General features: G+C 47.5%; 7 protein-coding genes across 14 annotated transcripts; 5 read left to right on the top strand and 2 right to left on the bottom strand.

Moving 5' to 3' along the window:
- Positions 1-45,563: 45,563 nt before the first annotated feature.
- On the top strand, positions 45,564-56,967 carry GATA5 (GATA binding protein 5). Of its 2 annotated transcripts, none has more exons than XM_015881679.2 (8): positions 45,564-45,715; positions 45,897-45,955; positions 46,651-47,250; positions 49,226-49,392; positions 54,031-54,156; positions 54,772-54,859; positions 55,497-55,621; positions 56,193-56,967. In XM_015881679.2, the coding sequence occupies exons 3-8, from the start codon at positions 46,731-46,733 to the stop codon at positions 56,340-56,342; spliced, it is 1,176 nt and encodes a 391-aa protein (XP_015737165.1). In that variant the 5' UTR covers positions 45,564-45,715; positions 45,897-45,955; positions 46,651-46,730; the 3' UTR covers positions 56,343-56,967. The 2 variants fall into 2 exon arrangements, with proteins under 2 accessions (XP_015737165.1, XP_015737164.1); XM_015881678.2 differs by having other exon boundaries at positions 45,565-45,715; positions 45,897-45,945.
- Positions 56,968-95,709: 38,742 nt separating this feature from the next.
- Positions 95,710-112,333, top strand: RBBP8NL (RBBP8 N-terminal like). 2 transcript variants are annotated; one of them, XM_015881698.2, is made up of 14 exons: positions 95,710-96,031; positions 101,111-101,249; positions 102,157-102,199; positions 102,498-102,593; positions 102,734-102,846; positions 103,146-103,218; positions 104,251-104,417; positions 104,803-104,885; positions 106,303-106,451; positions 107,430-108,228; positions 108,575-108,683; positions 109,989-110,056; positions 110,392-110,518; positions 111,206-112,333. In XM_015881698.2, exons 2-14 carry the CDS (start codon positions 101,183-101,185, stop codon positions 111,322-111,324), a joined length of 2,013 nt encoding a protein of 670 aa, XP_015737184.1. In that variant the 5' UTR covers positions 95,710-96,031; positions 101,111-101,182; the 3' UTR covers positions 111,325-112,333. The 2 variants fall into 2 exon arrangements, with proteins under 2 accessions (XP_015737184.1, XP_015737183.1); XM_015881697.2 differs by having other exon boundaries at positions 95,814-96,031; positions 108,575-108,731.
- Positions 112,334-117,267: 4,934 nt separating this feature from the next.
- On the top strand, positions 117,268-134,005 carry CABLES2 (Cdk5 and Abl enzyme substrate 2). 2 transcript variants are annotated; one of them, XM_015881665.2, is made up of 10 exons: positions 117,268-117,886; positions 125,095-125,166; positions 125,365-125,457; positions 125,803-125,880; positions 126,868-126,976; positions 127,600-127,765; positions 128,447-128,550; positions 128,937-129,043; positions 130,293-130,497; positions 130,941-134,005. In XM_015881665.2, exons 1-10 carry the CDS (start codon positions 117,393-117,395, stop codon positions 131,079-131,081), a joined length of 1,569 nt encoding a protein of 522 aa, XP_015737151.1. In that variant the 5' UTR covers positions 117,268-117,392; the 3' UTR covers positions 131,082-134,005. The 2 variants fall into 2 exon arrangements, with proteins under 2 accessions (XP_015737151.1, XP_015737153.1); XM_015881667.2 differs by lacking the exon at positions 125,095-125,166 and having other exon boundaries at positions 117,270-117,886.
- Positions 134,006-134,729: 724 nt separating this feature from the next.
- On the top strand, positions 134,730-138,693 carry RPS21 (ribosomal protein S21). Its single transcript, XM_015881687.2, has 6 exons — positions 134,730-134,838; positions 135,056-135,141; positions 136,408-136,471; positions 137,682-137,753; positions 138,402-138,457; positions 138,630-138,693. Exons 1-6 carry the CDS (start codon positions 134,758-134,760, stop codon positions 138,637-138,639), a joined length of 369 nt encoding a protein of 122 aa, XP_015737173.1. The 5' UTR covers positions 134,730-134,757; the 3' UTR covers positions 138,640-138,693.
- Positions 138,694-160,139: 21,446 nt separating this feature from the next.
- On the top strand, positions 160,140-235,107 carry LAMA5 (laminin subunit alpha 5). Of its 3 annotated transcripts, none has more exons than XM_015881489.2 (80): positions 160,140-160,541; positions 165,356-165,508; positions 190,717-190,834; positions 192,399-192,517; positions 193,000-193,170; positions 193,323-193,420; positions 197,703-197,818; positions 198,670-198,788; positions 199,305-199,395; positions 199,650-199,784; positions 200,125-200,187; positions 201,482-201,622; positions 201,980-202,117; positions 202,520-202,654; positions 203,073-203,207; positions 204,702-204,839; positions 205,015-205,067; positions 205,274-205,373; positions 205,882-205,934; positions 206,335-206,440; positions 207,104-207,203; positions 207,424-207,580; positions 209,673-209,802; positions 212,175-212,317; positions 212,419-212,525; positions 212,959-213,112; positions 213,783-213,943; positions 214,501-214,609; positions 214,879-214,976; positions 215,471-215,672; positions 215,991-216,117; positions 216,340-216,479; positions 216,804-216,919; positions 217,065-217,276; positions 217,379-217,583; positions 217,760-217,904; positions 218,294-218,434; positions 218,803-218,964; positions 219,088-219,189; positions 219,273-219,356; positions 219,682-219,912; positions 220,312-220,425; positions 220,703-220,830; positions 221,013-221,093; positions 221,531-221,745; positions 222,314-222,414; positions 222,590-222,770; positions 223,054-223,197; positions 223,269-223,420; positions 223,499-223,609; positions 223,923-224,034; positions 224,557-224,727; positions 225,086-225,282; positions 225,370-225,486; positions 225,561-225,715; positions 225,951-226,092; positions 226,390-226,492; positions 226,585-226,698; positions 226,803-226,982; positions 227,331-227,473; positions 227,671-227,847; positions 227,974-228,110; positions 228,366-228,519; positions 228,632-228,765; positions 228,883-229,045; positions 229,486-229,611; positions 229,819-229,970; positions 230,323-230,455; positions 230,692-230,832; positions 231,039-231,169; positions 231,255-231,425; positions 231,522-231,654; positions 231,754-231,905; positions 232,015-232,201; positions 232,315-232,467; positions 232,580-232,739; positions 232,846-232,976; positions 233,073-233,163; positions 233,464-233,583; positions 233,717-235,107. In XM_015881489.2, the coding sequence occupies exons 1-80, from the start codon at positions 160,254-160,256 to the stop codon at positions 233,869-233,871; spliced, it is 11,058 nt and encodes a 3,685-aa protein (XP_015736975.1). In that variant the 5' UTR covers positions 160,140-160,253; the 3' UTR covers positions 233,872-235,107. The 3 variants fall into 3 exon arrangements, with proteins under 3 accessions (XP_015736975.1, XP_015736974.1, XP_015736973.1); XM_015881488.2 differs by lacking the exon at positions 209,673-209,802 and adding an exon at positions 209,247-209,385 and having other exon boundaries at positions 215,474-215,672; XM_015881487.2 differs by lacking the exon at positions 209,673-209,802 and adding an exon at positions 209,247-209,385.
- Positions 235,108-235,258: 151 nt separating this feature from the next.
- On the bottom strand, positions 235,259-242,205 carry ADRM1 (adhesion regulating molecule 1). 2 transcript variants are annotated; one of them, XM_015881492.1, is made up of 10 exons: positions 242,100-242,205; positions 241,413-241,623; positions 240,968-241,084; positions 240,765-240,888; positions 240,269-240,355; positions 238,037-238,118; positions 237,576-237,805; positions 237,130-237,287; positions 236,180-236,282; positions 235,259-235,483 (listed from the first exon to the last, which is right to left on the bottom strand). In XM_015881492.1, the coding sequence occupies exons 2-10, from the start codon at positions 241,620-241,622 to the stop codon at positions 235,377-235,379; spliced, it is 1,218 nt and encodes a 405-aa protein (XP_015736978.1). In that variant the 5' UTR covers position 241,623; positions 242,100-242,205; the 3' UTR covers positions 235,259-235,376. The 2 variants fall into 2 exon arrangements, with proteins under 2 accessions (XP_015736978.1, XP_015736979.1); XM_015881493.1 differs by lacking the exon at positions 240,269-240,355.
- Positions 242,206-242,305: 100 nt separating this feature from the next.
- On the bottom strand, positions 242,306-271,192 carry OSBPL2 (oxysterol binding protein like 2). 2 transcript variants are annotated; one of them, XM_015881491.2, is made up of 16 exons: positions 271,063-271,192; positions 270,715-270,812; positions 267,570-267,668; positions 262,475-262,639; positions 256,683-256,830; positions 256,350-256,425; positions 255,245-255,379; positions 254,520-254,617; positions 253,638-253,820; positions 251,776-251,883; positions 250,787-250,876; positions 250,015-250,138; positions 248,045-248,173; positions 247,221-247,344; positions 246,547-246,637; positions 242,306-245,764 (listed from the first exon to the last, which is right to left on the bottom strand). In XM_015881491.2, exons 4-16 carry the CDS (start codon positions 262,509-262,511, stop codon positions 245,662-245,664), a joined length of 1,446 nt encoding a protein of 481 aa, XP_015736977.1. In that variant the 5' UTR covers positions 262,512-262,639; positions 267,570-267,668; positions 270,715-270,812; positions 271,063-271,192; the 3' UTR covers positions 242,306-245,661. The 2 variants fall into 2 exon arrangements, with proteins under 2 accessions (XP_015736977.1, XP_015736976.1); XM_015881490.2 differs by lacking the exon at positions 267,570-267,668.
- Positions 271,193-282,695: the final 11,503 nt, after the last annotated feature.

The following is a 282,695-nucleotide window of genomic DNA, read 5'->3' as shown; positions in this document are numbered from 1 at the left end:
TGTGGGCTGTGCAAATGGCTGATCTGGCTGTAGACATGGGCAGTCAATGTGGGGCAGAAGGGCTGGAGGCAATGTGTATCCAGCAGGTCCCTCATGAGCAGCGTCCATCACTCTGCATTTTCCTGGGGACCTCCTCCACTCCTCCAGCACTGCATTCAGTGGAGTCTGATAGTCTTTAAGGAAGATTTTAGCACAACCACTCCATACCTGCTCTGATGTGCTCTTATGTCTCTAATACCCAGTGTCCCTCGGAGCTTCAGTTCTCCTTCACACGTTCCCTGAGCTCACCAGCTTTATTAGCACTGTGGCCAGCACTTTTGCCACAAGCTCTCCAGAGACCACAGCTGCAGTTTGGTTTGGATAACAAATACTCACAGCTTAGGGGACCAAATAGCTCAGGAAAGTGATACATGGGGATGTTGAATAAATACTCAGGTGCTTTCCATTTCCCTTCTGCTCCCATATTCCAGCACCAAGCAGTGTCTGCACTCTCACTCAGGATCTGCAAAGGCAAAATCTTTCTGCCTGCATCATGAACCCCATAGGCAGAGCTTGGCCCCTCTCCATAACATCCCTCTACCTTAGGGCGCACTGCTTGCACCATCGAGCTGCAAAGCCAATAATCTGGTAATTTACTATTGCAAGTGATATTTTTAGGTGACTCCCCTAATAGAGAATTTATTCCAATGCTGCTTGGCAAAAGGCAAAAGTCACGCCTCCCAGTATATGCTTTATTTTACACATTTGTGGAAAGCAGGCAGAGAAAATGAATGGCTTCAGTAAGTGTAGAATAATCCATAAGGCAGACTGCATCTCCTCATCTTCTTTCACGAGGCTTTATTCATCTCAGGATTTCTATATGATACAGTGATGAATGAAATACCGGGGAACAGTACAAAGTGCCTTTATTTATGGAGAATAGTAAAAGAGCATCCCATTTCTTAGCACGCAATTTCAGTAACAGCAGAATTTTGAGATTAAAAAGAGATTTCCCTTAGATCATTCCAATTTATCCCTAACATTTTTTAAAAATCTAGTGCAGAAGTGGTGTTGGCTCAGCCTTCTCAGTGTCACGTCTTTCAAACATCCACCCCTTGGCAAAGGCAAGGAGCCGAAGACCATGACCCCAGATTGGGTACCTCAGCCTCAGTCTCCACTGAGCTTTCCTCATAAGTTTTCCTTATCCATAAAGTAATATCCCACTATCAGATGAGACTTTTCACAGAATCATAGAATCACTGAGGTTGGAAAAGACCACTGAGATTCCCAAGTCCAACCCCAGCCCACCTCACCATGCCCACTGCCCACGTCCTACAGTGCCACATCTCCTTGTCTTTATCACAGCTTTGATTTAGAATTGTCTTTATCACAGCTTTGATTTGGATAGGTTTGGTTCCTTAATCTCTGCAAATGGCTGCCACAGGTTCAAAGATAATTTGGCCCCTGGTTCCAATCTTGATGCACTCCTGGCACATTGCTAAACACATGTCTTGGTATGTTGCTAAATCAAGGCCCCTTTTGGCAGGGCTTTATTTAGAAAATGCCTCATGTTTGCTAAGCTCAGGATGAAAACTTTTTTGTTTGAAATGGTTTGTTTGCTAGTAAATTCACGGTATGGCTGAGATAGCACATTTGTGTTGTTAGGCACAAAGATAATGGAGTATTAAAATGCTGACAAGAGCACAGAGAGGAAAATGATTTGGTCACCTCTTAGCGATGCAGCAGCAGCTGGAGTGAGCCCTGCATCTGTGGTGCTTCCAGGCAATTACCGCGTCCTCCCGGCGCGTCTGACAAATGCTGCTGGGCTCCCGCTTGGAATTTTCAGATGCAGAAGTTGCCATGAGAGAGTGTTTTCTCTCCTCTGGCATCTCTTCCAGCTCTCCTCTGATCAGTCTGGAGTACTTCTGCAGGGAAACATCCCAGTTCTTTCATGACGTTAAATCCCAATGGGGCGCGTGGTGCCTGGGGATGGGAAGCGTGATGGGCATCACCCCCCACTGCATTCAGGTGCTTTCAAGTTTTACTCATTAAATCCATGCACAACTTTAGTAATGTCTTTAATTCAAGTGTTCAGTAGGTTTGGAGTGAGGCCTGGTTTGCCATGGTTTTGCTGGGGTTGCCCCTGGTTGTGGACGCGGATGAAATCCCATTTCCGGAGGTGAGTAGGGTCCTGCTGGGCCAGCATCACCTCTCCTCTGCCACCTCCACCCCTTGCAAAAACAAACACGGGCTCCCTAAGTGCAATTAGCATCTGAGGAATGCTGAGAGAGGGAGATTAATCATTCATAAACTAAACAAATACTGTTCTGATCCCATTAGCCAACAGACAGTGTCTCCTGTTAATTTACTTCTGTTTGAGGTGTATCTATTAACCCCTTTTAATCAGCTATTATTCCAGTTAAACTCTTAGCTAGGATGGGGACCAGATGAAGGTACCTTCTGACATGAGATCAAATTAAGATTATGGACAACTTGTCAGGAATAAAGAGCTCAACATTCGTAACTGACTAATAACCCAATTAAAAAATGTGTGTTCTGTGTGCGAGAAGGACCCTGTGAGCACTCCATCCCCTTCACCCAGGTCTCACTGCTGAATTTTGTCAGCCTAAACTCAACCAGACATGTGTCATCATCGGCTGCCTTAATGTGCTCACCCCATGACACGCCGAGCTCTCCTCTGCATCTCCTTTTGTACCTATGACTGAGTCAGAAATCTAATTCTTTTTTTTAATGTCAGGGAGGCACATAAAGTTAATAGACTTACCAGTTTGCAGCCCTCCACTTACAGTCAATTACCAGTGGTGGATGTGCAATGCCCTGCTGCTGTGGGACAGGTTCGCCTTGTCTCCCCTTTTCGGGAGCTTTCTGTCTAGGGAAAATCTAATATTTTAGCCTCCTGCTAGCGGTGTATTAGATCTCTGTGTTTCTGAGGTCACCTGCAGCAGGCAGCTCAGGGCTGCCCACCTCCCCATGTGCTGGAAGGAGATGCGTGCCCTGAAGATGCTGGTGGTGAGCAACAGTTGTTTAGCCTGGATGCAAGAGGCCAAAGGGAATGTGCAAGGGATTGTGAGCTCCACAACTGTGCAGCTCCCATCCAGGGCAGTGCAATTAGCACAAGGTGAACAACTCTTCTATCTCTTGCTTCTGGCTCTTGATGGCTGATGAGGCTTGTGAGACAAGAGCCCTCCTTTCTTGCTTCGGTGCATAAATACAACATCTTCAGGGATTTGCCTTGGTTAATTTAGGAGCTGCTTGAACTTTGCTTAAAGGCGCCTGCGTGTTGCTACCCCTTGGAGTCGCCCAGTGTATTTGTCAGAGCTGAACCCGCAGTTCATTAGAGGTACAGCGTCAGCTAATTACTCCCAGAAAATGTGGTTTAATTTTATGAATTATGCATAAAATATTAACTAATTGTGATGTTCCCAGATATATACAGAGATGGCAGGGCAAATGCTTCCCCACTGGAGGGCTATATATAAGTAAAATATGCTGCCTGTTTCCAGCAGAGAGGTAGAGGTGAAGCTCTCCCCACTGTTGCCAATGGATCCATGGGTGCATCCTTTTCTCAACCTGGGTGCAGAGAAAGCAGAGGGGCTAAGGAAGGGCAAAAGCCCACCATGTCCCCATGGGAGGGGCCTCTGTGAGGCCCTGGAGGCTCTGGGGAGTCCCCAGAAGAGATACTGCAACCCACACTCAATCCATGGCCATTTGCTCCAAAGATGCAGATCAGCAAGAGCAGTCTTCCTCCACTGACAGATATTCATTTCAGAATTCTCCAGTGCGCTTTGGAGACATAAAAATCAATAGAACAGGGGGGAACAATAAAGTTTCATTGTTCAGTAACGAGGTAGACGGCATCTATCACAAAGTTCCAAAGTGCTGCTCACTGCAGGATTCTTCTCTGCTGTCTCCTCCTGGCGGGAGATAAAGAGTCTCTGGCTCTGGATCTCAGATACATATGAGATTCTGGAAGATAAAGCTCCTTTCATGGCCAGGGTCCACTGTTTCTTCATCCTGCATACAAGAGGACTACGTACACTGAAAGCATCCCAAAGATTTCAACTAAAGATCTTGAGCTGTTTGCTGAGTCCCAAACCCTGACCTCCAAAAGCTCCCAGGTTTTGTGCATGAACCCACTCACACCACAGGGATGTCCCTATTGCAATCCCAGCCTCTGTACACACCTGGTGCCAAGAAACTGATGTGGTGGGAACTGGTGGCTCTATGCAGAGAAAGGCCCATGGAGGAGCCACCTCAAGCCCTTTGGCTCCAAGGATGCTCGTGAGATATTAAAGTGTTATTGCAGCCATAGAGGGATGAGCCAATGTGCTGCATTCAGGGACCTGCCAGGGGCACGGTGTTTTGTAGGGGGGCACAGTGCAGGCTCTGGGTTCCCATCTGCCCTTATATCCTCACCAGAGATCATCCAGAAAAAGCATTTCTTGTCTGTATCCACTGTAGCTTTTAAAAAACAAGATATGCTTAATTTACTGTTATTTTAACCTATCGGTAAAGCACCTGGTTTTGGTGTTTTTTTCTTTTTTTTCCTTATTTTTTCCCCCCTTTTTTTTCTGCTGAATGAGTGGAAACGAGCTGTTGGCTGAGGGGAATTATTTCTGCTTCATCCAGAAAAACCTCCAAAACTTGATACAAGGCACACGCTGCATTTCCAGGGGAACACAGGCTTGTACCTTCATGCTGCCCAGCTCCCCTGTACTGGCACTCTAGCAGGAAGAAATATGCAGTCACCTTTGCTGCATATGCTGGCAGGGTTATTGTCAACTTATTATTTTTTGACTCAAAGCCAAAACTGAAGGGCATTTGCATCTTGCAATTTTGCTGTTTGCTTGTCTTGCTTATGTCGCTTGAAACGACCTACAAGGAGTCAACAGCAGGCAGTCGGGAGAATTGGGAACAGGGAAGAGATGGAGATGGAAAGTTTGTGTCTCACCTTAAAACATCCCATATAATTTTGTCGCTGAAAAGGGAGCTATTAAAAAGCACAGGGATGTTTCATCCATAGGGTTTGTTTTTTTTTCCCAAGTTTGCAGGGGTTTGTGTCATAAAAGGACACAAATGGGATCTGGATTCCTCCTTGGAAAAAAAATACCATTAAAATAAATACAGCACCCAGCTGCTAAACCTATACATGGAGATGGCTCTCATTAACATCCACACAGTTGGTGCAGAGGAAGGAGCCACCTTGCTTGCCTTTCCTTTGTTTTACCTTATACTGTATCTTAACAACATCATTTTGCATCTTAAAGTGTGAGGATACTTTCCTGGAGGGCAGCAGAATTTACATAGACGTGCTAATGAAACTGCGCCAATATAATTTACTGTACCTGGCACAGAATGATATAACAAAAGGTGAGGATTTGGTTGAAATACTGCCTCACAAGAAAAAAGAAAAGTAAAAGTCCTAAGAATAATGTCTTCTTACAGACAGTTTTGTATAATTACTCTGTACATCTGACAGGGCTGGAGGATACTTTTTCTCATAGGTGTCAAGGACTCAGCATTGACAGAAGTGGTGCACTCTGCAGTCTGTGGTGCAATGCTTGGTGCATTACGCTCCTCCCGCTTTGGAAATGGTTAATTTCAAAGATAAGAGTTACTGTACAGCAATCAAATGGAAGCTAATGCACATCTACGATTGCTGGCAGCCGTATCCCGAGCTGCTCGTATCATGGTGAAAACAGAAATAAAAGAAAGCTGAATTTTCAATACAAGAAGAAAATTCCCTCTGTTCGCAAACCTCAGTTCTCTGATGGCACTAAAACTTTGCACATCTCTGTGCTGTCCCATAGTCTTCCTGGCTGATGACAGGCATCAGATCACCTAAGAAAGAGAGAAAGAGAAGGAAGGAAGGGAGGAAAGAAAAGGGAGGAAGAAGAAAGGAAGAAAAAGGAAGAAAGAAAGAAGGAAGAAAGAAAGAAGGAAGGAAAGAAAGAGAAAGGAAAAGAAGTGCTGGCTTTGCAAGAAACAAGTCACATTTGCATGACTCTTTCCTAGAAATATTGTATACAAAGCCCTGGAGGTGTTTGCCTGCATGCAGGCAGCAGGGCTTGATGGAGTAGGAGAGCAATAGGGAAAGGCAGCCTGCAAATAGCACATGTGCAGGACAGCTTGAGACCCATCTCTGACTTGCTGCAAAATTTGGATGTGAGGGTCTAGGAACACGGATGCAGAACTTCTGTAACTCCATTTACTTCATTGGCTGTAGATGCTCAGGTGAAAGTAAAAGCAGAATTCAGCAGGGCTGCGAGCACCCAGTCTCTCCTTGAAATGACTCAGCCCACCCTGCGCTCACTTCTGAGCCACCCCTTGCACCACAACTGCCACAAAATGCAGTGAGATCTGTGACCTGCGCTTCAAGGTCGCAGCCATAAACTTGGCAGGCACGTTTTTTCTTCATCTTCTTTTAAAGACACTTCTAGGTGCAGTTATTCTTACACCGCAGCTGGCTTTTGGGCTTCATCTGGAGGGTATTTTGTGGATGGCATCACCCTGGTTTGCACCACTTCAAAGCAGGCCCCATCTTCTGTCCCAGGTATGAAAAGAAATGAGAGCAGCACAGTGGGAGGCTGATGAACGAGGCTCTCACGCGTAACTACCTGCAGATAAAATAAAACAGCAACAAAAAAAATGTTCCCGTGCTTATAATTACCACACACTGCATTCAGAGAACTGCTTGGGTCACCCCAGCCCAACATGGGGACTCTGCAGGAGACACAAAGTGTTCTTAGTTCCCTTTTTCTGCGAAGGACTATCTTTATCCTCTGCTTCATGATTATTTATTCCTGAGGTGAGTAATTATCAACTGTAGGGAAAGCTGCTGCAGTGTGAGGTGCTGCAAACCTGCGGCTGGGAGGAGGGCTGCTCTGCCACACTGTGTGTGTGCACGTGCCCTGCCAATGTCAACCAATGCCACCGCAGCTGAAGTTCTTCTAAAAAGCAGGAGAGCCCCCAAAGGGGACAGGAATGAGGCAGCACAGGAGCATAGTGTGCTTTTCTGGTTTAGATACAACGGGAGGCTGGAATCACTCCTGTGCTCTATGGGGCAGGGAAAGTCCTTTGGGATGCTGAAGGTCCATCACACCACGGGCACAGACACAGCTGCTGACAGCGTGTTCACACGCAGCTCAGTTTCACACTCTGTGAATGCCCCTTCCAAAAATAGCAAAGCAGAGGCACATCACGGGGTGCCCCGTCCACCCACAGCCATGCAAGAAAAAGGTGGCCGCTGGGCACAGGGAGGGCACAGCACCAGGGCAGCCCCCAGCCACCCCACACTGAATCAGTGACTTCAGGACAACCCATTCCCAGAGGTGAAATTGACCTCTGAGGAGATCCTACCAACATGACAGCCCATGAGTGGCTCGACTTCATTTCTGTTATTTCAAGGCAATTCTGGGAGGGCAGAGAGGCAGTGGGAGCACAGCCGCCAGCTGGCTCTTAAAGAGCACAGCCACATTTTCTCAGTGTTTGGGATCTTTTTTTCTCTCTTTTTTCCTTCTCCTTCAAGGAAAACATCAACAACAACAACAACAACAACAACAATAATAGTAATAATAATAATAATAATAATAATAATAATAATAATAATAATAATAATAACAACAACAATAATAATAATAATAATTCTGTGGATGAGAAACCTCTCATTTTGCTTTGATTTTTTGGGGTTTTTGTTTATTATTTTTCCTTTTTCAAGAAGTGCACGGATGAAGAGCAGGGCAGCAGCTGCATTGCCAAGCCAGAGGTTCTGGGTCACTACAGCAGAGCTCCCCAGTGCCACCACCAATGCTGTTAACTATTGCACTGTCAGCTGCCAAGCAGCATTACCTGAATGGCTTCTTGTGCTGTGGGGGAAGCAGATGATGTGCTGTTTGCCAGATATTTTAGTAAGTAAGAGATAAGAGAGGCTGGAGGACAGCGAATCAATGTCTTTTTTTAGATCTATGGTACTTGAGGCATCTGTCAATGCTGGAGAGTAAATATTTACTTTCCAACATAAAGTCCATATAATCACTTTTCTATCAGTCACTTACTGCTTCTGAGTGTTTCTTACTACATTGTTGATATTTGCATTAGCTACTTACTTTGGCCATAAGATTCATACAGTTGTCAGCTGCACTCAGACTTCAGCTGAAAATCCCAGGGTCCTGCACCACAGCTGTTGCAATCGCTAATGAAAATGGAAAAGAGAAAGGGGAGATATTTCCCACAGCAAATAGCAGGCAGAGATAAGGATAGAGCTACGGCATGAAGGTTACAATAATAGGCTCTCTTGCGCTCATTAAATTAAGGGTCCCTTTGGATCCGCAGTGTGCAGGTATGGGCAAGACAGGAAGCAAGGCACAGTGAGGAAAAAGGTAAAATTTGGAGAAAAGAGGTATTATTAACTCCATTTTATTGATGAGGGAAGCATAGATAGAGAAGATGACCTTGCTCAAGGGCAAATTAAACATTTTCCCATGGGGTCAGGAGCTGAACATAGATCTGGAATTGTAGGCTCAGGAAAACGCCTTAGGAGCATTTTTGCTCTTTGCACACTTAAAACAATTGGGAAAGTGTGTGAGTGTGTGAGTGTGAGAGTGCTCACGGACACATGGAACTCAGGTGGGGCTGGGGAGAGGAGAGCATTGCATGGCTGAGGGCTGGGAAGGGACACTGATGCAGCCATGAGGCACTGCAAGAAGATACCAAGCTGAAAGGGACATGGCTCAGTGGGCATGGTGGGGATGGGTTGACCAATGGACCAGATGAGTTTAGGGGTCTTTTCCAGCCTTCATGATTCCATGAAAGCTTCAGAAATGACCCAAAAGGAGCCCTCAAACAGCAGGGCCAGGCACTCAGCAGAGGTGAGCCCATCCATGCCAATAGATATGATTAATTTTCAAACACATGGGACAAAGAAAAAGCAAAACAGGCAAACAAGCAAGCATGGTTTATGGCTTAAAAAGACCCCAGCAACAATCTCTGCTGGCCCATTAATCTCAGCCTGCATCTCTCCCAGCTACACTCCTGCACACGTCATGCCACGGGCCAAATTCTGGCAGTTATTCCTGCTCACTCTCACCTTGCTGTACAAGCCCTAATTCAAACTGATGGAGCTCTTCACACAAAAAGCTGCTTCTCAGCGTGCGGGTGGCAGGATGTGGCCATCAGCTCACCGTCCTTTGCCTGCCTGCTGCCTTGCCTTCTTCTCTTCCCTCATCCTTCCTGCAGTGAGTGGTCAGCATTCTCATCACCCTGGCGTGTTGACATGCCTGAAATTTCTCTGCTTCACTGCCCGTGCTCCTGGAAGCATTTTGCTGCTCTCTCACCTCTCTGTGAGAGAAACACATTCATCTGTCAGCTTATCGGAGGAATTTCCAACAATCCGTGGCAATGCTACAAGCCTCAATCTTGCTGTAAGTACCCAAAGCCAATTAGCAAACAGAGATGTTCCTCACTCACGTAGCACACTGGTGGCCTAAGGGCTGCTTCTGCCAAGTTACTCTTGCTATTATTACTATTATTGCTATTGTTACTGTTTATGGCAATTATTGCTATATGTATATATACATATCCATGTCATTTCATGTATTTATTCATTCGTTTTCGCAGGACTGACAGCGAATGCAGAGGCACACAGCAGCTCCCAGGCCAAGCAGGCCCCACCACAGGACCCACCCCCCCCTCCCGGAGCTTTCCCCACCCCCGAAGCGCTCCGGGTGCCCATCGCGATGCAGCGGGGCCGGAGCCCGCACCGGGGCTGCTGCTTTCCGCGAGTGCCCTCTCCTGGAAGCTCCTTTCGGGCTCCTCCGGGTACCGAGCTGCTGTATTTCAGCTCGTAGCCAGTGCCCGCAATCCTCCCGAAGAGGCTGTTTCCAGCCACATCCTGTAGTGTGTTCCGGAGCATCGTGCACCCTGTCGGCACGCTGCGCTTCTCCCAAGTGCTATTTGGGCAATGATACAGCCATTCATCTTTCCGACGTGCTGTGAGCTGGGTGACAGCTTAACCCTGCTGGCACACAGCCTGTGTTTGCGTGAGGAAGGTATCACTGAGGAGTGACATTGTCGGGGTGATGCTAAGGTGACACCGAGTTGATGTTTGGGGCATTTACCTTCCATATTCCTGGGTGTTTTTTTCTGAACCAGACCCTTCCATTTCCCAAAGTTTGGATTTAAAGGCTGAAAGTTGTCCTGGCTGAGCTGGATTCAGGTATTGCTGGGGAAAGACACAGCCCAGCCTGGAGACAGAGAGCAGCTCCCAGTGCTGAATCCATGCAGGTGGGCAATGCCTTGATGTACCCGCAGGCACCTCTCCCTTCCAGCCACCCCCTCCAGCCCATTGAATCCTTCTAAAAAATGGCTTTTATTTGAAACTGGGGCACAAGCAGCTTTCCCTTGAAGCAATAGTTTTTCTTACAACCAATAAAGCACCCAGCGAGCCGATGGCTGACTGAAAGGCAAAGGTCGTTCCCGCCACGAGATCCCAGCATGATGAACCAGTTAAGAGGAACTCAGGCCAATTTATTTCTTGATAGATAACGATAGGAGTTTTCACCAGGGATCTGTAATTTTCTATTGATGAAAATCTGCCTTTTCTGATTTGCGGAGTTATCTGTCTTTCTAAACTTCAGGGCTCTTGCCAAATCCACAGGCAGCCCTGGGAAAGCACCGTGTCCCACAAGAGCCATGTATTTTAATATGAAGTAGTTTTCTTTGCCCTGGATCCAGGAGCGGTTCTCCATGCTGACAACCCATAAAAGACCTAATGACCCACCTGAGGGACGTTAACGGCGTGCTGGCCATTGGAGATGGTGTATTTGTTTGTTTTCAGCCCCTTGCATGGGACTGTAATTTCTAGAGAGGACCTTTGGGGTCGAGTTGGGACCTCGGGGCCTTTTAGCATGGAGTAATTAAAAATCACACTGAAGGGTGGGTAAGCCTTTAATGTTTAAAGCCTGATGTGTCAGGTGCTGGACAGTAAAGCCTTGCTCAGCAGCTTGAGCTGGAAGCTGGTTTCGCCCTCCCAACCCTCTGCCCACAAGCCCTGGCCCTATTTTTAATGGACAAATTCCAGCACTTACACCCCACTGAACTGACATTCTCAGGGACAGGGTTTGGTGGGAATCTGTGGATAAATCAGTACCTCTGCAATGAGGAGGCCTGCTCCTGGCTACCCCTGCACAGCCCGGAGGGATTCGTCTCCCACAGTTCATCTCTGCCTGCCACTCACACACCTCTCCCCATCACCCTCAGCCCACCCAAGGATGTCCCCATCAAGATATGCTTCCACCAGAGGCCAAATGTCACAGAATCACGGAATAATTACAGTTGGAAACAATCTGTGAGATGGCCAAGTCCAATCACTGACCCATCTCCATCGTGCTGGTCAGGCTTTGGAAGTGCTGGGATCCCCACTGAAGAGTGCTCAGCATCCCACATCTCACATTAATCCCCCAACATCTTCCATCACTACTTCTGAAACGTATTTAAAATCAGGGGCTTGCGAGTTCTCCAGCCTTCAAGAGTCCTCTTATGCACTGAAGAGCTTCTCTTATTTATTTATTTTTTTACCCTTGGAGTGCCCTAATTATACAGAGCATTGATTTTACAATGCATTCATGGATTGATTGTACTGCCACGCTCCTCCCACAGGAAACAGCTTGCACACGAGCACTTTTTGATCTCTCCAAAGTATTCCCTGAGGTGAATCAATGGCTCTTGCATCTTGTCTCTTGCTTTAGTACAGGAGAAGCTGAAGATGTCTTGCTGCTGAAATGAGCATGAAGAAAAATATCTCAAAGGAAAAGGAGAATTATTTACTTCTTCCCCTTCTCCCCCCTCACCCCCCAAAAAAGAACTATCTCATGTACAGCAAAGTATGTTCTTGTTAACATAATGCTCCCATCTAGCACAGGGACTTCAATATAATTAACTTTAATAAACTGGCCGAGGTAAAAGTGGTGATGTCTTAAGAAACAGTGAATAGTAATATCTATATCTATATAGAAGCATGAAATGACATGCTAAAATGAGGAGAAAGAGGCAATTTATGTATTTTATGGCTTTGGCACCACTGTAACAGATATCTTGAACACAGCACTGTTTACCAGACCAAACTTTTTCGAACAGCCCATCTCTGTTAGCCTGAATTGATGGCACCAGCTCCGCTCTCTAGCGATGCGATGTGAAGGGGGTAATGGATTAGAGCCAGATTCAGGCTGAAGGCTGCAATCTGTGTGTCTTAATGACCGCATGCAGCAACAGCCCCAGCGCTGATCCTGCCTCCCCCCAGTGCCAAGGAGAGCCCTCGGAACCTCCATCCTTTCCTTCATCCAGTGCAGATTTAGGTCAGATTCAGCAAAAAGCCATGACCTTGACAAAATCTTCCCCAAATACAGATTAATTCCAAGTAAGCCCCTCGCTGGACATAAAAGGGGCAATTCCTGCTGCCAAATGCTGCACACAAAGGGTTTGATTTCCTCTTAGGTTAATTCTGGCGAGTGCACTTCTGCCCATTAGATTGCTCAGTATTCATTTCGATCTGTGCAGGGTTCATTTTGGCGTTCTCTGCTGAGAGCTTTGCTGATTGCCTCGTTAATTACCAGCCCGGCACTGCCTCGTTAGCACATGCCAGCACAGTGCCAACTTCCAATGATGGGACCCCACTGCCTCCTGCTCCCCCCGGCCCCAGCGCTGCTGCCAAAGCCCAGCAGAAGTTCAGTGCTTCCCTTTACTCAGCACTTTCCAGAGGAAAAGCCAAAGAAAGAGAAGCAGAGGGGAAGGCAGCTCCTTCAGTTCAGCAGCTCAACAGCACCCAGACAGAAATGGTGGTGGGGACAGGGGATGGGGATGGGGGACGTGGGGGGGGCAGATTGCAATTTTCAACCTGGGTCTCCTCAAGGTTATTGCTCTCTGTCCTCTTTGTCATGTGCTGCTGCTGCATTCTGCATTGCAGCACAACGTTGGGTTTCTCTCTCCGTTTTCAGGCATGCGAACACCCACCCGTAGAGAGCTGCTGTGCAGGTGTGTGGGCGCATGCAGAATGCAGTTGTTTGTGAGAGATATATGCACATGAAATACAAAAGTAGGTTATTTCTTACCTGGCAAGCCCAAGTCTCCGATTGCTGGCTCGTATGAAATATTTAGATCATGCACAAGAGATAACTCAGAAGATATAATGTCAGTGTATGAAGGGAAGCTAGCCTTTATTATCACAGGTGTAAATTTTCACACCTCTGTTATCAATTTTGTAATTATAACCGGATTTCCTGGTAAAGTAATTTACTACTCTCTACTATATAGAATGAAGAAAATGATCATTTATCCACCTGCAACTCAATTAAATATTCATCGTCCCCCCAAAAAGAGGAGGAGAGAAGGTTTAAATCACTTCCAGAGTGTTCTCTGGGTTTTATTTTATGGAAAGAGGAAGAAGTTTGCCTTCTGAACAGCAGAGATTTGAGGCCAGAAGTAAAAAGACAATGGGACCGTGGTAGCTCAGGCAGACGGGTCCTATGGAAGGAGCCAAATCTGCAACTGTAAAAAGTCTCAAAGTCCCAGTCAGAGCTAATTACTCAGCATCTGAGCTCTCAGCACCTTTCTCCTTCTCTCCCATTCGGCTGCCCCCTGCCTCTGCTCTGTCAAAACCTCTGTCATTAAACCTGTAATGTCCCACAGCTCCAAACACGCTTCGGCTGTTGGCTAATTCGCAGCGCGACTTTTATTCCAAAGGCTTCTCCATCAGCCTGATTATATAATAACAGCTTGATCATTGCCCCGAATATAAATAGTTGAAGTATCCCTCGAGAATGGACACAGCTGGTGGAACTACCCATATTAGCACCGCATTAATATTTATGGCAGCGCTGTGTAAGTATGCAAAATATTGGCAGCCCTCCATGCAAAAGTGTACACATCTGTCATGGACGGCTCCGTAGCGCATGCAGGTGAGGAGGTGGGATGTGATGTCTCAGAGCTCCGTCCCACGCTGTTTGCTCACCACTGAGACCCTGAGAATAGTGGGGAGGGATGGAGGATGCTGCCCTACCAGTACCCCGCTCTGATTTATCGGGGTTTGTTTTGGCTTATGCAGTGAGATATTAAAGAATGTGATGAGAAGCGGCTAATTGTACATATAACCTTTAAGATGTCTCGGATAGGATTCCAGTCTTCACCTCGGGTTATAAAGAGAAAGTAATGGGGCCATAAAAACACATTTAAGTATGCCTTTAAAGTTTAAGGGGAGTTTAATTGCGGGCGCAGCGGTGCCTGGGAGCAGAGCCCAGGGGGCTTCTCCCTAGGAGAGGAACAGCAAGGCCTCTGCCAGCCCCATGGGAGTTGGTTTGTGCTAATAAAAGTCCTGGCTGCAGGTCAGGTGGCAAATGAAAGTGGTATTTAATGGCACAGATCCTCACCTGGTGTAAAGTAGCATCCTCCAGCGCACTGTTCAATCCTGGATTCTGCTGACCTGTGTGCATCTCTGCAGGAGATAGCTCAGCTCATTGCACAAGTGAGGAGTAGAGCAGACATGAGCCAAACCACTTATCTTTTTTTATTTTTACTGTATTTTACTTTAGTTTACATTCTTTTCTACAAACTCAGCTTTTATTGAGGAAAATCATAGAATCATGGAACATCCTGAGTTCAAAGGAACCAGGATCACTGAGTATGGATCACTGAGTCCAACCCTTTGCTCCACATAGGGCCAACCAAAAATCAGACTATGTCTGAGAGCAGTGTCCATTTGCTTGGGGCTGCTCCCACTGCTCTGGACATCTGTTCTGTGCCCACAGACCTCTGGTGCAGAACCTTTTCCTGCTATCCAACCTGAAGAAGTAGAGCCCTAGAAAGCAAAATGAAACAGCATTTCTAGCAACCCTTTGTCCATGAACATCTTTAGGCTTCATTCCAACACTCACAGCTTGCACTTGCAGCTCAGGAACCACCAAGCTGACAACTGGCTGAGGACTGACAATACTAAATGACACAGAAATGGGTAGCTGGGGGTGTTCAGCTTGCAGAATGCTCTAGGGTGACCTCGTTTCATTACCTCATTGCACCCTTCCAGCACTTAAATGCAGCTTATAAACAGGGGGGGATAAGGGGAAATAGTTTCCAACTAAAAGAGGGGAGATTTGACTGGATGTGAGGAGGAAATTCATCACTCAGAGGGCAGTGAGGCCCTGGCACTGCTGCCAGAGCTGTGGGTGCCCTGTCCCTGGAGGTACCTGAGGACATGGATGGAACCCTGGGCAACTGAATTGGTGGAGGGCAACTGGCCCATGGCAAGGATGGGGTTGGGGGGGCTGGGAGGTCCCTTTTAACCCAACTATTCTATAGTTCTCTGGCTCTGATGCTATAACTCTGTGATTGTATGACTCTATGCAGATCTTAATGGCAAAGCTAGCAGAGCTGCAGGATGACACCACTGAAGAAATGACCTCAGAGAGGTAGCAGTGCACTATTTTAGTTGTGACCCCAAACTGTTGTCCCATTGGGCTGCTCCTAGCTCAGCACCACAATTCTGCTGTCACACAGGCGCTGCTGGCTTTCACCCCACAGCAGGAAGAACCCAAGTGCTGGACATTAGCAACTTAGAGAAGAATCAGTTTGCAACGCTCAGTAAATGGGGGCCGACCCACAGGCAGCTCAGCTCAGGGCCAGCAGCCAGCGTGGTCTGCGCAGCGTCAGGGGACGCAACGTGAGACAGCTTCTTTCCTTCCCAATCAATCCGTCAATCCCGCATTCCCTTTGGAGCCAACGTTGACAGAGCAATAAATAATCGGCTGGCAGCAGTGCGGGCAGGGAAGGGCTCCTCCGCCTCCTGCCAGGGGTCAGCGCCTGAGCTGCGGGGATTGGGGGAGCGTTTGGGGAGCATCTCGAGCAGGTTGGCTCTGCACACACATAAATACTGTTCAAGGATGGCTCAGGGCTGGAAGTCATGCAGGAGCCCAAGTGTTGGCGCTGAGAACCCAGGGATGGGGGGTGAACAAGGGGTGGCCCCACCCCCCTCTGCCCTCCCAAGCACTCCAGGTGAGATTAATTGATAAAACATTATCGCTGTATCAATGCCTTTTTAGCAAAGATGAAGTACATTTCGAAGCTAATTTAGGCCAGCAGACAAATGGCTTAAAGAAGAGCTACTGTACTGAAAAATGTTCGTGTCATTTTTTCCCCAAATCATAGTTTCAATGCACACAGCCTCAGCCTGACATTCTGAATTATGGCTTTTATTAAACATTAGTAATAGAGTGCACTTAAATCATGGTTTCCCTGTAAAAGAGAGATGTGTTCAACTCAGATCTGCACATTTTAATGCCATATTTCTTCCTTTTACTCTCCCCGCAAGATAAATTTACTTACTCCACAAAAATGTTTTGCTGAAAAGAATAATTCATCCTTCAGTGTCCATCTAATGTACCTTGTGAGTAATGTGAAACGATGCAAAAATTACAATGCACCGGCCATGTCTGGAATGCTTAGATGCCTCCGAGTTAGAGGTTATGCACACACGGTATTGAAATTAGATTTAACAACTATCATCTTTTACTCTGTTGCTTTGATGATTTTTTTTTTTCTTCTCTTTTATAGCTTTGATCAGATGCCTCCTGAATACATCGCTGCTTGCAAACCTCAGGATCTGCTGCTCAGCCAACAGCCAGGTTGCCAATATCTGCTTGTTGTGGTTTTTTTCTCTCTCTCTTTTTTTTTTTTTTAAGTGAGAATATTTGTAGCCACAATTTGCTCAAGCAGGCAAAAATTCACATCTTTTGATTTGTGTCCTGCAGGCTTAAAATCTGCTTTCTCCTCCCCGTGGTGTGACTCTCTGCATGGTTTCAAGGAGCTGTGAGCGGGGGGTGGGGGTGGCTGGGAAAGGAGGGTGAGCTGCTGCTTCTGCATCACATCAGAGGGGTCTGTGGAGGAGCTGAAAGGTGGGATGGTGACACCACATTGGTATCAGCTATGGGAATGGCATCCCCTTGGCACCCATTTTTGCTCTGCTGAGCCCCAGGCCGTGCTTGCAAAGTTGGCACCCTGATACCCTCAGCATGAGCTCTGTGGGCCAAGGGCTCCTGTCACAGCACAAAGCACAGCATCTCACTCTTACCCAAATTCCCAGACCAGACCCTCCAGGTGCACACACACACGAGCAGAGCCAGCCTTGCAACGTGACCTTTATTTAAAGGACGCAACCACAGCGTTGAATCAATGTGCTCTGCATCGGAGCTGCATTGCAGTGTCAGCACTGGGACGCATCCAGCTGCAGCTCTTCCCCCTGCCCCTCGCCACCCCCTGACCCATGGAGACCACTGCTTGCAGAGCGGGTGGGCTTGACATGACCAAGCACCCATAGGGTTAGTGGATTTGCTGAAGACACCAACATTGTGAACTCAGCATGGAGTTTAAAACCGAGAAAAGATGCATTTAGTAAGCACTGCCAATTTTTTTCACTTTGTGTATCAGTAGCGTGGTGCAGACATTAACTAATTGGTCCCCCAAGGCTCCTACAGCATCGATGGGGAAAGCAGCAGCTCTTCCTTGCCAGCCCCTGGTCCCGGGGGGGCCAAAAGCCCCATCTCTGCAGAGCTCCCAGGGACCCCCACCCTCCCTGCAGGGCTGGAACTCATACAGAGCACCACGGGAATATTTATCACTTATGGGATTTCCTTTGCATTGGTACCTTGGGAGTCCCAGCAGGGCAATGATCCCATTACAGAAAGCCTGTAGAAAAACCACTCTTGCAGATTGTTTGTAAGAGTGCTATAAAAGTGTGACTAAGGGAAGCAGCGACGCATACAGCACATGGCAGTTTAGCGACATGAAATTTCTCATGGCATCTCTATCGGCTCGGAAGCAATTCCAAGGCTCTCAGAAAACACCTTTCTGAGCTCACTGCTTTGCAGAAAGAGTCCCCAAAGAGCACATAACAGGCTCCCCAGCTTGACCTGCTGGCTTGTTATTAGGACCTGAAGTGATTGCTGTGATATCGCCTGGGGGCTGAGAGCAGGAAAAGCACTGGGTTGTGGGTGTTGGTATCCATCGCTCCGTGGCTTTGGCTGTCTTCACTGCAGTCCCTTCCAGTGAACTTCAGTTCCATTCAAACGTCCTCTCAAAGAGTATAAATGTTCCAAAATGAGGTAGAAAAACTTTCAGCACATTAGCTAATAGCACATCAGAGGAAGTGCCTGGCTGCGACGGTAACCTCAGCAGGCATCTTTATATGGGAGGACGTAAACTGTCTCTGAATTATTTATTGAACCAAAGACATCAAATTGGACAATTAACCTTGAAAACTTAATTTAAGAACCATAAAAGAAACATCTTTAAAAAAAAAAAAAGAATAAAAAAGGGGAACTAGTCTCTGAACATCTGGCATTTCTGTTATGTTCTGTTCCAGCCATGATACAGAGTTCCTGTGCTAGACATAAAATACAGCTCATCAGCATTACTGTGAGTTATTAGAAACTAGAGAAAATTCCATACTTATTAGTTTGAATTAAAAAAAAAAAGTGTCCTTAATAAAAGTCAGAAGAACTGGAGCAGGTTCTGCCATGGTCAGGAGTTGGGAAATCGTGCTTGTTTGTCCCTGCAGAGATATCAGTGCTGGAGGTGATTTGACAGCCAGGAGAGCAGAGCAGAGCATCCCCAGAGCCCTCTGCATGCTCACAAGGTGCTGCATCTTCACTCCCACTGCAGAGGGAGTACGGGTGATTTCTGAGTGCCTCAGTTTCCCTAGGGAGATCACAATGCAGCTTCTTCCTTGCTTCTCTCTGCTGTGGATGAGCTGCTGCTTAGTGCAGTGCCACGCTGTACTCTTCCAACACCACTAAGCGATGGAAGCTGCAGATGGCTTCAGCAATTTATTCTGTTTAATTTCCTCCACAAAGGTGTTTTATCCTCACTAATAAAACGAGTGGAACTTGATCATTTCTAAAATATTGTCCCTTCTAAATCTTTATGGCTCAAAGTGGACTGAGATCATTAGAAGTTACTTTATGTGCAGCTCAATCAGCTCCAAAGGGCTATCTCAGTCACTCTGTGCTTGCTGAGAGCAGATCCCATTTCCCAGAGGCAAAAGGACAATACTTAATCACTTCCTCGCTTGTTAGGTGTTTTAACAAGTTGTATTAAGCTTCATCAGTTGGAGCTTTCATGCCAGATTAAAAATGATAGTTCACTTCTCCGTTATTATAGGACATCATTTGTTTTCTTTTATTTTGCTGGGCACTTGCATGCCACTGTAATTTCACATGAAAATATATGACTGATGTCACCCAGAAGTAATTAGGTTTTAAAAGCCTTGATTGCAATAGACACGAGCGTTACGGCTTTATGGGGCGAGTGCATGGCCATACATTTTATAGCTGTTGATTCTGCAAGTATTTCATAGATCTGTCAATAGGAATAAGTTAGCTGATGTTGACTGGAACTATTAATCACAAGGAAAGAGAATATGTACTTTTATTTCTGTGCTCAGACCAAACAACTCTCAACTCTCCATTTGTGTTAAAAGTCATGGTGAGAACTATGGAAACTTCTGGTGTGGTGACCAGAGGGACATGGAGAAATACAGGGAGGGGAGCCCAGCCCTGCCCAAGGGGAAGTCTGATAGGCAGCCCATCACTGGGTTGGGTATTGGCTTTTAAAGAGCATTTCTTCCATCCCACCCTTTCTTTTAACATCAACTTACTGCTAAGGCACTCCCTAACACACCAGTGTGTGATCTCAGCCCATTACCATTGCTGCCTCCTGGTTTCTCCAAGCAAAAGGCCAAATCTTGCAGCAAAACCCAGTGTGTGAAAGCACAGAGATACTGCAGGCTGGTAGGAATCTCAGCTCCAAATGCTTGGGGAAAAGCAGTCTGGTTGAAGCTAAGAGTGCTCTGTGCATCTTGTTGCTCTGTGTTAGGGTCATAGTGGGACCCAAGGGCAGCTGGAGGCCAAGGTATCTGATGCTGAGCAATTGCTGCTGGTCACCACTTTGGGTCAGATGGAGCATTTCTTACCCAGCAAGTTGGCCCTGGAAAATGGATGTGCTGGGTCCCATCCCAGTACATCAGATCCTCATTTCTCCTGGTTAAAACAACCTTTTAATCAAATCCTGGGCGAGTGTCCCAGGTAGTGAGAGTGGGCTCTGCCCTGCCAAGAACACAGAGTCTGTTCCAGAGCTGGGGAACTTCTCCCATCCACTTAAATCCAAAACACACCGGGCTGCTACAGCTGGGACGGGGGGGAAGGAAAAAAGAACAACTTTGAGCATTCATTCCCAAGGTGAAATTTTACCCACCAGGCAGAATTCTGCAGTTCCAGGTACCAGCTTCTGTTCATTACATAAAGTAGCAGACAGCTGTCTGCTCGTCATTTAGTGGAAAGGGACTTTTCCTGCACCACTGCCTTCATGAAGGGAGTTCTGACGTCCCAGTAATTTGTAATAATTTGGTGGTCCCATGAGTTTCATCATGCAGAGAAGGTATCCCCTGGCTTTTCCAGCAGAAGTGCTGTGTCTGTCTTTTATCTGCTGATAGCCCCTGAAGAATCTTTTGCTTGATTCTTGATTAAAATCGGGGCTGCCTCATACTTTCCTTTTTCTTTCTTTCTTTCTTTCTTTTTTTCCCCCAGAAGAAAATTCTAGACAGCAAACACAGGAAGAAAAAAAAACTGGAATTGCCAGCAGATAAGTACAATTTCACTTGACCCCTGAGCTCTATCAGTCATTCTTAACAATGGGATGTATTCTTATCTCAGCACACCACTTAACACCCATTAATGCTGCAGGGAGTTAGCCCAGCTCTTTAAGATACCCACATAAGGATTTATTTAAAACACTGAGTTGAGGGGGATGACTGCAGCTGCAGCCTGAAGAGCAGAACTGTTCTGGTCTGCAGAGCTTTAACTCCTTGGGTTAAGAATCTGTAATAACAAAAAATCACTTTGAGCAGATTTGCAGCTGCCTTCAGATGGCAAACTCCTCCAGTGCCCACTGGTACCAGACCCATTGCTGGGAGGGATCAGCATTGCTGCATTAAGGCAAAGAAGTGGTGGTTTCAGCTCCTTGCTGAGCACTGGTTCACCCAGGGCTGATGGGCACGTTTGTTTGCATGAGGCTGAATTCGGTGTCACTGCCTGCATCTGTCCTCAATGACTGTCACACCCACAAATTTGGCATAACTGGTTTCCAGTCCCCCTCTGAACACTGACCCCCTTTATATTTCCAACCAGCCTTAAGTTCCTTGTGGATTTGGATTGAATGAAATGTCTGACTGCAGCAAAGTGTATTTTCTTTCTAAAGCACTTTTAGGTCTGATCCATAACTGGTAGGGATTAAATAACCTACAAAATGTAACATGTTGAGGATGTTGTGCAAACATTTAGGCAAAAAGCAGCTGGAAAATCTCTAATGAATAGCTGTGTGTAATGCTAACACATAACTCACTGCAGAGCAGCCAGAAAGGTCGAATCCACCTCTGCTCCTAACTGTGTGACACCTGGGGATCAGGTGGACAACAGAAGGGATGTGAGCCTTAAGGTGTCCATCAAGCTTTCTCTGCCTGCTCACCCTGAAACAAGAAGGTTGATGCTCATCATTGTTTTCTGTGATTCATCTTCTCCTGCTCTGATCACCCTCAGCTGATGTCATCACTGCAAGGTACACCCAGGCACTCCCATCCCCCTCCACAAAGGAGAGCTTAATAGAATCCCACACATACTTTAAAGAATCCCATTTTCCCCTTTACATTAAGATAATGGTGCACTGATACCATCCTGCAAACCATTTCCCTTGGCAGGATCCATGGCACAATCATTATTAATACCAAGGGTGTTTGCAATGACTTATGCTATCATGGTGATTTTGCATCTTGTTTATTACCTTCCAGAGATCACTTTGCCGTGGTTTTTAAGGTGGCACAGAAATTACCAGGCAAACGGTGTCTTCTTAATCAGCACAACTTTTTTCTGCTTGCTAATAAAGCTCTCCTCTGCTTTGCAGTGAGCAGGTATTACTTAATGCTTAATTACTGTGGAGGGCCACAGACTAAGCCAACAGTGTTAGTAAAACTCTTGGAGTTTAAATAAGTCAGGAGATGCAAGAAGGCAGGTGTGAAGGAATAGAACATGGTGTAGTGGGCAAGGGTGGTGGGCTGACAGTTGGGTTTGATGATCTTAGTGCTCTTTTTCAACCTTCATGATTCTATAGTTTTATGACTGTGTGAAGCATACACACCTCAAGGGGAATGGGGGCTCGTGGTGGGGTTTTAGGTGTGCTGGTGGTGAGTATCCCACGGCATGGGGGCAGAACAGGGGTACAACTTGGGTGCCATAGGCCCAACAGTTTCTTTTGACCAGCAGAGCTGTTGCCAGCCACAGCATCCTTTTACATATCGTGCTTTGCAGTGATGCTTAACCAAGGCTGAATTACAGCAGAAGCTTTGAGGGTGATTTACCAAAACATGCTGAACTCACAGAAATCCAGCAGTGGCAATAAATACTCAGTGTAATCTTAAAAGCAGGATGCTTAAACATGACCAGTACTCAACAAAGAGTGTGCTCTAACTCTTGTCTGATGCCTGTGTTACCTCCTCTTCTGAGCAGGTTTATTCCCCTTCCCGGGAGGATTTGCATATAAAATAGGTCATTTTGGTGTTACTTCATAATACATTCTTATAATTGATACACTGTGTAAATAAAATGAAACATTAATAGAGATGCCTGGCGTCTACCTCTGGCTTTAATTTTAATATTTACAGGGAGAAAAGTGGAGAAAAAAAAAAGAAGAAGAAACAAACCTCTTGGAATTGATGCTAACAAATTTCCCAAACAAGGCACTAAGGTAATGCTAGTGCTCCAGGAGAAGGTGGCCACATGGCCGATAAATCGTCCTCCTTGAGCCAACTCGTTATTGTCTATAATGCTCATAAAACACTGCTCACAGAAGACCCTTGCTGATGAAATAAACCATCAATCTCTGCTGCATTACTATTCATTTTCCATGTGTGCTGAGAGCAAATGTCATTCAAGGCATTACAGTTCTCTCAAACTATATTAAAATACATAGTCTGATGTTATATCTTTTTGAGCCTCTCTGTTCATAAATTGTTGCTGCTGATTGGAACATAAAACATATTTTATAACGCCATAAAGCCCCAGAAGATACAAGATCACTCATGTTTGTCTTTATGGCTCAATGTGTAGGACTTCGAGAAGCAAAAGCATTGTGTATTTCATAACACAAATGGCCAGGGCCCTGCAGAGGGGAAGTCTCAGACATTTCCATAAAGCATGATCACCGTATTCCTTGATAGCTGAAACATCACTGTGCACAGAACCCTGAACCCTTAACTTACAGACTGTAAACGGGTGAGTTTTCCTAATAAATCAGCATTGTTTAGGGGCAGCGTTACCCCACCCAGTGCTTGGCTGTAAAAGTTATCTCCAGGTGTCAGTGTAATGATGACTCTTTTCCCTCCTCAGTTTATCTTTTCTTTCTGATGTGGTTAAGAAAATGTCCTTATCCTATGGATAAGTGCCCTGAGAAATAGGTGAGATGTTTTGACACATTAAGAAATTAGATCAGTGGCTTTGTGGCTCCATCAGACCTAACATTTCTGGGTCCTCTTTGGGGTACCATGTCTGTCACCCACCGCCACACTGAGCTGCTTCCAAGGAAACTTCCATCACCAGGTCAACGATCTCTGTCCCTCTCTGCCCTTATCTACACCAATTCTTCACTGCAGAAATGGTTTTCTGCACATCTCACCGTGCTGAGATGCTCCAGTACTGCCCTGCGCTGTCAGAGCCACAAATCAATCAGTGCTGCACCTTCCATTAACCAAAGGCACTGGGGTTGGACCACTTGGCTGTTGACCACCTAAGGTTTCCCTTTAGCCCCTTCATATTTCAAACAGTTACATCTCACCTGCATTTTCTGATGCCCTCCCTGTGCCAGTGAGACTTCCCACACATGTTTGCATGGGATCAGTTCCTGCTGTTGTTCAGGTACGATGTCATTGTCATTCAGGGCCACCAGCATCTGAAGTGATGCAGTGCTCCTAATGACAGCACTTAGTATTCACAGGGGCATTGCATGTGCTTCCCACAGACTTTCTGCTCGTGTTCAGCTTTAATTATTGGACATTTAAACTAATATGTTACTGGAAGTAGCTCCTGCTATATTTAGCATGGTGATTTTATATTTTGTTCTTCCCTGGCTTTCAGATGAAGGCAAAAGCCAGTAAAATTGGAAATCTGTAAGGCTGCTAGCTTGGCTAAACACCATAGGAACCTGAAGTCTGCTCCAGTGCCCACTGAAGCCCAAGAGGACTCTGAAGGAAGAAGGGCACTGTGTCATGGGGGAGGTGTCCACCCTGGACCATACAAGGGATTGCATTCAGGATGGGAAAAACAGAAAGACAACAAAAGCAGGGATGGAGGTCCAGGTGGATGTCTTCGTCCTAACAATTGATAAACCAAAGCTCCTAACATCTCCACAGAGATATTGAGATGAGAGCAGGGACACAAACTGCTCCTGCTATTGGAAAAGCCTCTTCAGGTCCCCAAAATCTATCTTCACCTCAAATGCAGCATATCCACATGGTGCTTTACCTGGGCCACATTTCCCTGAGCATCCTCGGTGCCTGTGACCCAGCAAGCTCTGGCAAATGCCTTCATCCCGAGCGCTGCCTGGATAATGCCTCACTATTTGTGTGGTTTCCTCTCTGCAGAAAGCCTTGCAGTATTTCCATCCATTTAAAGGTCTATAAGAGGTCTCATCAAAGCCAGGTATAGTTTATATTGCAGATGGCTGCTGACATGATATAATCCACGCTAACAGGCAGGCTGTTAAAGGTCAGAGTCTCACTTCACTTCTATTAGCTTTGATGTTCGGAAGACGCTGAATTCTCTCTGCGTCTTTTTATTTTAGAGGGAGAAAAGACACTATTTACTGTCAGGCTCTTCATCAACATAATTGGTGGCTTCTCTGGAATCGCCCCTTTGCTCTGAGAAGCGCTGTAAATCAGCTGGAGGAAGCCTGGTCTTTGAAAAATCCCCGAGCGGAAGAGGAGCATGAGCCACAGTCTGCAGGATCACATCCATGTCTGTACCAGATGTGTGCAGGCAGCCACAGCTGAAGCCTTTCTCATTCTGCAACCCTGTGCTGGCAAAGCTAAAGGTGACAAGAACTGAAGCTTTCAGAAACAAGCATACCAGTGCCCTGGGTGCATTGGGGAGAGCCCTAGAAGATGCTGCAGCTCCAGATCCAGGTGGGATCTTTGACTCAGTTTGTTTCTTTCTTCCATAGCAGATGAGCTAGCTGTTCCCAGCATCTGTGTGCCAGGTTGCACACATGGCAGCCACCAGATAACTTGTGTTGCTCCACAGCCTCAGAGATGCCCGGGGAGTGGGAATCAGCCCAGCCTGGCTGGGTGATACACACTGGTGAATATTGATGGGAACAGCCCAAGGAAAGTGAAGCACAGGGTGTCAGGGCTTGCATTCTCAATTCCCACACTGGGATGCAATTGCCCATCTCTCCATCATCACTGCATCCCATGTAGCAGAATGGAAGAGGCAGCACAGAGCCCTTTCTTCTCCCCTCAGCTTGACATATCCCTTAGACCTTGGCCAAGCCACCTACCCACAGGGCTCCGGCACGCCATTGCTGGATCTGGACTCTTTGATCTCAGCAGTATTGAAGCTTTGCCTGAAGATGGCACTAAAGAATGGCTGGGACGAGCGGGTGGGAAGCCCCAGCACGGCTACACTTGCAGTGCGATTAATACAGCATCTTACAGCCAATAATCATGGCTCACATTGCCCATAAAATGCGTGGCTGCTCACTTGATGGCTGGGGATGTCTGGGGAGGGGACAGCAGAGGTCACTGTGTGCCTGGCACATGCTCCTGAGAGAGGGCTGCCCCTCCTGTCCTGCAAAACTGGGGCTCACCGGGGTGAAACTGACCCTGTGGGATAAATGAGACATAATATTCCTCCCCTTTTCTTCTTCTCCATCCCATTTTGCAACTCCATTAGAAAAAATAAAAAGAAATAAACACAACAGAAAGAAGCATTCAAATTGCCCAGGCTCTGCACACACACTGTGTCTCCCACCCGTAGCACAGACCCACAAACCACAGCTCATGACAGCAAGCTGCAAATCACACCTCCACATCACCCTGAAGCCCCAAAAGGCAAAATCCCAGGGCAAACATGTTCACATTCCTAAAGACACCTGGACAGAAGCATCTTAAAAGCCTTTCCTGTCGGTCTGCAGCAGGACCCATGGACAGTGCAGGCAGAATTCCCAATCCCTGCCTGCCGGGTGCAGACAGAGGCAGCATGCCTGGGCATGGGCAAGAGGAACTCAATGTTATTACATGCTATTGGGGCAGGAATTCACACCACAGTGCCATGCTGCAGCCTGAGCCTTTGTTTCCAGCCCAGGGGAGGTAAAGGATTGGTGAGGGTTTAAGGCTGGGGGAAGAGGATTCTGGTTTGAATCAGCACTGGGGGAGATGTCCTGAGCCCCAACATCCCTGTGCTGCAGTGAAGGGGTTGAGAAGAATAAGGAGGTACAATATCTGCCCACAGACACATAGGGAGCCTTTCCCCTTCCTCTCACTGCTGCATGGTACACATGCCATATCTTCCTCTCCAAACCACACTGGGCTTCTTCCTGTGCCAACACATTCCCTGAAGAAGAGGGTAAAATTGCTCCAGAGGTTTTTACACAAAACAGAACTGGAAACCATGCATGGAGCACAGCGTTAGTGAATTCAGCCCCCGACTGATAGAGAAGGGTTCTGTCCTCCTTGACTGTAGCTTTACAGCTTTCTGCCCTTCTTTATGGGGCCTTCTGTGGGAACCAGGTGTTTCTGATGCACTGTAAGAAAAAAGGCAGTTTTACAACAAGAGTAATTAACCATAATGGGGCTTAGCATTAGCTTCAAGCCCATGCAAAGGGTCTGTCCAGTAGAAAGAGAACGTGAGGTATAGCAGAGTGCTTCCCACAAAGGTTAAGATATGAAAGGAGAGGATCAGCTGCGATGCCAGAGATCCACGCAGCAGCACAGGGATCATGTTGGGAGCTGAGCAGAGTTCAGTGCTCCCAGCAGAGTTCAAGGTCCTCCCAGCAGGATCAGGATCGGATGATGTTGTCCCACACGGCCACAAACCACACATGGCCCAACCTGTGGTCAGTGTGGTGCCTCATCCTCCCTGTCTGACCCACGGCCGAGTTATAAAGTTCACAACGAGCCTTCCTGGAGTTCAGCCTCATGGCTTTCCAGAGCCGTTTCTACAAGAGTTGTGACCATCGCAGTGTGTGCTGGAGCTGAATTCCAGCCTTTCCCTAAATCATGTCAACTGCCTGAGCATCCTTCACCAGCTTCCTAACATTTCCCATCCGTCTTGGCCATTGGGAACCCTTTGGATCTCCCTTTTGTTTACAATGAGTAATGGGCAGGAGTTAACAGAGGTTCCAGAGGGAAAGGTCAGCGCAGTTCACGCGGCATTAGGAAGACGCTCTCAGACCTTCTTTGATCTGCGGCGGATTGCAGCGGTCAATAAGGCAGCTCCGGAGCAGCGGCATCAGCCCGGAGCCTCTCCGAGCTCCTTGGAGGTGGCCCCGTTCGTGCGAGCAGAGGGTTTATGGGCGGTGGGGCCGTGAGTCACCATCCCCGTAACTGGCGGTGCCATGCACGGCCCCGGGCGGCCGCAACCTCCTGGTGCCTGTAATTGCTGACTGTTTGCTTCTGCCACGTCCATGGCAATACAGTAAAAGTTTACAAAGGGCTAGAGCTTAATTGTGAGCTTGTGAAAACACCGGGCTCCCCCTTCTCTGCGGTTCAAAGTCTGAAGTGTGCCCTGCCGATTTACGCATTTATTTATTTTACTGCCAAGCCGTGGATGGGAGCCATTTCACAGAGGTCATCATTCCAAGAAAATGGGGTGAAAGCCCCTAAGTCAGAGGGCGTGGATGGGACTTTTGCTTTTGAACCTTCAGATGAGTTGGGTTGGTGCAGCCTGCTCAGGTAGGGACAGCTCACAGTACAGCTCCACTGCTGCAGCTGCATGGCAGAGCTATGAGGCTGCTTCTGGACCCTGATTTTAAAAGCTATTTCCACCTCCATGAGATAGAAAGCCTGCAGCCTGCAGTCACAATATGGATTCTTTTTGTACTCTGACATCCTTCCCACATAAACTTTGGGGTGAATTTAGCTATAAGAGGAGAGATTTAGACTGGATATAAGAAAGAAGTTCTTTATGATGTGGGTGGTGAAGCACTGGCACAGGTTGCCCAGAGAGGTGATGGGTGCCCCCATTCTTGGAAACACTCGTGGTCAGGCTGGATGGGGCTTTAAGCACTGGTGGAGCTGAGGTATCCCTGCTCATTGCAGGGAATTGGACCAGATGACCTTCAAGGGTCCCTTCCTACTCAAACAAGGCTATGATTCTTTGTTTCTATGAATAATGTGTGAGTTCTATGAACTTCAGAATAATGTTGTGCATGGATATTCCTTTCATACTCCCGATGGTCTTTTTCTCATTTATCCCACATGTAAATCTACAAAGATGCTATAACACAGGTGCTTCTTTGTGACTGTTGCAGGGAAGTGCTGTGGGTTCACCCAGCAGGAGCAGACCTGGCCCCTTTGATTGAAACTCCAGTGCTATAATTAAGACTTTGCCCCCAGCATATGCACCAGGATTGCAATGGAAAACCCCCTACCACTTCCTCTTCCTCCCTCTCTCTGTATGCCCCTACCTTTCTCTCCATGCTCACCTTTCCTCTGCTCCCCTGTCCACACACAACACCCAGCTGCTATCTTCAGCTTCACTGCTTTCACTGCCCCATGTTCATAGAGCCGTAGCATCAGTAAGGTTGGAAATAATCTTTAAGATCGTTAAGTCCAACAGTTGACTCATCACCATCACACCCACTAAACCACATCTCTGGGTTCCTTCTCTACACCTCACTCTCCTCCCACCCACCATGCTGGAGGACCATCTCTTTCTCTGTTTTCTCTAACTCCCAGCTCAGCTCTTGCTTCTAACAGCAGGATGCATTTAGGAGATGGGTTTTTTTACCAAATAAGCCATCCAAGTGAATTTGCTCAGTATTGTATATATCTCCTGCTGGCTCTCCAGAAGGTTTCCAGACTAGGGTATAAGAAGAGAAATCAAAAGGAACCAGATGCTCCAGGGATTGATTATTCCTGCCTGATCCTAAGGATAAATAAAGTGTTTGGAAAGTTTTTAAAACACATTGAGGTGCTGGAATCCCATTTATAAAAAACAATGGAGAAAAGTGGATGGGTTCAGGCACCTCAGCTGTGAGGAAATGGTATCGAGCTGGGTTTCCATGGAGAGGAATGTCTGTTGGGTGCCCACAACCCTTGGGCTGTAACACATTAATGGATACCTCCAACAAATTGTTTTAGGGACTGACCTAAGAGCGAACAGAAGCTCTTGCATTTCCTATAGCATGCCATCCAAAGGACAGCCTCCATCTGCCCAGTGCTCAACTGGGCAGAAACACCATCAACAGAGGCTTCCCTTGGAGCCAGCACACAGCCCCAACCTCTCCCCAGGGTGCACTGCCCGACCCAAGGACGTGGGGCTGCTGGAGGAGATAAGCACTGGAAAGGTTCATGAGCCAGGGAGGCTTGTGTGTATGTGGTCATAAGACTAATCTAGTAGCGAAAATACAGTAGGGTGACAAGGTAAATATTTCAAGTAGTGTTTCCATTAGCTTTAAATTCCCTTTTCAGATCTCCATTGTTGGCTTTTTTTTTTTTCTCTTGTACTCAAAATAATTGTTGCCTTTCAGAGAGTTTTCAGTTCTTATCTCCATTCAAAATGTTCAACTCCTTGAGTCAACTGATTCTAATATTTTCGAGTGTTGTTTCAGTGATTTATCGGAGCAATAAGGGCTGCAATGAGGTGTTATTTGTAAAAGTTGGTTTGAAGCGCTTAAAGGAAAAAGGCATTTCTGAAAACATGAATGAGATTATTCGTTGGGAAAAAAAAATGCATGCATGGTAAAGGAGCTGGAGTGAAAGAGTGTCGTTCTACTGAAGGAGTCTGATATTAAAAAGCTCTGAAATGAATAACCTTACTGCCCCTAAATAGTATTCCTGCAAATCTTCCCGTGCTATTAACAAGCATTACTGTTTCTACTATATATATTAAGTTGTACTAAATGTGTTCCTGCCCTCAGTGCCTTCATTTATATGAACCCTTTTATTGTACTGTCACTTCGTGATATATTTTCAATTAAAAATTGAAATATTTAATGCACTCACATTAAAAATACATATTTAAATAATCCATGTCTGATCTTAATGAGAAGATGCTCTGCATTCCCTCTTGTCTCTCCTCCTGCCTTCTTTGTGCAGGTTTATAATGCCTTTATGCTTTCTCACCGTCCTCTGCACAAGCTCCTTTTCCCTGTTGTATTTCTGCAGGTATGACTGCCAGGAAGGAGACACTGCTGTTATTTGTTTACAGGGTGCCTATCATGCTTACAACCCAGGACCAGAGGTTTTCCTGTGGCACAGCTCAGAGGTGCAGGGCTTATTTTTAGTGCAAAACTCCTATATAGTTTTATAAAAGAGTGATTTCTGATGTGCAGTATTAGCCTTTCATATGCGTGGCAGCTCTTATGACACTGCCCCAAGTCATGCAGCATTCACTGGTTTCACTTTTCCTTTCCTCTATTCCAGGAGCTGTAGTGCAGTTCTCACACAGGATGTTACCGAACTGGTTCTATGTTCCAAAATGCTGCAATGCACAACAAGAAGTGCCTGCCTTGCTCAGAAGCGGTGCTTGCCCTGCCACATTGAGGCACAGCTCCACACCTGACCTATGGCAAGGCAAGGCTCTGCTAATGCCTACATTGCTTCTGCTCCTTGGCTGCACGCAGGGCTGTGCATCCTGCAGGCATTTACCCCTGTGCACCTTGCAGCCTGAGCCTATTTATGTGCTCAAGGCTTAACAAAATGAAGTGTTGGATCACACGCTTAACACCAGCTTTTAGGGGGATTTTTGGCTTCTTGCCCTTCAGGGATAAGCTGCACTTTTAGAACCTGCTGCTATAATGTCCTGGAGCAGCTCAGAGCACCGCAGTGTCCAACCCTGGGCTGAGTGCCACTTCTCCCAGTGTCTGTATTTTTCTTTACCCCAGCTGATCCAATCTGGGAATAAAAACAGAGGGAAACAGATGGCCTATTGTGAAAGCTGCTCCTGCCCTGTGCTCCAGCACAGGCTCCAGAGAGCCCGGCGCTGGGGCCAGCTATTGCTGCTGATTTTCCATGTGTTAAATGCATGCAAGAGGAAGCCAGAGCAGGACAGCACCTCAGCAGCCTCAGCATCAGGGTGGTTTCCCTCATAGCCCTGATGAAATTTGGGGGAAAAAATGATCCCAGAGGCAGGTATTTTTTTGTTGGCTGTGTTAATTGCCAAATGATGCTCTGAGAGTATGAAAATTCTGGGCACGGTGCATTATTCAGCATGGTGTATCACCAGGAATATTATCTGGCATCCCCAGGTTATACCTAGCACTGAAAAAAGGAAATTTTCACCCTTGCAAAAATCAGGAGATTTCTATCCTCTGCCCATAGTTTTTATTGTTCTATCCAGCTCCAACTCTACCAAAACCAAGGCAGAGAAGTTTCTATTTCAGCACAGTGGGGTGTGGGATGGCTCCCAAGAGCACCAGGCGCATGCAGCTGGCAGGGCCTTGCCCCGCTCCCATTCCCCAGGCTTTCTGCCTGCCTTAGAAGTGAAAGCAGAAGGCTGACCCCAAACATGATGAATTCCTGCTGAGCTTTTTCCCATTAACTTCAGTAAGGGCTTAAGCCGGTGGTTTTCAGAAGCTGGGTGGCTGGTGGGGATTTTTGATGGAGGCAGGGGAGAGAAGACAGGGTGTTAACATGTTTTTCTGATTAATTATAGTGTTCTCAAGAGTAAGTGAATAATAGTACTGGTCAGAGCCAGGCATCACACGGGTCTCAGCCTTGCAGGGTAAATGGTGTCTGAATTGTGAGTAATGTTGACCTGGCAGAGGCCAGATAAGATACGGATTTTTCACATCCAACACTGGACAGAATCCCACCTATTGATAACTAAATGCACCAAAATATAGCTACGTTCAGCACAGCAATTCTCCTCACACTCTGGAACAGCACCCGGCCATGCCAGGCAGCAGAAGGGCACAATTTAGGCTCCTGCAACTGAGAAGCATTAGTGCTGACTGAAAATCACAAAGCAGAGGAACCAATGGCACTGCCACTGTCCCACTGTCATTGCTGGCCCTACCATGTGCCGTGTCAGCACCTTTCACCTACAGCTCCCACATTTACCTCTTTCAAAGCCAACCCACTTTCCTTTGTTGAAGCTGCTCTGAACTACTAAAAATCCTCTTTTTTCCCCAAAAAAGATAATGATCTGCCTAAAGTCATCTATGTTTTTTCTCTAGCATCTTGAAAATACAGTGATACCCTCCTGCTATGAAGGTCCTCAGCAGGAATGTAAAGAAGTGAGTAATTTGCCTTTCTCACTTTTATTCTGGCACATTCAAAGCTTTTAATTTTATTCCTAAATGGATGCATTTATTTTTTTCTTATTATTCTATTCTCAGATAGTTCTCAATGGAAAATATTCAAGATTTCCTATTAATGAGCACTGTTTTGGAGAACTGGTAATTTTGTTCTTATTCCAGGTTTTCTCACCTATTTAACAAAAATAAATTAAGCATATCATGGCATACTCTTGAACGTCCAGTATCTTTTGCGAGGTTTAAAGATAGAAGCATTGGCTTGTTCTTTCTGATGGCAACCGTAGGTAAGCTGGAAAATGAGTTATGTTTAACCCCCCTGTGCATTAATGTGTTAAGATGGATAAAACACTTTTTTGGTCTGATTTTATAACAGATTTGTCCTATGGAGCAACCTGATGGAGCTGGAGGGGCCCCTGTTCTTTGCAGGGGAGTTGGACCAGGTGATTTTAAGGTTCTCTTCCAACTCAAATGATTCAGATTCTATAATTCTATTCCAACCTTAAATATCTCAGTAAATCACTTTCTCTGACAAGATGCCACAGTGGGACGTTTCTTATATAAACATAAAACTGACCCAAAAGATCCCACAGTTACGGAGCTGAGCTCTGCAGATGCTGTGGTGCTGCTGAGTGTTGCATCCCCATCCATCCTGTATCCAGCTGCCCGAGAGCCGAGAGTTACAGCAGCTTCCCTGCTGCATTAACAGCTTTCACTGTTTGGTGTTGGATGAATGGGGCAGGTCACATCTCTCAGTTTTGTTTGAGACTTTGCAAAGTCAGGAGGGCTGTGTCTATTAGCATTAAATATTATCTCCAGCCAACGTGGCTAAGAAGATACTTTAAAAATTGCAGAGGCTTTCCAGCACAGGACAGCAGCGATACGTGGACCCACATCAAATGCTTCTTTTATGAATCACAAAATAGATGCTGCCTTGCTTATAAGCACGTGTAAATTGGGAGTCGTGACTTGAAGCAGCATTTGACCTCCTTGAATTCCCTGCTGCATGCATCCTGGCATGCCTCATTGAAGATGCCCGTGTTCTGTGCTTTTCCTTGTCACTGAGAGATATGGCGTACAGACGGAACGATCATATTGGCCTCTAAAGGAAAATATTTAACCCAGAGATGTCAATGGAATATAGAAATGATGGTTAAAATCCCAGAAGCCTGCCTTGTTTTTGTCTTTCTCCTTTCATCTAGCACTTTGGGTCATGCCATCACTTATATGCTTCAGCCCAAACAGGCAATTGCTGAGTTAAGAACCTGGAGTTCAAAGTGAACCATAAACCTTAGTCTATAAGATAAATCATACAAATTACTTTACAGAAATAAATAGAACATTTGGGAGAGAGGTTATCTTCTTGCCTTCAGTTTACATCTCTAATGACTGTAAGTTCACAAATGCATTCTGTCAAGAATATAAACATTGCTTTTATTATACCAAAGACAGATATTTATGATGAACTTTTACAGTATGACCAGCTAGCTTAAAGGAAAACCCTGGAATCTGGGCAAGAATGCAGAAACTCTGTGAAGATTATTATTAAATTTTTGGGCACCTTTTTAAGTGCAGTGAATGCTATTGGGAAACCTCACCACTGGGGTCTGACTGCACAAACTGGTGCTGAAAACTGGTGGATGGGAATGATCTTTGATGAACAAACACAGTCACGGGGTCTCTTTAAAACTCAGTTTTCCTGCAGCTTTCGATGGAGATACTAATCTAATCTTGTACAGGGCTGAAGTCTTCACTTCCCTGTCTCTTCTTTCCTTTTTCTGAAGCATGTTATAATCGGAAGAGGAGAAAGTGATTCAATTAATCAAAAGGCTTTTGTTGAAACTGGATGATAGAGAGTGTATCAGTGAGATACAGGACCAAGCCCAAAAAGTGCTTGATCATAGGATCCCAGCATGGAAATGAGTCCCAGTTCCTTCCTGTTGGGTTGGATATCAGGGAAAGGCTCTGACCCAGAGGGTGATGGGCATGGAGCATCTGGCCAGGGCATTGGGCACAGCCCTGAGCTGCTGGAGTTCAGGGAGATTGCTTTCTGATACTGGGTTTGGGTAATGCTGTGTGGAGACAGGGGTTGGACTCCATGACCACTGGGGGTCAGAAATTTCTCCTGCTGACTCAGGAATCAGTGACCCTGAGAGCTTCCACTGCCGTATGGACTCAGAATGCTGCTGGTAAATGGAATGATGAGATCTGGGTCTGAAAGGATAAGGAGAAAACACTGCTGGGCCCCAGAAGCAGCTCTAGAAGCAGACAAGAAGGGTTTGGGCTCTGCTCCATCTCCTCTCATTCCTCCTTCCTACACGAGTCACCCTGAGCCAAAGCTAAGGTTAATTAGCAAAGCAAATGTGGGCACGTTTCCATTCTCAGTGCTTAGGCTGTTTTACATACACCCATGGGTATTTCTCATCCAGATCTGCACCTCTCAGGAGCCTTATTCTCTCCCCATGATTTGGAGCAGGCTCTGACCAAAAGCATTATGCAATGCGTGTCGCTGGGCGACATGTGTTCCACGATTGCAACAGTCATGAATAAGGTATGAGAAATTGGACATGATATTGCATTTCCTGTTCATGCATCTGTTGGATAAGCTGTTTGGAGCCCGCCGTGTCTGCCAGGGATTGTTCCTTTCCTACATCATGGCAGTGTCTGCCGGTTGGGCTATGTTACGTCTGCTGATGGAATGAGGCAAAGAAAAAAAGGAGCACGCTGAAGCATTTGAGCCTGGACACTTCTGTGAGCATATGTGTGACACATTCATGGGTTGGTTTGTCAGAGGCAGGGATGCAAAACCCATGCCCCTGGCCATGTTGAGAAAATCAAAGGGTGGAACTGAGAAGGAACTCCACAATGCGTGCAGATCTTGCCCAAATGTTGCCATTGTGTTTCTTCCCTTCCTGGTATTGGGAAAATAAAGTCCTGATCACCACGGGGTCACATCCCCAGTGAGCCCAAGGCTCCCAACATGGGCTGTGCACTGTGCTTGATGAGGGCATTTTCCATTCAAACATGAGCAAACTCATCATGGGTCGGGAGGGCTGAGGGCTTCTCACCCTGATACATAATTTGTACAGGTGGGTTTTGGGGCAAGGAATGAACTGGGATGCAAAAGAGCACTCCTTCCTGGATGGAGGGATGATGTTGAATTGCCTTCCAGTGATGTAGCAGAGGTGTTGTGATAAACTGATGGTATCTGCAGCTCAAGTGGATATGGGTTTCTGGATAAAGTCCAGTGATTTTCTGCTCCATTTGACATCTCCCGCACAGACTACATCCCTTCTTCCAAAGAGAAGCGATATTTTCTTTCTCTTCCCTTTACCTTTTTTTACCAAGAGAGACTCAGGAGATGGGATAGGAAATAATAGAAGGAAACAAACAAAATAAATAAATAAAAATTATTTTTGTCTTGAACAGAGAGGAAATTCTGAGAAAAGGGAGAAAAAAGTGATTTAATGTGAAAACTGCATGGGAAAAAAAAATCAACAACAAAAAACCCATTTCATTTCAATCCCTGCTCTTCAGGCACATCCCAGGTATGTTTCCTTGCAGCCCCTCTTTCTATTGCACAAAAGCCAACCTCTCAAGGGCCCTTTCCAAAGTGGAGCAATTCATTATGGCTTGCACTTAAATTAGTGTATCTTAATATGAGCTTTGCCATAATCATCTAAGAATGAGGTACCCACATTAACACAATGAAAGCTCCTTGAAGCCATTTACCATGCACAGGTACACAAGGATTAGAGCAGTCATAATAAACAGTGATTAGGCATGAAATTGAACCAAGGGAACTGTTTTAAGACAATGGTTTATACATGAAGTAGTACCCAAAAATATCTCCCAAGCACGTTACCTGAATGATAAACGAAAACAGAGCCTCAAGTAATAATAACAATGTAAAACAATTTGTGAAGCCTTTTCTAAGCAGCACCCTGGTTAGATTCCAAAGAAAATACATGCAAAAAATATTCAAAATCCCATGCGGTACATTGACTTTGGCCAGCTCCCAGCTCCTGGATATAAAGCTTTCTCCCAGTGTTTTGCAAGTAAAACAAGGTCTTTGAATGAGGGCCTGAACCTGCAGGCTGCTGAGCACTTCCTCACTGATACCAGCGTCTGGGGGACATGGTTTAGTGTGTACGGTGGGGAGGGGCTGACAGTTGTACCTTATGGCCTTAGCAGTCTTTTCCAACCTTAATGATCCTATGATTCTTTATCTATAGTGAGCAGGACAGACTAATGCCGAGCTCTTACACCGGCCAACAAATATTTATCTGATAATAAACCCCATCGTAGCACACAAAAATGTAACAGCATCCAGCCCTGGGTTGTGCAATGCCTTTATGTTGCTTTATTTCTTTTTTTAACAGAAAGTAGCAGACATTCAGACACTTCAGCCCCTGCTGGAGGCTGCTCCTGAAGCGGACCCTCTCTCTGCAAGGCTGGTGGGAGCTGCTGGAAACACTCCTTTGCCCCTGAGCACAGAGCAGGATTGGGCTCTGAGCCCTTAATCCCCGTGGTAAGGAGTGGGGCACTGCACACAAGATGTAGCAACAAAACAGATTTAGTTCAAGGTTAGTCTCAAGAACCCTTATCTGATCACTGACAGTAATTTATCACACAGAACCCATCATTAGTGTCAAGCTGTTTTATTACCCACTAACTTAACACTGTTTTACCAAGAGTCAAGTGTGATGTCACTCATGTTAAAGTAATTTACAGCTAATAGATATGAGGTAGGAGTCAATGCTGAGTTCCTTTCATACTCGCAGTGAGCTACTTTCATTTTGTCCAGTAAGCAAATGAAACCAGAATGGAGATAACAACAGGGAACCATCCACATGCCTTTGTGCCTATGCACAAACAGAGGATCCTGAGAGTTCACCCAGCATCTTCATACACAAGAACTCACCTGCAGACATGAGTTCTGATAACACAGAGTTTAAAAGGCTGGTAAGACTTAGACACAACAGCAAATTTGGTTCTGCAGGATTGGAAATATGTGATGCTTTGGAGGTTCAGCACTCAAGCAGAAGGGAATCTCTGATGGGAGACCCACTAAATGCCACAAAACCTGACATAGAATCATAGAAACATGGAATCACAGAATCATTAAGGTTGGAAAAGACTTCTAAGATCTCCAAATCCAACCCCACCCCACCATGCTCACTGACCACATCCCTCAGTGCCACATCTACCCTTTTCTTGATAAATTCTGGTATTCTGAATTCTGATGAGAAAGGGGACATTTGGGATGACTTGTTGCTCCCTTTTCAGCAGGCTCAGCCTTCAGGGTGTGGGTTGCCTCCATCTGAACATGGAGAGGAGTTACATCCACCTCAATAACAACATTGGTTACAAGAAGTGGTGATGGTATGAACACTGTTTTCTTTCTCTGTTTTCCAGCCAGTGCTGTTCAGTCCCGAGGTCAGCCTCAGTGCAGGCTGTGTTTATAAGAGAGTGCATTTCCCATTTCCAAGCACTTGCCATCTCCTCTAATGAATCCTCCTCTGACGTCTCCAGGATCCATATTCTTAGCCTGTGGGACTTTCGGAGATAATCCTGACTAATGTGTATATATTCAGAGAGGTTTATTGTGGAGAACTGTATGATTGGGATAAGGGAAAGGGCATCCTATATCAGTTCACCTCTCCAATTTTATACCCATTAAAGAGCATTTTAAATCATTGCATTTGCTATTATTTCCCCTGGAAGTTCCCAAACTCTTGGTTATTTGCACGAAGACTTCAAATGGTCCAGGAGCTGTGACCCTGAAGACACTGTAAAAAAAAACAGCCAGAGGAGGACTCTTAGGATTAAATTTTAACTGTCGATAGGGTCTCAGGTAAATATCTTGCTCTGAAAACACACCTGGACTGTAAATCATCGCAGCATCACTTTTGTCAGCACTGTCAATAACTGTCCTGGTCTGCAAATTCTGTTAGATCAAACAGCCCTTGGAAACACACACGTTCAGTGGTGACCTCAGCTTCAACCCGCAGTGCCCATTGTATGCAGATCAGCTACAGCACTGGAGGGAGGACCCAAATTTGGCTGTGGAAAGGACCCGATTGACCAGCTGTGGGTCTGGAGGTTTGGAAACACTGGGCAATGGCTAAACTCTGTTTAGAGATTGGCCTGCGTGCAGGCAGATGAGATATACATACTCATCATTTTCTTCCCGTCTACAGGGAACCAAATAAAGTCTTGCCAGGACTTCTGCTTCTGCATATCTCAGCTTGCTTCAAGTCATTCCAGTGGCTCCTCGTAACACATGGCTTTGCTCAGTGTGTTTCTGTGCAATCTCAGGAGTGAGCAGGAGATTGCAAGTGGCCCAGTGCCGAGTACTCCCCCGTGCACCAGTATGAGCATGGGACCAACAAGGTTTCCACTGTGTGGGGAAAAAGCAATTGGGCAGCACCAGCTATGGCCCAGATTCTGCTTTGACTTTATATTTGCAAGTCTAGAGAGGTAGGAAAAACCTCTTTCTTCCTTCTCACCAACTCCAGAGCACTAAAACACGGAAGCAGTTGTCCAGATACTGCAAGAGGTGCTTTCCTTCTGCTCTGCCCGTAATGGCCACCTCTCCCTCTCCACACCACCTTCCCAACTAATTGGAGCCATGTTTCCATGCCAAAGTGAATGAAAAATGCAGGCAGTGAGGGCTGAGAGGTTGCTCAGAGGGTGAAAAATGAGGGTAGGGGAGGTCAGGGATGCAGCCAGAGAGGCGGAGAGAAGTGGTGAGGGGATCTGAGGGAGGTGGAGGAGAAGGGTTGCTGGCCAAAACCACATCAGGTCAGATGTGGTAGAGAAGTTGTGAAAAGAAAGAACAGCCTGCAAACATGGTGAGTGAAGGCAGGGAAAACGCTGGACATGAGGGTATTAAAATTAAGCATGGCAAAGCAAAGCAGCAAACACTAAGTTCAGTTCTACTAGACAGGAAAGGCTGAACCATTCATTCATCACATCCTTTCAGTGCTTTGCTTATGAGAGTCATTGTGCCATTTCTTCCTCAAGGAAGATTATTTTGAAGCACATAAAATAAATGAAGAGAAAGGTGCAAAAAGAAAATTAGCCCCAAATGCAGACAGCGCTCCAAATTCATCCCTGGGGCATCTTCATTAACTTCAGCGGAAGATTCCTACAGACAAGAATTCAGATCTGCATTTATAAGTGCACATCTGTTCTATGCCAATGTTTTGAGTCAACAACTTCATACCAAAACTGCAGTGGGAAGAATGAATGCTTCTACTCACAGATACAACATTAAGTGGACAATGAGTGTGAATATTGCAGTCGACTTTGGACTGCAAAGCAACTTAAAACTCCCAAGCAAAATAAGAGGGAAATATGCTTTAGGACCAGGGTGCCTTCTGGTCCTTCAGAATCCAATCTGTACCAAATTCTGATTAAAATAGACTTTTGCATCTCCTAAGACCCTGGAAGAGGGCAGCATCTTCCATACAGCCAGGCTCTCAAGTGGCAACACCAGCACAGCCCTGCTGCTCTGAGGCTGTGTCTGTTCTTTGGCAGTTGTGGAGGAGGTGTCCCCAAAAAAGAGCCATGCTCAGTCTATCCAAAAGCTCTAAACCAAATACTGGGGTCAGTGGGTGATCCCTTCCTTTCCAAATATGACTTTTAATTTAATACTGAAAAGCTATCCAACCAATAAGGCTGTTGGGGCAGTATCTAACTGGTGAGCAAAGCACTATGTCACACAAGTCCTTGGTCTCCACTTTTCTCCTGTGTAGATGAGAATACATTCTACTTCTACAGAGTCTGAAGTTCCCCAAATTAAGTAGCACCTCCTAAAAGACACAGCACTTCCAAACAATAACGAATCTGGATTTGATATTTCAGTTTTCTTTTCTAACCCTTGAGATCTCCCCCTTGTCCTATCTCCTTGGCACCCTACAAAGCCAGGCACTTTGCTTATGAGAACACTGCTACTCACATTAGAGTCTGAGTTTTAGGAAAGAACAGCTGGCATCACGGGACTTGGGGTGAAAAAGTGAGCTCATATCCCAAAGGTGTCCCACTGGAAGAGACCACTCATCTATGGGAACTCTCTAAAAAGATCTTCTATAGACTTGAGCACCAGCATCCTATTTCCCAACATTTAGCAGTCACACAGCAGTCCCAATTTCCCTGCACAGCACAGGAAGACCCATTGCACTCTCCCAACCACGCCACTCCAACCAAGTTACATCACGACTTTGGTCGCCAAAGCTCCTCTCACCCTTCCCTCCCCCACCCCAGGAACAATGGCTAACTGTTCTTTTTCCATCTATAAATTTGTCTGAGTTAACAGTTCCCAAGATCTGGCAGCAAGCTGGAGCTGGGAGTGAGCTGAGAGATAGGAGAGTGACAGTCTGAAATGAAACACAGAGCTGCTGGGCCTGCAGCCGTCAGACAGGAGCCTGGCTCCCTCCCTTAAAGATTAGCGAGACTCCTTTGCCGGAGCCCTCCGCATTCCCCAAAATCCTAGCAACAAAGTGCTGTCTCTCAGCCGCCAATGAATCATGTGAATTTAACCTTTCACCTGGCCACAGGGAGGTTAATATACCAAAATAGCCTTCTTTTTCTTTTTTTTTTTCCTTCCCTTTTTTTTTCTTCCTTGCCTTCTTTTCTTTTTTCTTTCCCCATTTAGTGCCCATGAAGTGGGGAGTGCAGTGCAAACCCCACATGGCTGGGAGGGTTCTGGAGGTGGCTTTGCACGTTGCTTCTCTATAAGCTTCCATCACCCATTTGTTCAGAGGAACTCTTTTCATTTTCACTGTATGAAAAATGTGCAGTGTGGATCCAGGTTGGTTGGATCCTCACCCTCACCATGGTGCTGAGCCCCTGTTGGGAACTGAGCTGAATGTCCTTGTTCTATGGGGCTGGGGTAAAGTGGAAACCCACAGAGATCCCTGCCTCTGATAACTTGGGGATGCTCCATTTGCCCATCTACAAACAAGGAGGTGGTGTGAAGCCTCCTGGGCTGCTCGCAGCAGTGGGCTTTGCAGCCCCAGCCCACACTTCTGCCCTCATCTGCTGTGGGATTCCAACACTTTGTGTTAAATTTTCCATAAGGGAAAATGTATTTTAAACAATTGAAGACAAAATCACACAAGCAAAGGCTACAAGTAGGAAGCTCATGCCTACGTACCCATCTTTAGGGGGCACATATTGTTGCCTGCATTTGGTTTGCTCTAAATTTCAAACGAAATGGGGTGATTTTTGTGGCTGCTGTTGACTTGAGTGTGGCTGGAGGAACAGCTGAGGCTGCAGCATCCCTGTGTTTGGGGCTGTTAGAGGACAGAAGCCAACATCAGCTCTACGGGACTGCTTTTATTTTTCATGCCAGTTAAATTCTTGTAGGCTAAGGAACAAAACAGGATTGAAGCTGAGAGTAAGAGGGGGAAAGATTTGAAATACCTCCCCCCTCACACTAATACCCCCCTTCACGAGAGCCACTGCCACATGCATATAGCAGGAGATAAATATTTTTTGGCAGAGCCCACTGTTTGTTTAACCCCTTTGAGCCCCAGCCCTCTGGCACCCCTCACTCCTGCAGGCACAAACCCCCTGTCCCTGCTTGCCTGGGCTGGAGCAGTTCACCCTTTGCCCACAACCCCTTGCTAGCCTTGGATGTGAGATAGGAAGGGGCTCAGGATACAATGGGCAGGAGGGATGTGGAGCAGGGGATGGGAACCACAGATGCTGATCCAGGAGGCCATAGACCCTACCGGTCCCTTCAGATAGGTCCCACCTTTTCTTAGCTCACCTGAGCCGGGGAAAGCAGCCTCTGAGGAGTTCGTCCTCCCCCCGGAGCCATTCGTTTGGCTGATGGGTGTGGAACCATAAAACTCGGTGCTGCTTGTGGGGGCTGCGGGTGCTAAACACTCGATGGGTTCCCCTTCGCAGCTGGGCGGGGGGTCGAGAACCGTCTCTGAGTCCCAGGGGAGGATGCTGCGGCCCTGGAGAGGCGAGGGGAGGAGGGGAGAGTATGTAATTAATTGGCACCCTCCCGATGGAACGAGAGGGACTCGGGATTCCCCGCTCAGGGTGCGCCTTGCCTCCCGCCTGCCAGGAGCAGCAGGACTGAGTAGGTTCCTACCCTCCCCTCTCCACTTTCCATTTCTTTTTTTCCCTTTTTCTTCTTTTGTTGTTGGAGGGGGTTTAGGGCCCCCCTCGGGACTTTGCAGCGCGTTCCCTTGCGTCCGCCCCCGCGTAGGGCTCACAAATCAGCCGGAGCGGGATTAGGGCCGAGGGGCCGGGGCGCCGGGCAGTCTGTCCCGGGCCGGGGGAGCCTCACCTGGAGGGGTCAGGCCTCCCCTGGGAGCCGTGCAGAGCCGCACCGACCCTCCTCGGACCCAGCCTGGACAGGGGGCACCGTTTCTGCCTCTTGCAGAATACTGGCCTGGAAAAGCAGGAACGGGTCCGACCCAGCCCGTCTAATGAGCCACGGTGGCAGAGATCCGTCGGGTGGCACCGAGCTGTCCTAGGGAATAGCTCCGGGTGGGGATGGAGGAGGATTTGATCTTTCAGAGGAGTCCGAGGAACACCTGCCCCGGTGTTTGTGTCTGGGTTTTTTGTGCACGTCTAAACTTCTCTGGGATCCGGGGGATACGCAGAGAGCTCCGGCACTCTGTGCTCAGCTCTGCATCCACGTCGGGTCCCTCTTGAGTCCCACAAAGCGCCGGCGCCATGTCCTGCCCCGCACCTGGGGGGGGTACCCCGGTGCGATAGGGAATGTCGGGGTGGCTCTGCCCGTTCCTCATCCCACGTCCCGACAGTGTGATGGCTGCGGGCGGCACCGCACCGGCACGGCCGCACTGCCCCCTCCATCCCGGATGACCTAAAGTATCGCCCACGGCCGGTCCAAAGGAGGATCTAGCGCACCCGAGCTGATCCGGGCACTGAGAGCAACTCGAATTTCTCCAGATCACAAAGAAAGGCAGACGCGTTCTGAGCGCCGAGTGCGGACCCCCACCCCGCGGTCACCCCCAAACTCATCGTCCTCCCATCGGCTGGGGGATAACACCCACTGGGGCCAGGCTGTAGCCACGCGTGGACGGGGCCGTGCGGGTGGCAGCGCCCCACGCTTTGCCCAGCTCGGCCCACAACACGCAGCTTTTCCAAACGCGGAAAGTTGTGTTTAACTGCCGGGGTTCGTGCTGGAAAGCCCCGCTGCGGGAGCACCTGCCCGCAGCCCTGCGCCGTTGCCCGTTGTTCTGCTCGGGGCGGCTGCGGGAGGAGTCACCTCGGAACCCGCTTGGCAGCTCCGCAGCGCAGAGCTGATGCCACGACGGGGGAAAAAAAAAATGGGTTGAAAAAGTGCTAAATCGGACGGGGCTGAACACACGCACAGACAACGCGTCTGCGGGCAGGTTTTGGTGAGGCTAGAGAAAATACCCCGGGATTTCAGCAGAGCCTCGTTTCTTGCAATGTTCCTACGTTTAATTGAACACCACAGGCGATGGTTCAGGGCGGTTCGCACGCTTTTGTTGTTGTTGTTGTTATTATTATTTTATTTTTGATCTTTTCAAGACTAAATCACCACGAAATGACTCTTTGTAATTGAAACTCCCGGGAACTCACGCGTCCGCGGGCACGGCCGAGCCCGACGGCTTCACACGCTCCCAACCACCGAATCGAAACGAGCGAAGCTCCGGCGGTGCTTCAGCCGCGGCCGCAGCGGGTTTGGAGCTGGTTTTCCTCGGAGACGTTTCTTCCCGGTGTTATTTTCTTTTTCTAGCTCACTTTTTAAATATAACAATTATTTTGTTTCGAGGGACGGGAGTCAACGGCCGCTTTCTCCCGAATGTAACAAGGAAATAAGTAGAGATCCCCAGCCAGTTGCCTCGCATTATTCGGAGGGAAATAGCTGGCATTCCTGCCCCGGTTTATTTTGGAGCCGAAATTTCCCACCCTTCCCGCAGCGGTGGTCCCCGCGGAGCCGGGCCGGACTCCCCCGACCATTCGGAGCTCGGCTGCCGAGAGAGGGGGGCTCGGGGGGGGAGATAGGGGGGAGTCGGGGCCGGATCCCGACAGCCGTTCCCGAAAGCAAATCCTAAGAACGACGAAATTATTTCTTCGCTCCGAAGGAAGGGACCGTGCTGGCGGCCGGTGGGGACCGGTCCCTCTGCCCTGTCTCAGAGGAGAGTTAAATCGACAAAATTACCAGGTCAGGAGAACGCGGGGATGTAAATGCTCCTTCCCCTCCTGCCGCCCTTTCCTGGGGACGAACCGACGGGGAAAACTGGAGAAAAGGTTTCTGTTGTTTCCCGGACCGCTGCTGGTCCCTGCTGCGCTGTCAGCTGCAGAGAGGAGGCCGCGATTCCCCAGGGAACAGCAGAGCCCCGGGAATGGGGCAGCGCTGAGGGAATGGGGACAGTAAGGGACCCGACGGGGCGGTGAGGGGCTGGAGCCGCGCTGAGACCCGGGCACGGCTGCAAGCATCGCCCCGGACACAGCGGGACCACGCGCATCTGGGGATGTGCACGGAGAGGTGGGGGCCCTGCTGGTGAGGTTCCTGTCCCCGATATTGTGGGTTTTATTGCAAAGGAGAGCGGGAGCTCTCGCTCGGAGAGGAAAAGCGCTTCGCCACGTCGGAAAGCTCTCGGTGCGTTCCCCGCTGGTTCCTGCGAGAAACCAGGAACCGGGCGGGGGCATCGCCTCCCGCTGGGACAGCGGAGAAACCCAGGAAAAAATAAAGCCGGGAGCCACCCCCAGCCCGGGGGCGGGCGGACACCTCCATCCCTGCGGCTGGAGGCGGGAGGGGAGTCACCAGGAAAGGGGGGGACACGGGTCGTCCTCGGGGGCCGCATTCTGTCCCCGTCCTACCGGCGCCCACGGCCCCGCTCCAGGGGAGAACCGAAAGGAGCGTCCCCCCCCGCCGGGAGCGGAGCTGGAGGGACGTTATCCCAACCCCCCCTGCCGGGAGGAGCCCAAACCTCGCCGGGACCGGGGCTACCCCGGCGGCCGTCACGTGGGCCGGGCCGCACCGGGGCCCCCGCCGTAAAGAGCCGGAGCCGCCGCCGCCGCCGCCACTTCCCCGCCGGGCGCAGTCGGGGACGCACCCACGGGAGACAGCGGTGAAGGGAAGGAGGGAGGAACGGGGGAGAGAGCACCGGCCCCGCACGGCCCGGGGACAGTGGTGGTAGTTTTCAGTTTTATTTGGTGTTTTTGTTTTGGTTTGTTTTTTTTTGTTTTTTTCCTATAAACTTTATTTTATTTTATTTTATTTTATTTTATTTTATTTTATTTTATTTTATTTTATTATTATTATTATTATTGTTATTCTGATTTTCCTGGGATTTCCCTGCATGGTCTGTGCTCAGCTTCATGCCCACCCGGCCATGCCCGGCTCCGCTCCCGGCCCGCTGCCATGTGAGTATCGGTAAGGAATGAGGCACCCGGGGGTGGGATGCTCTTTTGGGGGGTGAGGTTCCCCTGAAACTGCAAGGGCTCCATCAACACGGGGAGGCCGATGGAGCGTTTTTTCTCTTTTCAACAAGAAAACGGCAGCGTTGGCGGCTGGGGGACATCGGGGCCTCCCCTGGGCCGAGGCCGCTGCCCGACATCGCCGGGACCCCAATGCCCCCGGCTGCAGCGCCCCGGGGTGCCTGGCACAGCCCGCATCTCCCTTCCACCGGCCCTTCCACCAGGCCCCGGTGCCTGCTGCAGGCCTGAAGCTCGAAGAAAAAAAGATGTGAAAGGAAATACTTTTGGTTTATATATATATATATATATATATATATAAATCTGTTTTTTTCGGATCTTTGGAAATGCCCGAGCAGCTGGGACGGGGCCGGGTAGGACGGAGCCGCGGGAGCTGCTGTTCGTTCAGTGGATTTCTTTGCTCGACCCTGTGGGATGGAGCGGACCAGAGGAAAGCTTAAAGGAGAGATAAATATCTCTGCGTATATATATAAGTTAAAGCTCCCGCTTTAAGAAAAGCTGCGCTTTCACGAGGGGAAGCAAGAAGGGCCCCGGGCCGGGGTCTGCGGGCTCTCACGGGGACGGGCCGGGGGCCGGGAGAGTTGTGGGGTGCTTCGGTCTCGCTCAGACGCGACTCTCGGCTCTGCCCTTCAGGTGCCTCTGAGTGAGAGCTTCGGCAACGTCGGGGCGCAGCCGGCCGGGCCCTGAGCGGCCGCCGCCGCCGAAGACGGAACATGTATCAGGGCCTGGCTCTCGCCCCCAACCATGGCCAGTCGGCTTATTCCCACGACTCCGGCAATTTCCTGCACTCGTCTGCCGGCTCTCCCGTCTACGTGCCCACCACCCGAGTGCCCTCCGTGCTGCAGACGCTGCCCTACCTGCAAAGCTGCGAGCCGCACCAGAGCCACCTCGCCAACCCCCCGGGCTGGGCTCAGAGCAGCGGCGAAACCACCGCCTTCAACGCCGGCAGCCCGCACCCGCCATCGGGTTTCTCGTACCCCCACAGCCCCCCGGGCAGCAGCCCCCCGGGGCGTGACGGTGCCTACCAGGGTCCCCTGCTGCTGGGCGGCGGGGGCCGGGAGCAGTACGGCAACGCTTTGGTGCGCTCTGTTAACGGGTCCTACTCCAGCCCCTACCCCACCTACGTGACCCCCGAACTACCGCCTTCGTGGACGGCCGGACACTTTGAGAGCAGCGTGCTGCACAGCCTGCAGACGAGGCAGGCGGCCCTGCCCGGCCGCAGGTCAACCTTCGGTAGGTCTCCTTTTCCGCCGCTTCTGGGCTTTGAGATTCTCTCGGTTCGAGTCGGAGCATCCCCCCCGTACGCGGTGTTTTGGTGGGGGTGAGCAGCGCCGTGGGTTTTGTTTCCCGTCGAGAAGATTTTAAGCAGGGATGGAAGGATGGTCCGGGGTAGAGGGAGCGTGGGGCTGACTCTAAACGGAGCGTTCTGTGTGCTCGTGTGTGTGTTTGTGTTACACGGAGGGCAAAGAACGCGTTTCAAAGGAGAGGACAGAGGAGCAGAGGCCGTCCAGCACCCCCCCCCTCCCCCTCGCGATATCTCCTCTCCACAATATCGACTTTGTGCCTGTACTTCAATACTTACCCTTGTGTTTAAATTAGCGGGGCAGATTTATAGCTCCCACCCTTTTAAGTAATTTATTGTGGTAAATGAGTTTATATTCGGACAGACTCTCGGTCTCCTCATTCGCCTTCACCCAAACAGGTCCGCAGCTGCAGCGTCCCGCGGCCTTTGGAGGGGTTCATGCGTTGACCCTCGAGCCCCTCACTGTTCCCTGCACCCAAACCGCAGAGTCCCTTTAAAGCAGGACCCAAATAGAAACAATTTGCAGGTCTCTCTGTAGCAATGCTCCCCGGGGGTGTTCCCGCATCCTTGTCCGGCGGCGGCTCGCAAAGCCCTTTCAAAACCACTTCAAGACCTCAGCCGCGTTATCATCTTGACTGCGGTGATCCAAATTATCTTATCTTTACCCCAAGAACAAAGCGAAGCGGGGACACAGCCCCCTCCCCGCTGGCGTTACCTCCCACCCGGGGATGCTCGGGAGCGCTTCGCTTTCAGGATTTTCTCTTTGTCTCGGAAAATCCGTTGAGTTGTGCGGGGTCGGGTCTCCCCGCTCCTACCGAGGGAGGAAAGGTCTCCTGCACTTCGAGTTCGCTGCTTTGGGACCCGGAGGAGAGACTGCCGTCCTCTGTGCCGTTTATTTTTGCTCTTGAATAGTGTAAACCGCTGTTAAGTAGCGTAAACTATACATTTTTTTCCCCCAGTTAATGAATTATGGGTTGCTTTTTAAATTATTTGTTTTAACTTTTACTTTTCTTCTTTTCTTTTTTTAATTAACTCTTTGTAATTTTTTATCCCCTCCCAACACACATTTTATTTTTATTTCTTTTTATTTTTTTTCTTTGCCTTTTTTAATCCCTTCTTTCAGACGGATCGTTTTTAACGCGATCGAAAATAAAAGGGAGGGGAGGAAGAGAGAGAGTATTTTTCTTTGGAAGAAAACAGCGTTTAGATCGAAGGAAATTATTTCTAAAGGGGGGCTGGGGGGGGAGGACAAAGTGGGAAAATACTGATCTCGAATCGGAGGTTCGCTCCGTTCTGCTCCGGGCTGCAAAGCAACGCGCAGTGCTGGAGCCGGGCGGCTCCGGGGGTCATCGGGAGAGGAGAAATATCCGAATGAGCCCCACTGAGGGGATATTTGGGGCCGGGAGGGCCGTACGTGGCTGCTGGGCATTGAGTGGGGCCGGCGGTGCTGAATCTCCATGCAGACCCCGCACAGCGCGGAGCCCCCGGTGAGCACCGCACAGCGATGGAAGTCGGGAAAAGCGCTCCTTTTTACCCCGGGTTCATCATTACCGTGGTGATAATTAGGAATATATTTTACAGCCCAGTCAGGGATAACATCACAGCTGGACTCTGCTCTGTTCCTAGGGGCATCCATAGCCCTTCTGGGATTTTTGGGTTGAGGGTAGATGAAAATCCCCAATACTTTACCTCTGAGCAAAATACTGAAAGATGAAGTTGTGGGGGGAGAATAAAGGATTTTTTATTCCATGCTCTGCAGGATGGAGGCAAGCTCCTGGTTGTCCCGTGCAGGGCGACAGCAGGGTATGGGGGAGGGTATGGGGCAGGGTATGGGCCCTGCAGTGCCCCATACAGTGGTGGCACGTTGGCATGGGGCTGGCTCCTGACCTCGGCTCTCTCTTCCAGAGTATTTGGAGGAGTTCCCCGGGGATGGTCGGGAGTGTGTGAACTGCGGGGCCATGTCCACCCCGCTCTGGAGGAAGGATGGCACCGGGCACTACCTGTGCAACGCCTGCGGGCTCTACCACAAAATGAACGGCATCAACCGGCCGCTCAAACCCCAGAAGAGGCTGGTAAGATGGGGACACTGCTGCGCTGCACGGGGGTGGCTGGAGGGCAAGCTCTGGGGGCTGCTGTTGGTGCGTGTGCTCTTGGGATCTCTGTGTTAAGGATCTGCTGGATTCTCAGTCTTATGGTGAATAAATGCTGTTGATGTCAGCCAGAGAAATTCAGAAGGAGTGAAACTGTAGAATCGTTGCTCCTGAAAGGTTGGAGCTCAGCACCAAGAAGGGGGAGCAGTGACTGGAAGGGTCCCTGCAGTTTGGGAATGTATAGGGCTCTACAGGCTGCTCTTGACTCTGTTCCCAGTGTAGGCTTGTTGCTTTTTTCCTGTTACAGTAGTGATTGTGTGCTGGTTCTGAATGTGCAAGCAGAGCAGTTGGAAAAGACAGGGCTGATCCCAAGCAGGTTGTGGTGGCAGCGAGGTGGGGAACAGTTACCACACCTGGAACCTCCTAAGGGAAGATTTGGGGTTTGGTAGTTCCTTGTTTCACAGCAGCATAAAGCATTAATTCCCAGTATCATGGCATTGGGCTTCTTCCAATTGGAATCTCATCGTGAGAGAGGAAAGGAGCCCCCTTTTCTTGTGTGCAGTCACTTTGGGATGTTTAAATTTGGTGGTAACAGTTTTGGTTTCAGAGCCTGTCATCAGAAGCAGTCATTACAAACAGGATGTTTGCCTGAGCCATGCTGGGGAACAGCTGGGAGTTCCTTTTGCTGTTGCTCGGGTGTATTCCCGCAGTTATTTTGTGTGTTGCAAAACAAATTGTTAGCAGTAACCCAACAGTGACGAGTTTCTGTGCAAGGAAACGATAAGAAACAAATCTGGGATTGCATAAAATGCTTCATTCCACTTTTCATCATGGCAATTTGATTCTATTTGCAAAATGAAATGAGCAGAGGCTCCGTGGCAGATCATTCTGTAATGACAACTCACCCAAATCAGTGCATTTCTGTGATACATTTTATGTTATCCAACGGGATTTGCCCATCTCACCAAAAGGTTCCTGGTCTCTTTTAGTGTAATTACGTTACATATTCACCCCAGCAGCAGGCTCCAGTCTTCACTGAGCTGCAAATCTCAGAGTAACTCTACTCATTTCTTTGGAGCAAACACAATCTGTGTATTGAAAGTCAAACTCAAACCCTGCGTTTCAGAGCCTGCCATCAAAACACAACAGCGGCTGAATTTCCAGGGCTCTTTGAGCAGCTTTTTCCATGCAGGCACTGGGACAGGTCTAGTCATTACCCAGTATTTTGTCCATTGCTGTTGGCACGGGGCGATCAGTAGCACCCGTGCTGAAATAAACATTTCAGCAAAGTTTTCTGGTTTAAGATTGTTTTGTGGGGACAAGACGGGAATTATCACAGCATTTCCAACCGTTTTGTTATGTTGGCTATCAATGCAGTGATAAAGCCCAAGTGAAAGAGCTGCTATTCTTACACAGGGGAAACACTTCAGTGAGGCTGAAATACCTGATAGGGTTTTATTGCATGGAAAAGGAAAGAGGCTGTAATTTTGACTTCCCATTCTGACTTGGGAATGAAAGATTTCAAAACCGTGTCTGCTCTGCCAGTTTGCAGTGCCATATGGCAACAAGGTAGTGGACAGGAGGACCCACTGCTGTTGGACAAGAAGGCTCTGGGTGTGCTCTGCAAAGCCACCACCTTGACTGCTCCCTGCTTCCCAGGCTTGGGGTATTTCTCCCCAAATAATTTCACTACTGAGGCTGTCACTGCAGCACCCATGGGAGATGGCTGCCCGCAGTGAAACACGCTCCTGGAGGAGCAATGAGGAACAATGAAATACAGGCACAGAGAGGAAAAAGGGTTTATTTTGAGTTTTCTTTTCGTTATGACCTTTGTTCTGCAAGCAGGCGCTGTGCTGTGGTTATTCCAACTTGTGTTTTCACAAAGCAAGTCCTCAGCAGGAACAACGTGGCACATGGAGCACCGTGCAGATGGTGCCTGCAGCTCATGTAGTTGTCCTGTCATAACCAGTCCATTTTTTCCTCTTCTTTTTTTCTGTGATGATGGCAGCATGGACAGCTGCTTTTCTTCGGTCTGTATTAGGACACACAGCGCGGTGGCTTTCAGAAGGAAGGATATTTCTTAGGGGAGGAGGGGAGCAGCACTTTATTTTAGGCAGGATCTTCCTAGCCAGAATTTCTTGATATGTTTCACAGGATGATACCTCAGACCCAGCCCTAAAAGCCAGACCACCTTCCTCACCCCAGAGCAGCTGCTGGTGCTGGGTGCCTCTGCTCATGAGCAGCCCCCCAGCACAGGAGCATGGTACGAGCAGAGCTGCATAGGGCAGCACTGGCAGCAGACCCAGTCCTGTGCCCAGCAGCTCCCACACCATCCTGACTTAGAATCGTAGAATCATTAAGGATAGAAATGAGCATTAAGATCATCAGGTTCAGCCATCAGCCCATCACCACCGTGTCCACTGACCCTGTCCCTCAGTGGCTTGGAGTCTTAGCTAGTTCAGTGTATCAGAACAATGTGCTGCAGACACTTTCCCATTGCCATCAGCTGCCCTCTGTCATGCTGTATAAAAGCAGCAAAGCAAAGTCTTTTACAGCTTTTGGCCTCCCTTTGGAGGGACCTGTCCTGCTGGATCCAAATTTTTTGGGATGTCCAAACAGCACTTGCACATGGTTAATGTGATAGGCACCAGCTCATCATTCCTCGAGCTTATCAGCAGCACTTGGCTGTCAAGCCGGGTCCGTGAAGAGTTTTTGTTTGAGTGTACGGTGCATTTGTATAAATAAACACTGGAGCACAATGTTGAAGTCAACAACTTCCTAGACAAGGTCAGAGTGGTACAAAAGCAGTGGGGTGGAGGCAGACAGCAATGTGCTTTCTTTTAGGGGAACTGCTGGGAAACCAGTTATAATGTATTGTACTGTCGTCCTTCAGTGAGCAAAAGTAGCCTTGACTGTCTTTTTTCTTGCTAAATGGGCAAGCTGTGGGGTAGGGACAAACTCTCACAGGATTTCTGGGTTTTCTATTGTAATGTATGGCCATGGAGGATGGTGTCTGCTGTGCAGGAGGTACAAACATAGGCAGGTACTGATGGCTCAGCAGATAGCCCAGCAAAGTGTGACACCAGGACAGTGTCTCCCTCCCTCCCAGGGGCCTGCTCAGAAATTTCGGGGCTTTCCAAAGCACTTTGCGTTGGCCTTTATCCATCCACAGGTGATGACAGATCTCAGCAGCCCATGCCAGGCTCCAAATTCCCCCTCACTCCTGTGGCAGGAGATGTACCTCAGGGCCTTGCCCTTATGGGAGCAGAGTGGGGTGCTGAGCACCTTAGGATGGCCACCTATGCAGAGGGACCTCTGGGTGAGGGTGAGTCTTGGTGGCCCTAAGGCTTTAAGAAAGCTCTATAGCAGGTCCAGGATCATTCTGTGACACCATGCCCCATATTATAGACAAGTTTTTGAGACCTCTGTGCCCAGCTTGTTAGCTCATACATCAGCATATTATTATTTTTGCCCTGTTATTTCTTGAAAGGCAAACTATTTTCTGAGAAACACTTTGCAACCACTGAATCAAAGCGTGGGCTCATCACTGGTGTCTCTTGAAACTCAACGCTGATCTCTCTTTGACTGCTAACCTTGTAAAAACATTTCATTTTTATTCCTGCTCACCCCACCTCATTTGTCATATTGATTACTTATGATATCAGGGAGTAATGGAAAGATAAACAAACAGGGAGTTCTTTATTGCCTGCATCACCTATCGTCTGCCTTTGAGAGGAATCAGGGTAATTCTTCTCAGGGCTAAATAATGTATTCACACACCTGAATGCAGAGAGCCCGTGATGCTACTGAGATCACTGGGATACTTACTCTTATTAAAATAGTTCACGTGTGAGGCACTAAGCGACGTTGAAATGAAACACCTATTAAGTTGACATGTCTGTATATAGACCATGGATTTTCCAGTGGCTCAGAGTACGGTTGTTAGAAATGATTTTGCTGCTTCTGCCAGAATATTTCCCTTCTTCGTTTGGAAATATTAACGTTGCAGAGCCAGCAATCACAGCACTCACAAAATATGTAATTAGTTAATGTTTGCGTGGTGTTTCTGCAGCCTGTGAGGGAACAGATTATCTGCGAGACGTGCAGAACATAACTCTCCCGGTCCACTCACGGGCCAGTTCAGCTCGGCTCTGCTCAGCTCAGCCAATTGATTCCAGTTGTCTTAAACAAGAGATTAATTGGGGTGTTGCTAACTTTAGTGGTAGTTGTGAGTGCAGAGAAACAGAAGTGGAGTTCATTTAAAGCAACAGCAGGTTTCGGCTGTTTGTGCACTGAAAGCCTGGCAGGTATCTTCCTTCTGTCTCCATCTGAGATACACGCTCTGGATCCTGATCACTCCCAGCACTCGTTGGAGGTTTGTGAAATGGACTGGGAGGAGATCTGCCAGGATTATTGAGCTTAAGAAAAAAGTGCTTGCAAATTAGAGTGATCTCATTTGAATGCAATTTCTTTCATCTGAATTTTGCTATCTTCACATTGCGTGCTCCGTGTTTTCCAGGAAATCATTGTAAATGGAGATTTTGTTTTTGTATGAAAGGAAACTTCTCCTCTTTGCCTTTTCTATGTGTGCATTCATGTGTTTCTTTGCTTGCTTTCAAGTCTTCATCGAGACGTGCTGGCCTATGTTGCACTAACTGCCACACAACCAACACCACCCTCTGGAGAAGGAACGCCGAAGGGGAGCCAGTCTGCAATGCCTGCGGCTTGTACATGAAGCTCCATGGGGTGAGGGCAGGGGTGTGCTGGGTTATGGGATCACTCCTGGTAGGCATGGGACACCAGTATGCAGGAAACAGCTAGAGCAGAGCGTGAAGAGCCATTGCTCGGTGCAATTAAAGCCCATTCTACTGGTTACCCAGAATTAGATGAAGGGGTAAATGGGACACTCTTGGCAGGCATGTTGATAATACTCATCCACAGAGGGTGGAAACTTTTGGTACCATGTCCGTCAGCCAAGAGAAGTCTCCATCCCCCTGTACAGACTTCTTCAAGCTTCTGCCATGGAGGTTCAAGTCTCTTTATCCCATGACCGCTCCCTCTGGGTCGTGTAGGCCCCGGCCATCAGTTTAATTTAGTAGTGCCCTCTCATAAGGGTCACCAATAAATCAGGAAAAGGAAAATAGGAAATAAAGGAAAAAATAAATTGTGGGAAAGCTTTAGCTGTTAGCCTTATACATCTTCCAGCCAAGGCCTGTTGCAGAGAAAAATAGCACTTAGCGAAGGACAAGGTCTTTAGGAGCATTGCATGAGCTGCAGTGTGTAAATAGGAAAGCAATGCATGTGCGGGAAGGAGCTAAGTAAAACACAGAATTAATCATTCCAAACCTTATGAATGTCAAGGTACCAAGACCTCTGGCCATGAAAAAGGAAAGCATCCAGACAAGGAAAAGGAAGCCGAAAAACATTACCAAAGGCAAAACCTCAACAGGTACAGTTCTGCTCCCATCCATCTCAAGAGTTTGGGGTATATAGTTCATCTCAGCAGGCTTTGCTCTGCAGGAAATTATGCAAAGTAGAAAATCATACTGTGCTTTTTCTCCCTGATGATTGCTTTTGCTTTAGGGTCTTCATTTAGTCATAGTCCTCAGGTGAGAGGAGGATGTGGGTTGAAAAATCTTGTTGGTATCTTGATCCCAGAGGGATCCCAGTTCTGTGGGCAACAGGTTCCAGCCGTACAGTATTGAGCTACAGTGGGCAACAGAAAAAAAATGGGGCCGGGGATGGTGTGTTTGGGAGTCCAGTTGAAGGGACTGGGACACATTCAGCATCTGCCCCTCTGAGCCATATAAGGAGAGGCACTGCTGGGCTGTGAATGGATTCTCCATCATTCTTCACAAGCATAGAATCATAGACTGGCTTAGGGTGGAGGGGACCTCAAGGGTCATCTAGTACTAACCCCAAAGCATCATGCTGGCCAAATACAAAGCATTGCCTTGATGGTGGAGAAAGAGAGCAGTAGAGTTGTGCCATACGGTGCAATGCTAGCTATTGAAATACAGATCTCTTTAGGGGTAAATCTGTGCCTAACATTGTGCCTTCATTGCTCTATGCTCCTTTTCCTGCAGGGTCCACCACTTCGGCCACAAACTCCCCTTCTTCCATTACGAACTCAGACAGCACGGTCACTTTAAAGTCGGAGCCCAGCACAACCTCACAGTACCCCAGCCAGGGCATTGTGTCAGTGTCGCAGGTAAGGCACAGGGGCTGTGCCCCATGCACTCCCTAATGGCTGACCTGGGGGGCCCTGATGAAGCCAAGCAATTTGCTCATTGCATTGAGAGGACACCCAGTGAGCCAGTGGGATCAGCCCTGGTTGGGAGGCTCCATAGCTCCTAGGAAAAGGCCCTTTGGCCATTTCATCTTCCTGGAGGAAAAAATGGCTCTAAGTCAACCCGCAGATGGGCATTTGGTGGCCTGTCCTTTGTTAGTGCAGTGCCTGAGCCCCTTCAACTTGGTCATGCATGTGGGTGAGATTTTTTTTTTGTCCAAAACAGATAAATCAGATCTGTGCTACACTCTTGAAAAAATAGACATGTACCCAGTGATGTCTGAAGCATACACGTTGTCAATAAATAAGTACAGACAGGTGCTGGGATGCTTTCTCCATGCTCACTGGCCCGGGGATGTACACTGGGCACCTCTAATTAGCACTGTGGATAGCATACTGTGCCCATGATCTGTCAGAGCCCTGCCACAGCATTAGGATAAGCATAATAACTACCTCCTGGCTAACTACAACTTTCCCTTCCCTCCTGGGACAGGTGCAGAGCCAGTCAGATGAGGCGCTGGCCGGCAGCGAGTTCAAGTTTGAGCAGGAGGACTACCCCTTCTCTCCCAGCAGCATGGCCCCACAGCCAGGGCTGAGCGTGCCACTGCGGCAGGACTCGTGGTGTGCCCTGGCACTCGCCTAGAACCCTTCGTGCCCATAGCCTGGCTCACCATGGGACGGGCTTCTCTTGGAGGATGTGGGAGGAAGACGCCAGCTGGATGGGGTGACCAGAGAGCTCCTCCGCATCCAAGGAGACCCAGGGTGGCCTCCCTGAGACTGCCTGTCTTCCCCCAGAAAGCCGTCCTCCTATGAGATGCAACCAGCAAATAAATGCATCCCAGAATCTATGTTTATTCGCAGTGATTTCTCCCTCCTATGACTCCTCTGTGTGCAATTTATTCCACTTTCCAATAAAGACTGTAATAACGTGGCACCGAATAACTTAATTTTATTAAAATGTAAACTGCGTGGCCTCCCTTCTGTTTTATTGGCCACAACAGGGAGAAGAAAAAAGAAAAAGAAAGGGAAAAAAAAAGCAATAATTGTTTTAAACATTTACTGTTTTATATTAAAAACGAACATCTCTATGGAGTGTTAGCTTCTGAAGCATTCAGTGTACCAGCACTGAGCTGATGAGTCAGACATGAAATAAACACACCGCTCTTCCTTTCCCAGATCCAAACAAGGATTCTTTTTTATTATTATTTTAGGCAAACCACATGACAAGAATGGTCAAAACCACCCAAATAATAAAAGAGTTCCAAAATGCTGTGTTTCTTTTGTATTTCCTCATGGTTTTCAACATTGCCAGCTCCAAGAATTAGAAAATCGGAAATGAGTCTTCCAGAAGTTCAGAGAAAAGCTTGAGGGGTGGAAAACTGGAGGCAGTGCTGGAGGTACTTTTTGCTTGCATCAGCTTTGGGCACATTTCAGGTGAAGAATTTTCATCTTTAAGCCCTGTGGGTCAGAGGTTTCATTTCACCCCTTCTTTTTCTATCGAAAGCCAAGAGAGAATTAATTTCTTGGGGCTGTGTTGTAGCAGATGATGGCCAGCAATACAAAACCCACTCTTCATTTCCATAAGTTGACACCAGCATGTGCTTGCAGTGCTGCTGAGGACAACCGGATCACTTCACTCCTCTGGGTTCCCTTATGAGTGGTTATTTGGCATTGCATCAGCACAGCCATGGGCTCAGTGTGGGTTTTGGGGCTGGAATCCAAGTGGGGCAATGAGAAGATATGGGGCTTGGAACTGCACCAGAAAGATGGGCAATGGGCAGAGGTGCTTTGCTGGGGGTGGAACTGTATTGAGCATGGAGATGGGTGGAAAATGAAGGGGGAGTGAGGTTGTGAAGTTACGTCTAAGGTCTTCTTTATTTGTTACTGCTAAATAAAAACCCCCAGCCTGCCTGGACAGCTATTTATGGCCAGGAAACTGTCAAGTAATAGCTCCTTAATATAGAAGTTGACCTGTCCAGGGCTTCCTGGAGCAACTCTTCCTCTTGTCAGGAGAGATGGATCGCTTGACTTTTATTATAAACAACAGCTAAAGATGATCAGGGAGAGTGAAATCTGGAATCAAGTCATGACTCATCTGAGATGGAAGAGAGCAGACGCTTTGGGCACTGAAGAGATCGATCCATCCAACACCTCCATCGCTCAGCAGTGAGCCCACAGCCAGTCCCTTAATGTGAGGGCATGGGGAGTATGGGGGCAGGGAAGAGCATTCAGCGGCTCCACCACTTCAATGCCACCTTTCCTACCTCTGCAGTGAGAGCTTTGGGCATGTTTCACTCTGAATGTAGCCCTCAGGGATTTCAATGTAGTTGAGTCCCTACAAGGTGAGCAGGGTGACACGGACCCCAAATCCAGCTCAAACAGTACCCATGGGAGTTGAGAAGATGGGTGACATCATTGTTCATTGCAGGAGAATTGGAACAGATGACCTTTAATGGTCCCTTCCAACACAATCAATGCTACAGTTTTGTCCCAGGCTCAAGGAAATGTAGGGTCCCAGCCTGACATGCTGGGACACGGGAAGGAGGAGCCCCGGGTGCAGCATGAGCAATGCTCCTGGGCACCTTCCCAAATCTCACATTTGCCAGCAGCACAATGTGAGCCTCAACGGAATGATTTCTGCGGGCGAAGGCAAGGGGTCCTCACTTTCTCATCTGTGTGACCCTGAGGGGCAGAGTTATTTTAAAGGCAAACAAGAAGACCCAAACAATGCCAAGATGTTGACACCAGTGGCTCCAGCGGTTTTATTTATTGCCTGTTGGTAACCGTCGGCGGGCCGTTGGGATACTCTGGGGCCTGGTGGCTGACAAAACGGGGCAGGGTGACAAGAAATGAAACAATTGGGATGTGTGTAATTTTTCCTTCCTGCACTCAACTGGACAGCATCGTCCACGAGGCCAGTTTCATGTTTCTCCAAGGTTTCTTCCAGCCTTATGCTCCCACTCCTCAGGCAGGAGCAGATTTCTGCCCCTAACAGAAAGCCAGAGCTGCCTCCATAGCCCTGTGGGACAGAAAGAACAAAAAACACATGGGAAATTCGGGGTTGTCCAGGCCCACGCTGTGTGCCCTGCCATGCTCCAACTACCCTGCTCAGCCTTTGTAGGAGTTTGAACATTCAGGACGGCAATGGAGCAGACTGGCCCCCAAACCTGGGGAGAACAGGATGCTGCGGCTGACCTGGTGGTGTTGGGATACCCATGGGATGCCCCAGCAAGGAAGCTACCCTCGTGCCCCGATCGGGCTGCCACCACCACACGCTGTGACCCACCTCACCCCTGCCCACAAAGCTCCAAACAAGGCTGATTAGCAGATTAGTTCAGAGTCTGACTTTTATTTCTCCTCCACGAACCTTTCTCCCTCCCCTTGGTGCTCACTCATTTGCAGGCACGTGTGTATTTGCTCTTCTACAGGTTTGGTGGCTTGTGGACAATAATTATCTTTACTGTTGTTGTACAGCTGCCTCGGAGCTATCAATTGCCTTTGTTCAAAGGTCACCTGCCCAGATGATTTTACAACATGACTACGATGATCTGTTCCATTTTGCACTTTATACCAATGCCACAGTGATTTTTACCAAGTCAGCAAGTGAGTAATGAAGCACTTGAGCCTATGAACGCCCAATTCTTGTTTATGATCATATTAATAGCACAATAAAATCAGCTCTCACCCCAGCAGTTGCTTTCAAGAAAATAATAACAATTTCTTTTTTGTTTCTGCTTGGAACATTGAACGTTGTGGTTTAATTACTACGGAGAACCCCAAAGCTGTGGACTCTGATGAAGCATCTCTTCTGTGTTAGAGAGAAACATTATTCTTTTCAACAGTGGGCGAAGAAGTTTTCAGCACAACTTGTGTGGCTGTGTCTGAATAGCAAACACTGCTCAGCTGCAGGGAGGTGAGCTATGGCTGCTCCTTTGTACAACCTGAGGGACACACCTGTGCCCAGGTGCAGTTGTGTACCCATCCTTGGTTAGGCTGACTGGCACTAGCTGGGGTCTGAGCCTGTGGAGGTTATAAGGATGAAGGCACGCATCTTCTCTTTGTGCTGTTGTTATTTGGCTGCTGTCTGGTGAGTTCTTGTGGCTCTAAGAGTGTTTTCCCAGGAAGAAGGTGGAAATAGGGCTGTGAGCCAGGTACAGCAACACCTATTGGTATTGAAGGGGGTTTGGTGTCCTGTGGGTGTTCTTTGAGTGCTCTGGGAGCTTTTTGTAGCACAGAGATTTGAATTACTGATACTTCCCAGTCTTTCTCCCTGTTATTCTCCAGTTCTTTTTATTGCAAAGTTGGTTGTGTATCAGCTAGGAAAACAGCCTGTGTTGCTCTCCAAGTCCATGTGCTGCAGTAATTAAGTATCTCAGCTTCTTGCTTCTACTGCAGTTCACTCCCAGCTGAATATTCAGTTTCACTATTGTATGCATACAAGAAGCAGCCAAACAGCCCAGCTCCTTTCATCCCATCAGGTGGTCCTTCTCAGAGAGGGCTTTGTGGCTAGGGGTGCCAGGAGGCAGTGTCCCCCAAAACCTCTCTTCTACAACATGAATTTACATTGAATAACTCAAAAGCCACTTAATGAGGGACAGTGACATCTTCAAAGTGTTTCCAGAAAGCTCTTCCACAAGGGGAAGCTTGGTGAGAATCAGCACATACCAGAAAGGAACATATCCCCATAGCTTAGTGTCCCCATAGACTGCTGTTTTCTCTAAAACCTCAGCTTTCCATATAGTAGTACAACTTCTACCTGGTAAAAAAGACAAACAAAACCAAGCAGCTTAACCCCCAGTGCTCTAATGGTGCTGGGACCATAGGCATTAACCAGCTGCTCTCCTGCTCTTGCAGGCTGTCTTTACTATTATTGGGAAATGTATTGGTATTGGAATTTAAATAAACTTTTAGAGTGAACGGTTCCACTGCAGCATTAAATGTGGCCAAGAGAAGGTTGTGATTACTGTGTTTGATAACGTCAGGGCTTGAGCTTCATTCAGGGCCAACTCCTTTGCTGACATGAGGTACTGGCATTGAAGCTTTGTTCCACCTCCATCTCTTACCTTGTTGTCAAGATGCTCTTTGCATTTCCTGGTAACCCTGGTCCCCATCCCACCTCTTCTTGCATTTCCCTTGGTGTGGGACTGCCCAGAGGCTGAATGAGAGAGAAAGAGAGGTGGGCACAGATGGATGCAGTATGGGGCCCTAATGTTGCTATTACTTCAGGTGTTGGTATTATCCTTCCCATCTGTTCATTCTTTGCTTGTAATAAAAGAGAACAGCTCTGGCTTGTGGAATGAATGGAAATGATGGGCATTTAGCTGCAGGAGCCTGCAGTTAACATCTGGCTGCAGCGCAGTGCTCAGGCTCCTCTTAGTGCTATGGCCCCTGTGAGCAGAGTGCAGAATAGTGCTGGGGAAACCATCCCTCCACGCTTGAGCAGGACTAAGGGGAGCGGCAAGGTGAAGCTGGCTGTGTTAATCATTTACCATGAGAGCAATGGAGGCTATAATAGAAGTTCTGTGTAAGTAAAGGTCTACAGGTATAAATGCGAAGTGGAGAAGCTGCTGCTCAAAGGGCACAGTGAAGTGGCCTTTTGGGGAGGCAGTTTACTCAGATTCACCTTTGTTTGTTCTGTGGGAGTGTTGGCTCTCTGTCACCACTACGGGATGGTGTGGATTGGGACTGCAGGGTGACTGCTACTTCTGAGCCTGACCTTGAGAGCTTTGAGCCAATTAATGATCAACATTAAGCAGGAGTGGAAAGCTAATGAGGGTGATGGCTAATGGTGGGTGTGCAGGGACAGTGATAGTGTTTCTGAGCCCCTCTCTGTAGAAATTCACCAGGAAGGTAACGAGCTTGCTTTTCTGTGTTTTACTTTATTTAAAACATACTATGTCTTCATTAACACATGTACATCATGGTATCTGTATTACTGTATAAAATACATCTAATAAGGCTGGAGCTTCATATGCAACTGGTATTTAGATGTAGCTGAACATGTTGGCATTGCCTTTCCTTGTTACAAGGGAGAAATACATGCTGTCACTCCTCCATAACCAAGTAAATGCCAGCCAACAGTAACTGACATTTCACCACTTTTGGTTGGGGTTACTGGTGATCCTTCCTGCTCACTAAGATGCAGAATCCCATGGCAAAATGAAAAGAGGAAACTGTTCTCTTGGTGCATCCTAGAGCTTGCTCCAAAATCCAGCCTTCTGTCCACATGTCAGGGTTGGTCTGCTAAGCCTCACCTGCCAGCTTTGCTCTGAGATCCACATTCAGAGGGAAGGTACCTGTGGTGTTCAGGACAGCCCTGTAGCATGGAAAAGCCACATGGCCTATTGGAGAAGGCTGAGGTCCCAGGAAAACCGCTCCCAGATTCTCCATCCCTGCAGAAACTTGGTCTCATCAGTATTCCTGTGGTGGGTTTTGTTCCACGCCCAGGAGTGACTGACATTGTCTTGAGCTTTGCTTTTAAATCATGTGGCTATGCTTTGTATTAAAACATGATTAGAAAGGATTTAGCAATTTGAAATATTAATAATGGATAAGTCATTTCCCAGCAGCAAGTTTTAATAGCAGCATGCTGCCTTGGACAGTCTCTGCTCTGAGGTTATTGACTTTGACATTGCTCTTGCCCTTATCTTTAGATACAGATGTGGCTATTGTCCCTAGCTTGTTTTCTTTCCCTGGGCACCTTTATATATACATATATTTTTTTTGAGCTGGTGTCACTCCAGCAGGATGAATGGCCACGAGCTCAGGGAGGGAAGAGCCACCTCTGGTCCAATAACCTTGAGGTCCTATGGCTGGGAGAGCACGAGCAGCAGCTTGGCGTGCCTTACCTCCTTCCATGAAGGTCTCTGCTACATCTGTAAAATAAAGGGGAAAGCATTGCATTGCTGGTTTTGAACATGGCACCTGGGGCAGCCTGGAGGCATCCCTGACTGCTTTGAGATGTTATCCTCAGCAGCTCCAGGTTTTGGAAGGTCCCAATGTTTGCCTGGAGTGTACTTTCTTGATTCTTCTTTTTGAAGTCAGTAGTTGCTCTAAAATGAAGATACCTCCTGGTTTTTCCCTTTCTGGCTTGCTTTTCCTTTCTGGCTCGGTTTGTGCATCACCAATCATTTGTGGTGTCAATGGGGCTTGTAACGTAACCACAAAATCAGTTACATCTGGAGTGCGTTCAGCGAGGTCACTGGGGACAGAGTTTCTTTTTTAAAGGCAGCCTGAATAAATGGCAAGCAAGCCCTACTGCATTTGCAGGAAGCAATAGCCAAAACCACAACAGCATCCATGTTTTCCAGTTAAAATAGCTGTCTTCTATTCTCCTATTGAAATTAGGTTTTCGTTTTTTCAGAGGAAAACAGGCTGGGGGTCTGCCCATAATTAGTAGAAAATTGGCTTGGAATCTGCTTATCTCTTCATCAGAAACCAAGTCTAAACAAACCAGAATCTGACTTGAGGTTTATAAGCTTTTTAATGGAGCATTTGAATGCTTCTGAATTTCCCACTGGATCCAGTAGTAGATTTATTTTTATTTTTTTTTAAGGAAAAAACCATTCCTGATGGTTCCATAGTGCTGTTCAACCAGGAAACCTGGGGACTTCCTTGGGAGGTTTCTTAGAATACTGGCATGCTTTTATTAACCACTGATGCCTTTTTTTTGAGGTGCACAATGGGCTGTAGAAAACACCGTGAACATTTAGGTTATTTTCCTACGCTGGGTCAGGCTGCCTAAATGTGTTAATTCATTAAGCTTGCTGTGTTCCTGCTAATTGCCAGCCTGGGTTTAGGCTTCGGGCTGTTCTGAGTGTGTCCTCGAAGCGGAGGCTTATCTCGAAGCTTCCTGAGTCTGTGGAATTGAATGAAAGTCTCACCAGGAAAAGTTGGTTTGTTTTGCTTTTGGTTTGTTTTGTAAGAAAGCAGAGAGTTTCCCTTCCCAGCCAGGTCTGAGTGACCACAGAAGCTCACACGTTTCAGCCCTTCAATCTTTCAGGCTCTCCAGACTCCTGAAGTGCTAAATTAAAAATAAATAGAAATAAAAAGAATCCAGCCAGACATTTTCAGTCCTCCATCAAGATCAGGTGTTAATTCAGATGCAATTTGGATAGAGGATGTGAATGTGCAGCCCTTCCCCATGCAGCTATTCCCTTCCCCAGAGAGGTTTTGTCCAAAATTGAGACACAAGGTCAGAATTAAAATTAATATTAATTAATATTAATTAATATTAACCATCCAGGCAGATCTAGAAGTGGGATGGTTTCATCACACACAACTGTAGGATAGCTTGGCTATTTGGTATACCTGGAACCAGGCTCAAAAGTCCCATTTGGGGATTTCTTGCAGGTCAAATGATAAACATTTTGGGATGAAGTCATCAGCATTGCAGCTGGGAGACTCTCCTGTGCTAGGACTTAGGGTTTCGTTGTCGTATGCATATCCCTGCTGAGTATAAATGCAGAATGACCCAGAAATCCAAAGGAAAGAAGCATGTTTGGCAAGTCTGTGCTATGAAACTGGTAAAATGTTTAATCTCTGGATTTTGGGCTTGGCTCCCTGACATTGTGGTGATTTGGATGCTTTTTGGCCCACTCCTGATGTGGATGGTCATCTGTCATGTGTGTGTTTTGTCAGTGATGGAGCTGAGATGTGGTGAGGCAGCACGACATGCCAAAGGTCAAATGAGAGGTCAGTGGCAGCAATGGCCCCAGTTCCTGGTTTCTGGATTTTGTCATGGAGGCAAAGCTTGGCTTGTGTTTCAGAATTGCAATTGCTGGTGAGGTTGGCCAGCAGGCATAGAATCATAGAACAGAATAGCTCAAGTTGGAAAAGACCTTAAAGATCATCAGGTTCAGCTGCAAGGAGCATCAGCATGGGGTGGTCCTGCTGAGGGAACCCAACCTGCAAACCTGCCCTGCATCTTCTGTGTTCCCAAAACAATGGGGACCTGACTTGCTACATAAGGGTCTGTAGGGTATTGATACCAGGATGGCGATGCTCAGACTAAGATTTCATCTATGTATACATCTGACTCCATGGGTTATTTTTTTTTCCTGTACATTAAACTGTTCCCTAACAAATGGGCTTCCAATCCTCAGTACAGAAGTCCTTCTCTCTAAAAGAAGTAATTTAATGAAAGTCCTCCATCTCAGTACAGGATTTTGTTGGGGAGGGAAATAAACTAAATTTGGAAAACAATTAGTAACAATGTTGCCTTAATTTAACAACAGCTTTTATTAGATTGCACTTGTCCAGTGAGATTAATGGCCATTTTCCTTTGAAACTCTGGGAGTCTTTCCTAGACACTGGGAATAAGTAGTCTCCTTCAAATGTTCTGCTTCCTACAGGATTTACTGGTGAAAGATTTAATACAATTCAGCACAAACATTTTAACCTTTCCATCTAAAACGCTGAATTCAACCGTTTCCTGAATGTGTATAATTTAAAGGCTTGTGTTTTCCTGTGTCATGCTCTCTGAAGCATTTTATGTCGCCTTGCTCCTATTGACTCTTTTAAGAAAACACTGCGTAAGTATACAGTCACTTTCAGATAACTCAGATGTTTACTTTATGAATGAAGGAGGAAATTGAATACTCAAATAAAGTTATGCATCTAAGTGCCAGAAGCTAACTGCCCTCTTAAATTTGCTTGTCTTCTTGAAAGAGCCTTTAAATACAATTTATGATGTAAAGAGCTTTTCCGCACTCAGTGCTGAGGAGGATCTCCACTGACACAGTTATAAATGGATGCTCTCAGCAGGGATCTCCCATACAGGGATGCTCGTAGGGCAGGGACTGATGCTCCTTTGGGAGCACGTGTGCATCCTATTGATCTAGTGTGGGGCTCATGCCAGGATGCCTGCAGGGTTTGGCTACAGCTCTCCTGCAGGCGCTTGGCTTGTTCATAAGCTTATCACCTGGCACAAGACTCCTCAGGTCCGTGTCCAAGCACAACCCTTTGACAGGTATTGTTTTGTTTATGGGAAGAGGAAAGATCATTGCGTCTCTTTGGGTCTGTCATGTTGCACGGTGAGGAAACAGGGCTTACTTTCATATTCAGCAATACTCAATGAAGGCTTCTGTCCTTCAGCTCCATGTTCAGATACCAAAACACACCCCTTCCTGGAGGAGAGAGGCTATGAAAAGCCTCCTGCTTTCTGATGTCTGTGTCCAGAAGCAGGGACTTGGGCCAGGTTCTACGTTAGGCAATGACCTTTGAGCCAAGGACTATGGTTATCTGCAGGCTGGGCGGGGGGGTGGAGGCATTACCCATGAAGGAGTTACTTGGAGCTTCTGCCAAATCCACTCTGATTTGTTCCACTCCAGTGGATTCTCATAAATTCTTATTAGATCTGGAATATTTGATTACTACTTTTTCTCTTGGAGACCCTGCTTCTAGTTTTATGCTATTACGTCTGAACCTGTGCTTCAAAATGGAACCATTTGTCTCCATGAATAAGGGCTTGGATCACGCATGTCCAGCAACATGAGATGGAGCCCCAGGTGACTGTGCTGCTGGCTGAGAGTGTTTTGGATGAAGGCTGTGGGTTTGGAGGGATGAATCCAGATGTACTAAAGCAGGGTGAGCTCAGAGCTGTGTCTGTGGGGGGCAGAGAGAGTTATTGGGTTTTCTGCTTCTTGTTCTGCACCCAAAGTGGGGAGCAGTGAGACTGCCCTCTTCTCCCAGAGACACTGCTCTGTGCTGTGTGGAAGCTGGGATTAGCAGAATAAACTGCAAATAATGGTTGTTAGAGGAGGTATGGAAGTACTGAACTAAAAATGTGAGGTCCCTGTAAACCTGAGCAAGAACTCAGATGTGCATGTGACCTCAGGGGCAGAAGAGAGGGATGGATCCAGAGAGAGAATGGATTAGAAGAGAGGTAGCCTTCCTGTTATAAGGAAGGTTGTAGGGTGTCAAGGAGGCCCATAGAGCCTCTCCCAAGCACTTTGCAGGAGGGAGAGGGCTGAGGAGGAGGAGTCCTGGACCCTTCCCAAAATCCAAAGTACTTGTGTTGGAGCAGAGGTGTGCCTGGGCAACACAGCAGGTGAAGGCAGCCTTGTTAGCCAGGCAGAGGTCACCCCCAAGGTCCCATCTGTCCCCCGGCACTGCCAGCGGGATCCCTATCACACGCTAATATTGGATTATGATCATGAGCCTCCACAATGTCACACTGATAACAACAAGGTTTTTCCCTGGTACAAGCCTGTTTCATTTTGACACGTGGGTATGTCAAGTGAAGGGAATATTTTCCCTTCTGCATCAGACTCCAGCTTCACTGAGGTCAGTCACAGGAACGTGTGCACAAATGTCAAAGCCAGCAAGGATTGTGGATGAGGGTGGAGGGTCTTTGTGAGGCTTTGGAGAAGGGAAGGTGCCCCACTGTGTTCCTCAATGGGAACAGGATGCTGTGGGTCAGATAGTGTTGAAGGCAAGGCTGGCACTGAGACACTTTCAGAAGTAACTGCAAGGGCAGCTAAAGCCTAAAGAGTTTCCAGTTTTCCCAATCTTAACTACACAATGCTCCTGGACCAGTCTGGAAGAATATGCTTCCTCTACTTTTTCAGGTTCTTTGATGTGATGAAGAGCTTGGCATTGGAGGATGTCATGTCCCCATTTACTGTGTCCATCAATGTTGGACAATGTTAGGGATTCCCAATGTGGAACTGAACCAAGAGGTCATGGTGAAAGCAGCTCACTTAGCTGGGTGGATGAGAAGGTTCTTCCTCAATTCTGTAAAAGAACTTCCATCAGAAATTGATGTTGCTTGCCCAGAAGTATCCTAGGGACTGGGACTCTGCTTCCACTTGAATGTGATCTGTGTGCGTCCAAATCAAGTCTCCTCTGAGGAAGGAGAAGTGACAGTCATCTGAAGGAGAAAATACAGAGACCAAAAGAAAAAAGCAGTTTTGTGTTGGGATCTCCACTGACCAGAGCTAGTTCCCATGCAGGCATTACAATTACCTTCTCTCTTCTTCTGAATCCAAGGGTACCTAGGGGAGAAGACAGCAGGACCCTGAGGAAGTGCAGCAGCATCCCTTGAGCTGAGCTCTAACTCATGTACTGAAATGGACAAATACATTGCAACTTGTGTTGCCTGGTCATTTCCTGCTGACATACCCCCTCCAAGCTTCTGCAAGATCCATATGTGTGCGTGTGTGTATATATACATATAGATAGATCCAAGTCAATACTGCCCAATGAAATGTCAGTGGACAATAGTAACTAAAAATAGGAAAAACCCAGGAATTTGTCTATAATATTTTTAAACTGGGAGGATGGCAAAGCTATACATAGAATCTCAGCATTTGTTGGGGTTGGGAGGGGAAAAAAAATGAATCTAGTTTTTTCAATGAGGAAAACAAAGTGCTGTCACTTAGCATTGTATAGGTTTGGTGCAGGCTTCATTCCAGTGCCCTCCTTGGGTGCTGCATGTTCTCCTGGGGCTCTGTGCTCCTGGGGCCATTGTGTAATAGGGTCAAATGCTGTACTATAATGGCACTGACAGCAAGTGGGGATTTTAGTACCTTCTCCAGTTTGCTGTTTCACTGAGAAGTGGATGGTGTGAAGCTGTGATCGGTGTCATGTAGGAAATATCTCGGGCACCAGCTGCTGCTTAGCTTTCTGGTCCACAGCATCATGCTGTTTCTGCCCTTGCCTTCAGCCTTCCAGTTTGTGCTGGGCTGGCCTGGAAGCCTCTCCTTGAAGGGCGAAGGAGACTTGAGGCTGCTGCTCCCTCTGCTGACTCCACCGAGAGCGCTTTGCTCAGCGACGGGAGGAGCCTCACTCCGGACGGGAGAGATGCCCGGAGGGATGAGGGCATCAGCCCCGATACCGGCACTGCTGCTTCGGTCCGTGTTCCGAAGAGCAGTTTGCATTGCAGCAGGAGGTGAATAAATAGCAAATAGGAGGTTAAGCGTTTCTTTTTTTTTTTCTTTCTGCATTTCTGTGACAAAGTATGGCTTTTATCGAATAGGATAAGTACTTTAAAAAAAATCAGGATCCATTCTTGAACCAAAGCAAACTTTTGCCTTCTAATTTAACAGGAACGTGCTGCAGTCTGCAATCTGCAACTAGAGCTCTTTGCTTTCTCTCCTGTAGATCTCCTTAATCCTTCAGCAACTATGAGCATTTTCCAAAGAGGTTTTCTGTATATCCCAGAGGAACAAAGTCACAATGGGAAAGTAGTTCTCCTTATAAACTGTGACCAACTGCAGCTTCCCTCCAGCCCCGCTGGTAACGCCCTGTGGATATTTGCTTCTCAGAGATTAGAGGAACAAAGCGAGAAGAGAGCAGCGTTCCATTATGGTCGAGCGTATAATATTGTGATTATTAATCATACCCCTCCAAATAATTAATCATTTTGTGTGTTATTTGAAGACAAACAGGGCCTTTGGTTCATTATCGCTTATACATACACAGAACTGGAGTCACATCGGTGCTGTCAGACGTGGTTAATCCCTGCCTGGGTTTTGTACATGTCTGGGTATCTGAATCATGTACATGGCAAATGATCTACTAATATGTTTGCTCCACCAGTTTGTTCATATGGAGCCAAATATATGAAAGCATTCAAGCTCCGGAAAGGGCAGATATGGTCCTAATGGAGTTGACAAAGGCATCCAATGTTCAGGGTTGTGTTTAAAAAGAGAGGACTTGCTGATGAAATTCTGCTTTATTATTTGGCATGGAGGGGCATGGTTAGTGGGCATGGTGGGGGTGGGTTGGTGGTTGAGCTTAGTGGTCTTTTCCGGACTAAATTATTTTTATTTATATTTTATCCTGCTTGATGATTTGAACTGGGAGGCTGGGAAGGCGATCAGGAAAACTCTGAGACCTGTAGAAATAGATTCTGGAGGTAAAAACAGTAATTTAAACTAGAGTAGAAGGAAGGAACGATAGCTGAGGTTCTTCTGGTGGCCAAGAATGGGAGGCAGGTGATGAGCTGCAGCTCAGACAGTTCCCTTGGTGCTGCAGGGGTGGGGGAGATAACAGCAACCACCTGGCTGTTCACACCATCCTGTGTTGTCATCCTGCCTGTGTGCCCCACCAGCACAACTGTCCTCATTCTGCCTCCCAGCACAGGGCCTAGTCTGGCTTGAAAATCTGGGCTGTGAATTTTAAGACATCTTTACAAGGACCGAGTCTGTTTTCAGGCTCAGCACTTGGAAGACTTCGCATGAAGACCGTAACATTTTGATTACAAGTGATATAAAATGCCGTTTGCTTTATTTCCTAATTAATGACAGTACATAAGGCAACAGTAAACTCAATTGCTTCCAACAGCTTTTTATATTCACTCAGAGGCATTTTCAGAAATATGACTCGTGTACCCAGCAAAATCTTTCCTTGACCAGATGTAGAAGGAAAGCACTTTTATTGGCTCCATGATAATAGTGCTAAAGAGGAAACAAGCTATAAAAATAAGAATTAAAAAGAAAAAAGAAAGAGAGAATTTGAGAGTTGCTAAACTGAAAGATAGAGAAACAAATACAGGGGAGATAAGAAGGCTTTTTACTGATAGTGGTGTCCTGTGTAAATAATGCAGACACTGAAAAAGTCCCCCTGCAACGAGACTCATTAGAAACATGTACACTGGCCCTGAGCAATTATTTTGATTGTTCCCCAGCTGCTTCTCACAATAAATGTCCACAGACCCACCAAGGTTGCAGCCATATTGCTGGCTGTGTGTCCTTGCAGATATATGGCCATACTGAAAAGAGATAAGTGCAGGTTTGTTGATTATGGACCAGCTCTGGGAGATGTGCTAGCCCAGGGCAGTGGGTTAAACAAGCACCTACAGACAGGTAGAAAACAAAGTGCCCACTTCCATTGGGAATGAGTATGACCCAAGTATATATTGACAAGTGTCTGCTTAGCATGTAGATCATGGAATCATAGAATTACCCAGGTTGGAAAAGACCTTGAAGATCATCAAGTCCAACTGCAGCCTAACCATAGTACCCTAAGCCTAACCATAGTACCCTAATGTAGATGTCATCTTGGATTTGAGTTGGCAAAGTGTGGTCATTCTTGAATTGTAATGAAATCTGTGTAGGCTGTGCCTCCATAGCCTTCAAAGCCCTTCACACACACAGAAAGTTGTAATTAAAAAAGAAAACCACACCAGAAGAAATGAACGTGGGAGACTACAGCCTTTGGCACCATGTTGGAAGTATATTGTAATAACAGTAAGCTAAAAGCCAATCAGAGCAAAAAATACATATGCTGAAGACATAATTGACTTTGTATTTGTAATGTGCATTGGTAATGTGAAGGTAAAGAGGTGAGTAAATGATACTAGACAAGCAGAAAGACTAAAGCTAACTTGGAGCAATAAAATTTCATGGTAGCTTAGAGAAAGATGAGCAGTGGGAGTTTAGATTGAGCAAGGCAGTCAAATCTGTATGTAAATGCTTCTGAGTTACAGCAACACCCCTTTCCTTTCTCCTGGCATCTCAAGATTCCTTTTTTTCTCTGTGTGTTTTCCAGAGAGGTTGGACAAAGCCACCCAAAGCCCTCCTCTGGAAAAAGTGGGGCAGTTGTTGCTTCTGAAGGCAACACTGTGACTGTACTGCTGTGGAAATTAAAGTGGGACATCTTTGGCCAGACTGGAAATAAAAGGATTCCCAGATAAAGGAAATCGTAATATATTTAGAAAATGGAAGGGAAAGCAAACAGTCTGCTAATATTTTCTCAAATCCCCTTTCTTTGCAACAACGTAATCCTCACAAATGAAAACAAAGCATGTATTTGCTCAAAAGAGTTAATCTTTATTAACAGCCTCAGAATGCCCTTCAGCTCATGTACAACCTGGTTCAAAGGTTTTCAAGAAAAACAACATACCATAAACCAAAGGGCAGCACTAATTGGAAGCAATGTAATGTCTTTGAAAACAGTAATAACCTCCTGTGGGTTAATAAGCGGAAATTAAATTTCATGTATGTTAGCATAACCCATCAGAAAGCACCAGGTGAAGCAAGGGGCACAGGCAGTAAGGATGGGGTTTGGAGTGCACGCAGTCACTGTCTTACTGTAAGTCCTATTGGACGAAGGTGGGATTTCCAAAGGATTCATCTTCAGCTTGGCTGAAGGAAACGTTTTGCTCAATGTGGTCCCCATTTCTGCTTTGGTGGTGAGAGTGGATTATCTTTGAAGAGGAGGAATGTGAATTTGGCAGCCCCTAAAAGCAATCTTGCTGTCACTCCGCCCTTGTCCTGGCACGTGGAGCCCAAGCAGTGGCACAGAATTGCTGTGACTTTGACTTGTGCCTGCAGTATGTTGTCCAATTCCAGTGCTCAGAGCTCACCAATGACCAGGGCTTGCCTTCTATGCTGGATATGCAAGTGAAAGGCTAGTCCTACAAATGGATAGTTTCAGTGTTAAGATGTCATAGAAGAGTAGATAGAAATGCGTGCTGGGAATGAGTTGGCCAATGGTGGCATTGCCTGAAATGGAGATGGCTAATATTTAGTCTGCAGGGTGTGTGTCTCTCACAAGGAAATGGCTTAATCTGGAAAAGGAGGCAGAAATATAAGGCCAGATCCTCGTTCCTCTGCCCTCATTTCCTTTTCTGGCTTTGCTGGCTGTGCAAAATCTGCTAAGGAATCAAGAAATGAGTGTCTTTGAGTCTGGTGTCTGAAGTGTCTCCCAATGGGAAATGTTACAGTGCAAGCCCAACCCTGGGCACTGACAGCTGCCAGGGTGGGTGGGGATGCTGGAGAGCCTCTCATTCAGTGATGCCTTGCAGGTAGTACGGTTTCTCCACCCAATTACCAGTCACTGGCCGATCAAATTCACCACGGGTTGATCCCAGTGTTTGGTTGGAGATACCACCACTGACCGTCTGAATTACGGGAGTTTGGTCTTGAATACGTGGCCTCAGATATTCATTGTGTCTTCAATAGCACTCCCTGTACGTGGAGGTTCCTTCATAATATGGCAGAAAAACATACTGTTATTTGTCTTATTTCCAGCTGTTGGTGATTAAGACAAAGGATGGGAAAGCCTGAAAGGCATCATGCTTGGGCAAGAGAAAAGCACCCCATGCACAGCATGGGTTGTGGAAGGATGGGGATGACCCTGGAGGAGGAATGACTCTGTGGCCACAAACCATGAGAAAGCCCTTCCCCAGCCCTCCTCACAGCAAGCTGCTGGTCCTTGGGTTCTATTTTATTTCTGCCTGTCCCTGTGTTTGTGAGACTTCTTGTCTGTAGGCCTCTCCCCCCATGAAGCCATCAATCACCATTGCTGACAGAGGTTCCTGCTGCCCGAAGCGGCCAGGAAGACTTGTTGGAGCCAGAACCCCAGGGGTCAAGTCCAGGTTGTCGTGTCTGAGTGAGGGCTGCTCAGGATATGAGCAGCCTAACATCGTGTTTGGAAGGCAGCAGAGGACCGAGAGGGAGGAGGAGGAAGGATAGGATGTAATCTTTCATCCTGCAAGTGAGCTTTCAGAATGAGAATATTTCTTTTTGCCTGGGTTTTGAAACAAATGCTGCTGGGGGTATGGCTCCAAGCAGCTGGAGGAAGGGAGTCCCCAGTTCAGGAAAAATGTGGCCACCAACTCTCCTGAGAAATCTGCTCATTATTGCTGGCTATGGGAGAAATGCTGGGCACATCACCCTGTACTCAATGGTACTTCTCATGTGCAAGAAGAAACAGGAGAAGATCTAAAGGCCCTGTGACCACTAGGGTCAGTGATGGCCACGTGTGTGGCCAAATGGTGCAGGTTGAAAGCTCTCCTTCATGTGCAAATCTCACCCCTTGGTCATGTCTGCCCAAGGAGGCCAGTTATGTGCACTGGAAGCATTGACTTGGTGCTGAGCCCCCAGCACACAGCTGTACCCATGAGCTATCCATGAAGAGTTTCAGTGATCCATAGAGGTCCCTTCCAGCTCAGGATATTCTGATTCCATCCAGCAAGGACAGCAGCATTCCACAGTCCACTTCAGCACTCCTGCTTCAAATCAAACCCTACAAAGTGACCCTTTCTCACTGAACACAGCAAGACAACAGTCCCATGGCTGGGCATCCACTGAGCATCCCTCAATTAGGTGTTGAGATGCCACCCTGAGCAGTGATGAGGGACACGCTGGTGTCACACCCCATCAGAGGGATGCTCTGCCCCAGCCACACATGGATCTCACCCAGCAGCCACGGCACATCCAGGGGAGCCAGCTCTCAGAGAGCAGCAAGCACTCGGTCACACTTGCATTGTTTCAACACATTTACATAATTAGTTTATCAAGAAATGTGTTTGGCCTCGTCTGATACTCAGGAAATGCTGTCTGTCATTTGCAGGCATCCTGCAGGGCCCCGAGGAGCTGACAGACCCTGGCTCCTTCCTATCTCTCCTTAACTCCATTTGCTGGGATCATTTCCCATTATTTTTTTTTTTTCCATGTAGCACTCCCTCACCATTTTGGGATTAAAGTAATAGATAACAACATTATGCCTCAAAGAGGGCTGTGATGGGCAGGGGAATAACATGAGTAAGGGCTGGGAAGAGTATCCAGAAAAATGTTAAATGAATAAAAGTGCAGGAACTTGAAATGTTTTCACACCCTTCTAGCCAGATTCTCTGCAGATTGGATCCACTTCATAGAAGTGCCGATAAATGAAAAATCACTGCCACCAGAAGTTTCTGTTTGTTGGAGTTCCTCTCTAACAAAGCCAGTTTGAATGAGGATGGGCCTGTTCCCAACCTCTGATGAAGGCAGACTTCTTACAGGGGTCTCAACTATGTGGGCTTGCTGCAGATTTGCTTATTTTGAAACAGAAAGATTCAAGATGGGGTTTAATTCATTCAAGCTGCAGAAATACGTAGTTTTATGATGTCTTCACTCCCTTTAGTCACCCACCTTTAAGTAAAAATAGCTCAAATGGGAAAAAAAACCTTAATTCTGTTTAATGCCTGGACTAGTAACACAGGAGACATCTTCAGAGTCCTGTCAGCCATTCCATAAGAAATAACACTTCATTCTCCCTACAGGCTGCAGAACCAAGGTGAGGCAGGAGAGCTCTGCACAGACCTACATCTTCAGCACACCAGAACTCCTGTGAGTACTTCTCATGATTCTGGATGAGTTTTCTTTTCTTCAGCACTACTGTTTGGAGCTCAGGTGTGTGGCTGAATCACTTCAGCTGAACAAACTGTATCTGCTGAACAGCAGCAAAGGTTTGTGTGAGCTGTCAGCCCAACACCAATGCTCAGTCTCTGAACTCTGTGAAAGCAGTGCAAAGCACTTAAGTAAGTAGAAACATTTAAGAAAGTATATGTGATCTATTAGAGCCATCAGCAAAGGGGGGAAAGCTGAGTTCAAGTAGGTCTGACTGGTGATTTAGGATCACAGAATCTTTTGAGCTGGATGTGACCATTAAAGGTCATTTGTTTCAGCTCCCCTACAGTCCCCAGGAACATCTACAGCTCAGTCAGTGTGCTCAGAGCACCATCTAGCCTGAATGATGTTGAAGGATGTTGCTGAAGTATGCTGCTGTCATCATACATCTGCCCATCATGAGGGGGCTTGAGTAAAAAACAAGTTCTGGAGTTGCTCTTAAAATCTTGTCTGTGCTAATGGAATGACAGTGTAGGAACTTAGTTTGCCATGGCTGCTCTGCCTTCAGTGTGTTGAACACTGCATGCTCATCAGGAACCTGGTGTGCTGTCATTGTGCTATCCTACTTCCATTGGTGACCTAGAACTGTGGACTGTCCCCTCTGACCTCAAACAGACACAGGACTCTGAGGCTCATCCAGCTGGAAAGTGCTGCCTTTCCCTTTGCTGAAGATTGATATGATTCCATTTTTCCCAGTTGGGACTAGGGCTCCTGTTTATCACAGGGGAGGTAACGTAGGATGGTGCTGGGGCAGGCAGTGCTGAGTGAGCTTTGCCAGGTACCCCACTGGCTCTGCCAAAGGCTTTCCTCCAAATGCTTCCTCTGCAGGAGAAATGTGTCTTCTGCTGCCAAGGGTCTGGGAATGCCACTTAACTTGGAGAAAGCACGCACTGCAGCATGACAGCCACTTCACCAGTCAGTCCAGGAATGCTCTGTGAAAACAAAACAGTATGTGCTCCATGCCAGAACTGTCCTCACTAGCAATGGAACACATCAGATGTCTGGTGGGTCCAGGGAGCTTTTCTCAGTAAGAACATGAGGAAATGGGAGCCATGAGTTACACAGTAGAGTCTTCTATAGCTTAAGGCATGTTGGCTAAATATAGCTAGAGGAATCTCTAGCTCTTCTTACAATAAATGTTGTACAAGCTATATCCAAATCTAGTTTCTTTCCTCATAAAGAGCTCCTCCTAGATCCAAAGATATCTGACCCACTCACATCCTGGATCTTTTCATTCATCTTTCAGCAAATGAATAAAGATGGGTGCTTCTTTTTCTCAGATGTCACTTAAAATGGCACCATTCTTTTGACCTAGTATCATAGAATCATAGAATGGCATGGGTTGGAAAAGGACCAAGATAATCATCTAGTTGTAACCCCCCTGCTATGTACAGGTTCACCAACCACCAGACCAGGCTGCCCAGAGCCACCTCCAGCCTGGACTCTCCAGTCCTGAAGGTCTCCATGATGTGCATGTGTTGGTGACTTACTGGCTGCTCCTGGCTCCCTGTCTTGCAACAACAGCCTCAGCTCTGCTCTGCAGTGGTTGGTAGTAACTCTTGTACCTTCTGTGTTCCCATGTGCTGGGAGAATATAGATGTACAGCCACACCTTGAGCTGTATTTGAAGGAGTCCTTTCTCTTACTGAAGGTCTGTGCCTATGTGTGTGGTGTCCCCAAGGCTCCCTGCCTGCCAGACGTCACACAAATAGGGTGTGAGTCTCTTGTCGACAGTAACTCTTCATATTGTGCAATACTGGGTGCTGAATGAATGAATGAATGAATGAATGAATGAATGAGTGAATGCTGAATGAATAATCCTTCTCCTCAGAAAGAGTTCTAAGCTTTGTTAGGTGCTTTGTTTGGTGGCACAGGAATTAAGAACAGAGGAACCTTGTCCTCAAGCTGACCCCAAGGCTGTGAGTAAGTGCTCAATTAAGTACGTAGCTAAGTGAAAGAAGTGGCAGTATGGACTCATACATGACTCAGAAATGCAAAGTTCTCACTTATCCCCTCCTATACTCTCTCCAAATGGCTTAGGGGCAGCACCTGGGTAGCAGTGCTCGCTACAGTACTCAGAAACATAGACAGATATACCAAGCTCATTGCCAGCTCTGCTAAGCGAGCACATGTAAGGCAGTAAATTAAAACTCTTTGGAGAACCTCATCATCCATTCTGGGACAAAGCTCATCTCTTCCACCAATGCTGTGACAGAGAAGCTGTTGTTGCTACCTGTATTTCAGCCTTCCTGAGGCTGTCTTACTGCCAAACGCTGCCATGATATGTGAGTCTTTGTTCATAGATAAAGATGTGCACTCCCAGCTCTTGTCATAGATAACAGCACAAAGAATTGCAATGACAGTGCAAAGACGTAAAACTCAGCTTCAAACACGCAGCCACTTATTACTGTCCTCATTGCAGCTGCTGAATGGCATTGAAGGTTGTTTGTAAGTGGGAAAGATGATCTGTGAGGATTTGTCTGTTTTTCCCTGGTTTCTGATGATGTTTTGCCCCTCTCCATTGCTGGATATTGCCTCTGTATCTGCCATCACCTGCAGTGTGGCTGCTGAGGGTTGGGCTTGGATTAACAGGAATATCATGCTCCAAAGCCTGCTGCAATTGGTGGGAAGATCACAGAGCTTTTTTGCTTGGGTTTTTGTTAGGAAGTGAGCCTTGGAGTTCTTTGTGCATTTCAAAAACACAGCAGTTCTCTGCCACGAACCCATAGGATTCTTATGGTCGCAGGTATCTGTGAGCAGTGCATACATGTCACCAGCCGTGTCAAAGAGCCAGCCCCTGAGCTGCTGCACTGAAGGTCAAGGGTTGAGACCTCATTTTCTTGTCAGAGAGGTCTGACCTGTCTCTCAGCGGAAACCTGTCATGCTGGTTCACATGCTGCACCAAAGCAAAACTCTCCAAAACCTTTTATGAAAGCAAAAAGCTTGTTTTGAAATAAGTTCTTTGGTGAAGACACATCCAGCCTTCCACTTACAATGGCAACGAGGATAACAGAACATTTTCTTTAGAGCTCTGCACAGCGTTAACTACCAGTTCTGAAGGTGGTATCCATGTCCTTAAGTGAAGCTGTGCCAATTCTGTCAGCTTTGGTATAAGGAACAATTTCTTCTTAGAGAGAGCAGTGATGCAGTGGCACAGCTGCCCAGAGCGATGGGGAGCAGTGGGGTCACCGTCCATAGGGGTGTTCAGGTATTATGGAGATGTGGCACTGGGGGATGTTGGCTGTGGTGGGGTTGGCTGTGGTTGAGCTTGGGAATTTCAGAGTTCTTCTCCAGCCTAAAGGACTTTGCAATTGTACGTTCTGATTTGGGAACCCTCTCGAGTTATGGATGGTGGCTCTTTATTGCTAGAAAAGTTCTTTGTACCTGCATGCCTAGTGGAAAGCATTCACAAACAGCTTCTCCTCCTGCCACATTGTGAGCAACCTTCCTGCTGGCATGGAAGCTGGCACACCGTGCTCTGCAGCAGCCTCGGGGCAGGAGGTTGGTGGGGCCGCACCGCGCTCCCATTGTTCCCCGCCCGCGAGACAAAGGGTTAAGTAAATGTTTGGAGAAGATAAGGTGCCCTGTTGACAAGCAGCAGGCTCCAGCGGTCTCGGCAGGATCTCTTGCGGCAGTGATAAATGGGGAAGTTTTCAAAGTGGAATCAGCAGACGCCACGGAGAGGGCGGTTTCTGATGCCGTGATTGGCAGCGAGGAAGGAATCCGAAGGTGTTTAATGATCCCACACTCTGCTGCAGTTTTTTTAAAGGCTCTGTGTCTAGCCAGGGGAAAATCCTCTATCAGTCACAGAGGTTTGCACGCCCGGGTCTTTTTTGTTGTTGCTGGGCTTTTTTTTCCACTAAAACATGGGAAACACTGGATGGGATCCTGATAAAGCTCCTCTGGGATTCTTCATCCTCTCACATTGGCTTTGTCCCCTTTAATTTTCTCTTTGAAGTGCCTAGCATATGTTAGGTGCACTGTTTTCTTTGGATAGCTTTAGGCAGGAGCTGTGTTTGGGGGGAAACTGTGTGCTAAACTAACAAGGTTTTTTCCCTATGTAGCTGTATTATTCCAGTTCCTACCATCTCCTTGCTATAGCAAATATACAACCAAATGACACCAAAGGGTAAAGCCCTTGGAAGGAGTTGAACACCCAGCACATTATTGTGCATGCAGGAGGCCAGAAAAGAGTATTCTCCTCCTTTAAATAGACCCCATAAGCTGTTCGTTGGACCAAATCCTAGTGTCTTTTTTTTTTCCCCAGACCACTGCTATATTTTCTGTCCTAATCTCTGGCCAAAAGCTGCCCTGGGTACGAGGAAGAGCTGCCGTGGGAAACAGGCAACAGCAGTTGAGTCTAGAATGGAGCTTTGCTGTGTTGTATCTTCTTGCTCTCTGCAGAGTGAGGACCAGGTACTGGATGATACCTAGTCTGATTCATACCACAAGGAGAGGGCAGGGTGGGCAAGCTGCTGGATAAGGGGCATCCAGGCACAAGGCATGGGCCAGTCCTTGGGGCCACATTCATCCTGGAACATCTGAGGTGGGTGGATGGATGGATGGATGGATGGATGGATGGATGGATGGACGGACAAGTCCAGTTTGGGGTAAGGAACCTGCCCAATGGTGCTGGTATCAGGCTGGAGGAAGTGGCTCTGATGAGCAAAGATGAAAGGGGCAGGCTATAGCCCAGACAAGGGACAAATGAATTGGGACATGAAAAGCGGTGAAAATATCTGAAGAATGTAAACACCAAGGTGGAAGAGGAATTATTTAGCATGTTATGAGCTCAGCGCTGGGTGCGAGGTGATGGGACAACAAGGAAAACTTGCACTTGCTAACAGGAAAGACATGCTGACTGACTGCTAGGGTTGAAACTCAAAAGGAAAGAAATGGTTTCAAAGGAGCAGTTCTAGAAACAGGCTTGTGGTCAATCAGCCCTCAGACTGAAAAGCTGCCCCTGCAATGCTGGGCACATTTGGGCTCCATGCCTCCAACCATGAGCAAAGTGAGTCCTGGCAAGAACAAACAGCATTTAGTGGTTGTAAGAGGGAATGTGCAAGGCCCGGAGGAATTTTGATTGAGATTTTATAACTTCAAGAAAATCTTTTGCAGATAAATCAGGAAGGGGTTTCATAAACAGTTTGAGAGATTAGTATAGAAACAAATCCCAGTTAAGTCTCAGCGGAGATGCTGGTAATGGAAGCCCACTGCAGCAAAAGGACGTCAGGGGTATTACAGGCACTAAACAGAAGGCTTTCCAAAAATATAAACAATCTGGGGAGGGGGCAGATTGGGAAACCTGTAAAAATAAGCAGAACCACATTAAAAGGCTAAACAGAGGAGCAAAATCGAATGTTGAAATATTGAGGGAGCTTCCAGCCATGGTGTTGGCCAGCTCTGTTCTGAGGTTACACCCAGGGGTGTGCAGGGACATGGGGACACTGCCACCACAGGATCCCAGTAAGGAGTGACAGCGTGCAGCCAAAGCAATCAGTGTCCTCCTCCAGAGATTAAGCATGAGATAAGGGGGAAAATATCCCTTTAATGAGTATCCTAAATGCATCAGACACTAAGCAGATGCCTTCCACAAAGAAGACATCTTCCTAATTTCTGAAGTAATAAAAGAAAGCTGCAGCTCGAAGACTAAAGCCCACAAGATCTGCAGTGGAGGGATCCAAGAACAGCCAAAAGATCTGTCAGAGAGGATGTGCAGGTAATTTATATGGGGCAAAACCTGGACAAGCAACAACTCACTGTAAATAAGCTACAAAAACAGGAGAGAACTGCAGTGATTTCACCCGTTGAGACAAAAAATCTATCCCATTTCCACTACAGAAATCACACACATCAGTCAGTCTTGTTCTTAAGAACAGAAGAGGATGATGCTGAGATCTTTCATTTGCAAAATGTTGCGTCCAAAATTAGTATGTCTTCAGCTGTAGGTCACATCTTCTCTGGGACACCTATGGATGAGTAGGAGATCTCAGCCAGGGTGGTGTGAGGAGTCAGGTATTGATGCTGATAGCACAAGCATTTTCCATGGGTGATGCTGATGTGTTGACGGTTGGAAAAGATGATCCTAGTGGTCTTTTCCAACCTAATATTTGCATGATTCTACATCCATCCAGACAGCATCCATCAAAAGCAATGAGTGATGTCCTGTCCTTGGGTGGTGTGATCCCTGCTGAGGAGAAACTGAGGCACAGCAGGAGATTACTGCAGAGCTGAAGCCTTGAGGAGGTTGTGCCTCTGCCCTGCTTTCCTCCTCCCGATGCTCCCCACCAATGGCACAGTGACAGCCCCCATAGGTGCTCATCGAGGGACTATTTTTAATCACCTTTCCACCAGCTTTTTGCAGTGCCCCATTCACACTTGCTCTGTGAAAAAGGATGTTAAAGCAGATTAACAGCTGGTTCCTGCCTGCTCCGACAGCTCTGACAATGCGTCCCTCCTTCTCAAGGTGACAGGAACATGCAGCTGCTTAATGGGTACAGAAGTGTCTATTCTTTCCCAGTGACATTTATTGTGAAATATCTGAGTGGGACTGAGAGACATGCAAGGCTTTCCCTCCCTTATCAGGCGACCCTGGTCAGTGTCCTGCTGTCAAGGACTGAAGTAATTTATGTCAGAGCTGCGAGTGTTTACTTATCTGCCCCAGCGCCCGCCTGGGCCCGGAGCAGCCAGACTGGCTCCGTGGGTCTCACCAGCCTCTTCCTGCCACTGGGAAAATCCCAGTGGGAGCAGCAGCAGAAAACGCTCCTGCAGTGCAGAGGGGAAAGATGTGATGCTGGCACAAGGGGTAGAGCTGGAATCCTGCAGCACAAGGGACACAACCCAACCTTAGCAGGAGCACGTGGCATCTGCACAGATGGCACTGGGAAAGGTGTGAATTTAGAGAGGGTTTTGCAGAGCAGAGCAAAGTAGCACCTTGTCTGTGTTTTCCCTGAGCATCGGAGCTGACAGTCTGCTCCAAAACCTTCCAGTTTTACCAAGCATCACTGCAATCCCAGCCATCTTCCATGCGCAACCACCACTCCCCATCCCAGCCATGGGGACTACTGTCATCCCATTTGGCATCACAGCCTCTGTGGGAACATTTCCATGCTATTGAGAATCAAAGCCTTCAGGCAGGACAGAGAGGAACCAGGACCTGATTGCTTTGCTCCTGGGGGCTCCTTCTTGTCCTCCCAACACACAGAGGGATGTTGGGTGGCCGCAGCTTCCTTGCTGGTGCTCACCAGCTCTTGCTATTGGGAAACCTTTAGCTGGTTGGGACATCACCAGCAATAGATTAAAGGAGACAGACCATCTCTTGTTAAATGAGCTGTTACTCTAAATTTGTTCCTTCTTATCTTTTTTTCCAATCCAGGGCACTCATCAGAAAAGGGGGGGGGGGGAAAAGTGTTCTGGTGATGTTCTATTGCTGCTGAATTGTGTGCTGGCTGCTTTCCCCACTCAGCAGGGCACAACCAAAGGGCAGAGCCAGCACTGAGGAAGCCCTGGCTGTGCGCTCAGCCATTGAAGTAGGGCCCTGTGGTGATGCAAAACCCTCCACTTTCCCTCCGTTCCCTCCAGTTGTGATGCTGGATGATGCTGGGTGGATGGAGGAGCCTGGGAGGCAGCAAACAGCTTCACAAAGTGCATTTGCAGCTAGTGGAGAGGGGAGCTGATGGTTCCTTGTCTTTTTTTTCCCCACATGTTGGGAGATTTCTGAAGCACAGACCAATCAACCAAAGCATGATGCCTCATATTTCTCCATCACAACCCCAAGCACTGCAGACAGCAACACGCAGCCCTAGAGCTCAGCCCTCTGCTCCCTGACAGAGGTTCCTATGCAAAAGTACAAAAGCTTTGCTAGAAAAAAAATAAGATATTTATTATGCCTTTGATGTTCCATAAGAATGGTTGTGGCTTCTGCTTAGGCTCCAACATCCGATTGACAATTGTTTATTAGTTTTAAAATAGCTGAAATTCATGTCAAACATTCCGCATGTTAGAAAAATGTTTATGAAGTGTTATCATCGTTTATTTAACTGCGAATGTTTAGGAAACCAGCATAAAATATAATGGACCACACAGGGCTCCGAGCAGTCTGATGGTGGCAGCCTTGTTTCAAGAGCACTGCCATCCCCAGCATCATGCAGGGTTCGGTTCAAAGAGTGTTCTCCAGGTATTCTGACAGGGGTTTGTGAGACAAGGGACCAGGATTTGGGATTGTTTCATCTTGTTTTAAGGATGTTTCTTCTAAAAAGTTCAATAGAGCAATGCTCACCACTGCTGCTTGTGGAGAAATGGGACCAAGGAGGGAAGGATTGCTTCTTGGCTGATGAGCAACCTGAGTGCCCTGGGAGATCATTCATATGTAAGGCATCAATATTAATTCATCATGAATATTTACACTACACACACATAATACTCTGCATTAATATTTATAGTGTCCAAGACACTGAGTATTTGTCTTAATATTTTGGAGGGGGAAAAAAAAAATGTCTTTGTGATGGCAACAGGTTTGGATGAAGCTTTAATCCTTGCTTCAGTAATTTCAAGCATAAGGGCACATTGGCAGCCAGCTGTTTGGTGAAACTCTTTGTGTGATCCTTTGCACTCAGCTGGGGCTGGAGGAGAGTGCACACCTTGACCCAAGCAAGCAGCTCCCATTCTTTTAGAATCATAGAATATCTTGTGTTGGAAGGAATCCATAAGGACCACTGAGTCCTTCTCCTTCAGATCACACCACTCTGCACAGTTTACTGAAGGCAGAAGCAGTGCTTTGTCTCAGCTGAAGACCCCTGGATGTAAATATATGGTAAAACAGTCCCTATGGGTGATCACCACCAGCAGCTGCTTGACATCTACGGATGCACATGGAAGAATAGATTTTGGAAATTCAGCACAAACAGGTCCTGTTTGGGGGAGTTTTCTTTAGATACCTGCAGTGTTAGCAGCAGGGCAGGGCAAGGTAATACCAGGTTATCCTTCCCAGCAAGTGTGAGAAAAGGGGAACAGTAAGAAAGAATGTTTTAGTCATTGGGTTAAAACATTTCGATTCATTGTTAGAAATGATCTCATCTATTTCATTATTATTCTTGTCTTTATTCTGTGCCTGGAAGCCACCAGCTCTGCAGAGATGCGCTGACACCGTGAGCTCTTCCTGGGACGTTCCTCGGAAGCTTCCATCCGGACACGAGCCATAGGCTTACCCAACAGAGGTAACACGAGGTGATCCATAGCTGCAAAGCTGCTGTGAGCTCTGTCCTAGTGAGGATCCTACCAAGCGTGGTTCTGCTGGAGACAGCCTCCTGCTGGATGTGATTCCATGCAGGATGTTGCAATAGTCATTCCTAGCCCGGAACCAGAGAGGACCAACCCACACTGCAACTCAGATTAATTGCTTTTTTTTTCTCTAACCCACGTCTGACAGCAAAGCATTGCTTCATTGATTTTATTTTTGTCTGTTGGCACACACGTGGGTTTGTTTTCAGCAGCTCTGCTTTCCTGTTGTTTTACAAGAAGACATTGGGTCGTGTCCGTAGCCCTGACCTCTGGGGCCTAATTTGGTTCCCACTAAAACAAGTCTCCCACTTGCGTCTGTGGGGACTCTGCACGTTGGAAGGTTCCCCATGGGGCAGAGCCACAACTGGCTGCACCAACGTGCCCAGCACTGCACTTCTGTGCTCCTTCTTTTCCCATCACCTTCAGCTGAACACTTTTCCCCCTCCAATCATAAAACTTCCACTTTTAATATTTTAAACTTATTTCCCATAAAACCCCCAACTACGAAAATTTCTTTTAAAGAAATACACCATTAATGTATCTTTATGACGTGCAGCTGATGCTCACAGCATGGGCTATGACTTTTTTACGTTCCTTACTTGTTCTTGAGACATTTTATTTTGACATCATATCCTTATATGCTAAATTAAAACAAATTTTTATTATCTTCTATATACCAGCAGACAGTGGTGCCTTAAAGCTGTTGTACAGCTCCTCATGTCCATCCTGGGGCACCTTCCCATCTTCCTGCCCGCTCCCTCCCTCCACCTCTCCAAAAACCCATGGAGTGAGTTATCCCCATTGACAGCAATTTACAGTCCCCATTAACGGTCATATAAATTCCAGTGGATCAAGGGAGCTTCGAGTCTATGATATTCAGACGCAGCTAATAGCTCTGGGATAATTGCCATCTCGTGTTTCTGTGCTCTGAGCCTGACTGTTTATATCTCAGGACAAGCAAGCAGTAAAACAAGTTTCCACGTTCCCCCAGTCACCCAAGGAGCCGCCGGCTCCAATAGCAGGCGGAGGGCTGGAGGTGGCAGTCATTTCCTATAGTTAATGTTCGCTGCTTCTGCACAGCTCCCCACTCCCAGAGGGAAGCAGGGTCAACCCTGAGCCCTTCTGCACTCAGGCTTATGGGGAAAAAGCAGCCAGCCTGGTGTTATCTCTGTTAGCAACACAGCTTCATCTCATGCTGTGGAAGGGTGGCATTGATCTGTTAAATAACATGTGATCTGTAATTTTAAGTTTTGGGATTGATAGTTTGGAAGCTTGATTAATAGGAGTATTTGCTGGAAATCCTTGTTGGCTTTGAAAGCTTGGTTAATAGGAATATTTACTGTGAAAGCAGCGCTGATAAATAGACATATAGTTTAATGGTGGAAGGAGAAAATGGCATGCTGTGGGCAATGGGAAGAGCCATCCCCTTCTTGCCTTGATCTCCATCCCCATCACCACCCCCTTCACTATCACCATCACCATACCCAATCATCATCACCATCACCACCCCTGTCCCCAGCCACCACTGTCACAAAAGGGAGAAGCAGCAAAGCCGTGGATACAGAATGAATTCAGGCTTTAACTTTTTTGATTTTGCAGTAAAACTAAGTTCAGTAAATTGATTTTTGTAGTAATAAAAGCTGAACACTCATAACCCCCAAAGCGATAAACTTTTTACTGCTATTTAGAATTTATATTTTATTTCCAGTCTTTTCCTTGGATGTGCCCTGAGGGGGAGCACTTTATGGGCAGCTCTAGAAATGAACTGAGTGCAAATATTTTTATTTTCCGCTAAGCACCAAAATTTTGATGCATTCTCATGAGACCAAATGCACTACTTAAAAGTACAGGGCAGCCAGCAGAGCAACTCGGCTGCTCGTTCAAAGCACTGTTGGTACAAAGTCTGGGCACTGGGCATGGGGCGAACAGACTGAGTTTATGAGTCCTTGTAATGCAGAGGGGCAGAGGAAACGTATTGAAGTTCCTCAAGAAGAACTGTTCATGTCCCTGTGGTTCAACGCTCTCTTGAAGGGTGGGGAAGTCCCAGGATGCTGAAGCTTAAAATAACAGCACAGTGATGGATGAGAAGCCCATTGCAGGTGCATTTTAGAGGTTTTTGAAATGTCTGAACTGTAACTCTTTTCTCCTTACAAGTTCTGGGCAGCCAGATTCACCTGGCTTTTTATGCAAAGGGATAAAAGAAGCAATACATATAAATGGTATTAATGCTCCCTAAAACATCCAGGAAATATTCCTTCTGTAAAATCTGTATGACAAGTATAGATGGCATCTCATAAGGTGACCCGGATGATTCAGCACTTGGCTGCACATGAGTAATGTGGCCATCCCTGTCTCTGCAGCAGTAACTCCTTTACACCGTGTATTGCCATTCAGGAGATGTAAAGGCTTTCTGCACATAGAAAAGAAGGCTGGAGGAGCTGAGTGCTGGATTTCAGCTTTCTTAACTGTTGCAGTATCCCAGAAAACTTGGTGGGGTAACGACAACTGAAGCTGGGAGCCCTCAGCATTGCTACCTGAGAGGACATCAATGGAGGTTCAGTGCAGATGAGCTGCTGAGTAAATACTGAGAATGGGGAAATATTTGAGCATCGGCCTCTCCATACTCTTCTCTTGCTTGCACCCTCAGACATGTCCTGTTTAAGCTCTGTTTCTATTTTTTATTTTATATTAATTATAGAATCATTAAGGCTGAAAAAACCCACAAAGGTCAACAAATCAGACCATCCTCACTGTACCCACTATATCCCTTAGCCACCTGAGGGGCACCTCTGTCCTGCACCAGGACAACATGGACAGGATGAGCCCTGGAGAAACTTCCTGTTGCTTGGCACCAGCTCTGAAATCTTCCCATCAATGAAGCCATACAATGAGCCATGCTTAATGAATCAGAATGTTAATTATCACTCACATCAATTCAGCAGCCCTGCCTGGATGATGGCTGCCCCCCTCTACTACTCTGAATTCCTCCCTCTCATCATCATCACATCTTCTGTCTCTCTCCTTCATTAGTTTTTATCTGATGATTGAATACCACTGTTAGCTGAAAATTATCAGTGCTAGCATGCATGCACAGCACACTGCAAGGGAGCATTGTAAAACATGAGGCAATTCATGCTACAAAGCTGTCACAAACTAAAGAAATATCTCCCTTGTTTCCTCTGAGGCAGAATGAATGAATTGCTGCTGTACAACACTCAGCTCCTGTGGAAAGAAAAGCATAACATCCAGGCACAATAGAAGAAAAAGCAGATTCTTTGCAATTAACATAGGCAATTTGACTGGAAGAATTATAGAATATCCCAAGTTGGAAGAGACACAAAAGGATCATCAAATCCAGCTCCTGGCTCCACACAGGACACCCAAAAATCAGACCGTGTGTCTGGAAAGAAGAGCATCACCTCAGGGAACTGCCATTTTGGAGAATGGTTTCTTCTTGCTGCATTTTTAGATGAATTGCATTGAGTTTGTGCTGTATAAACCATACTAGGAGCAGATTCCCACACTGGAGCCATGTCCAGCTTTGCGAGGCAGGAGGGGAAGATGCTTTTGGCTCCTTTGCCTTCTCTTCATGACATTCCACCTTGAATGCATCTTTAGGTATCTCTTTGCTCCATAACCCAGCTAGAATGAGTCATTAATTTCTAATTAATTAACCTTTGTGGTGGCCCTCAGCATTCTTAATGTTGTTTAATAAGAATATCCACTGTCACTCCATGATGGACATCTCCATCAAGCCAGAGAATCCCATATGGAAATAATCTAAGCATGAACGGAGCCCAAAATCTGTCCCCAAAAGTAGATCCCTCAGAGCCTTGTTTGGCATACAAAAATGGCAAAGGTGCTATTTTAATGTGTTTTCTTCTCATGTGCTGATGGTCCCAACAAGCATGGTTAGCTGCTCCGGACATGTGCCCCAAGGTAACTCTGCCTGCCCATCACTTCTCACTTGTTTCTAACAGTTTGAATTTGGAGCACCTGGCATCAGTCACCACCAGGAGAAGTATTTGACACTGGAGCCTCTGGGTGGGCTCAGACATGGTCATCAGAATGATCATAGAAATGATTACGCTGTTTATTTACTGGTGGTGAATGGCATTGGCCAAGCTGGAACATTGATCTGTCACCCTACATGCTGGGCTCCTGCTGAACACCAGTGGGCAAATGTAGAACTGGGATTCCAATGGACTTTTGGAGAAGGATTGGGCTGCTCAGGCTGCCCGTGAAGCTGCTGCACCCATTGCATTGCTTTGGCTGCTCAGCCCAGTTGCTAAGCAGAAAGGAATATGTTCAGTGTCCCAGGCACTGACAGCTCAACATATACGCAGCCTAGATATCTTGCAAACTAGATAAAGGAGTGACAACATCTCCTTGAGAGAAAACACAGGATTTCCCTCTCTGTGATGCTTCATCTCTGCTGTCTCCTGATTTCAATCTCACAGGGCACACCACTCACAGCAGCCTTCCCGCTGCCCTGGGGCTTGCAGAGCCTCTTGGAGCAGTGTGGAGCTGCCCTCCTGCACAGTATTTGCTTATCCTGGTTCCTGATGGTCAGTGTGCTCTGTGGGGTGGGGAGGACTTTGGTTCCCTGCTGTTGTTGCTGGAGTTAGCAGTGCCCCAGGCCACCCCTTGCCCCTTTCTCCAAGCAGCTTTTAACATTGCATAGCTCAAAGAGGTTGCAAAATGCCTTTTTCCCTGGCTTAGAGAGAGGGAGAGAAGAAAATGCTTCTGGATCTAAACCAACTATTCAAACTCTTGCTTTCTAGAATCCAAAGAAATCCCAAGGGTTTGTTTTGCAAAGGAGAAAGTGCTGGAGATTGAAAAGAGGTTACCTGTAATGTGTAGAGGTTAAATACAGAGAAAGGTGCACGCAGGGTTTAGGGCACCTTAAGAATAATGTTAATTATATGAGACTGAGACCACTGAAGGATACAAGAGTTGAGATGGATTTGTACTGCCCCTGTGCTGGGGAATGCAGCCCCTCAGGGCCAACCCTGCCTGTGCCCAGCTGCTGAATGCACAAAGAGATTGGTGGATGGGCACCAAACTCTGCACCAATGGCCAAGCCCAACCAATGTGGTTTGAAGGCATGTGAGCATCCTCAGTCCTAAAACAGCTGTTTGGGGTTGATGCTTGTGAGGCTTAAGGTTTATAAAGGTACTGATGTAATGCTTTGTCTCAATGTGCCATTAACCCATCAAGCCACATGCTGCCTTCCCAATAAAACCAAACAGAGGGCAGGAAAACTAATTGGAAAATACATCACCAATCTCCCCATGAAGCCACAACCACGTACCCACCGTGAGGGCTGTTGGCTTCCCGTAGTCTTCCCATGGAAAATGTCCTCACCTCCTGCTGCAGTTGGGCGGCATCTCCAGAGGTGCACAGCTGGAACTGTTTGTGTTTGGCTGGATCACTGGGAAGGATTTCAATTCAAGGTTTTGCTCTGATTTGCACCAGTGCCCATGTCCTAGCAGAGCAGCATTGCCACGAGCAAACAGAGCCCACTGCATGGAGAAGATCATTGAGAAAGGAAAGGGCTCTGCAGTAGGCAGCTCCAGGTTAATAAGTAAACTATTCATCTGATAGGGACACAGGAGAAGTTTGCAGGTATTCAGCCCCGCTCCAATTCAGCAATACCACTTCGCTTTATCTCTCTCCCAAGTAACACAAACATTTATGGAATTACATTTTAAGGCTTTTAAAGGTGTATTTAGAACGTGTTTTCTTTGAAGCGTTATCTTTGCAAGCTCTCATGCACTGATAAAGGCCGTGTTTGGCTGCCTCTTGAGGAGCACTCATAAGCTGTTGGGTCAGGGTAGTTTCTCCTCGGGGGCTGCAGGACAGCAGAGGTGGCAGTGCTGTGGGTGACAGCCTCAGGGACAGAGTGGAGAACAGATGGGAAATAAAGCCCTCAGTCTCAGCACGAAAGTTGCCATCTCCTCCCTGGGAGAAGGGAAGGAGCGCAGCGAAGCAAATGACCTCACTGCAGGATGGTTCCACTTAGCATCCCCAGCCCTCCTCCTGGCCCTGCCCAGCGATGAAGACGTCGTCCCACAGCTCATCACTCACAGCAGCGCATACTCGCGCCTCGTCCCGCAGTCGGGGATTTGACCCGGAGCTCCTCGAAATCAATGGAAAGGCTCCAGTGGATTTCTGCGGGGCTTGGAGCTGAGCGAATGTTGGCAAACTCCACCACAGCTAATGGGAACTTTGCTGGCAGTGCAGGCTGACAGGTCAGGCGGAGGGAGAAAATTAATTCGTCAAGAGGAAGATTCATCTTCTCTTGAAGTTTCCAAGGAGTTTCTTAAAGGAGCACTCACCACCACCCTTTCCTGCGAGGAGAGCAGCTCTGGATTGGCAGTGATGCTATTGCAAATACCTCGAGGGGTGAGGGGGGGCTGAAGTCTCCCCCCAACTCCCTTTGCCCTGTTTCTGTCCTTCTTCAGCTCAGCTCCTCACCTCCACCCTCGCCTGGAGCCAAAATCTCCATGCTGGAGCCTGGCCCCTCTCGGCCTCCCCTGTGCTGTTGCTTTCATTCATTTTCTTCTCCCCAGATCGCCAGGCACAACTTGTCTGAACGTATGCCGAACCTGATAAGCCTTTGGCAGCCTCAAGAATAGATTGCTTTCATAAAAATGAGAACCATTTCGTGAGAACTGGGGGTGGGGGTGGGGGTGGGAAGGGGGAAGCAAAAGCGAATGCAAAAATAATGTGCAGGCGAAGGCCCATGCAATCACCTGGCAGGAAAAGGCATTCACAAATCAAAGCATAAATCACAGCACTGTGAGCAGCCAGGCCAGGCAGGCGGTGAAGCCCTGCACCTCTAGGCTCTGTTTGCACACTCAGGTCTGCACAGAGCACGGAGTGGGCACATCTTTCACCAGTGTGCAGAAGGGAACTTGCTGAAAAACTCGCAAACGAGAAAGGAGCCTCAGGACTGAGATCAAGATCTCAGTGTGTGGGTGCAGCGGTTTTGCAGTTATTGGGGCAGGACAAGGAGATTTGGAGGGATTCAGAAAGTCAGAGTTCTGCCCCAGCCATTGGTGTGGCTCAGCAGAAATAGTGGCCCAAAGAAATCATGTTCTCAATATGAGTTTTACACTTGGAGAGCAAAACTTCACAAATAGAAGAGACGCTTGTGAGGAAGGGACATAAATCCTTGCTTCGTACAGCTGGAACCATTGCACAATGGCACATGCTGCAGTTCCACCACGCCAAGCTGTACAGATTAGGAATGGGGCCTGAAGGCAAATCTGACATGTCCAAAGATGTTGGCCCTAGAAGGAGAGCTCAATGCTGCTAGCGCCAGCTTAGCAATTTGTATGTGTAAGCACAGTGCTTGCTTAGCTGAGTCCTTTTCTTCACCTTCTGGGTTCTGCGGCTACATGAAACACCCAGTTTCTCTCTTCGCACTCTTTGGTGACAGGCACAGGGTGAGCACCCCCCCTATTATGGAGAAGATGGAAACAATGAGGAGTGGTGCTTCCAGGCTCCATCTGTTGGGTGTCCACCTGGAAGAGGAGAGCAGTGGAACATCTCTCTGTGTCTGTGCCACAGCTGAACTTCAAAATAAGCTTTCTTGTCTTTAAGAAAGATAGTACCAATGGATTCATTACATGGGAATAAATGGCATAGCTGTGTTTTATGGGGAAAGTGTTGAAATCCACCAAACACTAAAGAGCTGTCATCCCTCCCCAGCTCCAGAGAGCAGGAGCCATTCTAATGACAAGTTTTGCTAACGAAGCAGTCGTGAAAAATATTTACTGCCAGAGTTCCTTCAATTGACATTTGCATCTTCTGTAATTTGCCAAACTCTCTGTGCAAATGGAGCTGTTTTCATGGGACTATAATTTACAAGGAGGGTTTTTCCTCACTTCTCAGTGTCTGCTTAAAGAAAAAACCAAAAACACAAACAACCCAAAGCATCTTTGGTTCTGAGATTCACACTTAATTTTTTATTTTGCTTTGGCCAGAGGAGGAGAAAGCGACAAAGGGAAATGGATATCATAGAGCAGAGATGGAGGAGTGTGTGATAGGAGGACTGCTCGGTGCAGTGAGTCATGGCCACTCACAGGAGAGCCAAGAAGTGTCAGAGCACAACAGGGTCCTCCCTGGTTCAGCCAAGCAGGAGCCAGCTGAGAATGGACGCAGTTCCCCTGTCTCCATGGGAGAAAATAAAGATGGATTTGAGCAGGATCAGCATTTGGATCCTAGAGGAAATGGTTAAAACCTCCAGATGTCATTGGTCTCCTCCTCGGTGGTGAGAGCCAGGCACAGGGACCACAATGCCAGTGTGCCCTGCAAACCACCCCATCGTTTTGTTTTTAGAGCACCAAATATTCATATGTTGGGCTATTGGGAAAAATCTGAGCAACAGTGACAGCAACAGGTGAATGCAGGTGGGATCCTGAAAACTTACAATGTGTTTCCTGACTCGACATGTTGTGCCAAAACCGGGCATGGACAGATGCATTTCCATCATCGTTTTGTGCTTCATTGAGAACAGCTGCCACCCGCTTTCCCACCGTCTTTGTACTCCCCTGCACGTTTGCAGCACCTTGGAAGGCAAATGCTGCTCTCCTTGTGTGTTTGCAGCCCATATGTTGCAGGTTCAAGGAGGTGAAGGAAAACTGAGCCAACATGGGAAGGACTCATCTGCTTCTCCTTCCAGCCCAGAGAAAAACCACAGCTAAAGGGCAAAGCAGCACCTGTGTGAGGAGGTTGGAGGCATGGCTGCAGCTTTCCAGCCCAAGAAGAAGGAAAAGAGGATTTTTAGCAGGAAATTTGCCCTTCTGTTTCAGTTTGGACAATATATATAGCCACTGTGAGAGGCAAAGGATACATACGGACTGGCAGCTGGTGGATGCAGCCCCTATGCAGGACGGACCTTGCACCCCACAGCTGTGCCAGCTCACCTGGCTCTGGTTTGTAGGGCCACAAGTGAGCTCCGTCATCTTCAACAGATCATTCCCATCTCTCAAATTGGCATCTCCTCCATCTGCAGGTTGGGATGCTGATAGTGCCCATTGCACTGCAAAGAGCCAGGAGATCTGCACCCCTCATCTGTCAGCTGTCCCTGCTCACTCCAGGTCCCTGTGGCCACACTGAGAGCACCGATATCCCCACATGGGACACCTCCTGCAGAAATGGCCTTTTCCAGGCCTGGGAAGCTTCCTGCTGGTGTGAGGTTATTGGGTTTGTGGAGCGATGCCCTTTGCTGTGAGTCTGAACGTTTTAATATTCTGAAAGGGGAAAGATCATCCTTCTCCCTGTTAAGCATTGTGCTCTGGTTGCTAACTATGACGGGGACCTCACAAGCTTTTGAAAATAGTGGGAGGACTCAGAGAAGCAAGGTTACACTCTCCAAAAGCAGAAGACAAGAGGAAAGCCCGCACAAAAACAGGATTTACTCCGTCAGTGTAATTGGAGCGGCCGCTCTGCTCCCATCCAGCCTGGTTTTATATCTCTAAGTAATGGAAATAAGAGGTGGGTGATGAGACCCGGGGAGCCTCCTGGGGATGCTGCACATGTGCAGGACGGGGAAACACTCGTACCCCGCGGGCTGAAACCCCGCACGGCGCTCCGCAGACTCAGCTCCCGGCCGCAACGAGCGCTTTGCAAAGCCGGCAGCAGCCCCTGGCGGAAGCAGCGTGCTACGAGTGCCTTGGTCGCTGCACTGGAGGGAGGGGGAGGTTGTAATCGTCTCAAAGGGAAAGCCAGCTCGCTGTGCTCTGCATTGTTCTCTTTTTGTCGCGAGGGAAATGTGCCAAACCCAGGCACGGGAGGTTATGCTCGTCCGCATTCGAAGCCCCGAGCAAAGGGGACGTTTGTCTTTTGGATGGAATAGGTCAGAGTCCTGAAAAGTTAATGGGAAGATTTACAGAGAGATTAATACAGAGAGGCAGATTTTGTGCTTTCCAGCTGGGAAGCAGAGCAATCTTTGGTATAACCATGATTTCTCCAAGCAGCCTGTGTGATCTCCAATAGACATCTACAAGACAAGGAGGAGACTGTTTCAAAACGCATCACCTTCTGCTATCCAGAAGTACCTCCTCACCCATCGGCACAGCCCATCCACCTGTGGCACCAGACCCTCTTGCTCCCCTTCCCAAAGCCAGAGATGGTGCCGATAGTGCAGCTGCTGAGCAGACACATGGTGGTGCCCCCAAGGCCAGAGCCACTTGTCCCACTGCCACTGCACGCTGCTGTTTGTGTGGCAGAGCTCTGAGCCTGTGGCTGTGCTGTCACAGAATGGATGCCTTGTCCATGTGGTTGTCATTAATTCCATCAACTTGAGGTATTGGGCTGCATCAAGCAATCAATCTCTAATTCCTCTGTAGAGCAAACAGCCCAAAAGGAAAGAGAGGAGAAGAAAGGAGGTGAACAATTCCTTTTGCCCATTGGCTCGTACAAAGCACTAGCTGTAAAATAACCCATACACCGTGTCCCTCCTGCAGAGGAACGAGTCAGGAATTCCATGAGCAAACTGCCACCACCAAACTGTCCCTACAGGTCGGCCAAGGACCGCGGCTTGCTGAGCAGCTGCTTGTTTACCTGCCACCCATTTCCATGGCGTGGGAGTGCAGCCACATTCCTGCGAGCCCCGACTGATCCCCGCCTCTCCGACCCATCCGCGTGCCACCAGGGAAGCACAGAGCTGATGTTTGACAAGAAACGCTGCCAAGGATGCTCAGTGCTGCTCTGAGCTTGCTGAACCAGCCAGCTCAGCAACAGGGTGTAAACCATGGTGGGGATGGGGCTGCAGGAGGATGGATGTGATCTTATGCCATTGCGGGGTCTGACCTGTTTTGGGGGTGCTGAGCTCTCGGGGTGTGCAGCAGGGCTGTCCCAATGGGAAACTCAGCCAAGGGGCTCAGCTCCATGCATCCAGTCCCCCTCCCTACCCAAATGCAAATGCACCTCTTGTGTTCTGCACATTTGTGGCTTCAGCAAAGCGGGGGAAGGCTGCTCCTGCCCAGCTGTGGTGGGAAGCACGTGGCAGCCAGCATTTTTCTGGGGGATGCTGCACTTCAAAGGCTCAGGGATGTGTCCCCATCGCCTGGGGCTGCAGCGGCCCACGGCTGGGTGGAAGCTGCTGTGTCAGCAGCCATAGTAGGGAGACAAGCCATGCTGAGCAATGGCTGCCAGATGGGGTCAGCCCCACAGCCCCTACTCAACCTTTGCTCCCCAGAGCATCCCCCATTGCACAGTGCCCCAGGAACCCACCCAGGACAGCAGCATTTCTTTCAACCCCACCTGCAAGCTTCCAGATGTGACATTTGGAGAACGTTGCCTCTCCTCTGCCAAGTGTATTGGGTTTGCCACCCTGTGCTGTATGTTGCACACCATCCCAAGCCCAAACACTCCTTGTCTGAGCTGCACCACCAAAAAGTGCCCCTCTGTAGAGGCAGCGTCCCCTTGAGTGAACCTAACAAATGCATGAGTTTAACAGGATGCTGGTGTCATTTCAATTCTTTTTTTCCCTTCCCCTCCAGAAGGAGCCACATGTTACGTAAAAAGAAAAACTTCCCACCTTAATGGTGGCTGAATGATTTAAATGGGTCTGTTTGCTGATGTGATTGATTTCAACCAACAGCACAGGTTGAGCTGTAATTATGGGAAAACAATCAAATCTCTATCTGGGTTCAAACCATACTGGTCCTGCCACTTTTTTTCTATTACGGCAGAACCTGTTCAGCAGCTTCAGCCGAGCTGTGCCTCCTTTCTGCTGCTGGGGCAAAGAAAAGCAAACCAGTAGAGCAGGTCAGACTGCAGAGAAAAAAAAATTATGGCTTATTGTCTGTGCAAGTTCACCCACACTGCTCACTTCTGTCTCTCGTGTCCCAGATGACTGCGCTCAGATCACAGCTTAACAGAGCCTGAGGAGCCCAGGGAGACACGCAGACCCCCATGTGAGTATTGTGCCTGTGCTGATTTTTATCTATTCCCCTGCACCTGGCACAGGGAGCTGGGAGGGAGCTGGGGAATGGCCCCAAAACCGCACATCAGTGCTTTGGGGTGTGCTGTCACTCAGTACTGGCAGCCCATGGGAAGTATCCCAGGTTTGCTTGCTCTGCTGTCACCTCTCTGAGCTCATGGAGGCTATTGGGATTTTTCCAGCAGGCAGGGAGCTGCAGGCGTGTTGCAAAGCAGCTCTGCTTCTTTGGGGAGCAGGGAGCTGGGCTTCTGGGGACCTATTCTCTAACAAATCCTCTGCTCTGGCGTTGTCGGTCTGAACAGGAAAGGCAGTGAGGTGTCACTGGGAATTGGAATGCAAAGAAATGGCATTCTGCTCGGGCTAAGTGCGATAGCTGCACAAGGATCAGAGAAGGCTGTGGGCGTTGGGGTGTGTATGTCGGGAGTCCAGTCACGTTTACATCTAAAGAGCAGGGACCGGAGGCAGGGAGTATCAAAGCTTCCAGTGAGCAAATACAGGCAGAGCCCTGTCCTCAGTCGCACTGGGATGTGCTGTGGGAGCACGAGGCAATAAGCAATGCCCATACCAGGCAGGTGGCACTGCTGCCCTGATATCAGCACCTGGTTCTTACAGCTTCACCCTTTCTGTACAGCATCTCATGCACTCAGAAGTAGACAGTTCCCAATATCAGATTCACTTCCTATCCCAATTTTCTTACCCTAAATCAATGGTATTTCTATTGCTGGGAATAGAGTGCCCAATAGGCTTTTGTGCCCTTTCTGCTCTCCTCCACCTTACATCCAGGCTGAGGGAAGGGATGGGGATACCAGGGTGTGGAGGAGAAAAGGGCTGTGTCCATTGCCTGCTTCTCATCTGCTCTGCTGCAGTGGTCGTGTGATGAGGAATGCCCTGGGGATAATGCCCTGATGGGTAATGCTTCCTTAGGGCACTGAAAGCACCTTAGGCACCTTCTGAGTGCTCTGGTGGGGGACACCAGTTCATGGTATTGCTTCAAAACCCAGACTGGGTAAAGTGTCCCCATCACCATTGTGTCACCAAGTGTTTGGGAAAAGCAGAGATGCCTCAGCCTTTAAAAAGGCCTGGCTGAGGCTGCCCTGCTCCTAGATGGCACTGTGTGGGGCTGAGTGATAAGTAGGGACTTGGCCATAATGCCAGAGCTGTGTGCGAGTCAGAGATTTGTGCCATCATTGCCTTGGAAGAACCATGTGGGATATGAAGGGGAATCCAAAGCATAAATTCTTCCAAAGCTGTGAGTGTGGTTTATGTAGAGCAGACCCTTACAAATGGCCTCTTGCAACCCTCCTTGTCCCAAATCAGACAGCCAGTCCCCCATCAGAACATCCCCACCAGTATGAGGTCCTGAGACATTCCCACTTGAGAATCTCCATTCGGGCATCAACTGCAGGTGGTCCCAGAGCATCCCTGTAGGGCATCTGTCTTGGGGGAACCCCATCAGCAGGGGCTCCTTGGACAACCTATTGGGGCATCCCTATTTTCAGGGGTCCCAGAGCCAGAACACTATGCCATACAAGCTCCTGTGGGCAGAAGCCCCTCAGCTCCACCAGCACTTGTTTGCAGGTGTTTTCCTTTTACAAATAGCATTGAGGAGAAAAGTGGATTCAGTTGAGAACTTCATTACCCGCATCGTATCCAACAGAGAGAAATTCACACTTTTCATTCACGTTGAGTGTGGTTAGGATGGGTTTTTGTGCCCACGTTGCTCTGGGTGCCATGCATATCCATTCATAACTCCCCAGCCTCCCCCGCGCTGCTCCCACCCTCTGTGCCCATATGGGGGTTTTGGGTAGGCTGTGAAAGCATTGGATGTTTGGGTGCTTTGGGTGCACCTCTGCTCCTGACAGAGCCTTGAGCTATTCCTTGAGCCTCACCACTTCTCAATTAAAACACCTGAAAAATGCAATAATGCTTTATTACCTTCTTCCCAGAGCATTTTGAGGTGTTAATTAAGCGATGTTTATAGAAGCTGTGGTTATCCCGAGATGCACAGGCAGATAAGGGACTCTTTTAAACCATCTTTTGAATCCTTGCTCAGTGCTCTTGGAGCAACTCATGTCTTTGCCCAAATCCCACTGTGCTCCAAGCAGCACCATGGCATGACTGCAGGGTCTGAGTGTGTGACCAGGCAGGAGATTTGGACCAGTAATAACATAATAGAAGAAAACTTTGGTGGTTGCCACAGGTGTTAGAGAAAGGAGAAGCATCACCCAATGGACTGAGGACCCTACAGGTTTTCCATGACTGATGAGGCAGTTTTTGTGAGTATAAATTCATTTATTTCTAAAATTAGACTGGAACATAGAGTGGTGGACAAGAAAAAGAAGTCTGGCTAATGAAAGCAGCGCTGCCCAGCAGTCACACAGCAAAATGTGTGTTGCACAAACCCAGGCTGAATCTGAACCTCTCCAGTACTGCTGGTGAGGAAATACCTAATTGTAAAGCCATTAAGCTGAGCTGATCTGATAGTGTCAGAACTTCAGAGTCCTGAGTTTATTTATTTTTGAATGACTTAAGCTCATTTAGCCAAAGAGCTGCTTCATTCTTCCGAAACAGGCAGTGCTGCTCAAGTCCCTCACTTCCCGAACCCCATAGCAAGGGATGGGAAATCATCCCCCCCCCCAGCCACAGATATGGAGAGCAAGCACCAGCCTTGGTTCTCTTTCCAAAGTAGCCAGATATGGGGGCTGGCCCCAGCACTGGGCTCTGCAAACAGAAGGCACCCATGGCTCTGAGATACGCATAGCCCCATGCCACCAGCACACCAAGGGGCTGCTCCTGGACCCATAGCATCCTGCAAAGGCTCAAGATCAAATCCCCAGGCAGGCATATCTTCTGCTGACTCAGGAGTGCTGAGAAAAAGACCAGGACTGTCCCAGCCATGCTGCAGCTGTGTGAGGGGAGCAGGGCTGCTGCCTACACCCCAGCCAAAATTACAGTCCAGATCCTGACCCACCAGGCTCTGCCCACAGAGCTGACTCACAGCAGCTGCCTGCACTGCTAGAGGGGCTCAGACTCGGCTCCCACCACATCCCAGCCCAGGTATCTCATTCCTGGCACATCCCAGCACGAGCCCTGAGTGCCATAGATGGGGATGGTGACACTGGGGGCAGTGTGAGTAGGGGCTGATCCAGCACAGGAAGGCCTGAATGGAGCCCACACCATGACACATGCTCAGCTTCCAGGTGCAAAGCCACCCCATCCTTCAGCACTTCAAAGCCTTCCCTACCAGCACCTTACCAAGCAGTGGTGAATCTCCCCATCTCCCCCTCACCCCATATTCAGGACTCAGCAATCCCAACACGCTGCCAGCTGCACAGATGGTGTTCTCGTTAACATCTTTTCATCAGGTTTTTGTCGGAGATGAGCTGGGTATTATTTCACCTGGCTCTTTGTTAAGCGGTGGTTTTTGAGGTTGAGCAGAAGAGATCAGCTCCCAATCCCATTTCACGGTGGCTGATCCTGAGCAGCCTGTTGGCCGTGCGAGCTGCAACAAGCTATGTGTGCTCAGGAGACATCACCTACAGCTGGCACAGGCTGCTTTCTGCCCACGGGAGGGGCAGCAATGGTTTTTCCTTAGATTTTTATGCTCAAAAGGCAAGGGGGGCTGCTCAGAGGTTCATGTTCAAAGAGAGTGGTTTTGCAGCTGAGTTTCTGATCTGTGTTTTGGTCTCTGCCATGCTGAGCTGAGCGCGGTGAGAGCACACAAGCCCAGCCTGCTGCTTGTGCTCACTGGCGCGTGCCTAATTTCTTTTTAAAATCAGACCCTTTAGGGGAAAGTTTCTCCTTCCAGCTCTGCATGCCCACATCTTGCATATGCAGGCGATCAGGCACACCTCTGCTCTGCATGCAGATAAAGGCACGCGGGTGCCGGCAGGGATAGGGAGCGTGCAGCACCTGCAGAACCCTTCCCATGAGACTGTGAGGCTGTTGGGTTTCTCCCCATTGTGCAGAGCTTGCTGGCCCATGACAAACAAATTACACACCCAATGCAGGTGGGGGACCCTCTGCAGTGTCCCACAGTGGCATTCACATACATGCTGTTCAACAGCACTGCCTGGCCCAGGAGGGACTGCAGCTATCTGGGGGACCCAGTGTCATGTCCCAGTACTGCCCAAGGTTTTGGCTAAGCATTCCCATTTTGGAAGGAGAGAAAATAGCTCAATGTCAGCATCCCTGCTGGCAGCCTCAGAGCTCATGATCATTGGGGTCAGGGCAGATTTTACAACCAGCCACTTGACTTTCAGATTGATGGATACCTGGTGCCTTTGGGGTTGGACTGAATGGTTTCCAGAGGTCCCTTCCAACACCTGCAGTTTTGTCACTCACAGCTTACTGAACTAGGGGTACCGTGGCTTACTAACACTGACCCTAACCCCACAGCATCAATGGGGAAACCAAGGCAGGAGCAGGGGGGGCAGAGACCTGAGCCCTCCCCATGGTTCTGAGGAGCCACAGACCCCACCCAGCCCTTCACCTCTCCAAGCATCTGAAAAATGGGGCTAATGGTTCTGGTTTTGGTGTCTCCCCAGGTGCAAGGAGGCAGCAGGGGCAGCCAGGGAAATGGCAGCTGGGCAGCCATACTGGGCAAGCATTTATGGAGCCATCAGGCTCCAGCCCTAGAGCTACAAAGACTTTTCCCATCACCTGTTCCCAGCAGGATGGGACACGAGCCCTACCCCCACATGGAGCCCCACAATACCCTGATTTTCAGCTGCTGTGGTGTTCCCACTATCAAAGCCATCACTATTCTGATTTGTCTGCACTCCCAGCTCTGGGCTGATGCAGGGTATGCTGTTTTAAAAAACCTAATGAACACACTGCTCTCGTTGCATGTGTGGCTGAGCAAATTATTTTACTTCCTATATTCAGGAAGGATATTTGGGAAGGTATTTCTTTGTCCTCTTTCTAAGACTTAGCAAAACACCATATCATAAAATCATAGAACCATTGAGATTGGAAAAGACCATTAAGATCATCTAGTCCAACCAATTATCCACAATATAAAAATTTTATTGGATATCTTTTTCTGTTCTAGACTAAAATCTGAATAATTTGAGACAAAAGGACATCCTTGCATGTGGCCCAGGAGCACAGCAGAGCCCTGAACATGAGCACAGAGAGCTTTGCAGAATTCCTGAACAAGCTCAAGGAAATCCATGAGAAAGAAGTCCAAGGTAAGGAGACAAAAGCAGCCTTCTTAAAAGCTGGCCAAAATCCAATCCTTTTTGATGCTTCCTTGATCTGTTTGGTTTCAACTAACCCTCCGATGATGTGTTTCCTCCATCTTGTTAGTCACCATCTTGGACACTGAGGGAAGGAGAGGATGGGAAAGACACAGTGGTCTATAAGGAAGAAGCAACAAGAATTCAAGGCCCTGTTACAGAAAACTTTAGATAGTTTCTTTCTCTCGGGAATTTCCCAGTCATACATCATTAAAGTAAGAACCATTCAGTTAAAGAAGCAAATGCCAAATCCAATTGCTTTCCTATTAGAACAGTTCCCAGTGCCGGAGTTATGAACAAAGCAACAGCACTTTAGGAAGATTCTGGCTTATGAATTCATTTTTGTCTTTGTGATTTCAGACCATGGGAGAGTTAGAGGAAACTGTTGAGCAATCTAAACCACATGTTTACATCTATTTTGCATAAAATAGATTTGACAAAACGTAACATCTGCAGATCCATCAATGAAAGTGTTCTCATTGAGCTGTAAATATTCTCCGAGACGCTTTGCAGCCCCCAGAGCTATAAAATACTGCCCACCTGGGAAACGCCTGCTGGAGCTAAAAGAACCAGAAACAAAACTGTAACAGACTTTTTGGGGGAGGAGGGGAAATGCAAATTCATTAAACAGTGGAAATGCAAAACGTGCTCCCATTCTGTACAGCTTTGCCAGTTATGTCAAACCGCGGTGTCATTTTGTGCAGGCGGTGTGTTGGTCTTTCTCAGGTATGTGGTTTGCAAAGCGCAGAAGTTCCTTTCAGACAGAAGCCAGGTGATGGCTTTTTGTTGCTGAGGTGCTGTGAGATTTGCAATTAGCACCCAGCTCTCCAGCTCTCTCCATTTCTGTTCCTTGTTCCAGGTCTGCAAACAAAGCTAACGGAGCTGACGACGGAGAAGTGCCGGTGAGCAATGCCTGTGATGCCAATGTCCCAGCAGGTGGAGGGGATGGGTTTTAAGACCCCCAGGCATTTCTGTGCCTCACAGAGGTGCCCATGAGCCCTAAGCAGGTGGCTGCCTGTTTTAGAGAGCATGCTTCACCTATTTGGCAGTGCCAAATTTAAACCTTTTAATCCCAACAGTGCAAGCAGCACAGTGGGCTCAATGCAGAAACCCTTCCCACAGACTGGGCACTGAGGATGAAGCCATAGGTATTGGGAAAAGCCCAGTAACTCTCTTTTCCTGAATTTTTTCTTGCATTAGTGATGCCCAGAGAATTGAAGAGTTGTTTGCTAAAAACCACCAACTAAGGGAACAACAGAAGGTCCTCAAAGAAAATGTCAAAGTGCTGGAAAACAGGTAGGATTTTGTGGTCACCTATTTGGTGTCACTCACATCTCCGGGATATGGTGAGGAAGGCACTATTCTGCACACACACAGTGCCCATTTCCCCATGTGGATGCATGGTAACAAGCTCCCAACCATGGGTTTTCATCCAGGCTGCGGGCAGGTCTCTGTGACAGATGCATGGTCACCCAGGAGCTGGCAAAGAAGAAGCAGAATGAATATGAGAATTCCCATTTGCAGAGCCTCCAGCATATCTTCATTCTCAGTAGGTACCAAGGTCTGCTGTAAGCTCAGCTTTAGTTTGCTGGGGCTGTAATTTCTGATACCTGCACAGAGCCACTCGATGTTTGAATATTCAGGAGAACTTTGGTGACTGAGAGAAGGGAGGGAGGGAGTGATGGAAGCATGGAAGCGCTGGGGAATCAGGTCTGACAAATGCACATGAAGCAGTGGAGCTGGGCTTTCAGCTCTCTGTATCTCCAGAAAAAGGAGAGATAAGAGATCGAGCACCATCCTGCTCCATGCAGCACCCAAAGCTGCAGCTCTCCTGGTGTCTCTTTGTAGCCAACGAGATGAGCCGCCTGAAGGAGGAGAACAAAGCTCTCAAGGAAGAAGTGAAGAGGCTCCAGAGCCCAGAGTAAGTGCATGTCATTCATGGCACAGGGTGCTGGTGTGGCTTCCCTACCACAGAGCAGGGCTACATCTGGACCTTTGTGTCCACTGTAATAGTTTATCTGATTCCCATGGGTTCCTGTAGACATTAAGAGAGCAAAATAGTTGTAAAGGTCCAAGTCCTCATTGAGCTTTGCTCATTCCCCTCTTCTCTTGCACCCAATGGCTGACTCTTTGGGAACATGGGGATCCAGCGATAAGGAGGGAAAGATCTGCTCCAGCAGGTTAATGCTGAAAGCCAAGAAACCTGCCAGGCAGGCTGATACATACAAATCAGCTCATTCCTCAAGGGCTTAAAGTCCAGAGGAATTAGCACCAAGGGATTAGTTTAGAAATGTGTTTTCTTTGGAGACCAGAAGCACCACCCACTTAAAGAGAAACTCTCACTTCTCTCCTCCGATGCTCTCCAAGGTCTGAGCAGTTTGGGAGCTGCTGATCCAGCTGGGTTTGCTAAGCACTGAGCTCTGCTCTTCCCTGGGCTGCTGCATTGGAAGGTTCCAACCAACACCCATTTCTTGGCATCAGGATCTAGTCAGGACTTGATTGGTGACAAAAGTGTGGGGCTCAGATTCACAGCAGCTATGGGGACCCAAGCTGTGGGGACCCAAGGGACCCACCAGCTCAAAATGATGACAGTAGTCCTGAATCCAGCCCTACACCAGACAGGGATGTACAGGTTTTCACAGAGCTTTTGCAAGTATTGCAGTGGGGTTTTGTCTTACCCAACTTCATGGCTCCCCATGACATTATCCATGGGTAGGTGGGGAAATCAGACCTTGAGCTGTCATGCTGGCTCTGTCTCATGCTGCAGACTGCAGCCAAGTCAGTGATAACCTGAAAGGGAGGGACATGAGGCTGAAGATCCGGTCTATCCACATGATATATAAATATGTATATTTACACATCAGGTTCTGTAACTCAAAGCTGCTGGTACAGTGGCTCTCAAACTGATGATTCCCTTCTGCCCTCTCCTTTTGTGTCTTTCTGCTCTCTGCAGGGACAGGACCAAGTACCCAGGAGCCATCTCCAGGGAGCGCAGCTCCACACCCAGTTCCCCACTGCCATTACTGTCCCCCAGTAGCAGGAGCACCAGCACTGAGAGAGTGGCTCTTGGAGCAACAGAGGACTCCCAGCACGGTGTGCCAGGGCTCGAGGTGGGGGAAGGTGGGTGCTGTGGTCCAACCACCCCTCGGGTGTCCTGGAGATGAGACACAGTGGCTGATCCATGGGGCAGAACTGCTCTAGTAATGGGCCTGGAGAGCATAGAGCAAGCTGCTTGCAGCTCAGGTGGATGCTCTCAGGGGATAGAGACAAATACGCTGTTTTGCTTTGTGCAAACTGTAGCTGAGGATGTTTGGGTGCTCTCACTCTAAGACAGGTTCTGTGCAGGCATGCAGCCACCGCCCATTTGGTGCAGAGACCATATGTTTGCCTTGGTGCCAGCTATGCATGCAATGGACAGTCCATTCATTCACATACTTGCTAGAGCCAGAAGGAAATTTCAGCTCAGTGGGACAATCCCAGAGGCTGGTTTTGTCTTTTTTTGCAGAGAAGGCCACAGGACAGAGAAGCTCTCCGAGCAGCAGGGTTTCCCCAAGCACTATCCTCCAAGAAGCCAGCCTGGCAGAAATGGTGAGTTGACAGAGGGAGCCCAGAGTCCTCAGGGCTGCTCTGCATCTGCATTGGGTTAGGAAGGGTTGAAGCAGATGGAGAATGAGCAGGAAATACTTAGAGTGTAAAACAACTACTTAGAATTGGACAGAATGCTGTTGCCAGGGCTAAAGAGGAAAACGCCCTTGTGGTATATGCATTCATTGGGAGAATTGCCACTATCCATGAGCAGATCCTTTAGATTTTGGCATAGGCTTCTGTTTCTGTTGTAGGAAAGTACATCTTCAGTTTGCCCTCCATAACAACACACCTAGCACCCCTGAGTCCCCTCCCCAACACAGTGGTTCCTCTCTTGCTAAGAAAATCTTTCTCATGGGGAGATCACATCAATCCGTGTATTGCTGCAGCTTATTCTAAGTGATAATCAGGAACAAGAGGCTGCAGCACTGTGGCAAAGCCTGGAGACCATGTGAATGGTGGAGGTTTTGGATATACAGAATACAATGCAGCACAGCAGACCTGCCCAAGAGCATTGCAGATATCTCTCCATCTGCAGCAGAATGAACAGTGGTGTTTGCAGAGGGAATGGCATTCACTGGTTGCCTTTTTGTGCATAGATACAAGCCAGCCATGCCTTTGAAGCACAGAACATGTGTCAGCTGAGGGATTCTGAGTGATATGATGATTCTGGGCACTGGGAAATGAAGCTGCAGGACTTGGAGCCCTGCTCTCACCATGGGAACCCAAGCCCACATACACACCCACACAGACACTTCTGTTTTGGCACAGCCTTCGCTTAGCTGAACTCTGCAGAAAACCTGAAGGAGTGGGTGAAGTGAGGTTTTGGTGAGGCTGCAGGCAGGCTGCAAGAATAATTAATGGGGATCACAGGAAGGATTGGTGACATCTCTGTTAAGCAGGGAGAAGTCAAGTCAGAACACGTGGTGAGCCCTCCGCAGCAGATGGGATCGCGACATCCTGGCTTCATTGCTGGGTCTCTGCTGGAAAAGCACCCCCAAAGAAATACCAGGAGCATGGAATGAAGCCCAGAGCCCTGAGCAATGGTTGGGGAATTTGCAGGGTCTTATCTTGGTTAAGCCGCTGGCTTGAGACAAGGCATGTGGGCTCCTTGGCCACAGATCGGTGCAGCCAGAAATTAAAGAATATTGAGGAAAACACAAAGGGGAGCTTTCTTGGGAAAGCCAAAACAATTAAGATTCAGCCACTGATTGGAATTGTATCAAATCACTTCTTACCACCTCTGCTGTGGGAACTGCTGTAAAAGCCAATGGGGAATCATTGGTATGGAACAGCCAGGATCAGTTTCTGTTAACATGGGCAAGGAGCTGGGTCTGCACCCAGCACAGCTCTCAAAGCTACATGCTGCTGTCAGAGCCCCACCATACATCCCAATGTCTGACCCGAGTTTTCCTTATAGGCATCCCAGAGGATTGCCAACCAGCTGCACGGCACCATCGCCCTGGTGAGGCACAGCCTGGAGAAGAGTCCCTCGGGGGCTGCAGTGTCCCCACCTGCCAGGAGGACCCCATTGCCACTGGAGCAGGAACGAAGCCCCAGCCTGGAGTCGTGAGTCCTTTGTTTGTGCCCCTTGCAGGAGCAGGATCCCATTAGGTGGCTCCTAAATTATGATTTCCTATTTGTCCACCTTCTTGTCCACACTTCTCACAATGCCCACAACCCTGGGAAACAGGGGAGGGTCTCCCAGTTGAGAAAAATGACTGGAATCCAACTCAACCAGTCCGGTCTCGTGTTACTTCACCTTCAGACAGACCCAGGTGCCTGTCCCCAGCCTGCAGAGTAAGGACCTGGCTGAGCAGGAGGCAGCAGTCCGTGCTGCTCCTTATCTATTCTAATGGGCTTTTCTGCAGGGCTCAGCGATTCCCAGGGCTTCTCCTCCCCATTGATTTTGGAAGCACAAGAGGCTGTTTGGCTGCAGACTGCCAGCTGCCCACAGTGGGAGGGATCGGCCATGCGTTCCCAGGAACTGCTCACACACAGGGTGCTTGCCAAGTGATGAGCAACATCAGGGACTCAGTTTGCATGGGCAGGTTCACTCACGGTGCTGTCTCCTTGGCACTGTGAGAGATCCACTGAGGAGTGGGGTTGGGAATTGCTCCTCTGTCATCAGGTCCCCCAAGCCACTGGGAGAGTCTGGGGACAGCCATAGTGGGAGGGAGGGGACCTCTGGATGCACGGCCTGGTGGCTTCCAGGACAAGGGGTACTGGCAGTAATTTGCTCCAGGAGAAGTCCAGGTTGGATACTACAAACAATTTTCTTCTCCAAAAGAGTGGTGATGCAAAGGCTGCCCAGGAAGGTGCTCAAGAAACGTGGAGATGTGGCACTGAGGGATGTGGTCAGAGGGCATGGTGGGGTAGATTGGGGTTGGACTTGGGGATTTTAGAGCCTTTTCCAACCTTAAGGATTCTGTGATTCTATGATTCTCAGAATCAGTAAAAAGTCACCACATCCCCACCACCACCTGCAGGAACTGGAAAATCATGAAGGTTCCCCCCAAAATGTGATTTCTTTCCTATTTATTTTAGTTACTTGACAACAACCAAGCCAATATCCCCCAAGACTGCTCCATCCTACGAAAGTCTAAAGCTGACTGCCCGCAAAGAGCAGCTTTGCCTCCTCAACAAGCACCTTGCCCTGCACCAGCTGGGGCTGGCAAGTGGCTACTCTCCATCTGATGGAGACAGCAGCTTCCACAGCCGCTTACTCAGGGCCACAGATGGTGATGGCAGGACAAGGCCGCGTGATGACTGGGATGACAGAGCTGCCCTGCTGAAGCTCCCTGCAGCCGTGGTGTACGTGAGGGACCAGCACCTGGAGGGGAAGCTGCACCTCCTCAAGCACCGTGAGCGGCTGCAGCATCTGGAGCAGCAGCAAAGCCATCGGATCAAGGTGGATGGGGAGCCCAAAGCTGTGCCCAAGGAGCGGCCACTGTCCCCGTGCCTTGGCATCACGGTGGGATGCAAGGAGGAGAGGATGGAGGATGTTGTGGATGGGAAGGTGGAAAGGGAGATCTGGTTGAGCCGGGATGGCTCTGAGCACCGAGGAAAGGTGGAAGCATTGAGAGACTATGGTGTGGACGTCCCACTGGACCTGTCAGACACTGGGCGTGGGAGGGGAATGGGATGGATCAAGCACCAGGAGGCCAACAGCCCACATCAGAGCCTGGGGGACAGCCCCATGCATGGCCCCTGCAGAAGACATGTGATGGAGCGGGACGGCTCACAGCCCCACAGCCGCTGGCATAATGCTGCCCAGACACAGCTCACAGGGCAGCCAGGTGCCATCAAGGAGGAGGAGGAGGAGGATGAAGAGGAAGCAGCTATGGTGAGTACAGCTCAGGTTGGCATCACACCAACCCCTTCCCTCCTGTTGGGATTCTGGTGCTCAGTGCCAGTGTCATTACAATCCCAATTAATGTCCCATTCTGAAATGGCCTGGAAACAGGTGGTTTTGTCATGTGTTTGGCAATGGTGTTTTCCACCCAGCTCAGAGGAAAGATGGGAAGCAGCACTTGCACCCCATTCCCACTGGTTTGGGTAGAGGTGATGCTCATCCCAGCACTTGTCATGGTCATTGAGATGGGACTGGGGATGGCCCTTTTCTCCCACATTCAAGGCAGTGGTTCTATTTGTGGTACTTATGGGATTTCTGCACTCACTGCCCCTTACAGCTCTCTCTCCCCCGGGTGCATCCTACAAACAAGTCAACACCAAGCAACACAGAGACTTCTCCAGAGCCCAGGGTGAGACTGGTAGCCAGTACACAGAAGGAAGAACCAGGTAAAGAGCCCCACGCAAACCTGACATCTGAGAAGACAAATGCCAAAGGTGCATTTTGGTGTGTGTGTGAAGGCAACCTGCAGTGGGAAACAACCTTTGCAAACACCTGCAGTGCCTGCTGACCACAACAGGTGCTCCCCATCCTCCCAAATTGCTCCTGAGAACAGGGAGGGGGATGCTCTTACCTGCATTCTTCCTTTTTCCCCACCCCATCCTCTATAAAACCTTTTTCCATCCTGAAACTGAGCTGTGCCTTCTGGTTGGGGGGTGTTTCCTCTTGCTGATGGCTGTGGGGCAGGGCTGGGTTTACTGGTGGGGGGGAAAGCAACAGCCATGGGGAGCACAGTGGGCAACACGTGTATGTCTATGGGGAGCTGCTTCTTACCAGCCCTACTGGCTTGGCCAGAATGTTAAGTTCACCTGGATTAGTTGGTCTGGGCGTGTCGGAGTGGTTTGGGAACACTGGGAGTGGGATTTTGCACAGTGGAGAGAGGAAAAAAAAAAGGGGGGGGAGGGGGAAAAGCCCTGTATGATTTACATCTTAAGGAGATATCATCATAGCAGAAGAATTTCAGCTGATTACATTCTGGGTGTGGGAAAATGCAGAACTTTCTTCACTTCTCACCTGAAGGCTGACACAAAGCCCAGTAAGGAGCAAACAAATACTTCCTGTGCTTTCTAGTGGACCTTAACCCCTGGAAGGGCAGCATGAGGATGGGGTTGGGTTCTGGGACATTAAGTGTGCTGGGCAGGATGAGGACACAGCTTCAACCCTGCTGGTACAAGGGGTGGGCAGATGGGGCAATGCTGGGTCCTGGCCCCATGCAGGGGCTGGGTGTGTGTAGATATGTGGCCTTGGGGCTATGTGCAGCAAAACCCCTTTTGCTGAGCAGGGAAGAGGCTCCCCCACATCTCCTAGTAGTCGTGATGTGATGCAACTTTATTTTAAGAGAAGTAATGGCTGTAAGTTGCACCAGGGGGAGTCCAAGTTAAATATTAGGAACAGTTTCTTCTTTGAAAGAGTGGGGAGACACTGGCACAGCTGCATAGGGAGGTGGTGGGGTCACCATCCCTGGAGGTGCTCAGGAACTGTGGAGATGTGGCACTGAGAGATGTGGTCAAGTGGGTATGGTGGGTTGGGATGGGATTGGGCTTGGGGATCTTAGAGGTCTTTTCCAACCTCAATGATTATGTGATTCTATGAATGTAGACACCTTGTAATGAAGGGTCTCTGGGCCCATGGCTCTGTATCGTACTTGTTGTTCCCCATGTCAACCAAAAACCCTTAATTCCGTGTTTCCTTAGATGACGATGATGACGATGACGAGTCCATAAAGCAGGAATCTGATGAGACAGATACGACAGACAGTGAGGTTGGTTGGCTTTGGTTTCTTGGGTCAAATAGTGCCTTTGGACCAGGGATTCCTGTCCTGGGAGCACCGGGAGGAGCAGGAGCGGTTGTCCCTGCCCAACTCCCTCCAGGAGGTGACAGCTCATCCTGCATCAGGTGCCAAGACCCATTTCTACACTGTTACCTAACTGGTTGCTGAGGGGTAGATATGTCACTCTTTGTAGACAGGTTTCTGAACACCAGCCCTTGTTACAGCTCTGTGGTGATGGTCACACAGGTCCCTGGCGATTCAGCCAGGCTGTCAGTGCACTGGCAATCAGGTATTTTGTAGACTGATGGCTCTTCTCATTGGTGCAGGTGGCCTCTTCCTATGAACATGATGTCCTGCAAGAAGCCCAGTCAGAAGGGAAAATTTCTTGCACCAAAGAAAGAGCTCATGCACTGCAGAAGAAGAGGAGAAGAGGACAGGATTCCTGGACAAAAGGTGGGGAAGAGGAATTTCTCATTCTGTTTCCCAAGAGGCTCCTTTAGTGCAGCACTGAAGGCTCTGGGCACCTTCCTATTCATGGGCATTCCTCTGCAAACAAATCCCACCATGCACGCCGATGTTTGCCCAATGTGATACAGTAGAGACTTTTGGTTCTCTGCAATAAGCTGTGCTGGACCATGCTCTTGGCAACAGTATCCCCAGCCAGAGCGGAGATGTTAATGGAACTGGATGATCTTTTAGGTTCCTTCCAACTCAATCCATGCATGTTGGCCAGAGAGTACCCTGAGCACCTAAGCTAGCAGCTCCACATCCCTCCTGTTTGCTCACCACTTGTGAGGAGCTGGCTGGGAACAGCTAAATTCCCAGCAGTAAGATGTTGACATTCAGATCAAGGTTTCTGCCAGCTCAGTTGATTTTCCACTGTGGCCCCAGAGGTTTTCCCTGGCTGACAAAGGAATGTGTTGGGTCCACGCTTCCTACAGGTGAATGAGCAGAGAGCTGATAAAGATGAGAATAAGCAAGGGTGGACATCAAGCCTTATATATGGCCCTGTCACACTCTTTTGCTGAATTTTGCTTTCCCCCTGTGCGGTCCCTGTTTTGGGATTAGGCCACAAAGGCCTTGTAATGCCAAACGATGCAAATCCATCACTCTGCAGTTAACTCATCTTGCTGTTAACAGGCTCCAAGAAAGCAATGAGAGGAAGAAAGAAAGTCAAAGTGGAACAGTGCTCACTGGGGTTGACAGAGGAAGCAGAGAGCTGCTTGGCTTCCCACCGTGACCCCTCTGAAGAGAGTTAGCTGGGTGGTGCCAAGACACATGGACTCTGCAGCTGAAGGAGAAGAGCTCAGATCCAGCATTCCACCAACACTGAGAGCAACTGCTGTCTGTAAGGACCCATAAATATTACTTCAGGAGCAGAGCACACTGAAGCCCTCCCTGGGTGTCCCTGGGAGAGGCTCAGCGTGGACCCCCATCCTGGTTCCAGGAAAAGGGACCGTGTTCTTCCTCAGGATTTGGTGCTGGGAGGGACCCTGACCTTGCTCCCTGTGGCCCAGAACCCAGTGTGTGCTTGAGCACTGCAGGTCCTGTTGTCCCCAAGCATCAGTTCAGTCCTGACTTGGGTTTCACGCAAGTGTGGATCTTGTTTGAGCTGCGGAGCCCATGGATTTCTTTTAGAACACATGGGCAAGGCAGGTGGGACAGACTCACAGAGAGAAAAGGGACAAGAGCATGAGAAAGGACAATGTGCCTGAGATGTCTGGTGTCCCCAGCAGAGCCAGGTGTGTGTTCCTGGCTGTGCCCCTGCAGCACAGCTCCAGCTCAGCAGCTCATGCTGCCCATAGTGGTACTGTAAAGAGCTTGTTTTCATGTGGATAAACTATTCTCATGCAATTATCCTGAATCGTGGCCTTCAGCATTGAGTTATGGAGTGCTGCTGCCCTGGATGGGACACGAAGAGCAGGGGTGAGCAGAGCTGCATGGGGGCAGGGCTGCTCCTCATACACATGCAGCAAACAGAGCTGAAACAAAAGTGCCAGAGACAGCACCTGCCCTACGTGATTCCTGCCCGCAGCCACTTCCTCTTACAGGCACTGCTCTTATTTTATTGAGGGTTTCTTGGTCCCATTCACACGAAGTGGGGGAGGGGGTTAACATGGCAAGCCAAACCCTCAGCCAGGCACACAGCTGGCATGGGCATCTTCTCCACATCGTGTTTCCACCTCCATAGAGCAAGCCAGATAAAATAAAAATGAATAATAAAAAAAAGATAAATATATATTTGTATATAAATAGAGACAATAATGATAAAGCAAAAAGACTCATTGCAGCTGAGAAGGGAAAAAGCAGAACTCAACCCCTGGGCCTGGCTCTTAGAACCCACAGCCGCAGGAGCGCAGTGCCGCCTGCTGGGCTGAACCGCTCCGTGCTGCGTCCTGCAACGCTCCCCAGGGCTGCTGGGGTAAAGGGAAGGGAAAAGGAAAGGGATGGGTGGTGAGTGGGAAAGGAAAGGCATAAAAGAAGGAGAGGAGGTATAAACCTGGATAAAGGTCCGTTTGCAATGAGGAGACAAGGAGAACTGAAAGAGGGAGGGAAATTTTATGCAGCTGTAAAATAATTCTCTCCCTATGACGATCCCTCAATAAGCAGAAGTGCTGCCAAGAGAAACAAATTCACCAATTTCTTTTCTTTTTTCCCCCACAAAGTTTCCAGGAGGTAACACCTATTTTATAGTTGGGACAATCCCATCACTGTAAAAACAAACCAACTATGTTATGTGGGTTTTTATCTGAATCAAAGCAAACGTAGCAAGTTACTGAGGGGAAATCATACTTCACACACTGTGTTCCATCCAGACCCTGAATGTTGGCACCCACCTCTGTGCTGCAGGGCCATGGGTGACTGCTGGAGTCCATCAGTGCCCGTAGTTCTGCTGCCGTTCTCTTGCTTATGGGATTCTTGACAGATAAATGCAAGTATTGATTTGGTGATGTCCAGGCAGGCTGAGGCTTGAGCTTGTTCTGCCGTAAGGAAATGAGCACTGCCTTGTGCAATGACCCAAAATCTACCCATGATGAGTGTGTGAGTTATGTCCCTTGGAGCAAAAAAGCAAAAGAAAGACTGTCCCAAAACCAGCTCAGTCCTTCTGGAGGGCTGGCAGCCCATGTTGGCTATTTGATCAAATCATAGATCTGCTGCCATCCACATAGATGTGTGTGCAGGTGGGGTGCCTGTGCCCATGAGCTGCTTTCCCAGAGGACCAGACTGGGAACACAACTTGGATGCAGTTCACTCATCAGCTGCGCCTGAAATTGTGCAAATCTGAAAGAGCAACAGGGTAAGTGTTGCTGTTCCCTTTTAGCCCATCAGAAATAAATAGCACGGCTGGCTGCCTCGCAGGCCGTCATGCAAAACATTTCCGATTGCAGACCACTGCAAGCTTTTTGCTTGCTGATCCTTAAGCATTTGTAGGTGCTGAATCATTCTCCCAGCGCTGCTGGCTGCTCTCAGCCCGCAGACCTGGGGGATGCACACCAGCCCCTTGTCCTCAATGCATCAGCCTCCCACTGACTCAGCAGCAAAGTGACGTTTCCAGCTACCGGTTTGTAAAGTGCTGTAAGAAAAATGTTTGCGCAAGCCTCGATGTGAGTATAAATCTCCATCTCAGGGGAAAAAAAAAATGCCACCACACAAAGGTTCCTCTGTTGCACTGTAACTGAGCTGCTGCTGTGCAGGGAGGCAGCAACAGAACTGGGAGTGAACAGGGCTGTGCTGGGACACAGGAACTAAAAGCACCACAAATAGAGAACTGCACACCAGATTCTCCTCCTTCCCTTAAAGCTTTCAGCAGTGTCATTCCCTCTGCAGCAGGAAGTATTTTGAAGATATCCTAAGGCTGTTACTTTTTCATGAGGCTGACTGCCACCTTCTCTGTAGTGAAATCCCTTTAAATGGGATCTGCTCAGTGATGCCCATTTATAGTGCTGGCTTTGGGAACACAACTTCACCCCTCCGCTCACCACAGGAACACTCATTCCAGGCATTGCTGTGCTCTTGCTTAAGTCCCGTTTGGGGGATATGAGTGGGATGGACATTTGGGTGAGTGCTTCCCAAGGTCAGATGCACTCTGCAGGCATGGTACAGGCAGCCACGACCCCACAGCTTGCTGATGTAGGACAGCTGCGGTGTTGGGACAAAGCTTAAGGGCAGGACTTGAAGCCTTACTTGTTCATGTGGGAATGGTACCCTGTAAAAACTTCTGAGGCTTAATATGTAGGAGAGTCTGGAGGAGCTCACAAGAACGTGTAGTCCCAAATGTGGTAGCTGGAATGATTGTGGTGATTGTGATGGTGGTTGGAGAGGATTTCATGAGGATGAGGGGTTTGTGGCACAAAGACCTTGGTCTGGAGCCTGCTCAGGAGAGGGGATGAGAATCACAGAGCCACAGCATCAGTGAGGTTGGAAAAGAGCTCTAATATCCCCTGAGACCTACCCCAGCCCACTCCAACACACCCACTACCCACATCCCTCAGTGCCACATCTCCATGGCTCTGGAACACCTCCAGGGATGGTGACCCCACCACCCCCCTGGGCAGCTGTGCCACTGCATCACCACTCTTTTGGAGAAAAACAATGTTTTATAACACCCAACCTGACCTTCCCACAGAACAACTTAAGGCCACCATCTCTTGTCCTATCTTGGAGCACAGTCTGACTCCCCATTCTCACCCCAACCTCCTTGCAGGGTGTTGTTCTGCCTGACATCTGACATCCCCTGGGCTTGAGCTCTTCACAGAGGAGTGCTGAGGGCTGTTACTGTGCTGACCAGGCTGCTGCAAGGCCTGAAATTGATGGGCACAGGTTGTGCTGCTGTAACCATGGGTTATGGAGAGTATTTCAGAAGCTGCCTGTGGGATTACGGCTGTTTTCAAACCATGCCCCAGTGTTTGGGCTCTGGGACAAAAGCAGCATTTTTCACTGTTTCCCTTTCATTCCCCAGATGACACAGGCTGGCAGAGAGGAGCACCTGAGCAGTGTGGCACTGCAGAAGGTTTACACTGTGTTCGGGATGGAAAACGTACAGAGATTCCTTGTGCTTCATCTTCGTAGGAGCAGCTGCTCCAACTGGAAGGCTGCTCCTCTGGCTCCCAGCCTAAATATATTCCTGACCTGCTTATCTTTGCTTGAGCTCAGGCCATGATTTTGCAAAAACATAACACCCAGCCCACATATGTACTTTAAATGCTGTCTCATATCAGATGCTCAGGCCAAATCCTGCAGTCTTGTATGTAGGAAAAAAAAATCTCCCAGTGTCTTTGGTACCTCTATTCCCCACATAATATATATAAATAAGAACCAGAGCAGGGCCTTATTCCAGCAACTCCTGGCTAACCAGCCATAGATCCAAATTATTCAGGGCATCCTGTAAGGTCCATCTGTTAGTCCAGGAGCAAAGTGAAGTGAGTTATGTATTGGAAATTCAAAACAGTGCTTCACTGTATGCATATCCATTCAGTGATGCTGCTAGAAATGCAGAACCACCTGCTTTTACCTGAGGTTTGGCAGAAGTTAAGATTCCTATGTGCTCCAGCTTGGAACTCAGAGCTGTGCAGACACACAGAGACAAGCCCAGCCCCTTTCCAAAATAGCATCCCTATGTTTGCAGTGTGCTCAGCCAAAGCAGAGCTTCCTCAGAAGCAGCAATACCCCATTGCAAGGAGTAAAGAATAGCAGTGATCCCCTGCCCTGCACCCAGCCCCTACCTCGTGGGAGTGATGCACTGAGGCCGCCCATCTCTTTTAGCAGCAGATCTATGAAACACAGCACCGTGCCCACTGCAGCCACACGCTGTGAGCCCATCAGATGCAGATGAAAGCTCTCAGCACTGCAACACTCAGACCTCTGATTTCAGCTTTGAAGGCAGCAGCCCACCAAGCAATGTAGGCCACCTCCACTGTTTCATCCTGTGCTGACTCAGAGGGGCCATTTGCGTCCTACAGATGCTTTTGCAAGGAAAGATGAACAAAAAGAAATTGCTTTTTTTTATTTATTTTTGATGCATTTATTTGAATCCTGAGTTCTAGAGAACTGTTTGCAGGAAGCCTAGTGATGTTTCCATGCCCATTTATCCCGTGGCTTATTTGATTAGCCTGCCACCAGGAAGGATTTTAATTCCTCTTTATGCCAAATTCTTTTGTCACAGCTGTGATATGAGATGGTTCTGCCAAATAATTTTGGCTCCAACTCTGACCTATATGGGATATCTTAAGGTACTGAGGATGTTCTCAGGACTTTGAGGGGAGACTTTGTGCTGTGCTCTCTTACTTTAACAGTCCTTAAATGAGAGCCTACAAGAAATATATATATATATATCTTTATATATCTTTATATATATATATATATATATATATATCTTCCACTTTATTGCTGATATTATTAAATGCTATAGATTTTATGGTAGAAATGTTAATGTACCATTTGTAAATGTAAGCCAAAATAATCTCATCACACAGCCCTTAGCTCCTGTTTGCATCTTACAGGACAGTTTCAACATCTGTTGGCTATTTAGGGCACACGTTTCAGTTCATGTCATTGTCCATCATTTGGATTGTTGGTGTTTTGCTCCCAGCCAAACACCCCAGAGCACATCTGGATGCTGCTGTATGATGTCAGCAGCACACACTGACACCAGCTGGGTTGGCACATGGGGCACAGCCCTTAGAAGTGAATACTGGGAGGTGAGAGTGTGCCACAGGGTGTGCTTATATTACACAGCATGACGATGAGACTGGGAGCAGTGTCCTTGCCCAGCCTTTCACAGAATCACAGAATGACCCAGGTTGGAAGGGACCTCAAGGATCATGTAGTTCCAACCCCCCTGCCTGGCAGGGCCACCAAACATACACCTTTACTACATCAGGTTGCCCAGGAGACCCCATAGATCCCCATAGAGACCCCATAGATCAGGTTGCCCAGGGCCCTGTCCAACCTGGTCTTGAACGTCTCCAAGGACGGGAGCCTTTCTATGGTGATAACAGTTTATGTAGCTGTGCCATCCTCACTTGCAGGAAGGCGATGTGACACTGAGAGCGGAGATGGAGAAGTTTTTAAAAGTGTTTTTGTTTCGTTTTAAAGCGATGCGATGGGTGGTTGTGTGGATGTGGGCGTGGAAGGGACTGAGCTCCTTATCTCAACCCCGGCGGGGGGGGAGCAGATCGGTGCGATGTGCAGCTCTCAGCGGCAGCACTAGGACCCTGCTCAGCTTCTCTTCGCATTTAATTTGCATGCAACCAATAAGCCAACGAGCCGCCGGCGGCTCCGCTGTCCGATCCGCCCCACCCGGGCTGCCGAGCGGCTCATTCGGAGAATGGCTGCGGCCGCTGCGTGCGGTTCCCCGGCCCCGCGGCCGCCCCGCGATCAGCCGGCACCGCCTCCAAGGAAGCGGGGGGACTCCCGACGGCGTCAGGCCGCTCTCTTCTTCCTCAATAACATCTCTCTAGACGGCCGACCCCCTTCCTGCCCGGAGGCTGAGAAAGCGTCGCCTCCCCCTTCGGGCCCGGGAGAAGCGGAGGAAGCTGTAGAACCAGCCGGAGCCCCCCAGCGTCTGCTGTCCCCGCCGCGGTTGCCCAACGGGCCGCCTCCTGCTCTGCTGCTGCCGCCGCCGCCCGCTGCATCCCCCGCGGGGCTCAAAGGGGATGCGGAGCCGCCCCGCGGGGGCATCGCGTTGCTGCTGGGCGGCCCCATCTGCCCGCCGGCCCCTCCGGGACCTCCCGCATTGCTGGGCGCCGTTAAACCGGGTGCTACGGGGCTGCTGAGCCCCACGCAGAGCACCGGGTTAACGCTGGAGGTGCAGCGGCAGAGGTGAGTGAGGAGAGCGGTTCCCTGCTCGGTTCCCTGCTCGGCTCCTCCCAGCCCCGCTGAGCCCGGCCCCGTTGGGGCGTGGGAAGCCGAGGGTAGAGAGGAGCTTTCCCAGGGCCCTCACCCGGCCCGGTGCCCCCGGGGGTGGGGAGCGAGCGTGGGAAAGCGGCGGCCCCGGGGGAGGAGGAGGAGGGGGGCGTGGGATGTCTGCATGGGGAGCACCTGCAGGGGGCGGGCGGGGCAGCCCCGGGGCCGCTCCGGTTGGGGGATGCTGCCTCCATCCCTACGGGAGCGCATCGCTCGGCCCCGGGATGCGGAGTTCCCGTTATGTGGCTCCTAACGCTGGAAGGCAGCGTCCGGTTCGAATCTCTGCGATTTGAGCTGTAAAAGAGCTCCTTTCAGGCCGCTTCTTGCATAAAGAGCTTTGTAAAGTGAGCTGAGCCCAGAGCCTGACGATAAGGAGGACAAAACCGAAGGCACCGACGGTCTGTGGTCCAGAGAGCGGCTCTCGGGGCTCTGTCAAAGGCTGGAGCTGATGTCGGTGGCCCTGAGCTGGGAGCTGCGGTGCTTTGCCCAGGTGCTGAGCTGTTCTTCTCTTTAGTGCTCTTTGGTTTTAATATTGTGGGTGGTGATTTTGAGTTCAGCATCAGGAGCTTTAGAAGTAGAGAGATTTCTGTGATGTTATTTGTTCCTTTTCTGTGCTAAGTCAATCAGGTGCTAAGAAAATACTCATTACATTCAGAAAATACTCAGTATGTTCCTTGGGTCTGCTCTTGTTCAATGTCCTTCCTGCCTCTCTTGGTATCTCATCTCAAGCTGTCGTGCTCTGCCAGTGGCTCCAGTCAACCCAGCTGAAAAGAACGATTAGATTGGGAAACAAAGGTAGAGAGAAGCATAAAGAGGTAACCAGAGAAATGAAAGGGCTTCTGTGTGAGCAGTGACAAATCAGACCAGTATTTCAGCTTGGGAAAGAGATGGCTGCAAGAGGGCATTGCATTCAGTGTTTGTCTGCTTGTATCTCCAATCTGTGTTATGTACCATAACCTGTCTATGGGACGTGGTGGGGAGTTCCTGAGCTGCTTTGTGGCTTTCAGGTCCTTTAGGATGGAAACTTCCAGCATGAGCTGGGTGTGTGCTGGCAGCACTCCTTGGAGGCATGGTTTGATCTGAATGCTTTGCCTTCATAGTGCTGCTTCAGAAACTGAACGACTTAACCTCCCACTTTTGTTTCCCTTCAGGTATCTTCTGTTAATGGCATCTTAAATTACAATGCTGTGTGTGTACTGCTTCCTTACCTGCCTTGTTCTCCTCCCTTCTCCCTTTCCACCTTACTCTGTTCTTTTGTTCTGTCAAAGAACAAGTGGAACAAGGGGCATCAGAAATGACTGAGTTAATCTAAATCATTTCAAGGTGGGAGTATGAACAGCGGTGGTAACAGCAGTGCTTTGGACCAACTCTGCTTGGAAGTGTTGATTGGATGCTGTACTGCTGACATAGGTGTGATCAAATCAGTTCCCTGTGTGCAATAGCAGAAGTGCTCCATCAGGCTTTCCTGCTGGTCATGGCTAATGCAGTGTTTTATCCCGCTGTCAGCTCTGCAGCTGCTTTCATTTTGAGAAAAGCACAAATCCTGTGCTAATACACGCTTTTTTTTTGGAGTCGAATGGAACATAATGTTTAAAAGCTTTAGCTGTGATTTCTAAGCCTTCTGTACAATAACCTGTGTAGGCATGGTGCTGCTAAGGAAGCAGCAGTACTGATTGGAGCCTGTGAGCTGTGACCTTTGAGCCATGGCTGTGGGCTGCTGTGCTGCTCAGGGCTGAACATGAACGCGTCCTGTGCCTGGGCTTTATTTAAAGCTCAGCTGAGATGTTACGGCTGCACTCTGCTCCCCAGCAGCATTGCTCCAGCACACTTCTCCCACACTGCGCCCACAGGTGAATGCATGTGGCCAATAACTAATGCCTGACAACTCATAGCCGCCTCTTTTATTGATTGCCTGTTGTTCCCAGCCAGGTACATCCATCAGTCAGCAGCAACAGGTGTGCCTGGCAGCTGTAACTCTTGACTCTGGAGCCTGCAGGATCTCAGCGTGCTGCCTTGAAGCATAGTTTGTTTGGTTTGCAGTCTGGAGTACTTCCCTCCAATCTCTTCCTTCAGTCCCTCCCAGCTGGTGCCTCCCTTTTAAGCCACAGCAGTTGGGTTTTGCAGAGCCCACCCTGAACAGAGCCATATGCTGGATGCTTTGTGCACATGATTGTGAATACAGAGGTCTGAGGTTCTCGTGCTTCTTGCATAGCTTTGCTGAGCACAGAAGTCTGCTGCAGTTTAGCCACAGGACAGCGCTTTTACTTTGGATTTGGGTTTGGCTTGCTAGGCCTTTTGTTTCAGGGGGGAAAAAGAGAGAGAAGGAACATTACTCTCACAAATTCTGTATTGTGATGTGCATGCAAGCTGTGAAATCTGGGGTTTTCAATGAGGTACTGTTGATAATGCAGGTGGGTGGTACTTAGCAGGGCTGCAGCTGAGCTCTTTGGATACGGAGCTATTAAACACTTAACCTTTGGTTTATAGATACCGTGTGTACAATCCACTGTTTCAACCTGTGAAGATGATGTTATGTGAGGAGTTCTTTGCTCATCTTGGAAGTGCAAGGAAAGGGAAAGTGTTTCACAAGGCAGTGCCCAGGTTTGTGGGAAGCACTGAGACTGTAAAACAAGAAGCTTCTGCAGGAGCTGGAACACCTTGGCTGTGAGCAGCTGCCTTCTGGGAGCGCTGCCCTTGGGTTGTTTGTTGGGTTTTTTCTCTGGAGTTTTATTGTGCTGAAGGCTCTTATTTTAGCAAGGCACATGATGAGATGCATCATCACTCAGGGAAGTACTTGAATATTTCCATGATGCATAATGTCCTATCTCTTGCGTTTCACATGCTTGTTTTTGGTCAGCATTTTGGTCATCTTAGCAAACAGCGTGAAGGACAGGGGGACCACACTGGTTCCAGCTAGAGATATCCATAATACATGGTAGAGCCCTGGGGCCAGTGTCCTGACCTGCATCTCCTTCTGGCTTTGGGTGCAGCAGCCCCATAGGGTTCTCCAGAGGTATAAGTGTGCTTTAGGAGAAGTGGGCTCTGGGCACTGCAACCTTATATCTGCCTGCTTGCCTTGGGGCTTGATTGCAACAGACTGCTTTTGTAAGGCTTGCTGGAAGGCATTGTTTTCTCCTTGGATTGTCAAAACACCCTTAGCACCAGAGCAATGTGATATATGGACGCCATTTCCGATTAGCATTAGGTCTTAATCTTATGTGGTTGTGAACCAGCAATGAGGCAGCAACCACTGTGACAGTCTTACAGGCTGCCTATGTGCTCTGCCTTCACTTCCAGTCTTGCTGCAGTTTCTTGTCTCCTTCTCATTTGCCCCATGTGCTGCATGCTCCATTCCTTGCATGGGGCTTTGCTGCTCTGTAAGGAGTGCAGGATTTGCTCTCAGGCTTGAGACCAGCAGGAAAGCCCTGCAGCCCTTTAGTTTTGCAAACAAGCCTCAAGTCACAGCACAAAGGTCAAAAATTTGGGTCTTCCTCTCTAACCCTGAAGTATGACACATAGCCCCGCACCACACTTTGGAGTGTAGTTTGTGTACTCAAAGTCATGTATTGCATCAAATATACGGTGATGGCAGTGGTTTGAATTTGATTTACTATCAGTGTGGTTTAACTTCTATGTGTGTAGTTGCCACAGAGGTGTTGCTGCCAGTGAGCTGCACTCAATCTGCTTTGGAGGAGCAGCAAATGCTTAAGGCACTGACAGCAGTGAGGCATGGGGTGTGGGAATAGGGATTCTCACATGCTACAATGCGAGCTAGGAAGCAGCAGTGTCTCCCAGGCTGTTTACATAGTAGCAGTTGAGAAAAATTAAGCTTAAAGATGGGATCAGGTTCCCTTAATCCTCTGTGCTGCTGTGACCGGGTAACAGCAATGCTGTCAGTTCATCGCAGGTTGTTGGCTCACCTGCAAGGAAGGGAAAGCCGTGCTATGATTCTGCATGGTGTGTCCTGACAAAGCAGATCTGACAGGTATGTCTCCCTATTGCAAGCAAGGTTTGGGATCTATGGGATCCTCAAGCAGGTCACCTTTGGCTGTTGTCAGTAAGGCCGTGCCTGCACAAACCAGTAACTGATTTTTGTCATCATTACATTAATAACTCAGTCTCTTGACAGCTGTGATTACACTGAGGTATGTGGAACACCTTACAAGGGGGCAGCCATGCAAGTAACTTCGGAGTGAGAAATAAGAAACCAAATTTTATTAGCCCTAATTTTACACTGTAATTAAAATTTCTTTACCTTCTCTGTTCTGTTCATCTATTAGCAGTGTGTGTTGTAAAGGAGCAGCAGAGGCTCTGAGCCCACAGGACACTGAGGGATTACCGGTGCTATACATAGTGTGCTCTTAGCTGTGTCCTGTCCTGCTGGGAACACTTAAGAGCTGGGTTAACCTCTGGCCTGGGATCCAAGTGCTGCTTTGCTTTGTTACTTCCCTGCTGATACAAATGTGAGGCTGGAAGCACTGAGAAGTGGGGTTCTTTCAGTGGGACATCTGTCAGAAGGGAAATTAGGGCTGGCTGCTGCCTCCCAGGGTGGGAGTGGGAATGAAACCGAGCACACGTGGTTGGGTTTTATCGGTTCAGAAGGTGTCTGGTTGGTGCCTGGTCAGCTCAGAGCAGTGCTGCTGGATTCTGTGTGCACACAGATTACAAGGCCAGGCTAAACTCATCTCGTCCCTTATCTCTGGACACATGCTCTGTGTAATACAGCCCTGGGTGGGTCTTTGTTTACTGGCTCTTAAAACAGTGAGAAAGCACCAAAGAAGGCCTTGACTGGGGCTGGATAGGCAGACAGATACAAACCAACCCTCTGTGGCTTGTCCAGGAGCAAGTTGTGTTGGCTCTCAGGTGGTTTGAACTTCCATTAGGGTCCCACTTGTGTTACAGCCTCCTATACTCCTACACAGAACTCATCAACCTTTTAATATTGGCTGCTTTAGTTTCTAATTGCCAGGTAGAGTGTTAGTGAGGTGTGTAGGGTAGCAGAGTTCTGGTTTTGGTTTCTGCTGTCATATTGAGGTCACACTTGGCAGCATGTGCTCTGTGTAAGTGACTTGAAGTCTTTTGAACTCAGCAGATCAGATGCAAACAAGGGGTGTTATCCTGGGTGACTTTGCTTAGCACAGGGTGCGTGGCTCTGCTGTTCCTCATTGGACAGGAGCAGGTCTGCTGCATGACCCTGTGCTTCCTGTACATGTGAACTGACTGTGTGAGAAGAGCACTGAAACTAAAACAGGTTGCAAGCTAAGTGCAGACAACTCTAAAAAGCCTTAGTTTGCAGCATGCTGCGCTGTGTAATAAGAAGTGTTGCCAATAGCACTATTCCAACAAGGCTCTGGTACTGCAAAATGTTTGAGTACACCGTGTGCTTTGGACCAGTGAGACCACTGAGACTGGAGGAGAGCATCCTGCCTTGCCTGGCACGTTGAATTTCTCTGAGGTGACAGCTTCATATTAGGACAGAAAATCAAAGCTGAAGTGCAGCTAAAAATGAAGTTTCCTGTTGGCACAGCAAGGATGAGTCATTGTGGCTCTGAGCAAAGGGGCAGGATCCTTTCACTGCGGCAGCAGCACTTGATGAGATGTGCTCTCACAGCGCCGTGGGGTCAGGTGCTTAGTGCTCTCATCCCTGTTGTCATTGGCTTTGGGTTTGCTTTTCCTGGTTGGAATTTAGGGTGGTGCTGTGTAGAGCCAAGGAGTTGGACTTGATGGTCTTTGGGGTCCTTCCAGCTCAGGATCTGTGGTTCCATGACAGCAGTGGAGTCACTGAGAGCTGTGTTCATGCCATAACATTTGAGATAGAAAACATTTCCATGAAATGTGTAGGTTTTATTTTAGATTGCAGGATAAATGCCAAAGTAGACTAAAGCACGTGTATGTGAAGGCATTGAACTTTTACTGGAAAGCTTCCATGGGCAAGCAGAAATATTTTGAAACTAAAGCCTGGATGAAAGATGTGTGGATGCTTATGTCCATGTATAAGGAGAAACCAGATCATGCTCACATCCAGAATGACACTGGACCTCCTTTGTAGCAACAAAGCTGTGTGTTTGTGTTTTTTATCCAACTTTGCAGTAAAAACTCATCCATAGCTGCTAGCAATTAAGAAATCCCATGTTATCTGTCCTCCCTGCCCATTGCTCCATACACCTACTGAGGTGCCATGGTTTTGGTCTAGGGCTGGGTGTTAAATTTTAAGCTTTAGGCCTTGGTTAACCCAGAGTCCTACAGTATATGCCCATAAGCTTCTTCCAAGTTGGCTTCCATGGTGGTGTTTTTTGTCTGTCAGTTGAGTTTTGGTGTCACTTTGGCACTGGAATACACGTGGTTTGTGCTAAAAGCACAACACAACGTGTGCTTCAAGTGGAAAACCTACAGTTTGACAGCTGTGGTGTCAGTATTTTGATAGTGTTAGTTGAATCTGAGGGTCTTGTTCCTGTAGAAAATACAGCCAATTTCTTTGTAGAACTGTCAATAAATTTGACTTTCTGCTAACTGTCGTACTAACTCACAAGGTTCCTATTATTACTCCCTTTGTATTTTCCACCTGGGGGTTTCAGATGGGCCTTGAGTATTCTCTGCTTCCTCTAACAGCCCTCCCTGCTGTTCTCCTGAGAGCTCTGTGTTACTGAGCTCACGTCCTGGACTCAAAGTCTGCTACTAGAGCAACACCCTGTGTTCTGGGGCAGGAGTGGAGCTACAGATGTTCTGCCATCATACAGATGTGTGTGTTGATGTGTTTTGGTAGGCTGATACAAAATGCCTTGGTATGTGTAGGGAACTTTCTGTAATATTTCTGATAAGATTTCAAATGAGTATTTGGAAGCTTTTTAGGTGTTGAGCTTAGAGGTAGGTGTTCTTCTGTGTTGAGTGTTCTTGTTAACGAAGCCAGTATAAATATGTACCCAAAGACTTCAAAGTTCCTAGCAGGGAAAGCAAGTTCTTGGCCTTTTTAGGTATGTGGAACTCATAGGTAAGCACTCTTCCAACAAAACGAATCCAAGAAAAGCTGCCATTTGTCCTAAGAGCTCATACATCTGTTGCAGTTCATAAACTCAGAGGCTATGAACTAATATTGTTCACTCTTCGTGGTGTTGTACATTTTACAGAAGGCGTTTTATCTCCCAGCGCTGCTCTCTAGACTTTTTAGAAGACATAGTGGAATATGCCAGTGTACAAAGGTACTTTCTTTCAAAAGCAGCATTAACCTTGACTCGTTGCATGCAGTCCTCTCCTCCCTCCACCCTCTTCCACGCCAGTATCTGAGGTCCTGCATGCTAGTGCTGCCATCTGATCATAAATCTGGCACGGTTTTTCCTTTTTTGTTGTTGTTGTTTTTCAGAGTATGTAAGTGTTTGGGTTTTGTCTTCTAATTGCAGAACCAAGCATATATCTGGGTCTCCGAGGCACAAGAATTTGAAGAAGATGCACTTCATCAAGAACATGAGGCAGTATGACACGAAGAACAGCAGGTAACACCCAGAGACCAGCTGTATCCTCATACTTGTGTGAAGTGAGATGTGCCCATAAACAAACTCTAGTTCCACATGATTAGTTGGTTAGCATCAGTGGGAATAATGCAGCATCTTCCTAATTTTAAACACCTTTTACTTTGAAGGCAGTGGGTATTTGTATTTGCTACATCTGCAGCAATCAGCTGATAGTTCTGCCACTCCATGAGGAGGTTAAACTGTTCTGCCCTAACCCCATCCTCCTTTCTGGCTGAAAGAGAAGTCCCATGTTTGTGTTTCATAGAAAGCTGCTTTGTAACTTCTGGATCATAATTCTTATCCTCACCTTTTCCCATCTGCTTACAGGATCGTATTAATATGCGCTAAACGAACACTGTGTGTGGCTTTTTCTATCCTACCTTATGGGGAGAGTTTACGTATCAGGTGAGTTGCCTTTAACTGTGCTGTTGTTTGCAAAAGGTCTTAAATGAGTACATCTGCTAAAGGTCTGCTGCTTCCTTTATTGGGAAGCCTTCAAGGTTCAACAAAACATGAGAAACAAGTCCTGCTAATCAGATTTCCATGCAGCTTTGCTAAGTCTCATGAACTGTTAAGTTAATTCTATGAAGGTCTGACCTGCATGTATACTATAGAAAATCATTTTATTTTAATCCACTTCTGCCAAAACAATTGTGTTGTCACTTCTGTCCTGTACGTAACATACGGCAGGAGGAAACGGATGTTTAGTGGTGGGAATTGTATTGTATTCAAATTCACTTGATGTAAAAATAGTTGATGGGAAAACGTTTTCCCATGTAGTGGAAAAGCAGCAGGGTTGCTGGTGTTATTTTAGGGCACTCGTGAGCTCAGTGTTATTGTGCTTGTGTGGAAGCTGGCAGTGCAGTTCTTCAACTGAAGGCTGTCTTTTTGTGCTGGAATATAGGTGACAATGCTGCATGCTGCCATCACTGAAGCAGAGTTGCAGCTCACATTCCCAGTGTGAGCTTGTGTGCTCAGTGGCTGGAAAATGGCAACTAAAAGGCCAGCTTCTAGTCCTGGAAAACTAGTCATATAAATTATGCTTGCTGCTAAGTGTTAGAGAATTTCTGTCTTACCAAATGGTTTGTCTTAGGCAGAAGGACCGTACCTAAAAATAACCCCATTTTTTGATGGGTACATTGCTGCAGATTTGACTTTTAGAATGAGGTGAAGTGCAGTTCTTGACTCAATGTACATCTCCATGTTTTGAGAAGAGTAGTGAAAAATTAGCTCTTACTTGGAAATGAGGTTGGTGGACAGTCCAGTTCATGCATAGTGGAGCTCTGACCCTGTGGTGCTGGTGGAGGCACAGGACAGGCCCTGGCATTCACCTTAAAGGCAGCTGAGCTCACGCTATGTTTTCCAACAGTGCATTTTTTTGTCTGCATTTAGTGATCTGAAGATGGATGGACAGAAGCAGCGACATCCTTCTGGGGGTGTTTCGGTCTCCACTGAGATGGTCCTTGGAATGGAAGGAGTAGAGCTGGGGGCAGATGGCAAGGTAAGGAAATGCTTTCTGTCTCCTGATCTGTAATGCTGGTGCCTGGCGTGGAGCGATGGGTGGGTCAGCTGGCTGCTTTCACCCTCGTAACTGTTTGATATGGGGGCTAATCACTTGTTTTATGCAGCACTTCCATAAACTGAGAACTGTAACAATGGAGCAGTGGAAGTCTGCTTAAATCCTTAAGGTTTTGAATGTTTGATTTGTGATGATGCTCCTGAGGAGGCTGTCAGTTTCTGGTCATTTCTGCCTCTGTTTCTGGAGAATTATCTTCACTGGCATTTCAGACAGTATGTGAATATTTTTTTTAATATATATATTTTAAAGGATAAAATGTATAGCTTTTGTATATTGCCAGCATTTTATTGATGTGATTCTCCCCTTCTTTCCTACATCCCTCTCTTTCCCTTTCTTTTCCCCTACATCCTCAACTTTTTCACACTGAAGACCACAAAAGCAAAGTATTTCCACTTACAGGCTTTTTTTTTCCATTCCCTCCCAATTTCAAGGTCCTCACTCTCACTGGGGATCTCAGAGCTGTAGAATCCTATATAACTGGAAATAAGCTTCCAGTATTTTTTATTCCCTCCCTCCCCCATAACTACAACTTTTCTTTCTTGAAGGTTGTGTCCTATGCAAAATTCCTGTACCCAACCAATGCCCTGGTTGTTCGCAAGGCTGACAGCCATAGTGCTGTCCCTTCCTGTCGAGCTGGTGCTTCACGGAGTCTTCCTGGGTCGAGATATAAACCTGTGGCTGCAAAAATGATACCAGCAGGAACAGAGATCGGTAAGGATGCGTGCTCACCACTTCTGCACAGAGCAGAAAGGGAGAGGGGTGTTTATCTGAAACAATTGCAAGTGTTGATGTGTTTGGAAGGAGACCACTTGGAGCCGAGCAGGGAAGGTTTGTTAGTGAAGTATAAAGTATGAGGCTTAGGTCTAAGTCTTGTATGCATTCCTTGCATCCTCTGTATATCTGGTATAGCTCATGCAATTCAAGGATTGCAAAGCATTTCCTTGGAAGTATGAAGCTTAATATTGCTCAGCAAGAAACATCTGGTATGCATGGGTACAGATGGCCTTCCTTGCCTTCTAGCACTGTAACAATGCACAAATCAAAGGCTTGTGTTAAACTGTGTGAAAGAGCAAACCTGACAATGCTGTCATCTGTTAGATTGGAGCAACAAACTAGGTTTGTGCAGTTCTCTGTGTGTACTTGTAGAAGACAAACTGTTAGTTTGTGCTGTCTAAAATGGTGTTGGGCATATGTTGGAGACAGCTTGTTTGTTTTGTAATAACTCTCATACCTGACGCTTGCGGAATGCAAGAGAGTGACCCAAGCTGAAGCTTGCCTGCCCTGTGGGGTCTGCCAAGACTTCTACTGTTTGCTGTTTGAACACTTTAATAAAAAGGAAACAGGAAATTTGAAGTTCTGTGGCTCAATGTTGTGCTTTCTTCATTCCTTCAGGAAGTGAAGCCGGGGAAGTGGCAGAGTATGATCCTAATCTTCTGGATGATCCTCAGTGGCCCTGTGGAAAACATAAACGGGTTCTCATCTTTGCCTCTTACATGGTGAGTGCTTGTGTACCTGAGCAGGCTGAGTGCCTGAGAGATCCTCCTATAAACAACTCCCCTTGGAAAGGAAAAAATCCTTGAGGAAGCAGTTGTGGCTTCTTAAGAGCTGACTGGGAGATGCACAAGTGGTTGAGTTTGTATGCTGAGCTTGTCAAGGACCAACTTGTCATATCTCCATGTTGGCATTTATTTACGGTAACTGTTTGCTTACTAGTTTGTTAAGATTCTTTTTCTGTGGCTGAGACTCAACCTGGGCTATTACCCAGACATTACAGAGTTATAAAACTTGGTTTTGCCCTTGTAGTGAAGTCCTTGACAGATCTGTTCTGTTCAGCTGCCAGTGCTGTTCACAGGACAAATAATATATTCTTCCTGTATTTCAGACAACAGTCATAGAATATGTGAAACCCTCGGACCTTAAAAAGGATATGAATGAAACCTTCAGAGAGAAGTTTCCTCATATCAAGTTGACGCTGAGCAAAATCAGGAGGTAAGAAACATGCAGTGAATAATGAGAAGAACATCTACACAGTGCTTTTATCTGCCACTTGTATGGAGCAAATACTAGATCTATTTATAGTACATATGATTAAATGCTAATCTCTTGTTGCTGGTTGAGCTGACTGTAGGATGACAGGAATGCTTAGGTTTCTGGGAAAGAGTAGCAGTTGGTTTTCATCATTCAGTCTAGATGAGTTTTGTTTCGTCAACACTAAAAGCCAATTAACAGTGAAGTAGTATCAGCTTTGAAACAAATACTTGTAACTTGATTGTTTGGCTCTCATGCAGTCCTGCTGTTATCCAGATCATCTCTCTGTCTGTTTTCACCTTTCAATTACAAGACTTGCTGATGAATGTAGACTCAACAAGACTGTAGAATAAAAAAAGTCTGTTCTGGGAACACTTAGTAAAGAAAAGTATTTTTTGAAGGCAGGACTGTGCACACAATTCCTCACTGTCCAGGAAATGTCTGACTGTTCACCAATTAGACATAATGTTATGCCTTCTGAGTGCTGTAATCTTGCTGGTAGTACACCAGAGTTAATGCAATTAGAGCCTTCTGAAATAGCCAGCTTAGAACATGATATTGCTGAATCACTGGCACTGCAGCTCCCAGCTGAGGGCAAGGTTTGCACATTCAGAGTCTGGCAGTGCCCTGCATGCTCTTCTCTGTAGTTGTTTCAGACAGGGTTTTTTGCAGAGAGCTCTGTAGCGTGATGATAGCAACAAGAGAGAATATCCAGCATAGTGTTCACCTTCATACAGAAGTGAAGGGCCATCTGCTTTGGGATATGAAGCAGTTTGCCCTCCCTTCTCTGAGGTCTGTGGGAGACAGGCCTCCCTCTGCAGAGCATTGATGTGACAGTGTGTAGGTTAGGGCAGTTGGGTCTAATGATTCATGAACCTGTTTGGGATCTCAGAGGGATCTGTACAGCAAGAGCCTGTGTTTCAACGAAAGAGCTGAACCCATAGTGCTCACAGACGGATAAGGAGCTGTGTTTCCACAGTAGATGCAGTCAGGTTAAATCAGTTCTTGGATCAGCTCCAGCTTGCTGCCAACTGGGCTGCTCCAGTCTGGGATAATACCAGTCCTGGTCTTCCAGATAAGAGTCTTGAATGTGTCCTCTTCTGAGTTTCCACACTGAAGTGTACCTACAGCATTTTCTAAAAGCTCATTCCTGAAAACAGGAATTTTGTGTCTCATAGGATGTTTTTTCTTTTTCCCTCCCTGTTCTTAGTTTGAAGAGAGAGATGCGGAATCTGAGTGAAGAATGCAGTCTGGAGCCAGTTACTGTGTCCATGGCTTATGTGTACTTTGAGAAGCTTGTTCTCCAAGGCAAACTCAACAAACAGAACCGCAAACTGTGTGCTGGTGCTTGCGTTCTGCTTGCAGCCAAGATCAGCAGCGATCTCAGGAAACATGAAGTTAAACATCTTATAGACGTAAGTACTATGAGGCACGTTTTGGGTGTGGTCAAAACCTTCCATTTTTCATAGAACAAAGTAAAGATTAAAAAACAAGATTTTCAGTAGTGCACACTGCATTCAAGGCTGTCTCTTTCAGTCAGTTTCAAGCTTCATCCAGGGCTCTTCTTTTTGGATGCTTTTCCTAATTTATGAGAAGCTCCTGGCTGATGCAGTATAACGTCCTACTGATCCTACAGTGAGGTTATTTCTGTGTTTAGTGGTTGCCTGGAAAACAGTAACTGTTGTGTGGGTGTGACAGCTGTGCTGATCTACATATTTGATCTGTGGCACTACTTCTCTCTGGCCTTGCATCACTCATTCCTCTTTAATGCTGACTTAGTCTGAAAGTGCATTGATGAATTCTGGATAACTGATTCTGTTTCTCCCCTTCTGCTTTTTCTTATTTACTACCATCATAGAAACTAGAAGAGAGATTCCGATTCAACAGAAGAGATCTTATTGGTTTTGAATTCACTGTCCTTGTAGCTTTGGAACTGGCTCTCTACCTTCCTGAAAACCAGGTGTTACCTCACTACAGACGGCTCACACAACAGTCTTAACCAAAGCTACACTCCAGCTGGAAGCTGGCGGCGCTGAGGAATAGCTGAGCTCTGCTGCTGACATTGCCATTGGCCTTTGTGCCCTGGGAGCATCCTGCCAGCTCTAGTTCTGAAGTCTGCAGTGTGTTTTCGGACAGTCAAGGTTTGCATTATGGACACGTATGCAAAGTCTGGGAGATGGTACGAGAAGAGTTGTTGAACTTCATTTTGTTTTGGACATTCAAAGCACAAATATTCACCAGTCAGCTGTCGTGGCTGCTGATTATTCCTTATTTATCTTTTCAGTTTAACAAACTGTTCTTCCCTATGAAGAATCCTATGGTATTGTTTCTTTTTTTTTGTGTTTACTTTACTCCTTGAAACTAAAGGAAGCATCACTTCCATTCCAGTGCACCATAAAGTCCAGACGTTTTTAAAAGTCTTCTTGCATTTTTACATTAATGGAACACATACTTTATTTTTTTTAAAGATGTGCCTATAACTGGCTGGTCTGGTACCAGTTCTTTTTAAGTTAGTTATGTTATTTAGTAGATAATCCTGAGTTTATATAGCCATTTATTCTTTACCTGCATTGGCCTTGTGAATAAGGAAAATGATTCCAGTATATCTGCACTGGTGATACCCAGGGCAGGCATCTATCCTATACTATCTATAACTAGACTGAAATTGCTGTTTCAATTTAGTTAACTATAATATCTTAAGAAAATACACTTTATTTAATGATTGTTTTGAAGTCTGTCATGAAATACCACCTGTTGAACAAGGTATCTGCAGCAAAGTGATTACTGGCCCGGTTTACTCTTAAATGAAAGATGTGTGCTTTTGATAAAGAGCAACTTGGTCTCAAATACATAATTTCTTCTATTGATTTGTGTTCTGTTGTCTGAACTAAGCACCTTTTTCAGTAGGACTGTATTATATATGGTCTTACATGCTCTGAGCAAGTACTTAAGTCAGTAAAGCTATTTCTGCCAAACCAAGCCAATGACACAAAGCATGCTTGATATTGAGAAAGCTACTTTACTGTGTTCTTCCAAGCATTGCATCACTGTGACGGTCCTCATAATACAAGCATTTGTTGCACATCTGAACAGCCACTTACAAGCTGGTGCCAGGCAGCACCCCACTGCTGACACAGAGGTTAATAAGTTCTTTGACCATTGACTATTCCTTCATCTGTTCTTTATAATATCCAGGTTGGGAACGAGCTCTGATTACATGTGAAACCTTCTGTGATGTTGGCTCTTGGTTTTATTTTCTGAAGCAATATTATGATGCAGGTAGCTGTGTCCATTTGCAAGAAGCAAAACTGATACTTGGCCATTATGACTGAGAAATGTGTAATTTGTTTGACATCTAAATGGAAATGCTAAACCTTGTATTGAGGTATGGGTACCTGCTATCTAATATGTAAAGTAATGTAAATTTCTGTTCCTTGTATTAGATGTTGTAGGCATAAACAAAGCTGAATTTCTGTTCTTCAGCCATGTTTTGCCTGAAGCTAATTTTGCTTCGTTAGAGTTGCAGCAAATTGTATTGGAGCCCCTTGCTCTTTATGTAGGGCTCAAATTGTATTTTTCATATGTAATAACCACACTGACTATTGAATCCTTTGTAACTGTGTTCAGCTGTACGTAGCTTCAAGTTATTTGTGTGAACTTAATATGCTTCTGGCTTCTCTTAACACAGAAGGACTTTCCAGTCTCTGTAAGTGAGATGGTAGGTAATAAGTTAGCCTTGCCAATATTCTAACAGAAGGGTTTTAAAGCTACCTACTGGTTCAGCTTTCTACTGAATAGAACTGTCATTGCATGCAACTAATAACAAAATGCTAAACACACAGTGAGCATTGGAATTAGTCAACAGTGGTGAGCACAACTGAAGTGGTCCACTGCTCCCTATGGTCATTGGGCAAGGAGGAAGAGCTGAAGTTGAGCAGAGAAATGTTTCAAGCGATATCTCCAGAAATTCATAAACCACTTTGTTTAGTGAGAGTGAAGTTGGAGGATGTCTCTGGGGATTTCTACTTAGGATGAAGAGTGAGTTATTAACTTTCTCATAATATGGGGGAGGGAGGGGAAAAATGCATTTACTTCTGGAGTAGTTCAGTCTGTATTCAGTGGAAGGAAGTCTCTGTAGATCCAGTGGGTGTTTGGGCTGGAGTTCCTCTTGCAAAACATTAACTATTTTTTTTTTACCATCATAAACAGGTAGGATTTTGGTTATGTTTTGGTTGTGGTTTGGGGTGTTCTGGGTTTTTTTCTTCAGAAGAACAGATTAGGATCAGGAGAATTACTTCCCAACAGTGTTCTATCATTTCCTGCATGGGGTGCAGGCAGATGTGCTACCCCCTGTGAGGTGGTGATGTTGGAAAGGAGCAGCAGCACCGCTTTGGGCTGATACAATACAGTATCAGTATCGGCAATACAGTAGCAGCATGTATGTGTTTATTGTTCCGTTTCCAGCTTCCAGCCCTCTTCAGTTCTTCCTTTGTGGCGATATTTATCATTTCACCTAAAAGCTGCCACCGTGTGGCAAAGGACCATAACTGCAAAGCACTATTACTGCAAAGGACTATAACTGCAAAGCACTATTACTGCATTAGGGTTAATACAGCGGGTAACAAACCTTCATCATCAGCTCCATCTGCCCGCAGCTCCTCCTGGGCCAGCTGTGGCTGTGCAGCTCTATACTCAGCATGGGAGGTTCTGGATAAGAGATAAAAAAAGGTTAAAAAACAAAACACAGAAATAAGTGTAAATGTTTTTTGTCTTATTATGTTATTTAAGAATCCAGCTTAGGCCGTTCCATTGTACTTTTATTATTATTATTTTTTTTTTCCCTCTCTCCCCCCGTGAATTTGTGCGTTTCAGATGCTGTGAAATAATAAAAACCTGTTTTGATACGTTGTTTTGTAACCAAAAGTGGCGTTCCTAATTGGTGCTTGTGGAACGGGCGAGCAGTGAACGCTCCTCGGTGCGGCCTGGTCCGCCTCTGAGAGAGCTTAAAGCTACGTCTGATGCCATGATGCCAGCAGTGCGCTCTGGCAGCCAGAAAGCAAACTGTGGATCCTGGGCTCATCAGGGGAGGGGTGGTCGCATCGGTGATGAGGTGGATCTGTTCCTCTCTTCGCTCTTGTGAAGGCCCCATCTCTTGTAGCCGTGTCCAGGTGTGAGCCCTCAGTACAAATAAGGACATGGAGATTTTTGGTTAAGGGTCCAGAGGAGGACAGGAAGATGATCAGGGGACTGGAGCACCTCCCCTATGAGGACAGGCTGAGGGAGTTGGGTTTGTTCAGCCTGAGAAGAAGAAGTTGCGCGGTGACCTCATTGCAGCCTTTCAATACCTGAAGGGAACTTACTCGCCAGGAGGGAGTAAACTCTTGGAAAGGGTGAAATAGCAGGACCGGGAAATGGTTTGAAGTTAAAAGAGGGAAGATTAGGTTGGATGTTAGGGGAAGTTCTTACTAGGAGAGTGGTTAAGGACCTGGAACAGGCTGCCCAGGGAGGTTGTGGATGCCCCGTCCTTGGAGGTGTTCAAGGCCAGGTTGGACGGGCCTGGGCACCTTGATGTAGTAAGGTGTATGTTTGGTGGCCCTGCCAGGCAGGGGGGTTGGAGCTACATGATCCTTGCTGTCCCTTCCAACCCGGCTCATTCAGTGACTCAGTGTGACGCCATGCAGGAAGTACATCCCCCCCCAGCTCTCATTTCCGGCTTCCGTCGCTCAGCCCTTCCTTTCCGGCGCGGTGTGTGTGCGGTATGGCGGCGTTGTGCGGTCGCTCCGCGGATATAGAGCGTGGGGCGGGCGGGGAGCGGAGCGATGGGGTTGTGAGAGCCGGGAAGGCCCCGGGGGTTAAAAGGAGAGAGGGAGGATAACCGGAGCTTTGCTTATGGCAAACAGTGAGGCGGGGTGGGGGGAGCTGTAGGGCTGGGCCTCGTGGTAACGGCGCTGAGCTCTGCCTGGCTCTTTCTAGGCCTTAGCGCTCGGTGCTCGGTTCGGTCCATCCACGATGCAGAACGACGCCGGCGAGTTCGTGGATCTCTACGTGCCTCGGAAATGGTGAGTGGGGCTGCGGTATTGCCGGGATGAGAAAGGGGCTGTGGCAGATCGTTTAGGCTGCTTCAGAAGGAAACGTGATTGTAATGCAGTAGCATCTCTATATTGCAGACTGATGCAGATAACCGGTGGTGCAGTGGTAGGAATGCAGCTTTGCAACACAGAATCACAGAATGAGCGCGGGTTGGAAGGGACCTCAAGGATCATGTAGTTCCAACCCCCCTGCCTGGCAGGGCCACCAAACATACACCTTTACTAGATCAGGTTGCCCAGGCCCCGTCCAACTGGCCTTGAACACCTCAAGGACGGGGCATCCACAACCTCCCTGGGCAGCCTGTTCCAGGACCTAACCACTCTCCTAGTGAAGAACTTCCCCCTAACATCCAACCTAAATCTTCCCTCTTTTAACTTCAACCATTTCCCCTTGTCCTGCTATTGTCAGCCCTTTTAAGAGTTCCTCCCCTCCTGGAGTAAGTTCCCTTCAGGTATTGAAAGGCTGCAATGAGGTCACCCCGCAACCTTCTCTTCTCCAGGCTGAACAAAACCCAACTCCCTCAGCCTGTCCTCATAGGGGAGGTGCTCCAGCCCCCTGATCATCTTCCTGTCCCTCCTCTGGACCACACCAGAGGCCCGGGGTTCGAATCCCCACTATGGTGCAAGTGGTAGAAGTGCCGCTCTGCTACACAGGAGGCTCAAATCCCAGGGGTTGGACTCGATGTTCTCTAAGGTCCCTTCCAACCCACACGAGACTGTGATACTATGAAATGCTGGCTGTGTCAGGAGCGCATTTTATAGATAAAGCTGAGTCTGTAAAAAAAATGAGCAGTTTGTTGGTTTGGTGTTTTTTAGCTGTTTTTTAAGCCAGTAATTTCTGAGCGGACTGAACAATCTGAGGATTTTTTGGTGACTTTAATGGTTCCAAGCGTATAAAGGAATAGAAAATCCATTTGTTAAGAATTATGGTGACATGATAGTTCTTGCACGTCAGAAAAGTCGTATTTAATGCTCTGTTCGAAGGTCCATGCTTGTGGCTGCACCGAATAGGAATAAACTGATCATACCAGACAATAGGTTTTGTTGGCAGCTTATAACAACTAAAGGAAAGTCTCCATTAAACATTCTTAAAACTGAATTCTGTGGTGGTTTTTTTTTGTGCACTGAATTGTCTGAGCGTCATGTTGTTATGTGCAGCCATTATTTTCATCTTGTCTATTTGTACTGTTGTCTTACTTCTTTTTGATTAAATATACTTCATTATTTACTCCCTAGCTCTGCCAGCAACCGAATAATTGGTGCTAAGGACCATGCTTCCATTCAGATTAACATTTCTGAGGTAAGTTTCTTAACAGAAGGGTTTGATAAGGGAACAGTACCTTTCAGTTTTGGTAGAAGGTAGTAAAGATAAACACTTGTAGTAAACCTCAGTAACTGTACAAGTGTAGAACTAGAGGGCATTCATACTTAACTATGATACAACTATGCCACTCATGGTTATTTTTCAACCCATTGGTTGAAAATGACCCGTTCCTGACCATTTAACTGCATGACTAAATAAAGCATCCAACTTTAGATATGGAAACAAGTGCTTAATTGTGGAAGGTTGGTATCCTGTTCAGTTTTAGCTGTCCAAAAAAGCACGTTTCTTCAGCTTGTTCTGGTGCGTTCAGTTCTTCATTTTATGTTCTTATTGAATCAGAACTTGGAGTATTAAAAGAAATGAGAAGTTTTGTTTATTTCTTCTTCAGCCAGAGATCATGAGGGCTACATTCCGATATAAACCAAGAGATCCTGTTGTTTAAAATCCATCTGATTTAAAGCATTTTTTTGAATTATTTTTGTCACTGGCAAATACATCCCTTGTTCACTCTGACCTTCAGTGATCCCTGTTGCTTGCTTTCTGAAGATGGGAGATTAGCAGAATTTGGGAACTAACCCACGTGGTATTACAGCAATCATTACGCTGTTTAATTTCATTATTTGTATTGTGCAGTCTTATTTTTCCCATTAAATTTCTCAGTGGTTGGACAAAATGAGACCATTCATGTCCTTCAATTTGGTCATTTTAGAATGGCCCAGGTTGGAAGGGACCTCGAAGATCATGAATCTTCAACCCCCCCCGCCACAGGCAGGGCCACCAACCTCCCCATTTAATACCAGACCAGTCTGCCCAGGGCCCCATCCAACCTGGCCTTGAACACCTACAGGGATGGGGCATCCACAACCTCTCTGGGCAGCTGGACTTAATAAATTACCTTGAATTAATTAAAAGAAACTGGAAAAAAAATTAAGCAGGCAGTAATATTTACCATTTTCTGTTGCATTTTGTAATGCTGTGTGATCCATTAGGTGTTATAGCTATGTTATGCAGTAAACGATATGTTTGCTTTGAATACATACCTTGTAGAGTCTAACAGAAGTGTTTGCCTTGGAGTTTTGCAGAAAAACAATATTTGTTTGTGAGCTTTTGGCAAATATGATGTAAAACCATAAAATTTGGTAAGAATTCTGTAAGAATCTCTGGGATAATTTGCTTGTAATTACAGGTTGACAAGGTAACGGGCAGAGTCAATGGCCAGTTCAAAACATACGCCATCTGTGGAGCGATCCGTAGGATGGTGGGTATTTACTGAAACAGAATGTGATTGTGTTCGTGTTTATATTGATCAGGAATTTTGGAGGTTTGTTTGGCCCTGGAAAATGAAGTGTGCTTTCAACACATTGTGGAGGAAGAGCTCTTGTTGGACTAATAAAGAGAGAGTGAATACGTGAGCTAATTGACTTTAAGAATCAACTTCTTATGTTTCTTCCTCTATTCTTTGATTTGAGTTCTTTGATTTGGAGAATTGTTTATGTTTGTATTACTTAAAAATCACTAAAAGATGTAAGTGAATTTTTGTCTTCCAATAATACACCAAGCAACTGATAACCTGACTTGGTTTATCATTATCAGGTATAATGCTGTCTTAGATTTGTTGAACAAGCATTTTGTGAAGCTTCCTGGAGTTCATCAGCAGTTCATTTAGTCAGAAATATGTCTTGTTAATGCAAGTGAATTATCAAGTTCTGTCTCTATATTCTGAAGAATTCAAATTGAACAGCTTGTTTTAAAAGCAGTAATCTGTGGCAATAAAATGCACTCATCTGGTTTGAAAGAAGGAAATAACGCCATGCATTTCACTGCCAGCAGTAAGTGCTGCTGCAGCCTGTTTTCAGTGAGTATCAGCAATCATCCGCTCAGCTAAGAATCACTGTTTTTATTACAGGGGGAATCAGATGACTCCATTCTGCGTCTGGCAAAAAATGATGGAATTGTTTCCAAGTACGTGTATTTATCTTTCCATAATAACATTTGCAGAGGTAACTTTCATGTGTAAATCTAAATTTCAGGATGAAAATGTATACGTTGTATTTATAGGATGCTTGCAGAGTTGAATACTTACTGGAGCTCTCGAGGTGTAAGATTGTAACATCTTTGTTTTATTTTCTTCTAGGAACTTCTAACAACTGAAATTGGAATGGATACATTGGATGTAAAATAAACAGTTCCAACCTGTAGCGTGCTGTGTCTTTTGTGCAAGTAGGGAACACCAGTGGATTCATTGTGGTTTGTCTATAAAGCACTTAATAATGTGTATCAATGAAGGGTGCATTATACAGATACTACTTTTGAATTCCTAGGACAAATCAGGCTGTAGAACAGCGTCAGAGCTGCAAATCAGTTTCCTCTTCACTCTTTGTCCATTATGATCTTTCTAATTATAACAAGCTTTGCAATTATAGCTCATCTCTTTTCATTTCTAGTGGAACAGATTGCAATGGAACAATCCAATCCTGCTTGCTGATCTTTCACTGTCCAAACCAAAGGCTTTGTTTTGGTTATGATATCAAAGTTTATCAAAGTTTAAGATAAAAGACTCACAACATTTGTTCTGCCTTTGATACACGTTCTATAACTGAATTGCAAATGCTGGAGCTCATGGAAAACTTAATGATAATACTTCGTTGTGTGTTAGCAGCCTAATTTCAACATGAGAGAAACTGAGTTTTAACCCCTTAAGTCTGACCTTGATTCTGAGGAGTGAGGAGGTGGTCTATGGAGAAATAACTCTTGCAGTCTGGCAATATTTTGATAGCTGATTTAATAGTCTTTGAGTGGCTAGATAAACTTCCTGCTTGCTGGCATGTTATTTCTTAGCTATCTTAATAGCAGAATCCAGGGAGTCTGCAAGCAGTGTCAGTGAACATTTACTGACTTTGCATTTCTTATCTGCCCATTCCTTTTCTCTGGCCATTTTCCATCATTTCATGCTTTTGACGTAACATGCAAAGAAATGTTTATATTTTAATTTGGAAGAGTTGATTCTTGATTTTGCCTGCTGTACTTCAGGTGTTTAATTAGAACTGTTTCTGGACTGCTGAATGTACTTATAAAGCAGTCATTGGGAGAAAAAGTACTGTGTTACAGGAAAGAAATATTGTATCCTGGTTGTACTTTGTTAACTCCTCTAGGACAGTGTTAGCAATTGTTTTTGCTCTGTCAAATTCAAAGTTTTCTGAAGAGATAGATTGTGTTGCTGTGTAGCTGTTCATGCTATAAATCGTCTCCGCATAGAACTGGTGTGGGAAGCTTCAACCTCAGACTTCTCTTGAGTGTGAAATAGTGATGCTGTCAAACCCAGGAGGATCATTTATATCATTTATCTCAGGTTTTGTATCTTCCCACTTATCTGTGTTTTGCCCTCTTGACACTTCAAGCTGCAACATACATCTTTGGAAGATTGTATCTGTTGAAGTGAGGTGCCCTAGATCAGCTTATGTTAACATGTAGCTGCAGAGTAAAGCAGACCTTTGTTTCACAGGCAAATTCTGCAGAGGGCTAAAATCAACTGTTAGATCTTGTCAGAATAGCTATAAGGTAAAACACCTTTGCTTGTACATTCTCTATTTGCACTGATGACCCTTGAATTTATGGTCCTCCTCCAGCGTGACAGCACCTTTGAACTCCTGCATTTCAACCAAGCAGGAGCTCACTTGAAAAGACTGAAAAAAAGGCTTTGTGTTAAATTCACTTTTTGAATGCCACACTTTATTCTGGAGTTATTTTCTGGCATCAGTGTCCAGAGAGCTCAGGGAGGAAAAAAAGAAGCTTGTAATTGTGCTGTGTTTGCAGCAGATAAATCTCTAAAAGCACGTTCTGGAAACACAAATACAGCATCCAAATAGGAGATATTTTGGCTTGGCTGATGTCCAGTCATTACTTTCTTTTGTACGCAGTAGAAGGAGATAAGTTTTAATTGGACTTCATGTTTCTGATGTATCTTAAATTTAGCTGCTTCTGCCTCAGCACTAGGGAAGAACACTAAATAAACCAGTATCTGTTTACTGCTGATAAATGCCTGGTTTACCAGAGAGTAAATATTGTCAACTTCCATCTAATCCTTTGGGACTTTGCTCATCCATGTGGATTTCAGTGGAATTCCCCCCATTAAGAGAAAGTGAACTGACAGCTTAAAAGTTCAAGATGAAGTTGAGGTCATTTGAGTGTCTCTTAAACGATAAAAACCCATTAGAACGTAAATATACCAGATGAAATTTGCACCAAGTATTAATGATATATTTAAGAATTACAATTCAAAACCTTCTGTGCTATTTATACTGTCTGTTGCTTTTTGTTGTTAGTGTTTTTTACATTCTGAGCAACAAGCATCATTTTCTCATTAATTTCTTGTGAAATAAACTGATGAAATGCTGTGATGCTGTTATCCCAAACGTAGTTCAGCTGGGAGGGGATTAATGCTGTCCTGAAGGCTTTGTGAAGCTCACTGTGCCGTCAGTGGTAGTGCATCCAGCACGAGGTGTTGCAGGGCTCTGCGGAACACTAACAAGGAAAGGTATGTGGCCCTTTAAAATCAAATTTGAGTTGCAATTTCTAGTATTGTGGTGTAAAATGTTCTTTGTTTTCATGTGACAGGAATAGTTCAGATCTTCTAGAGCCAAGAAAGGGAATGAACTGTACTTGCACTATACAAGATGGACAGAGTTGCCCTTACATGGTTACATTGCACCAAGTCATGAAATTCTTTTCTGTTACTTGCAAGGACTTGGCAGTGGCATCCCAGACATCTGATTTAGCTGGGGCTATTTCAGTGTATTTGGCCAAAATGTTGCTGCTCGTGCAGTCTGTTCCTTGAACACCTTGTTTTTGGGTTGGAGCTTGTAGGTGTCTCATATTGATTTGGTTTCTTCAAAGCCTCTGAATTCTTTTTATGACTTGCATGGTGTTGAAAAGCTGCTTCAGTCTCAGCTGCGTGTTCTGATAGAGGTCTGGGGTTAGGAGGCCACTGTATCTTCTGTTGCTGGGAGCACAGAATTAGATGTTTTGATGGTATCAGCTCTGCTTGCAAGGTGCCAAGCAGGCAAAGCACTGCCAAGGCTGGGGGGAGACGTCAGGCAAAATGTCTCTCTGGCATCCTTTGTGCTTCGCTCAAACAAGGAGCAGTGTGACTCGGAGGAGGAGTACAAGGGGTCAAGAGTTACTTTTGCCTTCGTGTATGTCCCTTAGCACTGCTCTGTGCTGCCTGCTTCCATCTCCCCAGGAGCACAGGCTGCTCACAAGTGCTCCCTGCAGAAAGGAAGCTGGGATAGCTTGGGAGCATTGCAGTTTGTTTTCCTGAAGCAAGCAGATGCTCGAAGCTGCTTTGATGTGAAGCTGCTGAAAGCCTGGCTATAGCTGAGCTGTTACCCAGATTTGGCAGCATTTTTGGTTTTCATTCATCTTTTGAGGATGAATGTCTGTTCTCACCCCACCCGTTTTGTCCACTTGCTGTCACTCTTGGTGATGGACAGAGACAAAACACCTCTCTGGTGCGAATACTGAATAGGTTAAGGATACTTTTGTTTTGGATTAATTCACTGATGATGGTTTGTGTTTAAGCATTCTGGGGCAACAGCTTCCCTACGTGTATGTAGGAATAATCAGCCATAGAAGAAACACAGAAAACTAATGAGTTTCTTTTTCCTGCTGGGAAATACACTATTGTCTAATATCAGGCAGAAGGAATTCCCCTTGGCTAAATCCTCATTAGGAGCTGTAGGAACCAGGAGTTTAAGAACTGGGAACTGCTTTCAGACTCTTGAAATCAGCATCCCAGTGTTGGTTCTGCTGCTGGCTGCATCAAACACAGAGAAGTCTTGAGGCAGTCTGACCAAAATCCGCACATCTGGGGATCAGGAGCCTTTGCAGGAGGCAGCATCCCTCCCTGCAGTGACACTGTCCCCAGAGCTCGCTTCTGATCTTAGCTATGTAATGGTTGGTATCAGATCTGCTTTCATTTTAAGGCCACAGATGTGGGGTTTCTTTACCTAACTGTTATTCATCACAGACATCTCCACGGGTTTTCCATTTCAAGCCTCTCTGAGACTAGTTGGACAGCAGAGTTAATTCTGAGTTCAGATGGAATTCCTGCTGACTCTGTTGTGAGTTTTAATTCCCTCCAAAAGGAATATTTGGGATATTCATATATAAAAAACCCCATTGTACAGTTCACCCATTTCTGGAATGAATGTAATGAATGAAGCATTTGCAGAATGACCAGGAGATGTGATGTGAAGTGGCAGTGTTGATCAAATAACTGTTGTGTAAGGTGTATGTACTTCAAAGACAATCTGTATTAGATTCAGTAGAGGTGAACCAGACATGTTTTAACCACTGCATAATGTTATCCTCTATTCAGCAGGGCAGTGTCACACAACTTGTGAGTAACCAGATATCTTTTGTTCTCCTCTTGTATCCTGAGCGGTTTACAAGGGTGAGATGGGCTGAGGGTTTTTCTTCCTGTAGGGCATGGGTGGGGAGGGGGAGGGTCGTATCAAAGCTGACTGCTGGGAAGGGCCCCTCTGATTTATGATGCTCTGCAGCTCGAGATAACGCCTCTGGGACTTTGGGATTCCAAAATGCAAGTAGTGCTCCTTGGGAGTCTGCTCCCTGTCACCCATCTCTTGCATCTAGAAGCTGTGAATGACGCCAGGACTGTGCGCTGTACAACTCATTGCTGCTCTGCAATGCACAACAGTCTCTGCTCTGACATTACTGCTGCTCAGCTTGTAGACCTTTGAAAACAAGGAATCTTTAATAGTTCACAAGAAGCAATCAGACTTTGATTTCCACCTTCATAAACGTGCACGATGACAAAGCTACACCAGAAACGCTCCAGAGGTGCTCAGAGCTGGGAACAGCAAACTAAGAGATATTCCAGTGAAAGGGCGGTGACTGATGCTGCAGATAGCAGTTATCAGAGGAGCTCATAAATCCACCCAACCTAAACACAGTGTCAAGCAGCAGCCCTTCTGCCTTGAATGTCGCCTCCGGGGATGTACAGCTGCTTGTTCTGATCAACAGTTTCCATTCTGTCTTTCAGGTTCCCAGAAGACACTGTTTCCTGGGAAATGTCTTTGTGGTGCTGGTTGAATGCCTGCGTGGCCTCAGGGAGAAGCAGCAGAGCTTGGTGTTGTTCTGATATACAGCCCCAAACTGCTGTTAGGCTGCCATGGGGTGGCTGGGAAACATGCAAGTGGGTAAAACAACGTGTATTGGTGAAACCAGCTTGCTGGTGTTACAGAGCTTGTTTAATCACGGAGTCATAGAATGGTTTGGGATGAAAGCGACCTCAAAGATCATCTCGTTCCAACCCCCTGAAAAGTCTGCATTAAGAAACAGTACCAGCTTCTCTCCTGGGGCTTGTAATTAGTCACTTACTAGCCCCGTGCTGTTTAACACGATGTCTCTCCAGTGGCATCACTGTGGTTGCAGTCACCCCATTCCTCTGCAGATGGAGATTACTTGAGGTGAGATGGAGGGGATGCAGAGATGGAAAGCAAGGAAGCCACAAGACTAGAGCTGATACCACCACAGAGATGTGCTGAGTGTCAGGAGTTGGCCTGGGCTGCTCTGCAGGTAAGGGGTGAGGTGGGGCAGTGCAGCAGCATTGGGCACAGCGAGGCCAGAGGGGCTGGTGAGCTGATGCTGAGGATAAGAGGTGTGTTGTGGATGAAGCTTGGGGGAAACTTCAAAGGTGCATTGAAATCTGGAGGTGTGAACCGTGTGGCTGGAGCCCTTTTGATGAAGTCCAAGGCAGCTTCCCATGCTGAGCTACCTAATGGCTGGCTCCCTGACAGCAGGACTGTCCCATTCCCATTGTAGTGGGAAGCAGTTGTTCTGGTTGGCTTTATCTGAACACCTGGATTAATGGTAGGGAAAGTCCTGGCGTTGGTATTGGAGCTGGGAAGGAAAATGAGTTTTTCAGGAGTCCTTTAATCGCGGTTTCTTCATTAGTTGTCAGAACTGCTGGCATTATTTAATCGTCTGTTAAATCCCAATCACATGAGCACTTTCCCTGAGTGCAATGTCCTGTGATAATTGCCTGGTGCTCGTGTCAGAGCCGTGTTCTGCTCTCCAGCCCACATTAGGCTGAGTGCCCTGTGACTACTGCTGATCTCTGCAAAGGGAGGAGAGGAGTGGAATGTGTTTTCAGTGTAAATTGATGTTAAATGACCAACCCAACCCATCCTCACCACGTCCACCAAACCACGTCCAATGTAAAGCTATGGCAAATCATACAAAGAAATCAAACCAGGAATCATTGCATCCAATTGCCATTTCCCTCCTCAGTCCCAAATCATCCAGCATTGCCCATTATCAGTGCCTGAGTGCCACTACCAAAGGAGTGTTTAATATCTCTTTCTCTCCTTTGCTCTCTCTCAGGTCCCTTTAGATCCAAAATGATTTGTATTTCCTTCTGACCCCAAGGGCGGTCAAAAACAAATGTATTGACATGGAAGTGAGTACCTTAATCAGCAAAATTCATGTTCTGTTGTGTTTTTTTGTTTATGTTAATAATTATAAAGGGAGACCGAATGGAGAGAGAGAGAGAGAGAGACTGAGAAAGGAAGAGCAAATATAGAGAAAGGCGATGTATGTTCTGGCGAGGAGCCAGAGGCCCTCTGGGCCAGGTTTGGATAAATCAGGGCTTAATTCCTGGTGTGAGAAACCACTAGAGTGAGTCTGCAGCAAACAAAGGGCAATTCACAAAGGGACACTGCTGTGGGTGGGTGGGATGGGGCAGCCTGCCAGGCCTGCCTGCTCCTGGGCCCTCAGTGTGTCTTGTAATGCCCAATGAGCTGCTCAAGGTTTCCTTTTCTGCTGGTGTTTTTTAAAGAACGTTTATTCTCACAAAGGGATGGGCAAGAACCAAATACCTTGAAATATACCCTATGGTCCAGAAAACAAAAGGTAGGTAAGAAACACCAGAGTATGTTAAACTGATGAAAATTAAATTGAGATTCTGAAATGAGACTTGAGAGGGAGGGGAGGTTTCTTCCTTTAGTATTTGGGCTGGGCTCTGTGAAACACTTTCCTGGACCATCAGCAGTTGTTTACATTGGAAAAGCAGCTGTGTCAGCAGCCCTGGGCTCAGCGCTTAGAGCCAGCCCCATCTCCATGGGGTCCCCCCAGAAGCACCAGTGCTTGGCACTGCCCTCTTCCAGACCCTAAAATGTTCTCCTCCATGGATCAGAGAGATGCCATCCATGCCCACTGTGCTAACTGGGCAGTACAGATCTGCTAGGGGAATTTGTTCCACAATGGGAATCTTGCCTGATTCTTGGAGCTTCACTCCACTCTTTCCCTTGAGACTCTTTCAAAGAGCACAACCCCAGACCCGTGGTATTTCCATCACAACCCACAGAATGGGTGGTACCAACAAATTGCGCCCACATCCCATTGGGTTCTCCGGTTCTTCCCAATAAGGGGAGCAGAGGGAATAGCTGCAAATCTAAAGCTGCTCCATTAGTTGTGCACTGTACTTAATAGCCACCAATTAAGCCCTTGGCTGGTGGAATATCCTCTTTTAATTGCTCAGCTCTGTGTGGTATGTTCAGTTGTTAGCACTCGGGGAGGCATGCACTGCAGCTTCAGAAACTAAAAGCAAAGCCTGCAATATGTGCAATGCACACAGCTTCTGGGTCCCTCTCAAGCAGCTGCTGGGGACACAACGCTGCTCCCCTGGGGTTCATCCCTCAGTTTTCCCATCATGTTATCTGACTCCTGAGGCTGGCTGTGCAATTCTGCCTACACACATTTCTTGTTGCTGTTGGATGTCCTGGTATGACAGTAGGTCGGCCCACACAGGGCAGCCTGTGGTCATTTACCAGCCCAGACCAACATTGGCTGATTTCTAGTATTTTATTTTGGAAAACGCAATGATGGGAGCACAGGGAATTGATCTTTTAGGTCTCCACATTCACTTTTGGGTCATGGGCTTTCCCATGAGCTCATGGCTGAGCCAAAGAAGGTGTGAGATGTATCTATGGAACAGTTTGGGATTTGTTTTTATCCAGTTTAAACTGCCAGAATCTGCTCCTTGAGTTGCTTCCACTCAAGCAGGCTGAATCCATTGGAGTTTCCAGGAGCAGACATAGAGACACTAAAACGCTGTGATGTAGGTGGTAGAGAAACCCACTTCTATGGTTGGTTCTATGATTCTATGGGTCTGTCTCTCCATGTTTCTATGACCCCATTGTTCTGAGTTTATGTGGTTCTATGAAACATACCAGCAGATGATAATGACTGGGAGAAGGCTTCCAGCCATCCTGGCACTTTGCATAGCTGTACCTCTCTGGGAAAGGAGATACACCCACTGGGTTCTCAGCCATCTTCCACCACTCTCATCCTGCCTGTGTCCAAGCCCAGCCCTGAGAACCCAGCTTGGTGCACGGAGGTGTGCAGGTGAGGGCTAACTGCTGCATTACCCAGGGTTGGTGTGACTAATGGAAAGGAAAGAAGTAATGTTTGACCCTCGTTAGTGTCACAAAAGGAAACGATGCCCACCCATTGTCTGAATAGTCCTTTCCACTCGCAAGGCTCTGACAAAGAGGGCTGTGTTCTGTTCGTGTATGATTAACTAAATCCTGTGTTTGATGTAGAGGGCTGAACGGCGGCTAAGGGCGCTGTTTGCAGAGAGAAAGGAGATGCAATGGTAGTGGCAGCAGCTGTGCCTCCGCAGCAGTGAGATTTGGGTGGATAAAGGCTGTGTGCTGCTCCCACCCTGTTCGTGGCCGTGGTACTCACGGTACATACCTGAAATCTGAAAACTCCCTTTGTTTGGCCTCGTCGTGGAAAATGTGTTTGTGCGGACGGGAGCGTGCAGCGCTGAGAACACAGTGTGCTTCGTGCTGCATGAATCGCACACTGGGGCAGAGAGGAGGGAAACGTCGTTTATCTGTGTGTGGAGAACTGCTTGGTTAATGGAGGCTCGGGAAGCCCCTCAGGGGTCGCTTATCACTTATCTCCTCCTTCCCTCCCCCCGGCGTTTCCCGCTGTTCAGACACGGACTCGCTCACAGCACGTTTTTCCTCGCTGTTCCTACTTGCCTCCCATGAACCGCATCTATCAAAACCACGAGGCTCAGCTCCTTGCAGACAAGGAGATACAGTTAAATCCCCGAGAATTTTCATGCTTATTCGTTTCAGCATCACCTGTCTCTGCTGCTCATCGTCTAACACCGCTTTTATTGCTCTTAATTGCCTTTCTCTGTTAAAAAAGCAAAAGCAAAAGTAAAACCTGGCAACTCAATTTGACTGCAAATGCTATTGAAGATTGACAAGAACAACACTGGCATTGTTGCATTCCAGCACGAGCTTGCATTGCATGTCAGCAATCGGGACAAAAATGATATATCGTGTTGGTGTCCCAGGTTTAATTTCACCTACAGCATCTGTACATTATACGGTAGCAGCCATTAGCGTGAATGATGCCAAAACTAGACAGAGCCTGTGCTCTTAATTGTAGGGAGCATTTGCTGTGCTGATGACAGACAGTGGCTGCCTGTGTGTGCTGCTTTCACCCCATTCACTTCTTCCTACTTTTTTGCTGCATCGTTTGGAATGGAGGTAGATAATACAACTTTGCACCGTTTGTGGCTGTTTTTGTAGGGTTTTCTGTTTGCTGGTTTGTTTGTTTTTTGTGCAAAGCGAAGCATTGCAGTGTTTGGTTTCCTATGAACACCTTCACTGCTGGATATCCTTCGGGAATCCTAAGAGCCTTTCTGACAGCTCTGACCAATTGACCCATTCATGAAAATATGTCTCAGTATCCACTTCTTACACCCAGTGTCAGACAGGCAGCTTCACTGTTAAAAAGATCAATTATTCCATAGTAACACTGTTATGTTATTCTTGTTAGGCCAGAGCCCCACATCGATGGAAGATGCTGGGATGCAGATGTTGTGCTCTCTGCCATGGCCGATCTTCTTAAAGGTCTGTGAAATAACCACTGCCTCATTCTTTATCTCTGTCAATGAGTCGGTGCCCCCTCCCCCAGTCCCAGCTCACTGAGTTGTAAATCAGAAACTAAAGTGGAGCATCTTTTGTTTTGCTGTCACAACTTTTATCTCCTGCTGCAGTCACAAGTTAGAACTGGGAGCTGGTCTGGGGCTATTTACAGCACAAGGGTTTCAATAGCAGGCACTCGCTGCAGACTCCAAGAGGGGTCCCCATACATGGAGAGTTTAAACTCTTTGCTACTGTGTCGTGTGCTAAGACCAACTTTTTCCCATGGTTTGGTATCAGACAGACATGATCTAACTGACTTGTGTTTTGAGCCAGATTCCTGGAAGAGCGGGCTGCTTGTTTTTACATCGTTAGGAGGTTTTTCATGACCAGCCATTTGGGTTTTCAAGCACCTTTGGGTTTTAGTGAGCCTACGTTAAAAGGCGCGATTACACCCCAACATATGTTTTAAATTACTCCACTTGGGCTGTCGGGAGTCTAATGTAGAACAGATTTAAGTAGCTTGAGTTACAGTCAAAGATCCCCACGAGATTGAGCTTGGCCAGCTGAATGCTTGCTAAGGGATGACTCATTTAATCTTTGTCAGCATGGTAGATGATGCATGTTAAACCACGCGAGCGGACACATCTAACAGTGGAGCTTTGTGCTGTGGGAGCTCACAGGCTCTGTGCAGTCGCCTGGTTTTGTGTGTGAGCGATGGTAACAGCAGCCTGAGCTGTAGGGGAGCTGTGTTGGACTGGAGTTTGTTGTGTCCCTTGCTGGAAGCACTGAGTGAGAGGTCTGGAGAGTCAGCGTGGCCTGGGGAAAGTGATTCAACAAAGATATGGGGGCCCAAGGAAATGCCCTGATTAGCTGAGATTTATGAGCCAGGGATAGACATGTCATTTGAAACTGCTAAAACAGGGGAAGGGACCTGGCCCTTCCTGGATGCTGTGGAGAGGTGTAGGCTGTGCTTTCCCATCTTCTTGTGTCCGTATGTTCCTGGTGCCCATGTACTTGTGTCCACATTATTGGTGTCATTGTGTTTTTGTCCATGTCCCCGGTGTCCATATACTTATGTCCATGCTTCAACGCCTCTGATATTTCTGCTCTCATTAGCTTCACGTGTTTAGGCTCTTCCTTTGGGATCCTGGCCTGGCTTACTTTCTTTTACTAAAAGAGCCCTGCAGCCTCAGTCATTTTTACATCTTTGGTTTAGAAGAACCAGATATTTTCTCTACACAGACCTGGAATTTTCTGCAGATCTCGTACTGAGCAGGTGAGCTTGGGGCAGGAAATGTGGGATCCCACAAGTGCTGTGCAAGACACATATGTGACAATGGCAGAGCTCTGCAGAATCCAACTCTGATAGAGCTGCAGTGTGAGCAGCAAGGAAGGGGGGGGGTCTTATGGTACCTTTTATCTTTAAAATAATTAGGGAAAAAAATGAGCCAAGGCAGCTGGAAATGGCAGCCAGGCAGGGGCTGAGTTCAGAGGAGAAAAATGCCAGGGAACCTCAGCGCTCCTTGGGGCAGGGGGGAGCTTCCAGCCATGCTGGGGCATGTCATCCATCAGCTGTCAGTGGGGCTGGGAGTGCTGCGGGGGCATGGGCACACCTGTAACCTTTGCCTTGTGGAGCTGCCTGTGCTGTCCCCAGGGTTTGCTCTGCACAGCGGGCTGCAGGGCAGCAGGAAGGGCTGTGGGTTCAGGTGGGAACTTATAGCTGTGGGGGGAGAGGGGGACATGGAGTGTGCATGGCCCACCCCTGCACATGGGGTCCTGCGTTACCCAAATCTGTAGGTGCTTCATTAGATACTTCCCCTGCTTCCCCAGGGGAAGGGGACCCAGGGGCTGGATTTGGTGATGCAGTATCACTGATCTCCATGTGGTAAGCACAGCACCCCCAGCACTGATCTGCTGCATGCAGGCTGCTGCTGTGGCTGCAGGTTGGGTGCCAGGTTTTGCTTCCAAGGAAATGTAAAGGGGGTGAGCTTCAAATGAGGGTAAAGGCCTCCCAGTCCCATTCTCCTTGGTTGTTGTATAATTGATACAGTACTTCAAAGGTACTCTGCAAACCAGCACTTGAAAACCCTCTCCTCAGGGCCTGTAGTATGACCTCGCAAGCATTAAAATCCCCAACTCTCCCAGCCTGGAACCCTTTCCAGCTCTGAAATATCTCCCAAGGTTTCTTTTCCTTCCCTTCATCAGCTGCTTTGTTCTAACATCCAGCTTCCTCCACCAGAGCAGTCTCTGTTCTTCCTGATATTTAAGAAGATGCCGTTACACGCCAATGAATCAATTTCCTTTTTTAGTTGCTGAATATTTACAAGCATTTTAATGCTTTTTTAAGGCCCTAATTTTAATGTCTTTTTTTTTCCTTCTGTCATTCTGTCTCTGAGGGAATTGGAAGTGAGGAAATACCACTTGTAACTTCAAAAACAGAGCTTAGAGTATTCCTGATAGCAAGGCTGTAATGTTTGCTGAGGATCAAAGGAACCTTCCCAAACTTCAATGTTTACCCTTAAGAGCTGGCAGCTGCATCCTAATTAACCAACCAACCCATAACGAACCAGCCAAAAACCAGCCAACCCATAACCTACTAGCCAATAACTAATCAACCCATAACGAACCATTTCATAACCAACCAACCCATAACTAGCTGGCCATAGCCAACCATTCCATAACCAACCAGCCAATAACCAACTAACCCATAGCCAACTAACATATATAGCCAACCAACCTATAACCAACCAACCCCTCTCCAATAGAGCAGGCAGTGCTGGCTGAGCTGGCCTCACCTCAGCAGTGTGAGTAGGAGATCGTTTTTCCTCTGGCCCCTTTGGGCAGCCCAGTTCTTGTAGCCAAGCTTTGGCCCCCAGGGGGTGGTTTGAACTTCAGGATGGATTTAGCTCAGCTCTGTGATTTTCCTAAACTCTGCCTGCCAGAGGTCTGCAGGTCACTGGGCTCTTTCGTCAGCAGTGTGGGAGAAGGGATGCAATTCCTGATGCTAGTCACAAAAAAAGCTGGATGTAAAGTGGGTGTAAAAACTACACAGTGCTCTGGGCACACGCTTGCTATTGGAGACCGCTGTGTATTGAAGAAGTGCTACTCCCAGATGTGTGTGTCCCACATGGAGCACTTCTGACACTGTGGAAATGGTTAAAGAAGTGCTGCTCTTCTTGCTTAGATAAACAGAGTCCTGTGTGAAGAGCTTGGTCATAATCCCTTTCTAATCTCTGGTTCTAAAAGTGATATATGGAATGTAAACACCGTAAAGATTAGAAATCAGACACACAGAAAAAAAGAAGTAATGGGAAGAATTGTGGAGTTGTTCTGCATTCCTGAGGAATGCTGCAGGAATTCCTTTCCTGGTGCTGCTCCCCAGTTCACCTCCTTCAGACACACGAGTGCCTTGCAGAGGGATTTAAAGAAACCTGGTATGGGCTGGGAGTGACCCCAAGTAAACAACGTGGCTGTTTGCCTCCATTTCTGAAGCCATAAGGCAAAGTAACAGGATGCAGCTACTTGTCAAGGAATTTGGGGATTTACTTATTGCTGGGCACTCAGGAAGGAGAGTGTCAGCTGCGTGTCACTGTCACATGGGGAACAGCCCTCTGTCACTCTGTATTTCAGTATAGTCCTGTGGGATCCTTCTCTGACCCTCTGCACGCAGGGCAGCGCCGCTGAGCAAAGCTAATCACCTTGGGTGCTGGTGTACCAGGTTTGGTTTTCAGAAGTTTACCTGTTTACCTTGAAATCTAATGATGTTAAGGTGTACAAATTTCTGCTGAGTGGGTGGGTTCATTGGGCATGGTGAGGGTGGATTGGGGCTGGATTTAGTGGTCTTAAGGGTTCTTTTCAAATCTCAGCCATCCTGTGATGTATCTCCCAATAAACCCTTGGTCCTGGAGTTCACCTTGTGAAATAGCTGAAGTTAAAAAGCGTGAAGGCAACTCTCCCCCCCAAAAAAACCCTGAATACATGGGGCTGAGCTGTGGCAGCTGCAGCCTTTGAAGAGCCCAGCTCTTTGCACATGGGGGATTTCCAGTATTTGAGATAGACTCCTACCAACTGGTGAAGGTGATGTGGATTGGAGGAGGGGGGATGTATTCACATTGTGCTGAGTCTTCCAGTCTGTGAGTTATGGTATTTTGAGTCTTGAGCTCAGTCTGTACCAGGATACTTGGGGATCCATGGCAGATGGAGGAGGTCTGAGATGGATTGTTTGTGCTCAGCAACACTGAAACAGAGGAACTGAACCTGTGGGCAGCTCTTGCTTGCTGGGTGCAACACATGGAACTGGGAAGCCCTCTAGCAGCAATTTACAGAGCTGGAGGGGACCTGTAGGAATTCTGGCCCCAGTGCAGAGCCTTGACTGAGTGAGGGCTGGAGGGGAAACACGAGGTGGTTTCACTGCAGTTTCTGCAGGGTGTTGCTATGCACCTTCCAGAGCCCTTGGGCTGCGTGCGGAGCAGCTGTCAGGCTGAGCAGGATGCTCCGGGGATAAAGGTGGGCTCTCATTGAGTAGGAGGTGTTTGCAATACATTGCCAAGGCTTTTTGGCTTCTATTATATGTGCTGTGTCAGAGACCACCCAGAGCTCTCCCTGAGAACACGGCTGTGCTCCCAAATTGCTGCCAGGAGATCCCATTCTCATCCCATATCTGCAGAGGTTCAAACTGCCTGTGCCATGTGCCATTCTGTGGGTCTAGGCACCCTCAGTATCCTACTTCCACACCCTGTTCTATCAGCCCTGTACAGAAATAGCTGTGCTCCTGATGACTGACCTGCGTAGCCTCATGGGGAGAGTATTTCTTAAATGGCTTAAGATAGCTTAAGAAAGAAAAAGTAAATAAGCTGTAACAAAATGTATTTACATTCTTTTTATACCTGGCTCAGCTCCCTGTGCTGGTTCATAGCCCAGTCCCACAAATGGTGGTGTTGGCATGGCCAGAGGGGGAAGGAGAGCAGCAGAGATTAGGGGATGTTGGTGCCAAGGACAACATGAGTGTGGGGAGCAGCTCTGCTCTGCTTCCCCTTGACTCCAAATGTGACCAACGCTACAAAAGAGAATCTTTCTCTTCCTCTCCAACATGCAGCGAGCACCTGCAGTAATGAGGATCTGATAAACACCCCAAAGCATTTCATCAGGGCTCATACAGAGAAAGCGTAGGTACCCTTGTTAGCATGCAAATCACATTCTCCCTCTATTTCACTGTCTCTGCGTCCCTCCAGAGCAGCTCAATGGCAGCAGGCATGAACTAATTAAATTCCTTTATTCATACCTCATGCAGAAGTGTGGAGCTTGAGGCAGGAATGCCAGTGGGCGCACACCCATCCCTCTGTTTCCAGCTCTTGGGATGCCTCATTAGGGAAGGGATAAATCCCTCGCATCAAGCCGGGGGCATCAGCTTCCATCAGCATGAATCTCATCAGGGGTTCCAAGGGCTTTCATCCTGGGAGTCCTTAATGTTCAGAGCTGTGGTTCAGCCCACAGTGGGTACCTTTCATCAGCGATTCCTCACCCGGAGCTCTCTAATAATGCGGCTCCTTTAAATGAAACCCTGAACGCCCGGCCTGGCTGCAACAGCAGCATACCCTCAAGTTAATGACTTTAATTGCTGTAAAATTACCAGATAGCACATCTGTAACTTTAATCTCCTGATCCACAAAGCACTTTTTCCCTTTGGTGTTTTTAAAGCAGCCTTTGGTTGCCGTGCCAGTTCTTTTGGGATATTTGGAGAGAACGCTCCCATAAAAGCCCTGCTGTGGTGCTGAGGTTCTTTTTTTCCTTACAAAAATATCATCCTTTGTATTCATTCAAAGTATTTGGAAGCAGGAAAAGGTTCCATCGTGATCCATCCCAGCAAACCAACCAAGTTAGAAAGGTTTCTTTGCTTACCTGGATGACTGTACAAAGGTTCTGCACAATGCAAACCTTAAAGTGCTGAGTAAATTGCAGATTATTGCAAGCCTCGTTTTACCCATTTGCTCTTTGTTTCCTATTGGGGGGAATTATTTTTAAGTGCAAAACAGCAAGGTGTTCCTATCGAGCTACCGGAGGAATAATCTGCATGGAAAAAGCTGAGAGGCTTTCCCAAATAGGAAGCAATTTAGATTTCAGATTAATGCCTGTGACAATGGAAATATGAGCAGTCTCTTCCTGAGATGGAGCCCCAAGCACGGCTTGCTCTTATCTGCAGTGCACAGGGGTGTGAAAACTCAATCACGCTGCACAACCAAAAGGCAGAAATCCTACACGTGGCATTGCACACCCAGACACGCTGTTCTGAAGGTGATGATTGCTGGTACTGATGGCAGCTGAAGAGAAGGTAGCACTGTGTTTTCATGATTCTCCTCCAAACCAACTCTTAGAAGCTGGTTCACATGAGGCAGATCTCATGAGGAGATGGCTCATTCAGGGCAGGTGGGCTCTCTGCAAAGCATTTCCTATGTCCCAGTTTTCTCTCACACCAGTGGTTTTAGCTGCTGAAAACTATGTTGCTGAGGACTGTGCAATGCTCCTCACTTTGCATTGCATGAGGGCTCTCTGCATTCCTCACCTGTTCTGCTCACTGATAAGGTTAACAGGGGAAGGAACGCGCTGCCAAACTCATTTTAACAGATGAGGGCCGTTTTCACCCAGCTCTTGGGCTGATGGCTTTTCTGACCTAGGAAATGCAGAATGGGAAACATTAGTGCAAAGGGGAAGATGAAAGAGAAGAGACTGTAAAGTGCAGCCCTGTGAATTTCTCCTCCACTCAGTCAAGCTACAAAATAATCAGATTAAGCCGTAAGTGTATAAATGGGGCTGGAGTATTTTTGCTCTGCTGACTCGGTGGTGCATGCAGGGCTCTCTGAGAGTGCTGTAACTGTAGCCCTGGAGGTATTAGTCACGCTGGGAGGGCTTCAGTGAATGTTAGAGGGCTTCATCTGGGCAGTTACCAAGGCAACTCTCACTAATATTTCATCACAATGCTTTCACCCTCTCCAAATCCCACGGAGTAGGAGTGGGAATCTCGGAGAGAAGAGTTTATTGTCAATATTGTGCTTGGACTGAGTGTATCCCTCCCCCTTATCCTCCTCCCTCAAAAAACGCAAGCATTCTCCATGGGCAGAACTCACAATGAGCAGCTGGAGCTGAGCTCTGCCATTCAGCACTGCCTTATGCCCTATGGAAGGTCTTGTGTAGTAACCAATCTTCTTTCCAGCTCTGAAATAAGTGGAGATGCACCATGAGCCCATCCCCATCTGTACTGAGATGACACTCAGACCCCACAGTGCTGTACCAACCTCATCACACCAGTGCCACTCAGTGGGATGGGCCATTCCAACTCTTGGGGTCAGGGAATGATGTTATTTCCCACGTTCAAAAACTGCTTTGTAAGGAATGAGGGCAGAAATCCTTAATTTGTATTTATTTATTTATTTATTTATTTCCCCCAGACTTTGCATCTAACTTCTTTAGCAGCTGGCACTGTTTGTAAGACCCACTGCTCTCATTTCATCTAGGAAAACACGTGCAGAACAATTAGAAAAGCTTCTGGGGAGGAGCAAATAGCAAAGCCTTATAGCCAGAATGTGGCTTCTCTGCTCCCTTTAGTTCCTTCTCCTTAGTGCTTGTAATGCTGCTGGGATCTGTTGCTTGTCACCTTCAGCTTTCAGGCTGGATGGATGGATGCACAGCTCAGGGCACAGACAACGCAGCAATCACTGCTGTCTTGCTTTGCCAGATCCATGTTAGTTCTTCCTTCTGCAGTGTTAGCTGCAGACTTTGGGACCTGTTGTTTTCAGTTATTTGTGACACCAGCAGCTCTCTAGAAGGGAAATGCAGCAGATTGCACTCAAGCAATCCTTATTGCTGTAAATCACTCCTCCTGCAGATCCTCACCCCTAGGAATCGCCACCTTCAGTTTGCAGAATGGGATGTGATGCAGTGTTTCTGAGGGGCAGCAAGGCACAGCAGTGACCTCATGCCTGCAGAATATGCACACACAGCCACAAGGTACAGGAACAAACCCAGGAGGATGAACCTCCAGGCATTCCAAGGAGCTGGAGCTACATAGTAGGAACAGTCCCTGAGTCAGGCTGGAGCCAGGCTCCAGTTAGCAGTGCTGGATGTGTCCCACCTCTGGGCGTGCTCTCTGCCTGCACCCTGCTGGCCTCTCACACATGAGTGCACACATCAGCAGTGCCCTCGTTTCCACCCTGAGTGCATTCAGTCCTTCCCCACTCCCTCCATGGCTGCAATGTGACATAACTCCATGTCCTCATGGAAGGATTGGCCCATGCTGAGCTGATGGCTGCTGACACCATGGAGTCCTCTACAGCCCTTGGGCTGCAGGGAGTGCTATGGTGTACATCTGAGCTTGATGTGGCTATTAACATAAAAGCAGCTGATTTCTTGTTTGATCTGTGCAAAGAAAAACATGTTGCTGATGGTGACCAAGCCTAGAGCAAGCTCAGGGGACAGTGCATATGTGTGTGTGTGTGTTCAGTGCTCTCCAGAGCAACACAGAGCTCGGGCAGTCAAACAGAAAGTGTTTGGGTTACTGCCAGCCAGGCAGGCAGCATGAATGGAACACCTGTTCTGGCTTTGGAGAGTTTGGAACCATCCGATGGCAGGGGAGGTACAAACTGACCTGAATTGGATTGAATTCTCTGGTGTAGAGTAACACGTCCTGCTGGGCCGTGGGACTGTGTGATGTGCAGATGTGTTGTTGGTATGTAAAAAGTGCTACCCAGGAACAGCAAACCCAGCAGCCATGGGCCAGAATAGGCTTTTCCAAGTCTGAATCAGTGTGAAGAGGGGGACACTGTAAAGGAAGTACAGGTGAGATACAGAAGTGATTCTACAAAGGGAAAGAAATAACAATTAATTCCAGATGTGTCCTGATTCTGTTCTTGCTAGTGATTACTTGGAGCATCCTTCCCCTCTGTGCACTCCAAGGAACAAAGCTGAACAAGTGAAGCCCCTGAGCAAACCCCTTGTGCCTTCCAGAGAGAGTTTCCCACTGCAGATGCAAACAAAGCCCTGTCCCCATATGCAGGAGGGTTCACCGCTGTGATTGAGCTGTCAATGTGAAGCACAGACAGGAAGATGTACTCTGAGTCTCCGTGCTGTTTGCAGAGCTGTCTCTGTGTGCACGGGGTCTGTGCAAGCACACACACTACTGTCCAGGAGACAGAAGACATGAAACCCAATGATGGTTTTGTTTTGCTTTGTATTATTTTGCAGTCCTCTCAGGTACAGCCTGTAAAGCGTGTACAATGATAAAGCTGGAGATGAAGGCTGCTGCTTGTTCCTGCAGCTTGTGTTGGTTCCATTCCAGCTCAGGTGGGATCAATTCTGAGCACCCAGGAGCTGCTCTCGTGTCTTGCCCCGTGTCAGGAAGTGTTCATGGAAATGGCAATCTCAGCTCAGTGCTCTTAGGTCAGCACAGAGGAAACACATTCCTTCACACTGCTTGCGGCAGAGCAGCAGAAAAGTAATTAAATCTTCCTTAAGATAACGAGTCCCTGACCCCACATAATGCATGGTACAGAAACCATATGCTCTGCTGTTTCTCTTGGCTCAGACACTGACAGCTCTGAATGTAGAAGTACCTTGCTGGGAAACACCACAAGTACGGCACAGCTCCTCTTCCATTGGACATATGTTGGTTTTTTTCCCAGAGCAAAGAGCACCTTATTTAATTTCTCTATGTAATAAACACCACAAAGCCGGGTAATTTCTTGGTATTACTTCTGAATTACTCAGCAGGTTTCCACTTTGTGGCCATTTCTCTGCATTTCTACCACAGGGTAAGAGGGGATGTGGGTATGGGAAATGTGTTGGCTGTAATATGCTGAATCTTTGTTCAGGTTTAAGCACTGGATTCCCTAATTCAGGTAAGGTTAAGGGAGAAAGAGCCTGCTGTGTTTCCAATGGAGGCTTCTGGCAAGATCCTCGTGGTCTGTAAGGAGGCAAAATTAGACTTCATCAGAGTTTGGATGCTGCAGTGGTTGTGGCAACATGCTCAGTATCTGAACAGCATCACCAGAGGCCGGATAGTTCCCATTCTTTCTATATTCAGCGGTAATGGGCTGCATTGGAATGGAAAAGTCTTTTCTGCTCCAGCACCTCCAGTCTGAGTGTGTGACTGTGGGCAGCAGCTCTGTGGAGCCCAGCACAGGAGCATCAGTGCCATCCCTGCAGCCCCAGTGCTGCTCCCAGCGGCTGGTGGTGCCCGGGGATATGGGGCGGCCTTTGGTTCTGCTCCTGTGCCTGAATCCATGCCACAGAACCCACGTGCTTGCAGTGATCTCACTCTGGATGGACGGTCCACTTTCCTTAATTGCATTTTGGAAGGGTGATTAATTACATGCCACAGCATTGCCACTAGAGGGATTACGGATATTAGAGCGGTCCCAGTGTTTTGCTTTGAATCTCTCGTGGGGGTGGGAGAAAGTGATTTCCCTAATCTGTGCGCTGCTTTCCTGGTTAACTCTTCTGGTGTTTTCACAGACGCCATGGGCTACAAGCAGCTAATTAATATGGCATTTGATAAACTTGGAGGAAGTTTAACTCCAGCTCAGTGAAGTGCTGGTTTCCTGTTCATAACCATGTTGGTTAACGATTACTGTGCTCAGAGGCGGCTGTTCCACTCTCCTCAGAGCAAGCTGCCCATTGGAATGTGCACTTTAAAGGGCAGAGACTGCCCATGCTTTCTAAAAGACTTTGTTTTCAAGGGTTCCTTTTAGCCTTTTAATTGCGTGTTCATCTGCTGCGTAATAAGACCTTGCATGAAGGTGGGTAAAGGGGAAAAATCTCCCAAGAGACAGACAGCAGGAAGGGGTTAAAGGCACTTGGATGCCGGTGGGGATCCTTCCTGCCCCAATGGCTTTGGCAGCTGTGCTCAGTGCCTTGCACTATGCTGCATGCACGGGTATGATACTGGGGCCACCATGTGCCATGGTGGCACAGCTGGATGCGGGCTGCAGCCCTGCACCTCCTGTGATGCTGCTGATGCTGTCGGGTTCCTGCAATCTGACATTATATGGCTGCATGTTCATCCAATAGCTGCCTTCCCCCGGCAGTACAGGAGGTGCTGGCAGCGCTCCCGTTCTTATGAGCCATGGGGACACGAAGGACATCGGGAGCAGAGTGATGGGGAAGGGCGGCTCAGTGGTGCTCCTTTCCCCCCTTATCTAAGAAGGCAGAGCCAGTCTCCAGGGGGCCTGGCTGCCTTTGGGGCAAAGAAGGACGATTTTTCACTGTCCAAATTAAACAAACAACAAACCTTGAGGAGAGTGAATGGGACTCGGGGACCTTTTAACGTTCTGTTAATTAGTAATAGAGCTTTTCCCGGAGATAAACCATTCCATTGGTTAATGGAGTTTATTAATGCACTACAACACTAGACACTACAACAGGAGGAGGGCAGCGCAGCCCCGCGGCCACAATAGACACATTGTTTCCGCGAAGATCCCGTCCCTTTCATTCTTCTTTTTCTCTTCTTAGGAGGAAAAGAAACAAAAATAGGTTGTGGTGGGGGGGAATCCTTTCACCCCATTTAGCCTCTCCTCCTCACAGCTCGGGGCGGTTCGCAGGGCGAGGCCGGCTTTGGGTTTGGGGAGGGGGGGACGGACGGGACCGGGGGCCCCCGGGGGCGGTGCGGGGCGGGAGCGGGCGGCCCCTCCCCGCTGCTGGGGCTGAAGTAGAGCGGGTGCGGCGGAGCGGAGCGCAGTGCGGGACGGGAGAGGGGAGAGAAGCCGCTGTCCCCTCCGTGCTGCGAGGGCGGCTCGGGGAAGATGGCGAGGGCTGAGGAGCGGGGGCTGCGGCTCGTGGTGCTGCTGCTGGGACTCGGAGCTGGGCTGCCCGACGCCGCTCGCCCTCCCGCCTCCTTCCCCGGCGACGTGAACGGGCACAGCCTCCACCCGCCCTACTTCAACCTGGCCGAGACGGCCGGCATCTCCGCCACCGCCACCTGCGGCGAGGAAGCGGCGGGGGCTGCCGGCAGCCGCCGAGCCGTGGAGGATCTGTACTGCAAGCTGGTGGGGGGGCCGCTGGCGGGGGGGGACCCCAACCAGACCATTCAGGTAGGGGCCGAAGCTGGGGATGGTCGGGGGTGCTGAGGGCGGGGGTCCTTTCTGGGTCCCCCCGGAGCCGCCCACGTGCTCTCCGCTGCCGGGCTCGCTGCGGGCTGCGCACGTGAAGCGCTGCTCGCCCAGTTCCCATGGCGTTATTTATAAAGGACTCGGAGCTTCGCGTTGCTGCGATGCCGGGCGAGGCTCCCCGGCCTCCTGCACGCACGGGAATCGCTGGGGAGCGGTTGGCCTCGTGGGTCCGAGCTCTGTTCCTTGGGGTCGGTGTGGGATTGCGATGAGCGGGAGGTAAAGAAGGAGCGTTTATCAGGTGACTGATCTCAGGGGGCTCGTTTTAAGCAGAGCAGAGGGAGCTCGCAGCTACGAACAGGGAGGGCAAAAGGTGCTGTGCAGCTCTTGAAAAGAAAGTAGAACTGTAAACCAGGTGTAGAGCACGAGAGGAAGCTGCAGGAGCTCCAGACCTGCTGCTGCTGCTGTCTCTCCCCTTAGAGAAGCTGCTGTAGCGCCCACGTGCAGCCTGCACCGTAACCACCAGCCCTGCAGCGTGTCGCTGCGAGGCTCCCGATACCCGGCACCTGTTGCAAAGCAGCAGCACAATGTGATGGTCATGAAAAGCAAAGATCTGTCGGCTCCTTATGCAGAGCCTTTCTTGGCCCTTTTGTTAGGGCTGCCTTTGTTGTGGGATGAGCTTTTGAAGCATTTTTCTCATTCTGGCCGCATTCTCCTGAGTCAGTGCTCTGCTCTGCGAGGAATTTTCCTGCTGTAGTGTTTACAACGTGACATTTCATCCCCTTTGTCATAGAAATTGTTGAAGATGTTACTGGAAGGCAAACGCTGGCGTGGGCTCCTCTGAGCTTTGCTGCTTTTTAAAGCGATCTGTTTCATTCTGCTGCACTGTAAAATAGAGCAGCTCGAGCCCTATTGGGAGACAATAGGGACCTAAGCGAAGTAATCCTGCTTCGCATCGTACACGTGAGTTTTCATAGCAGAAGGCAGTGAGGAAAGATAAAGAATAACTGCTTGCTATGTGTGGTTGGAAAAAAAGTAAGTGAATAATGTGCCAAGCAAAACTAGGAGGGTAAGATAAAGCTGGTAGATGCGAGCCTGCATTTATTGCTTTGCTGCTGTCCACCCGTGCTGCAGCCACATTAGCTGATGGATGTTGATGCTGGGGTACAACACATGAGCTGCAGCTCCTCCTGAGTCCATCCTTGGTACCGTGGGGGTCACATCTTCCTGCCTTCCCCAACTCAGTGGGGGTCCTTGGCCACAGATCAGTGCTGCCCACCTCTCCTGTCCCCAGTGTAGCTCTGCATAAGTCCCTTTGATCCAATGCTGCTCCCCAGGCTGGGGCTTTGGTTGGGCTGAGGGTTTTGAAAAATCCTTTTGTGGCAGCTTTCCGTGACCGCAGGCAGCACCTAGCAGGGAGGGGAGGAAGCAGGCAGCTGGAGCAGAGGTCAGAGCTCTTCATTCATCCCCTCAGCACTCTTTTGGTGACCAAAGCAATGGGGAAGTGGAACGGCAGTGTGTTCTATTTAGGTAGGCTGAGGTGACAGTAATGAGCTCTGTGTGCTCGTCCTTGGTGCTTGTTTGTCCCACCAGTCCTTTCTCTCACCCATCTACCTGCTCTGCTGTCTGGGCATGATGTTGTTGTGGTGAAAATGGACTCTCCATCAGGAAGAATGCCTCTTGGGGACACCCCAAGGGTCTGCCTGTTACTGTGGAGAAGAGATATTTGCTTGACTGAGGACCCAGTGTAGCATTAATGCAACCATCAGCTCAGTCCATCCTGTGTTCTGCTTGTTGTCACCTGGCACTGTAGTAGACTTCCAGGAAAGAATTTTCGTTGACTTAAAAGCCTAATATTCTAAAAATGTCGATAATCATTAAACTCTCTAAAGTAATGCTGCCCTAAAGACACTTGCAGTGTTTTTGGCACAGCTTGTGGGAAGGCTCTGGATCTTTACAAGGAGTTTCCTTTGCTTTATTCTGGGCTCTTTGGCAGAAGACAGCAGCTCTAGCTGCAGGAGGCTTTTCAGGCCGTGAGGATGTGATGCAGAACGCTGCTGAGGTGTGCTCAGAGGAACTCATGGAGCTTTGTTCCTTCATCCCACTCACTGATCAGCATGGGCAGTCCCACCTTAATGCAGAGTGCCTTTCACTGATCTATTGAAGATGAGACAAAGGGAAGATATTATAGGTTTGTTATCCCCACGGAACTTTGCTGAGGGTGCCTGTAAGCTGTCTGTTGTGGGGCAGACACAGTTCTGCAGAGGCTCTGCTCCCAGCAAATCATGTTTATGGATGGTGGCCTGGCTTCAGATTAGTAGCACAACAATAAGGGAAGTTACTAGTGCAGCAGAGAAGGATGGCTCAGCCTTGGCTTCTCTGCAGGTTGGAGGCTGGCTGCCGTGGAACCTCTGAGAATCTCTTCTGTGCTTGTGTTGAAGGGACTAGAGCTCCTTGGTCTAACTGCATCTGGGTAATTGCCAGTGAAAGAGATATCAGATGAGACAGCACCTGCCTGGCTTTGTGAGCTGTTGCTTGGCTGTGGGGATAGCCCTGGGAGCAGCTTGTGAACACACACTTTTATCTGGAATAGCACCTCCTGCTTCCCACTTCCTGCCCTATGTCTCTGCCCCAGCAGCCCTGTGATCACATCCCTGTGGTTTTGGGATGAGGCTGAAGCAGGGCTGTACCCCAGCACAAAGCTCTCCTGGGGGCAAGCATGGCTGCAGGGCAGCAGGCAGCCTTTGTGTGTAGGGGAAATGGCTCCTACTGATGTGAGGGGAATGGGATCAGGCTTTGCAGAGCTCTGGAAGCTGTCCTTTATTCAGATGTCCCTCCTTATCTCCCTCCAGTTACAGTTTGCTTTGATAGTGGACTGTTTATACCCTCTGAGCTGCCTTGCAGCCTCTCTTTTCCTCACATACCTTGGTGATGTCTGTGCCCCTCCTGCTCCAGGAGCCTGCTGTCTCCCCTGAGCCTGCAGCTCACAATTGCTTTTTAATTAAAATCCTCTGCTGATGTCAGACCCTCTCATCTCCCTGTAGAGACCTGGCATGCTGTGCAGGAGCATGAGCTGCTTTAAAGTACAAATAGCTAGGAATGATTCACATGAGGATTAGGTCTGGTTCTAACAAAATAACTAATGAGCAAGTGGTGCAGCAGAGGGGCCAGTGATGCTTTTATCAGCAAACCTGGCTCAGCTGCTGACACGTTACCCAGGGGCAGCTAACCCTGCAGGCTGCCCAGCGTGGGGAGGGATAACATCAGCATTACAAATGCGTAGCAGCTGATCCTAATTTTCACTCCCTTCTTGCTAAACTTGAGTTGGCTGTCACCTGTCCATGTGAACTTTGGGTTCAAGATGGCTGTCACATCTGTGGCAAGAATTTAAAGTATGAAAAAGCTTCATTTTCCTGTTATTTATCCTGGTTTTGTAACCTTGCCTTGCTTCTCTCCCTCACCTCACTGTGCAGTAGAAATTTCCACACAACCTGTTGCACCGGTTCCCCTTAAAGGTTTGTGCTTCACAGTGGGTCAGTTTTATCTGGTCTGCGCTCCCTCCTCCTTCCCTGCATGTTGCCCTCTTCAGCAGAGCTCCCCTCTGTATATCATGGCCACCTGGATGCTTCCATCTGCCCCATTTGCTGCCCTGGTGCTTCCCCATTAGCTGTTTTCATGTTTCCAGAGGAATTAATTGAAAGGCATGTTTATTTGACACAATTTGCATTGCATAATTGCCTGCAAATAACATGGCTGTGGGGAGGAATGCAGGGAATTCTTCATTTCTTTTGCAGTGTAATTCCTGCAGAGGTTGAGGCAGCTGGAGGATCACAGCCCCATGGCTCTGCCTTGCCTCAGCCCTCGCAGGGGTGTGGATAGAGCAGGCAGGAAGGAGCCTGCCTGCCTTGAGAACGTGCACTGGGTGTAATATTAAAGCAGGCAGTAGCTGGGAGAGGCAGCCTGGGAATAGCTGCACCTTTTAAAGGGAGACTGCCAGCAACAGTTCCCTTAAGGGCTGTCTGTAGTAGCAATTCAAGTGACAGAAGTGATGCTCCATGAACCAAATAACTCCCTGATTTACAGGGCTTCTTGCAGGCTTCCTTAAGGGCGAGTCAGATTCAGTTGCCCATTCAAGGGGAAAGAAAGAGTTGCCCTGAGCAGCTCAGGGCTTTTTCTGATGCTGCTCAGGTTGTGGAGCTGTTTTTTCTGGCTGTGTGGCTGACAGCCACTATACCACCAAAGCAAGACAAGAGGCTCTGTGAGTGCAATGGCAGCCAGGTCCCTGGCCAGATGACAGCAGGGGCCGTCCCTTTCTGGCCTTGTATTGCAGCATCATCAATGTGAGGGTCTTGGCTGCCACACTATTAAACTTGAAAACCGAGCTGAAAGGACTATACTTGTGAAATGAATAGGCTGACGAGCAGCAGATTGCAGGGAGCTGGGCAGAACTGGCAGCCTGGGTTCGTAGAAGTGGCTGAATGGTGTGGGTTGGGATCTCTGGGTATTGCCAAGGCTGTGAGTGGCAGTTCAGCAGAGCAGCCCCTGTGGCACTGGAGCTTAGAATGGCAATGCATAGTGTGAATGTCAGATACAGAAGGGGCAGTCAGAACTTTACATCAGGTTATTGTGGGTTTTCAGAGCTTTCTTATGTCCATTTTTCAGTCCCTGCTTTAAACTGGTGCATACCAGAAGCTTATATATAGTTTCATGCTGTATTCTGAGCTGTTCTGGTACCTGCCTGCTTTGGGTCATGTTTTCCTGGACACAGCTAAATGCTTTTTTTTTGTGCTTTCTCTCAGGGTCAGTACTGTGACATCTGCTCCTCAGCAAACAGCAACAAGGCACATCCCATAACGAACGCCATCGATGGGACGGAGCGCTGGTGGCAGAGCCCCCCGCTGTCCCGTGGGCTGGAGTTCAACCAAGTCAATGTCACTCTGGACCTTGGACAGGTAACCCAAGTCCTTCTCAGTCATGTTGTAGGCTGTGCTTTGCTGGCATGGACCTGTCCTTCTGTTATTCTCAGGTTTATCAGTGGATGAGTGAGGTGAAACCTCATCTAATCCAGGGCAGGAGGCTCTGTTAAAACTATAAAGTTATTTGAAAAAATTAAGTCTATGCTGAAAATCTTTCCCTAAAAGACAAAGAATGACAGTGAATGTTTGGTGATTGGAGTTCTGGCAAGTCAGAAGGAATTAACATTGTAATGGCAATGGCTGGCAGCCCACAGCCCTCCTCTGCTGCTCCCATTCAGTCACAGAAGCATTCCTCTGGAAATGAGTTGTTCTCTCAGACCTTCCTTGGCTTAGGAAAGTTGTCCCCATCTGATGCTGCAGGAACAGGAGGGGACACAGACCAGGGATGAAAAGGGCTGAGGGATGGGGGCTGCTTGCTGCTATGTGGCATTACTCCAGAGGGGATGTGGGTGCACGGGACATCCCATTCTCTTCCCCAAGCACCTCACCAGGGGCTATCCTGTTTGGAGGAAGACAGGAGTGGAGAAGGGGTTGTGTGTCATGTACAGATCCATGCTATGAATAACGAGCTTGGTTCAAATGGGTGATCCTGCATGAATCCAAGAGTTGAACTTAGTGATCTTTGTGTCCTTTCCATCTTGGGGCATTCTGTGATTCTGTATTAAATGGACCTTGCAGTTGTGCTGCTGGGGATGGTTCAGTTCTGGGATGGGTAATGTGGCTGCTATGACTGCACAGTGGCTGAGTGCCCCTTAATATCGGAACTTGCACTGATTGTGGTATTTTCAAGCCTTGTCAGGCACTGAAGCTCTGCACTGACCTTGGAGGCTGCTTTCATCCACTTGAATGGAGTGAAAGCTGGTTTGTCATCATTCTCTGTCAGAGGTCTGACTCCAGCTCTGCAGCTGTCTGGAGCCGTGCTATACACAGCACCACCAAATGTCCCCTGGTGCCTGGGGCATTGTGTGTCACACGAGCTGGGTGGGCACATCCTTCCCGGGCAGCACACAGCGTGCCAATCCTCTTAGCCAATGTAGGTGGTCCCAGCAGCATCTCTGGTGGCTCCCAGCAGGCAGGGTGTGCTGGGGCTGTGCTTGCAGTCTCTACGTGCTGTACCCTGGGGTGGGGTTGCACTTTTGCTGCTGTGAGGTTGGTAGCATGGCTTGCATCTGGTAGGGAGATCCTCTGGGGCTATAGCTCACTCAGTGATCCTCCTGCAGGAATATGAACCTAATGGACCCATGCTCAGTAGCTTTCTCTTAATGCATGCCCATTCTGCACATAATTGCTGTAATAACCTGTTTGTACTCCTGGGGAGAGTTGGTTCTTTGCTTTTCCCCCCCTTTTTTTTGGTGGGTCAGGCAACAGAAACAAAATACTACAGAATCACCAATTTCCTCTTCTTGAGGACTGATGAAAAGAGAGGGGAAAAGAAAAAGGGATTCTTGGGACCCAGCAAGGTCTGCAGGGCGAGCACTGGAGCAGACTGCATGGCAGCCAGGTCTGCAAATTCCTCAGATACCTGTGAAACAGTGCAGGTAACACCCACACAGGCATGTCTGAGTGCAGGGCTTTTTTTCTTTTTGGGCTGGCAAACAAGCCCTCTCCTTGCTCCATGTAACCCTCTGGGGAGCTCTTGGACCAATTAAGGTTTAATTTAAGGAACTGACTGTTATGGAAACTCTTTTCTTTTTGTCCCTTTGGGGAAATGCTGGTGCCCAGAGTGGCCATGGCATAGAACTTCAATGGAGCACAGTGGGATGGGATGGTGTCAGCCCCCTCCCTTCTCTGTGTCCCTGCCCTTTGTCCCTCCTTTGCCATAACTGCTTAATTAGTGGCTGGAATCAAGTTCCTGCAGCATTTGGCAAGGCTGTGGCAAGTGGGAGAAGGACTGTTAATTAAGCAGCCTGTTGGGCTCTGCTTTTCCTGGCTGGGAGCTTGCTCTCCTCACAGGGATGTTAAAATCGGATCAAAGCTCCTGCCACAGCAAGGGGAGGTTGTGCCTGGTTATCTGCTGAGGGCTTGGGGTCTGATTTGCTCCTGCTGGTGCCATGTCTGTGTGCTGTTGTAGGGAGGGGCAGTTTATCTTTGTAGGGTGAAAAGCTGGAAGATGCTGAGGGATCAGGCCTGTCCCTGGGAAACAGAAATAATGCAAACTGCTCCAAGGAGCAAAGCGAAGTGGGTTTTAGAAGCTACTGGGAGTAGAAGCTTGAGTAGGGAATGCTTGTTTTATTTTCTCACTTTTAATCATGACTTCGTGCTTAATGCTTTAATATGGTTAGGATGAATGGCTGGGTGACTGCATGGGTTTGTCTGCTGCCAAATTCAGCACTTGCAGCACCATGGTGGAGCACAGTTCTGGTTTCACAGGCTGGAACAATTGGAGGATGCCATGCTCGGGGAGAACACCATTGTACATTGTGGTACTGCTGTGCTCACAGAGGGACAAGAGACCATGACTCATGGTCACAGTGGAGATCGTCCCCTGTGATCCTGCAGTGGGTGGAGGGGAGGAAAGGGTGTGATGGAAACTTCCCCCCCTCCAAGTAGGTCGCTTGAGTCAGAGCTGACAGAAATCAGGAGGCTCACAGAGCCATGAATGGCTGGCGTCCTGCCAGGGCTGACATCTTCCTTGCATGAAGGTGAACCCAGGCCAGCCCTTCCCTGAGATGTTTATGGATAACTGGTGCTTTATGGTAAACTCTGGGGGAGAAGGAATTCTTGTGGTCGTGCAAGAGCTGGAGCTTCGTGCCAGTGCTTGCTGGAGGTTAATTACTGCTGTGAGACGGTGATGGGATCGCATCCCCCTACCCCCAGAGCCCGGTGACACTAGAGAACAGCAGAGCCTCAGACTGAAGCTTTGCAAGGAGTTTTGATTTACACGCCTTAAGCTATTTAACGCTTGTTGTAGTCAGGAACGAGATTTATGTCTGAAAGCCTCTATGTAAGGGGTAAGCTTCTGGCAGGGCCCTGCTCGCCAGCAAGGAGTGCCTGAAATCAAGGAAGGAAATGGCCCAGTGTCTCATTAATGAATGTTAAGTTCTGGACTGGGTGAAATGGCCTAATGCTGGAGGGACACTGCTGAATGAGAGCACAGCACCGGGCACATCACAGCACTATGAAATCCTTCTCTTCAGTTTCTGTTTCCCTGTTGCTGTTCCATTCAGATGAAAATAAAGGGGGGCTGCTCCAGGCTGCCTATGGGATGGTAGCTGGAGGAAAGCCCCTGCAGGACAAAGGGCTGAGCTCTCCTACCTGTCCTCAGCAAAAGCCTTCAGCACAGAGATGAATCTGATGTTTATTACCTGGCTTAGTTAATTCAGACCTTCGTGATGAGGAAACTGGTTAAATCTCAGGCGAGAGCTCATGGTTATTCTAGCACAGAGCCTTCCCCAAGCCTGGGGTGGGATGGGATGATGACCATTGGAGAAGGATTTTCAGCTTAAAAACTGGATAAACCTCTCTGCTCTCTCACCTTCTCCCATTTACACCCTTGTTTCAGTTGCTGTGAGGTTTCTTATTGCTGCTGGGAGATTTCTCTGATGCCTGTTTCCCTCCAGGGTGTCCTGTCCCTTCTTGCTACATGCAGAGGGAAACTTAATGAATCTCTCCTTCCCCCTTGGTGGGGATGTCTTCAGCATTCCTGTTGTCTGCACACACCCAGCAAATGCAAAGCTTCCTTTTGTCCCAGGACCATGCACTGCTGTATCCGCCTGGCACGTGTTTCTCAGAAGGTGTTGCAAAAATGGGGCAATATCTGAGGGTTTTTGTATGTTGTTCTCACTAAAAAATAAAAAAATCATCAACAATTGACTGTAAGGACTCCCAGTTCATCATCGTGTTGGGGCATTGCTGTGGGAAAGGGGTAGGAGGGCTTAGCAGCGTTTATGGTGGGGTTTTGCACCTTAAGTAAGGGGCTGGGGCGTAAAATTTGCAACAAAGGCCTTTTTTTCTCCAAATAATTCTTTGCATCTCGGAGCAAAAGCAGTATTAAAAGTAAAGCATATTAAGCAGGCTGAGCAGAAATCCTTCTTGCTTTCAACAGCTGAAGCAACAAGCTCTTCTCCTGTTTAGAGTCCTCTGCCGTTGCCTGTTCTCCAAAAGGAGATCAAGATTTCCATTTGCTTATAGGCTTCAAAACTGCAGTTTCCCCACCTGGAACAGCTCGTGGACTCCCTTTACATAGGAGCCTGCTGAGCACTGCTGCTTCCAATTGAGCATCAAGTGGAAGCAGAGCACGGGAAAGCTGGGAAGGTGCGAGTGTGAGAGCAGCGCTGGGGCTGGCACTGAGCCTGCCTGCATTATTCTTTTCCCACTGTATTTCCCCCTTTATTGTTTGAAATAACTTTCCTTGTACAGGCTATTTTTTTCAAAGTTTCAGTTCCCTTGACCCAGACCCAACAGCTTTTTGTTGCTTTTTTTTCCCCCTGGTGAGGGAGATTTTTTGCCTTTTCTCAGCCCTTCCTGTGCTTTCTGCCAGCTCCAGCAGGATTCCTGGCTCCAGAAGCTGTGTGAGAGCTGCTCAGGTGAGCAGGGAGTGCCTGGCTGTTAGCCAAGCAGGGGTCTGTCTGCTCCAGCAGCAAGAACAAACCCATCCTCACCCCATCCATCACCCTTGCCAAGTCAGATGCCAAGTTCCCATTTCCAGGATCCAGAGCAGCCAAGACTGAGATTGTTGTTTTTTTTCCCCCCCCTTTTCTTTGTTACCGCTGTTGCTGCAGGGGAACAGATGTGCTGAATATCACTTTGAGGTAAATCATGGGTGGCATGAGTTAGAATTCTGCGTTACATTTACTTCTGTCATGAAGCAGTACTGCTTAAAATCACTTCTCATCTGAGTAGCTGGTATTTCACTTGGACCATTTGACTTCCCCAAAAGCTGCTGCTGGCACTGAGAACAGGGCTGCTGGTGGGGCAGGAGGCTCTGAGCACATCACTCAGCATTGTTACACCTTTTGTGCTCTTAGAGGAGGCTATTTCTGCCTGTCCTTTACATCTTGCACAAACAACCCTTGTACTTCTTCTGCTTAATCTTCCTGAGGCTCTGCCCAGACCTGAACCGGCTATGGGGAACTCGCACGTTAAAATCCAGCCTCAGCCTACCCCCATTAGAACAGCTCCAGGTAACAACTGATGAAAAGATAATGAGTGTTTCTAAAGAAAAGAAACCTGTGCAAGATTTCCAGTGTAATTTCTCCCTATGTATTGTTGCTTATTTTTAATTTCTTTGTGCTGAGAAGAGAGGTGGCTCGTGTTCCCCTCCTGGCTGGGCTGCCTGTTCCTGCCCCTATCCCTGGGATTCCTCAAAGATTAGGAGAAAGCCTCCAGGCGAGCTGGGGAGAGGTCAGGCAAGCTGTGAGCTGGCATATGGGAGGCTCTGCTTTGTAATGAATAGCTGGAAGGCAAGCCTTGTAATTTCTTGCTGTTCTCCTGGAAAGTGCCTGCCTGGCTGGGCTGGTAAACAAGCATGTGCCTTGGGTCAGGTGTGAGTGTGCTCTGGGGTCGGCTTTGTCTGCCTTGTTTGTGATTACACCCAGCAAGTTAAAACAACCCAGAGCCATCTAGGTCAGCCCCTGATTACTGGAGAGCTGTGTTTTTCTGCTTCAGACAGTGGTGATTTGTAAAGGTCAGGGTACACAGTGGAAGCAGATCTTCGCTGCTTTGACATAGAGCACAATGATGCCCAAGCATGTGGCTTTGTGTTTTACTGCAATTTTGCTTGTCCTATCTCCAAAAACAGAAATAATGCATCTGTCTCTTCCACTTTGTGTGCATCCTGTCACCAACCTGGAGCATACAAAGCCATTTGCTGGGCACACTCTTGGGTCTGTGCTGTGGCTGAGGCCTATGGGTGCAGCCCAGACTTGGGCTGGGAGATGCAATCATCCTGTGGCATTGCACACTTGATACTACTTGATCCAGACCACAATGAGAAGTCTCTCAAGTGAGCAGTTGCTGCTTCCTAGGAAGGCTTTCTGGGAGCTGTTCCTGCTTTCCACTGCTCCATCTCAGACCACACTGGGCTGGTGTGCAAGTCACTAAGTGTGCATCTGCCCAGCCACCTCCTCTGCTTTTCCAAACCTATTTTGTTTACCTCACCTCACACCTCTCTCTCCATGCTCCACCACGCCTGGCTCAGCCCTGCTTTCATCTCTGCCTCATCCTTTTATTACAGTCATAAACATAGGCCTCCAGGCTATGCCCAGCCTTGATCCTTTGTTTCCTGTTTTCTGGATTCAGTTCTCCTCAAATTCCAAACCTCCCTTCCCCTGTGTGGTGCCAAGCAGTGCAATAAATAGTGTAATGTTGATGGAAGACAAAAGGAAGACCAGCAGGAAGGCACAAGGTGAGATGCAGTGCCTGGTTGATAGGACAGGAACACCTTTCTGAAGGCTTCTGAGTGGCTGGAGGGCAAGCAGTAGCTAATTAGGGAGTTGTGGTCTAATCAAAGAGAGCTGGTAATTGAGTATGTGCTTCTTGAGGAATGCTGAGGGGATGCATAGAGAGAAGATGTAGGAAAAGGGATGTGTGATACAGGGAGACCTAGGGAGGAGGACAGGACCTGGCACATAGGTGAGTGCACAAAGCAAAAGCAGTTTGGTGGCTTGGAGCTCCCTTGGATGAGATCACCAGAGACTTGCACAAGGCCAGGAGGAACGACTTTGTTTTGTGTTCCATAGAAGGGCTTGCCAAGTGTGACTATAAAAAGGCTTTTGTTAATATGAGGTCACTGCTAGTGGAAGGTGGGTCTGCATGATGCCAGCTTCTGTTGTGCAGCACAGGAAGTATGGAAGCTTCCTCTGAAAGCTCTGGTCTTGCTCCACAAAGCCTGAAAGGCAGCCATCCATAGACATGGAAAGCAGTCAGGGGCTCTCAGTGTCATTTAGGGACTCTGCATCCTCTTCTCTTCTCTGTCCTCTTAGAGACCTCAAAGATGGTAATTTTACTGTCCTGTACTTCCCTCCATTGAGTAGCAAGGAGTGGAGGAGCTGTTTGGGTGGCAGTTCATGGGAAAGCTGAGTGGCTCCTGGATGCAGCAGGAAGCTTTGTGCCTCTTGTTCCAGCTGTGTCTACTTCAAGAAGCTGTGGCTGTGCTAACAGGGTTAAATTAGACAAGCTCTGGTTGCAGAGATACATTTGTCTGTGTTGAATGGTGTACAGTTAGAATAGTTTGTCAGAATAAGGTGCCTTTATCCTGGAAGAGCTGCATACATTGATGGCTTTTATGTTGTGCCTGTGTATGCTGAGAAGAGTATCTCTGATGAGCAGATTTATTGGCAGAGCTTTTATGTAGCGCTCAGCTCTATTTGGTGTCCTCTGCATGAGGATAAGTTATAAGTTTTGCATCTTCTGTTTGGCACACTGAGCCTTTTTAGCAATTGTTTGCCTGACCCATGCAGTGACAAGCAAACAGCCAAACCCTGAGAGCTGCCCATTTTTCACACGTGTTTTTAGCTGCTTTCTGTCGTTTGTTTCTTTTCCTGCTTGCAGAAAGAGCACTGCTGAGCTCACACACACACAAACGCTCAGCTGAGCTCTATTTATGGGTTTCTATGTGTTCTCATGATTGTGGATGACTAAAAAACAGTTACCACGATGCTGCAGGCATCTCTTGGATCCAGTTAAGTGCATGTGATGCCAAGCCAGGGAAGGAAAAAGAATGGCTTTCTGGTATTTGAACACAGTTGTACATCTGTGTTTATGGTTTATGGCTGCAAACAAACCTGTACTGCTGTCTTCATTGTGGCTTTGCTGTTGTTGTCCTGACTGTTTGCTAAGGCTGCTGCTTAATCCTTTTTCAGTCTGTTGCTAAGTCTGCATCCACGCAGATACAGTGGGCATGAAGATTGTGGCTGAACTCCAGGAAAGGATTTTCTTTTGTTCTTTATTTAACAGTAATTGCTTTCTGCCTTGACATTAGCTTACTTCAAGTTTCAGTAAATGACATTGTAGATACAAGGAGGTTATTGGGACTCATGTGAACACAAAACCCACGTTCTGATGAGCTTTGTGTGTCCAAACAGCAGCAAGAACCGCTGTGTAAATGCTGTAGCTGCAGATCTCTGCTGGTCTTAGTGGCACTGGGAATGTTAATCCCACTGTGGCCCTGGTATGTGCTGCTGTTGGGTCAGCTAACCTGGCTCTGAATGGCAGTGTCATGGTGAGGAAACTTGCTGACAAATGCTAACATAGTGCATGGCTCTAATGCAGATTTTTAGAAGAATAAGCTTGCTTGCACGTGTCAGATTTGACATTGTTGAAATCTGCTAACAACTGAAGCTTTAAACACAGCGTTGCCGGGGCTTGCAGGAACCATGCAAGAGAATTACAAAAAATAAACCAGCTACCAATACTGCTGAAATGTCTGGAAGCTTGATTTAGTTTAGGCTTGGTGCACAGAGCTGATCTGTGGTGCAAGGAGTCAGTTTCTCTAAGGCTTTATTAGCAAATCCCCATGGCCCAACCTGGGGGCCAGAGCTCTGGGGTGTAATCCATGCCAGGATTCCTCTTCTGGAGGAAGGATAAAGAACTGTTGAGGCAATGTGGTTTGTGTTGGCAAGGCAAGGTCCTCGTTGGTGTGCTCAGGGAGATGCTGTGGAGCCAGGACTTCTATCTTTGCAGGACCTAGAGCTGCTGTGCTGGTGGCACTTGAAAGGGACCTTCCAAAACCACTGCCTGGCCCTGGGAATGGGCAGATAGGAAACTGCATTGGTGTCCTCATAGAACTGGGGTCAGAAAGAGGCAGAAATCAGACGTCGGAGCTGGAGCATCTGCATCCTCTTCCAAATCCAGCAGAGAAAAGATTTAGGTGTATTGCTCTTAAGTGCTGGTGAATTGGAACTCTTCTGAAGCTTGTCTGAGCCTTCAGCATTTGTCCATTTCAAATACAGTCTTTTCAGTGTCTTCGGTGGCATGCTGAGATCTCTCACTTGGTGCCAATTTTTAGCTTATCCATCATTTTCCCTTTCCTTCCCCTCCTTACCCTTCCCAAGTGCACAGGTTTGTGACAGGATATCCACTTCATTCAAGAGATTGGGGGAAATATTTGCTTGTAGCGTGGCCACTTGCCAAGGCTGCTTTGTTCTCCTGGTTGCTGAAAGGACGGCCCAAGGAAACATGCAGAGCTGGAGCTGGCATGCAACTTGGGGTGGATTTCCTGCAGCTCTGGAAGTGAAATGTGTGACACTGGAATTATTATTTTAATCCCATAAATGTAAGGAAAGAGAAAACCTGGGTGGGCTGCAGACAGGCTGGGTCTGAAATCCTCTTTGATGTGAAATTGCTGTGTCACAGCTGCACAAGTTGTGTCTTGGCAAGGTTAAACTGGACTCTTTTTTTCTTATTTATTGCTGAGCTTGTGGCAGACCTGAGTTTTCAGCTGTGTGGTGAGGAAGATGGTCACTACTGAACCATTTGCAATGCTGCAGCTGGGGGCTCTTCTTGGTGACATCCAAGCCCTGCTGTGAGTGCAGAAAGTCTATTGGTAACAAATTCAGACCTGCAATGGTGATGCCAAGAAAAGCAGTAAACTGCTGGGGCTGAGTTTTGACTCCTTGGTGTGGCTGAAGTGCCAGTGTCCAGGGCTGTGATGTTCATCAATGAGGTGTACAGGGACAGTGAGAACTCTTGCATGGTGAAACAGGTCCCTGGCTATTGGGGCAGGCTAGAATGTCTAATCATGAGCAGATCCCAGAGACAAGCATTCTTTTGTTTGGCTTCTCCATTCTGGTTGTGCTCATAAAAACATTAACGCTGTCTTGAGCAATACATCTGCATTGGTATTACTTACTGTAACTTAAACAGCGTGTAAAAGATACAGTCAGGAACACTTTTGCTCTGGATGGTGGGAATGTCCTGTGCTTTGGTAAGTGTTAGTAGAGGGTTTTTCTACCCCCTCACCCCTCCTTTCCAGGTTTCTGAAGGCCAAAGTCTTGAAACAACTTAGAAAGGCTGCTAAAACTGTGCTGATAAGATAGGCAGCAAATGTGCTTGAGAGACCAACGTAGGAACTGAAACACTTAAACTGTTTGCTTTTCCCTTAACAGTGTGAGAAATGAGTGTGTCTCATTGGGGAACTTGGGGAATCGTGTACTTGGGGTAAGGTCTGCACCAATGTGTTGTCTCTTGTTTATGTTATCACTGGGACTGGCAGCTGGTGTGCTTAGTTTGGGTGTACTGGGTAGGAGGCTGGAGCTGGTTTGGGCTCTGTGACCCCAGTTGTCATGGGTCCATTTACAGCAGGCTCTGTCCAGCCCTTTGAAGCATGGCACAGACAGGGATGCCTGGACATCATGAGCATCTGCACAGCGCCTTTCTATTGAATGTGCTGGCTGGATGTGTGCCATCAGTCTGAGGTACCAAGAGAATAGCAATGCCACTGCTTAAAGATCTGTTTTTAACCTGCCAGGAGAAAGATGTAGTTGTGTGATGTTCCCACCCTGGATATGTGCTGCTCACGTGCCCATTTGCAGCCTTCATTTGCTGGTGGTCTTTATTTCAGCACTGTGTGCTTACACACCCAGGCCTTTTATCTCTGCTAAATCATAGCTTTCTTAAACCCTTGGTGGTTTCTCTAGCACTCCCTTATCTCTGTTCCTTTCCAGGGCTGGGCAGTGGGAGCAGGGAAATAGGAGGTGCTGAGCAAGCTGTAAACGTGTGTTTGCACTGCAGTGATGCAACATGACTTACCACAAAAGGCAAGGCTGAGTGTGGTAGAGCACCCATAGGGCTTTTGGGTTTTTCTGGCCATTTCTCTGACTGTATGGCTTTACCCCTACTGCCGTGTCCTTCTGGCCAACCATCACAATAAGGATGCTGTGAAGTTTGGGAAAGGTATTCACAGGCAGCCTGAGACTGGTAAGCATCTGCACTTGTGGTCCTTTTGATGGGATGGGACTCCGTTGGCCAATCAGTTGGTGGTTCCAGGCACTGTCTCTCATGAAGTCATGGTTTCTGATTAGAAGTGTTTTGGCTGTTGCTTTTGTTATCTTTCCCTTTTTTACTGTAGGCATTCAGCAGAAGCTCTGTAGTGTGTAGTCATCTGGCATCCCCCCCACTCTGGATCTGCTCTGTGCCTATGGGTGTGCATATAGCATTGCCCTCTGGTGGCTGAACCTGCCGGGGGAGAGAGGGGGGAGAAACATCAGATTTTTTTGCTTCTTGCAAGGCTCTATTTCCTGACTGCTGAAGTGAGGGGAGCACAGAGGCTGAGCTCTGCATCCCAAGGGGGCACATCTGCTGTAGGGAAACATCGCCGTCCACAGTGAGAGGCAGCAGCTTCACAGCTCACTACAACTTTGCCTTATTCTACAGCCAGAATGGAAGGTTTGGGGCACGATTCATCTTTGCACACTGTTTGGGGGCAAACCTGTACAACGGCCTGTGGTTGTGTTTGGATGCAATATGACACCTGCTGTGATGCAGGCAGCAGTGCGGATGTGTATGTCCTTTGAATAGCATGCAGATAGTTGTCTAGCAGTGTTGGTTTTGCACAGTTTATAAGGCATCTGACCTTTCTTTTGCTGAGCCTTTCAACAAGCCAATTTACAGCCTTGGAAGAGACCACCCAGTGTCTGCTTTCATGGGCAGCTGAGGGGGAAGGGAGTGAGCTCTTCAAAGAGCAGAGGAGGTGAAATCTCTACCACGGCCCATATATTGATGTCATGAACTGTCAGGCTCGGAGTCAGATGCCGGCATGCTTTGCTCTGATCTTAGCAGAATGTCACCCCGTCCCTCAGCAGCAGAGGCTCGTAATGATTGTGTTTCCATGGGCAGATCTGATTTCTGGAGGCTGCCAGGCAGTGCTCCATGGGAGCAGTACCAGGGGCAATGCAGGGGCTGTACTTGGTGGCCACACTATTAGGTACCACTGCCCACTGCACGGCTTTGGAGACAAGTGCCAAGCAGCACAGATAGCTTGTAGCTACCCTGCTTGCATGGATGGTTTGCTTCCCTGCTTTGAAGATGATGACTCCTTGAAAGCAGATCAAGACTCGTGTCTGGGATAAGCTGAAAGATGCTGTTTACAAATGTTTATCCTGGAAAATATTTATAAATCTCCCCCTGGGAGCAGAGCTGTGCAGCACGGCCCCTTGGCCTGTCAATACAGCTATGTAATGCCTGTGAGCCAAACTCTCTTGGGGCAGCGTACATCCTGCTGAGTGCTGCCACTTGTCCCCATGGCCACTTATTGTCCCCGCAGTGCTTATATTGCTGTTACACGCAGTGAATGCGAAATTACATCCCCTGCTTTTAGGAGAACTGCAAGCATTCAGCAGAGAATGGAAGTTAAATGGCTGCTGTCTGCAGCTGCTGTAGAAATGTTTTGGGATATTCACACCAGGTCATTAAAAGCTTCTTGTTAATCTCATAGAAGCATGACATGTTACAACAGTGCTACTCCTGCTTCCAAAATAACAGCCTGACTCCTTCGCTCCAGCTGTGTGGCTCAGAGGAGCGGTGTGGATGCGGTTGGTTTCTGTAGCAGTGCTGGGTATTCCCATCCCCACCTGCATCTGGGTGCTGCCCATTCCCATCCTGACAGCAGAGGCCACGTGGCTGGTTATTGGAGGTATGCTGAGTGTGTAACCTGTGTTTATGCTGTGCCCACGAGTGCTGCTTGAATTGCCATTTTTCTTCTGTAGGGAGTATGGTAAATCCCCTACTCCAGTGATTCTGTTCTCCAGGCAGAGTGGGGTTAGAGGCTTGGCTTTTTGTTCTGGTGGGTCAGATCTGCTTCCACAAACAACACCACCAGGAAGGAAGAAATGTGAGATTGCTGCTGGGATGCTGCCTGTGATTCCAGCTTTGGGGCTTATTTTACCCACATCCTAACGTCTGCATCTCACGTCAGCAGTGAAACCTGGTGCTCAGCGTTCCCATCCCATGTGGTTCGGCGTCCTCGGGGCTGGGACAGGACGTGGGCACATTCACAGCGTAGCTGCCCCTGGGGTCAGGTTGCTGAAAGGGAGAGGGAGGGGAACAGGTGCATTGCTGGGCACACGGCCGGCATGGCACAGTGAATAGAAACTGCCTGGATCCTAAACAGGGTCATAAGCAGGTCCCTAAGCTGCTCTGAGTATAGGGGCTGGGGGAGGTTGGGCTGTGCTTCTTCCTCTGATGCTGGGCTCTGTCTGAGCAGAACAAGAGTAATGTTCCTTCTAGTTGGCCTCTTTCCATGCTGAGACATTTCTGAGCAGGATAGTTGGAGATGCATTGAAAGCATCAGTCCTCAGCTAAGCAAAGCTGTTACATTTGTACTGAGCTTGTCAGCAGCTGGAAGAACTGAAGTGAAGGTACCTGCAGGGCAGCCCTGGGGTGGGGTGGAGGAAAGCAAAGCTCAGTATTGAGCAAGGTGAAGTGTCAGCAGGTGGCTGAGCAGCAGGAGTGGAGTGACTGCACGTGTTCACAGCGTGCTTCATCTTAATGCTTTGTTTATTTGATGTCCTGTTTGTTCTGGCACAGCCTGGTTGCCTGCTGAGATAGATAACTGAATGCTGGAAAACAGCACCAGTGAATTCTGCTTCCAAAGAAACAACAACAGAAACCCTTCCATTTGCTTTCTGCTGAGTGGCTGGTAAGTTGCAGGTGGGGATCCAGTAAGGGAAGGGAGGCTCATCACCCATCCCCAAGGCAGGAGAGATGGCACAGTTCATTTTGGAAGTGCCTTTGGGGTCCTGGATAAATAGGAGTCCAGAACGAAGGCTTTAAACTCGTTGCCTTGCAGCTATAGGAGATGGGGAGCTGTAGGATGTGGCACAGGGGAAGGCTTTGCCCTGATTGTGCCCTCCCTTCTCCCTTTAGGGCTGGGCCCTTAGATGGGTGCCTGTTGTGCTGGGGTCTGCTGAAAGCACAGCATGTAGCTGTGCTGGGGACAGTCAGCAGCCTGCCCCGGAGGGACTACTGCTATCCCACCACATAGCGAGCCATCGATTTCCTGTTATTAGTTAAAATAACACAGCACATATTTTACAAAAACAACCCCGTGTTAGTCCTCCCTCTGAAAGAATTCGAACCTGTCATGAAATTTAGAGGAGGAACATTTTCCCAGGCAGCCTGGACGAAGCAGAACAGTTCTGCCCTGGTCAGCTGCTTCTGGGAAAAGCAGGCAGTGCATCCAAGAGCAAAGCTGCCTTGGGAGCACAAGGAGCAGGACCTGCTGCAGCCTCCGGGCAGGGCTACCTCCAGCAGAGCCCATTTTGGGCTGCCTGGCAGCAGCTTCAAGGCCTTGTGGTTTGGAAATGAAAAGCCTTCAGGCCTTGGGGTGCACTTAAGGAGTAGCAATAGGGGGACAACGTGTTTGGGATTTGGTGTTTGCATGAGGCAGTTGGTGAGAAGTGGGGCAGGAATTAAAGAATTCCGTGATACTTCAGTGGCTGATGGAAACCACGTTGCAAATGTCTGCCTGGGGGAGTTACTGGATTTTATTAAATGCAGGCAGCCTCTTTTTACCCTACTGGAGCTGAGCTGCTGGGGGCACTCAGAAAACATGCGGTTGGTATCATGCTGATCTTATCAATTCCTGCCTCTGAGTTGTGCCCAGCTTTAATTGATGCTTTCCTTGGACTTGGGAGGGTTCCTCTTCCCCAGCAAACAAGTTTTCCAGATGCTTACTTTAAAGGGGAAAAAAAATAATAATAATAAAACAGGGATTTTCTTTGGCTACCTCTCCAGCTTCCAGCTGTTAAGTACTGGAAATATGTTCTTCATTATGTCCAAGAGAGAAATGCTTTTTTCTTCCGATTGGGGTGGCAGTAAATAATTCAAAACATAATGTGCTGCAGACAAGTGAGTTAGCAGCGTTTGTTTTCCGCTCAGCGGTGTGCAGCGGGTCGGGAGCAGACACAGCGTGATGAACGGGGCTGGGAGTTGCTGAGCTCTTGTCGCAGTGCATCAGCTGTCCTTGGGCTGCACGCTGCCTGTGTTTGGCTATAGGTTTGATAACTGTCTGGTTCTTTGCATTAATTAAAATATGAATACCCAAGGCAGTACTAACATGCAATCCTTGGTAGGATTCCCTTTGCCTTAACCTCTGAGTGTTGCTGCTTTTGGGACATGCCTTATGTTGCTGCCTGTGTGGCACATCCAGCCCGTGGCACTGCTCTCCTTGTCTGACCCTGCATTGAGCTCCATGCAGCAGAGCTATTTTAGATGAGGAGGAGGGGTAAATTCCAGCTTTATTGGAGTATTGCCTCCTCTGTTAGCCTTGGTTTTGCTTGTAGTATGGGTGCTCCAGCTTGTGTGCTTGTGTGCTTGATGTTGGCCAGGCCAGTGCAGCCAGAGCACTCCTACCTGTTGGAGAATCTTATGATGCAGTCATGAAAGTTTTTCTCCTAACTCTTAGGTAGCTGAGTCCCCAGAGTTCAGTGCATTGCTTCCCTCTATGGTCAAGGCTCCAGTTGCTGTCCATGGACTGTGGTGATGATCCCTAAGAGCATCAGCTTGGAAGGGCAAAAGAGGCAGAGATGTCATCAGTGCTGAAAGTGATGTTGTAACTGGGATGTGGATGAGCCCTCGGAGTAGAGCAGGGCAACACCTGATGTGTTGCTGTGGATGATGCTTTGACGTAAGAGGAAAAAATACTGAAAGTTTTGCTCCAAACTAACTAGAATTCAAAGGAATGTGAGTCAGGATAAGTCCCAACTGGGAAATGAGGTCATTGAAACAGTAGGGCAGAGCAGGAAAGTGTCACTGGAATATTTTTCAGTCAGGAAAGGATGAAATAGCCTATAGGGTGGGAAGGTGGCCCCTGAGCTGAGGTCTCTCTCAGCTCTCTTTTAAGGCATCTGTCCTTCTTGTCTTCTGTTTTCCTTCACCACAGCCCAAAGCTAATGGCTGTGAGAGGACTTCTCAGACATCCAGGATCTTCATTCCCAATATGGGAAATACTTTAAAATATCTGTTTTGTCCACAAGGACTGTAGCATATGGTTCCCTTTAAAATAATACTTAATAAGAATATTTTTAAAAGCTGAAGTAGCAATAAAAGCAGGAGGGCATAAGCCAAACATTAGGAAAAAACCCTTGAGGATAGAATGAGTTGGTGAGCAATTGAGTCTTGAACTCTGTGGGAATTGGATTAAATCTGCGAAGCCTTCCCAGATACATCAGATACAAATCTCTACATCATTTGAAGCCCTGAAAATAACACAAGACTTGAATAGCCCCAGTGACCCCAAAGCTGTTTTGTTAGAGGCTTGAACGCTTTGCTCTCAGACTCTTTGCTTCAGAAACCCCTGAGGACGGGATTGCTAATTGGTGGTTGCTCTTCATTAACATCAGGCTTTGAGGGATGGGGCTCTTGAGTTTGCTTCTGTGAGCAGTGGTGGAGGACAGCTGCCTCCTTTCCAAGGGCTCTGTGGAGGAGATGCAATGCATGTACAAAGGTCCTGACAGCGGAGGTCCGGCTTGAAACAAAGCAGCCAATTTCCTTTCACCACAGACAAGCCTTATCTGAGGAGATTACGTTTGTCTCGAATGGAGCCTCTGGTGTCATAACTGCGCTCTTCCTGGGCGGATGGAGGCTTGGGCAAAAATCCCATGCGGGAGCCTGGGCTCTGATTGCGGCTGTGACTCACGAGCCTGGGCTGATGTGGGGTGTGCTGGGACAGGGAGCCGTGGGCTTATTTTATTATACATGTTATCCAGTTTTATTTCTTTATTATTCTTATAGATATAGATTGAGGACTGGAGCTGTGGGCTTGTTCTCCCACTGCAGTGCTCAATGGGGCAGCACAGTCCTTTGGAGGGCTCCAGCCTCATTCAGAGCTACCACTCTGTCATGAATGGGATGCTGTCCTTAGGAAATGGCCTCCTTGACCAGAGGCAGGAGGTTGTTTTCTTTAGCTCCTGGGGAAGAAGCATTGTTGTAGTGTATCTTCAAAAACGTAACTCAAGCAATGCTTTGCAGTTGTTGTCCAAAAAGGGTTGCAACACAGGCTGCGGATAGGCTGCTTAATTAGTTCACCGTACCCAAGAGCAGACTGCTTATCATCCTGATGCAATGTAGTGGAGATACTGACCTTTCTTTTCCTGTGAATCATCCTGTGTTGCCTTGCGTGAGGTCAGCAGGGACCTACAGGTGGTCGGTCCTCTGTTCTGGTTCAGGCTAAGTTCTCACTTTGTCGAGATGCACTGAAGGTGCTGGAGTAATTCTGCAGTTATCCTGTCCCTGCTGGTCAGGGGAGATTGCTGCTCCTTTTCTGTGTATCCAAAATCACATCTCTGAAAGTGTTCTGCTGAATAGCAAGATTGCCATAGAGTTTGGACTGGGGTCTGTGTGTGTATAAATACAAGTATGTATATTTAGCTTATTTGTTCTCCTCTGTGATGCGAAATGTTCTTCTTGAGTCTGGGGCAGGAAAGGAGCTGGTGATAAGGGAATAATAAGGCTGTGAAGTAAATCCCGCAGGCAGAGATAATGCAGTGAGCAACACAAGAAGTTCAAGGAAACTCAGATTGCCCTGCACAGGCTTGGCCTGTGGCATACCTGAACCAGCTTTGAGGTTAATTTACACTGTGTTCTTAGAGATGAGTTTGTGTGACATCATCTGTGTCATTTCACTTCAGTGGTCTGTACCATTTCCATACAGAAGTTGTGCAAAAATAGAAGGCAGTGGTGTACAGCGCTGCTCTTTGGTTATGGAGCAGAAGAACTGAAGCAGTATGAAAGGTCAAACCAGATTTCTGAGCAAGGAGCTATTTGCTCTTTGGAGAAAGTTGAGGAATTTTGGCCCAGAGCAAGCTGAAATTCCTGCTTGGTTGTGTGGGAGCCTTTGGCTCAGGGGAAGGCAGCTTCACTTTGAATTTACTTGCAAGGACACACTTTGCATCATAGAGGCCATATCATAGATGCCCTGAACTGGCTGCAGCTTGCAAGAGCAGAAATAGAAGGAATCATGCAGAAGCACCCCAATGCTGCCCCTCAGCTCCAGCAAGGTTGCACAGGGAACCAGGGGGAACCAGGCTGGATGGAGGCTCGAGGCTCTGCCCTGCTGGGCTGGGGACCTGGGCATCCACACAGCTGTGCCTGTGCTTTTGGAGCTGGAATGTGCCTTGTTTAATGACTTTTAGCACGGTTGCTGCCAAAGTAATGGATTCCTTCTATATGTTTTAAGAGCAGAACAATCTGTGACTGTGGATGCTTTATTCTCAGCATCCTGGCACGCACGCAGCTGGTTGAACAGTTAACTGAATTAACCAAGAGCTGTTAAATTAAAATCAGAGGAGATGAGAGGCTGGGAGCAGCACTGAGCACTGACTGACAAATTTAGCATCCCTGTGAGAAGGCTTCACTGTCTTTAGCTGGTAGAGGGACGAACACAGTTTTTAATGGGATACTTCTTGTTCTCGAGGTTGTAGTTTCTATCCTGTTATCCTGTATGCTGATAAACAGGAGGTACCAGGCAGAGCCATGGTTGTTAAAGGAAAACAGCTCTTGTCTTAAAGCCCTTTTTTTCCCTCTGTGTTAGGACTGGATACTCTGGGAGTTCTTTGCATGTTGTGCGTACAGCCCCTGGGACAGTATGGCAGTAGATGGGGCCCAGGCTGGGCTCTTCTCCAAGCAATGCAGAGAAGTCAGTCACTGGAGGAGAAAAGAGGGACATGGTTTTTGTTAAAATTAGACCTTCTCCCTCCCCCACAACCCTTTGAAAAATGCAAGAAAAATGCCTGTTTTGTCTCAGTATATATCCCACAACTGCTTATGCCGAGACTGCTTCTGTCGGTTGTGTTGGGGATGATTGAACTGTCCCACAGCTCAGGAAGGCTGTTGTAGGATTGCTCTCAGGATCTCATCTTGAACAAGCCATTAGGTTGTCTTCTAATGCAAAAAGTAATGGGTTGGGTGTTATAGACATGTAGGAAGAGGTTGAGGCAATGTACTGTGCCATTCACCCCTTAATATGTGTGTCATTTGGGAACTCATCCATGGGGATGGGGGCACTGCAGAACAAACACATGAAGTGGGTTTACTGGGTTCATTTTCAGGGCTGGGGTTGCTGAGAGGCACTGAGACCTTCATGATGGACATGGAGACCCACCGTGTCCTTCCAGGTTAGGGAGATGCTCAGCATCAGAATTTGCTGCAGAGAGGTGGGACATTGAAGCAGATTTTGTTCCTGAAGTCCATCTGGCATTAAAAGCTGAGATGTACGGGGCACAAACAAAGCTGCATCTGCCCATGGGGTTCGGCAACATCTTTCCTTACTTTGATTATAAATTGGTTTTGGCTTCCTGCTGTTGCCATTAGATAGACAACCAGCCGTCTCTTTTTCTTCTATTAATAACCGTTTTGAAGTAATAACTCTAAAAAAACCCCTTTCCTGTGGAGACCTCATCTTCTAGTCAGTGGTTTTCATTCATTTAATGCTTTGTGTTATGCAAAATAAATTCACTGAATGGACGAGGTAACTTTACGTGCACAATGCTCTTTTGGAAGCATGCTGAAATTCATAAAGAAAACTTCAAAGAATAACATCCTAAAGAGAGAAAATAGCTCTGCAGCGTTAGCAAAGAAATAATGCTCTCTCTGTGTGAGCTGACAGCTCCCTGAAGGTGCAGCTCTCAAGTAACTGCTATCCTATCTCATCCCTCAACCCATGCTGCTGCTTAGCAGTTTCAGATTCAGGATGTGAGCACTCTGGTTAGTGCTAGCAAGCAGGAACCACCTGAGTTTTCTGGTCGTGGAAAAGCACTTTTTCATGTTTTTCGATGAGTTTGCTAGCATAGTTTTCTTTTTGCTGAAACCAGTGGCAAATTTGTGTTATTCCAAGGGGGCAGAATGAAGGCAATGCACAAAGAGTCTTTGAAAAATCAGCCCTGGGAACAATGTGGTGTTTTTTCTCAAAGCCATCCCTGTGTAGGTGGCTGGCTTGGTTCAGCTGTCTGCATTTGGGTCACTTCCAGTTACATTCCTCTGCAGCACTGGGGCACCTGCTTCATGCCCACCTCTATGCACTGAGCTGCTTGCACATCAGGCAGTGCTGCGTGTGCATGCACTGTTTTGCAGCTGGGGCCCTTGATATCTGCTCATCTGCTGGTGTGCTGCTAAAGCCCAGAAACCAGTGTTTTCCTATTTTCCAATCAATCATTTCATCTCAAACAATGCCATACTTTACTGGGAAGAACACAACCCTTTGGAAGACCCCAGTGCAAATTGCCACTAATCCTTTCAGCAGCTAATTACAATGCAGATAGTTTCCCAGAACATCTGATTCTAAGAAGCAGCCCATTCCCAGAAGCTTCCTAGAAGCGTTTAGCAAAGACAATTAACACCTCAAGGTAAGCAGCCTGAGAACCTGAAATGCTGCATAGAGTTATTGTGTCTTATCTCTGAATGATTAGGAAGGTTTAAGAGCATCTTTGCTGCTGTGCTGGGCTTGGAGTGGTGTTTGCAAAGGGATTAAAGCAGGAGGGAGGGTTTCAGCCCCTGTGCTTGGGGTGCCTGCTCCTTTCCTCGCCCCTTAGGCTGGCAGCTCTCCCCTTGTGCAAGGTGCTCAAGGACATCTGCTCACTTAGCCCTTCCCCAGTGTTTGAGAGTTCAAGTTTGGGCTAAAAGGCAAATATTTGTCTTGTCTCTAAGGAGTTACTTTACACTTTTCCCCCCCAGTGTAAAGGCCATTTCAGCTGAGTGCTGCTATCTCCTAATGCACAGTGAAAACCAAGTGTAGGCAAAGCTCTTATCTGTGTGAGCGAAGCCTCCTCTCAAGGAATTCCAGCCATCCCCTTCTGCCCTGAGTGTACTGTGCTCCACTGTGATGCCTCTGGCTCCCCACACTCACCATGAGCACATCTGGCTTCACTAAGGGATGCTCAGTTGGTCTCTGGGCAAGCTCAGATGAGACACTTGTGAGCAGATGCATCAGCATTCCCAAAGCACTGCAGGTGTAACTGCACTGCATGTGCCATTTGCAGCTCTGGGATTATCCCCTAATCCCTGCATCCCACCTGAGCTCCTCCAAGCCCCATCCTTCGCATCAGGCAGCTGAAACACTGCACATCAGGCTCCAATTCCTGTCCTGCTAGAAGTTATTTCCAAACTCAGCCATACAACCTTCAGTTCAGCACGGTGCAGGCTGCCAAGCCGTGGCACTGCTTTGTCCTGGCTCATGCCAGGTGCTGCCAATTGAGTCCCCAGAGGGCTTTTGGCAGGAGGCTGCATGGTGCTGGCCAGGGAAGGGACATTGTGCATGGGAGGATGCTGTGGAGAGAAAGCAGTGCTGTGTGTGAAATTAGCCGACAAGCCAAATCCTTCTCAGAAGCGGCGTTTGAAGAAAAAATCCTTTGTGAAAAGTGCTCTATCAGCTGTTCACCTAAGCCAAGCTGCTTAGAAAGGGAACAGGCACTGTTTAGAAAACAGCGTCGTAAAACATAGGGTTGCTGTTAGCAGTGACAGCGAGCAAGTTTCGTGCTGGCTGGTGTTTGCTGGTCTGCAGTTCCCAGGAGATAATGTTTTCTTTGGTCTCTCAATAAAACTCAGAGGTTTCAAGTGAGAAACTTGTAAGCAGGTTGGTGCAGAGCTCCATCCCTTTCTTCTCCCTGGCAGTGTTCAGATATCCAGAACTCTATAACAGGGCTTCTGCATGTTATTAAATATGAGTGAGATAAAAATCTGTGCCTGCTTGGAGGGGAAGCATCTTTTTGCTGTTTGGAAGGGCTGAAATTGCTCTTGACTGATTAGAAGGTAAGTGCGTACCTACCAGCAGCTGGATGGGAGATAGTTTAATGAAGAGGTCTGAAGTCAGAGCGAGGAAGAAATAATGCTGATGCACCTCTGAATTGTTTTGGCTTCTCTCTCATTCAGTTTGTGTTCTGGGAATGTCTGGAGCTGCAGCTCAGTGCTCTGTGGGGCCCTGTGTGCCCTGGTAGAGAGGAACTCAGTGGCATGCAGTGCACACACCTGCTCGTCTGCTCCATCCGATACTTCCAGGAAATCCCAGGCAGAGACACGGCAGTAATGCTGTCCACACACGTGCTCTGCAGGGATACTTTGCAGCAGTTAGGAAGAGCCGGATTGTTTTGCTTTTACGTGGTGCTATTTTAATAAGTCAACGCCAGCGGTAGTAAATCTGTCCTGCGGAAAAGGAGAGAGCTGTTCACTGTATAAATGCAGCAGCCAGCACAGCTTGCTCCTTCCTTCTTGTCACAGCACCAAAAATGGGTCTCTCTTGCTGTTTGTCAGCGTGTAGCTGCCAGGATTGCAGCAATGGGAAGGCTTGCTTTACTTATTAAATGTTGCTGCATGGTGTTGTGGCACCTTGGAGGGAAATTAGTGAGACCTTGCCAAACAAACTTAGATTGTGTCTGCTTCTGGTTTGCTGCCTTGGATCAGCATCATATTTCCATGGCATTTTGGTGCTCAGTAAAGCTGCCCAATGTCCAAACATGCAAAGAGACAGGATGGGAGGGATATGGAGGAAAAGCTCTCACCTCCATCCTCCCCTGCTGCCTCCATCCCTCCTGGCAGCGGGGCAGCTTCATGTGATTGTTAGTAAGGAAATATGCTTCAGAACCACTGACACCATGGAGGTGGTATTCACTGAAAGTTGTTTGCTAATTAAAACACTCATTTGAATTTCCTGGCTGAAGTCTGGCTTCATGTAGTGAAGGGAGTTAAGCTGTACCTGGTGTTCTTTGACAGAGGGTGAGAGTGAGGGACCTGCTTGCCTGCAGGCAGGTGTGCGTCAGAGATGGGTGTCCCACCTCCCTCCTCCATGGAAAGGCAAAAAGAAATTGCCCAAGAGTCTGAGAGCATAGAGGTTGTTATTCATCTGACCAATCATAGGAGCTAAATAAAGATTTTGGAAGAAAACCAACCATTTTTTTCTTGTAATATTGGTTGGGCAGAACTGTACTGGAACTAAACATGGAATGAAAAGTCTGGCTTTTTTGCCAGCTCTATTTTTAGAGCCGCTGCTCCATCTTTGTGAGTTTTCTCAGCATATGCACTTGAAGCAGGCAATCTGCCTTTGTTTTTTCCGCCAGGCTGTCATACTCTGCAAGATAAGGACGTGGGATGGGGAGGTTGGGGACTTACCAGATTTGACTGGAAATCCCTCTGAATACCAGGATGAGTGTCCCGTTCCAGGATGAGGTTCAGTGTGGTCACGGGCTCCTGAATGCTTTCTGTGCTCCAGTCAGGAATGGTCCTAACCCTTCAGTGCTGGAAAGAAACGTGTGTGCAATTTTAGCTGGCTTTTTGTGTCCTCAAACCGTGACCTCAGCTGGAATGAAATCCAGCCTAACGCTGTAGCACTAACAGCAGTTTGGGCTGTGGGATGGAGGAGCAGCATCTGACTTAGTGAGTGTGAGCAGGATAGGCATTCCTGACCTGAGATCTGCTGGCTGTGCCAGCCAGGAGCCAGACGTTCCTGCTGTTGGTGTTACTCCTCTCACACCAAGCTGTGAGCAGTTTGTTGGCTCTCCCAGTGCCTGAGACCACAGCACCTGCAGGCACACTGGAGCTGCAGCCAAGTCTGTCCAGCAAAAGGCTCTGCCAGAACCCAGCAGGAGCCTTCATTTATTCCCTGCTGGATAAAGCTGGAGGAGGATTTTAGTGGAGGGAAGGTGTAACTGTGCTGGTTGGTGCTCAGCCCTGTTCCTGTGCCAAGAGGCAGATGTGCAGCTGGGAGAACTCATTCTGCAGAGAAAACAGCAGCCTGAGCTGAATCTTTTGGGGCTACTCTAATAAAGAACAGGTCCAATGGGAGGGTACGTGGGGCAGAAAAAGCTGCTCCTCCAGAAAGGCTTAGTCTCATACACCTTGATAATATGTTTTGAATTTAAGGCAGCATTTAGGTTTGTTTATCTTCATTTTTCAGCAAGTTGAAAGGAATATCTCATTCCTTTCTTGGGCTCATCAGGCTTTTTGGCAGCCAGGAGCTGTACTGGGTGACCACTTTGATTTCTTTGTTCTGGGTCACACCAGTCTTTACCAGCCCCTGAAAATAGCAAGAAATCAGTGGATTTAAATGCCTCCTCCTCACCTTCTTTTTTTCTCCTTGCAAAATCTTATATGTGCAAACAGGGCTATTTTGGAGGCTCATTGTTAATAGTACTGGCCCTCTGTCACATTGATGTGTGCAAGCTCCTGCACCTGGTCATAGGGATGGGCACAGACCTTTTCTGTCCCTTGCAGAGGTGTCCCTTTGGGTACCTGCTAATCTGGTGGTGGTGGTGGGGGTTCATGCTCATACACTACCAGCTTTGTGTGAGGAGGGACTACTGAGCTGTAAATCTCTGCTTTTCAGGCACTTAAACTCCCTTTTGGGTTGGTTTTGATGTCAGGAATTTTCTCTGATAAGAGAACTTTATTTGCCTTTAAATATCGCTTTGTGACAGGATGATGGAGTGGGGATTCTTGGAGGGAGCCTGTGTCAGCCGGGGAAGGGGGAAATTCTGCTGGGGCTTTTGTTTTTCTCTAGCACTGACATTTTAGCTCTTTAAAGAGTACATTTATTTTATACTTGGCAAGGGTGTGTGCGCACACATCGGCATCCAGACAGATGGGCGCAGCCCGGGGTTAGAGCTGTGCTGAAGCCAAGTGGGTCTCCGGCTCTCCTGTGGCTGTGGCACCTGGGGAAGAGGAGCTGTGTTGGGCCTTTTTCATAGTCAGCTTCAAAATGTGGGTTGCGTGCATGAAGCAGGGCTGCAAATAAAGAGATCTGTGGCATGATGTGCGTGGTGCACAGAATGATGCTGGGCTTCTGGCACGTGTTAACAGTTCAGTGTCAGCTGTTACCCCAAGAATAGGCTGAAAGCCTTCAGAGCAGCTCTGCAGCATTTAGCATCTTTTTGTGACCACGATGCAAAGGTTGGTGGGGACCAGATTTTTGCCTCGCCAAGCCAGGATGTGTTCCCTTCTCAGGGCATTGAGTTTGTAGAGCTGAGGCTAAGCCTGAGGAGCTGCCCAGCCTCTGAGCAGCGCCTGTAGCCACAGAGTCTGTGCTTTGTTTGCATTCAGACCTGTGGGAGCTGAGCTTTGCAATCTGCCTCTCTCCAGCAGCCGGCCCATATCTCAGCCCATTTAGATAGGGAGGATTTTGCTCCACGGGCTGCTTGCATGCAGCAGGCCCCGCAGAGCAGCAGCTCCTTCCCTCAGCTCAGACACCTATCAGCAATCCCTGGTGTCTTCCCAGAGCTTCCCAAAAGCAGCGTTTCACTTAACTCTGTGTTCTTCTCTTTCAGCTCTTCCATGTGGCATATGTCCTGATCAAATTTGCAAATTCCCCTCGTCCTGACCTCTGGGTGCTGGAACGATCTACTGACTTTGGTCTCACCTATGAGCCCTGGCAGTACTTTGCCTGTGAGTATGGCCATGAGCTGAAGCTCAGCTAGGGGAAGTCATTGTACTCCTCAGGGTAGGAGAACTGTTTTGCTTTTTGGGCTATGTGTATTTATTAAAGCATTGTTATCACTGCCCACCCAAATCCCTGTGGATGCCAAAGCTGGCAGCAGCATCAGTGGTTGGGCATTATTGGTCTCTCTTCTTTGCTGTTCCCTCACAAAACCCAGTCTGTGCATTAGAAGTTCCTTCTTCCCAATTCTCTGATTAAAACCTTCAGAAACATCTGGTCCTCTGACTCCTCTGTCCCAGAGGTTCTATAAGGCAGCCAGACTCTGCTACTACTCCCCTCCCCAAACCAGCAGAACTAATTGTGAGAAGTTAAGATCTACAACCAGCATTTAAAACCTGGCACGGAAGGACCTGGGAGCGCTCAGAGGCTGCCCCTCAGGGCTCGTATTTCTGACTTGTCTGTCAGCATGTGCTTCAGTTTTGCTGCAGTTTTCCCATGCAGGAAAGAGCTGCAGGCATTTTATGCACTGTGCTGCCCTATGGTAGCTCCTTTCCAGCATGGAAGTCTTCTCCTCTGCAGTGTGCTAGTGGGAACTGCTGTCAAGTTGCCTGTTTTGCTTTTTTCTTCTGTACTGTGAATTCTCTTCCTATTTGGTCCTCCCCTGGGGCTTGCTGTAGTTACGTTACTGCATGATCTGGAGCAGAGCAGGGAGCTCTTGCCCTGCATGCTCATTCCTGCTTGTAGAGGCACCGCTGCAGCATCTGGAGCTCTTCCCTCCTGCAGCACTGAGCCCTGCCTAAGCCAACCCCCCCCTTGGGAAATGACATGCAGTGACTGCCCAGTGGAAAATTCCTGTGGAAATAAAGAGGTGACTGGTCCAATCCACACCGGGTTCACTAGCACAGCAAGTCCTTTGCAGGGGTCTATTTTTGGTTTGGAGAATTCTGTAGGTAGTCTAAGAAAAAACACTGTTCTTTTCACTAGGATGGTTATGAGGGGTTCAGTTCCCTGGCCATCCTGCCCCTGTCAGCTGGAAGTTCTGCCTGCAGAGGGATGGAATGACTGTCGTGGGAATCATCTGCCGGAGCAGCTGATGGGACCATGGCAATGCAAATCCTCCATGGCAGGATGCCTTCCATGGCCACCAAAGGAGAAATGGGGAGAGATTTATGGGAGTGTTTGTCTACTTGAAGGGTTCCCTATGGAGCATTACAAATGGGGACAAGTCAAGAAATGTGCTCATTCTGGCACAGCCCTCCCTGCCCTGCCCACAGCTCAGCATGCTGTGTGGGATCAGTGTTTCATGGTGCAGAGCTGCGATGCTGGGGATGAGGTCAAGGTGGAAAAGCCTTTGTTCCAGTCTTTTTTGGGGATGCCTGTTACTCTTAGAGTTCCTCCCTGCTTTCTTAGCAGTGAAGCATGTGAGTTAGCAATGAGAGAGTTGGTGCAAAACAATCTTAACCTAGCAAATGTTTAATAAGGAGTATATACCCATCTTGTTGGCCAGCATGGAGAAATCAATTCTGAATTGTTCCTTTTGTCTTACTGCTTTCATCTCTTGTTGATAAACAGCTTCAAAGAGGGACTGCATTGAGAAGTTTGGACTGCAGACCGTGGATCGCATCACCAAGGATGACCATGCTATCTGCACTACTGAGTACTCCCGAATTGTGCCCTTAGAAAATGGGGAGGTGAGCCATCACGTTTTGCATCCCTTGGGGCTCCCAGGGTTTCTGTGACTGGAAATAGAAATTAATAATAATAATTTAAAACACCTAGTTAGAAGACTGGGCATTCAAACCAACAGAAGAGCAGCAGGCAATGTATGAGCAGTGGCATAAGGGACAGAATCATGTTATGTTCCGTGCTGGAAGTTTGCTTAGGTAACAGACTTCTGAGGCTGATTTTTTGGCCATTGTTTAGTTGTTTAAGAGGGCAGCAGACTTCTAGCTGTGTTATTTTTTCACTGACTGAAGGTGCTCTCATTAAATGGTTCCCTCTTGACTACTTACACATGCTGCTTAAGCTGTTCATTTTTAAGACAAATAAGGATGGCAGAGAATTGATTCAGTTGTCTTGAAAGAGAGTAAAGGTTGGGTTCAGCTGAGGGAGACATGCTTTTCCTCCCTTTCAGAGGATGATGCTGATTTGTTTCCCCTCCTCTCATTCACAGATAGTTGTCTCTCTGGTAAACGGGCGCCCAGGAGCCATGAACTTCTCCTACTCTCCTCTCCTACGGAATTTCACAAAGGCCACCAACATCAGACTGCGCTTCCTGCAGACAAACACTCTGCTGGGGCACCTGATGGGCAAAGCTTTAAGGGACCCTACAGTGACCAGGAGGGTAAGGCAGGCCTTGATAGCTCCTAATGAGCTGAAAGTGTTGGAGCACTAACACACTACTGTAGTGAATAAAGTCCTGCTGAATCTTGAGTAGGACAATCCTGGAGCTCATTTGTAATGATACTAATGGACAACTTCTCTTGTGCTCACCAGTATTACTACAGCATCAAAGATATCAGCATTGGAGGGCGCTGTGTCTGCCATGGCCATGCAGATGTCTGCGATGCTAAAGACCCCAGTGACCCTTACAGGTATGTTTTTCACAATACCAGCTCTGCATAAAAGCATTTGAATTGTTGTGCTAAGAATGGAACATACCGGTGTGAGTTGAGTCCTGTCCTGAGCTCCTAATTGTGCCAGTACTGTTGCTCTTGGCTCTGCCCTAGGAACAAACTAGAAAATAGTTCAGCCAAAATAGCAAAACTGAAACCTGTTTCGTCAGGCTATCTTTCAGGCAGATCAGCTCCCTGGTGTGGTTTCCATGTACACAACTCTGCCTTCCTCATGGGGAAAGAGTGCTGCAATGGGAAGGTGGGCACACAAGTCAGTGCTGTTGTTGAACCCATGTTCTTCAAAGCCCAGGGTTGGTTTCTGAGCATGTTCTAAGTAATTTCTTGCTTTCCATGTGGCTTCCTAAGAAGTGGAGCAGTGCTCCATAAGTGGATGGTCTCCCAAGAAAACAGAGACTGCTGTCCAGTTCTTCTCATAAGACCCATAGATGACTTATATATGTAACTAAACAAACATTCTTTGCAAAAGAACAAGAGCATGCAAAACAGCTTTATATTTTGGCTCATGGGATCCTTCCCATCCGCCTCAGCAATTTGAAATACCAGAGAGCTGCTTCGAACCATGAAAGTGTTGCTTCTTAGCCATCTGTTTGCATCCTGAATGTTGCCTTTATGAAAGGGATGGGTAGTTTCAGCTGGAAGAGAGAAGCTTGTATTACTTTCTCATAAGGATCATGTAGAGCATTTGGATCTTCTAAAATAAAGTTCTAGTGAGTCCCAGCCAAGATTAAAAGCTACTAAGTGTTAAAACAAAGATGTATTGAAAAGCAAATCTGTGTCAGTGTGCTTAACTCCTTGACAAAGGAAACTTCATAAATATCTGAGCGCACAGTTCTTGTTTTTCTTTTAGATTCTGGTGTAGGCAGCTGCACTGTGTGCTCATGTACCAGCAAAAGGACTCTGTGGTGCAAAGTGATTTGGTTTTTTAGCCTAGAAATGCCCTGATGTTGATGCCTTCCAGGAAAGGAGGAGAAAATTGTTGGGAGCCTTTTCAGCGCCACTTGTGCTGATGACTCCCTGTGCCTCCCAGAATCCATCTCCTCCACTCGCATTTGGATGCATTTGGCATCTTTACTTTTGAGCCCAAACTGTGCTGTGAGGTTGCAGCACATGTCTGTAAGCAGCTGTCGCATTTCACCCAGAGCAGATTGCTTTTGCCTAGAGGAGAAAACTTTGTATGGTCAGCATATAACATCTGTAAGGTCTTTTGGGAGACATGGGGACAAAGATGCTGGTTAAACAGAAAAACTTCTCATGGTGTTATTGAACCCTATTAGCAAGACCAGAAGCACAGAGCCATCAGTAGAAATGTGTGACACCTGCCATAACCCGGCATGACAAGAGGCACTGCAGAGGCAGCTGGGGCTCAGGACACACCGTCCCTTTGTGTTACTGACTTCAGCTGTCAGGACTGAGTCACTCCTCCAGAACTCAGTGCAACCCATCTGAGGAGGAGGTGTCCTCTGGCAGGCATCCTGCCCCTTCAGACACTGACATGGCAGGAAGAGGGCAAGAAAATGCAGAGGGAGACAAGGAATTTGATTTGGCCCAGCACTATTAAAAACCCCAGTTATGTCCCAGTCGGTCTGGGAGGTCTCTGCCTCTCATTTTAATTTCACTCTTGAGCACATGCCTGGTTTTTGTGTTGCCCAGAGAAGCAGGGTGAGCACTTCCATGGATGTGAGGTGAGCTAGAAATCTTGGCAAAGATTGTGGGACATGATGGAGCACGTTCGTGAGCTGACTTCCTGGCCATAAATGATAATGTTTATCCAGCTTTTCTGAAGTGCCAAGTTACGGAGGCTGTGCTTCCAGACGCGTTGTGTTGGCAGCATGTCTGGTCCCAGTATGTATGTGTGCATGTATGTGCAAGGACCCATGCTGTAGGAGCAGCTACAGACTCCTCTTAAGTCCTTTGTGCTATTCACAGTCATCTCTGTTTGCACTGATCTCAAATGGGCTGAATTTAGCAGAGGGAAGTCAAGTTTTCTTGGGTTGAAGGTGAACACCCGCAGGACTGAGCACAAACCTTTTTGCTAGTAGACTATGTGAGCAGTGAGATAAACATCAGCAAGGACTCAGCATGTTGCAAATGGAGAGCCAGGCAGGAGCTGTGCATTGGCATGTAGCTGCTTTGGGGATGCTCTCCCCCTTTGGATCCTGAAGCTACAAAAATGCTGGGAAGAGCAATTTCCCATTTGGAAAGGGAAGCACTGGGTGTGTTGGCACCTTTGTGCAGCCTGAGGGTCCCAATGTAGGTGTCAGGTACAATCAGAAGCTGTTAGAGCAAGGGGCCCCTGGCCAGGTCCAGATCCTGCAGCACTCATGTGCCACTCTCAGCTGTGACACAGTTACTAGAAAACTGTTTATACTGACGGCTATTGAGCATCAATCCCAATGGAAGGCTGTGGTTTTATATTTATGGCAGGATGGCCAGGAAATACGTGTGCTATGTGAATGCAGCTGCTCCCTCTTCTTCCTTGTATATATTCCATCAATGAAACATGTAAATATTGTAGCTTATGAACATTTGTCCATAATTCATTAGCAGCGTGGACTCAGCACAAGGTGCAGTAAAGCTGCTGTGATAGATGAGCTCTCTGAGAGGTCACTGCTAACTCTGAACAGCAGAGACTAAATAAATAGTTCCTTCTGCCTCTGAAGTGTGAGTAGTCATTGAGGGCCATCTTTGTGCATTCTGGGAACTGAACCAATGCTTTTCAAACATCTCAGATGGGGTGCGTGGCTGGAGCCATGTCTTCTAGCCAGGGAGATTAGCACTGTTTAGCAGGTTTATAAGTTCCCTGACTCAGTGACTGTCTTTTTTAACACGTATGTATTGTGGGGTTAGTTGTCATCTCCAGCTGCTGCCATGGGATGAAAAATAGCACAAAACAACAAAAGATAAGAAAATGTTTCACTGGAGGTGTTGGGCAGTGGTCAGCCCGGTGAGGGGCGTGCAAGGGGTTTGTTACAGAGGTATGGCCAAGGTTGGTCTTCCAGTGGGGCTCCTTGTGAAACAAGGGAAGAAGAAAGTGAATGCTTCAGAGCTCGTTTCTACCACGTGGGCTCCAGCCAGCCCCTCAGGCTCTTGATTTGTAGCCTGGACTCTCCTGGCTGCAGCCCAGCGTGTGGATGTGGGTAAGGACAGGGCATCGTGAGATTGCAGCTGCACGTTTCATGGCATCTGCATGGGGAGGGCTGCCCGTGGGGCTGGGAGCAGAGCCAGGACCTCCTGCCTCAGCTTCTTAGGCTGAAGCAAATGTGCTGGAGCGTGGGGTACTGCCCGTGTTTCCCAAACTTTCTTGTCATTCCATATCTCATTAAAATGAATTCATCTGTCCATATCTCTGTCTGGCTGTTCAGTGTATGCACGCTTGCATGTCTCAGTTCTTAAAAATACACTTAGGTGGAAAACAACTGACTGCAGCCATTGTGAAGCATGTCTGCACCTCCGTGTTTCACCCAGAATGACTGCTCCATTTGTGTCTAATGTTTAAAAAAAAAAAAAAGCTTTTATTTTTAAACACTGCTTTTGAATTGGAGAAGGGAGAGATGGGAGTGGCAGGCAAGCCTGGAGGGGAAATGAGTAATTGCACAGATAAAAGCTGGAACATGCTGTATTATCCATAAGTCTAATACAACAGAAAGCATTTGTCTTGGATGGGGATTGCCTTCTGCTAAGTGGAAGTTTTGTGGGTGATGTCACTGATGTTAATGAATCACTGCTGTGGTCAAGCAGGATGAAATCCATTGCTGTGCTGCCGAGCCCCAGTTCACATTTCATGGGGGCCTTTCTTGCAAGCACAGGTACACCTGGAGGAGCAGACGGGCTGCACATGGCCCTGTGTTCCTCTGCAGCTCAGGGCTGTCATTTATCCCTTTTCCACCAGCCCTGCACAGTAGCACAGACATCTCTCTGACCCTGCACCATGCAGCTCCATTAAGTGCTGGTTTGCATCAGCTCAGGTTCCTCCTGCTCCCCCCCTCCAGCTGCCTCATGTTTGTCTGTACAGCGCATTCAGCACTGCACGCTGATTTGTGCTGTGCCTCTTCTACTACACAAAGCGATGAGGGAGGAGGAGAAGAAGGGGAAGGTGGTGAGTGACATTGGAAGAGGTGTTTGGCTCAGGTGAAAAATAAATAAATAAATAAAACTGAAAATTAGGTACAGTGTTTTAGAAGCCTTTATTTCCAGGATGTTTGGAGAACAAACCCCCATGCTTTGTTCTTCTCCCCTGCAGGCTGCAGTGTGACTGCCAGCACAACACCTGCGGCGGCTCCTGTGACCGCTGCTGCCCTGGCTTCAACCAGTTCCCGTGGAAACCTGCCACTGCTGACAGTGCCAACGAATGCCAACGTAAGTCAGGTTTGGGTTTGGCCTCCTTCTTGCCAGCTGTTTCACAGAGCAGAGGCTGAGCACACTTGAAATTGCAGCGCGATGAAGTCCTTCACCCAAGCAGCGCGCTGGGAGGTGTGCAGTGCTGGGTGACGTGCAGCTCACTGGCACAGCTGCAGCACAGCTTACACGGTGGTTAATTTTGTTTAGTCAAGGCTCGCCCTGAGATCTGTGCAGGGCTATGATTATAATCACGTTTCGGTTCCTCTTGCGTGTCCAAGGGTTCACACAGGCGAGTCCCATTGCTCAATTCTGTCTCCAAGATGAATTGCACTTGGGTCTGTTTACATACAGGACATCTTTATTTGTCTGGAGAAACCTTTGGTAAACGCCGACGCTGGAATTTGCGCTGCTGTGGGAGTGCAGAGCACAGAGTGTAGCTGTACCACCATATGAACTCATAGAAAGGCAGGGCAGCATGGCAGGGCTGGGTCCTACTGCCCTATAGGCAGCACCCCCACCTGGTGCTGAATCTCACAGGTGGGATGAAAGAAGCAAGAATGCTGCCCTCTAAACCAGACTACTGGAGGCCCCAGAGGTGGTAATTTCTCGTCTCTACATGCCTGCACATACTTTTGTCCTGGTTTTGTGCCTGCTGAGTTTTTTACAGTTTTAAACACAGCCTTATGGCAGAACTGTTTCTTCTGTGCTTTTGGGCTCCAAAGTTTGGGTGATCCCCCAGATTCATTCAGGTGTACTTCCTCATTGAAACATAACCCATTCAATAGCAAACCCATCAGGAGGAGTTAATATCTTGAGATCCAGGACCCCCATGGGCTGGTGACTTAGCTAAAACCTCTCTGTGTTTTCAGCTTGCAATTGCAATGGCCATGCCTACGACTGCTACTACGACCCAGAGGTGGATCGTCACAAAGCCAGCAAAAGTCGCGAGGACAAGTATGAAGGAGGAGGTGTTTGCATTGACTGTCAGGTAGGACAGTGCTGGAAAAGGCTGCTCCAGATCCTTGTGCTTGTTTCTGCAGTCACACCTGAAGTTCAGCTCTGTGCCCCCACCCTCTGTTATCATAATTATGGTCTCCCCCTGGAAATCTGGTCTGTTTGCCATAGGTGAAAGGAATATGCTCCAGTAATAAGAACAGCACACCTGGGCAGTAACATTTTAGCTGTACCATCTTGCTGGAGAAAGCAGATTAGTCCCATCCTCTTAGCCCAGAGCAGTCAGGGTGTTTTACCAACTGAAGCAAGCAGAATGAGCTTGAGGTCAGATAGGAACCTGGAATTCAAGCTGGAGTTATGGTAGGATGCGGAGTTTACACAGGAAATGCTTTGCTTTCAAATCAGTGTATGGAATTTTGATCAGATTTAGGCCTTCTGTGTGCTCCCAAGTCGCTCCCTCTGGACCCTGTTAGGAAATCTGATAGATGAGCATGAAGCCATTTCTGCAGGCAGAGGAACTGATGCCCCTCTCACCCTCTATGTCTTTCAGCATCACACCACTGGTGTTAACTGTGAGAGATGTATCCCAGGATATTACCGCTCCCCCGACCACCCGATCGACTCTCCATACATTTGCTATCGTGAGTGTGATCTCTGCAGTTTATAGACACCCTCCTTTACTTGGTGACCCTGGAACAGGTATCTGTGATCTCCAGGCAGCAGTGGGTTGTCTGTCCTGATGGGGATCCCAGCGTGGTCTAGTGGCTGTGACTGGTGGTGTTCTATCCTGAGCCTTCCAGTGCCGCTTCTGCCTTTCCAGGGGACCTGGGAGTTGTACTGTGTTGTAGCAGTGCCCCTGTTGTGCTTGTGATGACCATTGCTGTCCCCTCTGTAGGCTGCAACTGCAAGTCCGACTTCACCGATGGCACTTGTGAGGACCTCACTGGTCGCTGCTACTGCAAACCCAATTACACTGGGGAGCACTGCGATGCCTGCGCTGAGGGATACCTGGACTTTCCCCACTGCTATCGTAAGCACAGCGAGCGAGGTCATGCAGTGGCCAAGTCCAGAACCTCTTAGATTCAGCAAGTGCAGGAGCGGTCAGGGCCCTGTTTGGGGCTGTTCTCTCTCTTTATCCCATGCCCCATAAGCACTCCTGTCCCAGGAGTGGTTCCCATAGATGTGAATGAGTCTGGGCTTGGTGTGAGTTGGGACGGAATCAGAGGGTCACTGGGAACTCCCCATTTGTCTGATGTTTGATCTCCCACTTGTGCAGGAGGGAAAAAAACATCATTCAGGAGCCCAGGTTAAGAGTGGCTGTAATTGATTTTTGGTGTGGTGACCTGTGCAATGTCTCTTTCTCCATGCAGCTGTTCCAGCCTTTGCTTATAATGATACTGGAGAACAAGTGCTCCCTGCAGGACAGATAATAAGTAAGCACTGCAATTTTCCTTGCTGCTTTGGCAATTACCCTGCTATTATCGTGCCCTCTAAAGCAAGATCAGGTCTTCAGCTTAAAGGGACTGTAGGTTGTAAGAGACAAGCCTGACACTCAGCGGTGCTGAGAAAGGAGGCTGCTGAGGGGTTGGGGAAAGTGAGCTTTATGGTCCCCTTGTTGTAGACAGGGAAACTCAGAGCATGACTGTGTTTTCTTCTGAGGTTCAAACCATGAGGGAATGTCCCTTCTGGCCTCCATATAAGCAATATATGGCCTCCATATAAGATTGTAGAGGGGCTGTGGCTAAGCTGGAATTCAAGCTGTGTTCTCCCCAATCTCAGCCTTTGGGTTTTGATATAGACCTGTCCTGCTATGCATGCTGTGCACTCTGTGGGCTGGAAGATGCAGTGGGTCTTTGCTGACAGCCCCTCTGCGCAAAGCCATGAGCAGCACTGCTGCAAGTGTCTGGGAAGTGTGTGCAGACAGCTGCTTGCTCCACGTTGCTTTCTTTGTTGTTTGGACTTAGCCATGCCCCCCTCCACCTCCCTCCTCTCTGACAATCACTGCTCTCAGCTGATCTCTTCCTTTGTCCTTTTCCTTCTCTTTTCCCACGGTGTCCCCCTTCATCCCCCCCCCCTGTCTCATGCTCCCCAGTGTGCTGCAGATAACCTTTTCCTTCCTTCTGATATTCTAAACTCTGTATCTTCCAGGAAGGTTTTTCTTTCCTGAACTGGAATTTCTCACTTCCCTTCTTATTTCCCTGCCTCCCCCTCCCTCTGCTTGCTGGACAAGTTTTGCTCTTCCCTCCCCCAGCCCATCACCCATGCTGTTGCTGAGCTGGATGAGGGCCCTGACAGGGACAAGGGCTCGGATTCAGCAGGAAAAGAGCCAAAGCCTCACCGTTGGTAGCTGAAATCTGTGGTAATTTGTGCACAGCACGTGGGCAGTGCTGCGCCAAATCAGCCCTGAGAGAGCTGTGCAGACAGCGTTTATCTGCTCTGTGCATTGCCCTGCTGCCACACCAGCACCTTGTACACTGTTTGATGCTGAGGTTTCCCAGCCATCCTGTGACCCCATGAGCCAGCCGTGCTGCTCGCCTCAGCAGGCTTTGGTTAAAACATTTGCATCTGATACGGAGGTTATTAGGGGACAACCTTGTGAGCTGTTTTCTTGCATTGCATCCTCTTTGCTGTCCTTATGGACCTCTGCCAAGCAACAGAGATCAACTGACAGCCGATCTCATCTTTTGTCCTCTTCATATTGTTGCCTGTTGCGTGTTTCCTCTGCAGACTGTGACTGCTATGCTGGTGGGACAGAAGGCAATGCCTGCCGCAAGGACCCTCGGGTGGGGATGTGCGTGTGCAAACCCAACTTCCAGGGCACACACTGTGACCAGTGCACTCCAGGCCACTATGGACCCCTCTGCCAGCGTGAGTGACTCAGGGTTAGCAGTCCCACGCCTCCCCCTGCTCACCTCCCTGCTTCTTCCCACCCTCCATTCACTCTGCAGGGAGGAATTCTCCAGCCTCACTTCCAAGTGACAAATTCCCAGGACTTCTGCTGGTATTTTCCACCCGGCTGTGACTCTCAAGTGTCCTCCCAGCCCTGGGGGGCTGTTGAGAAATTGCATATGGATATGAGCTCTGGGCTGGGCATACTTGATGTCAGCTCTGTCCCCTGTGGTTTCTCCAGTTTCCAGCCCAGAGGAAGCAGCAGTTTGGTTCCTTTCTTAGGATGGGAAGACACTAAGAAGCTGTTTATTAACTAATGCCCTTCTTGCTTTCCAGCCTGCCAGTGCTCTGGCCCTGGTCAGTACGATGGCACCTGTGACAGTGAGACAGGACAGTGCCTGTGTCGAACAGGATTTGAAGGGCACTTGTGTGATCAATGTGCTCCCGGCTACTTCAACTATCCCCTGTGCCAGTGTGAGTATCTGTGCTCCCCAGGGCTGGGTGGGTTCCATAGGTAGACCAGTGTGCAGCAGGTCCTCTTGTGCTGGCAGAAATGGTCTAAAATGATCTCTGCCTTGCTTCCAGATACTTTGCTAGAGAAGAGATGCCCAGAGACAAGGGTGGCACAATGGCTGTTAGTGTGAGAACAGCAGTGTGCCTTTGCCAGCTGTAGAGTAGATATAGCAAAGACAGTATCTTATGGTAGGATTTTGGAGGAAGACTAGAAAGTGGCAGTGTGGGCATTTTGAAAGACATGCAAAAATGGGCAGAGATCAACAGCTTGAAAGCTTATGTGGCTGTTCAAGAGCCTCAGAAAAAGCCCCGTTGTGCCACAAGCTTTGCTCCTGGAACTCAGGTGTTTTCCCTCTGTTGCAGTGTGTGGCTGCAGTGCTGTTGGGACTCTACCAGGAGGCTGCGACTCCTCCGGGAGGTGTTTCTGCAGGGCTGAATTTGCAGGGCCACGGTGTGAGCAGTGCAGCCCCGGGCACCACTCCTACCCCCACTGCTATGGTAAGGAGCAAAGGGATGGGAATGGCCTTGTGTCGGGGTGCTCTGTCTCCCCAATACATCTGTCAGGGGAGCTGTTTGCTCCATACAGTATAATTAATGTCTACTGTTTTTTTAAATATTTTTTTAATTAAAGCATTTAAAAAGAGGGCAACAAAAACATAAAACTGATGGGTTGGACACATGTTTTAGTACAATAACTTGCTGAAGAAGCATTGAATAGAAAAGAAATTCCCCACCTCTCAGGGGCATTTTCCTGATGGCTGTGACTCTAAATGAAACTATTCCCCATCTCTCTGTGGAATGAAGAAATGAATTCATTTTTGATATAAATAACCAAACCCTGTGGGACTTACTGATAATTCAGACCAGTAGTGCTTGGCCGTGGTTCAGGTGTTTCATTGGAGTCCTGCTCTTCCAGCTTGTTCCTGTGACTCCCGGGGTGCTGTGGACAACAACTGCAGCCCAGCTGGACAGTGCCGATGCCATGTGAATTTTGCAGGGCACATCTGCAACCAGTGCGCCCTGGGCTTCTATGGGTACCCCAGCTGCACACGTGAGTAAACAAGGATCTCAGGGGTGGAAGGGGAATAGCTGCTGTTACTGGCTTAGTAATGGTTTCCCTTTCTGTAATGCAGCTCCAGGGGTTATATATGAATATAACTGGCTCTTGCAGCAGGAATCAGTTCTCTTGTGCACAGTTCACCTGGCTATCTCACCAGATAGGCATGCTTTGTAATGAGGAGACATCTCTAAGGAATGCTTCCCCAGAGGCTGTGCAGTTTTGTCTCTCCAAGCTCGTTGTCACTAACAGCAGCAGCTCAGGTCTGCCTGGCTGGTTGGAAATAAAATTCAGAGTGGTTATATGGCCTCTGAAACAGACCTGTGGATAATGAATAGGTTCAGACTCCCTCTCTGAACAGTATTTGGGGTTTCATGTCAAATTCAAGGAGAGAGCTTTCCAATGATTTCCCTGGGCACCGCCTCACTCCTGCTGGTGCCAGGACTGAGCTCTGGTTACTCTAAATGGCCCCCTCCAGCTCTGGGCAGTGTCCCCATCTCCCTCCTGACGGCAGCCTGACTGGAAGCCAGATGTATTCTTATGTCTCCTAGCAAGAATTTACCGCTCATTAAAAAATAATCTGCGATACCATTTCCCTGAAGCAACAAAAGAGCATCATCACCCTCTTGCACCATACTAAATGTAGATGCCTGAGCTGAAGCCAGCTGGCAGAGCACTCCTTGCAACTGCTGATGCCGGCAATATGCCTTTGAAGAGGCTGGAGGAATGGCTGAAATGGTCTCGTAGGAGTTCAGTAGTCGTTTTTTTTTCCCTCTCCTGAAGCAGTATCCAGAGTGCAGAGGTGTAGAGGAATCGAGGCAGGAAAAGAAAAGGAAAACCTGGCTTTTAAAAAATCAGTTGTTTAATTAACAGTGCTTTGCTGTATCCATGTCCCCCTTGGCATCAGAGCAGGGAACTGAGGAGTGCTAGCTGTGCCAGGGGGGCAGGGGCAGCTCCCCAGCAGCTTGCTGACCTTTCATGTGATAGGGCAGCGGGATCGTTGTGTGGTTTGCAGGAGGCAGGTTGTGCAGGAAGCACAGAGCTGCCACTCTGCCCTTGTCCCCAGCAGTGCCATGGCTGTGCATGGTGCTGTGCTGCAGAGCGGCTGCCTGCATGCATCATAGCTGAGTATTTCCCCTTAGAATCTGGGTGCAAATGAACTTTTGCGGATCAGTTGTTGGTTGCTGGTCTGTTTGGAATGAGATCACACATTCCCCTTTTCTTTAACCAAAACTTCTCCCCCTGCCACTGAAAAACACATAGATGTGCATGAATGGCTCTGATAAAAAATGTGAGAACATTGTTTTCTTAAAAGATTTTTATAAACTAGATCAAAGAATGAGTGCATTTGTTATTTATAACCTGTTTTTGACTACTTCAGTGATGCTGAAGGTCAGGCAGACAAAAGAGGTTGCGCTGGAAGGAGGCCTTGAATGCAGGAGTCTCTGTGCCTTGCAAGCCCAGCAGTTCCTCTCCCCTCTTTTGCAGCCTGCCAGTGCTCCAGGGAGGGCTCTTTGCACAGCACGTGCGACCAGGAGACGGGGCAGTGCAGCTGCCGACCCAAAGTGACAGGGCTGCGCTGTGACAGCTGTGTACCGGGCGCCTATGGATATCCACACTGTGAAGGTAGTGGCTCCCTTCTCCTCCTGGGGCAGGGATTATGGGGTCCTGGACATGGTGTGATGCTGGTAAATGGGATGTCGTTCCCTAACAGCTATGTTGGGAAAGAAATAACTGCTTTGAGGAGCAGTCAGGATGTGAGTTGTCTCTATAAATCCCTCCTTGTGCCTCTCTTTTCTAGTGGGCTCCTGTAACCCAGCTGGGTTAGTGACTGCGGATCCCTCTCTGGCCTCAGTGAGTATCACCAGATGAACCTGCCCAACCTCTAAAGGCCATCTTATTTAGTTAGTTAGTTAGTTTGCATGATCCCTCTTTTTCTCACTTGGGCCTAAAGAACAGTTCTGGAAGCAGCAGCCATTGCTCACCTTAGGGTAGCAGACACTATGTTCAGCCGCTGTTATGGAAATTCTCACCTGCCCTTTTCTCCTCCATTTCTCCAGGGCTCCTGTGCATGTCGGGCATACGTTGAAGGCCCAGCTTGTGACAGATGCAAGCCCTTGTACTGGAACCTGACTCCAGATAACCCTTATGGCTGCACAAGTAAGGAAATGGCAAATGCACAACCCCAAAAAGTCCTTTCCATGCTATAATTGTACAAGATTCAAACCCAAGCCAGTGGGACCACCACTGTTGGATTGAAGTGATACCTTTCCTTCCTTCTTACCGTGGGATATGTCAGTGCTGGAGGCATCTGGGACACTTTGTGGAGAGGGGAAAGGCTAGAGTATGGAGCTTTTCACATGGGCTGGAACGCAGATCTTGTGCAATGAGTTGTGCCATTCTCAGCCCTTGCTGAAGACCGTGCACATTTAGACTTTCATGGCACAGTGTGAAGAGAAGTCAAATGTCTTTGGCAGTTGTATCTGCAATGGTAACTGTCCAAAATGAAAAGCGAGCCCTTATGCAATCCTACCCTCTACATGACCAGCTCCCAGGTCCTGTTATCTCAGTCAGTGTCCTCTGGTGTGGTGGGTAATGTTCACCCATCAGGCTTCTTCTCAGGTGCTGAATGCTCTTCTGACTTTCTTGTTCAACTCCTTCTCTCCAGGCTGCAAGTGTGAGACCAAGGGCACCATCAGTGGAATTGCAGAGTGTCAGCAGGTGGGTTTGCTCCTCTCTCTCTCCAGGCACCTCTGGATCTGTGCTGTATTGGGTGTGTTTCAGCTCTCTCTCCAAGCAGCTGCTGGAGACTCCCATCCTGACACTGAACTCTCAAAGGTTACACCACAATCTGTGCTTGCACGACAACGCAGGATTAAGACCTGTCATAAATTAGGCACCTAAATATTTCTTGGTCTGGCCCAGGATGCCTGGATTTTTGTTTGCCTGCATTTTTGGGCAGTTGCACTTATCTGGCCCTTATCTGGCCCACCCACACACAGGAAGCATGAAATTCACAATGTTCCTCCAGCACCTCTGACTGGAACCCACATAGCTGAGTAATGGTTCAGCCACGAGGAGCAATGAGAGGGAATTAGCTCCCATCCCTCCTCTCTCCTAGGGCAATGGGCAGTGTTTCTGCAAACCGAACACCTGTGGCCAGTTCTGCTCAGCGTGCAAAGATGGTTACTTCAGTATGGAGAACGCAAATTACTTTGGCTGCCAAGGTGAGTCCCCTTCTGATGTTTTGGGTGATGGAAGGGAGCATGTGGGCTGGTACTGCAGCAAGCGTGTGTGTACCTCAACTGACTGTTGGCCTTGGAGAGAAGCAGCAGATGTCCCACCTCTTTCTCTTCAGCATACTATGACCTAGAACATGTACAGGATCTTACTGGGTATCTGGAGACCCAAATTCATGCTTTTACCACTGGTGAACAAAGGTCCGTAAAGCTGAGTGATGGGAACCCAGTGGTCTTGTCCTCGAAGCTGTACCCGTTCTGCCTGTTGGGAGCAGGTGGACATGGATACGTGGGGTTGGCTGCTCTCCATCATGACCATGGGAATAGGGGAAGGAGGAGATCCGGCTGCCGTCGGCCGGCCCACACGGTCCCGGAAGGGTTGGGAAGAGGGAACAAGGCCACTGCGGTGCGGTGCCTGGCTGTGAGGGCTTGCAGGCCTTGTTCCTCCCGCAGCCGTCAACCGTTTGCAAATATCTCAGCGCTGAGGTGGAAGAGGAGCTGATCCAAGTGGGGCTGGAGCCAATATGAAAACGGATACAATGGAATAAAAATAGTGGCCCCAGCCTCCCCACCCGCTGGGGTGCGCCTTTGATTAGGGACCAGGAGCTCGTTAGCGTGTAGGGAATGTAAACAGGCACTTCCTGCCCACAGGCTGCCGCTGCGACGTCGGCGGGTCACTGGGGCCGTCCTGCGAGGAGCGGAGTGGAGCCTGCCGCTGCCGGCAGAACACACGTGGGCCCACCTGCACTCAGTAAGCTGCACCTTGGGACCCTGCCTTGGGGCTGGTGTGTCCTGCATAGGGACCTAGTTGTTGGGATGGCAGCCATGTGTTGGCTGAGGTGTCCTCCTGCCCACAGTGAAGTGTCTGAAAGTAGCACCTCAAAGGGCTAAAGGGGTTTGGGGGATGAGCTGGATGAGTCCAGAGCCTTTCCCTCCATATAAAACTAACGGTGCTCCTTTCTCTTCCCCAGACCTGTGCGGGACCATTATTTCCCTGACCTCCACCACCTGAAATATGAACTGGAGGAAGGGACCACACCAGCTGGCCGGGCTGTGCGCTTTGGCTACAACCCGCTGGAGTTCGAGGGTTTCAGCTGGCGAGGATACGCACAGATGTCCTCCATCCAGGTATACTGGGTGGCTCCATCCCAGCCCAGCTCCCCCTAGGGAGGATGCAGCCAGCAGAAAGCTGTCGTGCTTTTGGCACACATCTGTTATCCCAAGCGCTTCTCAGAGCCACATGACAGCCAGCATAAACAGCACTGTGTATATCTATAGCCTGTTTGTGGAGATATTTCCTGTAGTTCTGGGGACAGCATAGACTGATGAGGGGAAAGATCCTAAACTGGGAGTCCCCTGACATCCTAATCCGGTTAGACAAAAGTAGTCGCTTGGTGATTGCTTACAGGGATGTCTATAAACACTGTCTCAGGGTTTCCTTGTGGCTGTTTCCTCTGACTCTGCTCTTTCTTGCAACTTTCCGCATAACCTTCTCATCCTTTTCCAAAAATAAAGCAGATTCTTTGCTACCCTATTCAGCTTAGACCTCAGCCTCGGCTCTTGCTGATAGATGGTTTGCCATAACTATGATTTACACTAACCTGGAATTGTCTAAGCCCCAGAGATGAAGCTGTTTCATCTGTTGACTCTTACTTCTCATTGGACTCCTCTTCTGCATGGCACCTGCTGAAGTGTCACCCGTATGTGTGTTTGGGGATGGAATGTAGAGCAGTCATTCTCTGACAGTCTTGTCCCATTTAAGGTTCGTTATTCTGGTGTGTGTACTTTCAGTTTTCTTTCCTTTTTTTCAAACTTAAGTGAAATAACAGAGAGGCCAGAAGTGTCGACTCTTTTCCATTTAATTTGTACTTAGGAGCTAGGCAGCAAGCTACTGTAGGTTCCCTTGAGAAAACTCTAGCCTTAAAGTTTGAGGATGATGCTCATGCTCAAGCTCTTGGCTTTGTTTTGCATCCAGTGCTGACACCGAGGTAGAAATAGACCTTGATAGAAGGGAAAGCTCATGTCTTTCTGCTGGCAGTTCTCTCCTGTAGTTTGCATTCTACAAGGTCTTTCCCGTTTGCTCTCTTGTGGGTGTACAGCTGCAGCTCCCAGGACCACAACCCTCCTGAGGAGTCTCCCCAGGCAAGCCTCCTGCTTTCCACCATAAGCAGAAGGGTATTCAGGCAGGTGTTTAGATCTCTTTAAAATGAGTAGGACCTACAGAATCTGTTTAACTCAGTATCCAGATAGGCGGAGGACTGATGCACACTCAGTGGCACATTCCCTCGGCACCAGTGGTTCTTAGCTTTGCAGTTTCCTGAGGATGAGGAATGATCTCCATTTTCAGCCTTGTCTGTAGGCATCTTGTCAGAGATGTGGAAGTGCAAGGGCAATAGCTTCAGCATTTGCTACCTGCTAGCTGGTTATGTCACAAAGCCCAAGAGCATATCTAGATAAGAAAAGCAAGTATTTCTTAAAACCTCTCCTCTGACTTGGCATGTGTACCAGGCTAGCTGAACAATCCCTCTGTACCAGAGAACCTTCCAGACATGATCAGAGGCTTTCCACCCCTTCCCACAAGCAGCTTACGTGCTCTGCAGGCAGCTCTGGAGGAGATGATGTTGTGAGGTGCCCATGCTGGGGCTGTAGGGCCAGGGTGCTTGTCTTCTCCTTGCGCTGTGGCATGTCGCTTTGGGAGCAGTGAGCCAAGCGGCTGCGCTTGGGCTGGTGGCTGTCAGCGGTGGAGGTAATTGAAGGTGTGCTCTGCTTCTCTCCCCTTTCTCTCTCCCACCAGCCCAAGGTAGTGGTGACTCTCAATGTGACCTCCCCCGACCTCTTCCGCCTCGTCTTCCGCTACGTCAGCCGGGGGTCCGCCAGTGTTGAAGGGAGGGTCTCGGTCGTTGAGGAAGGAAAGTTTAATATTTGTGGCAACTGTAAGTGCATTTTTCACTTCTAGACTAACTCAGAGCATCCCACGCTGCAGCACTGCTCCTCTACCCCTTCTCCTGTCTGAGGTGTGACCGTCCCAGGTGTGTCCATCCTGAGTGTGCCCATCCCAGGTGGCTGGCCAGTGCCGTGCCCTGGGATGGTGGGGAGGGGAAAGAGAGACAGGCAGGCAGGCAGGTAGGCAGGTGGGTGAGGCTCCCCTGCAGAGCAGGTGAGTGGCCAGGAGCTGGCCTCCCAGTGACGTGCGCCCCATGTGCTTTTTTGCTTTTTGCAGAATAAAATCAGAGTCACTGTAAACGTGAAGGAGGCAGAGCTCTATCTGTTCCATGTCATCCTGAGGTATATTAATTCAGGAGGGGCCACTGTATATGGCAAAATTACAGCTTATCAGCCACGAAGGAGAGGTAAGGATCCCAGACTGCTCTGCTCCCCTGCACCATCGCCACCTCCTCCCCATTCCAGGCAACCTTCTACATCATCCTTTTCAGAAGACACTTCCATATGGCTTTACCTTTTAGACCTGCCCTTCCAACTCAAAGGCTGATTTGAGCCTATAGCCTTTTTTATTCAACACAGCAGTAGGAAGCTGATCTCCAGTTCTGGGGCTACACATTGAGGACTGTTATCAGTCAGACTGTTGTTGGATAAGGCTGCTATACAACTAGTTACAGTCTCTCCAGCAAGGGGCAGAGTCACCCCAGTGCTACAGACAGAACTGAGCTGAGTATCCACAAAACCAGAACCTGCCAAGTGCTGGCAATGGGATCCAAACTTTGGCAGCTGGACATAGTCTTGGCAGCCTCTCTAATGTGTGCAAGCTTATCCTTGCTTTGTGCATCTCCTAAACCAGGATGATGGCATCACAGGCTTTGGATGTGACTTGAAATTGCATGTTATACAGGCAGTGCACTCCAGTGATTAGCTTCTTACCAAGGCACAAGTTGCTGAAGAGGAAGAAGAGCCACTAAAAGGTGGCTGAACAATCCTAGAGACCTGGGCATCAATTATTTTGGGAATCTGTGTGAGCAGAATTGAGTGGGTACAGACCTGAAGCCATGCACCCCCGGGGCACAGCTGGCTGATTGATTTTGCCTCTGTCAACTGTACAGCCATGTTATCCTTCTGTACTTGCACAGTATGAGGTTGTTGACATCAGCAGATTAATTTATCTATATGTGAAGTTCTGTTCTCTCTCTTGAGTTGACATGAAAGGTGTTTTGCCTTTGATTTGATACACAACATTTGAAATGCCAAGACTTTTAAAATATTTTTTTAATTTTTAATTTTTTGAGGGGAAAAATAGCTGGTAATTTTAAGGCCAGCCATATTACACAGCAGAAAGCCAAGTGAAGCATGAATGAAGCTCATGCTTGAGGATCCCACTGAAGGTCAGGAAGCATTTGAACTTTCCTGTCCAGCAGCAGAGCTTATTTACCCCATGATGTGCTCTCTTTGCTCAGAAGCAGCATTTGATTGTTTTAGTGTTGAAAGGCAAACTGCCGGACTGCTACACCAGCAAAGGGATCCAGGAGAGCAGCTTCCTTCATAGACCAAATTGCCCTGAGAAATGCTGGACCACCTTCTGCCTGGGTGGAGTGGGCGAGTGGTAAAGGACAAGCAGCCTGGAAAGAAGATAAAAGGTCATATTTGACCATTTAGTCTCTGTCTGCTTGAAGAAGACAAGCAAGATGTGGCTTGTGAAAAGGGAAGCCTTTTCCAAGCATATGGTTTACTGGCCAGTTCTTCCCACTCCACCTCCACAACCCGTCTGAGTTTGAGTTGTGTAATCTCTCAAAGGAGTCCTCTCAAACTTCAGCTTGTCAAGAAATCTGCCCCGTGACCTGTTCAGGGAAGTCTCTTCATTCCTCACATCCTCACCTCTGCTTCCCATCTGTGAAAGTGAGAGCTTGGCCCCAGCTGAAGCCAGGCTGTTGCAGATCTAGCACACATGAGAAGGGGCTGACTCTTCCCAACAGCAGCAAAAGCCCTTGCTTTAGCTTCTGACCTTCTGCAATTTGCCTTGATGTCCATGTACCATACCAAGACAGTCAGCGTGTGGCATTCTCCATTTCTTCACGTCATCTGCTCCCCATGCAGCCATACTCAGTGAATCCCTCTTAACCATGTGCTTAAAAACCCTCCTGAGACTGCTGGGCAGGCACAGTCTGCTTCTAGATGCTCTGCTGTTTTTTCATCCAAAGTTAATGAATAGAATGGTTACAGAAATGTGTCAGCTGAGCCAAGGAGCCATTTAGCTGCACTCCTGTGGGTTAAAGCCATTATCATTAGCTCAGTCTATGGCTGACAAGAAGAACAGGAGCTCAGACTGGGAGTCTGAGAGTTTGTGAGAAAACAGTTAATTTGCCTGTGGACTTGGGATCAGAATATCCCTAAGGAAAAATGTATCTGGGCAATTCTTTTTGTCTCTTAGGATAAATTCTTCACAAATGAGTGAATGCTCTTTGGCATGTAATACTCTGAGCTTTGCAGTCCAGGTATGCAGAGCACACTGTAAGAGCTGTGGATTAATGTTAAGGTTTACATTGATTTTAATATTTTTCTCCTGTTCAGCTACTTAGAAGATTCAGAGCAGATGACTCTGTTACGGGTCAGTGTGGGATTTTGGTGCCTCTTACAGCAGCACCAAGACAGCAGCAGCCCAGGGCTCCCTGCTGTGCTACAGAGCTGCTCTCCTGAGAGCAGCCTCTGATTTGCAGCCCCAGATTTTTCATCCCCTCCCCAGTGCCTTCACAGCCTCTTGTCCCTCCCACTTCAGGTACAGAGCAGAGCAAGCAGATTGTCTTTGCTCCCAGCACGGAGCCAGCCTTTGTCACCGTCCCCCAGAACAGCTTTGGGGAGCCCTTCGTACTCAACCCCAACACCTGGTCTCTGATTGTTGAAGCAGAGGGTGTGCTGCTGGTAAGGACCAGCCCCTATATTCCATCCGCCATGAGGAGCTTCAGCAGCTCTGCGGGGGCAAGTGTCCTACATGGAACTAACTCTCCTTTTTCTCTGCCTAGGACTATCTGGTTTTGCTACCCAGCTCATACTATGAAGCTCCAATACTGCAGCTAAAGGTCACGGATCCATGTACATACCAGCCAGCCCCAGAGCAAGCCACCCAGAAGTAAGAATCTCTGTATCTTTGTGCCATGTGCCATTCCCAGTGTCATATATGTCAGTCAGTATTGCTGGAAAACGTCTACGTTAGTGCTTGCTGGGCTATTAAAAATGAATGGGCAGAGTCTGGTCAGTTCTTAGAGCATCTCAGTGCATCTGCTTTGCTGCCCAGAACCTCTCTGTCCAAGCTGGTAGGGAGTCTGGGTGGGTTCTGGACGTCACCCATCCCATCCCCTCTGCTATAGCAGCGCTCCCCAGTGTAAAGCACACTGCAAGGGGAGAAGCTTTTTGTTCTGACTGTCCTTGCTGGTCCTGTAACACATGGTCTTGCACCACAGTAACCAGAGATGATTCTTTGGGCAGGACAGTCCTCATGGGTGCCCTTGGCTCTTACAATTGTTATGTAACAACAGCTCTTTTCAAATTCTTAATGCTTTTAGCTGCCTCTTGTATAAGTACCTGTCTCTGGATGGCTTCCCTGCTGTGGCAGGGGTCGGTGCAGTGTGCAGGCTGGACAACCGGTTACCCAGAGGCTGTCCCATGGAGCAGCTCACCCCTTCCCATCCCTGGATGGCGATGTGCAGCGGCAACGATGTGAGTAGCGCTTCTGTTTCATCCCTTGCATGGTGGCAGTCATCTCTGCACTGTCTGGTGCTTTGCACAAACCTGGGCAGGTTAACAGAAGATGTTGCACCCAAGTTAGTTAGTCCATCAGTGTTGGAGCTGTGTGCTTGCATGCCCTGTTGCTCAAGACCAAAAGCAGTGTCTTGTATGCAAACAGCTTGCAAAGACATGCATGGTATGTGCTAAGAGTTGTTGCATCATCCCTAAGTCCCCTGCAGCCTTGGCTTGTATCCTTAGAGTGTTCCCTGAGAGCTTACAGCATGCAGGTAACAGAAGTGAAGACACTCTACAAACACCTGAACACAGGGACACAAACCTCAGGGTGTGAAGCTGGAACAAATCACCCCATGCAAACAAGTAGCACATTCTTCTGAGTATGGCTCGTTCTGCCCTGTTTCATTCAGAAGCAACTGCTGCACAGGGACAAGGAGAGGTTGATTTGAGGACCAGAGCTGTGAACACCTTTTAATTCATGATCACTTGAAATGCCACAAATGGGAGCCATTGTGTATCTTTTCCCATGAGGGGTGCAAACAAACTCCAGTGCTTGCTGCAGAGGATTTGTAACACGGGCATCACGTGTACTTGCTATGGGGGGTGGGACAGGAGCCCCCCCTCCAGCTGTGTCTCTGTTCTCCAGGTGGAAGTCCAGCTGTCGCTGCCTATTGCCCGACCTGGAAAATATGTGTTGGTGGTGGAGTATGCCAACCCCAATGCTTTGCATCTGGTGGGTGTTGCCATCAGCTCGCCGCACTTAGCCATGCAGCAGGGCACATTCACCTTCTACCCATGTGTCTACAGGTATGGTGAGCTCTGAGAGAGTAAGTTCAGTCCCCCTGTGACCTGGCTAAGGCAGACTTCCTTGGTTGAGCTTTTTCTGCCTTATCGCATAAACAAAGCAATGCTGCAGTGTTGTATATCTAAGCTGCACGTGTCCAAACTCATTCTAACTGGGCATGGATTTTACTGACTGACTGTCCCTGGGAGCTGCATGGCATCCTGGCACATTATCGTGCCAATGTAGTTTTGTAATACCTCTGCCTAGTGGCCTATTGCTCCCATTTACAACTGGGTACATTGGTAGGGGCCCTGGTTTGGGGAATGACCTACAAGCAGGTTTATTGGAGCCACTGGTGAAGGTCAAACCGTGCCCCTAACTATAGAAGTGTCTGACTTCAGGCTGCAAACTTTGTAGTGGGAAACAAATGTCTGAGTTGTCCTTGGGAAACCTGCCAAAAAGGCATCAAAAGATTTACAGGGACTTTGTCTAAATGCCTCCAGGACATATAGCTGGCGAGACAAGAAATGTGTCACAACCCTGTTCAAGGCTGGCCTCAAAATCTATATTTGTCTCACAGTTTCCTTTGTCGAGGGGTTGCTGTGGATTCCCAGAGCAGACTGGCAACTTTTGAGCTTACCTCGGAGGCCACGATTCGGTTCATTGCTGACCTGGCTGACTTCTTCCTGGTGAGGCTCCCAGTGGGGGTTGCTGTTTGCAGGTTATGAGATGGAGAGGTGGGAGTAGTACTGGCAGAAGGGCTTTCTGGCTCTGGTTGGGCTGGATGCTGGATCTCCATCCATGTCATGTGCAGTCCAAGGTGGAGAAGGTGCTCAGCAGTGTGTTTTAAAATAGATCACAGGACTTGGGTTTCTTGTGCATGGGTGGTGGACTCAGAAGCCACTGTAGGTCCCAGAGGCTGTTGTTTAACCGGGTGTCTCCTTTCCATGCATGGCAGCACAAAGTGTACCTTGTTCCTGCTGAGCAGTTCACCATGGAGTTTGTTGAGCCGAAGGTGCATTGCATCAGTGTCCATGGCATGTTCTCATCCAATAGGTAAGAGAGTCTCGAGACCATCAGGATTTTAGCATGAACATGGCTGTAACTCAGAAGAGTTGCTTGCCCACTTCCCTCAGCTTTGCAGCCTTTTAAGTTTTTGACCCAGCTAAAAGAAATCAGTGGCATAGGAGACTGAGGTGAAGCACCTTGTCCACATCCACCAAGCAGGTGATGCTGGAACAAGGGCTGGAAGCCAGGCTGCTGGCCCCATCCCTGGGCTCCATGCTGCTTCCTGTGGCAGGTACTGAGCTGTCACCATGAATAAGCTTTCTTGTCCTTGCTTGCATACAGCAAGAGGTACTTGCTGTACTCTTGATATGTATAATAATGTATTAGCCTCTGCAAGGTTTTGTTCTTACTGTCACAGAGCTGCAGGTCCCAGTAAGAAGCTCTCCCTCATCAGTCATGCTTTGCCATGTATTACAGGGTGTGCTTTTCCTGCCAGGATCCCCAAAGTCTCTCTCTTTGCATCTCACTGTCTCCTCTTGCAGCAGCTCCTGCATTCCCTCAAGGTTCCTAAAGCTTTCCCAGTCAGTCGTTTTGGAGGGGGGCCAGGCTCTGCCTCTTGCCCCTGAAGTCCCTCTGGCTCAGGCTGTCCATGTGGTTCCAGCTGGGGTCCCACTGGAGCCTGCACCTCGACCTCCCACAGCAATGGACTCCACCATAGAGCTCATCCTCCTACAGCCACCGCAGGTAGCAGCATCGGTGCGGGGTGGGCTGGATTTTTCCTTCTTTCTTCTGTAGCTCTTGGAATTTAACCAAGACTTGAACCTTGTCTCTGAAGCTGTAATTCCCATGGGCTCCTCTGTCTTACCTCCATTCTACCCCACTTTGCTTGGTTCTCCGGGCTCCCAGGGGCAGCTTTGCAGGTGATACCATTAAGGGGGAAGAGTGGGGAGCTCGGGATGTGGATTCACCAAAAGTCTGACTGATATGGGACAATTGGGAAACTGGGGCAAAAATCATAGATGTGGGGTTTTTTTTTGACTCTGTTCTTATGTCTGGGACCAGGCTGCTGTTGTGTTTAACAGCCGGATTCAGAACTTGGGGCGCTACGCTTTTGTTCTGCACTACTACCAACCCAACCATCCCACCTTCCCTGTGGAAGTGTTGATCAACGGTGGGCGCATCTGGCAAGGTGAGATGGGCAGGGTTCCAGGGAAGGCTGCTGGTGGGCAGAAGCCCTCAAAGAGGGATCCCAGAAAGCTTTTTATGCCAAATGAAAATGTGGGTTCCCCAAGGATTGCAAATGTGAAGAAAGACTGATTTATCTCTTTGAAACCAGTAGGGTTTCACCAGCTTCTGAAGGGGTGATGGGTAGTCCAAGGGAAACGTGGGACCAATAGATTTGCTTTTTCAGGTCAGACCAATGCTACTTTCTGCCCTCATGCCTACGGGTGCCGGAGCCTGGTAGTTGCTGAGGACCAGATTGTCCTGGATGTTACTGACAATGATCTGATGGTGGTTGTTCGAGTGCCGGAGGGCAAGCAGCTGTGGTTGGTGAGTGTTTCCTTGGGCAGCTCCTGGGGCGTGTTGGACCTGGCTCCAGCCACGTGGCTCCAGCAGTGCTGGACTTCATCCTTGGGGATTTCTGTGTCTGTGTCACCATAAGAATGTTTCCCATCATCTGTCAGTTCCTGAGCCAGCTTAGAAAGGTGCAGTCTTCAGCATTAGTGTTGTAGAACTGAGGGCAGGATCCACAGGATCAGGACCTGTATATGATGGTGGCATTAAAGATGTAACTGGACTTTTGAGTGAGCTCCTTTTGGATTGCATTCATCAGCTCAGATAAAGAGCCTGGCTCACCCATCTTGTCCTCTGCAGGATTACATCCTTGTGGTGCCGGAGGACAGCTACAGCTCTCAGTACCTGCAGGAGGAACCCCTGGACAAGTCCTATGACTTCATTAGCAGCTGCGGCATTAACAGCTTCTACATCAAGTGAGGCACTTGGCTTTGGGTGGCTGCTGGGTGGCTGGGGATGCTCTCCATCCCACCAGTTTAACACGTGTTGATATAAGAGATCCTGCTGGGTTTTGGGGTGGTGGGGAGGCTGTGTGACATTTCCTCCTGCCTTCCTCTGCAGTCCCAGCACATCATCGAGGTTTTGCCGTGACTCCGCCATCTCACTGTCCCTCTTCTACAACAATGGGGCACAGCCCTGTCAGTGCCACGAGGCGGGAGCACGGGGCAGCCAATGTGAGCCCTTTGGTGGGCAGTGTCCCTGCAAGTCCAACGTCATCGGGCGAGAGTGCTCCCGCTGCGCCACTGGCTATTGGGGCTTCCCCAACTGCAGGCGTAAGTTGTCCTGTCTCCTGCCCTGCTTTCTGCAGCACTGTGCCTTCCTTGGGTTGCATTGTTTTTGCTTTTCCAAATGCAACTCCTTTTTGTTTCTTGCAGCCTGTGACTGTGGGACACGTCTCTGTGATGAGGTGACGGGGCAGTGCATCTGTCCTCCTCATACCCTGAAGCCGGAATGTGTTGTCTGTGAGCCCCAGACCTTCGGTTGCCATCCCCTCATTGGCTGTGAGGACTGCAATTGCTCTCAGCCTGGAGTGCAGGAGCTGACAGAGCTTGGCTGCGATGTGGACAGCGGGCAGTGCAAGTGAGGAAGCCCTGTCCCTGTGCAGGGCACAGCTGGCAGTATCTGTTTGCTGCTGGGGTGACTGGGAACACTGGAAGGGTGCAGGGAGGAAACTGTGCGCCTCCCAGCATGAATGAAGCAAAGGCAGCAGCGTAAAGCATAGGTTTCTAATGCTGTATCTTTTGCATCCTGCTCAGGTGCAAGCCCAATGTAATCGGGCGACGGTGTGACCTCTGTGCCCCTGGCTACTACCGCTACCCCAGTTGTCGGCGGTGTGACTGCCATCCTGATGGCACTGAAGCGAGCGTGTGTGACCCGGTGACAGGGCAGTGTCACTGCAAGGTCAGTCCTCCAGTGCCTTCATGTCATGCATTTGTGCATGGCTCGAGTCTCCTTGCTCTGGCTGTACAATTGGTTTAACCTTGAGGCTGTGGGTGTTTGATGCCTGCTAGGCTGTGGGGTTCAGGACACCCTGACAGGCTTCTCTCCATCTTTCCTGGCTGCCAGGGCTCACTCACCAGGTGTCTGTGTGCAGTCAGGCAGCCTGAAACGAGCCCTGTTGTCAGAGAATGATGCAGGAAAAGCTGTCAGCCCACTGAATCCTGCTCCTGTGTCTTTCAGTGTCACAGTGATGAACCTTGTTGGGCTTGATAATACCTAGAGCCATCTCTGCCCTCTGCTAATGCCCATCAAGGAGCCTCTGATGCTACTGAGCTTTGCATATCTTCCAGGAAAATGTGGAGGGCCCGAGGTGTGACCAGTGCCGCCTGGGGACGTTTTCTTTGGATGCCAGCAACCCCAAGGGATGCACCAAGTGTTTCTGCTTTGGTGCCACCAATCGCTGCCGCAGTGCTGTGAAGTACCGAGCTGAGGTGAGGGACCAGCAGAGTGGCTGTGCTCCTGTCTTGGGTCTTCATTGTGCACTAGTCTTACCCTGCTGGAAGTTAAGGTGTGAGGAGTGTTATCCTTGTCCTGCTATGCCCATCTCCCATTTTCAGCCCCTTTTCCTGGTCTCTGGAGTCTCATGGGGTTGAAAGTCGTGGATGGCATTTGGGGATTATGCCAGGAAAGGGTGGTGCTCAGTTTTCTAGTAGCCTCATCAGGATGTGTGTGAGGTTGTGACCCTGTTGGCATCTTTTCAGCCACAATGAGAATTGTTCTTCTAAGCATCATCAAACTCCTTCTGTAGATCCTCCAGGGCACAAAAGGAGAAACGTGTATGCTTGATCTTCCCTTACAGTTCATCGACATGAATGGCTGGCTCTTGATGAGCAGCGACCGCCAGGAGGTGCCAACAGCCCTGAGCCTGCAGGAGCAGCTGCTCCGTGCTGATCTCAAGAACCTCCTGGATGCCTATCAGGAGCTCTACTGGGTTGCACCCAGCTCCTACCTTGGAGACCGGGTAAGAGCATGGTGGCAGCTAGACCAGCAGTCCTGCACATCCCTGACTCCACTCTCTGGCTGATCATGGACAGCTCTGACTCAGGTCACAGGTGGCAGCTGATGCAACTTGGCTCTTCCTTAGGTTTCCTCCTATGGCGGCCACCTGCGCTACGAGCTTCACTCTGACCCACGGAGGGGTGATGTCTTCATTCCCATGGAGTCCCGTCCAGATGTGATCCTGAAGGTACAGCCTGAGCAATTCACCAGTATTTCCTGCTAACGTGAGCAGGGCGAGGTAGTGACCAATGCCTTCCTTGCTTTTCTCAGGGAAATCAGATGAGCATCATGTTTCTGGAAGGCTCCTACCCTTCCCCAGGGGAGGTACATGAAGGCCGGCTGCAGCTGGTGGAGGTGAGTGAGCACACTGAAATGTACCATGTGCTCAGATGCTCCTGAAAGGAAATGACTGGCTTGTAGGCAGAAGAGAGCATTGCTTTGAGCTCAGTAGTTTTTGGGTAGTCCTGTGTGGATCCAGGAGTTGTACTTGATGATCTTTTTGGGTTCCTTCCAAACTGGGATATTCTATGGTTTTATGATGGTGTTTTTTTGCAGCAGAACTGGCTGTTGAAAATCCAAGAACTGCTTTTCCTGCACAAAGGGAGCTGAAGGTTGAACTGGATGACATAAAATAAGGGTTTGTTCTTCTTGCCAGTAATGTCGGATCTTTCCCCTCTAGAGTAACTTCAGACACACGGAGACACACAACCCTGTATCAAGAGAGGAGCTCATGATGGTGCTGGCAAACCTGGAGCAGCTGCAGATCCGGGCGCTCTTCTCCCAGCTCTCCTCCTCCGTGTCCCTGCATCGTGTGGCCTTGGAGACTGCAACAGATACAGCTACAGGTGTCCCCGCAAGCAACGTGGAGTTGTGCTTTTGCCCAGCTAACTACCTGGGTGACTCCTGCCAGGTAGGAGCAAGAGGAGCTCGCACTAAGAGGGCAGTTGACCAGCTGCTGATAGTCACCCCTCATGCTTGGTGCACGTGGTAGTTTGAGGGGTCTGGATCACTGTGCAGAGCAGTGGTGCCACACAGTCTGTACCAGCTACATTGGCCTCTTGGAAGGGGCATAATGGGGATAGTTGTTGAAGACTGAATTCAAGTTTGTACCTTGAGGACCTTGGATTGAAAGTCCTCTCCCTGGCCAATTATCTCTTACTGATGAGGAATAGAAAATATTTGTTGCTTTTAATCTCTTCTCCATCAGTACAACCCAGTGGGAATTCTGTCATGGAAATTAAAAATGGGGTCTGTTTGCTTTGCCTGAATGTTTCAGCTGTTTTTCACATCTCCTCTGCTCTCTCCTCAGGAATGTGCTCCAGGTTACTACAGGGACACCAAGGGGCTATTTTTGGGGAAATGCATCCCATGTCATTGCAACGGCCACTCAGACCAGTGCCTGCCAGGGTCTGGGATATGCCTTGTAAGTACACAGTGAGACAGCATGGCAGTTTGGAGCTGGAAAGCTGGAGTTTGGAGTGTGTAGCGTGGGATTTAAAAAGCTCTTCAGATGCAAACTGGGCCAGTGGGACCATGGTTGAATTAGACCTTTAGCTGCATGTGCCATCTTGGGGATGTTCTTCACTCAGGGTCAGGTAGAAAATAGTTCTGGGAAAGAAGAGGAACTGCAGTATCCAGATACCTGGTGGGGGTATTTCCTGCTGGTGGTGTGGAGCCTGCAGCATGCCTTGTCCTTGCAGAACTGCCAGCACAACACAGAGGGAGATCACTGTGAGCAGTGCAAGGATGGCTATGTGGGCAGCCGCAACGCTGATGGGAGCCTGCAGTGTGTCGGATGTCCGTGTCCTCTTTCTGTTGCCTCCAACAAGTGAGCACCCTTGAATGGGATTGTCCCCATGTCTTAGAACTGGTTTGGCCCTGGGGATGTCCCAGTGCCAGCCTTGTCCTTGGACCCACACCTGCTCCCTAGCAGCCCACACCATGGTGTCAGTGCCTTGGCACCACCTCAGGTGATAGCTGCACTTTCCCATTAACCCCTTGTTGTTTCAGTTTTGCCATTGGTTGTGTGCACAAGGGCTCCAACACACAGTGCCTCTGCAAGCCTGGCTACGCTGGACCCAACTGTGAGCGGTAAGGATGGCACCTCTGTTTCTTGGGCCATGGCCCCATGCTAGTCCCATGCAGCCACTGCTGTGGCAGAGGAGATGTCCTAGTAGAGAGTGCATAGGAAATAGCTGGCTTTACCTTGAGTGTGCTGTGCTCGAGCAGGATCTCTTTCAGTCCATTTCAGATGCACATACCCCATTGCTGCCTCCAATACTGATATATTTTGATACTGTGGTTGCATTGCTTAGCTGTGCTTTGCCTTGACTTGCAGACTGTGATAAAGGCATCTTTCTGGGGTATCATAGTGCCAAACACAAAGTGCTTTGAAATCCCAGAGTGTTGCATCAATTACAATCCTCTTGGATGCACTCACTGCTATAATTGCTTAAGACTCAGGGGTGGTGCAGGCTCTGGGATCCCCCAGTGCCCTGGCTGTGTTTTAACTCGCTGTGTTTCTCCAGGTGTGCCCCAGGATACTACGGCAATCCCCTGGTGATTGGCAGCTCGTGCCAGCCCTGTGACTGCAGTGGGAACACGGATCCCAACATGCTGTTTAGCAGCTGTGACTCCCTAACAGGCACCTGCATGGGCTGCATGCATCACACAGCCGGTGCGCGGTGCGAGGTCTGCGCCCCTGGCTTCTATGGGGACGCAGTGGTAGCCAAGAACTGCACACGTGAGTGGGACCAGAAACTGTGGGAAGAAGGACAGACTGACCAGGGACATGTCAAGAGTTTTAGTGAGGTTGTACAGCATTCATTGGGCTGTGCATCGCATGGATGAGTCACGCGCTCAGTTGCGCACGTGCCAGGACAGGCAGCTTCTGAAGATGATAATAAGAAAGAAAACAGCTCCAAAAACCTGCCCTCCAGCATCACAACTCCAGAGCTTCTGATCCAGCCCTGTCTGCAAGCTGCCAAGCCACACCTGGGTTGGAACAGCCTTGCTCCAAGCAGCTCCTGCAGCAGCGGTGCTGGCACTCCCTGCGAGTGTGGGTGTGCACAGCCCACTGCCAGCACTGCTCCTGTCCGTCTGAGGAACAGCCAAACTGCAGCTCACCAAAGGGGAACTGGGCAACCATAATGGAAATAAGCTGTCAGCAGGAGCAAATCCGAGCAGAGAAAAGCTGTGTATTTACTGTGATTGTGATAAGATAGGGGAGAAATGGGATTCCTTGTAAGGAGGTCTGGGGTGGCTGATGGGTCTTTTCATTTCACCCTATAACTGTGTGTTTTCCCTGGCAGAGTGCAACTGTTCTCCTTGTGGGACTGACTCGTGCCATCCACAAACCGGGCAGTGCTTCTGCAAGGCTGGAGTGACAGGACAGCACTGCGACCGCTGCGAGGTGAGGCTGCCTGTGTACCACGATGGTACCTTTGCTTGTCATGGGTGCTGAGCTGCAGCCTCAGCAGTGGGAAGCTGCAACAAAACTCATTTGCCTGCATGTATCCAGCATGAGCTGTGCAGGACAAAGATGGGTTTGCCCTGGACAGGGCCCACACTGACCTGCTTTTCCCTAGGATGGGTACTATGGCTTCGAGGGATGCTCTGGCTGCCGGAGGTGTGACTGCGATGTCGGTGCCATCGGGAGCAGCTGCCACGCACAGACGGGCCAATGCCACTGCCTGCCCGGTGTCAGCGGCTTGCATTGCCAGCAGTGTGCCCCAGGCTACTGGGGCTTCAGCGAGAGGGGCTGCAGAAGTGAGTCCTGCTTCCCAGCTGTCAGGTCCCTCACATGGAGGAGCAGGACATGCTTTTGGTGGCACGTGTGCTTGTCAAATTGCTTGGGAAGGAAAACAACCAACTGTTGTTTGGAGTCCTGTGTGTGTTGCCAGTTTGCATATAGAAACCCCAGCAGTGCGTGCATGTAAATGGGCAGAGATGCAATTGCACAGCTGGAGTAAAGCCACCTGTTCCCCTCCCTTCGATGTAGTAAGAGCACAAAATGATGACACTGGTGTTTCCTTGTTATTGAACTTGGCAGAGTGTGAGTGCAGAGGGGGCTCTTGTGACCCACGCACCGGGGAGTGCACCTGCTCCAACGGGCTGACGGGGAAGCAGTGTGATGTCTGCATGCACAACTATGAAATCCCGGTGGCAAATGGCCCAGACAGCATGAGGTGTGAAGGTGTGTATCCTGGGGAAGGAGGTGAAGGAAGCTGGCAAAGGGCTCTGCTGACTGTTCCATTCTCTGGGCAGTGTGTGACAGCTGCGTCCTGCTCCTGCTGGAGGATCTGCAGAACATTGAGACGACCTTCCCCTCCATCCGGAGCCTCCTGGTCAATCTCAGCGCCAGCTCCATCGCCTGGGCTCGCCTCCATAGTCTCAACAGCACTATGGCGACTGTTGCTGTACGTGGCAGGTCTGGTTCTGCTTTTTGCCTATTTGTCCTGGCCTCCTGGCTTGATTTCAGCTCTCTTCTTTTCCAGAACCAACTGCGTGAGTACCACAGAGCCATGGACCAGGTCAGGCGAAGGACTGATGAGCTGGAGGATGAGAACACAGACCTCACACAGGACTTGAATGCGCTGCAGCACAGAGTAGGATATTTCTCCATCTTCCTCCCATCGACAGAGCAAGAGTTCCCCTTTTAATCTAAATTGAGGGCTTTGAAGGCTGTGAGAAACACAGCTCAGTCAGGCTGGGTCTCCTGCTCAGCCCAGCACTGGGCTGTGGCTGTAGGGATGTCTGACATGGCCAGGCTCCATTGGAGGGCTGTTAAACATCTCATGACATCAAGATGCCTAGAAAAATGTCTGTCTGTACATACATACATGCTTTGAACAGCCCAGTAGCAGAAGGGTCGTGTAAAACATGAACTTATACTTCAACTAATAGTGCTTTATGTTTCAGATGATGATGACTCACAGAAAAGCAAACCATTTAGAGCAGCATACAAGGGAGACTTACCACAGAGGAGAGCAGCTTCTGCTAACTATTCAAAGTATTCAGAAAAGCATTGGAGGTGGGTGAAGTGTCTCTGCTTTGTGGGTTTCTCCTTTTGGGAATGCCACATTTTTACTTTGCCAACAGCAGAGAGTACTGCATTGCTTAGAAAGGGGCTGTGGAGAAAAGAAGGGGAAACCAAATCGTGATGGAGATCCACACAGACTTGTGACTGTATAGGTAGACCAGGGGATGTTGAACCTTAGAGGAGGTTCCGGTTGGATGTTAGGAATCATTTCTTCTCAGGAAGAGCAGTGATGCAGTGGCACAGCTGCCCAGGGAGGTGGTGGGGTCACCATCCCTGGGAGTGTTCAATAACCATGGAGATGTGGCACTGAGGGACGTGGGCAGTGTGCATGGTGGGATGGGTTGGAGTTGGAATTGGGGATCTCCGAGGTCTTTTCCAATCTGAGCGATGCTGTGATTGTGAGTTTGAGATTGCACAGAGGCTGCCTGCATTTTGGTGAGAGGAAGAGATGGAAGGTCTCAGCTGCAAAGGGACTGGGGTGAGGATGCTAATGAGATCTGCATTTCCCTACAGACCTGGTGCGGCAGATGGCCACGTTTGGAGCAGCAAATGCCAGCATCACCTCCACCGAGGAGTTTCGGCAGAAGATGGCAGAGGTGGAGAGGATGCTGAGGGAGATGAAGGAGCGGAGCCTGGCTGGCCAGGAGGAGCTGGCAAGGCGTGAGCACGAGGAGGCTCAGAAGTGTAAGTGTGGGTTAGCAGCATGGGGCAAAGCTGTGCTGCCCCTGCTTGGTCTGGTTATTGGCAGCCTGAATAAGTCACCCTGTGTTTCTACATAATCATTGCATTCAGGGTACTGTTACTCAGAATAATAGGGCTTCAAGGTAGGGGTTCTCCTTCATATTGAGCCTTTCAGGTGCAGCTGGGTATCTTTCTGAAAGAGATCCTATCTTTCTTGCTAGTTGGGTTTGTAGACAATATTGTATGAGAACCTGTGCTATCTAGACTGAAAGAGGAAGGGATACCTGAAAAGTGGGACCAGAATTAGGCATTGGCCAAGCACAGGAAGATGAACACCAGTTCTCATCTCCTCCACCCTCAGTGTTGCACCGGGTGAAGAGTGAGCTTCATACCCACTGGGAGTCCAACCAGGCACTGGTGAGCAGCATCCAGGACATGTTGGCCCAGCACAGCTCCCAGCTGATGGATCTCCGCGATGCCCTCAATGAGGCTGTCAACAAAACCAGGCAGACAGAAGACCTGAACAGTTTGAACCGCAACAACCTGGAGGAGAGTCAGGTAGACCTGCACCAGATGATCTGCCATGCAGTGAGGGGGAACCTCCCCTGACCCCGCTGGCTCCTAACTCCATGCCTTTGTGTCTAGCAAAAGAGCCGTGAACTCCAAAAGCAGTATGGGCTGGTGCAAGAGACCCTGAGGATGGCTGAGAATGCCCTGGCCAAGGTCTCCAACTTCCTACAGAAGATGGAGAGTGCGAAGGAGGTGAGTGATGGAGTTGCTTTGATGTGGGCAGAGCACAATGGGGCAACCATTGGGGGTGACACATGTCTTTGCAGGCATATGAGAAGCTGGCAGCCCTTCTGGATGGGGCAAAGCTGCCTTTGACAGAGCGAGTCAAGAAGTTCTCCCCAGCCAGCAGTAAGATCCCCATTGTGGAGCAAGCTGAGGAGCACGCCCGGCTCCTGGATGAGCTGGCAAGGAACCTGTCCAGGTGAGGCTTCTGCCCAGCTATATGGCTGTGTCATGCTGCTGTGTTTAGGGATGGGACACCACAGCCCCAGCACTGCAGCAGATTTGCAGCAGGGTGTTTTCTCCAAGGCTTTAGCTTGAAGAACATTCCTGCACACTTTAGTGTACCCTGAGGAGCCCAAGATTGTTTGTCCTTGGGGACAGGAACCCAGCATGAGTGATCTCTGTGGCCCTGACAGCTTTGTCTTCCCACACAGCATTATCCAAGGCACGAACCAAGATGGCTTTATCCAGAGGGCGATCGATGCTTCCAACGTCTATGCCAGCATCATTGAAGCAGTGAGAAAAGCTGAGCGAGCGGCCCACGACGCTGATGAAGCTGCTGGCGAGGCTTTGATGGTATGTGCTGTGCAAATGAGAGAAAGCAAAATCCCATTTGCAGCCATGCTGCTTTTCACACCTGCACACAGTGGTCTGCTGCCCCTTCCTTCTGGGACTGCAGCACTTGGTGCTGGAGAACAGAGCAACTGGTGAGGCCAGGGCTGGGTTGGGAGCTTTAAGTCACCCCATCGCAGCCCTGCAGCTTACCCCACTGCTGTTGTCCAAATGAGTATATCTGTGTGTGTGCTCTCTGGGCCAGGGACTTGAGTTCCTCTTGCAGACTCTGAGGCAGCACAGCAAAGGTTTGTTTTACAGAATGTCATGTCAGAAAATCTCGGGGCCATCTCTAAAGAGCTGAAGAGGAACAGCAGCAACCTGGAGGAGGCTGTGAGGGGAGAGCAGACAAAACTCAATGGAGGTGAGGGGGGCTCCGTCACAGAGCAGTGGCTTTAGGCTGGATGGAGACCCAACACTCAGAATACATGTGGTTTTGGTTTTTTTTAATGGCAGCTATTAAAGGCACTCTGCAGACAGCAAAGGACAAGCTGGCTGACCTCCGCAGGAGGAAGGAGCAGCTCTTGAGCCAGCTGCAGTCTGTGCAGGATACGCTGGGCAGGGACCAAGGTTTGTCCTGGGTATCCTCTGCCCTGATCTTAACATCCAGCTTGTGACCGAAGGCTGCTTCCTCCCCTCTCCTGACCACCTCAGGGATTTTCCTGTTTTTCCAGAGGACACCAGGGAGACAATCCAGAATGCCAAAGCAGCTGCCACGGAGGCCAACGAGACAGCTGCAAGAGTGGAAGATACCCTGAGCAGCATGAAGAAGAATCTGGATGAGTGGAAAGAAAAGTATGGAGGCCTTCGAAATGAAGACCTGAACCAAGCAGTCCAAGATGCCAGGAAATCTGGTGAGTGCTGATCCTGCTCAGCCTCTGGGGCTGAGAACACACCATTCAGAAGCCATGGTTTGCAGTTCCAAGTCAGGAGTGCAGGGAAGCAATGATGCCAACACTGGGTGCTTCAAATCCTGCCCCTTCATTTTAAATCTCAGTCTCTAGAATGTACATCACCTATGGCTTTGTTGCAGGAGGTTGCACATGCTGGAGCATTTTCAAAACCCCATATCAAGCCTGCTGTGTGTGGGGGAATGTTGTGTGATTCAGCCTCCACTGGTTTTGGTTTGCATGTCTCAGACTTGCCTGAGCTTCATGTCTCCCTCACTAGCATTCAGAACTACTGTTTATCTCTCATTCCAGTGTCCAGCCTGGAAAGCACCATCCCGCTGCTGCTGGGGAAGCTGAGCAGCCTAGAGAACAGAAGGAATAAGAATGCCACTGTGTCAGAGAACATTGTGCGCATCCGACAGCTCATCACGCAGGCGAGGAACGCTGCCAGCAAGGTGGGCTTGTGGGTGAATGGGGGCATCCCTGGGGTTGCTGTGTGAATGGGAGAGGTGTCTAGGATAGCTATGGGGCTACCAAGCAAGGTTGCTTTCTCATGGGAAAACTCCTAGAAGTGCACTTGGAAGAGCTGTCAGGCACATGAAGTGGCAGCAGTACGTGTCAGCACTTCAGAGCTGGATTTCTTTCCCTCCAGGTGAAAGTCCCCATGAAGTTCAATGGCAGCTCAGGCGTGCAGGTCCGGATGCCGAGCAACCTGCAGGATTTGGCAGCCTACACATCCCTCAAATTCTACATCCAAAACCCTGAGCCCAAGAGCCAGCAGGATGGGGCAGAGGAGGGGCGGTTTGTTCTGTACCTGGGCAGCCGGGAGGTGAGTTGGGACAGGAGGGCAGCTGTAGGAAGCTGCTCCCCAGCTCTGGTGCACCAGGGAGAGCATTGCTGGGTGCTCTTGTCCATCTTGATATCAGCATCTGGCCCTGTCTCTCCCTACATTCAGGCCACTGGAGACTACCTGGGTATTGTGCTGAAGGACCGCAAAGTGCAGTGGGTCTACAAACTGGGCAATGAGGAGCCAGCTTCTCTGACCATCGATGAGGAGATTGGAGAGCAGTTCGCTGCCATCAACATCAACAGGTTGGGGATGGGTGTGGTACATTGCGAGGCAGCTCACTGGGAGCCTGTCCCTGCAGTGCATGTGGGTAGTGCTGTGCCCAAAAGATCAGCACCAAAACACCTCAAAAAACATCATGGAGGGTCTGGGGGTTGCTCTCAGGTTGAAAGATGATGCTCTTTGGCAGAGCTGTGTGGGGATGCCCTTTACTCAAGGAGAGCAGGGCTGGCTCCTCTTTGGGCATCTCCACTTGCCTTGACCATCCCTCCCTGCTACAGGATCCTGCAGTACGGGCAGATGTCAGTGATAGTGGAAAGGCAGACGGTGCATGAGACCAAGGGAGACAGCGTGGCCAAGGGGGAGCAGGGGCTGCTCAACCTCGACCCACACAACGTGGTCTTCTACGTGGGCGGCTACCCACCCAGCTTCATGGTGAGACAGGTTTCCTAGGAGGTATCAGCAATATCTTTGGAGCTTCTTGGCAGGAGAGCCCATGGCGTTTTTATGACAAAACCAAAATCAAAATGTTTGGTTACCTTCCCAGCCCCCTCCCACTCTTCGTTATCCCAACTACCGTGGATGCCTGGAGCTGGACACACTGAACGAGGAGGTGGTGAGTCTGTACAACTTCCAGCACACCTTCCAGTTGGATACCAACACTGAGAAGCCCTGTGCAAGGTAAGGCCCTGCAGCCAAGTGGGGCAAAGCCTGTCCCAGGGGCTCACCCTAACCCTTGGCTGCCCCATTTAGGAGCAGTTGGCTTTGGAGTGATGCTTCATGTCTTGTGTGTTTCAGGTCCAAGTCCACAGGAGATCCCTGGCTGACCGACGGCTCCTACTTTGATGGCACCGGTTATGCGGAGATCAAGTTTGAGAGTCAGTTTGGCACAACCAAGCGCTTTGAGCAGGAGATCCGGATCGTCTCCTACAATGGCATCCTCTTCTTCCTGGAGAATCAGGCAGGTGCCACTCTTCTGGGGAGCCTTCACTCCTCAGTCAGTGTGATTTGGGCAATCCCAGCCCTGCCTGCAGGTGTTCCCCATTCAGGGTTGTGAGGAGAAGATGGTTTTGGAGTTTATAGTGCTGTTTAAAGCAGTACTTTTGCACTATTGTTAAAAGCCACCAGAGGGCTGGACACAGCCCTCACAGCCAGGGTAATCCCTTGTCTGGTACCAGAAAGACTGTCCTGAGCTCCACACCCATGAACAGAGTTTTGAGCTGGACCAGAGTTCACCATGGCAGTCAGTGCTGCCAGGAACGTTTCCATTGCCCCCAACACAGGGTTGCTGCTGACACAGTCACTTGTTGCTGTCACAGTGACAGGTCAAGGTGTCAGCAGCAGGATCTGCTTCTGCCAGTGCTGAGCCCTGATGCTGAGCATCCAACCTGCCTCCCACAGGGACAGTTCCTGTGCCTGGCCATCCGGGATGGGAAGCTGGTGCTTTACTATGACTTCAACACAGGCCTGGAGATGGCAAAGCCCAGCAGCAATTCTTCTTCCATCAGTAGTGCCACAAACAAAGCGGTAAGGGGGAAGTGGGTGCCCAGCTGGGGGCTGGCTCTTCATTCAGAGTGCCAGCTGGGACTCTAGAGCCTTATTTTGGGTCTATGTTTAAAGCCTGCAGGCTCTGAGCCTCCTTTTTGAGTGTTCTTCACCTGGAAATATGAATTGGACATCTCATGCTCTGCTCTCTAATGGATCCAGTTGCTCACTGTTCTTTTCTGTCTGCAGATCCAGATCTTCCTCCTCAAAATGAATAACAAGAAGCGCATCCTGGTGCGTCTGGAGCGCCTCACCATCTTCATGGTGGAGCAGGAGAACTCCTTGGAGAATGCTGTCTCCTACTACCTGGGCGGCGTGCCCCCAGCAGTGCTGCCCTCCAGGTGGGTCTGGCCCACCAGATGGTGTGGGCAGTCTGCATCTTCATCTGCAGTCTTTGAAGGTTGGCCTGGCCCTTCCTCAACCTTATCCAGGGCTGCTTGAACTCCAGAGGGAGTCGTCTTCTTGCTGCCCATCGTCATGGGCTTGAGGATGGGACATCTCCAGGGAGGGATGGGGTTCTGGTGGGCATTGCTGAGCCTCCTTAGCTAAGCTGGGTGCTGTAAAGCAGCCTTCTGCATGAAGCGTGCAGCCATACCTGGTTATCCTGTGTCCTTCCCAAGTGCTCTGTCTGGGGGCTGCAATGCCGGATCCTCATTGAGGTCGTCCTGTTAACACTGTGTGTTTCTCCTGCAGCCTGAAGGCACTCTTCCCCACGGGTGGTTCCATCCGGGGCTGCATGAAGGGCTTGAAGGCTCTTGGCAAATACGTTGACCTGAAGCGCATGAACACTGTTGGTGTGAGCTATGGATGCACCTCAGACCTTCTGGTAAGTGCAGTGCTCCAGCAGCTGGGGGTGGGTCCATCAGGGAAAGCAGCATGGGACCCTGGGACAAATTCAATCTCCTCTTCGTGCAGAAGTATAAACTCCACAGTTCCTCAGTGCTGGGGCCCATGGCGAGGTGCCCCCTATGCTTGGCCATGGCATTGGCCAGCCCAAGTGAGATTCTGGATGCCTTCACACCGGGGCTGGTTCTCACCTTGCTTCCATGGTGTTTCTCACAGGTGGCTCGCTCCATCAGCGTCCATGGCTATGGTTATCTGACCCTGGCCCTGAAGGATGTGCCTGGGCTGCGGGACTTCTACAGCGGCTTCAGCTTCCAGACAAACCAGCGTGAGGGGCTGCTGTACCAACACAGGACACAGGTGGGCACCCACAGTCCCCCCCAGTTGTCTTGGTAGGGGACAACCATCAGTTTGTGCAGGAGCATCAAGTGAGGCTTCTGCTGGGGAAAGAGAGGGATTCTGTTGAAATGTGAGTGGGGATAAAAGGGTAAATCGGGTGAAAATGTGGGTAGATGGGCCCTACCTTGGGGCTTGGCTGCCCAGCAATGGCACGATGCTTTCTGCAGGAGGGGACGTGCCAGGTGTCCCTCCAGAGGGGCCAGCTGGCCTTGGACCTGCTGGAAACCAAAGTCACCACTGAAAATACCTATGCAGATGACAGGACCCACTACGTTGCCTTCTACAGCGATGCCCAGGGGTATGTGCCTTGGTGGTGACTCACAGTTGCTGAGGGGCCAGCAGCCCTGGGGCCCTGCTCATCCTGCATCACTCATGCCCTATAGGGTGCGGCTCTATGTGGATGATGAGCTGCAGGACACTGCAGCTGGGGCCAGGACCAGTCGGAGGCAGCGTCGGCAGCCGGATGGCCGGGCACTCTTCCAGCTTGGAGGCTCACCAGAGCCTGGTGCCCTCAGCAACCTCACTGGCTGCATTGGGAACGTCTTCGTCAAGCGGTGAGCATCACTGTGCTGCTTCCCGGAGAGCAGGACTCGGCCCCATCCTGCCTTTCACCTGTCCTAGTTATGGGAACTTCTTCCCCCTGTACGTAGGAGGTCGGAGCCACAGATGGTGGTGGACCTGCAGCAGAACGTGGAGAGCATCAACGTCACCATGAGCTGCCCCTGGGGAGAGCGGCCGCAGCAGCTCAGAGTTGCTCAGAAGAAGGACAGGAGGAAACCCAAGGTATCCCCACTGACAGAACTCCATTCTTCTCCAGCCACCACCAATACCCCTCAGTGGGGGACCCTCCCTTCACTCTCTTCCTCAATGCACCCCATGTAGGTGCCCAGCAGGCCCAGCTCCAAGGACCGACGCCACAACCAGGCTGGGCTCTGCCGGCCACAGCCCCGCACAGCCAGTGGCACCTTCCGCTTCGGGGGGTCCCCGAGCAGCCGCTGGGAGTTTGAGGAGATCCCAGCCTCCTTCAGCCAGAGGTGAGACTCACTCTGTGCCCAACCCATGTGGGCTCAGCCCTAGGAACCATCGCTTGCCCATTGCAGTGATGGGAGGGCAGGGTGCTCCTGTCATCCCCTGTCCCTGCAGGTCCCATTTCTCCCTGGAGGTGAAGCTGAACTCCTCCAACGGGCTGCTCTTCTACGTGGCGGGCAAGCGAGGCACCTTCATGGCGCTCTTTGTCTCCAATGGGCGCTTCATCTTCCTGGTGGTCATCGGTGGGCGCCGGTTGCGCATCCGCAGCAAGGAAAAGTACCACGACCAGCGGTGGCACACGGTGAGCAGAGCGCTGGGGCTCTGCAAGGCCTCACAGAACCACTTTGCTCTCCCCTCTGGCTTCTTCCACTACACAAAGCCCCCGGCCCTGGTAACCATCTTTGGTCCTTGCAGGTCTTCTTCAGCAGAGACCGGAGCCGAGCCCAGCTGGTCATTGATGGGCTGCGAGCCCAGAGTGCTGCAGTGGCCACCGCAGAGCTCTTTGTAGCCCAGACCCCCTTGTTTGTAGGGGGGATCCCAGATGGAAGAGCCAAGGCTCACATGCTGGTAAGGGTTTTTGGGGATCCCTTGGCATCACCCCATCTCTACTGGCTGTTGGTCCTACAGCACTGCCCCATTTCCCTCTACGCTCACTGCCAGTGTCTGTCTATCTCTGCAGGGCACATCAGTCTCCAGCTTTGATGGCTGCCTGAGGAACCCACAGCTGGATGGGAAGCCCCTGGGTACCCCCTCACACACCTTTGGGGTGACGCCGTGCTATGAGGGTGCTCTGGAGAGTGGGATTTTCTTCTCTGCAGACGGCGGGTCCGTCACTCTAGGTACCCCACAGCAGCCTGGGCTGGTTCCCATGGTCCTGGGACCGGAAAGGATGTGTCTGGTGGGAGGTCCCTTGTCGCCTTCTCACCAGTGGCACTGCATTTCCAGCTGATGCACTGACAACTGAGCAGGACTTGGAGGTGACACTGGAAGTCCGTCCCCACAGTGCCTCTGGGCTCATCTTCCACATCGGGGCAAGGAGAAGCCACCATCTCATGCTGTACATGGAGGAGACAAAGGTAACCGGAGGGATGGCTTTCCCATAGCCCCAGTGGAGGCCACCTCCTACCCACCATGCTCAGCTTAGCGAGCTCTGATGGGTTTGTCTCTGTTAGGTCACCATGAGAGCCAGCACTGGGTCTGATGAGTTGTCCACGTCGGTGACATGCCCATCTCTGTGTGACGGGCAGTGGCACACCATTACAGGTGAGGGGACAGCGCTTTGACCCTGGGGATACTGCTCAGCCCACATCCCATCCAGTGCCCTTCCTGGGGTATTTGAACCCCAGCTCCCACCTGTATGTACTTAACCTGAGAGATTGCAGCTGCCATTAAGTCATTTACTCATTAGAGTCCTCACCTGATCTTGTTAGTGCTGTCAGACCTGGCAAGCCGGGTGGATGGGGTGATTACCAGGTCATGGAGCCACTTGCAAGGCCAGGGCTGCCTTGTGTACTGCTGGGCTCCAGCGAGCAGCACTGACTGACTCTTTGATTTCTTTCTAAGCTACCAAAAGGAAAAACATAATCCAGATCGAAGTGGACGCAGAAAGAAATTATGCAGTGGGACCCAGGCGGCCTCCTGCACCCAGTGCAAGGGCAACATTCTACCTAGGAGGGCTGCTAGGTGAGTTGAGAAAGATGCACTCCAGATCAAAACACCCCAGTGCAAGAACTATTATTGCTGTAGCAAATAAGAAGTGCTTAATCCCTTACTCTGTTACTAGTCTAATGCTTGCTTTTATTTGTTCTTTTTGCAGAAGCAGACGAGGCCAATAAAGTGTCAGCACTACCTCCCATCCCTCATTACATGGGCTGCATAAGGAATCTGCTGGTTAACCAGAGCCGTGTGAACCTGCTGCAAACAAGGACTGTCAGGGGCTCTGTTGGCCTGAAGGGTTGTCCCGTGCTGTAAGTGCACCTCGGGGTACGGCCTGACATCAGGAAACTGCACTGCTCCCCGGGTCCCAGCCATCAGCTGCGAGCTCTGGTCAGCCAGTCCATCTCCAGCGCCTGCAGCACAAGTCTGTAGCACAAGTCTGGGGCCAACATCAGGGAGAGGCCACAAATCCATGGGGAAGGAGAGCAGGGGAGGAAGGTGGAGAGAAGGGAGCGCGTCAGGGGCACGTTTCACATATAAATAGAACCAAAAAGTTGGAGCAGGGTATGGAAACAGGTCTGCCTCCTTCCCCAGTGGTTGCAGCAGGCCTCATGCTGGCACACAGCTTGTGTTATGGGCTGGAGCACACAGCAGCCAGCTGTGCTTCACATCCCAGATCCCATTCCTTTTACCCCACACTGACAAAGCATGTAGGTTTAGGCTCTAAATGACAGTCACAGGCCGCCTTCTGCTAAAGGCTGTAGGCAGTTTGTTTTGTAACGCAAATAGGACAAACTGGATTAATTCCGTCACTTTTGGGTTTTTATAAGCAAGGATGCATTTAACCCTTCCCCCTAAGGACAGTCTCTGTTCACCTGCTACTGCTGTGCAAATACAGAGCTCTGCAAGGGGGACCTCGGACAAAATTCTGCTTGCAGAATTAGCATCTGCCAATCAGATTAATTTATAAGACTTTTATAAAGGAACAAAGTAGGCTGGAAGAACTGCTGAGGGAAAGCAGGTCATCAAAGATGCCACCCTGAACTCCCTGCAGTTGCATTCAGCACAGATAGATACACTGATTGATACGAGTCCTGTTGCACGAAGCAAGAAACTGTTGCTTGAAAGGGAAGAAATAAAGGTTACCTCTGTCCAGATTTGCAATGTCACTGCAGTCACCTGCCCTGCCACCAGCTGCCCAGCCTGGCTCACTCCTGCTAACAGTGCAACCTGCACTTGGAAAAGAAACCAACACATTTTACTCCCAAAACACCCAGCTCACTTGTGCACTTACACATCATATATATATTTGTGTGTGTATATATATATTCTCTAGCCACGTGGGGACAAAATCTTGCTTCCAAAATGGACTTATAACTTATATATTGTTTTGTTTTTTATGAGGGGTAAATATTGTAAAATGGGTTTTTAACATGTCCATTTTAAATGTAATTATAACCTGTTTTTAGTATTAAAGGTGGTCTTCCTTTGTAAATCACTGGTACATACTTTGGAGTCAAATAAAGTTTTATGTTATTCTCTTTCACTTCACTGGCGAGGAGCAAATCTGAGGCAGTTTTCAACCCTCTGGTCTTCTGTTATGAGGAAAACTGAAGACTGGAATTAGCCTGATATCAATGACACCAAAACCCAACTGCACCGAACATAAAGAACAAGTTAAATAGACTGAGAAAAAACAATATGGCAGATAAAGAAAATTCCTTTATTTGTAGATTTATATAAGCATAATATGAAGTTAGTAATCCTACTGCAGCTGCTTAAGTTAGTATCTAGGATATCTGTAAGGAAGAGCAAATAATTTAATCTAAACTCATATCTTCCTCTTCGTCTTTCTTGTCCTTAGAGTCTCCTTCCTTTTGGTCCGACTTCACACTGTTCTGCATTGCTTTGGCAAATGCTTCTACATCTAAAAGTCAAAGAAATTTGTTATTTGCAATAGAAATTAAGCAATTTCTGGGACAGAATTCACTGTCTGCACGAGGCTATGCCATCAGTTGGAAAGCAACCAGTTGTTTCAGTAAGAAGCAAAGAAGAAATCCTTAATGCTCATTCACTAGAGAGCATTTGGATCTGTGCAATTTCAGCTCATGCACAGGCAGCCTCAGCACTGAACTGCTTTAATAATGGAACAGACTCTAAATGTCCATCAGGGATAACTGCCACCTCCCTGACTCAGCTGGGATAAAGCCCAAGCTGTGCACTCCATTCAGCTGAATGGCTGATGACTCACAGAGAACAAACATTCCTAAGGTGTCTGACAGCTCCAGTCATTTGTAGCTCCTCCAAGAAATGAACCACAAGTCTGCAGAGCCTCCAATACTCTGAATGCAACCCTGACACCAACACAGTGTCTGCAGGGCGGCTCCTGAGCCACTCACCTTTTCGTTTTAAAAAGAGCAGCACAAGAGGCACCTTTTGGCAGGTGCTCCCAAACTAATCATTGCCTTCTATGGTTCAATGGCTGCGTGCGGTGCCAAAAAAAACCCAACCACCAACAAAACAAGAAACAAACAAAATGACAGAGCAAAAGAACAACCGCAGCAACAACTCAAAATAGCAAATCCCACCAGTTCACCGTGTTCCCAACAGCACTGGTACATACCTCCTTTATTTGCTGCATCTATGGCCTCTGCAGGTAAGCCAAACTGACTCATGAGTGGGCCAAGCTGTCCTGAAGCTAAGGCAGCACTGAACATGCTCAATGCCTGTGAATTGGAGTCAAGAGTGTCAAAAAAACACACCGGTGTGCATTGGGTTTCTCCAGCACCTCGAGGCTACTGTGCAATAACAACACAAGGACAGCAGTTTGTGTTACAGCACACTGACCACATGGCCTACCTGGAAGCAGCCTTTATCCCTCAGAGAGCACAGATAGTGCTGTACTTTGGCCAGGCTCAGACATAGCTCTACACCACAGGCACTGTGTTTTGTAATGAGGAAGGGTTTGCTCTTAATCAGCTAAATGCCAGTAATCACAAGGCAATAAGCTGTGCTAGACTATGCAACACTAACATCACCTCCTGCCAACTAACAACTTTCTTCTTAGCCAGTGGGATTTTGTATATTGGGAAATTTCAGTCAATATTAATTGAAGTAGACCCAACAGATTTAATCTGACAAAGATTAATCTGTCTGAATGGGCAGGCCTGGAATGAAGTACTGGGTTTTACAGAATTAAAAAGGAACGTAGTGCTACAAACAAGAGCATCTCCTCCATTCTGTGCGTTCACTTTAGTAGCTAACCTTTAAAGAGACAGCTTACAGTCCATTCTTTGACGGGCAGTAATGAATTTGCTGCTGCTCTGCTGCCAGAATGTGTTTTAAATAATGAGAAAGGTAAAGTCCAAATCTAAAATTGGAAGTAAAACAACCTTTCTGGTCTGCCCTTGGCAGGAAGGAAGAACCAGTGCTCAATCATTAAATCCTTCTCACTTCTAAGGAGTAACCTCCTACTCTGCACAGGAGCAGGAATCTGAGAAAACAGGGTAATGTGAATGATGACACGTCGGGAAGAGGGAAGGAGAGCAGCACTCTATGGCAGTGGGTAACTACCTGCTGGAACTGAGGAGACGTCAGTGTGTTCTGAATCTCTTCTGCAGTTTGTGGAAGAGACTCCCCAGAAGGAAGGTAAGGCATCAACCGCTCCTGAACTTCAGCATTGGCCAGAATGGGAGCCATTATCTCGGGAGTCAGAACTGTTGCCAGGTCAACTACAAGAAGAAATGGTTGGCTGTTGGACTAGGCACAATAACCCACATTCTGTCTCATAAATGAAAGATTCTAGTTAGTGGAGTACTGAACCATATTTAGCCCACTGCTGCCATCCTTTCTCCCCTTCTCAGTTTTAGAGTAAGATTCTCGAGGCAGCAAAGGAAAACAGGACTCAAGTGGAAATACATAAATAAATAGAATTTTAAGACACCTTTCAAATCAATTTGGAGCAGGACAGCTCCAAAGGACTCCTAGATCCAACGGCTGTCTGGTCAGAATACTGTTACCTTGCTGTCCTGCTGCTCCAGATGGCACGTTCATAGTAGCTAAAATGTTCTGGAGGTCACTCAGTTGGATGGGCTGGGTTGGGCTCGTGGCTGAGCTGGTTCCGTTACCCGAACTCGGCACAGGGCTCGGGCTGGTCACAGATGCAGCTGCAGGAACGGCCGGGGCAGGAGTTACACGGGTAGAAGAGGTTGTGGAAGATGGTGTCACAGCAGCTGACTGGCTGCGAGAGCTGGAAAAACAATGAGGGAATTAATTCCCTACAAAAAGCATTGCCTCTTCTTTCTGAGAAGCTTCTTTACAAGCCCTTAAAAAAAAAAGGCTAATAACCTCCTCTTAGAGAAGTACCAAGCAGCCTCAATCCCCATTATATTTTCTGTACAGTAGGCTATCATTCCTCCCATCTACACGGCAACGTTATACTAGAAAAATAAAGCAGACCTGGACCAAATGAGTGCCATACCTGGATGATGAACTGCTGGTCGGGGGTCCCCCACTTCCAAGCAGGCTGGCCAAGCCAGGACCCGTCAGTGCACCCAGCCCACCTTCCATAAACGAAAGAAGAACAGGTTTAGAAACGTATTCTTTTTCAGGTTTCCTGCACCTCCCTGGTCGAGAGAGGTCACTCTTGTACCTGAAAGGTTTTATTTGCTAAAATAAAGGAGGAGGGGGTCAAAAGAGCCCAGACCAGCCCTCCCCACCCCTCCCTGTAAATACACAGCTCTCATTTTCTGATTTCACATCCCTATTACAGAACTGTCTCAGAAGATAGTTGCACATTTTGGGAATACTCAATTTCCAGACATACACAAGGATTAAATTACTTCGGTTCATGCTGTACACACATGATCAGTGTAACAGAACCCCTTCCCTTTATCTGCTAGTTTCCAAAACTCCAACTGTTCTCTAAACCCTAAAGTCAAGGCCCTCTGAATCACACCCATATATCTGCATTTATTGTAGCTTCACACCTAATGCAGAGATGTAGCAGAAGGAGATGAGTCCTTAAGCAAGTCACAGACAGAACAAAGACCAAGCAAAGTGTGCTGCAGGGAGAACTGTGACCAAGGAACACAGCAGGAAACCAACACTTGGTCTTCCAGCAAACTGACATAAACAAAAGAAATCAGATCAGAGCCTCCTTCATCCTCACTGCTATTCCTGGCCACCAAAGAATTACTGCAGCATCAAGAACACCAGCTAAAAAAGAACTGGGAAAAGACTGGGCTCCCAAGTCTGTTGGAGTTGGCAGTGACTGATTGTCCCCCTACGATTCTTCTAAGCCACATTTGCCAGCTGCTCCATTTACCACATGCTTCCTACTCAGTAGTTTCTTCACTACATCTGATTAGATACACTTTCCAACCCAAGCATCTATATTTGTCATCCACCTTTTGGGAACTCATCTGCAAAGAGGACAGAAGTGCACCATTAACAAACACAATAAACAAACTGTGGAACACTGGAGCCAGAGCAAGCACCAGCCATCTGCCCAGTACTCTCCTTTCTATAGGACCCAGCCGTGCAGTAAGGAATCATGCCTGTAATACTGTTCATCCATCACAGAGCTTTCACAGCAGCAGGATGAGGCTAACCAGGCTGCATCACGTGCTGTTCTATTCAGTTTATCCTGGCTAGGAAAAGTGTACCTGAGAGCTGCAATAAAAGCCATGACCTGAGAGAGATGCAAACCAGATGTAAAAGAATCAGATGCTACTTGAGGAAGAGATCCACAAGGATTCATCACAACCCATTTGCTGAGGCAAGCAGATGAGTTTTTTGGCACTACATGTCAAGCCATCTTATAGCTAAATGTAAAGGCAAGGAAAGAAGAGCTGTTGAAAAACGTGTTCTGAATAGGAGGAAGCAAGTTTCAGGTGTCCTGAGAAGCTTCAAGAAGGAAGCAAGAAGGTCTTGCCTAAGAAGCTGGAATCTTCCATCTGCACATCTCAACAACATCAGATTTACACATGAAGCTTACAAAGACGCTACTGCTACATCCACAAAAATAGACTTCAGAGTCTAAGCACAGAACCCGAGTCACTTTGCGTACTTCCAATTCCAGAAGCTGATTTCTCACTAAATGCTTTGCTGGCCTTGGAGCACAGACAGCATTAAGAACAGACTGCTGCAGTAACTCCAACACAGCTCACATTTAGAAATTAGCAGGGCAGTACTCAAACTCTCCCCAGTGTCACCCAGAAGAGGAAGCCCTCACCTGAGCCTTCCTCTACTGACTACAGGTTTCTGCAGGGCAGCTACACTCCAACCTTCCTCTCGATCTCCATTCTGCATACAAATAGTCACTGGCTCAGAAACAGCATGAAAGAATCCACAGCTTGACAGCTGGGACACCCATCTGGGAATCCCTGGTTTCCTGCTCCAGTGAATATTTAGGAGGAAGAGGAGGGGACTTAATAGGAAAAAAAAAGGCAGAAGATTCAAGAGAGCAAGGAGCAGAGCAGCCGTTCCTTACAGCCCGTGCTGTCAATGTACAACTTGCTACCCATTTCCTGCCTTTTTGTTTGTCTGTTTGCTTTTGAGCCCCATAAGTCACCTTTGAGGCACAGCTTTTCTTTCTCACATGAAAGAAGTGCTACTCAAATCAATAGCACTACTTGGAAATATCGTCAGGTAAGATTTAACCTGGCAGGAGAAAATACCATTTTGGCATAAAGATATTAAAGCTTTTTACCAAGTCCTCCTAAGCCCGTTGGTCCGATCAGCTGCATGAGCTGGTTATGGCTCATGTTTCCAAGAAGGCTTTGCAAGCCACCCTCACCTAAAAACAAAAACATTCTGAAACACAACATATTCACATAGGTTTTCTTTTTCACAGTACTCCAGCTCAAACAGCAGGAGATTAATTGGCATCACATTCTGTACGGAAAAAAACAGTTTCAAGTGTTTACTGATTCATGATGCTCATAAAAGATAAATGCAACTTGGCTTCATAAAAGGTAAGACTCCAGAGAATCCACTGAACACATCCTTCATCTGGCAGTCTTAGCTTTCAGCCTGCACCTATTAGTACAGCACAGTTTATCTTGCTAAAAGCACGTTTACACTTTTCTGGTATTAACGCTGTCCCCAGCTCACCCTCCAAAGCCATCAGGAATTTCTCCCTAAGGAACTAAATGCTTATTCTAATAAAAGGCCTCTCACATGAAGGAGCAGAGAACGGACTGTACCTCCTAATGCTGAGAGCTCGTGGCCTCCGCTCGCATTTCCACCCAAAGCCCCAGGCATTGGGGGGTTGTTGAGATACTCATTCACTTTACGGCAATGTTCTTCATCTTTGTCTGTCTTTGGCTCCTGCAAGAAAACTCTTCTTGGTACAAAGCGAACTGCAAGTCATTGATTCCGACGCTTTTCTTATTTACTGCCCACAAACCTGCATCCAGAAGAAGAGTCGTTTTGATCCTGCCTTGAACTTCAATACATACACACGGCCAGTAGTACATTGAGGTACCCTTTTGAATTCACAATCATCGGGAAAAATAATCAAATCCTGGAAAACAGCAGCAGGAAAATACTCAGGAAACACATGAACGTTACTGTCAGCCTCCCAGAGACCTCTGGCCCCCTCCCAACCATCTGTTCCTGAGGGGGTACTGAACAGTAGTTTTGATCTAGTAAAGGTGTATGTTTGGTGGCCCCGTTAGGCAGGGGGTTGGAACTACATGATCCTTGAGGTCCCTTACAACCCAGGTCATTCTGTGATTCTGTGAGTAGGTCTGTCGAGTCATTGTAGCATTCTCAGCCATCTCAGAGCTCATTTAGCAGAGCAGAAAACAAGACCAAGGTGACACAGCACTAAAGCGCAAAGCCATACTTACATCTTCAACGTTGCCCGAGGTCCTGTCCTTCCAGCAGAAATGGATGAGGGAATCATCGGTCTGCTGGATGTAAACGAGGCCTTTCCTCTTGTCTGGGGTCACAGTGCTGCCCTTCAGGGACATCTTTCCTGCCCTGAATTCCACCAGGTATTTACTGGAAGAGCCACGGGAACCGGGCACCAGGCTTGGAAACAGAGCACCTGAAGACATCCTGGGGACAGACAGGTCAGCTAACACAATGAGAAAGGTCAGCTAACACCATGAGAACGATCCCGTGTGCTCTATTCTCAACGGGTCACTACACAACGAGACCCACAACGCTAATTTACCCCACTGCCTCCAGAACTGCGTTAAAGCCGAACACACAGAGCAGGCTGAAAGCAGGATGAAGCGCTGCTCAATACACGGAGCTGATAAACGACGTGAAATGAGCTCAATGAGCTCAATGATATCACACCTCCCTTAGTTCCCCACAGCTCCCTTAGGCTCCACACAGAGTGAAGGCCTCACCCCCCCCCCCCTTCCCGGCCGGCCCTGTCCAGCTCTCTGAGCCCGGGCCGGCCGCCTTCCCAACGGCAGCCAACGGCTGCCGGCTCCTCTCCGTGCCCTCAGACACCCAGGTGCCCCACAACACACAGCAGCACCGAGTGCCGGTACCGGTACCGAACCCCCCCCCACAGCCGGTACCTGCCGCCTCCGCCACCCTCAGGCCCAGCGCCGCTCCCGCTTCCTGCCCAGCAACCCGGAAATCCGCCCTCTGCGATTGGACGACGCGGCTGTCAATCAAAGGAAAATCCCGCCCCCTCGCCCTGCTGTGTCATCACGGCGCAAAGATGGCGGCGCCCCCCCCCCCCCCCCACTGCGCCAAGCAAGAGGTCGCGACCCCCCCCTTGTCTTCTTCAAAACGAGCTTTATTCGGATTTACAGCTTTACAGTGTAACATTAACGTCCGCAGACCTGTACAGACTTGTCTAAAAAGCTCAAAGACGGTTGTTAATAAGAGACGGGCATCTGCAATTATTAAATATTACAAAAATAAAAGCATTTCACTCAGGGTTCCACAGGGCCGGGATTCCCTTTTCCTTCCCCTTCTCCGTGTGTGACAGCACAGACACAGCGCAGGGCAGAGCTTCAGCCCCACAGATCCCACTGCTGGGTCTCCATCCACTGAGAAACCATTTGCAGTCATTACACAGCTGCAAACGCAGCCATTTCGTTATGGGGTTCTTTGTTTTTTGTCTGATAATTCAGGGCATACACAGCCATTTCGTTATGGGGTTGTTTGTTTTTATGTCTGGTAATTCAGGGCATATTCCTGCCTATTGTCAACGAGGTATCAGCCATTCCCACAAGCACTTCTGAAGCTGCTCCTACCCCTCATACACTGCTACACAAAGCACACAGCGCCCACACAACGCACTGCCAGAGCTCTCAGCAGCCCCTCCATCCCTCCATCACTTTGAGGTCCCTCCTGGCACCCAGAGCTCAGATTTTAATCACTTTTTGCACCATAAACATTGTGGTGACCATAAGGGACCCGGCTGTGTCACTGCCATCTCAACCCCAGTCCTCTCCCTCTACCTCTCCCTGCACACAAACCTCTCTCCCCACCTATAGGGAGTTCTACACAAACCTCTTTCCCCACCTAGAGGCCCAAAGGGAATGAAGCATTTATTATAATTTTCTTTCTAGATGGTTACTCTACAGTATTGACATATACTAACACAGTTATCTTATATACAGTGCTTAATCAAGTTATAAAAGTGACATTCTTTTAAAAGGTGCAAAGTTAATGTTTTGACATGTAAACTACGGAGGCGAGATCTGCATTTAAAATACACTTTTGTTTCCACGTTCAGAGCCATCGCAGCGTGCTGTTGGGTATCCTGTGGCTCACCAGGCAGAGATTTTCAGCAGCAATGAGAAAATATGTTGTCAATGTTTTCAGTGAAGAATAATACATTAAAAGAACAGAGTTGGAACCCATTGGAGATTTCCCTCAGAACATTACACTAAAGAAAGGGGAGGATGGGCTAAAGACAATTTGTTTTTAAATTACATGAAAATCCTAAACTGAAGTTTCAAATAAACATGGTGTAATTCTGTTTTTGCATCATGAAAAGGGTCTTTCAATTAAAACTCTAATTCAAGAGGAGAGGGATGCGAACCTGTCCATTCCTTCTTAAAAGCAGAGCATTTCTCTACCAATTGCTCTGCTCTGCATTTTTTTTTTTCCATTCTATTCATACGTTTTTAAAGAGCACTCAACTCCAACTTTAAACGTGTAATTTAGCTTCAGCAAGTTTTAATCTCCTGTGAGATGTTACACTGGCTTAGCCTATGAATCTTTTCAATCCTCATCCAATAAGAATGGTTCCACAGTCAGCAAGCAGAAAACCTGCAAGGAGCATTTCCAGTGCCTGGAACAGTAATTAAAGTTAATTTTTACAGAGACACTCCCAAGTGTTGTTATGCTCTCCCACAGTGATCAGCAAGGTCTTTTTAAAAGTCTAAGCATTTATTAGAAACCAATATAAATCTGCTCTCTGAGCCGTATTACCACGTTTCGTTTGTGTGTAAAGGAAATCAGCAATGTATGATTTCTGGCAACAAATAACGTTGCCATGAGCACGTTTCAGGTTAGGCCTGTTTATTGCCTGGAATTTTTACCATTTGTCTCAGTTTTCCAATGCAGAAGACAACTCAAATCCCCCAAATTAACATTAGTCCAATCGCGTGATACACAATCTGATACAAAAATGTTTCTCTGTGAGTATGTAAACTTTCTTTTGCTTTTTTATCCTATCACTGTCTGCTCTTCAGATGAAACCACGAATGCATTTAGGCATCAGTTGGATCAGTTCTTCCACAAACTCCTCAATGTGCTGGTGGTTTAGCACCAGCCATCTCTGAATCACTGTAAGCCTAAATGCAGCGTAGCCACTTTCCTTTTTTGCCTAGTTACTCAAAAGTTGTCATTAAAACTAAAAAACAAGCAGCCTTAGGATTAGTTTTAATTACTAGACCTAATTTTTCAAGATTCCCTTCCCTCTCTCCCCATCAGAAGTGCATCACTTTGACAGGAAATTATCAGTTCAGTAATTGATCTGCAGTTCAATTATCTCCACTATATGGCTTTGATGTTTCAATATGGAACAAAAAGAAATTCCACTTTTATGACATCACATGCTCACAGAAAACATGTAATAGGTAACTATGCCACAGCTTGGAATTAATTCTGCTCTTTCACAACATACAAAGCAGACATGACCTAATGATGAAAAACATGCAAACAAAACCATCCCAGAAACATGAGCTCTGTGTGGATATAACATACCAAGTGCTTCCAAATAAAAGTTTAGTCTAGAAGCGTATTTAGTGCCAAAGCTGCCAAAAGTAGTGCAGAAGATCTAAGCCTCCAAGTGGTAGCAAGCAATATATTTTACATTGTAACCACCTCTGCATTCCTGCAATTGCTTCTGAAGTTTTTCATACTTCAAGAACAGCATCTGACTTCAGAAAAAGCGCACGTCATTTAATGCACCTTAACATATGTTTTATGTACTTTTATCACAGGTATATAGTTGAATGCTCACAGTGACCAGAAATTGTGAAGACTTTGTAACAGACGACTACAGCTTGAGAAGCTAAAGTTGTTTTTTTGTTGTTGTTGTTTCTCAACGTCTTTGAATTATTGAGTCATATTGAGAGAGAGGAGCCAGGAGCTCCAATCCCCACATAGTGCTACATACTGTATGAGAGTTTCACATGCATCTCTCCATGGGAAATATCCACAGTACTAGATTTTATCATGTTCGTACCATATGAACTTTTCATCCTTGCTCCAAGTTCCAAAAACTTAGATTCCTCACTACTCTAAAGATGATATTATCTCTATTTTCTTATAGTTATATAGTTCTCAAGGATGTTATGAGCTCTACCAGATACAGCATACCTTCCTGACAAAAACTAGGGAAAAAAAAAGTAATGGAGATCCAAAGGTCCCTTTAAAAATTAGTGAAAATATGATCATTTCAGATGTAGCTTTATGAAAAGAATGCAACAGTGTTTAAATATTTGGCAATCCAACATTAGTGATCATTAAATCCTTGATTGTTGAACGATTGATGTTTTGTTATGATTTACTTAGAAAAGCTGAGTTTTGTTATTCACAAAACCAGACTAACTGGCGTACAATGTAATCTAATAACTAAATGTCCAGATGAGATGAGCTATTGGTTCTGTTATTTCAATATATGTCCGGACAGTCTGAGAAATTTCTATCAAAATAGCCACCTGAGTACAGCCAATCTGAAGTCCCAGTGTATGGGTTTGTGCCTTGATGAAACCACCTGGAGGAAAAAAAGAAGAGAAAGGAAAAAATCAAACAGTTGGGAGGGTGAACAAAAAACCCACAACTTTGCTTCTTCCCAAAGAACACTGCTGAAAGATACCGATATTTCTTACTGGAGGGGGAGAAGGGGAGCCCTGCCAGTATTCTGAGCATGAAGAACAAGGCATGAAACTTCCTGCACAGGGGTCACTGTTTTACCATTCGTTCTTTTCTGCATGAAGTCAGGAAGGAGTACGAAATGCATTTTGAAATAGCTGCCTTATTCCAATTAAAAACAGCACTAATAGTTTTGATCACGTATTGATTACAGATCATTATTTTTTTACTTAATGAGAATTTTTTAAAGCAGTTTCTGAAGTAACCATCCAAGAAGCTCTAGAAGATGGAAAGTAAAAGGGCCTTAAGGGGCCACCGCATGCTACTCAACTGCCAAAAGCTAGACAGGAATTGGTTATGGGAGGAGATGGGATTTAACGTTCTATTCAGTCTATGAAAAAAGATATGGGTTCTGAGGGTTTAAAACAAAATCAGAACAACAGAATTACCGGTTATTTATGACAGGTTTCAGCATTTACTATAAAATTTCTCTAGCACAAAATTATCAGCAATTTGGTTTTCCAGCTGCATTATTTAAGAGCTGACCCAGCAAATTACTACAAAATACTACAAATTGTGCTGTATGCAGGAAATCAAACACATGTTGTCTTCAGTAAATGCATTTCATGCGGTAAACAGCACCATTCAAAGCATTACATAAATGCCCAGCTTCCTGCTGCTCACCGTGTCTGCCACTCCACTTCATCCTTCGCACGCTCCTTGCGAGCAGCTCTTTGTTTCTCTTCTAGTCTCTCTTTTTCTTTACTAGCCACATCTAGCAAACGTTTCAACAAGAACAGTTATTTAGCAAAATGGAAATAAAAATGCAGACAACAGGGAAAAGAAATCAAAGCAATAAAACAGTTCAATCAAATGAGAGAAAGCATTTGCTGGACACAATCTAACTCAACAATGATAGCTACAGGTGACGGGACTAAAATTGTCATATCAGAAAGGCAATGACTACAAATAGAGTACATGGTAAAATTACAGAGTTTTATCCACCCAGACAGTGGGAAAAAATTTAGATTGAGAATAACAGTGTGATTTTTTCCCCCACTATCTGATAAACACCAGAGCAAGAGAACATGTCTGCCAGCTTCCCCAAGTTAACAAACATGCAGATGTCCTCTAACAGAGGATAGCAGCCTTGGGATCCACCTGGGACAAACTTGCTCTCCCAGGCTATTCAAGGAGAAAACAGGCACTATAATGTACGACAGCATGATCATGATGAAAAGATGTTAACATTGCTTTGAGAATGAGAAACTGAAGATAGCATTCTGATAGCAAACAACCCCATTCAGTTATTCCTCTCGTATTTTACTAATGTGAAAACATTTTCCACAGACACATACCCATGTTTCCATTTTCCATGTTTCTGATATCTGGACGTAGCCGACAGTCAGTGGGAGCTAATATTGCCTCCATGCCCTTCTCCAGCTCATTGAGACTCACAGCAAAACTGGTGAAATTGTACATCTTAAAGGCAAATCATAGATAATACATACGTTACTTTGGCAAAGTGGCAATAGGTTCCCTATACTAAATGGATATAACAAAGCTTCGAAGAGAAATTACTGAGTCAAACCCTCTTCCATTGGCAGGCTCAGTCCAAACAGACCCTTTTTTTTCCTCTTTTAAAGGGAAGCAAGGAACAACTTGGAAATCACACCAGTCTTTGCTTCAGAAGATAAAAACTTATTTCCTCTATATCTGATACTTACCATCATGATTTTTCTTTATAAAGAAAAAAGTAAATACACCTAAAACTAAGAAGACAAGTCATTTATCCCAGGAAAGCATGCATGTTTTCCTCATTAATTTCAGAGGACATTAACTTAGGTTAATATCCAGGTGCCCAGTTACTGCATTTTTGGAAGCCTGCCTTCTAACTGCAGGGTTTGCAGTGGGGAACACACATCCGTATTTCAGCCACTCCTAGTGCAATGATCTGAGACCACACAATGAAACAGCTACCAACTCTGACACAGGACTGCTCCTTTCAGCACAGGAATGAAGCAGACAGTTTGCTGCAGTTTGATTTTGCTGCTGCAGCAAGAATCTGTCAAGAAGCTCACTAGGGACAGACACTTTCAATAGGGCTTCCCTTGAACATTACTCATGTTCTCTGGGATGAGTCACTAGCGACAGGAACAAACACATTGATTGAAACAGTTACCTGAGATGAGTTGGGTGGCCTACAATTTATTCTCCAAAGCAATTTACTGCCTGGTATAAACTGCACGGTGTCTTGAACTTCTGGCATATCGTCAGCCTCATCGTTTTCTGATTTTATAACATCTTCACTCTGAAACAGAGATAACACCATTACTTCCTCAGGTTCAGATGAGAAAAGACTGCAGTTTAAACTAGTTTCTGTAATGGTGTAAGAAAGATAAACAGCACATGCTTTCCTTTTGGGTATCGACTCCTTTGTCACTTGCAAAAGCACCTAGTTTATTTAATTAATGAGGAATTAATTAGTGTACAAGTTCATCAGTTTTATTTCAACTAAAACATGCCACCTTTTCACATCAAGAGTCAAGCTCTATATCTGTTTATATACATTAATGCATGTGCTGTCTAAGTTGCAATAAGAATTCAACAGCTACTCTTAAAAGAAACTAATACTTCCCAAGGCTTTGGCCAGCATTCCCTTTGTCAGTGCCACTGCATGTATGTTAGCAGTGGCAATCTCATAGAACTGGACTGTAATTCCTGAATTCTACTCGAGGGTAGAAAACAGGATAAAGATTTTTATTTCATCACCTCACTATTTTTTCTTCCACTGCTCACAGTCCTCAATCACTTTTGTTCTGGCTTTATCTACTTTAGGAAGAAAATACAATCTGGTTCTGCAAGCAGTCAGAGGAAAGAAAGAGGCTGCACACAGCCCAAACACAGCAGAAAACAACATCTTCCTCATACAGCTGAAAGGCAAGCAGAGCACATACATGTCAAGCACTATCTCTACAGAGGATTAGGACAAACAAAAACTTTAGTGCCAGATACTGTTTAATCTACTTGAACAGACCACTGATCTCTTGACAGCTTCCCTTGACTACCTGGAAAACCTGCTTTCTGCATGCTTGGTTCATATCATCAGCCTAAACCACAGGAGAATCTGTCTCAGGACACAGCTGCGCTGTAAAAGTTCAGAGGATTTCAACATGAGAAATCACCTGAAAGCACAACTACCAGAATGGAAGAGAAAATATCATTCTATTGTTCCAATGTCAGTTCTCTCTTATTTTCCTTCTGCCTCCTCTGATGTGCCCCGTTTGTTCTCTTCAAAACAGCTCCCCCTCTAAATATAAATTCCACAGGAAGGAAGGAAGGAAGGTGTTGACTTTCTTAAGATGAACAAAATCTTATTATTTAAAAAAAAAAAAAAAAAAAAAGTCAAAATACAAGCCTGCACCATGACAGAATCCAGAGGCAAAAACCAAGGCCTGTTGTTGCTCTGGATTCCTATCATGTAAGTATTTAAAAGAAAGACTAAGTCTCCTAAGCAGAAGCTCAACTTTAGCTCATTATTTTCATTTTGTACAAGCAACCAGAGCCCACAAGACTTCTGTTGATACTGGAAAACACAACAGTCCTCTGCATCATACAACATCCTGCATTTTCCATATAAGCCTGAGGCTTTGGCAGTAACTTATCTGATCCAGACTACATGTGACAAAAAAAAAAATCCCCAAGTTTCCAGACCCCTCTGCTTTAAAGGCTGTTTGCATCAGAAATTCAAAAAGGCTGCATCACCCAAAAAGGCATAAATGACTTAAACATGGTCCTTAGAGAATTTTCTTTTCAAATGCCTACACTCAAGATACTTTCACATCCAGAAGCAGCAGTACAGCCACTTTCTTTGCTGAAGAAGCAGCTTTGGAGCTGATACATAACGACACCTCTGACAAGTCTCTAGCAAACACTATTTCTCTAAGTTCTCAAATACCAGCAGCTCTCATTAAAGCCAATATAATTTTGAAGTACACCTTCTCATGAAGCTGCACACCTCAGATCCCTACCAAAAGATGAACCATTATAACCCTCCATGCACCACGACCTGACCATTTCTGAAAAGAAGACTATCTCCTCTCACTTTATGTATTTCAGCATTTATATTCCCTAGAGGACTCTTAATCTTACCGACTTCAGTTTCTTTTGTTCACCACCTCTCTTCTCATTCTTTTTGTAAGTCTCATACGTAGTGGGATCAGTGCACCACAAGCATTCTGTCCACTTGCCATAGATGACACACAGCTTCTTTCTGCTGCAGAAAGAGTAAAGGAGAGTCAGCTTTTGCTTCCCATAAGGCCTTCTAAGCCAAGTCATACAGATCCTGGTCTGCATTAAATAAAATACACAGCTTTCTACCCTGTTGCCTTTTGTTTCTTTGCAGATTCCTTAGAACTGAGATACTAGATTCATGCAAAGAAAATGATTCACCTTCAACTAGTCTGTTTGGTACTCAGTCTTACAGAACACATTCTCATGACTTAGTCACACACCTTTTGCTATTGTTGAAATGAGTGTGGGCACAGCAAAGCCAGCAGCTTCCAGTACAGACCCCAAGAGTCACATAACTGCCTTGAGCTTGATTAAATACTTTCAATAACTGCGTTCTCATGATTTTAAGCTGAAGACTTGAATTGCAACTGTGCAACTGTGAGATCAGATTCAACTACTCTCTGATTTCCCTGGATACCTTTTTATATCAAGTGACTGGACTGGAGAGTTTTTCCCTAATACTGCTTAAAACCCTCATCCCAACTAAGGAATTTAATACTGACACAGAGAATGCAAATGGTTATAAACTGCATCACTAGCAACTTTGTGCTCATATCAGTCATGGTCACATCAGCACTAAAGCAATACCACAGTGCTCAGAAACAGAGAGACCAACAGACACAGCACTTACTTTTTATCCTGGATGTATCCCTCTACTCTGTGAAGCTCTTTTCCAAACAGTCCACACGGTTTAAAATTAAGGACACATTTATCTCCAGTACTGTAGAGAAAATTTCAAGTACACACATCAGGAATTGAGCCCCTAAACACATTAATATTATCCCTTCCTCCCACCTCCCCAGATTACCTTCACCTTATTTTAGCTTTTTTTTTTTCATGTAAGTAATGAGAGGTAATTACTGATATCATAATTTTTCTTTAGCTATGGTTTATTATCTGAGTGAGTTATCACAGTGAGGTATTTGGCCATGTTTCTATTGTAAGCATACAGAGACCATCCTGGGTTGCAGGTATGAATTTAAGAGACAAATGTAGTTTTGACGAGATGGAAGTGCCAGCACAGCAGCCTGCTGGAATAAAGCTTCAATCTATTCACCAAAAGTCAGGTGCTGCATTACAGGTGCTGCATTCCTCCATAATAAAAAACATTCAAAAAAAAAATCTCCTATTTTACAGGAGATTATTCTTTACTTTATATGAAGTAAAAAGCTTTTTTATAGGCAGTTTGCAGAGCAATTGATATGCTCTATGTTCATGTTACATGACTATTCTACAGTCATTTATCTGTGCTGCACTTTTAATTTAATACATTTTCTATTATCGAAATTAAAAGAGAGCCAAATGAAAATCAAGCTGATGGAAGTCTACAGCAAGCCTCCAGCAATTATTCCATTTAATGTCCTGGAGTTATGTTTAATTTCTGTTCTCTGTCAATAAAGCCGAATTTGAACAGGTAACTCACAAATGTAAAAGCTTCATAGCCTCTTCATTTACATTATTATGATACTAAGCTCAGCCCAATGAATAGCTCGCATTTGTCAGAAGATGGGATAAAACCACTCTGGGCCTACAAGTACTAAAGGTGTATATCCCAAGAAAGGATCTGCTTTGTAACACAAGTGAAAAGGACCATGCACCAGCCCCCATGATTATCATTACCTGTGATTCACAATTTCTACTGTTCCATATTGCTCTAGCCACAGTTTACCGATAATTACATTATGTACACAACAGGTTGGATTTGTCCATGTGTAAGCTTCGTTATGTCTGTAAAGAAAATAGAAAAATAAATCTGTTTCTTGAGCTTGCAATGGAATGTAAGCCTGTTGTAACTCTATTTGCAGCAGGGCAAAATATTTACCGCTCCCATGCACAGCCAGCAGCTAACTTCAAAACAGAAAAGAAACAGACTTTTCTTTGTAAGCCAACCATGCTGCATGTAAACATGAGTGCAAGCTAATAACGCGATAGGCCCTTTCCTTTTCTTCCTTATTAAAGAGTTGAATTAGCAAGTTTTACTGTTGCTGTGCTTTTGATTCCTAAGTCCAGCTCAATAACATAAATTGTTAAAGTTGTCTGTGATAGAAAACAACACTCAGATGAGAACTGGTCTGACAAAGCAAACATTGCCTTCTACTCAGCTCCCACAGCAGCACTGCAGACTTCTTCCCAAAGTACTTTCTTGTAAACCTCTATGATAACCTAAACAGTTTGGTTAGGTTTTCTTATAACTCAAAGCGTTCTGAGTTTTCCAGCAAATTTAGTCCCCATCAGATTAGCAATAAATCCACATTAGAAAAGCATGCAAACTCCATTTTAGTACCAAAAAAAAAAAAAAATATGCAGAAATAAGCAGCATCCTCTGTAACAAATGCCTTGTGCTTCTATTTCCATTAAGTATGGAGCAAACAAACATACTTCATATTTCCAACTGTCAGTTTCCAGCACAGAGAAAAAACAGATTAACAAAGTCTGACCATTTTCCAAAGCAAACTATATTCAAGTGTCCTTCAGAATAATGACTACTCTTCAAGTGGAAAAAAAACCACCACCACCCCCAGCCTTCGTATATGTTTTTATTCATGAACTTATTGACAGCAAAATCTGTGGAGCGTAAAATATAACAGAAGACACTCATGCCCTGTGAAGATGAATTGAGACATTTATTTGTGCTGGAAAAGTGGGAACGAATCGTGCTTTCTAAGACAGAAAACACAGTCAGAGTCAACATAAACGCAGCACTTAATGCTGATTGATGATGTTGTTCCCTAAACTTAAATCTGGCCCAGAATAACTCTCAGACTTCTCAAATCAACAGACTGGTATGAATCACAACATTAAGGAGCTCAAAATCTGAGCTCAGCTTCTGCTGCTAACTTGATGCAAATATTTAAACCAGATGCTTTAGTCATTTACACTGCAATTTAAATCTGTGCTGTGATTTGATTAGGCAGAGCAAGAATCCTAATTTGACATGAATGCTCTCTCTCCACTAACACACATTTCTGCCAAGTCTGCATTCTACACTTGTGTTCATAGTCATTTCTATATCCAGAGATTTCCTCTATTTACATCACCATGTACATCCAAGACCAAGCTTTGGAAGATCAGATATCAGCAGCATGACAAACAAACTGTACTTGCAAAAGAAACTACAGGAAGAGTCGATGCTTGATATGGCATTAAAGTTGCCTTGTTATTAAGACCAAGTGTCTACTTTCTTCCTACATGAATGCCCATCTTCAAAAGATATTTTAAAGCAACCTCAAAGTGAGGCCTGAGGAAAGCTTTTGGAAAAGAACCTTTAAGTGTTCAACTGCAGAATGCCTGGCACAAACCGACTTGTAGACAGCCACACAATTTGAGACTGATTAGGAGTAATATGGAAAGGCACTGATGGAGGTGAGAGAAATCCTGACAAGCTTCTCACGTTCTGCCATCGCATAAGGAGGTTATTCTGAAGCAGCAGCTCTTTTCATTCAAACATACAAGCATAAAAAGTGTTTGCTTCTCATACTCACTTTAGAAGTTCCAAAGTAATTGTTCCCCGTGGCTCCGCTTCTATACTCTTTCCCCAGAATTTTAATTTGGGGTAGATTGATCCGTGAAAAATAAAGTCGTTATTGAGGCCTTCAGAATAAAATGCACTAATAGGTGGGTGGTGGCTGACTTGCTCAGATATAAACCTAAATCCTAAATCCTCCCTGTCAACACAAGAAAGAACATTAAACATTTAATCAACTTTTAACATTACAGGAAAAAAACAGAACTTGATACTTCAGTTTTTTTGGAAGGATTTTTAATTACTCTGAAGGTGATACTTTCCCTTTTGTAGGCTCATGACACATTTGAAATTAATAAAATGAAAGCAATAACCTGAATACTTTTAAAACATCCATTTATACCCAGAAACAATCTCAATTCAAATACCCAAGTGACTTTCTACTTACAAGAGCATCTGAAGAAGTCTGACAGGAATAACTCTTGAAAACACTTCAATTCCCCAGGCAGCAGTGGAAAGACTGTCTGGAAAATACTCTCTGTAACTTATGTATCTCCCACTTCAGCAAGCTGGAAACCTCTCAAACTAACTTATCTATCTGATGCTATAGGCACAGCACTCTTACAAATTAGTTAACATTCTCTGAGTGTCTTCAGGAGAACTTACACCATTTTTTCCCTGAGCAATTCTAAGAATACCCTGCATGAGTACAGAAATAAGACTGCTTCTATAAAAATCTCTCAAACATTTGTGTTAGTTTGGAGAAAATAATTTTAGCTAAACTCAGAAAAAATACTAAACATATTTTAGTAGCTTTCTATTTGCTTTGGTGAATGAACAACTAAGCTAGTGTGACAGTCTGCTCACACAAAACAGCCTCAGATCCCAATTTAATTATTACCTTGTTAATTCATAGGTTTCTCCTAACAGTGGGTTAAATGGTTTGCCAGTTCTCTCCCACTGAGAAGCTACAGCAGAAACTGCAAACGCAGCTACAGCCTGTAAGGAAATAAGAACACACTGTTATATTACTCTTACAAAAAGAAAGATCTATATATTGCTTAAGGCCAAAATACTGGCAAGCCATGGATTATAATACAGAAATAGGACAATAAAAGCAGTTAATAAACATACCATTCCAAAAGGAGTCATTTCTGTAGTAAATTTTGCTAGGTTATATTCTGTTCCATACTTCTCTCTTACCTCTAGAAAGCATGGAGCTACTCAATAGATCAAATTAATGCTTATGACCTATTTTGGAAAGTTCAGGAGCCTTTGTGTCAACCAGAGCACGAAACAACTTTATTTTAAGGTGATTTAAAGCCACGTTCTCATCTTTACAACACATAAATATCAAAGAGTCACAGCTAAAACAGTCCTGAACAGGCTGAGTGCCTTGGTCAGTAGTTGCACTCCCCCGCTGAAGTATCAAGTAGAAAAGCATCACATGTAACTCATGTCAACCACTATTTAACAAGAAATTGCTCTAGACAGACAATCATATGTATTCTTACAATAGCACCAGAGAAAGAAACACATTCAAAAGGAAGGTTACACTAATATGAAAGACCCTTGAGAGAGAAAAACCACTTCTGAACTAACAAGAAGCTGGTAGCTGGGACTTGCCTGCATTCTTTCCAAGGGGTCTGAATGACTACAAGCCTTATTAATGAGGTATATGTGTTCCATATATTCAGTTATCCGTTGAAGGAAACTCAATGGCTCGTTGAAGACAATGGGCATTGTAATCTTAGACAACTCCTGGGTAACAAAAGGACAAGTTAATTTCTTAGACATTATGTTATTAACTGAGAAAACTAAGAGTTCTGGAAGTAAGCTGTGAGTTAGTTGAGTTGTAGAAAGTCTTTTGAAGAATGCTACAAGTCTGTAGTTACCTTCTACTGTGTGCTCTACATGAAAGAACAGAGGTTAAAATTACTGTAAAGTAATTTTATACAAAGAATACCATTTGAATTGCTCTAACATATATTAGTGGCTTTATTAAAACAATCTGTTATTTGCATCAGTATATTTCTCATTTCCCATGTGGATACAAGACAGACACAAAGCTTATACAGATTTCCAGCCCCCCACATCTTTCACTATGTGCCATCAAATCTGGCTGTTTATTAAAACAGCTGCACTAATGACTGAGTACTTCCATCTTTTATGTGCTTGCAGTTTAGTGGAGCAGAGAATGCCATCACATAGTTAACAGTTTCTTCACACTGTCACAGGCAGTAAGGAAAAGTCACTCCTAGCTAACCCAATTTGGTCAGGCAAATCATTCTAGTAGATATGACATTCATCCTAACCAAAGGAGTTTTGATGGTACATTTCTCTCTTTTAGATGGCATAAACTAAGTTGGCAAAGTAACTCACTGACCTGCCTGCTGCATTCACTAAGTACTGTGCTGGCAGATCTACAGTAGATATGAATGTCTAAAACCAACAACAAAAAAACAGCAACAAAGGAGAGAACGTTGTGTTAATCAAAGCATAATTAACTATATTGTTAATGACTTTAGCACAGCTCTTATAGGACAGTGTTAGAAACTCACATGCTCCAACAGCTAAAGTGAGTGAGGCAACAGAGGTGCAGTGTAAGATTATGTTCCTTGTAGGAAGAATGTAAAACGCAGCAGGAATATTCTGTATGCAATATTCTGTTTTAAGCAATACAACTAATGAGTCAAAGTAATATCAGCATATTTAATCTAGGCTAACTTACCAGTCCAATGCATTTTTTTAATATGCTCCACACACTAAAATCACTTCTAGAAAACATTGGGGCAGGTAATGATGTCCTGTAATAGGAAAGAAAAACAACAACAAATCTGTCACGATATGCTCCTTAAACAAAAACACAATTTAATTTAAAGGTACCAAAGTATTTAATAAAGGAAATGAAGCATTAATTTCCACTTCATGTTGGAAGCAGACATGTGAAATGTGTGCTCAGTTTCACAGAAATAGCCTCTTCCTTGGTGAGAACAGTAATGCTCCAAACGATCATGAGCCAGCACAGTCATTTCTCATTTCCTACGTAGTACTGTGCAATTACCTGTGTCTCTTAATTCCATTTTCTTGAATTTCTGTCTCTCCATTGTGCTTTCTGGTCCTACTGCTTTGGTGAGGATCTAGATCAAGCATTTCTTTAACTTTATGATTTGCTTCTGAAAACTCTCCTGAAGAATTGTCGGAATCAAAGCCTGTATGGAAAAAAACACACAAAGCAACAACTTCCTTAGGAACCTTATTATGCCACAGAGTGCCGCTCACATTTTACAGCTCTCACAGCACAAGCACACTTACACAAGGCTATTTTATTCTAAAAAGCATCAGAGTGAAGAACTTCTATCAAGTGACCAAATTCCCAAGAGTATTTAGAGCTAAGTGTTGCATTAGAATCAGGCATTCTCATCTGTTTTTTCATGCTGCTGAATATATAATCAATTTAGAATCTTGCAAGCTCTTCAACAGCTCCTAATCATATTAGCTCCATTGCCTCTTCATTAGAGCTGTGCTGTGATTGCAATAATTTTGTTTAGCTACATAGTTCTTCTTAAAGACCTTAAAAAAATTAATTTAGCCTATTCACACCATCAGATACAGAGCAGTTAAGGAGGAAAAAATGCCCATTTCACAACCTAGTGGCAAAATCCATATTACAGCAGCAACAACAATAGAGGGTATCTAACTTTTTTGCCATCCGTGTGTGCAAACTTCACACATAAGAACTCAAACACATCAGAACAAAAGTCTTCAACTGCTGACCCTGCAGTGCTGAAGCACACAAAACAAACAGGCTTCACTCCAGACAAAAACAGCGTGATATGATGATAGCATAAGGTCACAGCTACTGATGTCCCTGAAAAACTACCAAAAGCCTACACTGTAAGAAAGGCTGCATGCAATTCAACCTCATCCTTTAAGAGATTAACATGAGATCATCACCAAAAACGGAGCAGAATAGACTTGCTTTTTGGTTCTGCAGCCAGCAGAGCTCCTTGGAGGAAAGTTTTGCGAAGAAGATTTCAATACGTGTAAGGACAAACAGAAGCCTAGAAGTAGTTTGAACATTCCATAGAAGTGTTAGAAAAGCAAAGTACTGGAGGGATAAGCCTAGAAAGGAACAAAATGACAATATTTTGAGGGAGATGTTTTTCAAATGTGGAGATTAATGATGGATTTTTATTATTATTTTTCTATTTATGTTCGTGTTCCTTTCATTCCTGTTATTACAATCTAGGCAAGCACTTTTCTGTGCTGACAGTTACTATCACAAGTAGGTGCAGCCAATTCTGAAGTTCAGCTGTGGATGCAGAAAGAATCCCAGATGTTACAAAGCATGTAAATGCCTTAACAGAGTAAAGAAATCAGTTTTGACAAAGATTATTTCACTTTTAGAGCAAGTAAAACAACGATCTTCTGGCACTAATTTTGTTAAAAATGCAGATGTTAATTGTAACGTTGCATATTAAACCCTCTCCTACATTTTGATGTTACAAGCGTGTAATTACAGAGCGATAATGACACCTTAGCAGGTCTTAGTACTTAACTGGAAAATATGATAGTTATGTATAACCAGGTAATGGAAATGAAGATTCATCCGAAACACCTGCCTTTAAAAGAAAAGCAACACCTGTCTATCTCCAGTCAACCCACAACAGAAGAATAGCTGTCATTTTTAAATGGTATTTTTAAACATATATCAGCTTTTTTAGGAACCTATTATGGTACAAGGAGATGGAGAAAGCAAATGCTGTAGAGTATAAGGAAATAACTTTGACTTGAAGTGGGGGAAAAACATTTGGGCTTTCAGGCAAACCTGCCCTCAGCCAGAAAGCTGATCAGCCACACACAGCATATGGAACATCATCACATTTAATGGGCATTTTGATGAATTAAAACACAAGGCTTTCCACTGTGCTTTCAGTCTTCAGTAACAGCTGGCTCATCTGCTACAAGCCCAAACAGAAGTTTTAAAAGCTGCTTCTGAATGTAACTCTAAATATTATAGTTCTGAGAAGAACTATCCAGATGATGTTCTTCACAGAGGAAATACTGACTTGGAATATTTACTGACGTGCTCTGTTATGGTTTTATTAAGTTCCAGGTCTTTCAAGCTACCATTAAAGCCTTGAATTTGCAAAACTGAGTATCTGATCTTCAATACAGGCCAGTTTTTGTACTGAAATAAAGCCTCAAAAACTAACTGAACCCAAAAATTAACTTAATCAAAAGTCCAAGCTTCTACATGTCAAGTGTAAAACCAAGCTTTTAAAGTCTTCAGTTATCAAAGTCAGATAAACTGGTTACCAGTGCTAATCTATTTCAAGAACTTAAAGAAAAATGACTTGCCAGCAGCTCTAGTTTTCAAAGTCCTCTTCTTCCCCATCCTGCAGATGAAACAAGTCCACTAAGCCATGTTACACATCCAGCTATAAGGGAGCAGAGTGGCACAGTACTGAGTACACCATACACATGAAGACACAAGACTGCCCTTTCATACAGTCAGCAGCTTCCTCAGATACTCATTAAGATTTGTCACTCAAGACAAAATAGCAAAGTGGTGAGAACCTTCATCCCTAAAATGGTTCCATCAGAACTGGGATAAGAAATGCTGGTGTGTGCATAGTGAGTGAAATAAGAGGTCACTTTTCCTCAGTCAGAAATTATTATTTCTCCACCACTTCCCAAACAAGTCAGTCTTCACACTACATGGCCGCATCATGCTGCTTCCAACAGGAGGCACGATGAGCTTTCACAACATCTGCAGTACTTCAATACTGGGGCACAATCTGCTGATTCAATCCAAACATGATGTCAATATATTCATATGGCAGCAGGATCCTCACTTGCTCCTCCCCAGGAGGAAGCAGCAGTTTACAACGAACAAGAACCAAGCAGTAAGAACAGAAAGGCAACCTGCTCTCAAATAGACTGCACCAGATTAACCTCACAGACACTGAACAGGCTTCCCCTGAATAGCAGGTTAATGTGCAAAAAAGTAAAACAAAAGCTACTCAAGCTTGTCTAAAATAAATGATTACTCTGTAACTAACTTACTGTAGCAAGCATTGTGCCAATCCTTCTGCAAACCGCTTTGGCAAAAAGACATCTGACAGAATTAATGAAAGATAAGGTCTGACGCAACAGAAGTCAACAGCCTTTAACAAATTCAAAGTGGAATTAATAATCCCAAGGTGATGCAGGGCAGAGCTAAGCGATCAAAGCCATGTGCTGACATAACATTTGGAAGAATTTGAATGAATTTGCCAGGTTTCCTGATCCAGTATCAGAGAAATCTTCCTCCTTTGAGAAAAATCAAATGCTGAGCTACTGAGAAATGACAGACACCACACACAGCATCTCTGAGATGCCCACAGTAAGTACTCAGTCCTGAAGTAAGGGTGTCATGTGTCCAACTAATCAGCAATGACAGTCACCTCTGAACACAGAGCAACTTCACTCTGGAAGCTCTTCACCAGCCAAACTGACTCACCAGCTACACAGTGTACTGTGTCCATCCTGGACATTTACAGGTGTACTCATCACCAAACATTGTTGGGTCAAGCCACCTGCCAGGAGGATGACTCCCAACCACACAGCACGCAATGCCATCACATGAGGATGACTTCTGGATTTGATAGGGACAGTGTCAGAAGCAGGAAACTTCTTAACCTAAGAGATTAAATCCATCACACCAAAACCCAAAGGTCCAAAGGGCAGATCTCTACTTGAGATGTGGATGTTATCAATCTTGAGGCCTTCTGAAGGAGCGAACTCACATTTTAAAAGGGAGAACACATTACCTAGGCTAAGACTGCTGCAGAATTCTAAAGCACAACTTCCCATGGAGTTTCACTGCCCTGCTAAGCCTGGTTTGCTATTTGTAAGGCAGAAACAAGAGTATCCAAATTACTAAAATCAGGGAAGGTATAGGAAAACACTGCAACTTCCACCAAGGAATGCAGAGAGCCCAGGACAACTGGGGAAACAAGTGGAGAAGAGCATGGAGTGCACACTGTTTTCATTTCAGTATGGAAATGAGACACAGCTGGAGAATGAGCTTGTTCCTGGTAACCATATCCCAATCATGGATTTAATGGAAAACCAGCACATGTCTCAAGTTGGCTTCTGCCCATCTACTGCTCTGACTTATGGAATGGAGAGTATGCTCAGAAAGAACAAGCTGAGGAGTCTCCCAACAAGGGCATGTTGCTTTCTTAATCAAAATTTGGAACTCAAAATCCTGAAGTTCTTACTGTGCAATGCAAAAGCTCACTGTGACTCAGAGAGGACCTCAATTCTGAGCTTAAACTCCTGGGGTATTGAACGTACACCAAGCTGCTACAGGCACCAGCAGAAGAATGCAAAAAGGCATTAACAGTAGTTGTCCTTAGCATCACATTTAGGTACGACCTGAAGAAGTCAAAGATACAAAGAAAAAGGTCTAGACTTTACTAGGTGCGTGCAAGTAATGCAACAAATGGACAATAAGATCTAAAGCATCGACCTGGAAGAAGAGATGGAATATTTGTCTTAATAGGTAGTCTCAAGAGAGAAAGACTTTGAAACATATCCAAACCTAGCGCCCCAGTTTAGGCAAATACGTATGTGGCATGCTGCAGGGCAACATATATACGGGATAAAAAGTTCAACCATGTTTAGTTTCTGGAACATCTGCAGCAGACAAAAAACTGTCCATCAGAAGAGGGCTGGGCTATGAGCACATCGAGACATCTGATCTTTTGCTTGGAAGCTTCTCTCCTCCCATCACACACTCATGGAAGAGTAAGCTTAGGAAAGGACAAGGAGTGCTCTCAGGTGGACATACAGCATCCCACCTGTGAGCAGAGCCAGCAAAGAGTACAAGGCAAAAGCATACCTGATGCACAATAACTTTGAAGCCATTACTTCCTTGAGCATTTGTAGGGCAAATTTTTGGGGTTCAAGAAAGGAAAACCTCACTACTCAAACAAAGACTCAAACTCTGAGCTATGTATTTCTCCAGACAGAAATAAAGTAACACACCAACACTGAAGCTGTCAGACAGACCTCATACTTAGATGTGCATTTCTGTTCAGCTTTTCAAATTGGAGCATTCCTGGCACATTCACAACACTAGTCCTAAGCACCTGAAACTATGAGATTACCAAGGATGAACCCAAACAATTCACTGCATTCTCAAGATTTTTATTCATTTTTTACAGTAAAGACTTTGATTTACAGAGGAATTTGGAGCACCGTGTAAGGATCTCACATCATTCATCCTTGTTACTTCAGAGGAAAGCACTATTCGATGCACTGCTCCAGAGTGATGCAATTCCTGTTTGCTCTTCTAGAACCAGCACTGGATTGCAAAGCCTTTCAGCTCCCTATCCTGAAAGCATGCTTTTATAGCAATCTGTACAGATGTAGAGAAATACTTCTCTATTTCAATTCTTTGAAAGAAGTTTTCCATTAAAATAAATAGAATAACAGGAAAAATAAGCTCTAGAAGATATTTTCACCTTTTAAAGGGCCTTAAAAGCATTACTTCTCAAGCTGCTATAAAATTACCTGCATTTCATGGAGAAATGAAAGCAAGACTCTGGCCCAAAAGAACTACTGTAGTGGTAAAATAATAGCCAGCACTGAGCTTTAAAAAATAAATCTAATATTAAATAAACACATATTTCCAAGGTCGAGCCCAAGCCTTTCTTCTTTTCAGAACACAGTACTACAAGTTTCACAAGAAGCACATTTTCTTCTTTATTCCTTTATCCATCACTGGTACCTTAACACATACAATGCAGTTCAGAGCTTCTTTTGTCCCCTCCTCCTTTTTAGCACTGTGCCCCCACTCACCCGTAACGGCATCATAGAACTCTTCTTCACTATTCATCCTTCAGCGTGAAATCTCTGTACAGCCAGCTCAGCTTCCTCTAATGCATCGTTCAACTTGATGTAGAGCTTAAGTGTCTGTATGCTTCTGAAGTCTTCTTTTGCAAATACCCAGCCACTTTAGATGATCTATTTGACAAGACAGGGAAGAAGAATTAGCAGCTGCCATACTTCTTGCAAGCACAAACACACACACTTGACAAATACTCATTTTCCTACTTCTTCCCATGACAAAAGAAAGCATTGGATTCTTGCATTCATAAAACAGTCACTATGATTCTGAAGTCCTTCTGAAGATCAGTTCTACCTACTACAAGAACAGCCAACATACTACGACATACTTGTTCTCTCTATATAAAATCATTATGTACATTGTTGTAAAATATACTCTTCTTATTGGAAGTTACATTTCAGACAAGTACAGTGAGAAGGAAGAAAAAGACAGCTGGCAAAACAGAAATCCCTCCTCAGCCAAAAGATAAACCTCACTGCATTCAATACTCAAACCTCATTTCATTCAATACAAGAAAGCTGGGAATAAGAACTTCACCTCATTGTTGCATAAAAGTGTAGGGCCTCGCTTCACATCACGCATTCAGTGGCTACTAGGTAAGTTCTGTCAGGCTATTGCTGTGAACATTTGAACACCCAACAGGAGGTTGTGCTCTCTAGATAGAAAGCGTCAAGAAACAAAACGCTTTCTCACTAAAGCCAAGCACGCTACAAATCACTTACAGATTTATGTAGCATTCCAGCTCTGCATTATGGACAGACTACATTAAAATTATTCCAGATGGTTGGCAATGGTGTAACGTAAACATTTTATTTCGCCCATCTTTAGTCAAAGCAGAACAATCAGAACATTTCAGTTCCACTCTTGTCAATGCTCACCAGGTACCAGCGCTGAGCCAGGCACACAGCAATGCCACCAGCTCCCCCAAAACAACCTCAATGTGTCAGCCTCAATTTTTTTCTGATCCTTGAAGATCCCACTGCTTTTGTGAGAGTGGCTTTTCCAGAGTAATTATAACTCGCACAGTTCCATTCCAATTAAGGGAAACAAAGCCAGAAGCACACTCTATTCCTAGTAGAGGAGCATGCCATGTTTAGAGCCAGTTCCCTCTCTCCTCTCTGCAAGACACCGAATTGCACGATGATGCCCCCTGAACTTCAACTCTTTTCTCCTCACTGCTCAGCACAAAGCTATGCGAATGCATCACACACTGTCCTTTCAACTCACTGTTTCAGGAGGAGGAGCTGAAATAGGCTATTTCACAGCTTCTCCCAGTTAATGAACACAATGTTTATCTTGAAGCATCACACCTCTCAGTGCCAGGTACCTGACTGTCACCTTTTCCTTAGGAACAGCCTACTTTGCTCACCACCAGAAGATTTTACATCAATCCGTGCTTCATTAACATCTCAGCTTACACATCACCTTCAGCAGCTTTTCCTTTACAAGTCCTCACCTCCATAAGGACTGAACTTCACACAACTGCTTCTTCTGCCTGTTGCTACACTGCTGTTGCAACTGCTTTCAGCTGAACACAATTTCCTTCCCTTTTCCTTGTGCTCCAGTCACAGACCTTTAAGCAAGAAAGCTGAAGAAGGCTTATCAGCTACAGATTTCTGACTCGGGTTAGTCAAACTGTCTCACTCTCCCAGGGAAGGATGCAAGAGCTCAAAACACTGACACACTACAGACAGGGATGAATGAAGACTCCCAGTGCAAGGCTACCAGCAAGTGCTCTGCTTGCAGAAGGAGTAACAGCTTTGCATTAAGAAGATGCAGTGCAGGCTGCTGGCAGAGAACCAGAGAAAGGCAGAAACCCTTTAGTAACTGGTTCAAAAGCAGCAGCTAGCCCAGATTTCTGGGTGAACTAAACAGGATGCTATGCTTCTTCTCCAAACAGCAGCAGAATTAATTACACTGCTCTAAGTGCCTACCTCTAACACAAAACATACTGCCACAGCTCACAGCAGACAGGCAGGGGAGATGTGCATGTGTCCAGCACGCAGCTGTCTCACGATGAGCACTAAAATTCCTGAATTTTCTCCATGTGTTCCCTCATCTCCCATCTTTATATCCAGCCCTTGCTTTTTATTCAAGCTCTGGCAGCAGGGCCACCCTACCACTGCATACAGCTCATACAGTAGGATTCTGTTCCCAAGCAGTTCTACCCACCTGCAACATACGCCAACCAGCTGCCAACCCACCCCTGTTTAATTACACCAAGAGCACACTCTCCCTATCCAAACACATCCTGGTAGGAATGCCAGCATACCCCAGCCCTCCAGAGGAGGCACTAAGGAATAAGAAGTCTGACTTACCGATAATAAGGGCACTGACTACAAAGCCAATGAAGCTTTTCTATGAAAATAACCACCAAATATAAGTGTGGTGACTGAAGGGAAAGACCTGAGTGAAGCAGAAGCCCAGGCTGCACTCTGTCCTTGTGATACGCACCTTGCACCACACCCTGAGCTAATCCCTATTTGAGAATGAGGGTTTGGTCATACACTGTAAGTTACAGGCAAGTACTGCAGCTATCACCTGAAGAATATTCATGGCAGGCACTTTAAGCAATAGTCACAAGTTGTTTTAAGGTGTTAGGGGAATTTTAAAAGGATAAAGCAATGTATTTTGCACCTTAGTGCTCATATTACTCCTTTTAAATTCAGCTCTTTACCTTAGCAGAGATTAACATGGATTTGCACACATGAACACAGGATGGTTATCAGCATCCAGCTCTCAGGAGCCAAAAAGCAAGGACTGCTAAAAGCAACATTGAAAAGTTTCTCTCAACCAGGCTGAAGTGCCAGCAGACAAAAACATCCCGTTTGCTTCATGTTCAGCATTTGTAATCTGTATTTCCTCCACACTGCTCACTTCCACACAAGCAACTGCGGGGAGCAGCTTCCATCCAAACAGAGCTGTCCAAGGAAAGGTGCACGAGTAGACCCACTGGGGCTTAGGTCTAATCCAATCCCAGAAAACCTTTCATAAAGTATAAACATAATTTTCACCCTGTTAGTACTGAAGTGTAGATGAAATCCAAAGCGTGTGTGTATGTATGAGACCCATGGCCAGGTGAGATGTGCTGCCTGCAGTTGCCACTTGCACACTGCAAACCTGCACTCCAGGGAAAGAAAAACAACAGCCACCAACCAAAAACCAGCAGACCCACCAACGACTGCCCCACTAAGATCTAAGATTCTGGATCCTCACCACTCATACACAGATTAAGAACAACAACAACAACAAAAAAGCACAACAAAATACCAGGACTTGTCCAAAAATAAACCTGCAAGATCTAAACACGCCATCCCCGTGATTTTGCCAATGTCACACAACGAGCTACTCCATACTAACTCGTTCTTCTAGGTTAGTCTTCCACGAGCCCCTGCTGGTTGACCAGAAGTTACTCCTCCTTAAAGAAACATTTCCATTGCTGTAGGAAGGTGAGCTTCCACTGCTGGGGCAGCTCATGGTGCTGGAATGCTGCTCAGCAAGCACGAGGTTGGCTGCTGCAGGGCTGCACCTGCGCTGTGCTGCTCCTCCAGGCCTGACACTGAAGCTTCACATCGTGCAGCACTCCTGGAAAGCAAATGTGTTCCATTCTGCTTCCTTTACAAATCCTGCTCTTTCTCTCCAATAACACACTTTTAACCCTGTGAGAAGCACAGACTGCAGGAGGCAGCCATCACCCAGCCACCCCATCCACCACCAGAGCCAGGAGCGCTTAAGCAAAACCACATATGGAAACAGCGAGCAGATGTGCAAACAAACCAAGGTTGGCCAGCATGAGCAGGCTGGGCGTTAAGAGCTCAGCCCAGTGGCATTTAGTGCCACCAAAGAATTAATGAAGCAGCACATTCATGAGTTTTTTCCACATGTCTAGCAAGGTTATGCTGGATATGCGCTTCCATAGGGAGTTTTAAAACAAATTAAGTTTATTAACTTGAGAGGAGAATACTTGTATAGGGGAAAAAAAAAGTTAAAAAGAGTGAAAAAGAAATAATGACAATTTGCTAGCAAGTCTCACAATAAAAATGCCACACAGATACTGCCAGAGGGGTGGAATAGAAGGGGCAAAAACCTGCGAGCTCTGAAAGGACCCTCTGTTTTCAGCTGTTTGCATGTCTTTAATAGGTCAGAGGGACACAAACTCAAATTAATAGAAACCAGCTTGGTCAGAATGTAAAGTCAGCCTGGTATGAAAGAAAATTAATTCCATAGCCTGTTTAATCCACCTAAACATATGGAAATAAAAAGCAGATTTTCCATTAGCACATCTCCTGGGCTCAGGATGCAGCTTCTGTCCAGCAATGGGCTCCTAAGGAGCAACCTGCAGATCAAATACATGCAGCCGACATACCGACACTACAAACAAGCTCACAACCCTCTTAAAACACGACTGGTGAAGTAAGAGTCGAGCCCACCTCTTCTCAAGTTGCCAGCTGAAATAAAATATAGCTGCTGTACTTCAAGGGACAGAAATAAATAGCTTGAACCAGAAGATAAATATTCATGCGCTTTTGCTCCGTATGTATCTCCTGAAAGCATCAGACTGCAGTGTTTCATCTCTGAATGAAAGCTTCAGCGAGGATGAATCTTAATTGACTCATGAAATTAGGTTACCGACAACAGTGGATCTAAAACATCTATAAAAAAAATTGCCAAGAAGTCGTTTTAATTGGCAATTTAGATGCCTGCTGTAATTATGATGCACTTGAAATCTCTTCAACCAGCAAACAGCTACACAGATGGCGGAATCCAGAAGTGGATTTTATTTACCAAGCTAGAATTGTTTTTTACTTCAATGTAATGCAGCAGCACCTTCCACAAAGGGGTCTAGGCCTAATGAGACTCGCTCAGCATCCCTGCTCAAGGAGGGCAGCTTCCATCTCAGCTCTGTGCAGCACTGAGCACAGGGGCTCGGGGTGAGGGAAAGCCTGGCCTGCTGCACTGCACAGCTCCTTTGCAGACTGCATCTATCCCTGCTGTGGGCCTTAGTGCAGCTGGGAGCTGTTAAATGTCCCGAGAACAGAGACGTACCTGCACCGGCTCTGAAGGGATGGAGCTCAGTTTGTTCCTAGCTGTCTTTATTGCACTATGGTTTGGATCTGCTACCAGAATCTCCCTCCTGGTGAGCACCTGCGGTTAGAGAAGAGGTTGGGAAGGAACGCTGCTAACCCAAATTAATTCTGTGCTCAGTGTTAATACAGAATCCACCTCACTATCTGCTTGGAGACATTAACCCTTCTAGATAACAAGGTTGTACAGCTCTCAGATCTACATTCAAGACAAAATAAAGCAGTGTGGATGCATGGATGGACACATCCAGCACTTCGGGACCGTAAGAGGGCTGAGATTCAAAGGTTCATATTTCAGTTCTGCAGCTGCAGGAATAATTTGTCTCCTGTGCAAACTCCTGTCAGATTTATGGATAATCACAGGAAGAAAACACTATCCAGCCCCCTGCATTTTCTGAATGGAGGGCAGCTGTAATTCACTGGAAATCTGTCCGATTCAATTATGTGCATAATAAGATGTACTGACAGAATCTGAAGGATCTGTCTAGACAAGCAAATGAATATCCAGTTGTAACTGTATATATTAAAAAAAGCAAATCCAAGTAAGCTTAGTCTATTCTTATATCTTATTGATCCTGAAAATTAAGACATTATCTTTGTGCACTGAGTCAACAATACGTTTGTGAGGAGTATAACCGAAAGCAACCTAAGTCACATTTGACACATCCTAATTGCTTACTCCGTCCATGCTCTGAGGCTTTCAGACATAATTACACCATCATTCACTCTTTCACACAGTACACTGTTAGGAAATAGAGGTCTGAGATCAAGCGTTTTTAATTCCAGATTACATAGTGGTCTATTCCTTAAACTAAAGAAACAATTGAATCCGTATCACATGTAACCTCTATTTTTTGCAACAGGAAGCATATGAACATCCCTTATCTTTCAAAGCAGCAGATAAACAGTGCCCAGCTTTCTCATGGGTCTCACTTTCCCATTTATTCAGCTTGATGATGCCCCTTGTGAGCAGCTATAACACTTACACTGAGCACTCTGTATTTAACACACGTTCTCTGTGGGCTTGATTTTCTTCCCCCCAAAAAATCCATCTTAGATATTTCACAGAAAAAAAGACAAAGCAGGAAGCATTTAAGAACATCGTGTTCATGGCAAGGACAGACGGTTCTTTTCAGGTGTCTTTGTGACTCAAGCGACAGTATTTGATGACGAGTGAAGGACCACAAGAAAGCCAACTTGTAATTGGGAGCCCTGGTTACCAAGCAGTCTGATGCAACATCACACTGTCCAAGAATATGTTATTTCAGATATCAAAGATAATGTATGATCTGCTTTAAATAATAATAATACACATGCATGTGAATCTCACTCTTAAACAAAAAGAACTGCCTGGTTGGCACTGCAAACAGTACTTTATAAACACAGTCTTATCAAAGCAGAAAAGCCTGCTGGTCTGTTTTCCAGCCAACATGAAAATAACAGAAAGCTGAGCTTTCCACCTTTGTTCTAGGTCAGCATGTGTGAAGTTCACACAGTAGAATTCACAGGAAGAAAGGCTCAAAGCATTAACAGTTTCAATCATAAGATCTGTCAGCTTAAGCGTATCATAGAAATCCCTAACAGTTTGAAAGCTGATTTAAAGAAAACACCCAGCAGTGAAAATTACCCTCCATGAGCAGTTATCAAATCACAACACTTACACAGATGTTAGCAAACAACTACTTCTACCACACTCAATTTCCTTGCTTGTCAGTATCACTGAAGCCTTTAACCCATGTAAGTCTTCAGCTACTTCCAGGCATAGTTAAGTTATTTAATCATCATTTTCTCTCCTGAACTTTTGTCTCCCGTTTGCGATGTTACACTGACACAGCCAAAGAGTTTGTTTTGGAAAGAACAGCGTATGTATTCCTGGACAGCAGATGTTTCAGTGCTTCCTTCGGAGCACTCCCTGATGTTACAAGTTCACTAAGAGGTCCAGTCAGTTCAGCAAAGCAACATCAAGAACTGCTCCCAATCCCATCCCAAACTGCCTTCAACTTTCTGTCACGTGGCCATCTGCACGACTTGACAAGTATTTTAAGCATAGCTTTGTTTACAGTAACTGAAACCCAGGGGATTACTGAGGGAGAAATCTCTGCTCGGAACGTCTTGCTTCTGTGCTAGTTAAGCCAGTTCTCCTGCTTCCAACCCACAGTGCAGGGCTGGAGCTTTGGAAGTTACGCAAGTGACTGCTTCCAGAACTTGCCCTGAGGTTTTAGGAGTTCTAAAGCACATTGATATGGAGTTTGTACGACCGTATGTACCCGCGGTTGTACACTAGTAGCAACATGAGCGCAGAGTTATTGCATTCTTGAAGAATAAGTTGGAATTGAATGGAATCAACTCTTTAAAAAGACCATGAGAGACTCATGTCTCTTTCATTTTGAAAGTTTAAGTGAAGGTCACACACTTTAATTGAGAAAATTCACGGTAAATGAACATTTCTGCTTGCATTGAACATGCTTTGGTGGTGGGAAACAGATCACACACAGAATCACAGAATGACCCGGGTTGGAAGGGACCTCAAGGATCGTGTAGTTCCAACCCCCTGCCTGGCAGGGCCACCAAACATACACCTTTACTACATCAGGTTGCCCAGGGCCCCGTCCAACCTGGCCTTGAACACCTCCAAGGACGGGGCATCCACAACCTCCCTGGGCAGCCTGTTCCAGGGCCTGACCACTCTCCTAGTGAAGAACTTCCCCCTAACATCCAACCTAAATCTTCCCTCTTTTAACTTCAAACCATTTCCCCGTGTCCTGTTATTGTCAGCCCTTTCCAAGAGTTTCCTCCCCTCCTGGCAGTAAGTTCCCTTCAGGTATTGAAAGGCTGCAATGAGGTCACCCCGCAACCTTCTCTTCTCCAGGCTGAACAAACCCAACTCCCTCAGCCTGTCCTCATAGGGGAGGTGCTCCAGCCCCCTGATCATCTTCCTGTCCCTCCTCTGGACCCAGACTATGGCTGACAAAAGCCTGAAGGTGATTTCAAACCCAGGTTCTGTCCTGCAAGCAGAGCAGAGCTGCTTCATTAAGCAGCCCTGAGTCCACACACACACAGACAACACATCACCACCCAAAACCAAATCAATACAACACACCGTCTACCTTTCTCACCACGCAGCACTCCTGGTGGCATGTTATTTAAACAGGAGCCTTTTCTCCGTCTATCCTCCTCATGTCGCTCACTGTCCCCCTCAGTAGCTCTGTAAGAGAAGCACACAGCTGTGATCAGCAGCACACAACTCCAAAGCTCCCATTGAGGAGGAGCTGGGGCCACAGGCCCGCGGCCTCCTCTCCTCACAGACAGCACAGCCCCTGCCGAGCTGACAGCACCAACACGGCCCCAGGATGGGCCCACACAGCGCCGGGACCGCGGGGTGGAGGTTCGGGATGGAGGTTCGGGATGGAGGTTCGGGATGGAGGTTCGGGATGGGGCCGGGCCCGAGGCGTTACCTGACCCCGCGTCCAACGACGGCCCCGACACGGCACAACCCGCACCGCTGACACCAAGGCGGAAGTGCGGCCCTCGCAGTGGTTGAGTGACGAAGCTCTCAGCCAATCGCGACGCGAGGCAGCGCACCGATGGAGGAGGATGGACGAATCGGCGGCCTCGCTCTCCATGAAGGAGGCGGGGAATATGCTAATCAGGAGCAGAGCGCCGCGGCCGCACCACGAAGCTAGGGAGACAGCTGGCCAATGGGAGGAGAGAGGGGGGCGGGGATATGTAAATTAGGAAGGCTCCCATGGTACCACTGTTATCTCTGCTATCACTACTATCACACTGCTATCATGCTGTCACTATCTATCACTGCTATCACTGCTATCACTGCTGTCACTATCTATCACTACTATCACTGCTATCACTGCTGTCACTATCTATCACTGCTATCACTGCTATCAATCACTGAATCATCATTTGCTATCACCGCTTCCCACTGCATCATCACTGCTATCACCACTGCTGATTCATCGACTTATCACCACTGCTATCATCACTGCTATCACTGCTATCATCACTGCTATCATCACTGCTATCATCACTGCTATCATCACTGCTATCACTGCTATCATCACTGCTATCACTGCTATCATCACTGCTATCATCACTGCTATCACTGCTATCACCACTGCTATCATCACTGCTATCACCACTGCTATCATCACTGCTATCATCACTGCTATCACTGCTATCACTCCAAATTCCATCTTGTCCCACCTGCGAAGGCAGCTATCACAAATCCCATTCACTGCAATACTGCTTTTCATGCTGCTGGCACTGAAAAAAGGAAGGTATTATGACAAACGTAGCATGGCATTAATCTGTTTCATACAGAAAAGCCTCCTCTTTACAACAGCCCATGTTCCATCGTGCTGCCTCCAGCTTATCCGCCAGCAATCAGTGGTGCCTTATGTCCTATTAGGGGTTTATTTGTCGAACTGGTCCACGAGAGCGTCTTATTTTGATATAATGACAACGTCTGGTTTGAGCTCCGTGCTCAGCAGCCAGTCATTGCTGTGCTCCCCGCACCACGTTACTATTGACGGATGGCAGCGCTTACATCAGAGATTAATTCAACAGTAGGATGCTTTCTTTCTGGAAGTTTAAGTCAATGGGAGCTAATTATACCTATTGATGCAATACCAGAATTGATGGGTGAGTAAGATCCAACCTGATTGAGTGCTGCCGTGGTAACTTCTCTCTGTCCCCAGGATCTCGTCCATCACAGCACGCAGTGAAGGGATGCAGCCCACAGCTATAGGGGGGCTTTCCTGGGGACACCCGTAAACAGAAAAGAAAGGAAAGGTGGATATTGGAGACAGCAATACTATTGACAAAGCCATGGGCTGTTCCAAATCGGTTCAGTGTGTCATTTTCTTTATTTTTAAAGGATTAGCACTGTTGGTCCAGCAGATAACCTGGATGTGTTCAACACGGGGAAAAGAAGGTGGAGGGGGAGGTTTGATTCATGTTTATAAATATCTAAAGAGAGGTGGGAGGCAAATGGATGAGGCCAGGCTCTTCTTGGTGGTGTGTAGCATTAGGGCAAGGAGTAATGGCCTGAACTGGAACATAGGAAGTGCCATATACCACCATGCAGAACTTCTTTACAGTAACGGTGATGGAGCACTGGAACAGGTTGCCCAGGGAGGTGGTGGAGACTCCTTCTATGGAGATATTCATGACCCACATGGACACCGACCTGTCTGACCTGTTGTAGGGCTCCTGCTTTAGCAGGGGGTTGGACTCAAGGACTTCTTGAGATACTTCCAACCCCTGCAGTTCTGACTCTGTGATTACGTGCTGGGACAGTTTTTGTACTGAATGGAATAAAGTCCTACTCACTGGTCCCTAGGCAACTACCAGAACAAATTACTTACCACTAATTCACACGCATCCATCAAAATAAGATCCACATTCATGTTATCCTTCAGTATCTTTTGTGCTTGAATATCAGCCCCTTAACTTTCCAGAAACAAATGATACTAATATGCAGATTTGTTTTAAAAACACGAGTGTTAAAAGGGTTTCGCTGTGAAATTCCACAAAAGCAAACAGTAAAAGAGATGGAACTTGAGCATAAGCAACAAAGCAAAACAGCTGCTGTCCCCGATGGAGTTGGAAAGCTGGGCTGCAGATTGAGCTGTGGGGTAGCAGCGATCACTACGGGTCGGCACCGTGCCTCCCCCATCAGCTCCCATGTCAGCCACTGCTGGCTGCCTGCTTGTAGCCCAGAGCAGGAACCGGGAGCAGAAGGAAAAGAAAAAACTTCATTGATATTCACAATGATGTCTTACGTGTTCAGCATTGTTTTTGTCTAAGGGAGCTCTTTCAGAAAATGTGAGAAGACGAGTTATTAGGTGGAAGAATGGTCATCAGAAGTGAAGAAAGGTCTCTGTTGGGAAGGAAGGGACTGTACTGCTCTGTGTATTAAAGTACCACGAATCCTTTTGATTATCATTTTGATTACCGTGTGCGTATATTTGGTATGATGGATTCAGATTGGGAACTGTGGAAAAAAACAAATTAATGACCTTAACTAAGCTAAACAGCAAATTAAAAGCCTCTAATGATCAAGGTACATGAGTTGAATTTGCAGCTGACAATTGTTCCCTTGCTCTGCCAGCATCAGAATGGTAGCATCCCTCCTTGTCCCCATTGGCATGCAGCATCATCCTGAACCCAGCACCAGACCCAGCCCAGTCCCAGAGCTGTGCTGCCAGTGGGGACCTTCAGAGGGGACCCAGCATCTGCTGGGCTCTGCAGGAGCACCGCCAAGTGCCTGCCTGCTTGTTCCCAAGCACAGAGCACAAACCCCATTTTCCAGCCATCCGGCCCCAGTGCGGAGCAAGCAGGAAGGAGCCTCGCCAGCTGGCTGCTAGCTGAGGGCTCCAGCAGGGAGAAGCCTGGACAAGGAGTCCTGCACAGTGCCAGCATTGCTGCCCAAGTCCCATTTCACATTTGGAATGGTTCCCAGCCACCAGCTCCACTCAGGGCAGGAGCCGGCTGCCCAACTCTGCCAGCTCTCCTCATCCCAGACACTCTGTTTGCAGAACACACTGACAGTTTTCAGTCCGTGCCATTTGGAAGCAGACCTTGCAGGTACTGTCGCCTCACATGCACAAAGGGAAGGTTTGGCTCAAAGCACAGCATTAATACTGGTGTGAGTCGTGTCCAGAAAGTTTCACAGGAAACTTCTCATTGACTAAGATGTGATTTGTTACCAGGCTTACACAGTGCATTCAAATAGCATCACAAGAAAGAACCCCAACCACTGAACAAGTGCCCCAGTAACTCTGCCTTGATGGTGGGGGCTCCTGGTGCTCCCATACCTGGGTGCAGAGTTGGGCCTTCAAGCAGGTCTTCACATGGACCAGAAACAGCCCTGCTTCATGAGACCAGGAGCTGAAGTAATGCAGGGACAGAGGGAGAAGGAATGCAATGGATCCATTAGCCTCTCATTTCCTCAATGTTTCAGCTGTCACGAACACAGACCATCCATTCCAGAAGTGCAGAGCAGAGATCAGGGAGGACTTCAAGCAGCAAACGGATGGACCTCAAAGGAAACCCCAACTCCTGCCTGCAAACTAAAGGCTGCAGCAAGGCTTGCCATCACCTACTGCCATCTTTGCCTTCTCCAGCTGGTCCTCAACCAGCTGCAACATGCACTGCTTACACAAAGCAGGGGAGAGCACTGTTTCACTCATCAGATCAGCACAGCAGCCTTAGTGAAGTCCCCATAGTGAAACCTTTGCTGCTTCACTCTATTTGGCTCCATAAACATGAAAACCATTCTGAAGAACAAGAGCAAGTGCTTGGCTGTGCCATACATGGACCACCTGATGAAGCTCAACCCTCTGTCCATTGTAAAGGATAAAGGAAGGGACACTCCCAGGCAGAGGGATGCTGTCACATTGAGTTTCTGAGATGATAAAATGCAATAGGTGGAAATGAGACCAATAGCAGCACCCTGTTTTTTTCACTGAGAAAAACAGATCGTGTGCTCACAACTGCAGCCTTGGAGGGCAGCACATGTTCTCATTGCTTCAGGTGAACTGAACTAGAAAAGCTTTTTCCTACCTTTTGTATGTGCAGCTGCTATTTAATGTAAATGAACTTACCAGAAATTGAATAACTCCCACACGAGTAATTTTACACCCATCCAGCATTTAAATTCTGAATGCAATAATTTGCAGCACCACAGCAAGGCTAGAATTCCCAAAGCAAGTGGTCTATTTTTAAACCTTTCAAGCTCTATTTTTCTTTATGAGGTGTAGAAATTTGCTTCCTTCTGCTGCTTCAGAACTTAATTCACAACGAAAGTTTCGGGGATGTGTCAGTAAGTACCTTCTACACCAATCGTGGTTCAGAATTACAGTGGTGTGAGAAATCTGAACCTTGGCTCAGACTGAACACTGCCATGGCAAGAGCTGAGCATCACTCCTGAGCACCCAAATATCACATATGGAGAGTGCACTGGAGCAGAATTGAGGTCTATGAGGGAGCTCAGACTGCCCCATGTGCCCCATAAGGCTCTGGTGGAAGAGATAGACCCAACCTTCTTTCCCTCTGCAGTGAGATGCGCTGCCTTCCCTGATGCTGTTGGGCTTTTCCTCCACTTGGGAAAGAAAGAAAATGTTTGTGGCAAATGGAGACGCAATTATTTTAAAACGTTGCCTTTTCTGAGATGTAGCAGCAACAAAAATTACACGCAGATCAAAGAGAAAAGAGGCTGTGCTCAGGGACAGCTCAAAATAACACAGGGCAGTTGCTGAGCAACTTTCCAGTGCAAAGTCTTGCTTTTCTCTGGTTCCTCCCCCATCTGTACAAGAGGGACGGTGTCTAGTATTAGTCAAAGGGAAGTCTGTGTGATTGCCTGAGTACAATTAGATCTGAGGTCTTTGCAAACAGCTCCCATCAATCAACCCCGAGCCATTGATCTTACATCTCAAGCACTTATTGAAAAATAAATTATGCTTTTTTGATCTAATCAACTATTAAGGATCCTTTTCTTCCTTTTAGAAGCTGGGTAAATAAAATTCTTCTATCAGAACTTGCTTAATAATTATTCTGGACACACGGTAGACTGAATCCTGAGTGCAAAGCAAAGCTATGATGCAGAAACCAAAGGCTGATTTCTTTTTCCTCTGCTCCTTTATTTTGTTGGAGCATCTATTCTTCCAACAGGCACTCACACAATTTGGTGCACAATGCTAAATGCAGTCCCATAATCAGGGCATTGTTTGTTATCTGCACATGTGCTGCGGGGATCTGCGTGCTCCAAAGTGGTACCCAGGGATTCCACCTTCCTCTCCTGCTGTGGTTTGTCCCTCTCCTGCTTTTGAGCCACATCTGTTAGAGGAAAAAAGGTTTTGTGCTCTGAGGAGGGACGGTGAGTTTCCATCCATGGGGATCCTTTGGCATCAGGAGTGCAGTAAAGCTGGCTGCTGTCAGCACTCAGGGGGCAGCAGCCATGGTAGGGCTGGGATGAGCCAGTGTGGGCAGGGGCAATGGTCAAGTGGTTGCCATCCATCTGGGGACCCTGAATAGGAGATGTTTAGATCCCTGATGGCCATAAAAATAGGATGCTTCCTTCGTTTTGTCATGGAAATGAAAAATCTGACAGTTCAAAAAGAGGAGTTAGCAGATCTGCCTTGGGGCTGGTGCAGGTGAGATGGGCAGGGAAGACGGTCTGTGTGTTCAGCTCTCTGCCAAAGCACATCTGGAGCACATCTGGGATGGAGAAGCAGTGCTGGGAAAGGGTAACAATGTCACCCATCGGGTCGGAGACCACCCAGCACCTCAACCCAGGAGCCAAACCCGAGGCAGAACTGATGCCTGACCCACACGGGCACTGACATAGCACGGCGTGCCCTGATATTTTCCAGCTTTTTAAAAGCAACGCCCCTTTGCACGCAGCGGAGCAGCACAGCTCTGCCTCTTGGATGCTGCTGGCGCGTCGCCACCCTTTAATTAAGTCTGACGCTGGCGGCAGCGCCTCGGGTCGGCGGCGTGGAGGCTGCGGGAATCGCACAGAGATCGGAATGCTGCGGGGCCGTGGGATGGATGGGGCGTTCAAACTAACAAGGCACAGTAATCGTGTCAGTATTACCGCACTCATTGATCAGATCGATGGAGAGCACAGACCCAGACAGTGCGTGGAAAAACTCCTTTGCCTGCAGGGAAGAGGTTGGCTGGGAGCAGAGAGCAATCGTTTGGAACCCAAATCCTTGCTGCATGGCACAAGCCACGGGGAAGTTGCTGCTATGAGGCTCCCTGACATCCCTTGGCACCAAAGTGCAAGATGAACCATTTCTAGTACAGGTTTCCAGCAAGCACTGGCAGTGCCTGCGGTCAGCTGAGTCCTGCAGATGGGCTAAAACTTGAATTGGGTACTTTGGAAAATCAGTCTCTCCTCACAAAGTGCTTTGGGATCTTAACAGGAAAGTGAGGCTGCCTCCATCAGCAGAAAGAAGAGAACAACACCTGCTCGAGGCTGCTCTTCTGTCAATGCAGGCTGTGGTGGGCAGCAGTGATTTGGATTCTGCCTCTCGATTATCATCAGCTGTACCCTGCTGACCCAGAGAAGCTTATCTCTGCCTTGCCCACACAGGGCAGCCTGATTTGGTCTGCTCTGCTTGCACATAGTGCCATATACAGAACAGCATTGCAATTAAACATTTTCTCTGCTCTATGCTAATGAGAAACAGGAAGAGCTAACAGGATGAACAATGGCAGATAATTACAGCCAAGCAATTACTGACACAATCCTCCGTCCTTGTCTTCACATTGCTTTTTCCACTGCTCAGTGCTTGCCATGAGCCTGATGAGCAGGGCCATAGAGAGGCCCTTGGAGGCACAACCCTAGAGCAGCCCCACATAAGCACATTTGTAGCTTTGTATCCAAGCTTTGTTGTTCCTCTCTGTTTGCCAAGCAAACTGCCAAGGAATCCTTCACTTGCCAAGCAGCAGGACAGCCTGCATTAGCTAACAGTACCTGCAAAAATGGCACATCACAGACTTTGGTCTGTTTGACAGTAGTTTTCAAGCTTTCCAGTGTCTCTCGTGCCCAGTGAAAGAAGGGAAAGAAGAATAAGAGATCCAGGTAGGGAATTATCTCTCTCTTCTCGTTTCCTGCAGGTAGGCAATGTGTCACAACCACAGCTCACTGAGACTTGGGGAAGTGACAGAGCCAGCTGGGTTCCTGCGGCTGTTGGCCTTGGGATAACCAAGTACAGGGTTCTCAGGCAATCATAAAGGAGGGCTGACTCCCAGTATCCCTAAATTCTGGCTTATATAACATGCAGGAAAGTAACTGACTGATTGCTGTCCCTTGGGGACACAGGCACCAGCTCAGTGACCTGCGCGTCACTGGCCAGGCTGAGATGGAGAACAACAAGGACAAAAGTGCTCCTGATGGAAGACCTGGCTCCCACGCAAGGTGGCTTCATATCTCTTGTGTGATTCACTCCCTTAGTTTACACTGGATGTACATAACCTTGTTTCTAGTCCTTGGCTTCTCCCAGTTCACCACATCCTACCTGCAGAGCAGCTGCACCCCACCCAGGGGATCAGCACTGCAGGACCTGATTTCTTATCAAGGACAGGAAGACGTTCAGTCTTTCTGTTTTCCTGTTATTCCCCCATGGCTCATTCCAGCACGTTCTGAACTCAGTGAGACCTCAGTGACTGTTGTGTTCAGCGGCAGCTCTGTCACACCGGAGCCCCCTGAGATGGCTGAGCTGAGTGGTTTCACAAGAAGAAGAGTCTCATAACTGCAGTAAGGAAATCAAGAATCCTGTTATGGACTGCAGCAGCAAACTCCTTGTCTTTGCAGAGACACAGATGTAGCACAACAGGACAGAAGCCTTGGCATGCACGACGCTGGCTGGTGTAACAGCTCTTGTTGCTGAAATGTCATTCATTGCAAGCTAACCCAGTAAATGGAGCTGCTTTAGGTTCCAGCTCTTCTCAGGACCCAGGGGAGCTCTAAGTTTCTTTGTCCTCTACTATTTCTCTGTACCACTCTGACTTCAAATTACTGGCTTGTCTGGAGGTCAAAGCAGCCAGGAATGTTTGTTTGGTCCTGGTAGAGGGAAGACAGGTAAAAACATCCTGAGCACTGTTGTTATTTCTCCTGCAGAGAGCTGATGTTTCCTAAATGCTTTGCCTTCCTCCTATCACTGTAACCCTTTTAATCCCTCCCCACTGTGATTTTATATTCAGATGCCTGACGTATTCCCTATTAGTCTCTGCTGACTTATAGCAAACATCAAAAGGAAGCCTGAAAAAATAAGGAATCAGAGACTAGCAAGGCATAGTTCAGGGCCTGTGAGGAAACAGAAAGGCAGAGGAGGCAGCTTCTGGCAATCTTCTGGCTTGTTCAAGCACAGAAAAGGAGGGCAGAGGAGCCGGGGTGACCATGACTCACAGGGGTGGGTCAAGGAATCCAGCAGAGCTGATCAGGGCTGAACAGACAGATGGTCATATTCTCCTCTAGCCTGAAAGGCATCTTCCTTTGGGGGAAAAGTGCTTTGATGACTGACTACAATGCTGCTGGACTTTACAGTGCAATGCCTTTCACAGATTGCCCTTGAAGAGATGCTTAAATTTCCTGCAGACTTGCTAGGAACAATATTAGCAGCATCTCCGGTGACTTCTGCCTGCTCTTCATCCACAAGAGATGGGTGTGTGGGTTGAGCTCTTCTGATGAAGGTGTCAGTCACCACCCAGACTGTATGCTGACATTTCAGACAGTGGGTATCAAGGCAGCCTCGGTCCAGCCGAGCTGATTCTGTCTGCATCTCCACTTGCACCTTGCTGGCATCTCCTTCCCATCCTCCTGGGCAGCAGAGTGGAGGTTTTGATGTGATAGAAGCACAGAATGACTTAGGTTGAAGGGGACCTTAAAGTTCATCCAGTTCCAGACCCCTGCAATGGGCTGGCTGCCCCCCCAGCTCATGCTGCCCACAGCCCCATCCCAACAAGCCTTGAACACCTCATCCTGTTCTCTTCTCATAAGAAATCCACACACTTCAGATAAAGTCTTCATCCACCATGGAGGTCTATGGTGACAAGCCAGCTTTATATTTCTGCTTGGAAAGCATCTGGAGGAAAGGGAGCTACACTTTCCTTCCTATTGCACACAATGAACCAATATGGTAATATCTTTGTAAGAGAGAATTGGGCCTACATTGAGTGGCAGTAATGAATTAAACAGAATTAAACTTTGATACATATGAGAGATATGATAGTTACTACATAAAGTATTATAATTAATCAGTCCAGGAAACCTCTTAAATATTACATGAGGTTACCAATGAGTTTCCTGCCCGTGGGCCCCCACAGACCAGCAGGGAGCTGACATTTGCAGATCTTCTCCCTCAAGAACCTCATGGCAGCTCTGAAGAAAGACATGGGCGCCATAAGTGGGCTTAAACTCTACTCCTCTAATTGCTTGGCACCATTAAGTTTTATAGAATTTGATTAAGAATTAAGGAGCACACAGCTCTGCAGCTTGCAGCAAAGCCCAGAGAAGCCCAGCTTGTTTCTCTACAGCTGCTCTGTTTTTATGCCCACCCGAGAACAATACCAGCATCAACTTGGAACTGCTGGTACATCCTCGCTAAGCTCCACACCTGCACTACTTTCTGCCATCAGAAGTGCTAGGAGTGAAATCCAGCCCAGCTTCTTTAAAGCCATCCCCTAGCAGAGTACCAAATTTAACTGATATTTTGTCAACAGAACTGTAATGTTTACTCTTCCACATGGCAAAATACTTCCAGTGCTGATTACAGCTGCTTATGGATATTATGTCTCGTTATTCAGACCCTGCTGTCTCTCTCTGAAAACATCTATGGGCCTTAACAGCTGCTGCCAATTGAGTCCAAGCTGACAGATGCAGGATGACTTTTGGTTTTATTCCCCTTGTGCTCTGAAATTTTCATTTCAAAACACAATATTGAATTGGCCTTGACAAGAGCCAGGTGCTAATTCTGATCAGACACACTGCATTACTCATTGTGCTGTACCTGTTTTCCTCCCTCAGAGCAGAAAAGCTCAGCACTTTGATGCTCACAGCAGTGCTGCCGATTCCATAAAGCTAGAAATGGGGCTCATATCCAACACAAAGCTTGCTCCATTCAGTCTCTTGCAGTGTGACCCCGCCACCAGTAGAAGTCATTTTGCCACCTGGCTCAGCAGCCCAGCTGCTCATTTCATGATGTTCCATGCAGGTTCAGCTTGCCATGCTATTTATCAGTCCTAATAGCTCCCCAGGCTTCACAGACAAGTTGTTGCTGGTGTCTAAGAGCAGCATTTTGCTGGAGAAGTATCACTACTGTGGGAAATGGCATTTTCTGTATCTCATCTTCTGATGCTACCTATACAAAGCTCCTGTTAGGGTTTGGCTTCCCTGTTTGTGCAGCAGCTGGGCTCTGGCAAAGCAGGAGCTCAAAGTCTCCTCTGGAGATTTCATCCTCAGCCTCTCTGGTCTCTCTTCTCTCCACTGTGCTGCCCTTACCAGGCACTGCAAACTCATGAAGGGATCTCAGAAAAGGAACTTTTCCAAACTGAATAAACATTTCCTACGATGAAAGGCAGAAGAAAAAGAAGTAAAACAAAGGGATGGGCTTCATAGCACAGATACTTGTGTGAACGCCAGAGCACTTTCAACCCTCATCAGTAAAGGCATGAATAGAAAGAGGTTATTAAATCATTTCTTTCTTTAAAGTTTGTTCCACAGACAAGCTGGCTCCACAGGGCAGAAATAAGCAGAGGGGAAAAAAAAAAGGCAATAATGCAGAGCAGTAACAGCATCTGGTGGAGGTTTGGGGCTTGCTGTGCCCCAGTCTGTTCTCCCTTCTCTGGGGAAGAGCAGAGACCTCTCTTGTAAAGCTCTCACTTGTGAGAGTGCAAAGACAGACACGCATCAAAGTGAAGGTGTCTTGAAAGATCTCATTTCCCCTTTAAGCAGTCCTGGTACTGTGTCTTCTGATTTTCTTATCTCTCCCATTTCAGGACACAGCTGTCCTTTTACTTTGTAATTGCATTGATACATATCTGAACCTGCACTGAAGTTCAAGTTCTTCTGCAGAGGGATGCTGAGAGAAGGCTGATCAGCATCCAGAGGACACATGTCTATATGAATTACAAATAACCCCTTCATCATTAGCACCTGATACACTGGCTTTGTTGGGTCTATTCCAGCTTCCATCTCTCCCCTTGAGCAAGCAGCCAACAGGAGCTGCACATGGGCTGCATGTGCCTGTGCTTCTGCACAGCTGAGCTCAGACAGTGGTGGGGTATTTTGACCCACAATAGAGGAACTTATACTGATGTAAAAGCACTGTATGACTCTGGAGCTGTAGCCAAGATCATTAGAGCAAGCACCAAATGATAGCTGTGTGTGGAACAGAGGCACAGTGAATTTGTGAACCCCTCCAGCCTTCTGCTGCTGCATGGAGGTGGTGGTTATTCATATGTAGAATGGGGCTGTCACCACCTCTACTGGTTTTGACTGAGAAATGTGTGGAAGATTTCAGGTCATGAATACTCCAAGGCAAACTGAGAGACAGCGTGGTTTTGT

Source organism: Coturnix japonica, chromosome 20, assembly GCF_001577835.2.
Source record: "Coturnix japonica isolate 7356 chromosome 20, Coturnix japonica 2.1, whole genome shotgun sequence".
NCBI lineage: Eukaryota > Metazoa > Chordata > Aves > Galliformes > Phasianidae > Coturnix > Coturnix japonica.
This window is presented reverse-complemented; position numbering and strand designations above follow the sequence as displayed.

What these genes read in the sequence shown, in the direction of transcription:
- GATA5 (XM_015881679.2), top strand. Translation starts at nt 46,731, where the DNA reads ATGTATCAGGGCCTGGCTCTCGCCCCCAACCATGGCCAGTCGGCTTAT. An exon ending in TCAAACCCCAGAAGAGGCTG is followed by an intron (nt 49,393 to 54,030) that starts GTAAGATGGGGA and finishes CTTGCTTTCAAG; the next exon opens with TCTTCATCGAGACGTGCTGG. An exon ending in CAAAGGCAAAACCTCAACAG is followed by an intron (nt 54,860 to 55,496) that starts GTACAGTTCTGC and finishes CTTTTCCTGCAG; the next exon opens with GGTCCACCACTTCGGCCACA.
- RBBP8NL (XM_015881697.2), top strand. Translation starts at nt 101,183, where the DNA reads ATGAGCACAGAGAGCTTTGCAGAATTCCTGAACAAGCTCAAGGAAATC. An exon ending in ATGAAGAGGAAGCAGCTATG is followed by an intron (nt 108,229 to 108,574) that starts GTGAGTACAGCT and finishes TGCCCCTTACAG; the next exon opens with CTCTCTCTCCCCCGGGTGCA. An exon ending in CAGATACGACAGACAGTGAG is followed by an intron (nt 110,057 to 110,391) that starts GTTGGTTGGCTT and finishes TCATTGGTGCAG; the next exon opens with GTGGCCTCTTCCTATGAACA.
- CABLES2 (XM_015881665.2), top strand. Translation starts at nt 117,393, where the DNA reads ATGGCTGCGGCCGCTGCGTGCGGTTCCCCGGCCCCGCGGCCGCCCCGC. An exon ending in TCATCTTTGCCTCTTACATG is followed by an intron (nt 128,551 to 128,936) that starts GTGAGTGCTTGT and finishes CCTGTATTTCAG; the next exon opens with ACAACAGTCATAGAATATGT. An exon ending in ACGCTGAGCAAAATCAGGAG is followed by an intron (nt 129,044 to 130,292) that starts GTAAGAAACATG and finishes CCCTGTTCTTAG; the next exon opens with TTTGAAGAGAGAGATGCGGA.
- RPS21 (XM_015881687.2), top strand. Translation starts at nt 134,758, where the DNA reads ATGCAGGAAGTACATCCCCCCCCAGCTCTCATTTCCGGCTTCCGTCGC. An exon ending in TCCGGCGCGGTGTGTGTGCG is followed by an intron (nt 134,839 to 135,055) that starts GTATGGCGGCGT and finishes GGCTCTTTCTAG; the next exon opens with GCCTTAGCGCTCGGTGCTCG. An exon ending in GTGGAGCGATCCGTAGGATG is followed by an intron (nt 137,754 to 138,401) that starts GTGGGTATTTAC and finishes TTTTTATTACAG; the next exon opens with GGGGAATCAGATGACTCCAT.
- LAMA5 (XM_015881487.2), top strand. Translation starts at nt 160,254, where the DNA reads ATGGCGAGGGCTGAGGAGCGGGGGCTGCGGCTCGTGGTGCTGCTGCTG. An exon ending in GACCCCAGTGACCCTTACAG is followed by an intron (nt 193,421 to 197,702) that starts GTATGTTTTTCA and finishes TCTCCCCTGCAG; the next exon opens with GCTGCAGTGTGACTGCCAGC. An exon ending in ACCTGGGTGACTCCTGCCAG is followed by an intron (nt 219,913 to 220,311) that starts GTAGGAGCAAGA and finishes CTCTCTCCTCAG; the next exon opens with GAATGTGCTCCAGGTTACTA.
- ADRM1 (XM_015881492.1), bottom strand. Translation starts at nt 241,622, where the DNA reads ATGTCTTCAGGTGCTCTGTTTCCAAGCCTGGTGCCCGGTTCCCGTGGC. An exon ending in CCTCGGGCAACGTTGAAGAT is followed by an intron (nt 241,085 to 241,412) that starts GTAAGTATGGCT and finishes GCTGTTTTCCAG; the next exon opens with GATTTGATTATTTTTCCCGA. An exon ending in AGATGCAGCAAATAAAGGAG is followed by an intron (nt 235,484 to 236,179) that starts GTATGTACCAGT and finishes TTTGACTTTTAG; the next exon opens with ATGTAGAAGCATTTGCCAAA.
- OSBPL2 (XM_015881491.2), bottom strand. Translation starts at nt 262,511, where the DNA reads ATGAATAGTGAAGAAGAGTTCTATGATGCCGTTACGG. An exon ending in ATTACTTTGGAACTTCTAAA is followed by an intron (nt 251,884 to 253,637) that starts GTGAGTATGAGA and finishes TTTTCTTTACAG; the next exon opens with ACATAACGAAGCTTACACAT. An exon ending in GTAGAAATTGTGAATCACAG is followed by an intron (nt 250,877 to 251,775) that starts GTAATGATAATC and finishes TTTTCTCTACAG; the next exon opens with TACTGGAGATAAATGTGTCC.